We start from the raw sequence: 270902 nt of genomic DNA on the forward strand, positions 1-270902 counted from the left end.
TGAGGATCAGACTTTAACCACTTTCACACCTTTAAGAAGCCTCTTAACCCGACAAAACAAATTGACACCAGTGGTCTGCTTATTGGGAGCTCAGTGGAAGCTTCTGGAACCACACGCAGGCGTCCAGGGTTTGCTTCCCTGTGGTACAGAAGGAGAAATGCTCTGTGAGGTGAGACTGCAACTAAGATCTTCACAGGCTGGCATCTGCAGGGTGTGAATATGAACAGTGAGCAGTGTCAAATGAACCTTTCAAAGCTGGACTCGCATTCAGGCTGTGAGGAAGGAGCCTCCTCCAAAGGTTAGCCCCAAAAAGAGGTTACGTGCTATTCAGTACACCTCAAAAACACTCAGAAATTGTCTCCTGGTCAGATGAAGTGAAAATGACTTTTTGGACATGCGTATTAGCTTTTTTGGTTTCATAATGTAAAGAATATTTACATATTTCCACTGTAAAATATGGCAGGGCTTTCATGTTATGTAATGTGCGTTTAATTCATTACAGAAACAATTTGAAAACGGCTTGAGTTTTCCCTCTTGCTTTTTGGCGCACCTTTTCCTCATGGTTCAAATGTTTCCTGTTGCTATAGGCAAATTCTGCTCATTCCAAATTACTGATGATTAGCTGTGGCAAATATATGCAGTCATAATTATGTAGTTCGTCATTTGCTTCTCTTCGGAGTGTCCTCTTATTTGCCACTTGAATGTCTCGTGTGCTGTCCCTCAGCCAGGGTGGATATGTGGTCACTGTGCAATGAGCATGATGTAGCACAAATAACACCGTCTTTGTGTTCACATTAGAGATGACCAGAGTAAACATGAAGTCTGTCATTCGGTGAAATAAATCAGCCACGCCTCTGGAATGCCTTCCATGGTTAAGTAGGTGCATACAGTACCAGTCAAAACTTTGGACACACCTGATTGCTCGTTTCTCATTATCTTAAAGACATTTTAATCTTAAAGTCCTATGCTTCAACGCTTGAAATTTGTTTCTTAGAAAAATATAGTGATGTTGATGCCTATGTATGAATTTCTTTCCAAAGCAATTAATTTAATTTAATTAATTTAAAAATATTTTTGGCTACTTCAAAGAATCTAAAATATAAAATAGGTTTGTTTAGCACTTGTCTGGTCACTAGATCTGGTCACTTCCATTTGCGTTATTTCATAATTCTGATATCTTTACTATTTTTCTAAAATGTGGAAAATAATAAAAAATGAAGAAAAACCCTTCTGTGAGCAGGTGTGTTCAAACTTTTGACCGGTACTGTAGACGTATTACATTACATTACATTATATATCATTAAGCAGACGCTCTTATCCAGAGCGACTTACATAGATTACAATCCACATGTTATCCATTCATACAACTGCATTTTTATTGAGGCAACCCTGGGTTAAGTATCACACCCAAGGGTGCAGCATCAGGGAACCCGCAACCTTTTGGTTACAAGCCCTCCTCCTTTACCACTGTGCAACACCGCTGACGTGTATGTGTTGGATGATACAAAAAAATAATGATGATGATGATGATGATGATGCATTCCAGCTTGCTCAGTTTCATCTCACTATGACTGTCAGAGGAGATATGATTTACTGTCAGAAAGCACTGAATTAAGGGAAAGCCGTTGGAAAAGTTGCCACGGCGTGTTGATGAAGTCTGTTTTTAATGCATGGAATTCAAACAAGTCATCAAAGTTCTCCTTTCAATGTCTTGGCAGGGGTTTCACGTTGATGTGCCTTTGCATGACTCATGGCCCATGAGATTATTAACATGCTAATCCTGTGGCACTACCCAGTTCATAAGAAAGGTGGGGGAAAGGAATTTGCATATTATTTTTAGTTTTTTACTTCCTACTGCAATGATACATAAATATTACCCTTATCAACTAGCACTGCACCCATGTACCCCTATACAACTGCAGTTCCACCACATAGATGTCTGTCATTTATTTGGCTTATTATTCATACCCAAAATGAAAATAAAAGTATTTTTAATTATACACTGTTAGGTAAGTCTTGGTAGCATTTGGATTTGATGGAATTCTTTATTTATTGGCAAATATATGCTGGAAGTGTGGCTGCATAGAGGAATTTACCTTCTTTTGGCTAAAGTGTTCTTGAGAGGGGGAAAATAATAAGTCTGATCAGGGCTGGTGGTCCTCGGATTCATTTCAGGGTCAGTTGTCTGTATGTGTTTTTTTTTATTTCCCAGAGAAATAAGAATGTAGAGAAATGGAGGAACAGTTTCATAACAGCTGGCGTTGTTTATCAGATGTTTTTTTAAGCTTCCTCCTTCAAAGTTTTTCAATGTCAATGCAATTAATTAAATAGCATAGCCGAGTTACATAATGTGTGAAAGTTCAATCAGGTACAGTGGGAACAAGCCCCAACCACACTTTTTATGTGGCAATTTTTACCTCAAGCAGGTCTCCGCCTTCTGTTTTCTGGCACCAAAAGGTAGCTGTTTACTCCTTCTGCTGAACAGCATTAAGTTAGAAACATGAGAATTGGAGGGTTCTACCTTCCAAATGAACCGTAGTTAGATTTTAAGCTCGCATGCCGATATTTGTTCTGTTTTGAAATTGATTTCTCTGTTAACAGTCATAGCCCTAATCACCTAATCAGACTTATCATCAATATTTGGTATTTGGATATGCGTTTTAAAGGGAAGTTGTATTTACAAAAATATTCTTTTGTAATGAATATATGTATATATATACACACACATATATATATATATATATATATGTATATATATATACACACACATATATATATATATATATATGTATATATATATATATATATATATATATATATATATATATATATATATATATATATATGTGTGTGTGTATGTGTATATACACTATCTATATATATATATATATATATATATATATATATATATATATATATATATATATATACTGTATACTGTGTGTGTCTGTGTTTGTTGTAGGATTTTTTTTTTGGAGGAAGAGGGTAGGGTTTTTACATCTCAAGACCCTGGAATCAGAAGCTTCAGCCAAAGGTAACAGCTTGACATTTTTCATATGCCACATGTTTTGTAATACATTTCTCAATTTTGTCCTTGGATCGTATTGCATTGAAGGTAACGTTCTTGGCTGGGCTTATACGGGTCGAGGGAAGATATAACATCCTAAGTTCGAAGAGATTTGGGCAGATCATACATTTTACAGAACATTTTACTTTACTAATTTTATAAATCGAAACTTTTCACGTGTTTGACATATTGTACAGGTAACTGACAATATAAAGAGCATCTCGAGAACAGAATCTCATTTTGGACAAAACTGTCGGAATCCTCGAATTCTGAGGTATCCGCTTATATTTAACTCACATACTGCAAAGATATGGAAATAAAGAGTCCATTTTTTCGATTTGAAAAAATCTATCGGAATCGAAACAATTAGGCTACACAGGGAATTATGCGCTAGATAAAAAAAATCCACCATTCCCTACAGTACAATTAAATATGGATAATTTTGTCTAGGCGTTTTGCTAAAATGTCACCCGGCTGAACTACAACCAGATATCACTATCATCTTTATGATCATTTAAAATCCTTACATTACAGCGGAATTTAACTTGTAATGTTTAGGACCGATTATAATTTTTTCCGACATCTGACACCTATTTTTTCTCCTTGACAAGTGATGCAATTTCACATTGTGGATATATTGCCAAAGCTATTACATTAGTAGGGAGGTCATAATCTATTATGTGTACCAAACGTATTTATTTTGATACAAAAGCATACATTTCATTCTACATGTCGAAGAAAAATAATTTCTATAAGTTCCACACGTGCTCCTTCCATATAAAACATGATCGACATGTAGTTTCCCCAGAAAACATTATACAGAATATCAACGGCAACGTAAATGACGGACTATATATGATATGGCAAATCTATAACGTTTTTAACTTTTTTATTGTAAATCTGAGCCTTAATGATAATCAGCCTTCCTATACATCGGGGGTTTTTCACCATCCTGTATTTTTGACAGTAGGCTAATCTTTTGTAGCATAATGAAACACAATGAAAAATAAATCAGTTTAAATCTTTCAGGTATAGACTTTGTATTTCATCCCTGGTTATGTTAAAAAAGGCTTTATACATAATGATGTTCATAAATGTAAATTATGTAAACAGTCATTTGTAAACGTGTATTTTGTTTCACATTGGCAACCATTTCAAAACTGTCACTCAGCAAGAGTTATCGGAAGAGTTTAGGAAAGGGCATTGTTGATCTTACCTAGAGGCAACGACCACGCCCGGTTACGCCTCCCTACCTGCGATATTTAAGCACACGCTTACATAGAAACGAGACATTTGGCCGTTGCCTTAACAGTTCACACTGAGCCTGGAAAAAACTCTGGGAAGGAACATAACGAGCATTTTTTTTTTCGTTTTCACCATGGATTACGAATTGGATTCGACCTCCCGGTCGACTGACTCACCAGTGCCCACTGAACCCTCCAGCATCTGTAGTGTACACCAGACCCGTCGTCCGTTCCTGCATTGCAACGACTGCAGAGAAGCAATCTGCGACGAATGCTTGTCCAGCGGAGGCCATTCAGCTCACAAGTTTTCTAAACTGGAGGACGCCTGCAAAGAACAGATTGTAAGTCCGATATTTGACTTCAGCTTTCTCCTCCCTTCCTATTCTCCTTGACTGATGAATGAACTGAACACTAGCTGAAGTATGCAATACAGAAAGGTACTTACTGTGTCTAAATCAAAGTGTGGTTTGAAGAAATAAAAGTACATCTTTGATTTTTGATGATGAGGATTTCAAAAGTTGTGATGAAGGTGTAACGCTCTTCATTTGTAGGCGAAGGCGGAGGAAAAACGCAAGAAGCTGGATTCTACTAGGAAGACAGTTGATAATGCGAGAGACTTCACATCCCAAAAAAAGGAACTTCAGGTAGGAAGGAAGATTTCTTTGTTGTTGTGGATTTATGGATTTCAGAACATCATCACATTTAGCCTATAATAATTTTCTCAGCCCCTTTTCTGGTGGGGGCGGGAATGGGTCTTCCTTTATTTGCTTTTTGACCAATGACATTTTTAATTTTTTTTCTTGATTTTTTTTATTTATTTTAACAGTTTTTCACAAGTTCCAAAATTGGTTTGTGTACAAAAAAAAAAAACTTTTCAAAGGGACCTGACAACAATCAGTCAAGTTGTTAAATTCAACTAATTTCGAATTTAACAATCAGGTTTATCAACTGTCAACTGTATCAAAGTCAGTTTGTTTGCTGATGCCGTCTCTCTCCAATCTGTGCAGGAGTTGTGCGAGCAAAAGCGGGCGTCGGTGATGAAGCTGCACGACGAGCTGAGGGAGCTGATGGAGAACAACAAGAATGCGGCCCTGCGCCGCATCGCAGCCCTGGAAGAGAGCGGCCTGCGGGGCCTGGAAGAGCTGGAGAAGCAGGCCAGGGAGTACAGCGAGCGCCTGGACGGCGCCGAGGGCATATTGCGGGGGTTGAAGGACACGCTGGACGCCGACGGCGCAACCATCAGCACCACCGACAGCGCCACCACCTTCCAGGTAAGGCTCCGCTGCTCTGGATCTGCTTGGTTATACAGAGCACTGTTTCTTTTTTTCGGTCCGCTTTACATTTGCCTTGAGGAAACGCAAGATAAATGCAGACATTTAAGAATGCCCTGCCTAACAGATCCAGTCGCACTTTTGTGATTATGGCCTAGCATAGTCTTTCAGCACAGAGACCCTACTGCATCTGATAGGGCTTCTGGTGGTGTTTGGAGACATGATTTGTAGTTTTTCCTACAATATAATGTGCATTTACAATGACTTTATTTATTAATGAGAAATTTCCTAAATAAAGCAGGCCAAGGAGATGAGTTTACTTCAAGGTATCTAATTGCAAAGTAGTCCTAACAATTCTTTACTGTACTAACACAGGAATATGTGTAAGAATGCAGATTTATTAATGTATGGTGTGTCCAGCCAAAGATTTTATAACCTTAGCCTTAGTTTTATAACCTTAGCTGCCTTTTAAGGCTTTAGGGAATATTCTGCCAATATCTTAAAATAGGTGTTTGCATAGTATTACAAGTATGATGGACCAAGATGGTTTAGGCTATTATTTATCCTGTAGGAAGCAAACCTCAAAAGGGAAGAGCAGAAGATCTATTATAATTTTCAATCATTCTGTTCATATTGTTTTTGTTCAATGATCATATTGTATCATCAATCATAAAATATAATTTCAATCAGCCTCCCTGCCATTAAGTGATCTGTAGTTTTGTAACGGGTTTGTCTTTTTTTGCTTTACAGAAAATCAAGGAACTTCACAAGAAGTGAGTATCAACCTTGAGTCACTGAGTCATTGAGTCAAACTCATTTCACATTTGAGAGCAAGACAAGGAATGCCAGAACTTTGAAAGAAACCCACTCGCATAAGATAGCTGTGGGTTATTTGTTCCTCTGTATTTATAAAACCTGTCATGCAGTTTCAACAGAATTTAGAGAAGCACATTTTTAGCAAAGCGTAGTTTTATTTTATCCCTGTGTTTCTTCAAATAATTTCTTTCACAAAATAAATATATTGAATGACAAATTTTGTTTATGGATTAAAAACCACTTTTAAACTTTACATAAAATAATGTGAAATGTGGCACTGGCAGGTGACGGGTGGAGTACATTTTGATATGACAGAACGAGAGCCTAAATTCTCTTTTGTCTTTCATCAGATTGGAGGAAATGGAGCAATTCTGTGATCAAGTGAAGCATATGAAGGATGTGAAAACTGAGAGGCTGACAGCGCTCGAAAATTCAGTCTCCGAGATTGTGAAGAGGAATAAGAAGCATCTGCCCAGACCCTGGGAATGTAAGACATGCCAAGCACACTTTTTGCCCTTTTTAAGTTTTATTATCAACTGGTCTAAATGACACTCCAAGCCAGAAACCAAATTTTTTTATTGTCAGCTGTTTATGTGGATAGATTTTGTATGTGCTGGTGTCAAATTACATTTTTTTGGTCAGGACACCACCAAAAAAAAAAAAAAATCATAATGGAAACTCTAATTTGCTTTTTCATGTCTTTTCAAGCACATTCTTGGCCAAGATTGGCACAGATCCATTGTCTCTCTCATTGTGTTTTCTGGATAGGTTACCGACAGACACAGCACGAGCTATGCCATATAGAAAATTTAAAGATCAGTGTATCTTTGTGCAACTTTGGGACAAGATGACATAGAGATATTGTCAGAATGTGCTTTCGTTCCAGAATAGACTTACATTTGAATAATGAAACATGATATGTATAAGAACACCAGCATTTTGAAAGCAAGGACCAACATTTCAAAATGTGATTTTTTTTTCTTCTTCTTTGAACAATCCCATCCTGTGGCCTTTTGAATAACGGGTTCTCTGGTGTTTTACAGTTGCTGAGAATCTCACTTTTGATCAGAACACTGCCAGTGATAAAAATCTAAAGGTCTCCGAAGCCAGCATCCATCCCTTACGTTGCCAGGGGCGACGCACAAGGGCACAAGAAGGCACCGCGGTCAACATCCTGGCCAAGGAGGCCTTCAGCACTGGGTCCCACTACTGGGAGGTGGAGGTGAAGGGCAGAAAGAACTGGACCGTAGGAGTGGTGGAGCAAGGCTGGAAAGAGAAGGCCCTGGGCGAAGACAAACTGTCCTGGGCCCTGCAGTCCGAGGATGGCACGCTTGCGGCCCTGCACCATAACGAAACCTACATGGTCAGGGAGCATGAGCCATTGAAGCGAGTGGGCGTCTTCCTCAACCGGGATAAGGACAAAGAAAATATACAGCTGAAATTCATCTGTGCGGACACCGAGCGGATTTTTCACACCTTCACCTTCACCACCAAATCTAAGAAGCCTCTGCTCCCAGCCTTCAGCCTCCTGGCGGAGGAGCTCAACGCTCCCCCGCTTGCCCTCTGTAACCTCGTGCCACAGGAGCCCAGCCAAAATCTGGACAGCCAGTCCATCACGTCCAGCGAGGGGATGGTGACAGACTCTGGATTCGGAGAAACCGGGTCGAATTCTGGAGAAACCGGGTCGAGCGCTGGAGAGACCACCTCAAGCAGTTCTCCCTCTCCACAGACAAAGAGAGGGCGTTTTATCACTTCAATTTTTTTCAAATCGAGGAAATGATATCAGTCACCCAAACTTTCCTCAGTAACAGAGGGGAAATGGATTCATCTAAGTAAATCAAATGGACTTTGCTGCATTCTGTTTAGACTTGTTTGTGTGCACAGAAATGAAGAAAAATGTGATGATGTTGTGATTATAATATTTATAGAGTGTGTTTTCCTTTTATAATATCTAATACAGTCAAGAGGACCCTAGGGTATTATGTCATATTTAACTGTATTTATTTATGAATAGGGATGATCCTGTAGCCTCTAATCGGCCTACCTGCAATGCACTTTATTTATGACTTGACAAATTTAGTTGCATTTTATTTATTTGATGCACTGAAGGGACTACTTGAATTAATCAGACATGTTTTTAGAAATAGAGAAATACAACACTTTCTGCCTTGCCAGATTTCTCCAAAAGCACAGTGATTGCTAAACATATACCACATTATTTCAGTATATAGGGTTGAGGATTTGTGAAAATGAAAGTATTCGGTTGTGATGCCTTATTTAGTGTTCTGTTTATTTATTGGAATGTTTGTACTCTGTAGTTTGCAACCATAATACATTAAATTGTTTGCCACTTAGTTTCCAAGGGTGTGATTTTATGGTCTATCAGCTGTTTTTATCTAAGGTTAGGGAGACTTCAAGAATGAATTGCAATCGAAACACTTGAAACAACGCCCTGTTCCCCTTCTCTATAGGGAGAAAGACTGAGCTGACAAATAAAATCCGCGAATTGGCAACAAACGCATTATTAACTCAGTTTCCCGTCATTAAGCAGCAGCCGGAAATGCGTCAGTGACGGACAAGAATAGGTATTGGTCGTACTGGGGGCGTCATGCCGCACAGAATTCTATCCATAGTCATTGATCAGTATACGATGTGGATGGGCTGTAGCCTGCGCTTTGAATGAGCTGAGCCGATCATGTGATTTTAAGATCAACGTGACGCCCTCAGACACGACCATTGTGCTTTTGGTGATTGTCATCGTTGAGTTGTCGCCTCCCCACATTCAGGTAAGAACGCTCAGTTCAAACATTGTTACGTAAATTATTAAGTTAACCACGGCGCGGAGTCCTCCTTATTTGTGCCATGTTACGAAAAATACAAATGCGTTTTAGGTCTCGATCCGGCAGCGCTGGATGCAGGCTTTTTAAATACCAGAGGTGCTCTCCGAGCGCCAGATAATGATGGCTGCGTTAGTTAACCTTACTTTCAAGAAAATGTCCCTGGCGTTCAGTTCACTGTTGCGTGGAATAGAGGCTAAGCTACTCTGTCGTGTCGTGGAGCAATAAATAGCTTGTCAGATGTATTTCTTCTATTAAATTTAATCACATGCTAGATTTTAGCGTGTAACTTGACAGGGGACTGCGCAGCCACGATTTATTGACTATGTGATCGTGTTGACACATTACACTGAACATAACACCAATATCTCACATGACTCAGTAAGTATCTGCTGTTGTGGAAACATACGCCGAAATTTCGTTCTTGGCGGTTAGCTGCTTGTCAGATCTTTCCTCACGGTGACAACACTTTCATTCTGTATTTGTACAGCAACATTCCGGAAATTGAAAATAAAGGCGTGAAGGTTATTTTTCCGAGGGACATAAAACCGCTGATTTGCCGAGACATAGATTCAGTCGAATCACACGTTTAGTAGCCTAATTAATTGTGATTAACGGCATTTTTAGTTTTGTTACTTTGCATGCAACAGATTGAATGCTCCGAAAGTTTACAAGCATCATCCCCAAGATCATACTTGTACTGACCCATATATTACGAGTAGTTAAATATGACTGTTAAACCTATTTTATTATGTTGTTTGTAATACACCGAAAATAATTCTGTAAATCTGAGATCCTAAAAAGGTATGGCAATTATTTTAGAGACAAACCATCAGAGACCAGATTTTTTCTGCAGTTCCACTTAACAGCCAGTAAAAACATATGTATATATACATGTATGTATACAGAGGTTATAATACAGGGGTTCATGTGAGCACACGGCCGTCACCTCTGATTTGTAAGTTAAGGAGTAGAGTTGAAATCAACCTCAATGGCAGTGAAACCTGAGGAATGGAATATTAGTTTTATAAGGGTTCATTACTTTGACCCTTTGTGTGGGTGTAGTACAATGGTCTTTTTCAGAAGAAAAGGTTCAGAAACTGTACCCCCCCCCCCCCCCCCAAACTGAACAGTTGCAACCACAGATATACTGCTGCATGACAAGTTTAAGGTGTTAGGTTTAAAGAAACAGAATGCTGACACAAATTCTGACATTCAAAACCTGGCGGGTGTCTCCATGAATATTTCATTACTCCCAGGTGTCTGTGCCCGTAGTTCCCCTGGGACAAAGGTTCTGCGTTCTCAAACAGAAGATGTGTCTGAGTTGGTGAACATTTTCTAAATTCATATCTTCAGTAGCATTTTGTGTCCCAAGTGTTGCTCATAAAAGTGACAGACTACAGGGCTAGCTCAGTATCCCTCTGTAAGGCCAGGCCACAAGGACATGAGGGTTAATGCAGGTGACTTTTCTCCTTGTCTCGGCCCTCAGTTGTGTTGTACAGTTTATCCCTAACAAGTCCCTCTGTTACACACAAAGATGTTGCTGAGATTACTAGCTGGCCCAATACGCTTTTGTACCAGCTTCAACCAAGTTATTTACCAAGTTTGGTGTACTGGCACAGATATTCTTTTATTTCAGTTCCTGTGTTCCTTTTTGTTCATCTAAGAGATTCCATTTGGTAACAGTAGGTTCTGGTGTTGCCTGCCTTTCTGTGCTTTCCAGCGGATGGTCTGTTTTTAGACCACGTCCCTTCAGACTGAGCCGGCAAATCAGAGCACTTGTAACTTCAGCAATGGCACAGACAGAATTTTCAATGTGACATGCATCAAGCTGGATCCACCTCCCTCTTTGGTGCAGGTGTTGGAATGGAGATTCCCTCTAAAGGCCTGTCCACATTATAAAGCGATTCGCTCATCGCCCATCGCTTTGTAGCTGACAGTTGGTCGCTAGTGGACATTCCAGGCTCTGGTTGCCTAGGTATCCCTTTTGTATATTTCCCACCCCAAATGTTTCCAAGTGAAACAAGCAGTAGCTGGCTAGTTCTACAAGACCATAAATATATCGCTAGTGTATGCATATGGACAGAGCTACGCTTCAGCAGTGACAAGTCACCCACGTTTAGTTTCTTTTAGTTCACAGATAGCACAGGTTATCGATCAAAGCCGTAGTGGTAGCAACCAAAGTCATGGACGTTGTCTTCTCGTGGTAAACGTTTGGGGAACTCAGTGTTGGCGTCATCTGTCAGTCAACGGTATCCTTCGCTCCCATTGGTAGTCGCCTCAGTCGCGTCTCCTCAAAGTTGAGATTAGTTTAACTCGGAAACCCTCCCACTTCGCATCGCCAACTGTCGTTTCGCCTGGCTTTGCTGCAAGTCGCCGAATTTCATTAATGTTCCGTCTCTCGTTGCTTTGTCTCTTCCTGTGTGTACAGGGCTTAAGACAGCATATGCTGTACTGCTGGCTGATGAGCACTGGGATGTGTTTGTGTTGTGTATGCATTAGGATTCAGCCTCCTCCTCCATTTGCAGCCTCCATCCCACGCCAGAACTCCGCGGACACACCGATGGCCCAGCCCGCCGCCCCACCCAGCTACGCCGAGGCCACGGCCGGCGACAAGGAAAGGGGGGTGGGGAGCCCCCCTTACGGGGCCCCGCCGCCCCCCGTGCCGCCCCCCTCCATTCCTATCCACCCCAGCTGGGCGTACGTGCACACCAGCCCCAGTGAGTCGCCTCGCACCCGCGCCTCTGACCCCCCCCGACACTGCCGTCTCTCTGAACCCCGCTCCCTTTGCAGACTCTCTTTCCCTTGTTCCCTCACTTTCTGCACCTGCATTTTGGTCATATCTGCTTCATCGCCACAACCTCTGCTTTCCTCTCACTCTCTGCTCCTGTATGTGGGTCAAGTCTCTCTTTTCACCACCACCACCTCAGTCTCTCTCTCTCTCTCTCTCACACTACGTGATGTGTAAATGCAATTAGCAGCACTGAGCTCTTTTGATATATACTATGGTTGAAGTTGTCCCTTGGTTGAATTTCAGGGTTTGGCTTGTTTTATACCCTACCCGTATACGGTATGTGAGTGTGTGGGTGTGTGTGAGGCATAAACCATTAGATGTACTTCAGTAATCCCACTGCCCCAGTTAGACATTTACATTACATTTACAATTATTCATTTAGCAGACGCTTTTATCCAAAGCGACGTACAAAAGTGCATATAGTGGGCAAACAGGCACAGGCACAAGAGCAAGATGTGTACAGGTCATACAAAGCAGATAGTGCTGAAGCTGAGCACAAGGTCAGTGTAGCGAGACAGAGCCAATCTGATCTAGGGATGCATATATCAAATGCAATCAAGGGACCAAGAAGTACCGCTATGCTACCTAGGTAAAATGTGCTACAAATACAAGGTGAGAGATAGAGCTACAAGTACATGCCAAGAATCTGATGGGCAATGACGGGAAAAATCGGAAAAGTTCGTTTCTGTAATTCTTCCCTCCCCTACCCCCTCCCCCTCTCTCTCTGTCCATGTCTTTCTCTGTTTCTTTCTCACTCCCTTTCTTCTTCAGGCCCAGTCTACACTAACCCGTACGCCTCGGACATGTCCTCTCCCCTGTCGGGCCCCAGCACCAGCGGCAGCTGTGACGGGCTCAGCGCGGACGGCTGGGAGGACAAGAACATCCGCCGTATGTTCATCCGCAAGGTGAGAGATGTCCTGCTCTGGGTGCAGAGTGTAGCACACAGTCTCAGCCAGACACAGTGTAGCGCACGGTCTCAGCCAGGCACAGTGTAGCATACGGTCTCAGTCAGACACAGTGTAGCACACGGTCTCAGTCAGACACAGTGTAGCACACAGTCTCAGCCAGACACAGTGTAGCGCACGGTCTCAGCCAGGCACAGTGTAGCACACGGTCTCAGTCAGACACAGTGTAGCACACGGTCTCAGCCAGACACAGTGTAGCGCACAGTCTCAGCCAGACACAGTGTAGTGCACAGTCTCAGCCAGGCACAGTGTAGCATACGGTCTCAGTCAGACACAGTGTAGCATACGGTCTCAGTCAGACACAGTGTAGCACACAGTCTCAGTCAGACACAGTGTAGCGCACAGTCTCAGCCAGACACAGTGTAGCATACGGTCTCAGTCAGACACAGTGTAGCACACAGTCTCAGCCAGACACAGTGTAGCACACAGTCTCAGTCAGACACAGTGTAGCACATGGTCTCAGTCAGACACAGTGTAGCGAACAGTCTCAGCCAGCCACAGTGTAGCACACGGTCTAAGTCAGACACAGTGTAGCACACAGTCTCAGCCAGACACAGTGTAGCGCACAGTCTCAGCCAGACACAGTGTAGCATACGGTCTCAGTCAGACACAGTGTACCACACAGTCTCAGTCAGACACAGTGTAGCACACAGTCTCAGCCAGGCACAGTGTAGCACACAGTCTCAGCCAGACACAGTGTAGTGCACAGTCTCAGTCAGACACAGTGTAGCACATGGTCTCAGTCAGACACAGTGTAGCACACGGTCTCAGTCAGACACAGTGTAGCACATGGTCTCAGTCAGACACAGTGTAGCGAACAGTCTCAGCCAGCCACAGTGTAGCACACGGTCTAAGTCAGACACAGTGTAGCACACAGTCTCAGTCAGACACAGTGTAGCACACAGTCTTAGTCAGACTGTGCAGTGTTGCGCACGGTCTCAGTCAGACACAGTGTAGCACACAGTCTCAGTCAGACACAGTGTAGCACAGTCTCAGTCAGACACAGTGTAGCACACGGTCTCAGCCAGACACAGTGTAGCACACAGTCTCAGTCAGACACAGTGTTGTGCACAGTCTCAGTCAGACACAGTATAGCATACGGTCTCAGTCAGACACAGTGTAGCACACAGTCTCAGTCAGACACAGTGTAGCGCACAGTCTCAGCCAGACACAGTGTAGCACACAGTCTCAGCCAGCCACAGTGTAGCACACGGTCTCAGTCAGACACAGTGTAGTGCACAGTCTCAGCCAGACACAGTGTAGCACACGGTCTCAGTCAGACACAGTGTAGCACACGGTCTCAGCCAGACACAGTGTAGCACACAGTCTCAGTCAGACACAGTGTAGCACATGGTCTCAGTCAGACACAGTGTAGCGAACAGTCTCAGTCAGACACAGTGTAGCACACAGTCTCAGTCAGACACAGTGTAGCACACGGTCTCAGTCAGACACAGTGTAGCACACAGTCTCAGCCTGACACAGTGTAGCGCACAGTCTCAGCCAGACACAGTGTAGCACACGGTCTAAGTCAGACACAGTGTAGCACAGTCTCAGCCAGCCACAGTGTAGCACACGGTCTCAGCCAGACACAGTGTAGCACACGGTCTCAGCCAGACACAGTGTAGCACACAGTCTCAGTCAGACACAGTGTTGTGCACAGTCACAACTGGACACAGTATAGTGCACAATCAGAGGTAGGCGCAGTGTAGCGCACAGTCACATTTTGGCACAACATAGTACACAGTATAGTACAGTCACAGCATGGCACACAATCACAGCTGTACACAGCGACCGTCGCTGTTGAGCTGACAGAGAAGCAGGGAGGAAAGGAGAACGAAGAGAGGAGATGGAGGAGGGCGGAGGAAAACAGCACTCCCAGAACAGATACTTGTGGATACATGGGTACTAAGCGTATTCAGGCCTGAGACGTGGAAGAACATTAGGGAGGCCATATGTATACATGAGGTTAAAAATACTTTCCTCTGATTCTTCAAAATCCTGATGTTTGACTTAAATGCTTATCAGTAGAATAGGACTAAAACTATCACAGCCTACATGAACATAAACGTGACCCCTGCTTGCCTGCTGACCTGCCCTTATTCTGTAATTCAAAGCTGTCACCTTTTGGTTGAAAGCACACAGCACAATGGTGAGTGAGTTCTGCATTCAGTAGATTTAGAATGTATTGTTTAAGAATGAGCTTCAAACTTGCAGTGATTAATGCTTGCTGTTTAAAATTTAGCGTAGATACAAAAAGCATTCGAATGAAGTGCATCAATAAGCTAGTTTGGTAATCTGATAGCGCTGGCAAATACAGTTGTTCAAAGGTGTTTTGTTGCAAATGTCCCTGGGTTATTCTGTGTCAAATCAACTCTCCCAGGCCCTGCAACCAGACTTACATCAAATCTTAAGGAAACAGAATATGAAGCATTAAAACATGTGTCCCTTAGAAACAGGATCATCAACACTGGGTTTAGATCATTTGGGGGTAATGTCATAAATAACCTTTCCACCCAAAACACAAAAATGGAAATTCCAAAAGGTCTGATATGCAAAAGAATGACCCCCCTCAGAATTCTTACAGTCCGTAAAAATGTTCATCTCCGAACGTGTTCACATATGCCAGTGTCCTTGGAAAGCCATGGCATTTTGCCCAGATCTGCAATACATTTCATACAGTTTGTTTTTTGCTTTGGTACAAGTGGAACACACATATTTCTGACTAATTCACTGGCTCTGAAAATCCAGAGTACCCCTCATGGCAATGGGATTATTGTGGCAGCAAAAGGAATACATGACTGTGTTATCCATACTTTTTTTGTTACATTTATGTCGTTTCTAAACCTGATTGAAAAGTGATGGGAACTCTGAATGTGCTTTGAATGGGAGCCCTACCCCTCCACATTACGCCAGCTAGCTGTGGTCTGTAAACTGACAGCATGTTGAATGACCCCTCCTGTTGCTGTCCTGCCTGGCAGGTCTTCAGCATCCTGATGGTGCAGCTGATGGTGACCTTCGGCGTCGTGGCGCTCTTCACGTTCTGGTGAGGACCCGGGGTTGATCCCCCCCCGAGAGAAGGGGGGGACGGCCGTGATCCGCTGGAGCTAGCCCCTCCTCGTGTGCTGTTAGATGTAGGCCACCTCACGGTCCCGATATAGCTCATGCTGCCGCGCTGCCCGATTGGCCCAGTTTCCTGTGCAGCGGAGCAGGGACGACGGGGGGCACTGTGAGCCGGAGTGAGGCGCAGCGCATGAAAAAAAACAGTGGAAAATGGTGCCGCTCTGACCTCTGTTAACAGGTTGGGTTGGTGGATATTAACAGCTTTCCCGAGTGACCCTCCACCTGCAACACAGGTTTAGACCCCAAAATGTCAGTGATGAAATATATATGCAACTGTATGTAACTATATATAACTATATGAGATACACATGTACCTATTTGCACTGAAGCCTTTTGCAGTCTTTGTGTCTGTGAGAAGGGGGCTAATGAGTGCAGAAAGCTGAAGTCTTACATTGTCTTTCTCTGTCTCTGTCTCTCTCTTTATCTCTCACAGCGATCCAGTCAGGCAGTTTGTACAGTTCAACCGCATCCTTTATCTTGCCTCTTAGTAAGTCTCCTCCATAACAAACTACAAACAATTGAAAGATTGCATATTGGTCAGTGGTGCCTTAGCTTCTCTAAATTTCAGCTTCTAAATTTTCTAAATTTAGCTTCTCTAGCAGCTCACATCATACATATATTGACTAAATCCTAGTACTTACGCACATGTTTATGAAGTTGGAAATCTCTTTCATGTCTGGCTTCATAACTTAATGATTGTGTAAGTGCATAAATTATGTGGTGTATACTGTGGTCTGTTGTGTGTCTCAGTCTTGGTCTATTCCTACTAGCCAAGAGAAAATGCACAAATTCAGCAGTTTGTTTGGTAATGGTGTACTTCCTCTCTGTTAGTTACAGTTAGAGTCTTTGATCTCTTATATTGTAAATTAAGCTCTGACTGAACACCTTCAGACATTAATCAGGCCTGTGACTGCAGATTAAGTTGTCATCGCTACATTCATAACATGTGCTAGCTGTGTAGGTGGCACCGCTGCACTGGCCTGGAGCATGCACTGACAGGCTGCTGTGCCATTTTCCCTCCAGCATCACCTTCATGGGGACATACCTGGTTCTGGTATGCAGTACGAGTGCCAGGTAAGAGCTGCAGCCTCACCTGCACTCACCTGACCTCACTCCATCACACAGACTGCCGTTTCAGTAGGCTTAATCCGTTTAACAGACACTCTTTTCCACAGCTAATTACATTCATTTGGGAATGTTGTGGGGAAACTATAGCACAATGACTGCTACTATTAAGTAGTACTATACTACTATTAAGACGTTCATCTGCCAGCCTTGTACAGCTACAGGCTACTGTTGCCGCAAAGATTGGATGACAAAACTTCGCCCCCGCAGAGGCTTATATAGAGGCTTATGCATAGGCTTTGTGTTTGAAAATATTTTTAAGGAAAATAAAAAACTGAAATATGTTGTTTGAGTAAGTATTGAATCCATGTGCTCCTGGAGTTCTAAGCTTACACAGATGAAAATCATTGCTGTAATGAAAACACAGTTGCCTTACTGTTACCCTCTACCTGTGAACCATTAAAGTAACTGTACTGTACTTATCTATTAAACCTTATGTATAATATAAAAAATATAACAATATTATATTATATTATAAAATATTGTGTGTATATATATATATATATATATATATATATATATATATATATATTTATATATATATAATAGAAATAAATTTATATATATATATATATATATTATATATATAATAAACTATGGATTAAGTTTCATTAAACTCCACCTACTACAGATGGGCGGTAAATGGCCATTCTTAAGCTCATTACTCAGGGGCCACAGAAGAGGAGGGACATGACTGAGAAGGGCAAGGCTTCCAGTAAAGGGATGAGTAGGAGGCTAGAGGCAGAGGAGCAGGGTAGCCTGGTGGCCGTATAGGATCTGGTGATATCAAATAGGTATGAAGGTGCAGCCTAAATATTCTTATCGGCGAAAACGAAATAGCGTGACATATGTGATTCATTATGACTAAGTCGCTCTCTGTAAGATTTCCTCATAACTGGCTGGGGAAAGGCATGTGACCTTCTGTCCGTAATTACACTTAAGCTTTGGTTAAGCAGCAGTGCCACTGACTCAGTGTTGTTTATGCCATCCCTATGAGTCTGCTACCCTCTCAAGAATTTGATGATTGCTGTAACACTGTAGCTACCAGTCAGAGCCCAAGAGCCAAAAACTGCTTTAATTACTGCCAAGAGTGTAAATGCAGAGAAAATATTATATAATATGATAAATATGATACATATGATACATGATACATGATAAATGATAAATATGATATCATTTACAACATTGTGCAAAGAGAAAACCTGAATATTTTTTGTTGTCTTGTTTCACTTAGTGGGACTTTTGGCAGTCCTTGCTTTTAACATTCCCCTTTTAATCTGGCTTATATTTGGTTAAGGCCATTCAAAGCAGTTCCCTCATGTGTGTCAGAATAGACCAGTGCTTCAGTGTCACATTTCAGGGTAGAAAAGGCAGACTCACAAAGCTTGACCCAAACATTTACAGTTCACTCAAACAGTGGGTTCACTCAAAACAAAATGGTTGCTTCTTTTAGAAAAGACTTCGGCGCGTTGTCCTCAGGAAGTCTCAGTCTGAGAGGTTGCTCTGACTGTGACTAAGACTTTCCAAACAGTACATCACCGCAGTGAAAGGGTTGACCGGGAATTTGCTGTGTGGCCTTTCTAGCTGCAGATTGTGGAATATTTTCAGGAAACCATTGCCAGATCCTTTGAACGGTGCACCTTTTCAGGGCATCAGCTGCTTGTCCATTTTTATTTCATAGTGACAGAATGTTACTTTACTCCCTGTGAACTTTTGAACAGCTTAAGTTTGTTGACCAGCACGAATGCACTCTTCACCAGGCCGGGCAGCATCTTTAACTTCCATTATAGGCTTGTCAAAGATGAGAGAGTGTCCACAAGAAATGCCAAATCCAAACCCCGCAGGCGGTCTGAGAACATGGGGCATCCCCTCTGCTTCTCTCCCATGAACAGCTTTACCTTTGGAAAGCCATCTCACAGCGCACTGAAAAGGCAGGTTCCCAGGGAGGCCTCGGTCAAGTTTGGCAATGAGATTCTTGGATTGATAAGCAGGTGTGGCTCATCTGCAATTAAATAACACAATGACAATTACAATCAACCATTAAACAATTAACCAATTTAGAATTATGCTCATAGTATAAGCTCTGTCTATGGCAAATATTGTACATTGGATACCAATAAAGATATTTAAACAACTACCGATACAGCTCATGACTAACACTACATTAACATGGTAACCATTTTGGAGACAGGTGAAGGCTCCTCCTTCACGATGCACTTTGTATTTAAAAATTGACTGCATAATGTTTTAAATCATAGCTGGGCTGCCTAAAGTGGCATTACATGCACAGTATACAGTAGCTCTAATCAGACACAATAATAATAATAGTTACTTCAATCAGTTGTCCTCTTCAAAATGTGTCCTACCATAGTGAATGCTTAACACCTGCACAGTGCATGTAGATCTATTTCAATCAGTTATTCAATCGATCAAATGTCATTTATTAGAGTGCATTTTTACAGTCAAAATTGTCACAAAGTGCTGAACATGTAGCGTAGTGCATTTTTAGAGGGAATGGAAAAAACTGAAAAACCAGAGCCTATTCTCTGATCCCTGGAAAACGTGGTTAAAGAGACCCCTGGAAAAAGTGGAACTTTTAAGATTAGGATAAAATGAAAAGGGCATCAGTTCATTTTCTTGTTCATTTTCTTGTTTAGATATGTACTGTATAAATATGGATGATGCCTATAAGGTGTGTGTGTGAGTGAACATTTGGTTAGGAATGTGATCGGCCTGACATTGAATAGAACAAATGATCCCTGAATAAGACTGGGTGATGGTAAGTTTTGAAGTGAGCAGTAATGAAGCAGTAATATTCTAGTAAATAGTACACAATCAGAAAGTGGAATGCTTCAAGTACTTGACTGATCACTCCAGCTGCCAAAAACGCCTCTGTTCAAAGTAGTTTCAACATATTCAACACAGCCACGTGTTTTAGGGGATTCTGGTCTCTGGTGTGGACTTTCCACACTTTACCAAGCTAGCTCTCAAGTATCTGGCCATACCAGTATCATCTGCACTGGTTAGGAGAATGTTTAGTTTTGCATGCAAAGTTTTTAGACCTGAATGTCGCATCTTGCCTGATGTTACATTGCAAGAACTGATGCTTAGAAGATGTGTCTGTATTTGTCTGTGTCTGTAGATTATTGTGTTTTTGTGAAGGTTGGTGTGATAGGTGGCAATAAAACAGGAAAAGTAACTTCTTTTTATTTTTTTTTTAACATAACAGAGTAGCATAACTGTTTTTACTTTTTGTTTCTTTTATCCAAAATATTTTATCTGCTTGTTAACTCAGCAGTTTAAAATACAAAATCAAACCCATTCAATTTCTACTTTCTTCATTTTTGTACTTAATATGAGATATGGCACTCTGTTGGATTATTCATTTTATATATATATATATATATATATATATATATATATATATATATATATATATATATATATATATATACATACATATATATATATATGCAGTATACTGTACATATCTTTATTTATTTGAGTGAGTTTAAACAACACTATTATTGGAAACATTCCCTGTGTGTTTCTTCCTATATGTGGCTGATGTCTACATCCACATAAGTGGAGCTCACTTAGTGTAAGTGCATAGGGAAGTGGGATGACTAGGACAGGGCATTTGGCCCATCTAAGCTTATGTGCTTTTAGTGTGATTTCAGATGGTGTTTCTCTTCTGTCTTTCCAGACGGCGGTATCCTACCAATCTCATACTCATGGGCATCTTTGTAAGTATGACATCTGTTGTGGTGGGGTGGGGGGGTGGGGGGGGGATTTTTTTTCAGTCTACTGGACAGTTTACTGTCACTGACCAGACAGTGAAGTGAAGAAGTGCTGTTCCCTAGTGGAGGTGTCAGTTATGGTTACATGTCCTTCTGTCCTTCTGCAGACACTGGCGATGTCGTACATGGCTGGCATGCTGGCCAGGTAAGACTCTCAGTGTGTGTGTGGGTGTGTGTGTGTGCACGAGTGTACGTTTGCACGTGTGTGCGAGTTTCTGTGGGTGTACACACTTGTTTGTTGTTGAGTTTGTTACCATGACCGCTTTGAGTCACACGCCCGAGCCGGGCCCGGTGTCACTTGGTGTCCGCCCTTCGTGTCTCAACAGCTACCACAACACCAAGGTGGTGATGCTCTGCGTGGGCATCACGGCGCTGGTGTGCCTGGCGGTCACGCTCTTCTGCTTCCAGACCAAGGTGAGCCGTGACAAAGCTCTCTGTGTGTCAGACACTGAGGCGTTCTCTGTGTATGAGCCTGCTGCCAGAGCAGGGGCCTCCTAATCAATACCAGTGTAGAACCTTTCATGATCTGACTGATGTGTGCACCTTCTGCAGTTTAAGCCCATCTCATAACAAGGAAACAGAATCATAGGCTGACAGGCAGAGAGCCAGTTAGGTATGTAAGAAGATAGATAGATGGATAGATAGATAGATAGATAGATAGATAGATAGATAGATAGATAGATAGATAGATAGATAGATAGATAGATAGATAGATAGATGGCGAGATAGATACGTAGATGGCTAGATAGGTTCGAGAGATAGATGGCTAGATAGATAGTTTTATCAGTTTGGCTTCATGTCGTCCAAATAGATTGGCTAACACTTTTTTTACAGTTTGACTCTACCTCATATTATTATTGTGTAAATGTATTAATGGATTGTTTGAACTGGTTGACTGACTGATCTGCCCATTGCAGTTTGACTTCACCTCGTGCCATGGTCTGATGTTCTCCCTCATGATGGTGCTGATGGTGACAGGGCTGCTGCTTATCTTCACTGCTCCCTTCGGATATGTAAGTAACAACCAGACCCCTCACCTCCTGTGACATCACCACTTTTCTCATGAACCCTGCCTGCTGTGAAATCCCCACTCCTCTTACCAAGAACTCTACCTAGGATGACATCGCCACTCTTGTAATCCAGAATCCAGACACCACCTCTTGTAACCTCACCATTCCTCTCAACTAGACCCTACTCCACCACGACGTCATCAGTCCTTCTACCAACACCCTACCTCCTGTGACATCACAACCTCTTATCACTCGGGCTTCACCTCGCGTGACGTCATCACTTCTTCCTCAGACCCCACCCAACCGTGACATCGCCGAGATGTCACCAAGCCCTGCGACATCACTGCCCCTCTCTCCCAATCCCCGTCTACACGGTGTCTGCTGCTCATCTCAGACCCTTGACACTACTGCTGCACACACAGGCGAACCACACGGAGCAGACAGCCATGCTTCAAAACCTCTTATGTCGCATGTCTCTACAGTCGCCCTGTTGATTGATGCTAATGCATTTTACATGATGTGTGGATGTGCTGTGGTATCCCTGTAGGTCCAGCCTGCATCCAGTGGCAGCTGTGGGTTTACTATGCCTCAGTTTTTGCATTTGGCTGTGTGAGGCTGCAGGTTCGGGGTTTCTGCTTGCAGTTTAGTCTGTGTTTTCTCACACAGATTCCCTGGCTGCAGACAGCTTACGCGGGACTGGGAGCCCTGGTCTTCACTCTGGTAGGAGCGCCTCTCTGCCGATCGCATTTCCATGTTGGTTACATAACTGAGCGTGAAGCTGAGGTGACCTTGAAGAGTATGAGGTTTTCTGTGTTGAGTTATTCATCACCCAAAGTTTGAAAGCAGACTTGGGACTCCATACTGGCATGAAGTCAAAAGCAGTTTCACAAATGATGAAAGAAGCTGTTTTACAAATGATCTGTTTATAGATAATACCTACAACATTTCCCTCTTGCCATGTCCCCCCCCTCCCCCACCCCACTCTCTGCTCCCCTCTCTGCTCCCCTCTCTCTCCTTCTCTCTCCCTCACTCTCTGCTCCCCTCTCTCTCTCTCTCCCCCTCTCTCTCCCACTCTCCCCCCCTCTCCCCCTCTCTCTCCCGCACTCTCTGCGCCCCCCCTGTCCCCCCACCCCGGCGGTTCCAGTTCCTGGCATTTGACGTGCAGTTGCTGATGGGAAACAGACGCTACTCCCTGACCCCGGAGGAGCACGTGTTTGGGGCACTCTGCCTTTACATGGACATCGTCTACATCTTCTTCTTCCTCCTGCAGCTCTTCGGGAGCCGCGAGTGAACCCCCAAGCCCCTCCCCCCTCCCGCACACACACACAACTCCCCCCCCACAAACAGACACACAGACACACACATACATATGCATACGTTTCCTTTCCAACGGCCCTCTTAGTGTCTCTTTAAGCCTTTTGGGAGTGCGTTGTCTTCCCTGATGTAGGACACAGTCTGGTCTCTCATAGCCATGATGCACAGCGTCCTGCTGGGTTCATATTGCCGTGGCTTCCAGCACTGTCCTAGCGGCCTGCTACCAGAGGCCTGACCGGGGTGTCACAACTAGTTAATCGATGTCTTTGGATTACCGTTGGAGTGGTCTGTTCGTTTCCCTCCTTTGGCGTGCGATTAGGCTTTGTCCTGTTGTGGTACTATCTGTCTCCTGTGTCCTCGTAGTCAGTGTGTGATAGTGACATGCGGGCTCTGTCCAGCAGAGGGCGCATTGTTTCCGTGATGCATTTCTACAGTAAGAGCCCCCCCCCCGAAGTTGCACAGTGCTTCAAGCGCTGTCTTGTTCTCTCCAGCTCTTTTTTGGGAGGATGTAAGTGATGAGCATGGGGGGTGGAAGTGGCAGCGTGCGCTCTAGACCAACTGTCACGTGGCTTGGCTGCGCAAAAAAAAAAAAAAACGCTTACAGAGAATGGTGCTTGTCGTCTAAAGTAGTAAGACAAACAAAAAATCGTGCCGTCAAAAACCAAAACGGAGAAGCGCTGTAATTTCAAAGCAATAACATGCCCCTGTCTGGGAGTGTCTATGCAGACCTGTTTGGGCAGCGTACTCAAAGTGAAATGTCACCGGCTGAGTATGGCATTAGTCTTGCCAACGCCCCACAGAGTTTGGGGTTTCACTGCTGGCTCTGAACGTGCTGGGGTGTGGAAAGGATTGCTGAGCATCTGAGCTTTACCTGTAAGTCAACTGGTGCTAAATGAAGTTCTGAGTCACTTTTCCCCAGAAGCAGGGAATTTCCTCATAGATCTACATATGGAATTCCCTAAACCAGCCAGCAGCTCCTTGTCTTGTTTTCGTTTTTCCTGTATGATAATGAGAACTTTATAAGTGTGATGAGTGTCCTCCTCCTCATCTTTCAGGGGCTGTTTAGACAGATGCTCATCCAGTGTAACAAAATGATAGTCTTTCATAGTCAGTGTGGGGTAATTCACAGCATAGGGAAGCAGAACAAAGATATTTTATACTTCTTCTAGTGCTGATGGATATTGGTTTGTGACCTTTGACTCCAACAACCAATCACAGGGAAGATGAGTGTCAGCTTGTGACCTTTGACTCCTACAGCCAATCACAGGGAAATAGGATGTAGCATGGCAGACCGACTCTTCTTGGGCCACAGGGAACACGTTACATTGGCAGCCCACTGGGATATATAGAGAAAAATACATCCTCATGTAGTCTGTTCTTTAAATGGTCTTTAATTGCGCATTTGGAAGCATACTGATGCGAGAGCCAAGTATTTTAATCATTTTCTTGATTTGAAAGTTTGCATGCTAACCAGCTGGGCAGAAAGACTTTGAGGCTATGTGACTGCCTACGTTATACATTTTAACTAGTACGGCTGTTGTATTAAATTAGCTGGAAAACGTGAGGGAAAATATGTTATAGTCCTGGTGAATTGACTGGAGTGGGTACTGTACCTTGTTTAATAGTGAAATTGATGGAGATAGAGAACCAACCTGAAATCATTTTAGGTAAAAACAACAACAGCGACACACAGAAAAGAGCTACAGTTAGCGAAACTACACAAAGATATTTGTGGCAAAAAGTACCTAACTCCCTAGACTGGGCAATCTGTGATGTCTGTTATTTTAGCTATGCAACTACCTGCTCAGTAGCCAACGAACCAAAACCTTGGCTTAGTTCTGTGGTGGCGAAAATGAAAGAGTTCCACTTTGTGTACTTTCTGTCTGAATGGCCCTTAATTGTCAAAAAATCCCCCAGGAAGGAGGCTTGTTTTGGTTGCATACATTTTAACTGATTCAGTGATCTACTATTTGGCAAGCGTGTATGTCTTCATGGTTAAACGTATGACTGCAGCAGTCTAGAACAGAGCTATTGGAGGTGCCCTTTTCCTTTTGTAAAAATCTATTTACCTTGCAGACAAGCTGTTAATAATGCTGTATTATCTGCTATAGGTGTCAGTGTTTGCGTTTTTGTGTATTTTCTCAAAAATGATTTAGCAGGTACACGACACCTTGAATAAGCATGCCTCAATTCCAGCTATCCCTCTGAGTGGCTAGGAGTGTCTATGTTGTACTTTGTAGATAAGGGACATGTTAATGATGTGGGGTTTTTATGAGAAAAAGGCGTCACTGAAGTGTCCAAGTTTATTGTCACATCTTTATAGGTCTTAATGTGTGCCGAAATTAGATAATAGGACACTCAGAAACATTCCAGTTGATGACTAACAAAATCATATTTTAATTTGGGCTGTTCATTTTTAGGGATGCCTTTGGCTCCGTAAAAACAGATTTCCCTGTTTTTGTTTTTTTTTTAATTCATTGAATTTTTGTGCTCAGTTCATATTGAGTGTCTTTAAGCTCCTACATCAAATCGAAGTCCTCTGGATAAAATCAGCTATGCAGGTAAACTCCAGCAGGAGTGATTGACCAAGTGCAAAAGTAGTACTTGCAGTACAAGCAGTTGACCAGTCATTCCAAACAAGGGTCAGTGTTTGTGACAATCTGTTTGACCAAGCACTATTCCTGAGCTTAAAATTTGGAGGTATTTTATTTACTTATTTATGTTTTTTTCCAGAGGCCTTCCAATGATGTTCAAGCCTCAGCTTGTTATCTGAGTACATTGTATATTTTAAGATATTGGTGTGGTTACATTTGATCTGTTTTCTTCAAAGGACTAATCCATCCTGCGCTGTTTCGGTTCCTCATACCTACAATAGTGCTCTTCTCTTATTGGCTAAGAATCTTATTGACTTGCTTTTACGCTATGTTTTTCATACGTGTTATCTGCGATAGTGGGCCGTTTCTGAAGTGTGTTTCAGGTAACTGCCACCTGCATTCTTTTGGTGTTGTGGAGAAGTCAATTTAAACTCTTCCTCACTGGGGAAAAAAAGCAACTCTTATGTTTTCAGAATTTTCTGTGATCCTCTTTCAGGTCTTTTAGCAGTTTTTACATACATTTATTTGAAATGTGAGCTGAATTAGTCAAAAATTAGTATTCGTGCTGTAGATATGCATGCAGCCTGCATATCTGCACCATACTTGAAGGAGGGACTGTTTGATTTCTATTTTACTGAATATTAATATTTTTATTATCTGTTTAATGGAAGAAATGCATGAGTAAATATGTTCTTTCTGGCAATGTTAATAGTTTTGGTTGAATCTTAGGTTGAGGGCGGGACTTTAAGAATTTTATTTAACAAAGTTAAGCAGTGTTGAGTTGAGACAAAGCGGACCATTCACAATGAGGTGATACACGTAGGAGAATCTCTTTTTAGGGGGACGTGGTATAAGATGGACTTGACGAATGGCTCTTTAAATGACCGCAATATCGCGGCTGCAGTTACGGCTTCGAGTGAGTTCATTCCACCGTTTGTTAATTGTATCACCACTTTTGTGAATACACTGCTTATTTTTCTATCTATTTTTATTAGTTTAGGATTATTTACATGACTAGTCAAGGACCCTATATCGTTGTTTGGAGCCCCCTATCCCGCGTCTGCTTCTCCGTGTCCCTGTGCAGTGCGTCGGGATTCCCGCTGCTCTTTCCACGCCCGTTTTCCGGCACTGTCGTCACTAAACGTGCACAGTAACGGGGGCGGGAGGCGCGCAAACGCGCTCCCGTGTGCAGTGCGGACCGGCGCGCTCCCAGCGATCTCTACCCCACAGCTATGCCTCATTTTCCGACCGCAGCGTGACCAGCGGCTACCACTGAGCATATGAGCATTGATATTATTATAATTTTTGTATCCTCATCTGTTGATTAAATAAATGATTTTGTGGAATAAACAAGAGTTGCTGAAGCCAGTGTGTCTTTTTCACTTATGATTTTAGCACGGCTGTGTCCTGGAAATACATGTAAATTGTAAGAACCGCGAACCTAATTTTGCAAATAATCTGAAATACCAAGTACAACTTAGATAGTCTATAGTAACACCTCTGTTATATAGATAGAGGACTATTATACATTTTAATGAAAGTATTAAAACACTTGCCTTGATATTTTTCTAAATGCTTTATTGAAAAAAAAAGCTTTCATCTTGCGCTTTCACTTATAGGCAACCTTTACATTGCCACTAGAGGGCACAAAACACGCAAGCCAGAGGCCAGGGTTTACTTCCTCTGAGAGATACATTCAGCAACAAAGCAAGGGTGTTCAATCAGACAGCCGACAAAGTGTGATACAGATAATACACAATCATCAGTGAACCAAATCTTCCAAAGAGAAAACAATCTGCAGTAAATCAAATATGCGCAAAACTCCTGCATGACAGACGCACCTACAATACATTTCTAATAATACGCTGTAAGAAATAAAATAGCCATTACAAACATTGAGCTTAGAGATCTGTCAACACCAGAGTTCCAGCATTATGAGGTTGATACTGTCAATAACATTAGTTTCCATTAACACAAACTGACACAGTGTAATAGTTCCAGCATGTGATTCCATTGTTAAAGGTGAATGCAATTACGTCAGCAATGGGATCACTGAAGCCGAAGCTCTTAGACTCATATTATGGAGTAGCGGTGTTCTGTAATTGTGTCATATGTTGTAGATCACTCTGTCACCTGGTGATGGCAGTCAGTATCATGTCCTATATTTGCCGGGGTGGTGGTGCTCTGTAGTGCCGCGATCCTATCCTGTGGATCAGTAATGGCTGCGTGCGCGGGCTGTGCTTTCTCTACACCCGGTCGCACTGTCCCTGGCTAACGGTGTGGCTAAGCGGAGCGGACAGCGCAGCGTGGCTCAGCTGGCAGGAGACTGGGCGGCCGGAGCGCCACTGGGCGGCGGTCAGCGTCAGGAGGCTGCTGAGGGAGTAGCTGCCGTCCGGCTGCTGCTCCGGCTCGCCGGTCTGGACCTCGCTGCCCGTTCGGCTGCTCCCGCCCTCCGTCCAGGACACGGTGAGGGAGGCGGGGTAGAAGCCCCGCACCAGGCACGCCAGGGTGGCCTTGCCCCCTGACAGCTCCGCCTGGGACGGGGGCAACAGGGTCAGGGTGGGGGGAGAGGGGGAACGACCTGAAAGAGGAGCAGAGTTGATAAATGGACATGGGGACTACACATATAATCAGGACTTTGATTAGCCAAAAATACTACATTGCTACAATACCAGAATTTTTCCACCATGATTATAATACCAGTTCACTAGCTCGATACATCGTGATACCGGGGCAAAACATTAACAATGGTCAAGTTTTAACACAATTATATCACAGATTATGTGATGTGCATTTCAAATTTTGAGTGAAATAATCTATTCTAGCTCTAGAGGCTAGAATACACAAAAATAACAACAACAACAAAACTCATATAAATACTAATCTCAATGACACCCTCGTTTTGTTGAATTTTAATTGTCATGTAATGGCAGTTTAAGAAAAACAACATGTTGCATTGACTGAAAACATAAATGCATACATCCAAATAAATTACGAAGGACTATATATTGAACTCATAAAATGGTTATACTTCAGTGGCATTTGTAACAAAAGAATGTCTGACACGAACGAATCGATCTAGCAAATAGATACCAATACAGCTTTGTATCTCACGAATGGCTAGAGAAACTCTATTGTCACTGTAATGCAATTCTTAGAGCTTTTCACGTTTTTCTCCATAAAATAAAAAATGGACAGCTTGTTTTATTTATTATTATTATTATTTTTAACTTAACGGTGGCTTTAAATGACAACGAAATGTTCTGCGAAGTCGGTACATTACTACACAACTAAAAGACCAGTTTCACTGCCATATTACAACATTTGAACTCTTGTCTTAACTGGGACAGCGAACTTGCTGTCAATGTGATTTTCTAAAAATACCCATATCCATCGACAAAATTTGATTTGACAAGTGATTTGCCTGAAATTAATGGTTCAGGGTGCTGAATGATACCAATATCAATCTGAAAATTATGCTTATTGTTTGAAGCTGATTGTATTTACTGTACGCTTGCAAACAAAGCTTTTTTCCATAAAATCTTTGCATTTTGATACAGCCGTTGCGTTGCATTGTATTATTGATTGGGAGCGACCGCATTTAAAAAGGATTCCCACCGAACAAGGAGATATTGATGACGAAGTTTTGTTCGGCAGTACAGCTGGTTAACCTGATCATACCAAATGATGTTTCAATGATTTCTAGCCATCGCTTAAATTTATGGTCTATTTCTCGAAACCCGTTATTTCGGGAAACCTTTATTTCAATAAACTTCAAGTGAATTTTGTAATTCAAGAAAATGCACACAAAAGTACAAGAGTACAGTTGGTTCAGTGTCGCTCTACAAATACTATTGCCAAATACTATTTTAATGAAACTTGCAATATTAGAATATTAATAAGACAATACCACTATTAATTATTATATTTATTATAATGATAATAATTTAACATGATGATATCAATAAAGAGGGGTCAAAATACTAAATGTTCACATTATATTGAGCTGATAATGAACCTAATATTTGTCATTCGTATTACTTCAAAGCAAATTCAAGAGATTTCAAGCATTTAAAAAGATGGTTTAAGAAACAAAGTAAAATCAGAGTGAAAAAGATTACCCTGTAGAAACACGCCATGACATTATCTTAATTTAACAGGTAGTTCTGTTACGTTCCCATTTTCTGTAATGTAATTGTCTTGAATAGTGTTTAGGAGAGGCTTCACCTAGGATCCCTGCGTTAATAACCAATTCACAGATTTTACAATAAAAATCTAATTTGAAACAGGTTAATTATAATTTTCATTGTCTAATTGTAATTGTGTGTGATTTTGATACACAGCAAACCCTGTTCACCTACCGATATCAAGTCTGGTTCCTCCACCAAATGTGGTTATGCCCACAGTGATTCCGACCTGCACAAAAACCTATGCTACAGCTAAACTGTGTACAGATTATCTCTGTCTGGTTTACTTTTATACTAATGCAAAAAAAATCATTTTAACATCAATTCATATAGAAAAATCCTTTTGTAGAATTGCTCATTTAATTTCAATGTCCATCACAACTGCTACTGAAAATGCTGTTGTTACTGTGAATACTACTACAACTACTGTTGGTACTAAGAATACTACTATGACTGCTGCTGCTGATAATAATAGTAATAACAACATCAACAACAACAACAACAACAATAATAATAATAATAATAATCATCATCATCATCATCATCACCATCATCATCATCATCATCAAGGTAAAATCCATCTATGCCATACTTACCTAGGACATATTTTTTTAATCATCTGTCACTTCTCTGTCAAACATGACATTTTGTTTACAAATCAGTCTGTAGAGTAATCCATCCAGTATTTATTCAGCATATCCAGTTCAGGGTGCCCAGAGTGATATCCATAACGTTGTCCTTGGGAGTAAAATGAGTGAAGCATCCCATGCAGATCAAACTCTGACTGCAACGCCAAAGATCCAGGCTCACTGGTATGGCAGTCAGAGCGCATACTCAGCTGTAGTGACAGCACCCTGTCACAGCTGTGCTGCTGCAGGAGGTTTTTGTACATCCGTTCATTAGGGCTGTCACACTGTGGCCACTGCTAGGACAGCCGTGGCAGGCACAGTAGTAGGTGGCTTCATCCTCTGCCTGAACGCTGGCAATGTTCAGGTACTCCATTTTAACAGAGGATTCCTCGGACGCTGTAAACCGGGATGAGAATCCTGAGGCTCGGGTTGAGTCCTGCACAACAAACTTAGGGGCGCTGCCAGGCTTCTGTTGGTACCAGGTAATAGTCCAGCTCCCGCCGCTCTCAATCACACAGGATATTCGAGCATTGCTTCCAGACGCCACTGAGAGAGACTTCTGCTGGGTCATTACAAATGCCTCCAACCCTGCCAATCCATCAGAAAAGTATTTTTCAGTATCAGTTTTGTGTTGTACTGTACACTGTCAAATAAGTTCTTTAAATAAAATTTTGCCAATACCTAAACCTGTTAGAAATTATGTTGAAATGCAGTATAGATTGTATTGGGATAAGATGAAAATAATGTCAAAGGGAAGACAGCTTCAAAAGATACTCATCAAAAACAATTACAAGCAGATATGAAGGAATGCAAACATTACTCTGATCTCACCATGCTGGATAACCTTTAACAAAATAAATATTGTATCTTGTATAAAATAAAATAACTGGTATTCAAATGCTGTGTAATTTATAGATGAAATGACAATATTTGCTTGGGCCTGAGCAGTAGAACAAAGTTAACAGTTAATTCATTATTTTTTGACAGGACTTTAAAGTATCAGGACAGGCAAGGAAAGGTCTTGTCTTACCATGCAGAGGCAGCAGCAGGGCTGTGATCAGGAGCAGGTGGAAGGACATGCTGACAGACAGACCGACAGACAGAGACCCTGAATGACAGACAGACTGAGTTACGGAGAGACTGAGTGGCAGCCACAGAGACAGGAGATGAGATTCAGATTCTACTTCTGCTTTTTAAAGACACGTGTATACCCCTGGGGGATTGTGGTCACACACAGGTGCACTCTCTCACACTGCGACACAAATCTTCACACACACTCAGACACTCACATGCACAGACACACACACAATTTGTCTCCAATCTCAAACAACGACACAAACTCATTTACAAAATATCTGCTTCCACCACTCCGTTTCAATGGTTCCATTTTACAATGTTACAGAAATGGACTATAGACATGACCAAAATAAAGACCATAAAGAATTCTCACAACACTGAATGCTCACCTGTAGCACATCTCCATGTAATCAGAGCACAACATTAACTTCATTATGCCATTAATGCTTTGATCAATGTGAAGAGACATTTACAACAGTAATATACTTCAACTGACAATATTAAATGCAATGGACAGCACAGGTGTCTGCACTTTCTGCATATGAATATGTGCCCTGCATATAAGGTTTGAATTCTACAGTCTGCATAGATTTTTTGTGTAGGCGCCCTGCCCCGTCTTGTTGTCCCTGGGGAAAGCTGTTATGGCGTATGGGTAATTGGCTCTGGCCTTCACTGTAGGTGGAGGCTCTCCATCTGCAGGTGTGGAGGGTTCAGCTGTCTGTTTCAGTTCCCCAGTTACTTTCCAGTTCGGTGCGGCTGCTCTCAGTTTCTGTCCAGGGGAGACCCCTCCCTGGGCCACAACGCTAAAGATAGCCCTGCCTCTGAGTCCATGTGCAAATGAGGAGGAAGTCATTTCACCGTCTGAACATGTCCCTGAACATCAGCGGGCCCTGAGTCACCTCCTTTGTTCACTCTTTATTAGGTCCCATGTTTTATTTTATGAATTTCATTACCCTCTGGCTTTCAGAATACTTTTCATGAAAACCTTATTAAAACCTCTATTAATGCGAATTTTAAATATCTTTACATTCACAGATTATAAAATTGATGAAAAAAAAACCGATTAAAAGGCAAATGATACCCAAACATCTAAAACACTGTTGGCTTTTATTATATCTATCTGTAAACTATGCCTGAAGGAATAAATGTATTTATCTTGAAACACAGATGCAAGACCTTCCAAATGTAAAAAAGTTGCTGTATAAAATACATGACAAAGTTTGGTCCAGTTACACTAAAAACATTTAGTAATTCTAAACTCAAAATACATACAGGACCGATCAAATGTTTGGACAGACGTTTCTTTCTTTATTTTTACCATTTTCCACATTTTAGAATAATAATAAACACAACAAAACTATGAAACAACACAACAAAACAAACAACACAAATGGAATTATGCAGTGACCAAAAAAGTGTTATTAACAAATCAAAAATATATTTCAGTTTCTTCAAAACAGCCAAAAAAATATTTTTTAAAATTAACATTTTTTGGAATGAAATTCATACATAGACATCAACGTCATGATTTGTATTGTCTAAGAAACAAAATTCAAGCATTTAAGCACAAGTCTTTAGATTAAACTGTTTTTGAATGTATGTTTCCAATTATCTTCATCAGGTGTGTCCACCTGTGAGACTATTTACCTGTAATTATCTCATGGTAAACAGTAATTTCTCAAAGCATAGGATGATTGTTAGCCTGGAGAGATAAAGTCTTGGCAGTTTCTCAAATCTCTCAAATCCAGTATCTTACATTACAAAACCCCTCAGAACCCAAACATAGCCTCATGAAGGGAAAGATGAGTTGATTATGGTGGTGGTGGAGGAGAATGGAAAACCTAGATAGGGCCACAATGATCCATTCTCAAATTACAGGCACAATTCAGTGACATGAGGTGACCTTTGTTTTTCTTTTTAACAGGACATTTTGGTAACGTTTGCATCATTCACGAGTCATGTCTCATGGGTGTGGGGAAGGAAAAGGTCTTTGGATGGAAAAAAATCAACTGGCGTGAAGTGGGTAATCTTGCTTGATTCAAGCAATACTTAAATGCAGTTCATGGAGTAAACCTAATGAGCGAATGCATTTTTTCAGATCTATCACTTGTAGTAGTTCAAATGTAAATGTTGCAGGTGAAAATTCTAAAATATACTGATAGGTATACTGATATACTGATAGGTTTTGTGTTGAAATACTAATATATCAATTTATTATGTCACAATGTGTGCATAAAATATCTGTTGCTGTTTTCATACACAGATGCACACACAATGTAATTCGCTTGACTGTCTGTTGAAGATGTGTAATATGTGTATCCCACCAGCATTTTTTGACCTAACTCAGCCTGCTCTCACAATGTACCAGTACAGACTGACCCAGAGTCTGGAAACTGCTTAGCTTCCTCTTTTAATTAACACTGAGTTGAAACCAGCTTTAAGGAGCATACTGCCACCTACTGTAACAGAGTGTGGAGCACTTTATGTTAGGAGGTCACATAACCTCCTCTAGTCCTGTAGAATGAATCCATTTCAATACTCAGTAATGTACTTCCCTATAGCCTTTTGCTCTACCTAGTGAACATTTTAAACTTAATCTGCCCTCCTTAGTGCTGACATCCGACCCCTCGATACCTGCCTCTTCCTATGATAGCTAATGCATGACACACTGTCTCCTATAGCAGACACACTGAGCACGAACCAGTCAGATGTTTCCCTATCCTCCCGAGTAAGAAATTAAGTCCCGCACACCCTGAATTTAGCCAACACACCAACACCCTGTCCCTTCTATATCCTACCAGTGTCTGACTTCCCTTTCACTGTTTTCTGGACCTTTGGAAATGCATCCCTTTCACTTCATTGTCCCAGACACATTGTCATGTAATGCAGTATTACTTTATGTATTGGGTCTGTACTTCACTTCCCTTCAAAGGGAGGTTAATGTCCACCATTCCCTCTCAAATAGCTCTTTCTCCCATGTCATTTCCTCTCACTACTGTGTGTGCTGGCACCCTTCAAAAACAAATCATTATACTCACCCAATGCTGAAGGCTCACTTCCTGGTAGACTTGTTGTAGCAACATATCCATTCTGCATGATGAGGTGGAGGACGGACCATCCAGTACAGAAACAGAGCGTGAGCAAACAGCTACCCTGTCAGATTTCACCTCCTCTGCCCGCTACAATGCCAGCCCTACAGCCATCATCTCAGACATATATATACATTTACATTTGCTCATTTAGCAGACGCTTTTATCCAAAGCGACGTACAAAAGTGCATATAGTGGGCAAGCAGGCACATGGGCAAGATGTGTACAGGTCATAAAATGCAGATAGTGCTGAAGCTGAACATAAGGTCGGTGTAGCGAGCCATATATATATATATATATATATATATATATATATATATATATATATATATAGACATACCATCGATCAGACACCTGCTCAGTCTGACCTCAAACAGAAGCACTGCTGAACAAACCTGGCCTGGTATCAGACTCTTAACACTATCTGTATAAACAGAAAGAAATGCTTAATATTAACTCTTATATAATTTCCCACCCCTCTTCCTTCATCACCATGTCTCTCTCTGTCTTGCTCATTTAAGTCATGTCCACTTGAGGCTTAAGAAAGCCAGTGTTACCTGGGATAAAGCCACTGTAGGCACCATTTCCTTCTTTGCAACACCAAACTCAAAGCGTATGAACTAAACACATTCTATGATTTTCAGGTGAGTTATAAAATACCTGTGACCAATCACCATGTTGACCAGCTGGAGTGTGCGTCACTTTCTGGTTACTCAGAGGAGCTCGGCTTGGATCAGGACCATGGATAGCCCATTGATACAAGTAGGTACTGTGCTGTAGAAAACTCCTAAAACGTCCTACATATTAAGACGTGAACATTGGAGCAACCAATTCCCCACTTGTTTTTCTTACAATTCAAGGTAGTCCCCGGAAAAAAACAGTATTAGGCAGCAGTAAATCCACGTATATTGCGAACTTCCAGAATTGCGCGGTGTCCTTTTAAAAAACACATGGCACCCAACGCGTCACGACCCCTGTCACGTGTTGTCGACGTATCGCGGCTTCCTGCTCGCATAAACACGCAGAGGGGCATGGCGCTTCGTAATGTCATTCGGCTTCTTCCAAAACCCAGGGTTCAGATTCAGCCCACGGCTCCGGAGTGGACCCGGGCGCAGTGCCTCTGTAGCCTGGCGCATACAGAGATCCGCGCTGCTAAGCATGAGAACGCCGTGACCTCCCGGATCGAGGCAGCTCAGCGTGCTCTGTTCAGAAGGTCATCCATGCGCGGTAACGCGGCGTGCATTGGCGAGAAAATCGGTGACAGAAGTACTGGTGGCAACCGGAATTTTATTTTATATAGTGCTTTGGGTAAGCGAATTAGTGTCAAAGTACAATGATCCATACAGATATTGCTAAACGGTCTCAAAACATCAGAATATCTCCACTGCAGCGGTAAGATAACGTTAGCCAGTCTGCAGCTAGTCTTATTTTTATCCCTTTAGCCATATCTACTCAGAATGTATCCACAGTGATTTAAAAATGAGTGGGTGTTTGTATGTCTTCATGCTTGCTTGTTATTGGCATTCTGTGTTTAGACAATTATGTTTTAATCATTCTCCTCCATTCTCTATATGTTTCGCTGTATTCCAATGCAGCGTGTCGAACATCGCCATAATTCATTGCAGGGTTAGAATTATGGTGGCTAGTTAGTAGTTTCTGTTTTAAAAAGATGCCTCAGAGGAATTCAACTATTGCATTCAATCATTAGGCAACATAAGTGCTGCATAGCCTGTATGTAACTGATCAATTTAGAGCAGGAGTTCAGTTAACAACTTTTATTCACCTGTACTCCTCCACGTTTCAGCTTTTTCGCTCTTCGGTAAATCTGATGAGGAGGATGAGGCCAAGAAGACAGAGGATGAGATCATTATGCTCCTGAAGAGGGCCAAGGTAGACATAGTAATTAAGCAGTAGTATTCAGTGTGTCCTATATATACTGTAAACAAGTTGTCATATGCTGATGATTGTCACTCATTCATAAGAAGCACATTGCTGCATTCTGTCAGTGGTATGCTTTCAACATTTTTCCTGCAGAGGTAAAGTCCTGAATGAAACTGCTCACTTGAGTATGATGAATATATGGTCCTAAAGTGTATTGGTGTTATATTTCAGCAGATGCTATTTGGAACAAGTGTTGCTTTGTAGAAAAAATCTTGTACCATCCTGTATCAATCCTGTACCTGTAGGCAGAGATGTGATGTAGTGGTAAGGAGCAGGGCTTGTAACTGACAGGTTTCTGATTCAATTCCCAGCTGGGGCACTGCTGTTGTACCCTTGTGCAAGGTACTTAATATAAAATTGCCTCAGTAAATATCCAGCTGTATAAATTGATAAAACTGTATCCTGTGTAAGTCACTCTAGATAAGAATGATAAGAATAATGTCATGTAATGTACCATCACTGCAGAGTATGTTGTAGTTCATACTCAGGCCAGTAGGTGACAGCACTGACCTGAGACTCGCACGTTTCAGCTCAGCATGATGCGGGATGAGCTGGAGGCTGCCAACGGATTCCTGCACCAGGCGATCAGACTAGCCCACCAGAGCCACAACAACCAGGCCATCATCTATACCTACAGCCTGGTACGGCGCCTGAGTATTCAGGATCATTAAAATTGAATTATAGGGTGTTTTAGTTCACCTCAAATACTAAGATTTGGAAGTCTGTGTTAAGATAAACTATATGGACAAAAGTATTCGGACGCCTGACCATTGTAATGACATTGTATTCAAATACATATACTTTAATATGGAGTTGGTCCCCCTTTTGCAGCTATAACAACTTCCACTCTTCTTGGAAGGCTTTCCACAAGATTTTGGAGTGTTTCTGTGGGAATTTGTCCCCATTCATTCTGTAGAGCATTTATGAGGTCAGTCACTGATGTTGGACGAGAAGGCCTGGCTCGCAATCTCCGTTCCAGTTCATCCCAAAGGTGCTCAATGGGGTTGAGGTCAGGGCTCTGTGCGGGCCAGTCAAGTAATTCCACACCCAACTCATCAAACCATGTCTTTATAGTCCTTGCTTTGTGCACTGGGGCACAGTCATGTTGGAATAGAAAAGGGCCTTCTCCAAGCTGTTGCCACAAAGTTGGAAGCATAGCATTGTCCAAAATGTCTTGGTATGCTGAAGCATTAAGATTGCCCTTCACTGGAGATGAGGGGCCTAGCCCAAACCCTGAAAAACAGGTGTGGCCAAATACCTTTGTCCATATAGTGTATGTATGAAGGTGGCTCTGCTCCAGCTGTAATCACTGCTGCTGTCGCCTTGTCTCCGCAGATGGCTAACCTTGCCTTCGTCCAAGGCCAGCTGACCAACGTGAGTATGCTGGCATGGAAGCCCGCCCCGGCGCCCTGGCTGCTGGCCCGGGGTGTTGACTCCTGTGCTCTTGTCTCCTGCAGGCTGAGAAGCTGTTCAAGGCAGCCATGAGCTTCCTGCTGTCTGGGGGCACCCCTCAGGTGAGCGCCAGTGGGGCATACAGCACACTTTTGGGGGATGTCTAAGGGGACCTTGTAGGTTCTCACTCTCACTGTCTGTCTGCGTCGTGACAGGATGACAACGCTGTGATCGAGATGTCCCTGAAGCTGGCCACCATATACGCCACTCAGAGCCGGTGAGTCCTTTCACTTATCGTCCTTGAGGGAGGGAAAGGTGGTTTTTCTGTGTAGATCAGGGCCATGCTTTGTTCTGCTGACTATGGCTGTCTTAGCACTTCCTCTGCATTTAATGCAAATGGGTGTGTAGATGCTACCTAGAGGTTGTGCAAGTAACTGGAAACTGTACAGTTGTTGCTTTACAATTACTCCTAATGGCTGTGTGTCACACCTTTTCTCTTCCTCTCCACCAGACATGAACTGGCAGAACATGGGTTCCGTTTCTGCATGGATTCCCTAGAGGCCAAGATCGAGAAACAGAAGGACCTTCCTCCAGATGCACTTTCTGGTACGCTCTGAGCCTTGTGCCCTATACTGCTGCCACATTCTGAGACGTTCACTGAGGGTAAAGTGCCTTTCTGCTTTTTACAGGCAGACCAGTGTTCACTCCCGCAGGTATGGCAGTGAGTGACAGGGTTCAAACATGGATTTAGAGGCACTACAAGGATTGTAGCTGACAGTATATTAATCCGTACCAACAGAAATGCCCCTAGATGGAGAAAGAGGAACATTTGCTTAAGAGTGTTGAATTATCTTTTCCTGGTTATTGCTTTTTGGGGCAATGTTGATCGTCATGTCATTTGTTTTCCCATTAAAGGTTTTTACTGTAGTTGTTTATTCATCCAGACTTATTTATAAGGTGAGATATACAGGAAGATTTTTAGTGGTGCACGCAAATTGCCATGTCCCCAGTCAGTACCGTTCTGTTAAATTAATCTGGCAGAGGTGTTTGTGCCTGAATGAGGAAAGCAACATGAGTCAGCTGTGTGTAAGAATGGCTCTCTACTGACCCCTGCAGACGAGGAGCGGAAGGACACCAGGCTGCTGCTGGGGCTGTGCCTGGATTCGCGGGCGCGCTACCTGACTGCCATGCACCGCCTGGAGCAGGCCCGGGGCGACTACCAGCGGGCCCTGCAGATCTGCCGCCAGGATCAGGGGGAGTCGCACCCGCAGGTAGCAGCGGAGGGGTGCGTGGGGGAGGGGGAGAGGGATCAGTGTTTGAGTAGCTTAGACCTTTTTTGATCTTGTGGACAGCAGTGTGGTTTAGCGGTAAGGAGTAGGGTCTGTAACCCAAAGGTTCCTGTTTTGATTTCCCCATGGGGTACTGCTGTTGTAACTTTGAGCAAGGCACAAACCCAAAAATTCCCTCAGTAAATATCATGCTTTATAAATAGGTAATGTAACAAATTACAAGCTATAAGCTATACAAGTCCCTCCTGTTAAGAGAGTCTACTAAGAAACTGAAATGTACTGTAATATCTTAACTATCAATTGTTGACCAGTATTCGTAATGTGCATGATTGACTGATGTCAAAAGATTACATAATTTCTTAACTCAGCAGATGGGGTGGCCTAAAATCCTAAAATGTCCTTCATTGTATACATTTTGTAATCCATTCAAACAGCTAGATGGAGGAGATAAGAGAGAGTAAAGTATAAAAACCTGCCTGTGACCTGGGATTGGTACCCACAGCCTCAAGCCCCATGCACTTTACTACACAGCACCATGACTGAGTCAAATCTGGGAGCACTATGCTCATGTTCAAACAATACTTAAGTATTCTTAGGTTAGGGTGAGGTTAGATTTAAGGTGCCTTTATCAGTTATACTGTACAGTATGTGTACTATATGCTATATTCTTGGCAGAGCTTCCGTAGTGAGACTGTGAGGTAGGCAGTTTCTGCGCTAGTGTCTAAGCATTTGTGTTTCCCTGCAGTAGCGCATGCTCTCGGCTATACTGAACGAGATGCTGGGTCCCTGTGTTTAGACCCTGGTGCTGATGAACGACCTGGCCACGGTGCTCGACATGCAGGGGCGTCACGAGGAGGCGCTGAGCCATGTGAAGAGGGCCGTGGAGCTGGGCAAGGAGGCGGGTCACCCCGACCAGCACGTGCTGCTGGGAAACATGGCGGGCATCCTGCTGCACCAGGGTAAGGAAATATGGCTGTGGCTGGCGGAGGCGTTGCGGGAGGGACTTTGGGTATGGGTGTGGCTGTGGGAGGGGTTGGAGTGTGATTGTGGGAGGGGTTTTGGTATGGGTGTGGCTGTGGGAGGGGTTGGAGTGTGATTGTGGTAGGGGTTTTGGTATGGGTGTGACTGTGGGAGGGGTTGGAGTGTAATTATGGGAGGGGTTTGGTATGGGTGTGGCTATGGGAGGGGTTGGAGTGTAATTGTGGGAGGGGTTTTGATATAGGTGTGGCTGTGGGAGGGATTGGAGTGTGGTTGTGGGAGGGGCTTTGGGTATGGGTGTGGCTATGGGAGGGATTGGAGTGTAATTGTGGGCAGGGTTTTGGTATGGGTGTGGCTGTGGGAGGGGTTGGAGTTTGATTGTGGGAGGGATTTGGCATGGGTGTGGCTATGGGTGGGGTTATGGTGTGGGATGGGCTATCGGAGGGACTTTGGATGTGGACATGGAAGGGTCTGTGTGAACTATGTGTGTTTCTTTGATAAAGCCTGTGGAGAGACCGTGGATGTAATTATGGGAATGGCTGTGGCAAGGGATATGGATGGGCCATGGGAGGGGCTCTGCTGAGGCCTAGGGAGTGATTGTGGGAACAGTGAGGGTCCCTTCAGGACCATGTTTCGATGCATCACCAGTCATAATTAGATTTCACGCTGTATTCCTAAACACCTCCACAAATGTAGTAAAAACTGATGGAAAAAAGCTGAATGTCAAACTATAATTTAGCTTCACACTAATTCTGGATGAATTCCTCATACCAACCCCTTCTGTTACCACACACACATTGGCCAGCGTTGTCACCTGTCATGAGTTTTTGTTTGAAGTGTGAATAAACTTGCTATTATTATCCTAAGTTTCTTACATTGGGGGATTTGAGGGATTGTTTTAATACTGTATCAAAATGACAAAATACACTTATCAGAGTTTAGCTGTTGAATGCATTGTAGAAATATGTGGTTCAAAAACACTACAACAGGAGGGGACTGGTTGAGGGCTGTTGTTGACATCGAGTGACTGTGTCCTGGGCGCAGGTCAGTTGGAGGAGTCGGCGCGTCTGTACCAGGAGGCCCTGGCTCTGGCCCAGGCCACCGGCGACGGAGAGGCCGTGGAGCAGATCCAGGAAGGCCTGAAGGAGCTGGACAGCAAGAAGGAGGGACGGACGGAAAAGGACTGAGAGCTGGCCAGCGGGCAGAGAGGACAGCGTGGGAGCTCTGGCGATGAACACACCCCTCGGCTGCATCTTCTCACTTAGTCATTGCAGGTTCATTTTTGTTCCCTCACAAGTCCTTTGTCACCTATCCTGGAAAGGGGGGCTATCGGTGTGAGCATCAAACAGGTCTTTGAGAATGAATGGGAGGAAGGGAAGTGCCGAGTTACAGATGACAAAACAAAATCAACAGGAAATGCTGCGACCAGAGGAACCTGGGTTGCTCCACCCGATCACGGCTGCCTGCTGAAAGCCAGCCCTTGCAGCCGAAAAGACCCTGTGCTCCTGGCGTGTCCTCACATGTGACTGTCCCTACATGTCACTCTTGTACTGTATTGTAAACCCAGATTCACATACTGGAAAAATGTGCTGTCCAATGTTCATGGTATTTTTTTTCCACTCCTCCTTCTCCTGAGCTGATGGGGTTAATCCCAAAAGCTCTCCTGCAAACCAGTGGCCATGTTGAATAAACCAATAAGGTTTGATGTTTGTTGAGTTTGTTGATTCTTTCCTATCTCTGTTACATTTTGTAATACTTTTTAGACATGGTAATGTGGCTATAATTGTTGCATGTGAATAATCAACATATTCTAAATGTGTTTGTGTGTAAAAATGAACACACAGCTTTTTGCTTGTTCCACAGTCCATTGCAGGGATGAACAGCAGTTGAGCCAGACCTACACATGTTTTGTCTGTGGTGAAGAGAGTCTCTAATTATGGACATTTTTCAGGGTGCCATGCCATAAGTGTGCTGCGCACTCACACAGCTACACTGTACTGCCAATACTGGTCATGCTTCAGGCATATGTTTTGCTGACCAAACTCTTCAGCGACGTGCACCTGATTGGCTTAGATGCTCAGCAGTGGATGATCACTGGCTCAGACAAGCACTCCTCATGTGTAAGGTGAGTTAAACATTGCTCCCACTCTAGCAGTAAATGCTGAAACGCAGGTTTTTCTCCTTGTTTTGGGGTTGTAGATTTAAGAGGCTCAGGGCAAAAGCGGAATAGTTGCACACACTGGCGCACCATTCAGCTGCTGCCCTTGGACCTGACACCTCCACAAAGTAGGTCCAGCTCAAACCAGTGCAGGGCGGAAATGTGGAGCAACCCTCGAGAGAACCTAAACAAGGGGGGAAAAAAATCCACCAATTCTTTCACGCTGAAGTGGTCAGCGAAGGCTTATTTTTCCATTCCAAGACTCGCCACCCGAAAGGTCACGTTTGTAGCGCTACCAACAGCGACCGCTTCTGCGCACCGTAACACCACTTCCGAGAAGTGGAAAGAAACGGCCACAAACACTCCCCCCAAGTACATCCACTTATTAGACAGATTATAAAGGCCACAGATTAGCTTTGACAAACAAAACCCTGAATGCTTCCCTGACCCCCCCCCATTTTCCATCCATATGGCAAATCTTGTTCTCAGAAGTACACTATTCTGGCCGCTGGTGGAAAGACATCAAAGAGGCAAGCGGCAAAGCGGCTTAGTGGCATTGACTGCTCCCTTCACTGAAGTGACATATAACAGCGGGGGTCAACAGCTGCTGGGTGTCGCGCAGGGGGGATTTCAGCTGGCACTTTCTGCACCGCTCCTGCTGCAGGACATTGGGTGCCTCAACGGATCTCCTGAGACAAGAATGCTGAGAACGCTAACGGGCTAACGCATGCTCCTCGGTTAGTAACAGTAATGAATTGTGTTTCAGAGCACCTTTCGTTCCCTTGTCTAGGATCTCAGCGCCCTTTATAAAGAAGAGAAGGTGGCTCACCCCAAACAGCGTTAAATATGTAGCATCCACCTGGAGAGCCAGATGGGGAATTTGTCAGGGAACTCCCCAGCAATGAATACAATGAGTACATCTTTAATGACCAGTTAGTCAGGACCTCAGTTTAGCACGCCCTCCAGCCCTCCATCACTGCAGTAGACCATTGCTTTTTCTACTTGGCGCAGAAGCAAGACTACAACCTGTCAGCCTAACAGGACCACTTCCAGCGGCAGCTTTGTTTTCCCAGAGGATCTCCTATCTAACTACCCCCCAAGCCTCACTTAGCTTCAGCCATATGACAGGAGAAGGCTGTGGCTTGGTATGGCTACTGGTGGATTCCATAGTGTCAGATGGACTGACCTCTGACCCCATCTAAATAAGCATTTGGAGGTCAGAGTGCTTGTGCTCACAGATGCTTTTGACAGCACTGAAAGCTGAGAACATTGTCTCTAGTGGCCAGGAGGACTGCTTGACTAATTTGTTCCTGGGACGCATGCATTTCAAGGAAAGGAGAAGTAGGAGGTGTGGTAAACCAGAAAGAGGACATGAGAGTAAAGAAGACATAGAGACTGTCTTTATCTTAATACCTTTTATATACACACCATGAACTGGAGATGGTTTCCGTATTACAAAGCAAAATGAAATTTTCGTAACCACCAAGGAACGGAAACGTCTGCATCACATTTCAGTCACCATCTCCTGAATCAGCTCCAGAGATAGCATGCAAGGCACCCATGCCACCCTTTGAAAGTTTTGCAAGTATGGAACCAAATTTAGTTGACGTCATTCATGGGTTTTAAAGTCATCTGATTAGGTTCTTGAAGGTATGGCATAACATGCCAGTTATCTTGCCAGTTTTGAACTGAAACTTTGAATGCATGCTGTTCAGGTAGCAGCTGGAAATTAGCCAATGTGTCTACCTTTAGCAAACTCATAATTGGCATATATAACCCCTTTGCATATACGGATACACATGGATAGTTATGGATCATAACTAGAGTAAATATAGCATAATTTGTAACAGGTAGTGTAACGTATTGTATTACAAACAGATTGGCATGGTTGTATGCACAGTTGAGGCTAAAATGTAAATGCAATGAGTTTTTGAATCTTGCTACTGAAACTTACAGATTCTCAGTAAATTGCTATTGTAAAGAGAATATTAGTCCAGGGAACACTGACACATCAAGGGCCTCGTTCACAACCTTGGTCCAACTGTGATAGAAAGAGCTTAGCACAGCAGAGTCACTAGTGATTGCTTCCTGCAGACTTACATTTTTTGACTGTAGACTTCAGGCTGGATTCTTCTCACTTCCAACACACAGCAATCCAGTACCGTGACTTTTCCAGTATAATGGTGTTGCTTTACATGAGCACTAGAGGTCGCCATTCACACTTTGAGTGTGATAACAGGACACCAGGTGAGGAATTAAACGATCCTCATCATTTCTCAATGTAATTTGATACAGTGAGTGCACACATCATACACAGAATGCACAGCAAGTGAAGCGGTCGTTAACGGAAACTGACACCCACATTTTACCATATTAAACACAAATAAGAAGAAGACACAGATTCATCCGTCTGCATACTTTCTCATCCACACAGCAGCAGTGCCCCAGGAGAGAATCAAACCAGAGATTTTTCACTTAAGAGCTCTGCTCCTTACCAGTACACCACACTGCTCTAGGTCACATGCGTGCACACAAGCATACACACACCTATACATACACAAACACACACATGCTTGCGCACACGCTCACCCTCCCAGTCTCACCCAGCCATCCATTCCTCTGTACTTAAAGCTGATTGACAAGTGCAAACATTTTGGGTGGAGTCACAGAGGAGGTTATTGCCTCGAGTCTAAGATGCCCCGCCTCTGTCTGCTTTCTCTGAATTATCTGCCCAGCCTATGCACGTCAACGCCGTACAACTTCCAACAAAAACACGACGCATTCATTTTGAGTGAAGCAACCTGATTCTCCTCCTCCCTATTTCTTGCTTTTGAGGAAAATCGCAGAGGATGAAACAGGGATTATGGTGGCAGTTGAGACACATTGCCCAACACCGCCGCTGCTCTGCCACTTCTGTGGGTAAAACCTTTATTCATTATTCCTCCTTAAGGCAGGACTCATCTGACAGCGTCAGAATTTCACTGTGTTGCTTTTGAAGACCTGGTATACATAAATAAATACTCAGAGAGTACAAATACATATATTTTATTAATTTAGCAGACACTTTTATCCAAAGCGACTTACATAAGTGTCAGTTCTTTACAATGTCATCCATTTATACAGCTGGATATTCACTGAGGCAACTGTGAGTAAAGTACCTTGCCCAAGGGTACAGCAGCAGTGTCCCAGCGGGGATCAAACCAGCAACCTTTCAATTACAAGTCCTGCTCCTTAACCACTATGCTACACTGCCACCCCTATTAATATTTATTGTCAAGGGCTTGCCTTTATACTGGAGTAACAAAGAGAGCACTATATATCTGCATATAAGATATATACTATACCACTATATAAGACTCCTACCGTAGCTGTTTTGGGAGCCATAGGAAGGAGAAAGGGTCTATACGATGGATCTAGTGTAGCCTTGTCTGACACTGTTGCTCATTCAACTTGAATGGATACACTTATGTTTTTTTGTGCTGGAGGTTGCTCTGGATAGGAGCATCTACTAGATGAATGTAATAAAAGACACAAGTGCTCACAGTGATGTAGTATAGTCAAAGCCATTCGAAAGGACTAGTGTAAACAAGAAAAGGTATCTGGTCCCATTCAAGACCTCTCCTGCAAACGCTGAGAGGGTGCTTGTTATCAGTGTCAGGTTTTCTGTGGATCTGGGTCAGAATTTGTTTAGAGCTCCGGGCCAAGCCTCGTTCCTATGGTTATGCACGAGCTGTACACAGAGGTGTGACCCGGCATTGTCTGGCAGTGTTTGTTCAGCGTGACTTGTATGGATAGGCTTCCTGCCAGTGATGTCACAACCCATTGGAATTCTGGATGGATGTTATTGGGCAAAGACAGCTCAGCTGAGAAGTTGTTTGTTTCATTTGACAAACTCATTGTTTAGTTAGAAAGGCTCACTTTTCTAAGTTATCACCAGGAAAAATGTCTGCAATATCCTGGCCGTTGTATTTCAACAATAGGTGAGATTCTGTAAACCGTGTGGCATATGACTAGACACAGCAAAACACAATAAGAGAAATATTGAATTGATTTCTGAATGTGTTTGGTCACACAGAAAGACTGTTAAACGGCACAGACAAGTATGGATCTCACTGCAACTAAAAAGGTGGTATTATAAAATCAATTCATCCATATTGCCACGTTAAAAGTCAAGAGTTGTCAAGAAAGATGATTTCTTGATTCATAAAGATGAATAAAGATACCCTGAAACAAGGAAATATAGCAAAAGGCAAACTTAATTCAGAAGATGCAAAATTGTTAAAATTTGCTGAGATATTGTATGAAATTGAACGCGTTTAACATTTTTCACCGGACATGTAAATGTTAAAACGGTTGAAATACATACTAACTCATTAAAACATGATCACAAGTGTCCTACAGTCATGAATGGGCAAGTACAGATATTGAGGTGAGTGGGGGTTGGGCAGGTGGAGGGCGAACCTGTTTGAGCTGGGAACTGAACCATATTCATAACGCATGCCTCGCCTGTATCTCGAAACATTTGACTACATCTGTTTTACCATGTCTCCGTGCATGCGCAATTGTGAGTGTGAGAACTCGTCTGTCATGTGACCGCAAAAGTATAGCAGGTGTTTCAGACCTTTTCTGTCAGTTGTTACGAGTTTGGAGCATTTCAGTGGCGTGTGCTTGTTGCAGTTCTATGTGTGCAAGCGTTCTGCGTTCATGCAGTCATTTTTCATGCCTACACGAATGTTCATGCAACGACTTAGAATGTTTCTTGTTTAAAATGATCAAGCAAGCAAGGAGATTTGTATACGTGGACGTCGTGGGAATTTACAAACAATGTTGAGACTTCCACATAACACACTCAGCCATGACTAAGTTACCGCTGTTTGCTTGTGTCATATCATATCCTGTTTCCCTTCATCGGGGAACTCGGGAGCGAGGTCGCAACACGTGGCTGCGAACGCGCACGTAATGCCCCCGTCTCCAGCAGGTTTTTTCAAAATCCAACCAAACGGAGCGACAGAGGGTACTTTAACTTGGGGGGTAAGAGTAAATTCCTTTAACCGGTTTCGATCATCAGCTGCGTACGAAATTGTTAAATATCTAGCATGTGATCAGTACCAACTCCATCACTTAGGATGACGTGGTTTTGAAGGATGTTCTGAAGGGTCAGAAAGTTGAAATTTGATCAGGAAGAGCGTGAGGATTGTTGGAAGAAAAAAATAATTTAGACACTTAAATTGCTAGACAGGCGACTAGCCTGTTACATTTGTAATTATGATTATGCATTCTGTAATTATAGTGTGTGAGCGAGGCAAACGCGTCCAGAGAATTATTGTAACTAGCTGGTTTAACTGAATGAGAAATACATTGTAGCGACCTAACGCCGGCCGTCGGCATCCGAAAATTACGTGCTGCAATTTTGACGAAATGCTGCTAAGTCGCCAAAACTGCAATCGAGCCTGAAGAAAAGGTGACAGCTTGAAATGCCGATCAGATATGTGATTTATTGCTTGCTGTATACAGTTTCACCATGTTATATTATAGAAATGTCTGTAAATAGTTAGGCAATGCACCGCTAACCTAGCTACTTAAGCAAATACGCTTGTTTCGCTATACTTGTCTATTGTCTGGTTAGCTGGCTTTGCTCGGATCTAGCGGGCAAGTAGCTACAGCTGACGTTCATTCATCATATTTCATGACATTACGAAACAGGAAAACGCTCATATTCGAGGTGTGATTCATCCAGCCCCCGAATGCTATGGAAATGTCCGCAGCTACAAAGGATGTAGTGTCAAATCTCATCACGAATCGGGCGGCGGGTTTATAAACAAAGCCTTAGCAATGTACCTCTCGTGGGATCTTTGATGCTGGTTCCTCGACACAATGTGACTGGCTGTCTGTTCAAATGGATTGATGCAGACCGTATTTCGTTCATTTCTTTGAAGTCTGTTTGGCGAACTAAGCTTGTTTAAAATCCATATAATGGTCTAACTACCGACCACTACATAAACTTGCCTCAGTCGATTCATGGTAACGTCATGAAGTTGTCCGGTAGTGAAAACGAAAAGGTTAGTCATTCTGCTGTCAGAAACACTTGCCTGTGAACTGCAGGTGATTGCAACATGGTGGCAGGGTGGTTATATGTAGCCAACTGTGAAGTTGTAACGAGATTTTAGCTTTGGTTGTCCCTTTAATAATGAAAAACAAACAGTGATCAAAATAAACATGTAACAGTGGAGGAGATATTTATTTTAGGTTCCATGTGCTTTTCATTTTGTCGTGTCGTGATGCAGGGCAATAAATTTTGGTCCAGCTGAAATGTTTGGAAGGTCTTACAGCTGAAATCATTATTATTCACTTTAATTCACTGCCTTCCGCTCTCAGCACATTCTGTTTTAGGTTCTAAAATGCTCCGAACGACGCGAACTAATGTGGAAATAACGGTGATTATCTCCCAAGGTCTTACCTATGCTTTTTATGGAATGAGATGGTATGTTGCGTGATCCAGCCAAGATGAGGACAGCAAATGTAATTTTGCTGGAGGGCACTAGTGGGCAGTATTGAGATTGTGTTTTCCGTAGGAGCTGAATGAAGTCGTGAGAGGGGCGAAGTGGACAATAGAGTGCAGGCGAGTGTACCTTAGTAACCTAGGAACCTCTGGTCTGTTTAATCCATCCTAAAAACAAATAGGTTTTCCTCATTTGCAGCAGTGCTGAGTGTTAAGTTAATAGAGCAGGTCAGTGATTTCCAATTGTGATTGTACTGGGCAGGGGGGGTTCTGGGTACAGTGAAGGGGGTCAGTCTGTGCTGGAGGTAGTCTTCCCCGCGGGTGACGGTATATGACATTGTATACTTTCACACTTTGGCGTCAGTTTGTTTTGAAAAGTGCTGGGGGACAATGACGGGTTCGACGTGTTCACAACTAACTAAAGGCTTTCAAAAAGTGGTGGAGACGAAAATGGGCCATGACGAAAAGTGCATAAATGACACCTATGTTTTCACATACACCCCCCTGGGGATCTTGATGCAGCCTATTCTCTTTAAAGGGGCCGTTCACAAACGAGGTCTGTGCCATGGGTTGCACCAGTTTGTCAAGGTTCCAAAGGCAGTCAGGGACGCACTGTAGATTTGGCTTGGGTTTTGAAAATAAATGTCTCCCACAGAGCTGACCATGAGACCTGTGTTAGTATTGTGACTGAAACGGTGAGTGCAGGAGGAAAATGGGGTGTTAGTGCATGTTTTTTTTAATCTCCATGTTGCTTTATTTCAGAAAAATTAGAAAACATGCATCAGGCAGGGGGATACAAAAGGAGCCCATAGTAAATTCAGCAGCCGGTGACACTGAATTGATATTGGTGCTTAGATGCATGTGTGGACCGCAGAGCTATTGTCTAAGTAGCAGACTGGTGCATTCTGGGATGGAAAGAGCTGGTGTTACTTTGCAGTTCATGAGTCAGATTTGGCTTTCATAAATGCGATATGGTGGAATTTCCAATCTACACATCTCTGCAGATGTCTCTCGGTAATGCAGCTGAATAGCTTTAGGACGCATGCTCTCCTTTCAGCAGTCAGATTACATGCATATTTCTTTGTGCACCATCTGGGCGACTTGGGGGTTTCCACAAAACACTGGAAATGCAGCAGTTCTAATAAAGGCAATATGAAGATTGGTTCAGGTGATTTTGCTCATACCAAAGCAGTTGATTAAAATAACTCACCATGCAGTCTGTGATCATTGTGTTGATAACCTGTATAGAAGCACTTTCACTACTAATCTTAACCAGCTAACTGTGTTGCCAGATTTTTTCCACTTTGCTTAAAAAGAAATGGAACACATCAGTGAAACATTTGTATTTGAGACAGTAGATGATTCAGGTATAAAAGATGCACATGGGAATGTGTTGGCACCTTGCTGTGTCAAGTGCATTCTTAATGTAAGAACAAACTGTGATGCTTGAGGAATTTTAATAATGCATTTATGTTTTACATAGAGGGCACTGCTTCAAAAAAGAAAACCTGAAGATGCTATCAGTTTAATTTAAAAAGACTGCCAAAAATGAGTCTGATTCAAGACTAAGATAGAAAAAAATTGTACTCAAATGAGTTTGAGAAATCTTACCTTTGAGGACTACAAATACTTAGATGGAACGATGTGACAATCTTATGGTTTTGAATTAGAGACTGTTGAAAATGAGTTTGATTCAAGATTGCTGAAAGAAAAAAAGGTACTCAAATGAAGCAACCCTCAGTTTTAAGGGGCATTGTGTGAAAGGAATTCGTGTTGTCTGATTATTTTTTTTAAACTAACAGGAAAAGAAAAGATTAAAATTGCAAATTGGAAATTTTCCTTGCACTTTGTATGAGCACTGCCATTTAGCAAAAAATGTGTAGTTCACAGTTTTTTTAAATAGTCCAACTAATATAGTACTGCTCATTTAAATTTCAACCCATTTCCTAATAATTGCTACTCATGATAATGTGCCCCAAATTTGCTATGCAAACCAAGACATTTGTATCCCTTGTTCTAACATGCTGACTAGCTAAATGCAATGAAGCATGTAGAAAATCATTTCTTTAAAGTAAGCTACTTGGTGTGTCTCTTTGGACACTTACAATCCAGAGCTCTTATCCAGAGCAGGATGAACACAGATGTGCTCTTCTTAATTCATTAATTTTTTGCATTAATCATATGCTCTTATCCAGATCTTACACATGTTAAATGCTGTCCATTCAAACAGCTGCATATTTACTGAGGCAATTTGGAAAAGTACCTTGCACAGGCCTACCGGAGAAATTGAGCCAGGAACCTTTGTGTTAAAGGCCCTGTGTGTACAGAGGCTACACCATGCTGCTTCCCAGAAAGGCAGAATGGTAATGAGGAATATCTGGCCCAAAAACTATAATATCCGCAGCAGGACTAAAACATGAAGGAGCACACATCAGTAAACCAAAAAACACACTTTTAGTGAGCAGCAATACTTATTCAGAAGGGCTTACACTGGCGTTCAGTGTTAGAATGCATATGCAAAAGCACACATAAGGGTATTACTCTAATTTTGTCTGTTTGTAACATTCAACAGCTAAAGCTGTGTGTTTTCACCAGAAGGTAGTCTTTGAGCAGAGCCCTGCACACACCTAGACACCATTTCTTTGGGTCCTTTAGGTAAGAATAGAACATAGACTACAGCCCCTCAGCCAACTGCCAACATAAAGGTAGGAAGGTCCTACATTCTCTTTGACTGGAATAGTTTCCATTGTGGCTGGTGCTCTCAGTGGGCCCATGTTTGGAGTGTTTTAGCTGAGCTTCAGTAAACAGCATGACCCCAGTATAGATGAACTATAAGACCAAATGAGCTCAAGATGAAGAGCTGGGGTGAGGGGGCATTTGGGGCAGGGCTGGCAGCTGCCGATCTGTCTGCCTTGTGGATTTGGTTGCATCTTTGGCTCAGGGGATTATTTCACAGCTCCCGATCCTCTGAACCCAAAGTTGTTGCCCTTTTGCGTCCCCCACTGATGCCAAGGCCCGTGTATGCAGAGACCTCAGTCGGGGAAGGGTTATGCTGCATCCGATGGGTTACTGTCCTATCCTGTCCATCACAGACTCCTTTGCGATGGGACGGTAAATCCAAAAGGTCATCCTGTCACAGTTAATCGCCTCCCTGAGGCTCAATCAGTATGATGTAGTCGGTAGGCCGAGCTGAAATATGGTGACCCTTTACAGATAAGGAGATAAGTGTCCTACACTATTAATCCCTCGGCCGCTCTCTTTCCTCTGAGCTCTCTGTAGAGCACGGAGCACGCTAGGCTGTGTTGCAGCAGCACCCAGGATGTGTCCCGCTCTGTATCCGAGGCTGCGTGTGCAGCAGTGCCCACTAGGTTAGCGGGGCAGCAGCAAGAATAGAAAAGTGCACGATGTGAGCAATGCTAGCTATGCAGTCGATCCGAGGGGACCGAACGGGGAACATGCCAGCCGTGTAAAAGGTGTCTTTTTAAAGGCCCGGTCTGCGTGTATGCCCCGCGCCGGCTTTCTGTCGATCTGATGCGGACCCTTTCAGGCTTTGTGTTGGCCAACACCGAGGAAGGTGGCGGCAGATCAGCTGACGAGGAGAGCGTTGACAAATTACCCGAGTCTTTACTGATTGGATTACAAAACCTGCCTAGATTAGGTTTCACAACTGAAGAGCGGCTGTGCTAGTGTTTCCCGGATTAGTCTGGTTTTTGTGGCTTGCAAACACTTGAGGCGGCCCTGCCGAGGTGGGCGCTCGCGCCCCGTCACTGGCACTCGCGTGATTGGTCGATTGGAGCGTAACCCAATGAACTGCAGCGATCCGGCTCCGCTGCTGCCTGAGCTGTGATTTTTATAGGCGCACAGTACTTTCCTGCATCCATCATCCACTGCAGCACACATCTCATAATCCACGTACACTCTGCAATTATGCACCATAATCAATTGGATTATTTCTCTGCACAAAGGCTGTAATTAAATTAGGGCAATATGGACAGTACGTGCAGCATTTCATTTTCAAAGGCCGCTGCTTATTAAGTCACAAGTTTGATCATAAAAGCCCTACAAGGGCAAGTATATTGAGCTGTGAAAATGGGTGGAGGCTGGGGTTGTGGGGGTGTGGCTGTGTGTGGTTGGTTGGTGACCTGGGGGTGTAGCTGTGGTCAGTTTCTGGAGAGCCACTTCCATCATGCTTAAAGCAGAAAGAGCCGTGATAGAAGCATGTCCACATGGCTGGGTAGCAACCAGTAGGGGCGTTTAAATATAGCAATTGCAACTTTTGAAGTAACATTCGGCAGGAGATTTCATTTCTCTTGGATGTTATTAATAAAAAATCAGTTTGCCAAAAAAGTTTGCCATCTTTAATGCTGCTTTTTTAGTATACAGTTCTTGTTGCTGTTTTTTATGTTGGAAGAACTTAACAACTTTGATCTGTCAGAGCCTGATGCTTTGAAACTTGGATTCGGTTGGAATGGGGGATATATTAAACGGCATCTGCAGTATGAATCATAGTGGTTTCTGTCTGTAAAGGACACAGTTTTCCCAGGCTTGAAAGAGCAGTTGGATGCCACTCCATTGCTGTAGCCTTAATGCTTCCCTTTGCAAATGCTTTCTTTAGTGCATTCTCATGTGCTTTTTTTCCGAATGGAGTCTCACCTGTGGTGAATCATTGACAGGACAGTTCTGTTTCTGTGTAGCTGCAGCTTAATCGATCGCACCCTGACAAAGGCTCTTACAATAAAAATGAGATTAGTAAGTGTTTTTTAAGTTTTGTTATGAACTTTTGGAAATGACCTGAGCTCGTTTGTAGAAAACCATATGTGTTGTTGCAGTGATTTGTGCTTTTCTGATCAAGGCTTGGCTCTCATGCAGGCTATCTGATTCCTCAGATGGATTAACCCCTCTTTAATCATCCCGTTCCATTGTGACAGTGGTGCTTGTCAGATTTGTCCAACTGCTTAGATGTATCCTATTTAGTTTGTGGCCTTGGAATATTAGTTGAAGGACTAGAGAATCTAAAAGCATCGCAGTGAAGACTGGCATTTTCTAAGCTCAGGGAGGATTAGTCATTCACAGTGTTGCTTAGCGCTCAGTCACGGCTTCTGTGTGTAGTTCTGGGTGACAGACAGTGGCTGCCCTTCACATGATTCTGTGCTGTCAATTTCATTGTGCTGCATAGTTTTCTTGTTTCATTTTTAGAGTTCTTGTGTTTAACATGCTTTAAGATGGACATCCACTCATTAAGTGTGATGGCACTAAATTGCTTTGAAAATGTTTTACCGGCAACATTGAGCAGAAGATGTTATGCCCTTGGCTCAGTGCCATGAGACTGATTTCTGGTTGAGGCAAGTGCAGCGTTCCTACACAGAACTCTTTGGCTGTGTATTACGATGGAGCCGCATGTCTTCCAGAGTCTGATAGCATACCACTGATCTGAATTCAGCATGTGGAGACATAGCCTTATGTGGCCTAACATGCTGCCCGTCACAACAAGTCCCGCCTCCCTGCCAGCACAGCAGTGGTGGGAAAAGAAACCGTCTCAATGCCAATGAAGGAATGAAATCTCACTGCAGTTCTTGTAAATCAGGGTCCCTCTCACATTCACACATTTGAACAGCACACACGCAGACCACATACCCACCTGTTGCAGTTCCGTCTCTCAGCTTCCAGCTAGACTATGGAGGCTACTTTTAGAGGTCTTGAGACCAGGCAGTCGACATGCTCTAGCTGTCGCTTAATGGAAAACCTATTGTCATTTCAGAGAGGTTGTTTTCTTTTTATGATCTCCTTCCATGGACACATCATGCACCAAGAGACTATATGCGCAGCATTCAAATTTGACAATCCAAGTTAAGGCTTTTGGTCGCTAAGAGGTAGGGTCTGGCTCCATAGCAACCGCGGGCTGTCATTGCAGTGGCTTTACAAGGGTGAACCCGGCTTCTCTGTAATGTATATTATCATATGTAATCTTCCCAAAGCCTGTGATTACCTTCAGTAATTGCAGTGCCCTAACATTATATAAATTTAATCACTGGCTTTGCACATAATGACAAATGCTTTGCCGTTAAGCAGGCATTTGCAGGTAATGGGATGTTTTTGCTCCGAGTGTGGTCCTGTGGATTCCCAGCTAGGGTGAATGGATTTGTATGCAGGCTCAAGGCATGGGAACACATTGGCCTGTCCTAATTCAAACACGCAAGTACAATGTGGATCATACCTTAACTGACATGTTAACTGACATTCCTGGCTATATATGTGTTTGCTGTCTAGTGGAAGTGGAGCAGTTCATTTGGTTTGATGAGTAACAATCTGAGAAAATGCCACAAATGCAGGCCCAACGGGATGCGCAACAGAACCTAACTGAACTAACAGGGAAATGGGAGCCCAATGAGTTGCTGCTTTTCCAGGTTCCGGGTTCCACTTGGGCCAGCTTGGCCTGTGTATTTTGGGTTTCCTTGGCTGGCTCTCTGACCCCCCCTCCCCCTCGGGCTCTGGCAGCGGTTGGTGTCTCAGCTCCTCGTTTATTTTCCTGGAGAGCGCCCCCGGCCCACGCCCCACTGTAGGTGTCGGACATACGCTCGGAACGGGTCTACCGCACCAGACCCATATGGGCGGGGAAGCGGATGCAGGATGCAGAAATTAAGGCTGAGGGAGGAGCTGGAGGTCCAGCTCCGAGGTGGGGGTGTGTGCGGAGGGGGTGCAGTCTGTTTAGGTTTCCTCAAAGCTTTGGGCCTGCTCGTTTCATCTGTCCAGCTCTTGGCACTGGGACCTAATTACTGGCTTTCGTAGCGGAGAGGAAAATGAAGATTTATGAGCAGTGTCACCCTTGGTGTTGTTGCTGGTACTCTCCTAAGCGCTGCGGTTGCTTGTCCCCTGCAATGTTTCATGGACTCGCCCACTGCCTCTGAGGTGAGAGGTGAAATTAAATGCAGGCTTTAACTGGGACATGACCCTGCAAACCAAACAGAACTCGCCACTGCCTAACTCTGAATCTTGACTGGAATATGCATTTTTCCTTTCTTGGAGTTCAGTCTTTTATATCAGTCATGAAAACGATTTGCAAAGTGATTGATAACTGATTCTTGATTTATTACTGTGGTCGGTGGGAATTTGTACCATTTTTCCTCTCTTTCCCCTTCCCTTTTTGGTGTTGAAGGACGGAAACTCAAACTCATTTTACCGTGCTTGTTTTTCTTGCAACAGCTCACCAGAATCATTCCGAACGCTCATTTTTCTCTACTCCGCAAAATGTTGGCAGCCCCCTCGAAGTATTCCGAAAAGCACATTTAATCAGGCAGCACAAACAGCAGAGGAGAACAGTTGACCATCCTACTCAAGACAAGGCCCCGAGATCTCTTTCCCCCTTCACTGCAGGCTTAATTTCTTCGCTCACACAGAGAGGACCTCCACGGAACCAGCGGGACTCGGGGCGTCTCTTAATTGCCAACAGTTGCGCTGAGATACCGGACCCTGGGAACACCCCCTTCAGCAGAACATGGATGCTCCTTAGACGGCACTTCGGGGGGATATTAAGTGAGATTTCAATACTGGTGGGAGACTGGGGGGAGCTTGGTGCCCCTCTAAATTAAACCTAGCTTGTGACCGGCCCCTCCTAAGCTCTCTAAATAAAACAGTTAAGACGACCATGGTCCTGGTTATTGAATTCCTGCCCCCGGTTAAAGCTGGCTTTGTTCCTCCCTCACCTCCGCCTCCTTCAGGTGGCTCTGCCATCCTGGCCCGGCCGCACGTATCCCGGGCGGTTCAGGCACATACTTGGCCGAGCTTGAATAAAGGGCGCTTTAATTAAACCGTGTGTGCAATGATGGAAAAAATGCCGGGTTTACTGTAATACAGGCCTTTGCGGATTCAGTGGATTTCGGGTGTCCCCCCTCCCCCACCATAGGCGGCAGGCATTCCAGAGAGGATCAAACGACAGCCAGCCTCTGTTTACTCTCGGGCGCGTGTCCCATCGGCCGTCCGTGTGGAGCGACCCGTCGAACGGAGCTTGCTCCGTTTTCAGTGTTTCTCACGAACAGCCGTTGAAGCCTTCTGGGCTTTGTCTGCCCCTGCGAGAGTGGCATTTAGCCTGTGCCACAAAGGCCTGCAAGCCGGGCGCTCAGAGAGTTGGCCGGGCTCCACCAAGTCTTGAATGGGGTTTATTTCACGCGGGTAAAAACCGGCTTTCGCCGAACCGTGCGAGAATTGGACGAGCAGCTGCTCGATCGGCTGGATGCCCTGCCAGTGTTTGTCCTGCATTTGTCACGGCCACTCCGAGGGGCTGTCTGTCGCTAACACAAATCCCCGGGGCAACAATCACAGCTGTAAATGTGTGAGGACAACAGACTCTCTGAGGGAGGGAGTTTCACTTAAGACCAGGGGAAAAAAAAATTTGCATGGTTCTCCCCAAAGAAACTTGTGTTTTGGGAAAAGCACTAAACGGTGATCCCCTACCCTTACTTGTTGAAGGTAATTGACAGATTGTGTTTGCCAGACTTCCTATATGCTGGATCTATGCATAGGGGTGGCACCATGGGTAATTTTTAAGAACGGTCAACTTCTCCATTAATGACTTCATTAATGTGGCAGTCTCCACATTTACCACACAGAACTTGTGTAGAAATGTCATTGTAAACAGGATCGCCTGCAACTGTGCCCCATTTCCCCATAGAAGCAGTGTTAAGTGTGGGATATGTTCCTGCATGGTAGCCAGAAATCACATTTTTATACATACATAGCATACATTCATGAGTAAGCATGAAGTTAAGTAGTCATAATATATTAAAACTGTGAATACTTGAGCATTTAAATATACTTAGGTGTAAAATGCATCAAATCTTCAAGGTTAAAACATGTGCTGCATGACATTTGAGATTAACAGTGCATTGAGAAGAGGAAGAGGCAAATCACATCTGTTGGATAGACTATGGGATTAGCACACAGTGCTCATACAAAGAATAAAAAATGTCTGCTTCAGCTCCACCTCATGAGTTTACTGAAAGAAAACCAGAAACTAAAAGGAGACAGACAAATGACACAAAAATGATTGGGAAAAACTTTTATTTCTTCTGGTTTTTGTCACAAGCATTTTTCACTCACTCTCATTCTCACTCTCCTGCCCCTTTCTCTAGCTTGTTGTAATTCAGGATTTTGTGCAGGGAGCATTTCTATATATTTTGAGAGCTTGCATCATCCTAAACTTGATGAGTTTGAAATGGGAACTGCCTGTTCATCTCAGACTAGCACTGGATTATGGAACTGATTAATGAAACGTTGTATTTTTTGCTTTCCAAAAAAGAAAGTGTGAAAAGCACACTGTCATCTTTTATTGCTAAATAAAGTGGCTGGAAATAAACATGTGAGGACTACAATTTTATCATAAATAGTTATGATTAAGAATAGTTAATAGACATGGTTCAATACACATGACATAATATTAAAAAGTATTTCCATGAGGCAATATTACATCAATAGGCATGTTGTATCATTTCACAGTAGTCATAAGCCACATGTGGGGACTGGCAGTAGGGTTCAGTAAAAGTGTCAAAGGCCGCTGTGTTTCAGGGTCAGAGAGTTCTGGTGTGAAGCGATAGAACATAGCTTTGTATACCTTTGTACTCAAGAAGGGTCTGAGTACTGCAGAAAGCTGTTTGCATCGTGGTCCTCCTGTTCAGGAGAGGCCAGAGCTCCATCCGCTCACATGCAGGGTGTTGACTTTGCGTGAGTGCCATTCCTGTTGTTCTGCGGTCAATGTGCCCATTCCGCTGTCAGGGCTGTGTTTTTTGTTTTCATTGGCTTTCAGTGAGGTGAATTGAGCTGTGGTCGCCGGACGGAAACAGTCAGGACCCGTTTCCAGTGAGAGCGCCATCTACAGGGTTACGCTTGCATGTTTGTAAACACCTAATCAAGCAGTGGGCGTGACAGGAACGGTGCAGGTTCATAATGACATACCTTATCACGGTTCTTTATCTCGCTGTTTGTTTTTAGATCTCTTTTGGATTAAGTAACTAAGCTTTTTATCAGTCAGAAACACATTTCCTAAGATTTCTTTTTAAGCTGTGGAGGGAAAAAAAACGTTTTATCGCTGCTGTGATGATTCTATTAATTCCCGCTCTAGGGAAAAAAAAAGCCTACGATCACACATCCCCCCCACCAAATAAATCATTGGCTTTTTAATTTCCTGTTGTGATTCAGGCCGATAATATGTCAGTCCTCGAGAGGACCATGAGCAAAATAAAAACAGCTTTCAGTTTTGGACAGTTTTGTGTTCAGAAATAAACTTAAATTCACATCAGAGCATGTTGGGCCTACTGTATGACACCTTATCTGATGAATCATACATTTAATATACTAAGTCAGTACAGACACTGTTCCATAACATAATGCATCTCAGTCAAGCTTGTTTCAGCATATTCAGCTTTGCCAGGCTTGTCAAGGCTGATTTCCATTAGAGGAAGGGTTTGCAGTTCAAAATTAACCAAAGGAAAGAAAAACAAAGAAAAGTTGATAAAAGTCAAGTGGTTTGTTTGATGGAGGGGTGAAAAACGTGCACTGTTTTTATTGTGAAAGGGTCGTTTCAGTGAGCCTTAAGCGGTTATGAAAGGCAGGGCAGTGTCCGTTTTCAGTGAGAACACTCTGCCGTCTGGGAACAGTGCCCCTCCTTGGATGGTCCCAGGTAAGACGTCAGCCTTGGCTGAGTGACAGTGATTCATGCCAGCTCGTCTGAGGGCAAGTTCCCCTTTCTCTCTCTCCTCCGGCACCGCCCTCACACCACCTCCCGCCACTGTTTCCAGGGCAACATTTAGTCACTCCACGGTGCATAATGCTCACATTCGACTTGAGGCACGTGAGCAGTCGGGGCCGACCCTCTTGCTTCTGTCAGTCAGAGTCACGCCTTCGGACGGCTCTTCAGACCGGCCAGCGGAATCGGAAATGGTTAGCTGAAATAGTTGAAATGTGAAAAGGACATTTGTTTTTGTTTTTTGGAGAAGATTGAAACAGCAGATGCCTGGTGGAACAAAAAATGAAACGGCCTCCAAAAACAGCAGGGATTTCCTATTTTGTGTTATTCTGTTATGAAGTTAATTGGTTTGGCTGTTTTGATGTTATGAGTTCCAGAGTAACACCAGCGTGGCAGGCGTTCTTTCATAGGCGTTCCACACGGACCCGTGTTCGGGTAATAACTGAGTTTTAAAGCTGGATTCCTGTGGTTTATTAGGCTAGTTAAGTGAGTGGCACACAGCAAAGAGTGAATCTGTGAATGTCTCTCCCTCAGGGGAAATGGGTAGCCACCCCTTAGCTAATGGAGTGGAAGTTATTCCACACACACGCACACACGCTAATGTGACAGAAATTAGAGGTGCAAACAAACCTCACCGCGCACAGCAGGTAGATCCATATTAACGTTCAGCACAACATACATTTGCTTCTATGGAACTGGTCATTTTTTTTGTTGTGTTTTGTTCTGAAAATGTCAGTTTTAATAAACTAAAAAGAGCATGACAGCTAAGGAATGGATGAAAAGTGGGAGGTACCTCCACCAAAGCTGAGGGTGGAAAAGTAGCATTTTCTTACACCTAAGCGGGTTCTTAAGAGCAGGTTCTGTCCCATTTTAAGAGGCAGCTTGGCCTTAGCATGGTGTTATTATGCCTGCAGCTGGGAGGTTGGAGTCCTGTTTCTTCATCACAGATACTGAGTCATGTTAAAAGGTATGTGGCTCTGAGTTGATTGGAAGCCCTCCAAATGATACAAATGGCAAGGATTCAAGGTGTTAGTTAAATGGCTATGATTGTCCCTGTGAGGATATATGTGTGCTGAATATGCAAAGGGCTTTTAGTATGTGTGCATTCTCTGGTTTGTGTGTGCTATTCTGCTGTGTTCTTATCTGAAATGAAATTTGTCTGTGAAATGGACATTGTTTTAGTGATACAAGTTAGATTACCAAACTAGGTTAAAACAAAACAAAGACATTCCTGCACTAGTGAGTGCACTGCAGTAGTGATTCAGGTACTGAAAACCAAATTCAGTGTTTGTTTCAAGGCAGTCGACCGAAATCCACATTCATGTACCCTTATTGTTTTGAGGGCCCCCTTCAGTTGTAGTGAATGAGACAATGAAACAGCTCATTGTTCTCATTAACAGCAGTGAGCTTGGTGGGACAGCCATCCGTGGAGATGCGGGGTGATTCTGCAGCACATGTGCGACCCTGATGCTGAAGAGCATGATCAGACAAACGCAGGGTCCGAGCGCCCTTGCTCTGTCCATGGGGGAGAGTTCTTGGTGTTTGATTTCTGAGATATCCCAGATGTTTTGTTTTGCACGGGTCTTTGAAGGCACTTTTAGTGTTCCCGTGTGGTGGTCACTCTAGTTCACCGTTCCACTTTTGGCCGCTAAAGCACTAGGGAGAGTTTTTTTTTTTTTGGGCAATAGTATGAGCAGACATCTGTGACAGGGAACAATGGAAATCACCTGAGCCATTGTTCTTGAGCAGCACAGGTGAGTCTCACTTACCCTGGGATCTGCAAAACAGGATACAAAGGGCATAGTTTTCTGAACAGCCGGTTTTGTGTACTGTTTTTATTGTAATTCATCTCACCATTCTGTACTGTCAGTTGGTACCTGCATATACAGGGAATGGCGTAGGCACCCTCTTGGAAGCTTGTCTTTGTCGCTATGAGGACACAAACACAGTGTTCCCATTCATTGACTCGATAGGTTCCCACAGGCACCTGAATGAATACTGTGTGCGGAGGGGGAACAGTCTTGTTTTCCAGGTTAGCCTGCTTTGTTTTGTACTACCCCCTCCCACCCTCAACACCCCCCCCCCCCCCCCCACTCCTCTCTTTAGTGACGATTCCCTGACGGTGAGAGATTTCAGGTGGGTCTAATAGCTGTTTACTGATCGTATGATTCTCGTGAGAGTGGTGGAACTACCCAGTAGATGACACTGAGAGTGCTCCAAGGCTGGGGGAACCTCTGCTTTCAGTAACATGGCAGCTTCTTCAGAAACCGCTGCTCTATGGAGGCCCAGTGTGCTTCACAGTGTTGACACCAGGTTTCAGTGTCGGTCTGATGTCATTGGCTGGTTCACAAGCACCAGGACCCAGAGGCGTGCTACAGAATAGAAGGCCCTTGTACTCAGCACCGCTGAAAAGTGAGGGCGTCACCTCGCCAAAGAATAAAGCCTCTCACTGTCACATCCAGAGGGAGAAAATGGGCAAAAGATTCCATTCTTTTTTCTTCTTTTGTGTTGTCACATGGTACATTGTGAACCCATGTCCTTTGTCAGAGTTAAGAACTTACAAGTGTTCAGTCAGGCTGAGCCACTTGAGTGATGGAAGTCGGACAGGGTTTCCAGCTATGCCGTGCTATATTTGGTGACATTTGCCTGGGTGACACTTTTGGGCAGTGAGCATCACCTGCTAATTACCGCTGGCACAGTGGACAGTATAAAATGAGCAGCAGAATGCTGGCCCTGCATTGACCCTTGAGGTTGATGATAGGCATGTGTACTCTTGGCAAAGGTGCTTCTATCTGAGGAAGGATGTCACTCCTTCCTGCTCTCCAGGAAGATCAGGCAGCCAGCTGGGAGGTCAAGCTAACAGCAGTAGGGGGCTATTTTCTAAAACACTAATTCACTGCCTCAGCATGTGGGAAAGGGACAGGTTGTCATGTTGCGTGTGGCAGGTACATTAGTCACATTAACTTCAAAATAAAATTTAAATTTTCCCCATAGATATTAAGCATAGAGCTGGCATCGTACCAGCTTTGGATCTGGCAAGAGTCCAACGAGAAACAAATTACCCCTTGAACACTGCAGCGGACTACTGGCACATGCATTTGCCAATAATTTTACAGGTCTGACCTGCTAAGATTTGTGGTATCACAAATGCCCTTATTTACCTAATTAGTATGAACGTCACTCACATTTTGAGACACCAGCTAAAGATATATTGCTATTGCTTACTCCCAGTACTCTAGTAAGAATGTACTGTAACATAATTTGGGAAATACAAAGGTGTAAGCATGTATAAATAATTAATTAACTGCACTAATTAAGGCAGGGGAATTGGAACAAGACCCAACATACACAAAGCCCTCCAGTAACTGATTCTGACACCCCTGCTCTTTACCGTTTGAGATGAAAGGAAGGGGCTGGATTGTTTTTCAGTGACTCCAATGCAAAATCCACAGTGCTGAAGTCGAGTATGTAGAAGCAGCCAAGTTGAAGGACTTACGCCCTTACTGGTGAGTCAGGGTTGACTTGGACGGGCTCTGCAAGCTCAATGGACCATATGAGCAGCTCATCCTAAGGCTTCTGTAATTCCCATTGGCTGCATGTGAGAGAGACTGCACAGTGTGACCCAAGACCCAACATGCAGACAAGGTAGGAAGCTATAGACTGGGTGTTCTGTTGTTACCATGGCATACGTGTTCAGCATAGCGCAGGGATTCTCTGTTCAGTGGCTCGACCTTTTAACTCCACTTGATAGAAGGTAAGATATGAAGATGTGGCAGAACAGTCTTCATAATATTCAGAACCCTTTTGCCTTAATATGGCAGTGATATTCTGACTGTGCAGTGATGTTGTTCCTTGAAGTGCATATGTATGCAGAATGTAGGCCAAACTGGAAAGATATCAAGCCCGCATATGAGCCTTGCGTCATAAATGGGAATCAGCTGTTGAGCGTTTATATTCTCAATGGTTTTTTTGGTTAGTTTAAAGTCATCTTATGTATGGGGGCTTTTGTCAAAGACATGGCAGCAACTATTAAGTTGCTGGAATTGTGCGAGATGGAGAAAGGTAGTTATAAGATATATCCTCAGGCTGTCTGGTACTAAAGGCCTTTTGCTGAATACAGAGTTTGGTAAAGTCTTGATGAATGTTTGGGTATAGAAAGGGATCTTTTTGCCAATCTCTGGGGTCATGTGCAAGTCTTGACTCTGCACTGGGTGTGTCTCGCTGGGGGAAAGTGTCTGTATGCCCGAGAGAGCGCCATTCTTCAGGATCCAGCAACGCCTCAACAAAACCCCATCGCGCCAGTCGATGACCTTTACAGAGAGAGGCAGAGGGAAAACTTCTTAAAGTCCATCAACTTAAATACACCCTATTCCAGATCCCAAAATAGCAAAAACAAACAGCAGAACCAGCTGAGTGAGCCTTTGGCACAAAACCGTACTGACACCTGGCCAAGTCTTGGTTCTGGAGGGGCTGTGTCAGAGCGTTAGTCAGCTTGTTATAAATCCTGTCTCTTGCATGTGACTCTTTCTATTTAAGTCCTGTGAGGATCAATAAATCTATCAACCTTTATTTGATATAACGGTTAGTACAAATCGATTGTCGCACTGTACTTTAGAGTGGACTTTTTTCTAATACAAAAACCGAAAAATCCATTTCAGACAAAAAATGAACATATTTGTTTATTTAAACTTTATGTAAACCGTTAAGTTAATGGAGAACCAGCTTGAATCTTCAGCAACGACATGCCTAAGAGGTTAGTAACACAGCAAACAGACATCAGAGAATAGGCCGATAAGTACAGATCATTATCAGATAGGTTTGAGCTTTTGCATTAAGTCTGGAACTGATATAAAGTGACAATTTCGCTCTCCTTTGAAGCTTGTTTGTCATTACTCGCTGCAGACTGAAACGAGTTACAACCAAACACTGCACCAGTGTTCAGAATCACCAATGTAGTGAGTCTGATTAATCTAAGATTATAAGGGCTTCAGGAAACACGCAACAATTCTTAAGGATAAGATAGGGTTTTAACTAACAGGGAGCTATAAATTGGCATAATCCAATGAATAAGGCATCCTGTTCACAAAAATGTCCAGTTAATTAAACTGAAAAAAAAAACAAAAGATTTGTTAAAGCTCTCCTAGACAGCATTATTAGAGCTGTGGAGGTTGGCTGTTACCCCTGTGATTGCTAAAGTCACATTGAAGTTTATGCAACCTGATGCAGTTAATCTAAACTGGGAGAAAGGTCGAGTCTGTCAGAAATAGGCACTCCTGACATTTTGTAAAGATGAACTGATCCTTGGAGACTTAAGTCCGAATCAAAACAAAATTTTATGAATTGGCTCATGCTGATCTCACATAAGAAGGAGATCAGCAGAAGTCTCCTCTGACAAACATGAATCTCTTCTGACAAACATTTGCCATTTTGCATGAGAAATCTTGTGCTCTCCCTTAAATTCTGTTTACTTGCAACAAGTACTGAGAAGAAGCATCCAAAGAGCCACAAAAGAGTTGCTTCAGCAGTTGAAGGACAATGTGTTTGACAAGACGCACAGCGCTGTGCTTGGCCCCTGTGCGTAAATACCGCACAATTTCCCAAAATTAAGGAACGACAAACAGAAGCAGCCCATTTCAAAAATCGCCTCAAGTGTGGAAGCAGCAGATGGGGTATGTTATGAGTTTATTCAAGAACAGCTGGTCTGCATTAACATAAGATGTCAGGGTTAATGACTGTACTTTCAGAAAGAATAGGAGAAGAAAAAAGCCGCCTTGACTGACTCTTCACGGTGAAACGGACCCAGGTATAGATGAATATGCCTGTGTCTGTGATCCCTGTTCTGTCAGTGCTAATGAGCTTTAACCTGGAGGAATGGACATAACAGGAAAGTGAAGGGGAGTGCAAAGGCCTGGTGTGAAGAGCTGATGCTTGGTCAGCTTGGACCATCGATGGCAGGAAGCTGGGTAACTGCATGTTCCAAGCTCTACAATGACAGGAAAAAGCTTTTTGTTCAAATGAAAACAGGTTAATGTTAATAAAATGTCAAAGAGCAGAGCACCTTTGCGTATGTCAGACTGTGACTTCTGCTCAGCGTAGCACACGTTTCATTTCCCTGTCTGAGCACCGGCACAGAACAATTCTCCCTTTGATTAACTTTTTACTGTCTTATCTGGGGTAGGGTTGCTGCGTGAGTTTGCCTTTGGAAGCAGACCTGTTGGGACAGAGCTGGCACCCTTGGCTCTTAGCATCTTTGCTGAGTCAGGTGAGGGGGGCCGAAAATGGCACCTCTGAGTGAAACATACATCAGCAGGGAAATGGCATAAAACTGGCAAGGTGACATTCAGTCTCCGGGATGCCACTTAAAGCCGTGTGAGGTGCGTGGTCGAAGTGGGTGAATGATGACAGCGAGCTTGGCACCGGGGGAGAAAAAGGAAGTGCGGGTGAGAAGTTTAACAGCTTTAACATTCTCAAGGTTAATAAATAATTGCTCTTAAGCACCGAAAGCTGGCTTTCCGGATGAACACCTGTTGGTAGTTTACCGCTAGCCATTCACCGCTGGCTGCAACCACCAGGCAAGCGTCCGGGCTGCCCACATGTGTGCTGTTGCTGCGTTGTGAAACAGGCCTGGGCATCGTGAAGCTGACAGTTGACCACAGTGTTAGCATTTCACAACCAGGTTACATCGGTGTGTCTCGAGAGTGCGTTTCCTCAAGGGATGTGGTCGTTGGGTCAGGGGATTTGTGCATTGTATAAGGAGCAAAATACGGTTTTGAGGTGGTAAATTTTGTGCTTTTGGAGTTCTGTTAGGTCTTAAAATTATTGTTGTTTTTATTACCAGTCTGTGAACGTCTGAATATGCCAGTCGGTTCAATGCGTGTGGGAATGCTTGGTGTGCCTGTTAGATCTGGGCAGGGTCCTGAAATATGGCAGTGTAACGCCTCCTCAGTGTCTTGTTGAGCACAATAATGCAGCCCCTGTAGAAATAACTATGACCAAAGACAGCACGGCCACTGTTGCTTTAAGGCACAGTGTATGTGTATTTATTGACAGAACTAATAGAGAACATCTAGTGTTTCTCCACTCCTCTTCGTCTTTATGTATATTATGAAAGTGTACCTCTGCTCTCTAGTGTAATAAAACCAGTGTCTGGTTCCATCCAAGGACCCAAGTTATTAGACTCATTCACTAAATTGTCCAAAGTCACGGAGTGTGTCTAACCCAGGGAACATGTGTAAGGAAGACCTCTTGAAACATTGTTGTCCTGTGGCTCCACATTCAAGATGTTTTGAAACCACCAGCCTCACTCATGTTCAATCACTGTGAATAGAAATATAACCCTTTTTCTTATTACAATGCGTTATTCTCTGTCCTTGTAGAGCAGTTTTTGTGAGTGAATACCCATTCAGATGAATTGTTCAAGCTAAATCAGTCTTTTTTTTATGTCGAGCCATTTAATTAGCATTTTTTGAGTAGTCCAGTCATGTTTTTAATGCTTCAGCACTTGTTCTGTTTAGAGTAATCGAGTGCTGATTCCCACCCCTAATTCAATTAGCTTCGACCCAATGTTTGGCAGTGGGAACAATGCAACAATTGTTAATCTTTTGTTCCAATTTCGACTTTTCCAGCTTTCACTGGATAAGGGGTACCTTTTGGCATAAGAACCTTAGTCACCGTGGAGTCCTGTAAGCCTTTATAAATTACTTTTTATGAGCATATTATACACTTTCATCTGATAATTTAAAGCTGTTATTTTTCATGACTGAAAACCCTAGTGGCTTATGGGAAGACACAGGTCCACTTTTGTCAGGCTTACTGTTGTTGGGAGTGATTGTGCTGTCAGTTTATTTTCTCTTTTTGTGATAGTCATGTCTCTGTATCTTTGCCCTGGGAGGCTGAGGAAAATGATGTGCCAATAGCACAGTGATGTTGACTCTGCTGGTCACATGTGTGTCTACATTATGTTACATCACTTATTGTAAATTTAGCAGATGCTCTTTTCCAAAGTAACTTACAATTTTTACATTATCCATTTATACAGCTGGATATTACTGAGGCAATTCTGGGTCAAGTACCTTGCCAAAGGGTACAGCAGCAGTGTCCCAGCAGGGAATCGAACAAGGAAACCTTCGGTTATGAGCCCTGCTCCTTACCGCTACGCTATACTGCTACCCCTGTCTAACATCACCATCTGCATTGTGCCGCGTAAAAGACGGCTCACTCGGAGATTTAAAGACCTAAGACGCTTATCAGTGTGCACGTAGCCAGGCCTTTCAGCTAACCTGATGCTTCCATTACTGTGGCTGCCTCGCCAGGGGGGTTCCTGACTGAAGCCTCGTGGCCTGTTACACACCGAGGGGAAATTGCTCATTCAGAAGTGCAGCAGAGAGCCACCCAAAAATGCTACTGCAGATTGCACTGCGAAAGTCAGCAGGGGCCCTGTGGCAGGGTTCAGACTGGGTCGACCCATTCAGAGGCTACCGCTGAGTACGGCCGGTTCCCTCTGCCAGTGGGCCCCCCGTGGCATCCTGCATTTGCTTTCCTACAGACCTGCCGGATCGGTGATGTCACGTTCCAGTCTGTTGCTTTTCAGCCTCCGCTGTGGAAAGAGACGCGCAGTTCTTGAGATCACCACATTGGTGTAATCAAGCTCTGAAAATGCTCTAAGGTTCTTCCCCTGCGGTCTCCCATGTAACACTTCTGTGGTAGTTTCATCAGCCTCAGTGTCGTCAGCCAGTTCATCTGCTACAACACGCCCTCCCCTTCAAGGTCTGTTGCAAAAGTTGGATTAAACGCAGAAAAATGAATCCTCCTACCTCATCTCCAGCTTTCATCTGCAAGCGCTGCATGCTTTGTGTCCTGAGGCTTCTTTGATCTTGCTCCTGCCCCGCCCCCCCCCCTCATCTGTTAGAACGATGCCGTTCTGTCGCCGTGGTATGGTAGCGCTCAGATGTGGATGTGGAAAAAGGGTGCTGATTCACCGGATCGCACTTCTGCCTTCTGATATGACTAACTGTATGGAGGGAACGGTCTCAGGGTCCCGTGACAGGAACACAGGGTCTCCGCTGCAGCAGACCTGCTTTCAGATCAGCGTGGTTCCGCATGTTCTGTGACCTCTGTACAGTGTGTGTAGGGACCCCTGGCTTGGGATGAGACTGACTTCAAAAGCTGCTTTGGGGATGTCGCAGGTCAGTTACGCCAGGGTTTGGTGACTGTCTGGGTGGTAGGCATACAGAAGCTAAAACTACACCCCACAGTGAATGTTGCCTGCTATTCAAGCCTGACCCTTGAATATCAGGCAATGTTGTGGCTCTTGCATACGTTTTAAGACCGTAGAACCCTGCTGTCTTGCTTGTTCATTTCCCTGCAAAATCAGGGATGCTCCTTGCATCAGCAGTTGACAGCAGCATGATCAGCAATGCAGTGATTGGCTGCTCACAGCCCCCTGCTGTTCAGGGTATGTCTTCCTCGTGGTGGCAACAAGCGCAATGGCTCATGGGAAATTGTTTGGTTCATACATACTGCGTGCCACCTATATCTCACTCTGCTGTTCAGCTTTAGAATGTGGAGAATCCCTCCATCTTTTACATGTCGCAGCTGCAGCCTCTCCCTGTCTGGTCATTTAATGACTCAGCTGTCCCGCTAATATAGCTCCGCTGAGCCCTGTTCTGAAAAATAGGACAGCATTATTAATAGCCATTTCCACAGTGGTAGAGTGGATCATGATGGAGGTATGTGTATGCACATAGCCAGTGAGGTGAATTCAAACAAAATACAAGGCCAGTGTATTTTTAGTCCACTCTCCAGTCTAGTGTCATTTCTCGTCTCCATTTGGCTGTTAAAGGCAGTTCCTAAAGTGAGAAAGATGATGCACTTTGGCACGTATGGCAGTTTTATTTGTTTTTCTCTCTCTTACTACCAATTCCAAGGTGAATCACTGTGAATTTCTTATTGCAGTAAGTTTGGGGTCTGCTCCAACTGTGATCCAAGGAGTCCAGGGCACTCTCATAAAATCTGAATACTGTTGCCGTTGGTTTCAAATGTAGGGCCAGCCTAATGTTAAAATATTTTCAAGATTTATTTGCTCTGGAGATGTCCAGGACTACTTACATACTTTACATTTCACGTATTGTCCATTTATATTGCCAGATATTTTACCGAAGCAGCTCAAATTGAAACCTTGCTAAAGCGAACGACAGCCGTGCAAAGATTTGAAATCGCAGCTTTCCAGTAACAGGATGAGTTTGTCAACTGCTGTGCCACACTGCATCCTAATAGAGTCAGATCTGGACAATTTTACTTTGGAAGTGACAGTGTTTGGTTTTGTTTTCATCCCCTCTGTGTTTTTCTGTGGCTAGGAGGAGGCAGCTTTTGTGGGCTGGCAGACGCGGAAGGAGATGAATTTCAGCTGCAGTTTTGGTTGCGCAAGTATTTCGAGTGGAACAGTTAGCATGCTGCCTTGCCAGGTTTGTTGTTAACGCAGAACAGGCTATAGAATGAAGTTAAAAAAAAAAAAAACCTTTTTCAGGCTTTGTGAAGCTGCAGGATGTAGCCAGGGTTATATTTAATGCTTTGGTGACACATGCCTCCCGCTGACCGTTTCACACGTTGGTATAACTTGGAAGTCAAAGCCTGTAATGTCTGTGTCCTTTTAATGTTTTTTGACACTTCCATCTTTAGAACCGTGACCTTCCCACCCAGATGGTCCTCCCACTAATACCCTTCAAAGATTGAGACATCACTCGGTTTTCCCCTGTGACATCTGCCACAGACATGGTATGATAGCTTGCCCACAGCGCACAAGGCCAAAACCCTGTTCTTGCATTACGTTATACTTAGTAGATGCTCTTATCCAGAGTGACTTGCAGAGTTTACAACCTTTCCATCTCATTGGTTTATACAGCTTGATATTCACTGGCGCGATTCGGGTTAAGTACCTTGCCCAAGGGTAACAGCAATGGCCCACCCAGGAATTGAATCGCCAACCTTTGGCTTACAAGCTCTGCTCCTTACTACTACACCACACTGCTGCACAGTTTGAGCTCTCTTGAGTGGACTAAGCCAACACCTTTTGGATTAAAACTTTCAGAACAATACATTTTCATTCACATCCTACAAAGCAGCCGTTTGTCACTGCATACAGTCATTGCTGTTTGCCATTCGTGTGTGTCTAGTAACTGATTTACATACATTAGAGCAGAATCTGTGAGATGTGGTTCGGTGATCTTGTTTCTCAAGGACCCTGCTTGCTGTGGCAGTTGCACATTAAACTGCACCGCTGTAGAAAGCCTGACCCAGTTTTTCTTGTTAGGTAGCTGCCAGCTACTCCTGGCACAGCATTGCATTGAATATGGAATTTGAACTACGTTATTAGTGCATTTGCCATTCCGTTGGAGTTCAGGAAAGGTCATTTAAAAATGCAGTGAATATCGTTTGGTGAGGTAGCGTTGCTTTTTTAAAAACACTTATTTTCTATGCATTCTCACTTTAAGGCACAATATGATGGCATTTCGTAACTATTATTAAATTACATGAATGTGATGGGTTTTTCAATAGCCATTGCAAGTAATACTTGTTCTCCTGGTTTGTGTAGCAAGCCCCCCCACAAGACCCCTCTCAGCAAGGCAGGCTAAAGCTGAATTCTTGGTTTAGGTTTCATGGCTTAAAATGTGATGTTGGTGAGTTGCTAAAATTCCCGTATCTTTAATGATTATTTTTGTGAAATTTATTGACATTTATTAGAATTTAACAGTGAAAATGGAATCCTGCCAAGCCTATCTGTACCATAATTTGTTGTAAATTACGGTTGATAATAGAAGTTCAGAATGCAAATTCATTGTGTAAAACTCACAGCTGGTATTATGAGAATGTGGAGTAAGGCCATCTGCCAGCAGAAACCCACTGAAACTGAGAGTGGAAACTCAGAGGGAAGAATAATACTGAAGAAATGAAAGCATAGATCTGGGCCCAAGAAGGAACATCTGGGATAGACAGGTGAGACCCAAAAGAGGTCCTCAGTCACACATGGGTGTGTGGTCAACAAGCTCCTCTCGGGAAGAATTGCCGGATTAACGAAGGCTATCATCTATACTGTTCAGTCCTGTTCTGACGGTACTGTAATTACCCCCCCCAGAGGGCCTGTGAAAATCGAGTGCGTGCTTTCACACGGGGCAAGCCTGCTGTAGAGTAAATGGCTCCCTTTCAGGGTGAAGTATAACTGTGATTACCGCCTGACTCTTGAAGGACGGCAAGTGACGAAGGTAAAGAGATTGGAGGGATTCACGATTCCTCTGTTCAACCCCTACAAACTCTGAGCGCGGCAAGTTCCCAAAAAGAAACTGCCTTAAACCAAGATTAGGGAATCTGTGTGTTATCTACATTAGAGACTGTGTTTTACACTTACAGTCTTGGTCTAGTCCTTGCACTGCTGTGTTTACAGATGCGTTTTGTTTGGGAGAGCAGCTTCCTAAGAAGTTTTTGAAGCATGGTTGAAGGCATGAGTTCTTCCAGTGGAGCTCTCCATCTTAGACTGTTTCCTGAATGACAAAACATCTCTGACTGCACACTGCCCTCACCTAGCAAGAGGCGGTTGGTCTAATGAGTCCTCTGCATGGATTGAGTGACCCTACAGCTGGCACTTTGCCAAAGGCTGTTTTGCGGTTGTGTCTCACGAATCGAGGGTCGGGGGGAACATGTGGGATTTAAGCCTTAACAATAACAAAAACAAATCCGCGGCGACAATTAATGATGTGAGCATCGGGGGAAGGGGGAGGGGCGAAGGAGAGCTTATTACATCATGTGACGCTGGCGCTGCTCAGCTTCCCAGGCCTGTTGTGGGCCGCGCGCACACGCATGGTCCCAGCCTGCGCTGTGAGAAACGGGGGGGGCGGGGTGGGTGGGGGTAATCTCGTTGTGTACCTGTGGAATGTGGACGTGGTGCCTTTTTGCTCCCGCCCCGTCATCCCCCCCCTCTCCCTCCACTTGCCTCCGTGTTCAGCGGTCCCAGAAGCCGCGGATTAAAAAGTCCACCAATTAATCCCAGCCTCCCTCTCCAAAACACCACCTCGAACACACACACACACACACGCAGACGCACGCACGCACACCTACGCACGCACACACACGGCCTCCCCTCCCTTTCTCTCCCCTATATAGGTGTCCTTCCAGCACACTTCACTCCTGAGCGCTTGCTAGCCCCGCGGCAGCTGGGATCTCGGAATGCACCGAGTGTGTGCGCTGTGAGCAGTCAGTGGTCAGAGGTGCGCTGGGACTGGCAGCCACCAGACAGCCACTGTCACTGTAGAGATCCTCTGGGACGAGGTCTGGAGACATCCCCTCCATCCGGTCACACTCTAGAGCTGGGCGTTCACTGCAGCACAAGAGAGGAGGGGGGGAAAGAGGATAGTTTCGGACCAGGACGACTGTGCTTGCATTGATTGATAGAGATACAGGAGATGGTTAACCAGAGGTGAGTAGGAGCCCTCAGTCCCTGTGCTTTGAATGTCTACCTCCTTAAGGGCGAAAGTGTTGTATACAAACTACAGTGGTCTTTCCTTAAATCAAAATGGAGCTATTGATTCACTTGTAATTGTTTGACTTGCATGACTTACTGAGAACCTCATCAAACTGGAATTTGAAAAACCGATCACTCTGGGCTCACAGATTTCTTGTGAATCTTGCTTTGGCACAAACCAAAGCCACAGTTCTGGTCTCCGCTGTGACGTGAGCAATCGGAGATTTCCGTAAAGCTTATCAGATGAGAAGTGCAGGGCAATTACAGGGTTGCATTAAAGAGCAGCTGAGTGCACTAGGATGTCTGTTCTTATTTAGCAGCTTCTAGGCAATACGATTTCGATTGCTTGAAATTTCATAAGAATACTTAACTGTGTTTCCTTTGTTCCATTAAGCCCAGGGGAGTCTTCACATATGTTCGTTTTGTTGCCTGGTTAGTCATTATCTTGGCAGTTATAAAGGTCAAATAAGCAAATGGAAGTATTCTGCAAAGTCACATGTTTGTGACTGATATACAAACCAGGATGGTGACACGTTTGTAATACTGGACCACAATATACTGATTTTTTAAAACTTGCATTCAGTTGTCGCCGTCTTCTTTTGTGGTTCAGTAGCTATATTCCCTTAGCCTGAATGTAGTGAATGCAGTAGGTGAATACAGAGGAAGTGGTGTATTACTCAAAGGCATGTTATACTGTATTTCCCATGTCACCAAAGGGGAAAAAATCTTGTCTCTGTTATGATGTTTCCTCAAAGTATACTGCCTGACTCCAAAAATAAACTGCACATACACACACACACACACACACACTGCAATACATAAGCGTGATCATTGGACTTTTCAGTTCTGGACAGCGCACTGTTCTCCTGGCCTTGTGTCTGACGCTCCCTGGGTATCTACAGCTCAAGCACATTTTACCCACTTCAGATTGGAGCGTAGTGGGGAAGGGGGGTTGGGTATGTGAGCTGGCGCCAGCGGCGTCGTTAGGTCCGATCATTCGGGGCTATAGCCCAGAATATTTTAAACCTAGTCCCGAATATTTTCGCCCTGAAAAAAGGAGGTGTTTATAGCAAAACAACAGACAGACTCTGTAACAGAGCGGAACTTGACTTGGGGCGTCCGAAGGTGTGATAATATTTATTTATTATAAAGGTAGATATAACCTCCCCAACCTACCGATGCCGATCTCCCTTCAAAAAAAAAAAAGACAAGCCCCAGACAAACTTGATTTAGCCCGGATCTTTTCAATAGCTAGAAACGTCCCTGCTGGCGCTATTTTGGTATTGAGCAGACTCGGCATCTTCAAAAAAAAAAAAAAAAAAAACATAAAATATTATCATGTTTCGCTTTCTAACCCGATCTCACATTCACAGCACGTCTCTGTTGCAAACTGTGCTTAACGAAGGGATGTTCAGCCACGCAGGACTATTAACTCACGAGGGCAAATAAGTGAGCATATTGGACGTGACGGACTCCTTGTAAACCGGGTTGCGATTTGTTATTAAGGTCAACGTGTTAAAGAGAATTTTGCGATTTGAAGAACAATAAACCTCAGCGGGTCCCGCAGCGCTGGAAACGCGATTGTTTTTAATAGGAAATATTGACTGGTTTCCAAGTGCTCAAACACCGCCGGATTAACATTCCGTATTATTATTTTCATTTTCCCCTGCCATCCTGCCAAGATCCACTGATCACATTCTGACGAAGCGGACTGAGCCGAGGTTTTTCTTTTTTTTTTTTTTTTGTCTTTTTTCGGCGGAAGGTCATCCAGTTGTTTTTCTTCTGCCACGCTGAGCCGGGATGCCCTTCGAACCGGGGGGATTTGAGCCGCTCTCTCGGAGAATGCGAAGGCACGCAAATTAAAATGTGCGAAACGCGGCCAGAGTATACACAGCGAGGAATGCGTGTATGCCGAGTGATTGTGTAAAAAAGCCGTGACAGTTTGTCATGCCAGACAGCTGTTCGCAGTTAACGCTTTTATTTCAGCGTTTGTTGTCGCCGTCGTGGACCATTTTCATCTCTCCGTTAATAGCTGGTGATGGAATTTATTCTGCAAACTACAAACTGCAGTACCTTGCGTCTTCGTGTCCTAAAGAGCCAGTGGTTGTCTCAACATTTAGAATACAGCTACAGATAAGATCCCAGGATATCTCAGCTAGTAAATGCACCAGTATATCATGTTTTTAATACAGTGTGTTTTGTCACATACACTGTGTCTTATTATTCGTCAAAGTTTCATCTGTGCGGGACTAGGTGTCCAGAACTGGAGACGTCTGAATCCTCTAGGTCAGTGTGAACGTTCCTCAGATTGGAATGCCTTTATGATAAAGGCGTGTTCTGGTCAGTTGAAAGGAACGCAGAGGCAACTTAGAATAGACTTTTAGGCATTTTTTCATTTAATTTGTGGCAAAAGGGACAAAAATCTTTGGCAAACGAGGTTTATAATTATCATAAAACATGAAACATGGCTGAAGTCTAAATCTAGTACCAGCAGTGATCTGCTGTCTAGTAATTTGTTTTATATAGAGGACTGAAGACTGGAAGGCTAGTTGCAAAGAACAGATGTGGTTTTGTGAGCTCTTGTTGTGTCCTGGAGTATATTTATTCATGGACAGTACTGGTAGAAGTTCTGTTGGCTGGTGCTGCTGTGCAGTGTCCTTACTGCATCCGGAACTTGGAGTGCAGTTGGACCACAGCGAAACAGCTATCACCTTTGTTCATTCAGAGCTTCCACGGGGTTGTCCTGAAAGTTCTGAGCAAAACAGTTTTTTTTTTTAAAATTGCGGGTAATGGGATCCCCTCAGCTGTGCACAGCTGGGTGTCTGTGGTTTTTCCTGTAAGTTTAAGAGAGATGTTGAGGTAAGCTGCAGGTGGTTGGGTATGCACCGCTGAGTTGTCAATTAAGGATGCTTTGATAAAACTATTGATTTTTCCATTGCAAAAAGCTAGCCTGTTTAGCACCGTCCGGATAACTACAGGTGTAGAGCAACGTGTCCTGAGAGCTGTAGTCTTCTGTTCTGCTTCTGGAAGGAATTGAAAGGACATTCAGAGAAGAGGAATGGGGCTATATGTCTTCTTATTTATGAGAAATTTTGTAAATAAGGGAGCTTAAGTCACTGTGGTGTAAATGAACTCTGCTACTGTATTACAGTAGAGAGAAATTTATTGTAAAGCATTTATTGCCCACTGTGAACATCAGTTTCCTGTGGAGAAAATCTGCCTGTAATAGTCATGACCTCTAACCCCTGTGCAAGATATGGGGGTCACAAGGTAAGAGCTGTAGGGAGTTTGTGGAGTATGTCCACTTTATATATATATATATATATGTGTATATATATATATATATGTGTATATATATGTATATAATATACATGATTAATGGGGAATTTTGAGAGGTCAAGTAGTATCTGGACTTGAGATGGCTTTGCAACTAGTCACCACTTAACTGCTCACTAACTGGACTGTGATTTCTTGTTATTGGTTGTGAACTTGGTGTAGCTTGGTTCTCACCAGCGGTAAGAGCAATTTCATCAATCCGTTAGGTCCGTACGGTTTACGGTTTGACCGTATCAAACTAAAGAATGTTCTTGATTTGAACCGCTGGAACGCCATGGTTCTGTGCTCCTGTGCAAGAATCGCTGAGGAGTGAACAATATCACCCTGCCTGTTTGAGGAGGAGAGAAACCTCGCAGTTCCCTTTTACTGATCTTATATGAATATAATATATTATACTGATCTTATATGTGTGCTTCAGGCTCTGTTGCCTCCTCTTGATATTGCTTATGTCTTGTCCCTAGTTTGTCTGTATGGTCAAATGGGTAAGTTAACAACAACAACAAAAAAAACTCTAACATTAAATGCAACTGCTCTATTGCTCTACTCTGGGCAGCAGTGTAGCATAGTAATAGGGAGCAGGGCTCATAACCAAAAGGTTGCTGGTTCAGTTCCCCTGCTGGGGCTCTGCTGCTGTACCCTTGGATAAGGTACTTATTCAATTACCCACAATTGCCTCAGTAAATATCCAGCTGTATAAATGGATAAAATTGTAAGTTGCTCTGGGTAAGAGCATCTCCTAAATGACAATAACGTAGTGTAATGTAATGTTACCAAAGCATTGCACCACTGAGAAGTTCTGTTTTTCGTTTTGTCATCAAACCACAGCATGCCCATAGTTAATTCTATTTTTGTATTTTCGCAGGGGGTATGTGGAAATCCTTAGCCTTTGAAACGGGTTCAAATTTTAGTTACTGTGGTTTTTTTCAACGTGTGAAGATTAGCCAAGAAACCACCATGACTCTCAGTTTGTGTATTTTTAAAGACAAACCATAGGTGCAACATACAGGCAGTCACACACGCGTGCACACACACACGCACACACAGCATCCTGTTTGTCATTCACAGTCACACTCACACGGGCGGTGTCTCACACACCCACAGTTTCACATTAGATCTGTATATGTATTTATAGGAACTGAAGTCAGCGTCTGCAGCAATGACTCGGGCTCGGTGTTATTGCTGGGGCCAATGCTTTTCTCCTGTCCCTGGGTCAGCTCGCACTACAATTCTGCACCTTGAAGGGTTCTCAGCCTACAGGGTGTATGATTGACAGTATTTCATGGTTTGCTTGTTTTTAGTCCTGAACGAGTGGGAGAGGGCAGTCAAGCGGGTATCAATTGCTCAAGGCAAATAATGTGATCGCTACATGATGCCTTCCAGGGGAGGGAAGGAATGTATCGTCTTCTGCTTGCTGATCGCTGCTCCTCCCGTCTGTTTGGTAAAGATGAGAACAATACGCTGCAGATCTCACGGCAGGCAAGGCCCGTTTCTTTGTGTAGTCACCTTACTGTTGTTTGGGCCAGAGAACCTTGTGGATCCAATACTGGTTTTGGTCCCTGGGGGGGGGGGGGGGGGGGGGGGGGATTGAGTCTCCACATTATGTAATAGTTTAGTGTTGAAAGGGCCAGATCCATTTATTGTACAAAAAAGCACCGCTTTGTCTGCTTAGGGCTTTTCTTTCGTGTGTTTGCAGTTTCGGGTGGTGGGGGGAGTTTGCGGGGAGAGCAGCGCCGTACTTTGAACTCCGGGGTCGACTTCAGGCTACGCCGTCTGCCCTTTTGATGAGAGGCTCAAGGGGATCGGCGCGAGTATGCGCGCGCTTTGTCGGCACTGTGCGAGAGGCAGCGAGGTGAAAGGCAGGCCGCGGTCTCCGCCACACACCTCCCCCCCGCTTCCGTCGCCCGCCGCCTCGACTGTGTGCTTGGCCTATGACCCCTGCGCGTCAACCGCCGGGCCGGTTCCACCCCATTGGGCGACGGCCGCAGTGCATGTGGTGCCACTGCTAAACGGGAACGAAAATTGCAAAAAGCAACTAAATGTCAACCCCTCTGAACTGGAACATCGGTGATGTCTTTGTAATTTGGTTGATCTGTCTCCTGTCCCACCCATCCCTCCCAAATTTGGGGTGACTTTTCACCAAAAACGGGTACTGCTGCCAGTGGGTCTCTACTCTTTGTCCCTGTTTTGATTTGCCTCCTCACCAAATGTGTCCTCCACTTGTTCAACTGACAGAGGTATGCCCAATCCTGCATCTGAGTCCTGAGCCTAGGGGCAGTAATAGTCCTCTTGAGGCCTGCCATAAAACTACAGTTTCATATTTAGTGAAAACAAGCACACATTATTTCTGGACCGGGAGAAATAAAATCCACTTGTGCGTCTTCAGCTCCTTTTCTTCACTGTGTGGGTAAGGCTAATTGTAGGGTTAGAACTGTCAGCAGAACCGGGCTGTTGTTTTCATGGAGGAGAATGGAGAGGCAGTGGTTTGAGCCGAATCCGCCTGAATGCGCCGAGGTGGCCATGGTGAGCTTTGCTTTGAGCTCTGTGCGTGGATCCATCACCAGCGACAGCAGTACAACCAAAGCTAAACTGGTTACAAAGCCATTATGAGAAGCAGCGCTGCCAGCAGTTAGCTGTAAAGTCTTCTGCTTCCCCTACCTTTCTCACTCGCGCATGCTGCCACAGTGCCTCCAGCCCGGTGGATGCGTGTGGCACATCGTCCAGGTGCGCTCTGCAGAGATGCTCCCTCGTCCTGTGGGCTTGCCTTCGATTGTGGCCGGAGAGGAGAGTGTAGTGTGACAGAGAGGCCTGCCCTGTGCATGGCTCATGTAAAACACACACGGACACACATGCAAATGCATGCAGATGCGCACACAGGCACACATGCATGCACTCCACCTGCCAGCACACGTTAATGTCTCCGTTTCTTCTGTAGTCGTTCAGCCCCCTATGTTATCTCATGGAATGGAACACTTAGCATAGTGGATATGTACTACAGAACAGACTGATGCTAACCTGTTTTATATGCTACCTTGCTAAGTCTGATGGATAGTGGCTTTCAGAGTTCTGGCCATGGTGTTCAGCTTGGTGGTATTGGATATGGCTCTCTCCTTCTGTCTGTCTGAGTCAAAGGGGTACAGTAACAAGGTTTTGCCATTTGCAGTTGAGATGGTTTCCGAGGGCAGTTGCACTGCTAGGGAGGTGATACTGCACCGGGCTCAAATCACTTCACTGTGCTAGTCTTCTCAGTAAAGGCTGCTGGTGTGTGATCCCAAGAGTGTTAACCAGAGTGCTATCCTGTGTTTGTGGGAGATTCAGTGAACTGCTCTGTGTTTGTGTGTAGTCTGTTTTCCTGTTTATATCCAAGTTTTTATATTTAATGTTGATTGGTTAGTGAGGACTGCTGTTTTTCTGAACAGGAAATCTTGGTGGCCTCTTAATATTGTTTAAAATTACTTTTCACTTTCTCTGGGTCTTACATCCATTGAGTCTATGTGGTCATAGTTATCTTACTGTAAGCTAACAATAAAAAGACTTAAGCTTGCTATTCCAGGAATGTCTAACAGCACATGTTTATTTGCGGTTGCAGCTTGAATGTTTTTTTTTTATGAATTTTTATTTTTTTTTTTATGTGCACATCAGAGTTTGTGCGGATGTCATTGTCTGGGATCTGCCTGTGCGTCGATCCTCCTGTGTGTAGCTGTGAGTGTGTGTGTGTGTGCGCGCGCGTGCGTTTGTGTGTGTGTGTGTGTGTGTGTGTGTGTGTGTGCGTGCGTGCGTGTGTGTTTGTGTGTGTCCGTGGGTCTCCGATTCAGCGGCGCACTGTTGAGTCACCTCCCTGGTCACATGCTTGTCAGAGGGCCGGAGGAGGAAACATAATCCCGGGGAGGAAGGCTCAACTTATCAGTTGGTACTTGAAGGCTGCCAGAGCAGCAGAGCCAGGAAAGGAATACAGAGCTCTAACTACAGTCCTCTCTCTCTCTGTCTCTCTCTCTCTCTCTGTTTCTCTCTCTCTCAACTGTGCCGGCTCTCTCTCTCTCCTCGTCTCTCTTCCCTCACAGTGGCTTTTGGCTTTGCACTACGATGTCCGCTGTAGCCCCTCGGCAGTAAGCACACAAAGGTAAGCCGTTCTCTGCCTCTCTCTCTCTGTCCTTCCACAGCACCGGCTCGGGGTCTGGTGTCCCTCCCCCAGGGCTCGGATCACCTTCCTCCGGCTGCTGTCTGCCTCTCTGCTCAGACTAGACACTTGTCATGCGTGCTTTTGATTCATCTCCGTTTTTCCCAGCCTGTCCCCTGCTTGGAATTCAGACAGTCTTGCAACCGGGGGACCTGAGCGCTGAGGTAGCCGTACTTTTTTTTTCTCCCCCTGTGGTTCTGTCCAGCACTGCACTCGGTTCAGATCCTCACACAGACCGGTCTGTGCTCGGCTGGGGAGGCGCTGCAGTCAGCGATAGTCTGGAAAGGGGGTAGGGAGAAAGCTCTCAGAATTAATCTGACCTTTTTTAACAGTTTCCTGTAAGACAAAACATGAATTCCTCTTCCAGCTGGAAGCGCACCCACCTCCCTCCCTTTCGCGAACGCGTTCGTGTCACCCGAAGCCGGAGCCTTCGTTCGCCGGGCGCACATGGAAAGCGCTCTGGTTTAATGAAAAATGAAATTGTTCTGGTGCGGCTTTCATAGAGTGCCCTTTGTGTGAGGTTTAGTGGAAAGAGTTAGGAATGCCTCTGTCTCTCTCCTCCTTGTCTCTCTCTCCCTCTGCTTCTCTTTCTCTCCATGACTATTTATAAGAATATATTTATTTAGACGTGACCACAGTTCCAGTTCCTGTTTTTTTTTCTTAATCTTCTGTGAGCTGAAGAAAATTTGACTTGAGGATTAACAGTAGCTTCATATACAGTTTGCATCCATGGAAAGTTTAGTTGGAAATGGGTGTCTGAATTAAATGTGAGATGTATTATAAATGTGTTCTGCTTGGGAACAGTGAATAAACTGCACCCTTAGTGTAGCTAGAGCACTGAAAGTCACAGATACAAACTTAATAACCATGTTAATTTTGTCTAATTTTAAGTTCACTTTATTTTCTCATTACGCCTTATCGGTCTTCAGAGACTTAAGTGTTTTAATTTTAATGCACCATTTTCCTGTTTTTTTTTTTTTTAAATGAGATGTCGTGTGTGTCCTTCTGAAGGAATTTCTTTATTACAAAGTGTAGAAAATTGTTTCCATGAAATTGCAGCCACTCCATGGAGACGAAAGAACTCTCAAATATGGCTTGTCTTGTAAGGTCAAGGGGAAAGCCAACTGCAGCTATGACATCCCTTGGAATGTGGAGTTAAGACAGTTATCAAATAGTTCTAAAGGGTTAAATACAGAGTTCCACAATACCCTTTGAAACAGACAGGGAGTATATTGAAGCAAATAAGGATTGGGAGGAGTGGCTTTCATCATAGTTGAATGAAGAGTTTTAGAAAACAAACTCCTGTACACTGACTGGACTTCTGCTCTCTGGGAAATAAGTCGTATTATTTTATAAGTTTCAGGTAGTTTAATATAGTGGATTTTGAACAGCATTACTGACCTGTGTGAATAGATGGAAAGGTAATGAGGTGAGGCTGATTGATGTACCAGGGCAAACCTATGTTGCAACCGGAGCCGTAGGTATCGGGTAAATGATTTCTTAGTTAACTGAACTGCCAGGTTTAAGCTGTCATCAGAAAGTAAAAATAATCCACCATGGCTCCGCTCCAGCAGCTTTGACTCTCAGACTTTTACCCGAAGGTTGAACTAAGGGGGGCATGTGATGTCACCATGCCTGGGAGGGTGCAGCCAGGGGTGTGGAGGGGGTGCAGGCATGACTAGACGAAAAGAGCGTTGGTGCAGAGCTAGGACAAGGGGGGGGGGGGGGGGGGGACTGTCGTGCTGCTGGAATAAGATTCTTAGGAAAGGAGAGCTATTCCCACAGACTCCACTGTGATGTTGCTGTGCTTAAATGATTGGCACCTGCAGTCATACCCAATTGCATTTGCATAAATTTCCATAAATGTTCTTCAGTGATTTCTTTGGTTACAGCAGAAAGAGAGAAGCCCCTGCTGTGAAGAATTTAAGTACCCATTCCCTGTGATGCCATTGATCAAACCCAGCACAAACAATATAAATGTGAAATTGTTCCTGTTAATAATGAGACTGTTTTTTCCTCCCCTAACAACGCTGCCTTGGAATTTGGCCTTGAGAACCGGTCGTGTTCATGTTAATAAATCAGCCCAGAAGGCAATACCTTCAAAATGCCATTGAGGATTAGAAAACAATCCGAGGAGCCGAGATGAAAATAACGAAGATATTAAAAACCATGTTTGTTTTTGTGTGTTGATCGTGGCTGTGTTGATGGGAATGCCTGACAGCCGAGACACGTACAGGTTGTTGAAACGAGTCTGTCTAGCCTGAGGGAACGCATGCCGTGTTCCCAAGAACCTTACCTCAGCATGCCAGGTGGGAGGGCTGTGCTTACATTGCATCCAGCTACAAGGCGTTTGCTGGGGCCAGTTTCTCGGCTCGCTCTCTGATACGACACTTAAAGTGGCTTAACGTGGCCCTAGCTGAAGTAGGTGTGCTCATTGTGGCTTTGAGGAGCTGGAAACTGCAATGTTTGCAGCAGCATATTGCAGCCACCTCCCATAAATACAAAAAACGGTGCAGGAAAAACAAGGTCTCTTTGTATTATCGCGTTATTAGAGGGAATATGAAAATGGGAGGGTGAGGTAAAGATAATTCATCAAGCGAATTCATTTTTATTGTCCCAAATATAGAACGTATAAGTCTTCCCCACCTATGTGTGTGTTGCACTGTGCTAATACCTGGCATGTAGAGAAAGATTGTAGAGCAGGTGACGCTTGAGACACTTTAGAATTAGGTACGGGTGCAGAAATACAGCAAAAACCCCAAAAGGCAGTTTTGAACGAGCTCAGAGCTGATGCGGTGAAGGCCGGGTTTGCTTGAATGTGGCCTGAGGGGAAGGGCTAATGCAGAATGTAATCACTCCTGTGAAACGTTTCACTGTTTGGAGAACAGTAACTGCCAGGGGCCGTATATCAAAAGCTTCTTAGGCCACACATTTAACTGAGCTGGCGAAGGCCGGCAGTCATAGTCAGCGAGAGCCCTCGGTGACTCTCACACCTGTTGCCGTTGTTCCACCGGTTCGGAGAGGGCAGGACGCAAGCTCGCTTCGGGGGGGAAAAACGTTTTTAATGAGATGGGCCACCACGTCGCCCAGCTCTGAAAGCGGCGCTTAGTGTGGTGGAACAGAGCTGAGGTGCTATAATGCCCCAGCTATGTGACCTGTGACTCTCCGTGCTTCAGCGGGCAGGACGCTAAAGTGGCGCAGAAGCGGCTGACGCGGGGATTCTTCTGCGCGCGTCACAGCTGCTCGGCCCATCGGGGGGTAATCTGAGCGTCAGAGTGGGGCCAGCGTGCGGGGGGGGCTAGCGTGGCTAGCGTGCATGTCGTATCGGGTGCAGCTGGAGTCGGGTCCGTCTCTGTGGACGTTGCTGTGCTGTCACTGATTTTCAGCATGGCTAGTCTGCCGTGTGGAAAACGGTCATAAGCATGTTTAAAAAAGGAGAGGGTGTGTTTGGCGCTGTCTGAGTCCTGTGCTGCAGAAACGGCGGTTCGGAGTTTTGGGGGCTGACATCCAGACAGCGAGGGACAGTTTTTAAAATTCCAGACAAAGGGTGCTGAGTCACTCTGTCCTGTGTCACCTTGAGGCATCACCAAAGGGAACAGCTACTGAGAGAGGGGCGGGGGGATGTAGACAGTCCTGCGGTTTTATTTTTTGCTCTCCCACGTGCGTATGCATCATCTGTTAGCAGACCTGGAACTCAGTGCTTTTTAGCCTCTCTGGGCTTACTTCCTGTCAGATGAAAAGTGATAAACTGGAAATTGACCTCAAATTTCTATCATTGCTGAATGATTTTATGGCTGTATAGCGTGTGAAATAATTCCTCTTGTGAAAATATTACCCACGATATTTATGATAAAGTAAGAAATCCAACCCAGTGTCACTGGCTAGTGTGTTCAGTTTCATAATCCGCATTGGTAAAATCCTCTAAAGAGTACATTAGGCCATAAAATATAGATAACTTCTGTTAAATCGCCTGCTTTACTTGAAATCCTTAGATTATGTATCTAGAGAACTGGAAATGACCACATTTGGTCATCCTAAAATCTTATCATCTCGAGATAAGCATCCAGTACTTTGGAAATTCTGATATTACCAGTCCCGTGATCTTGACCACCAGTTGTTAATCCTGAGATAACCGTCATCATCTCCAGTTAACAAAATCTATAATCATGTGCTTCTCGGATAATGAAACCTAAAAATATCATTAGGCTTAGCTTCCGAGATACCCTGTAATCTGGGAGCCACTGAATTGGAGCAAAGAATAGTGCTCAGTGAGGAAACCTGTGATCTGGGGAAGAGATGAGACTGTTGTCCTAAAAAGTGGTGATTTCTTACTTTTGTGTACAGCACTCAGTCAAAATAAGCAGCTCCCACCAAGGGCTAGTATTAACACGTGACATGGAGACATAAGGGGTTTTCCAAGGCCCTCACTTATTAGACTGATCAAACTGCAGATGGAGCTTCCCCTTTCCCTCCAATCAATATTAATTCTGCAGCTAGCACAGACATCTGCCTGACCTGACTGTGAATGGGAGAAGTGCTCTGCTAACCTTTGGTTGGGTTTATGATGAAAGGCCGTTGGATAGGGTAGGTGGTTGTTCATCATGATTCTGAACCACAGCATTCTGCCTAAGGTCCTGATGTGTATTCGGTGGCTAGATGCCATTGACGAATATCATTGCCCACACAATGGTTCCGAAGAAGAACAGGATGTTTTCTATAATCTGTAATCTGAACTTTAGCTCAAATCTGATGTACAGGTGAACTTCCGAGAAGAAAGGGAGAGGTGCACTTTAGCTGTGTGCTTGGGCATGTCTCCAAAATGGCAATAGCATTGTACTTTAATTCCTGTGTATAGCACAGATGTATGTTTATCGTTCATTTATAAAAGGAATCATATGAAAGGGTACTTTTCCACTCCCTCTGGTTGTTGGCAGTGTTTGCGGATGGCCATTGTTGCCCACTCGCATTTCAACACCTGTCTTTAACAGGCTTTTCTGGAGGTGTGGTGAGCCCTGTGAAACGTTACCTGTCCCGGAGTGAATGATGGGGTGGAATTTCCCCTTGCTTTGCCGGTTCAGAAAATATGTCCACCAGGTCTGCATATGGCAGGAGAAGGATGCTGAGCTCTTCTTCCTGCTGGTAAATTAGTGGTGTTGATGTTAACACATACATCAGCTAATTCAACCAAGGGCTGTTTCCCTCCTCAGAGGTTGTGTGATGTGCTATCTTAATACCCACCTATTCTACTCTAGGGTGAATTGAAATGCTGCTGCTTACAGGTGGAATGATGTTAAACTTATTTGTTAGCTTCTTGCGTGCATTCCATAACTGTGTCTGCACGGTGTCTGTCTTCATCTCATATGGACTTTTATGGAAGAACGCCTAATGTTACGGTAGCACTTTGAAGGGATGTGTGCTGTCTGCTTCTCCTCCGTGTTTCCTTCTCAGCACACGCAGAGACATCAAGGCTCCTCACTCCTCCTCGGTTAATGGCGGTCTAGTCTGATGAACTTGGCCCGAACACCAGCCCACGTGTATGCAGGGCCAATCCACGTTTCAGCGCACATTTTTCCTCTCACAGGCTTCTCCAGTGTGTTCCTCCTTTGGCGTCTGCATTGATTTCAGACTCACTTTTACTTCATTTGGTTTTTATCGCATCGCTTTAGTTCTAGGATGTTTCAGCTGTAGAGACACGGCTGCTAACCACTTGTGACTTCTGAAAAATCCCGAGCAGAGATGAGGATCACGGTGGAAAGCTTGCGCCGATCCCAAGGATTAGATTCGCTGTGGTTGTCGATGTCGACGGTGCATGCATACTCAGTGTATATCCCTTTCCCTTGCTGTTGCTCTTCCCTGTGGTCCGCTGGCACTTGTATTTAGATAACATTTCTCGGAGGGGCAGCAGCTTTCCCACGATCCTACGGTCACGAACCCAAAGCCCTAACCTCCACACCGCACTGTTGCCCCCTGCTTTGCCAGACTTAGGGCCATTTACCTTTCTAAGTCTCCTCTCTAAGTCTAATACTCTTTGTAATCTTGGCTGAACCCGATATCGGTTCACGCTGTGCAGGAGCCGCTTCACCCCGCAAACACGTTTTCGGTGCTGGTTCGCTGTTCCGTTGCAGTTCACAGTCCCGTCAGGCAGCAGATGGGATCGTTTCACAGATTCTGCCTGCAGGAGCGCTCGTGTATCACTTTATTCATAACTCCCTATTAAAAAAACAAAACAAAACGTGCTATCCAAACATCTTACCGAGCGTTTATCCGAACCCTCCACTGCTTCTGAAAACAACAACAAACGAGGCCAGCCTAATCTCTTGCAAGTGCCTTTTGTTAAAATGCTGCCATTTAAGGCCGGTTTGTATTATTAGCTGGGCCTTTGATATGTTTAAGCCTCAAGAATCAATGAAGTATGTGTTGCCTTAGAGCTGAGCTGCCAGGAGAACTGTGGTCCCCTTGTCTGGACTGCTTTCTCTGCAAGTGACACTAAGTACAGGAATTATACCCTTAAGAGTGCATTCAGTCAGCTGAAGTGGGGGTGGACTTAAATCACCTGGGCTCACCCAAAGGGATGGTCTACATCTTTATGACTCACGTTTCTGTGATTGTATGTGCTTCCTTTTCACCCCACATGTCTTCAGGCTGTACGTGTTGTTACTTTGCCGACTCTGTAGACAGTAGCCATACAAGCGAGCCGAAAGGCATAATTGAATTCCCCAAGAGCCTCTTCCCAATCCAGCCCGTCGGGCTGGCTGTGAAAAGCCACCCCATGATAATGGAATGAAGGCTGGTTACCGGCTGCTCGTGATCCACTGCATGCTGGGACGGTTGCCGGGACCGTTAATGGAACTTAACGACTTCCCTCACCTCCCTCATTAGCGTCCTGCCCCAGGCCCGCCCCCTCTGCTCTGCCATTGGTTGGTCACTGCGAGGAGAGTGTGGGGTGGAGATTCTTTTTCTGGGTCTCGCTTACCTATGAGGGCAGCAGTGTGAAATAGTGGGTGGGGAAATAGGGGTTGTGTCCTGTGGGGGGGGGTGGATCACCCCTGAGCAAATTCCTCTATTCCTTCATTGAGTGAACCCAGCTGTATACACAGGTCACTGAAATTACAAGATTTTGGTGCTTTTAGGTGGTGTATGCTGAGCAAATGCATTATATTAGGTTAAAACCCTCCACCTTGGCCTCTGCCAAAAGCTTAGAGCTGCAGCAGATGTTTAACTCAAAAACTCAAAACAATACTTAACGGCAGCTTTGCTTACCAGCTGTGTGATGAACCATTTTCATTCAGCCAATTCTGCATAAGTCCAGAGACAACCGGGCGTTTAATTGGGATGGATATGCCAGTACTGCGCCTAATTGCTGGGAGAAGTGTTGCTTGCCATAAACCGGTCCCATATGTTATGAGACACCCACTGTGTGCTGATTGAGCTGGTGAATCATCCGCTGCATTTGTTTGGTCGGCCTCTGCGCATACCTTATCTCAATTTAGAGCACAGTCGTCACCTGACATGTTATCATAAAAAGTTCCTGGCTGTAGATAATTAAAAAAAGCATCAGTGACACTGAGGAAGGAAGAAGTGACACAGCTGTCCTGGCTGCAGCCATTTTTCCCTAGTTCTCGGATTTCCTGAATGCCCTACACTGGTATGCTGTAACAGACAGTGCTTTTTGAAAATGGGGTCATTTCTAGAAGTTTCGGCATCGACCTTGGTGGTGCAAACATCGTACACTACCAGAAGTGCTTGTGCTGGAATGTATTTTTCAGTACAAGCAGTCCATGATTTAAAAAAAAAAAAAAAAAAAAACACAGTCTTACACTCATGCTTAGGTGACTCAAGCAGTGGTTGTCCTTTCCGTGAGGAATCCTTGTGTGATCTTTGTGGCCAAATGCTGTCACCATGGTAGCGGTCTTATCTGGCTGTTATCAGGTGGCAGGTGGTGAATGACCTCTGAGGATGTGATGAGGACTATCTGGCTCGACTGCTGATGGCTGGTGGCCGTGGCACTGTTCCGTACATCACACTGTTTCCTGAGGCTACAGGCCACCCATCAGGACCAACCTTTTTAAGACGTTTATTATTTACTTAAAATAATAAGTAAAAAACAATTTAGTTTATTGCTCAATGCAGAAATTTAACCCAGGGAAGGGTTTGGTTGGACTTGCTGGTATTGATAAACTGCTGTATGCATTAAGTGCTGTGCTTTTGCCATCTGCTTGGTCTAACTATACACCTTCTCAGGGTTTTTTTTTTCAGAACTCTGACTGCTCAAAATTTGCTCAACGTTTGTTGACTGTTGAGTGGAAAAGGTTCCATTAATTTCAAGCTCCAATCACAGAAATATGGACAACCGACAGCCCACTGCTCATTCTGGAGATACCTGCCTTTGGTGTTCTCTGAGCCTCACCATTAGCTCTGATCATTGCTCTGTCTTGTTTGATAAGAGCAAAGGGGGGGGGGGGTAGATAAGTCTCAATACAGGTTTTATCAGATGTCATAAAAATGAGCTCTATCATAATTAAGACGCAGTGATTTCATTCCTTACTTATATGCTGAGTCAGCTTGTGCTTGGTGCAGTGAGTGAGCATGCCATTTCTTTAGCACGGCTCCAGGCCCACATGTTCCCCCATCAAATCACAGCAGTGTGGTGTAGTGGGAAGGCCTGTAACCCAAAGCATGCAGTTTCAATTCCCAGGTTCTACCCTAAAGCAAGGCACTTAACCCAGATTAAGTGAATATCAGGCTCTATATAATGGGTCGTATTTAAAAGCTACTGCAAAGGCTCTCTGCTAAGCAGAATACTGTGTAATGTAATCATTGCTGTGCACTGGCAAATTCAGATTAAATGGCTGCATTTTTATTTTAAAGGAAGATAGCTTTGTTGTTTTATTAGATTAAGTTTTAATAAAATATTTTTTTAAAAAATGGCTTCCTCTTTTCCACTGTCAGGAGCTGCCACCGATCAGATGTTGTTAGAATGGTGCAGTCTTAATTTTTTTATGAGGACTGAATTTGCTGTCCAAGCTCCTGTTTTTAGGAGACTGTGAGTCATCTGTTTTGGTGGGGAGACATGTGAACTCATTGTGATTGGAGCATCCTGCCTTTAAGATGGTCTTGTTAAAAAGTTATTTTCAAAAAAGTTGAGCCGGACTGTGAGCTCTTTCTTTTCTGAGGCATTTCACACCACTCTTGAGCTCTGCTGTGCAAGGGTTTGGAGGGGCAAACCCCACACCTGAAAAGAAATAACCATAGAAATAACCTGCAGAAATAACTATAATGATCCTTAGAGCTGACTACAGACGTTTGCTACTGTAACATTTAACTGAATTTGACCGCACAGAATTCGGGTATAACTTCATGGTCACAATTGTGAGTAAGAACTGTTATGAGGACACACAGCATCAATGCAATAGCAAGAATAGCCCTTTGGAGAGTTTTTCTGGGGTCATGAAATACGTAAAAAGCTTTAACCGAGTATAAGTTATTGTGCTGCCTTGAATTGTTTTGCTGAAATGTCAATACCACCAATCAGTCTTGGCCTTTGTCATTGCATTGAACCTATAGCTGTATGTCATATATACCCAAATGAACAATTGCTGCCTATATATATATATATATACACACACACACATATGTATATATAATTTTTTTATATGAAAATAAAATATCACGTACTAATGCAGTACCTCAGCAAACTCTGAGGTAGCTGCTGTTGCTGCTGAATTTTCTGCAGCTGGGAAAATTCTGTGTGCATGTCTCTGTACATTTGCTTAGAGAGGTAGAGCTATGTTGTTCTTAGCATGTTAGTATACTGAAAGCACTTCAGGTTCGACACGTGCCTGTCTTTACAGCCTGTGTTCTCTCTGACCGCAGGTTATGCTGCCCAAAAGCTCCCCGCTGAGTCAGAGTGAGAAAGAAAAGGGCTAAACCCAGAACCCACCGCTGCATCTCGCACGCACGCTCACACGCACGCACAACAGCCGCGGGAGCCATGAGCGACTCCCAGGATTCCAGTGACCTCAGTGCCGCCGTGGCCTCTGTCGTCCACGCTGTAAGTACGCCTGCGTCGCCCGCTTCCCCCCCTGCACGATCTGAGTGCACCTGGATTACCTGTTTTCCATGACTGCGCCTGTTTCACCTGTTCCTCTTGACTACACCGGCTTCACCTGCTCACTTGACCGTACCTGCGCTACTTGTTCACCTGTGTTACCTGTTCATCTGAGTCCACCTGTGTTACCTGTTCTCGCCTCTGCACCAGTATTACCTGTTCATCTGAGTCCACCTGTGTTACCTGTTCATCTGAGTCCACCTGTGTTACCTGTTCATCTGAGTCAACCTGTGTTACCTGTTCTCGCCTCTGCACCAGTATTACCTGTTCATCTGAGTTCACCTGTGTTACCTTATTTCCTGAATTCAACAGCGTTACACTGCATGTTCACGTCTGCATGACTTCTTCTCTTGAGTGCTTTATTACCTGTTCTCCTGAGTACGCCTGTTACCTGTTTACCAGAGCAAAGCCCTTTGTTATTCAGCTACGGTACAGTTAATCCTTGTTTGAGGCATGGTGTTCCATGCTGCAGTCTCCTCTCTCTCTCTCCACAGTCTTTCCAGTTCTCAAAAATTGTACATTTGAAAACAGCATCAATAAGCCTGACATCAAAATGCAGAAAGGACACCTCTCAACGTGCAAAATTTCATGGAAATGTAAGATGGCCGTACCCATATCAGGTCCATATTACACTAAGTAATCTATAATAAACAGTCCAGTGGTTGTCCTCGGAAGCATCTCAGGTACCTGCTGGACTGCAAATGAGTTTCTGCAAATGTCGCGGGCCCTGCCGTGCTCAGCTCCTTGGCTGGGCTTGCACTCTGGCGGTGTACTGAGGAATACTGCCTGTCTCTGAATGATGCGTTTCCTGCTGGGTGTCGTGATGAAGCATGCCTTACTCGAGTTAATGATTTTGTGAGTCAGGGCTGGCTGCAGTACTTGCAGGAGCTCATTAGCCATGTAATGAGCAATGACGTCGGTCAGCTTTGGTGGGCGAGCGGCTGTGGTCCGCCTGCTGTGGTCTGAGCAGGATGGATGGTGTTCACTGTTACCTCAAGTGCCTTCCGGACCTCAGAAGGTGTTCTTAAGAGGTTATTATGGTTTGGTCATTTTCTATCAAAGAAACTAATTCATGAAAACTTGACTTATGATTTTTGACACAGAGTAATACTTAAGGAAACCTTTTGAGGTCGGAAGGTGCTTTGATTTAAACACAAAAAGCCTGTACATAGCGTGGTGTTTTTTCTTTACCTCCAACTGTTAGCTCCTCACAGGGCACAAGCCTTCCTTGACATTGTTCTTGCGTTTTTCAGTTTGGACAACATCTTTAAAGAGAGGTTCAAAAATCAAAAGGTTTGTGGTGTTTATACAGAAGGGTCAGGCAGTCACGCAAAACAGGGTCAGGGCAGCCAACAGAGTTCTGAAAATAGCCCAAGGTCATGCTCAGTGTTGCAAGCAACACAATCAAAAGTTTGACCCTCTCTCCCAAAAACTCCTCCGAATCCACCGTCACTGGAGAGCTGTTTGTTTCCCTTTCACAGGGCAAACCCTTACTCCTCATTTCCTGCGGTTGTGCTGACAACACTCAATCAAGTGCAAAACTCACAATTTCTCTCTCTCCGTCCCATAAGCGGTGCAGGTTTTCCGCATTTGTTTTTTTTTCTTGTATTCCATGAATTTTTGCAGCCATCTGGGTCACCTGGGGCATCTGGGTCACGTTACACGCAACTCATCCTGCTGTTTTCATTTATGAGTATTAATAACGCATCAAAAAGGAAAAAAAAAAAAAAAACGGCACGTCACTGCCTCACTGCGCAGAACTTTGGCAGATGCACCCGGCGCTCTTTATTCTGATCGCTACGGGAAACAGCTGTGCCGGCCAAAGAGCTTCACCTCGCTGAGGTGATCGAGCGTGCCCAGTAGGTTAGGAAGAGAACATGCACTCCCTCCTTACCGGAGAGGCTGGATGGGATTGGCTATGGCCGCCTGAACCATAGTCTCCCTCTGTGTGGTCTCTGAAAGGCCCACGGAGCTGTCTCGGGGTAGCCAGCTGGACACGCGATGGTCCGATTGACACGGTCCGTGTTTATTTTCGGCGCCCATGACAACAGCATTATCAACACTTATTCATATGCAGCGGGCTGCCGTAGAAATCTTGCTGAGTAAACAAACAAGCGTGGATACTCAGTGGAGTGAAAAGACTGATCGGTAACACTGCGTTTTACGGGCCAACCAGTGAGGCACTTTCTGTGTTGTTACTCCTGATAAACAGTCCTCACACGATGCCTGACATAGTATGAGAATATACTGGACTTTTAGGCCCTTACCAGGTATTCATTGTGTGAATGCTCACAGCCACAGTGTTAGTCCTGACACCCAAAGGCCTAACCTTAACCTGAGCCATAACGGTTGCCATGGAGTTATCCCACTTGGCTAAACCCAAGCCAAACTCATTAACTACATAACAGAGCATTACGTCATGATAATACAAGTCACATTCAGTACTAGCAGTGGCGAGATCCAAAGATTCTTGTGGCCAACACAGTGTAGCACAGAGTAAAGATAATTCGTTTAGATTTGTTTCCTCAAAAGAAGCTGCTCAGAAGATGTAGTGACAACATTATTTTTATTCCTTTTCAGTACTTTTTTCCTTGAAATTTTTATGGGTTTATTTAATGACAGTTTAATAAGATTTATGATTAGCTTTTCACAGGCTCGCTAAGAGACATTGAGCTGTTGAGTAGACATAACTGCACTGCTGAAAATATGAGTATTCTTAAAGCCATATCAGATTCCCTGACATCAGATAGCGCAGCAAGGTGGGAGAGATGGCATGCCGCCTTTGACCAAGGTCAGCATCGGGCTTGTTACAGTGAGGCCGGAAAATCTATCCTTAATTTTGTCTGGAGTTGCTTTCGCAAGGGGCCGAAAAGAGGAATAAATGAGCTTTGTTAAGGAGAATTTAGTTACCAGGGCGATTACCGCATCAGCTGACCCTGGCACTCGGTGGAGCAGTTGTGCTGAAATGCCAGCGTATAAGCGGGCAGGCTTTTTCAGCCACATGGCATGCTTCCTGGTAGTTTAGCCTGCTGCGCCGTAAGACCCCCTGTCTCAGACGCAGGAGATTATAGTGCCTCTCGCTAACTCAGGAATGACGTCACAGACGGTGTCAGTGAGCCCTCAGGAGCATGGTGGAGACAGACAGCCAGCTCTGCACTCTCTCTCTCTGTGTTCCCATGATTCAGCAGTGTAGTGTAGTGACAAGGAGTGGGATGGTAACTGAAAGGTCACTGGTTCGATTCCCTGATGGGGCACCGCTGTTGTACCCTCGGGCAAGGTACTTAGCCCATAGCTGTCTCAGTAAATATTCAGCTGTATAAATGGATGTAACCTATGCAAGTCTATCTGGGTAAGAATATCTGCTAAATGACAGTAATGTAATGTAATGATTGTGTCAGAACTCGATAAGGTTGCTACAGTGTTAGCAAGCCGTTGGGTTATAAGCTGTTCTCTCCACTATGCAACAGTGCTGCCTTGAGCCTGCTGCACCCAAAGCTGAAAGTGAAAGTGATCCAGGCCTGGCTGGTTCCTCTATGCCCAGCCCTCTCAGCAACTTTCCTTCCGCTGCGAGCGGATAACACTTTCGCAATGTTTACTGTCAACATTGACACATTGCTGAAGCTTTGCAGGCCGGCTGAGGAGCACTCTGGCTTAACATGGCAGTTGAGTTACTCTCTGGGCTTCTCCGCTCAGCGGGAGGGAGGCCCGTGGCTCCCCCTGAGGCACGTGCTTCTCACCCCCCCGTCCCGTCGGCAGTCGCTGCCTGTCCTCGAGTCACATGACACGCAGCGAGTCGGACTCGGCCCCGTTCCTGACCCCAGGGCAGGATTCTCTCATGAAGGCATAAATGCGCACGCACCACTTTTCAGAAATGGCAGGAGTCGCAGTTCCGCTCTCACCATTCTTGCCGGTGTCCGACAATCTTTGTTTCCACAACACGGTTTCTGCTGACACAGGCCGGTGTCAGGAGGTCATCTTAAAAACGTGTGCAGGAAGAGAGGGGTCCAGCGAAGTGTCACTTTGACGGGCTTAGTGAAAGCCCTCCTTTCTAATCAGGAAATTTCAGTCTCAACCCGGGGACATAAGAATGCCCGTTTTTTCCGCGCTCGTTAATTCTGTGCTAATTAGTTCCCATTAATGTGCTTCATTTGACAGCACTGTGCAGCTCTGTTGCCTTTATGAGTCCTGTGTGTAGAGTAGCCTGTAGTCTCACAGCCAACGCTTAAATACTTGAAAGGCACTGAGGGTTGTCCTCTGAAAAATTAAAACTGGGGAAAGACTGAGGGAGACATCAAATGTTTACAAATTACTCTTACGACGACCATTTATCAACCGACCAATTTCCCTGGATTTAATTTTTAGAGTACTTATTTATACTTGTTAGTACTGTCTTGCTGATATTAGCTATATGCTTAGCTAATGCCTTCAATAAAATAATTTGTCAGAGAATGACCCTAGTTGCCCTTTCCAGGATTGGGCTGGGCCCGTACCTCAAGCCAAAGGCAATAAAATGCCTGTGGTTGTTTGTGGTGAGATGGGGGGAGTCCTGGTGTTTTGTAGGACTCTTGATTGTTTGTGTGCCCAGCTCTTGCGTAGTTCCCGCTGGCATAATTGCATCATTAGGTTAATCATTTGGATAATCAGTCTGTTTCCTGATTACTCCAGGTCTCAACCAGTTTAAAGTTCCCCTGATGAACCTGCAGTAACCTGCAGCCCTTGGGGAAAAGACTTTCGCTTTTTCCACAGCTGTGCTGTAACGGCATGCTATCCCTTCAGCTTGCACTTTCAGTACGGCATGTCTCTGTGATGGGAAGGCTGTCTGCAAGTTGTAAATCTGGCTGGCAGTTTTATACCACCTGCCCTGTGCAGAGAGAGTCTTCAGATCACTGGAGGGTGGAGTCTGTTACCCTCAATGCAAAGGGCCCGTCCTGCCAGGCCTACTGTAAGGGTAGAGGAAGCAGGGGGAGTGGCCTCAAAGAACAGACACGATTCTTCCTTTGTGTGCGCGTGTGTGCGTGTATGTATGTGTGTCTGTGATTGGCTTTTGGATCTTGGATTCAGTCTGTGGCTCCCATGTCAGTACGGTCACAGCTTCAGTCTCCATATACCGCGTGAAACATTTGCATAGGGTGTGGTGAAGCCTCCACCCGCCCTACCTGTTCAGCTAATATATGCGTCATTCCTGCTGCTGCCTCCCTTGCCTGCTCTGGATCCCAGATGTTCTGCAGCACACAGCCCTGTGTACCTGTTGGATCCTTAGAGCCCTTGGCCTGGATCTCCTCCCTGGGGAATGTGTGTGTTGTTGAGGGAGGGAGGTACCGCACCGCTGTGGTTATGTCACTCTCCACCTCGTGCTTTTTCCTCAGCTGCCGCAACCGCGTCCCCCGCAGTTTCCCAACCGCCGTAGTGCCCAGGCGATTGGCCGGCTTCCCTCCGGGGATTAGTGGAGACTTCCTGACCGGGCGGCTGGATTAAAATCCCCCCCCCCCCGTGATTGGCCGAGAGCGAGGGGCGCCGCCCACATCCTTCCAGTTTGGTGTGATGCGTGGCGGTACGGTGCCCGCGTTCCTGCTCAGATTTATTAGAACCAGATTTGACCCGCGCCGACAAAGCGGGTGGAAAGGGAAGGCGAGGGCAGCGGCAACGTCAGCGGCGTTTGGGAGGCGTGGGAGTGGCGCTTTTTTTTTGTTCTTGTTTTGCTGTTTTGATCTCAGGGCTCAGGGGGAGGGTTTAAAAAGCTGTGGGAAACAATGGCCTCTGATACCCTGCCAAGGAGGACACACTGCCCGGTCATGCGGCCAAAACGCCCTGTGACCGCTGGCCACGGAGAGGAGTGGTGGAGCAAACTCCTCCCTAACTGTCGCTCACTAGATGGCCTGTCATGATAGGTGGGCGGGAACAAGGCAACGGGCCATTGGCTGCAGCAGTGGGACCATTTTTGAATAGTTTGTAATATTAGGGCTGAAGGAAGAACTTGGGGATGGGAAGCCCAGCAGCCTCTCTTGTAGCCCAATGTCATGGTATAGAACAGCTACACAGCTCACTGCTACTGTTTGGCAAGTAACATCCATTCAGACAGCAATATCAAGTTTATTGCTAGTTCTTCAGAAGTGGGTGTATGCTGCCACAAGGAGGAAATGGTTGAAATGCTTGCTTTTTGAACAAAAATAAAAATGACTTATTGTGCCGTTTAATATAGTGTCAAAAGTAAGGTAAAAGAAATGTAAACTATTATAATGTTTCCATGTTTACATTTGTACAAAACACACATTTTAGTACACCTAGGTGATGTGTAGTTATGAAATGATATCTCTGTCAGTGTGATAAGGCTGAGATAAGACTTGGCTCGGACTTGTTGGGTTGCCATTGATAACGCTTCAGCGGCACTGGGTTAGACTGGGCTCCATGCAGTCATACCAAAGAAAAACATCCATAGGTCACAGAAGGGGGTATTCCCCACTGCAGTGGATCGGAGGCCTTTTCTGGATGTGGACATTGCATTACATTACATTCATGTAGCAGACACTCTCATCCAGAGCGACTTCCAGCACAACAGAACAAGGCGTGTGTTCATTCAACTTGAATGAGCAACAGTGTCAGGCTAACAACACTCGCAGACCAGTGAGTGTGAGTGTAACACTGTTCAAGCCCTACCACAAGTTAACTTGTTAAGTTTAGCACAGTGACAGAAGTAGGAACTCCTCATAGGTAAGGAAAATCCAAACTCATTGCCACCCCTGGATTTTAACTTCAGTGTTATGAAAGCAGTTGTACCCAATGTGCATCTGTGTGTATGTCATTTCAGCACTGGAATGAATCAGTCTGAACTCTTCATCACTACTTCTGTTGATCTTTGGACACCACATTGAGGTGTTGAGGTAGCTAGAGGACCTATCAATAAGCAGGAGGTTATCAATACAGGTTATCAATAGCCCAATAATCGATAGAAAGTACACTTTCTCAGTACGTAAAACTCATTGTAAAGATTTGTGAAACAGTCTATTTATCCACCATCTGAAGCCAAGAAATGGCAGCTTGGCCTGTCTCTGAAAAATGGTGAGTAGCTTACGTTACAGTTATCGCTTAACATGTGATTTGAATCAGACACTGAAATTGTGTTTTTAATGAAATGTAACTGTATGAAAATGAACCCCAGGGAAAGTTTATTTTTTGGACATGCCAAACACATGCATGCAAAGTCGACATCGCATACAAGGCTTACACATATTAGATTGCATTATATATTGTAATGTAATTGTCATTTAGCAGATGCTCTTATCCAGAGTGACTTACATAGGTTACAGTGTTATCCATTTATACAGCTGGATATTTACTGAGGCAATTCTGGTTTAAGTACCTTGCCCAAGGGAACAACAGCAGTGCCCCAGCAAGGAATTGAACCAGCAACCTTTCAGTTACTAGCCATGCTCTTTACCACTACGCTACACTGCTGCTCCACCACACTGCTGCTAAATAACACAGCTTACAGACCACTGAGTACCTGCCGGCTTGACTTTTGAAGGCTGAACTCTCTCAGCAGTGCTGCTAAGAGGAGTGGAAGTCCACTGGCAAGGGTAAAAGCTTGGTGTATCTAAGCGAGCACTCTCACTTTCATACAGAATTTCATTTCAGAACCACCCCTGATGCGTTTTAAGCTGTCGTCCTTTCAACCCTGGGTTCTATGAAGTGTAGGGGACTTGTTCTGTGACCTGCTGTGAGTACATCCAGTCAGTACATCCCTTACAGATAGAATCTTTGTGCATTTCTTTTACAAGCATTGGCCTTGAAGGCAAAATCAGAATGCATTCAGTTTGATTTGGCTCTACGGCAAAACTGTTACTGAGGCCCAAAGACTCAAACTCACCTGTACCTATTGAAGAAAGACCTCCCAAATCTTAATATGGCTCCGATTACACATCAAATTATAGCTGATATAGCTGAAGGAAATATATGGCTTGATAATTCAGCTACAGCTTTACAGCATAATGGCTTTTAGTGCAGTGGCACAGGTATAGATGCATTGCACTGGCGACAGAAATCAATGTGAGATAAGTGTGTTTATGGCTACGCTGGGGCTGCTGCTGGTCGTTCTGTCTGGATAAACTGCTGCTTACAGGAGTTAATCATTATCCCTGCCTGAGTGATCGCGCGCATGTGTGTGTGTAGGAGAGGGGAGCATGCCAGCGTTGTGCGGTGCGGGTGTGTGTGGGACTTCGGGCAGTAAAGAGATTTAGAAGCGTTGCGATATTGGACAATCTCCACTTCCTGTCTCGAGGGACCGCTTTGGTCATGTGACAAGAGACCAGAGGCTAGATACGAGACCCGATTTTTTTTTTTCCTCCGAAAGTTTGACAAGACCGCAAAGAAACTGCTCAGTCTGCCATTTTGGACTTTTTTTTCCCCCAAACGCAAGCTGACGGCAGCTTCCTCCCTGCTTCCTTGTTTCTGAACGGGACTGTCAGGCTGGCTGAAGCCCGATGGACTTCCTGTACAATATAAAGGTGAGTGGCCGTGAAAGCTGAGCTCCTGACCACTTATTCAGAGAGGTAACACATGGAATGCCTTTGGTCCCGTATCAAATTTTGAAACTTTATTGTTCGGAAACAGCTCATTTAATTACTTAATTCAGTATGGTTTTGTTTTTTCTAAAGCCATTTCTTGTAACATGAGCAAGTGCTTTTTAGAAAGAAACCTAGTGCCACCATATGTGAAAGTGGCACCATATTGGCTCCCTTCAAGCAGACTTCCTTTAAAATGTATGTATGAAAATACACAATACAAGACATGAAGAGTAGACCACAAAATGGGGGGATGAATCTGGTGAGTTGTTTTCCTCCCAGGTTTTGTGAGTCTGATTTAGAGCCACAGAGGATGAGATAGAGGCTGACACACAGGGCTGCTGATATGCAGATGAAGAGCAGGCTGTGTGAATGTGTGCCTCAGTGCACCTGTATGCACGCGCGGTGGGTTTTTGGAGCCAGGCGCATGGCAGGAGACAGTGTTTTCAGCCCTGGGAGTGCCGTTGTCATTGCTGTGCTGTTTAATAATATACCAGGAGTGAGTCAGACACAAACAAGCACACTGCCCCTTCCCGCAGCAAGCTGTTTGAAATGACTCCTCTGCCTGTCTGTACCACGCAATCTAAACTTCATATATTTCAGCAAGTAATATTTTGAAGTTTCTCCATTTTTTTTGTACTCTGTTAACTAGCACCATCTATTGTTTAGAAGACCTTCAGCAGACTCACATTTTAGCTGGCTATTCATTTTCATTATGGAGACTACAGAGATGCCTGGTATGGAAGTAATGGAGAATGTGATTGCAAAGCTCATGGCCCAGTTCTGAAACATTAAGGCAGCATAGCATTTGAAAGGGTTTGTTATTCTTCTCTCACCTGGTCCAAGACACTTGTAGCAACTTCTCCCTGGACAGTTTGTTCCTCTGCAGGTGTGAGTGCAGGTGTGTGTTTGTCCTGAGAAATCCACCTCAGGTCATGGTGTCCCTGAGTTGTTTGCTCCTCAGGTCAGCCAGAGAGTTGCCGGGAAGGCCCTCTGAAGGGGAGGAAAGTGCTTGTGTGTTTGAGCAGAGCGGGGAGGGAATTTTCCAGCCAGCGCCTGTTTCCGGGTTGGGCACGTTCGCACTTCGTGCACGGTCCAGGCCAAGATGGTAAGGCTGCTGGCTCCCGTGTGCGCAACTCGGAGGAAAGCGGCCCTTGAATTGCATCCGCTGGAGATTCCAATAGTGTCAGAATGACAGATCTGTGACTTGTTTGTTCTTCGCTCGTGAGCAAGGTGAGTGGCTGGCACGTATCCCATTTTTTCCTGAGTTTGATTGGTTAAGGGATCAGTCATAACCAATCAGATTCAGGAAAAGGGGACCCACAAAATGCCCCATACCTCAAGTGTGAACCATAAGTAAGTCCTTGGACAATTAACTGTGAGTTTGCTGTGGAGTTTATCTGGTGGAATTGATCCACTGGAGATGGATCTTGTATTTGTCCTCCATAGTTGGTCCAATGGAGATGGGCACCCTTTAGGGGCTGATATTTCAGAAACCAGATCAACTGTTTGATATGGATCAGAATATTGCATCACGGAACACCTGATTGCCAAGGCTGGGTGGCTTGGAGAAGAACAGTCTGGTCCCTGTTGGAATCCAGTCAACGCACTGGGCAGTGGGAGCGCTGAATCAATCCAAATGTATCGGATTACATTAACATCTCTGTTTTGCTCATATGTTGCATGTTATCACATATCATTCCAACATATTCTGCTCAATACTGTGTATGGATGATTCTGAAAAGACCTCAGGACTCTATATATAAAGGCCGATGTGGCGTCAACTGTAGCGTGGTGTGGTCTGAGGGCCAGACTCATCATCGGACGAAAGAAGGTGATGGGTCAAGAGACAGATTGGCTGACATAGTCAAGCGACCAGCAATCGGTTTGTGATTTCCAGCTTGCTGTGGGCACCGAGTGATCCACCAATTAGAGCGTGTCCCGATGACGTATTTTGCCACCTCTGATGTATGGTGATACTTACTTTCAATTAACTTTGAGGACCTCAGCATAATCCCCCTAAGGTTTACTTTAATATTAAACCTTGCAAATTAAATATGTCAGATGCTGATGAACAGTGGGAACCCGAGGCTGTAATTATGATGAATTGTGCGGCTCCATTGTTTCTGGGCAGAACCTGCCTCCTCTCCTTCCATGTGTAACTGTACCTTTTCCACGGCACTCATTCATCCAGCTCACATTTTGGCATGTTTGTCTGGCATGCCAGGTTAGATGTGCTAACTGCTGATCATGTCTCTCAGTCCGTGGCTGTTCTTAGTCACTTTCAATTTAGAATAACGTGGTTGTAGTATGTATTTTTGAGCAGGATCCTTTGGTGAATTTTATCAGAATTCAGGCATTTTTTAAATGTTTGCCACATTCCCAAACGTGGTCTTTAGAAGTATTGTTGACTCTAGCGTTCCAGCTGTTCTGCCTGAAAGCCCTGTGGTCACCTGGAAGCTGTAGGCTTTCATTTACATTAATTTCCTTAGCTGTGATATGGACCTTTTTCTTATCTGTGTCTCTCTGTGCTTCCTTGGTTTCTTCCAGAGTGAAGGCAGTATCTTTTAATTTCCTGTCTGTGTGTGCATACGGTGTGTGCATATGAGTCTGCATGAGTGTGTATGCATGCAAGAGCGTGTGTGCGTGTGCATACACATGTCCATGTATGTTTATGTGCGTGCATTCGTGTGTCTCACCTCTCATACTAACCCGTCATATCTGATATTCTGCCGTCCTATTCATTTCTCTGTGCCACCTGGTTTGATAGTACACAGGAATTGATGTATGGCGAAACTTATGTTCCATGAAGGTCTCAATATCTTCCCTTTGTAATTTGATATAAGCTGTTACTTGTAAACCGATCTCATGTTGACATCACCTGTAGACACTTGTGCAAGCTTATATAATGGAGCTTGAATACCATAATCTTTATTGTGAGACTGTGAAGGCATTGGTGGACAGAAGCATGTTAAAGAAATACCCTCATTTATGTATTTATGTCAGCACAAACGCATGTCCAACAAAGCATTTTCCAAAAAGTACTTAAGGACATCATCTAGGTAGCCTTGCTTACCAGTTGAGCATATCCAAATGTAGTTGGACTGCCTAACTGAGGCAGACGTGGCACTCACCTGGTAGGTTAGTAATTGTCAGTCTCTGTTCAGTATATCATTAACAGCTCAAACTAACCTTGTGAATCAGAAAGTTCTGGAACAAAAAAAACACATACTGTGTTAGGTCAGTATGTCATTAAAAGTTCAATCAAGCCTTAGCAATGGGAGGCTGTGGAAACGCATCTGTAGTGTAGCTCTGTATTAACTCTGCTCCCGTTCGGTCACTGTAAATAGAGGTTGGCTACCTGTGTCTCATTGCTCAGACTCGAGTTGCCCCGTAATGAAACCCCACTTGTGACTGGGAAGCGTGAATGCTTGCGGGTGTGCTTGGAGGTGATGCTTGAGCGGGGTTTGATGGAGCTGAGTGCTCCGATTGAAAGCCTTTTCATAACCGCATCGATCCTGGCGCTCGCTTGCGGCCGGCCTGTCGCTGGGAATCAGCTGAACGCTCAGGGGGGAAGACGCTGTACCGCAGTCTGTTCCGCTTCATTGTTGGTACACTCCAACAAGGCGCAGCCGCTGTGTTAAGCAAGGCTCTGCGGAGACACCCCTGCGGGGTAAAATCGGGGTCACCGTGGGCTGTTTGAAAGTCCACACCCGTAAATGGAAAAGGCGATGTTGTTGTGACTGTGCTGAATCACTTACCAGAGGGTAAGTGATTGGGAATGAAGGTCGGTGACTAAAACCAGCATTGCCAAATCCTGCAGCCAGTGCCTGTGTGCTCTCATCTGTGAGTTATATAATCCTGTCTGGACTTCACCCCCTGTGAAATCGTGGCTGTGTAGGTGCAGAGGGCTGCCATTAATATGTGTAGGGGTGCTACAGCCCCCGTGGAAACTCTCCTCATGGCCTCTGCCAGCAGGGGGGCTGTGCTTGCGGACTGCAGCCGCCTCCAGGCTCACGCCTCTGCCTGACTGGAGCTCCTTTCTGTAGCGCTGCACGCCCTGCGCTGGCAGGCTTCTCCCGGGCCCTCTCCGCTAGGCCGAGCCTCCGGGCCTGGCGCCAGCCCCGCTGCTGATGTGGACGGCGGGGGGAAGGAGGGAAGGGAAGATCCGGAGGAGGGAACGGGAGCCCGCAGCCGGGGGAGCGGGAGGATGAGGAGGAGGAGGAGGGAGTGAGCACGCAAAGCGAGGGAGGGAAGCGGGGGGGGGGGAGAAAGAGAAGGACGAGAGGGATGAGAGTTCAGTTCAGAGGAAAGTGGTGGCAAGAGCGGAGAGCAGGATCCCTGAAAGAGGGAGGCACCTCGAAAGCGAGAAATGCTTGAGACGGACAAAGTGGCAACAGCGGCAATGACCCCTCTTCGGTGTTCCCGTTCAGATGATGTAGCGCTGCGCGGTGAGATCGCACTGGCGGCGTCTGCAGCGGCATTTGCCTTTCAGAAATGCACCCAATCCCGGTCGAAAGAGGCGGCTTGTGTGAGGGGTGTAACCCGATACCGCTCCGTTCTATGGGGATAGATGGGGAAGGACAGAGGGTGTGGACAGTATTTCATTCCACCCTTTATAAATAGGCCGTCAAAAGAGGATCACTGGAAAAGAAAAACAACAGCAGGGATTCAGTACAGAGCTGAACAGTGCATATTTCTGTATTATCTTCATCATATAATGACCAAGGTTGGTAGTTCTGAATGGTAGGGAGTGGAGTGTGGTGCGTGTTGGTGTATGAAAGCGTGTCTTTATCTAGTGGGAGGTGAGGGTGTGTACATGGATTGCGAAACGGCTGACCTTCGCCAGGTTCCAGTGCGGATTCTTCCTCAGTGGTCAGCAAGAGGTGGATTCAAAGTCTGTTCCTTCGTTTTCTGAGAAAATCAGTGAAGGACACGAGCTGTTTTCTGGGACATGTTTAATTCACGGAAAGTGTTCGGCTGGGCACACCATGTGTTTCTCTGCCCTGCAAGCTCCATTAATTTGGTGAGGACTTGGTTTGTCAGGTCCTGATTCTTAGTCACGTAATGATAGTAGTTAATATTGATTTTTTTTTTTTCAGTGAAGGGTCTGAGTTGACCTTTAACTTGTGGAATCTGCACATACAGCAAAAAAAAACAAAAAACACCCAAATACTTTTCTAATTTTAGACCTTTAGTCTACATTACTTTTCTATAAATCCTAATTAACATTTTACAGGACAGGATGACCTCAAAGGTGTGTTGCTGGAAATGGACACCATGAGAAAGAGAACTCCCTTTTCAGATAATATGTATCTCTGCTGTTGCTTAAACCATCTGAGAACTAACAGCATAAACGTTATCTATATGGCCCTTGGTAAAGACAGAGAGAAATAGAACCTCTGTCAATATTTACATATGGAAAACGCTAAGCTCCTGTGGTGGGCTATATGTATGCTTGCAGTCTATCCAAAGTCTGGCTGTGCTTCAGTGTGTGTGAGAGGCAAACTGTAGCTATTTAACAGGGTCAAAGTCCATTCAGAAGGCAGCTGTGAAGATAGGGGGTTGAACCAGTGCGTTACAAGACTAACCCAACCGTGCCCGATCAGGTGAGGGGACAGGGTGCCCTGCAGGTGTTGAAGAGCATAGTGTGACACAGCTGGCCTGTGACACAGGCACAGACACTGGCATGCGTACGGGTGACCTGGGTACCCGCACACAGTTGGCACCCTCCTGGTATCCCATTTTAAGCCCCGCATGGCCCTCTGCTACCACTGCGGAAGAGGGAACGTGGCCAGGTGGGGACAGAGGAGCATGGAGAACGTGATGGTCACACCTCTGAAGGTGACACACCTGGCGATCTTCACCGACCCTGCTGAGGGGTGAGCCAAAGCTCTCACACAGCTGTCAGTCCCTCTTTAGAGTCTAGGAGGAGTGCACTGTGATACAGTTCAAACAAGGTCCAGTCCCAGTGTTCAAATCCTGCCTTCATTGCTGAATGAGGGATTGCCTTGATTGCCATTTTCTACAGATCGAATCAAAAGCACAAAGCCATTCCACTATGACTTTCACTAATACATTTAACGTGGTATGGCTTTTTGGGAAGAAGGGCTGGGCTTGGGTTATAGGGCTCATGGCAACAGCAGGACTGGGGGAGGGGAAAGGAGGAGGTTCAGGTACTTCACAGGTCCTCCATAACCCTCTTGTGCGAACATTTTATTGCTTTGTGCGCACTTTTTCCCTTTGCACGTGGTTTGTGCTCATAGCTCATAGGGTTCCAAGAAGAATACCTAAGAGGGTACATTTACTAAGAACCAACAGCGCAGATTTACAAGTTACCGAGAAATTTGTGTAGGAACATCTTCTCGAAATCTTTCACCATTTGAATTTCCTTCAGAATGTCTTGGTAGGGTGTTTTCCGCTGGCTTGCAAATCATTGGGTGAGTGTTGCTTACATCGCTTTCATTGTAAATTAACGAGGTGATTAATACGCAACCTCTGATTGTCATTGCCAGGACCGTTTTTCCTCTACGTTCTTATTTTATCCTGTTCCACTGTGGGGCCATTTGTTATTTCAAGGGTCATTCTGGTTTTGTCAGGTTCATACAGGTCTGCATTTGGAGTCTTCACTGGTGATGACACAAGTGGCGATCCATGTTCAGGTTTGATCAGCAAGAGCAGCAGTACGGTGTAGTTCTAAGGAGCACGGCTCCAGACCCAAAAGGCTGCTGGTTCGATTCCCAGGTTGGTGCACTTTTGGTGTCCTCTTGAGCAAGCCACTTAATCCATCCAGTATCCAGCTGCATAAGTGGATGTCTTGTAAAAATTGTTTGCTGTTGTATGTAAATCACTCAGGATGAGAGCATCTACCAAGCAAAATGTAATATGAAAAAATGAAGCACTGCAGCTGCTGAAGTACCCTTACGACAGTTCGAGTTCGTTTTCTCAGAAGGATGCAATGTTTGTCTATGTCAAATGATTCATCCACTGGCGGCGGTTGTCGAGGGGGATTCCTGAGGAGAAAGTGATAACCCACAGAGCCAACTCCTGGAAAATTGTAGCTCTTGTTTATTGAAAGAAGCGAATTTCTCTGAAGGGTGTGGTACACCGTGTTTTCCACTCACCTTTTCACCCGGGGTCAGTAACGGAATGGAAAGTGCTACGATGTCTTGCCGAGCGTCCCACAATGCCAAGCCTGGCAGCGCTGTGGTAACCACCAGCAATAACAGGTGCAGATAAATGCGCCCAGCAGGGGCCGTGGTTTCGGTTACAGCCTGTGCTAGGTGGTGGGGTCTGTGGTGATGTCGGCTTTACCTGGAAGACAGCGGAGGGGCTTCTTCCGAAAACAAACAAAAGTTCTAGACTGACCGCAGGGCCAAGAGGTGGTTCCCATCATAAAATACCACTCTCAGCAGTTGGCCCCATGTCTTGCTGGAGAGTATCTTTAGACAACCTGTACAGGAATTTGGTGCACACCAAAACGTGGGTTGATGAATTGCCTGTTTACGGATTTAATGATCTGAGGAACTTTTGCTGTTGTGTTTAAATCAGATAAGGCTGGATATGGAAGAAGGGAAAATTCAGTCAATCTTATAAATGTCTCAGATCTACACTGAATTAGTTATCAGACTGTAGGCATGGACCAGGCTCCTCTGGAATTAACCTTGGCTGTGATGCCCTCTAGTGTTTGTGTTTGGTGATGCATGATTTGAGGGCACATTTCAGGCTCTTTTTTATGTTATGACCGTTTGGTAGTAATAGAAGTCATGTTTGGTTGAAGCTATTTGCAAAACCTCTGAAATGTAATTGTAGCCACTAGTTGAAAAAGCATACATTTGCAGCAGGCTTATTATGGAATTCCTTTGGGCTCATTATAGCATTTACAATATTCCAAATACCAAATGTCATAAACTGGGCAGATTTTGTAGTAAAGACACACAAACACCCACAGACTTATATGTTATGTGGAAGATTCAAAGATTCAGCTGTCATTGTACAAATAATTCCAGGAGTACAGTATTTTTCACAAACAGACACAATAGCCTTTCACTGCCTTATTATCATATATTAGGCAGATGTCCATATCCAAGGTGTCATGCAGAGTATTAAACATTACCATGCCTGTAATTTTAATGTTCCTTCAGCAGTGGGTAAGTGAGTAAAAGCTCTGAGTAGCAGGAAAAGTTACTTAATAATGCAGCATGAAAACTGTATTCAAATTGATGTCCGTTCCAGAGACCGCCCTTGTTTATGAAACCAGTAGGATTCTGTCATGTCATGACAAGCAGATAAATTAACTGGAACTCACTCGACAGGGCATTAAACTTCAATTAAATTTGCATGGTCTGAAACCAAGCAAACTTAATTTTGGGGAAAAAAAACAACCCTTTCTTAAGTGAACAGTGTATGAATCTCTGTCATAAAATCAGGCCACTTTCACACCAGGCCCTCATGAAAGAGATTTTGGGCCACTAGACCTTGTTTTGCCTTGCTGCCATTTCTCAGATTCGCTGCACGGACACAGCCTCCCACATAGGTGCAGCACACCCCCTTTTAACGAATAAATTGCAGTGAAAATGCAAAGGTGCAGTGACCCCGTTCTGTTGTCCTATTCATACTGGGGCCTCTCATTAACAGTACCCACCCAAACATAACCATTTCTGTGTCATCTGTGCCTCACATTAAACTTCAAGTACTTTTCGCTTTTCGCGTACAGATTGATCGTGTGGTTTCTTGGTGTTGTGACAGCTCTCATTTGAATGTGTGACTAAAACTTTTTCCTTCCATAAAGCCAGTGAGCAGCCCGTTTGTTCATCTGACTCCAGCTGAGTGGGCGCTAACCCCCTTTTCTGCTTCCTGTCCGCTGCCAGAGCTCTGTCATGTACCTCTCTCCCTCTCCAGATGAGTTAACCTCCCTTTTTCTGCACCCCCCCCCAAGCCTGAGCCGACAGCTCCGCCCCCCCGCAGCGCCAGGCGCGATGAGGAAGAGGAGCAGGACCTGAACAAGGCCCTCGGCGTGGAACGCTTTCAGCAGATCCTGCACCCTGCACCACGGGTCCCGGACGAGCAGCACCGCATCTACAATGAGGAGGACATTAAGTGTGAGCATGCTCACCCGGGGGGGTGGGGGCAGGGGGCAGGGGGCAGGGAGGGGTGTCCACTGAGGGACAGCTCTGTACTGCTTTTTTAAACAGAACTGATCAATGTCTTCATCAGCACTGATGCAATAGCTCAGCACACAAAGTGAATGCTCAGTGTATTAGTCTGCTCTCTGTACTGAGCCTGGAAACTGCAGTCTGTTTAACAAGTAAATGTAATGACTACACTGCACTGTTATTATTATTATTAGTAGTATTAATATTATGTTTATATACAGTAAAACAGAGGAAGCTGTACTCAAATACTTTCAGTCTTGTTTGATTTGTCACAGCACTGTCTCAGTGCTGACTTGTTGGGTAGGTTAAGCTTTACAAACAGCTGTTGGCTCTATATTCAGGCTTAAAGGGACACCCCACAGCTTGTGAGTGTTTCAGTCGGTAGAGATGCTTTATTTGAGCGTATTGCCTGATGGAAGGTGCATCGTTGCACTCATCTCCCTTCAGTGCTCTTGAGTGAGTGTAGAGGGTGCCATGGTTAGGTGATCTTAACACGTTTTTACAAATTGTGATTCCAACAGTCAGGGTGAACAAAAAAATTAATCCAAAAAGGGGAACTCCACAAATTCCCATACAAAAATTAAATATATGGATCGATATTGAGAAATATGTCATTTCAACGCAAGATACATTTCAAATACATTTAACATATATAAATGTAAAGCAGAAATATGTTGCAGGGTACCAAAACAGCAGTACATATTTTTAATATATTGGTTATCCTGTCCACTTGTTATGATCTTAAAGGGCCATGTTTAGGTAATGTAGCCACTGCTCTTCCTTCCAGATCATCGGCAGTCCTCTCACCACATCCACCAGCCCCTGTCCAAGCACCTCCCCCCGGACGGGCGCAAGAAGAAGAGCAGCAAGAAGAAGAGGGGTGGGGGCCGGAGGAGGGGCTCCGCAGGCAGCGGCGCCCCCACCATCGAGGAGGACGAGGAGGACGAGGAAGGGGAGGAAGAATCCTGCAGCCAGCACGACGGGGAGGGTCAAACAACGCCCACCCCGGACACCGACACTGACACTCACACCGGGGAAGTGCAGGTACAGTCGGCTCAGATATGCGCACGCTGTAACACACACATATACCCACACTTGTACTGCAATGCACACATACACGCTCTCACACTGTAACACACCTACACACACACACACACTCACACTGACACACCTACATGTACTCACACAGTGACACACACTGTAACACACACACACTCACACTCATACTGTAATACACATACACACACACACACTCTCACACTGTGACACACCTACATGTACTCGCACGGTGACACACACTGTCACACACAGACACACACACACACACACACAAACACACACTCACATACTGTAACACACACACACTGACTGTGACATAGACACTCAAAACATTTTGAAGCTCGAACACACAGAGGCTCACACACAATGCACTCTAAAAATGATATGCACTAAAACACATTTAACCCTGGCATCCACATGCTTTGGGTCAGACCCAGCCACACATGCGCTGAGATTCACACACACTCAGGCAGACTCAGAGACCCACACGGTACAGAAACACACACACACACACACACACACACACACACGTGTGGACCCTTAAAAGCCTGACTGACATTAACGCTCCGAAACTCCCATTGAAGCTTGCTGAGATTCACCGCATGGCACTGACACCGAAATGCCTCAAGCACCACTGAGATTTAGAGTTCACCTGCGGGGCAGGGTGCCAGCAGGCATGATTATTATGGAACACGTAATGCCATTAACACATTCTGACACATTAATAATGACGCTGCATCAAAGGCTAATCCAGGCAGTCTCCATGACAACCCGTCACTACAGTGAGTTCACTCTTCCATGTCAACTGGGCTTGGTGCACCCGCCTGGGTTCTTGTGTTGGGATGCAGCTTAGATTTCATTGATCTTTAAATCATCTGGACAGGTCACTCCTTTCACTGTGCTCACTATAACAGTTTGATCCACACGGCGTTATGATCACCGGGTCTGCTCGGAATTATCACTGCCTAAGCACTGAAACATGACCTCTAGCTTCTCGCACATATGAACTCCAGCAACCCAGTTAATGAGACACAATAAGCCCTTACAGAGGTGGACATTATGTTCTACGAGAATCACATACAGCCCAAATTTTGCCTGCAGCTGCATCATATATATTATATATGGAATATAATTGATATGCACCTTCACATAAAAATGCAAAGCACCAGGGCAGGTGTACAGATGTACACTGGGACAGCACCAATGGACACCAGTAATGCTAAAGAAAAACTACTGAAACTGGTTTGTATGACCATTATGATGACCAGCAGTGACATAGACTGGGACTAACAAAAACAAATGGAAATCTATACAAGCAGTATAAAAGACTGATTTGTATTATGAGAATTACAAAAACCTGAGGATAATTGCTGCAAGCTAATTGTTGGTGAAGGATGTTAGCTTGCTGATGAGCTTTCCACAATGGCCATAAAGTTTACAACCATAAAACTTCCCGTTCTGTTCTGGTTGTGTTCTATTCATATTTAATCAAGGCCTTCATTTATTAAACACGCTTTGAGTTACATCAATATGACACTGAAACCTGATCTGCAGCCATGTGATTTTTGTTTTGACTAATTAACGCTTAGAAGAACAATGTACCTGTGAATTACATTGATGAAATCTTTCCATATGCAGTTGGTGTACAATTCCATAGGCTAATAACCAGACCCAGTTATGTAATACTTTGTGACATTCCCAGGGGAGGGTGCATTAGTCAACACCAAAGGGCATGATTAGAATCCAGCCTTCAGAGATTTGTCTCAAACAAATCCTCCATGAACAAAGGGTGGTGTTCCATGACGAGAGATGTGTTTTAGATTTACGGTCCTGTTTGCTGGAAACTGATTGGATTTGCCCTGTATGGTCCTCTTGACCTCCTGTTGAGGTGGAACCACAGAAAACAACTTGTTTGCGTCATATTTCCTCATACTCCTCCCCCTTACCCCACCTCGTACCCTTCCCCCGCCACCCCACTCCCCCGCCCTTCCCCAGTTCTTTGTTTCAGAAGATGACCACTCCTCCTCCTCAGCCAGTAAGTCCGGTACCCGCACACCCCCCCGCCGGCTGGACATTGTGCCCGAGTCAGCCCTGGGCAGGAGCACCTCCCTCACAGAAGATGCCACGCCCACAGAGTGAGTAGCAACCCCTGCCCCCAGCCCCCCTGCCCCCACCACGCTCTAACCCCTGGTCTGCTCATGACCCTTTGTACCCCGGCCGTCTCAAAACGTCATCATAACGTCACGGCGATGTTGTAATAATGCCACCCGCATTGTTTAAATGTCACGGCAAGGCTGCACAGGCTTATTTTTCAGCCGGCTCCGTTGCCATGCGCCAGGTATCCTGAGAGCCCGCAGGAGGCTGGCTCCCCTGGGCTGTAATTCACTGTCTCCACAGGCAATACTCTTTCTTTATATCCCTCCATCTACCTCCCTCATCGTCATCTCTCTAACTGTCTCTCAGGCTGCCACAAGACAGATAACTACCCCTCACGTATACATCTATATATACCTCTTCCTATTTTTCCCCCATCGCTTTCATCGCCTCTCCTCTCCCTCTCCTCTCCACCTCTCCATCTCTGAGTGCGGAAGATTACTCAGCCCTGATTCCCACAGGTCTGAGTAATAACCCTGTTCGAGTGGTACACGACAGACTGGATTATAGCGAGTCGCGTCACGACATTTCCAGGTCTGGTTTTGGTCGTCACAGTGTCATCTGAGACTTGCTGAAGCAAACCTCCGGAGGGCATAAGACTCTGTCACGTGAGTACCGTAGCTCAGGTGCTCGGGAAAGAAGGTGGCGGGTTTGAACAGACCGCTGCAGTTCTGAGAATCGCTCGCTCGGCGAAGCAGTTTGCGTTGAGCCCGTTGGCGGCTTGTGTTCGGCCCCGGGGACGGTCGTGCTCGCGCACCACCGCTTGGCGTGATGCCCCTGTAGCAGACGTGGTTGACTTCACGGAAGAAATGTGCTTAGGAAGCACAGTACGGCAGGGCAGCGGGTGAAGTCGAGCGGTGCGGCGGGATTAGCCGGCGCACGGACAGGAGAAAGGCAGCACGGACAGGGCCAGTCTTTGAGGTCACTCTCTCGAGTTTGTCACTTGGGCACTTCTGAGTATTCTCCTTCGGAGAGAGAAGAGCTTGATATCCTGTTTAGACTGGGCACTTGTTTTGGCTTCCCGGCTGACTAAACAGTACCTCCTGGTATTCAAATTTAAGCCCCTTGTAAACGGCAAAAGACCTCCCCAAGACGTCAGACTGGAGGAAGTTTAAAAGCAATGACAGGGTCATTGAAAGAGATATTTCCACATTGGATGCCCTTCAGTTTCTATTGGAGTTACTCGGGGTACCTTAAACAGTAGTGTTGCAATCTTCAACATTCTGGGCTTGTGACTGTAAGCTTCTGGGGAAATTGCTCCGGTAGGTTCAGGTAGTATCTTGCCATATTGTTAATATCTCTGCAGAGAAAAAACTCAATGATTGTGTAATTTAAAATTTGTAAGTCAGCCACTCAGTGATTATTCAGGATGACTGCTTACAATGAGATTCTAAAATGATCATATTATGTGCAGGTTTAAGGGATTTATTTATCAAAACCTACAAAAATGCCAAGATAAGATTTTAAATTACTGTAAGAGTAATGACATTTTCAGCATATACGTGGGCTGTGTGCATGTAATTGAGAATATTTATGTGCTCTGTGAAGCAGAGAATGTTGAGCTTGTTTGGGATTGGAAGGCATGACAGTCTGGAGGTTGAAAATACTGTAACATTCTAGGGATGTAAGAACGGTCTCTGAGGTCTTTAGTCAAGTACAGAGCTTCACTGTCACAGTGACCTGCTACCCATAATGCCAAACTGAAGCAGGGACCTCTGGAAGAAGTAACAAAGTACAGATCAAGTGTTCTGTAATCACGACGTTCCTCTTTCAGTGAATCTGTTGATTGGAGTTTCTGTGCCAGTGGCTGACCCGGTGGTTACAGGCACAGTTCCACTTATATGACAATACACAGTGACATATACTGGAATATTGGGATCTTAGGGTGACAGTCCGGCAGTGTAACGTAGTGGTTAAGGAGTAGGACTCGTAACCGAAAGGTTGCTGGTTTGATTCCCCATGGTGGCACTGCTGTTGGTACTTACCCCACAATTGCCTCAGTAAATAATCAGCTGTATAAATGGATTGCATTGTAAAAAACTGTAATTGATGTAAGTCGCTCTGGATAAGAGCATCTGCTAAATGCCAATAATGTAATGTACATTAAATTACATTATTATCATTTAGCTATTATTGGCATTCGGTCCAGTCAGAGACAACAGCAGAAGAGCGTTTGACCCAATCACAGGCCAGTTTCTGAGTGTCTCCGCCCTCTCCCCGCAGCGAGCAGGACTCGGTGCTGTCCCACCACAAAGGCAGCAACGGCGTTTCCAGCCCGGCACAGGTGGCTCCCGCCTCGCCCCGCTCCCCGGACTCCGCCTCCCCGCCCACCCGCGGCTCCGCCTCCTCCTCCACCAAGCCCGGCCCCGCGGGGCGCAGCTACGACCTGCAGGAGCGCCGCCGCACCGGCAACATGACGGGCGCTGAGCAGGCCAAGTACCAGCGCATCCCCACCGACGAGAGCGAGGCGCAGACGCTGGCCTCCGCCGACCTGGACGGGATCAAGAGTGAGTGACGTCACTCACGTATGCAGTAACACACACACTCTCACACTGTGACACACACACACACACACACACACACACACACGCACACACAGGCTTTAATACACATATACATACACGCTCTCACACTGACACACACACACACACACACCCACACACACATGCTTTAATACACATATACATACATGCTCTCACACTGTCTCACACACACACACACACACACACACACACACACGCTTTAATACACATATACATACACGCTCTCACACTGACACACACAGTAACATACACACACACACTCACACACACACACACACACACAGACACACACACACACACACACACACACATACTGTAACACACACACATTGACTGTGACACAGACACTCAAACACACTGAAACTCGAACACATAGAGGGGGTAACGTCACCGCCACCACTGTCTCACGCAACATTTTATAAAGAGGCTCATGGCTACTTGCGAATAAAAAAAAAATTATCTAAAATGCATACCTACAATATCAACTGCTACTGTCTCCCAGTAATTGCCACTACTTTACTTGCGTTATAATCACAGTTACCTTCATAATTTACCTTAGTCTATAGCAACACTTTATTCATTAGAAGTTGGGAAGGTGGAGCATGTGACAGAAAGGGCATGTTCCTGTGACATCATACCACAAGGCTGTCCTGGCATCAAAAATGAGTATCTGGGGGGGGTGGTGACAATATCTGTTCCCAACATACTGTTTGGAAATTTAAGCAAAACTACATACACAACAAGGTCCTGTGGTGGAGTCTTTTTAGAGGGGCTTCTTAGAAATGAAGTCAAAGCACTGCAGTCACCGCCTTCAAAAGTATGTTTTACCTGTTAAAAATAGCCATCACTCAACAATTAATCCAGTTTTATTTATGTAAAGTTAGGCCCAAATTTGCAAACTTTGTAAATTTTGTTTTTAGACCATGTTTTACCAAGGCATAGAAAATGACGCCTTCATTTTCTATCTTGCAGAAAGGACGGACCTTTCTCGAACTGCATTTGCTCTTATCGTATGCAATCTTTCCTTCCCTCTTATCCACGCAATACATTTTGTAGGAATTTCAGCCTTTTGAAAGAGGGTCAAAGCTGCCCACAACTGTACTTTTCCGCCTCTCTTTTGTTTGCCTGGTGCTCGCATGCAGTTGTTTTCGTGCCGCTCATTTGAACCCGGCAGAACAAAAGGTTGCTTTGACACACGCAAGGCATTGCTCAGTCTAAGGAGCATAAAGGCAAAGGACACATCTGCAGATACATCTTCGAGAATTGGCTTGGGAGTTGAGACGGACACGAGGCTCAAGTGAGTACCGGTCATTACATGTATGTGCGAATGGCTTTCGGCCGCGTCGGTGCGCCGGTGTTTTAATGAGGGCTACCTGTGTGTCCGTCGTGAGATTGATGTGTTTTGGACTACGAAGCTGAGCTCCTGGGGCCTAAAAATGTCCCCTTGCTTCAGTGCCGGCTGAACTTTTAAAGTTGCGTTTTTTAATTAACTTCCATCAACTTAATGTCCCCTACCCCTGGAGCTTTGCACAGACGCCAGGCAGTGAATCAAGGGCTCCTATTGTATTACTTTGTAACTCTACAGAGTTAAGAGATTAGATCAATGCTGCACACCCATGGTTTTAATTGGAGCGGAGGTGGGAATGCTTTGATGGTAGCGGGGACGAAAGGGGGATAGGGGGTGCCTGTGACGAGGTGTTTCTCACCGCTCCTCGTTTTTTGGGAGTTGGTGTCTTGTGACCAGTGGGACGCTGCTGTTCTGTGACGTCCGGGTACCCCCCGTGTCAGCAGGGGTTCTTGGCAGTGGCCTCCTGTTACGCAAAGGGGGCCGGCCCTTCCCGGCCCAAACCGGCCCCTAACCGGGGAGTGAAGCAGACAGGCGAGGGTAATTCGATTACCCGTTCCTGCACTGCCGTCAGCTGAACGCCCTGGAACCACGCCCAAGTCAACCGGTGGCTGATTGAGAAAGTTGTACTCATGTAAAACTTTACCGTGCTGACATTTGTTAGTTGCAATGTGCAAGTGAAGTAGCGTGAGTGGTTTGGTCATGCAAAGTAGTAAAATTGTGATGGATTTGTCTCTAAAGCATTGCAAAAGCAAAATCAATTAAACAGAAGCACAGCCTCACCACAGTTCTTTAGAGGACAGACACCAGAAGCCCTTTCAAAAAAAAGCATTGGAAACTTTTCAAGAACACTTCTTGTTTGTGCTATAATAATTTAATTTCTGATTAATTCATTTAAACCGGGTAAAACATATACTGTACATTACAAACAAACATCTATTCAAGACCATTTTGTATTGTAATATCTGTTTATTTGTTTGATTTAATTAATTATATACACATTATTATAGGTTAAATTGAAAATTGTGTGATAGTGAAAGTTTGTTTTTAGGTACATCACTGTTCAAGCTTTAACCACTACAGTGATTCAGGGTGTGCTATGAGACTGTATGGACTTCTTTTGGAGAGCCCTTGTAACATTGCGTCCTGTATGGAGCTGCTTTCTCTGCATCTGCCTGTTATGGGCAGGGGGCTAACCTTCTCCCCAGGGTTCAGGATAGTGCCAGAGATGAACAACATTAAGATCAGGATTTATCTTATATTCTCCTTTTGTTCCCTCCGAAGTTGCGCAATCCGAAGAAGCCTGGGAAAATAGCTTGGAAGCTGGCTGGCGCTCAACAACAGGAATTATTAGATTTCTCTTCTCCTTTTGTTCGTCTTGCGGTCATTACCACCTCCGCTCCCTAATGGAGTCGGACGGGTTCGGGCCCCGTGGGGTCAGGCCCGGGTCAGGAATCGCACGGTCCTCTCTGCACCGTCCAAACCCGCTCCCAGCACGTGAAGATGATGACGCGAGCGAGGATGGGCTGGCGCCGCGGCTCGACGCTCAGCTGCCGGTACGAACCGTGTGTCCGCAGAGGACCGTGCTGCAGTCGCGGAGGAGCTGTGACACGCAAGGTTCAGGAGAGGGTGCCGGAGTTTGCCACCAGTTCTGCTTCACGATCCATTTATGGAACAGCTGTGCGAAAAACGGCGTAAACTGAACAGGAGGCGGACATTCAGGATTTTTGGTACATGCAAATGTGATTCGTTCTGACAGCTTGTGAACGCGGTCATTACATGTCTTCACTGAACTCATAGCAACAGGATGCTTCATCAGATTTTTTCACCATGGCGACTGGTAACAGAAGAGTCCTCCATTTTGAGCATCACTGATGTCCCTTCCATGGATCTCGACTGGGGCCTCATCGCTTATGGACTCAGTCAGCCATTCCTCAAACCCTTTTGGGTGGCATAAAGCTATTTCCAAGATGCTGTCTTTCAACAAAACTTAAGAAAAGTTGGTTCAAAAGCTCCTAGAGGTCTACAGGGTTTGCTCTACTTTTCCACACTCTCTGTGGCACTTACTGAACAGAGCCACGTTGATGCTGTAGGCTGAAGCCAAGGAAGATTGGCTGGATTTATTACACGGCAGCCTTTGCACATCCGCATGGCCACATTCACAAACTTGTCATGGCATGATATTGTCCTGTGCTCACCCTCTGCCTGAAGACCAGCTGTACACGGAGCTGTGAATCTTGTGGGTGGTGATTTTAATCTGACGCGATGGAACTCAACCACAACTGCCATGCTCGAAAATGGAAGATGATGAGCAAGAAAGGTAAGGAGGCGTGCTGCAGTCTCACTGCAGAGATCCCTGCCTGACTTGCCGGAATTGGATTTGCTGTGTGAAGATGAGCCGCTTCACTGCTCTCAAACTCTATCTCTTAATGGCATTCTTATGCATTAGCAGAAGGAAAGGATAACATTACTTTGTTAACTAACCCTGATCGTAATGTTGTTCCTCGCTGGCTGCACCGCTGTAAATATTTGCCTGCCCCACTGATGATTTTGTGGCACCTTGAGCTAACAGCTGTTAGTTGTTGATCCGGGACAAAAATGGCCAGAATGTTCACCGTGCCAAACATGACTGATTGGGTTAGGCTGACGTGTAGGTCCCAGGCCCCGAAGAGTCATTTGTTTTGAATCATAGTTTCTTTGCGTTTGACCTAACTCTGGCAAAATGGCTGTATTAATGATGTATCTGTCAAGATTCAGAACTGAGATTTTGGGTGAAGGGATATAATGGCCCTGGCTCAGTATGAGCCTCTGAGAACCTGCACCTGTCAGGAGAAAGACCAATCAGTAGTTTTAATTCTTTGTATGCTTCTTCCTGCATTGACGTACAGATTCCTCCAGGCTGCCAATGTACTGCAATGGGGTTGAAGTCTTACGTACTTGAGACTGTATTGAAGTGGTGTGAATAGAATAAAAGGGTGCCCCAAGCAATGATTTAGGATCTGCCCAGCTTAACCGTTTTACATTACATTAGATTACATTACATAAATTTAATAGACGGTCTTATCCACAGTGACTTCCAGCACAAAAGAACAGAAGTGTATGCATTCAAGTTGAATGACTAACAGTGTTAGACCAGATTGACAACACTCCCAGACCAGTGTGTGAGCATAACCCTATTCAAGCCCTACCACATGTTAACTTGTGCAACCTGACTAGACAAGGGAAGCCAAGTATACTACCATACATCAAAGCCACTAGATCCCAGGGTCCAAAACACATTGCGATATTACACCTACAATAAACAGCTAGTAATACAAGTAGCAGGTGTTAGGGGGAGGAGATTGAGGTGGAACCAATATGCAGTCTGACCAGGTGGGTCTTCAGTCTGTGTCAGAAGATGGCCAGAGAGGCCAGTGAGCCATTTGTGTGAAACTGGTCCAGGGTTAGTGTCCGGGGGCACTGTGTGCTGTAATGCATTTGCAGAGGCCTCCCTCAGGAGCTGACCCGAGGCAGCTGTAGAACTGGATCATTCCAGCCTGGGCTCAGAGCTGCAAGGCGTCCGTGCGAAAAGCTGTCCCGTCTGTCATCGCCCCTCTCCCGAAAGCTCATGCGAAGAGAGCTGGGATTGGGACTCGCACGCAGTCCTGCGTTGCTCCCCTTCCGAACACGATGTTTAACCTTAACTCCGAGAGAGGTCATCCTCTGGCTTATCTGCTTTTCCCACCCGTCCCTTCTCAAAAAGCCACCCAAGTGCCCTCGGTGCTCGGCCAAGCTTGAAATGCAATTCCCCGCGCCGGGAGGAGAGGAACAAAAGCCAGGGAGCCCGCTCCTTCGACCGGATTGGCCGAGATTCGATCTGCGGGATGAGGTCATGGCTAAGGCAGGGGTGGGATGCAGCAGCATGGGCACACCTGACCTCTCCTGAGGAAGGGCGTGGCTTCTCCTGACAGGGTGGTCCAGCTCAATCAATCAAACCCGCCAGAACCTCACTCGTTAGTCCCTGCCAACTGGCACGGGAGGGTGGGTCGAATATTTGTTCATATGTCAGAATGGCTTAAATTGTTAAAAAGGTACAAAAGGCTGGAAACGTTATCTGAAAGAATAGTTGTAGTTTCCATTCTTTTTGCACCTTCTCTGCTCCGTGAACTTTTGATTACTTCACTCACAGCCTTGGTTTCTAAACAGAGAAAGTCACATAGTGTTACTGTTAGTGCTAGCCCAGGGCTATTCCCTTGTCAAAAGCAGTTAAGAAAAGTTGAATTAGTTTTAAAGGAAATACCCAAAGCATTTCTCCATTTCACAAATATACTTATGTCTTTGTATTTGTTGTGGGTCCTTTCCAATGTCTCATACAGTCCCTACCTGTACCAGGGACTCCCACTCATAGTCCCTTATCCATGTTCTTCAATCATTACAATATTCATTGCAGCTGAAGACCTTTTAGACTCTTTCCACTGCATGGGTGCCTGACTCTGTGCAAATGTGGGGGACAGAGTTTGGCTTGCATCCGGTCCTCATGCTCATCCCTCCCCCCCATCTCTTGCAGGTCACCGTTTCGAGGATGTCCCCGGCGTGCGCCGTCACCTGGTCAGGAAGAGCGCCAAGAGCCAGGTGGTGCACATCAGCAAGGACCACAAGGAGCCTAGCAGCCGCAGCCGGAAACTGGACCGCACGCCGCACGAGGTGAGGGAGCAATGCGCCCGCTGTCCAGCAGGGGGCCATGCTCAGGAGCCCAGTCCTGACACTGAACTGTACGTGTGAGGTGTGCCGCAGTGCCTTTGGCAGTGACCCAGCAAGGCAGGTGCATCTGAGAGCTCAGGAATCACTGGTAACTGTTCACAGATTCTTGGGTGGGTCACAGTTGTAATTGTAGATCCAGTTAGTTAAGATTTCTGTATAGTTCTAGCATTAATGTCGCATTGGTGCAGTATCATGGTAACATTGTGAGGACGTTATATGGTATAGCACACTCAAGACATGGGTATTGTCCATAGGTGACTATGTGTGTGGAAGATGTTGGACTTACAAATGGGGTGGTAAGAGTGGACAGGTCCACTGGCCTTTCCTATGGAACACTGACTCACCAGATCTGGCAACCAGAAGTGTGTTGAGTAAAATCCTACCAGTGAATTCTCAGCAAATTTAATTGTTACGAAGACAGAAAACCAAAATGTTTTCGCTGTCTTCCCCTGTTTTGGCATCCCGCGCATGCCCCTGTCCTTTAGAAGGAGGCAAAAGAGCGAGAGAGCGCGGTTAAAAATGAATGAAGGACTTCTTACCTTTCACACAGCGAAGAAAGGAAAGCACAGGTAACCCGACACCCGGGAGCCGGAGAGGGGTCTCAATCAGTGAGTCATGTTTTATTAACGTGGCGGCGAGGTGAACGCCAGGTTCCTCTCAGGTGGAGGGGGGTGGAGGCAGGGGAGGGGGGGGCGGTGTGTATATGTGTGAGGGTGTGAGAGCGGGGGGCGTGAGCCCGGTCTCTCAGAGACGGCAGCAGCGTCCGACCCCCTGCATCGCTTCTCGCTGCTCCAGCCGCCGGTACCACGTCCTCGGTTTTCCCGGGCCCGCGCCATGGTCCTGCTGGATTTTACCGGCCGCCTGGCCCAGCACCAGAAGGTGAGGCTGCCGGGTCCGGCACGGCCCGGACGGACAGACTGCGAAGGGTTGTGCGTCTGCCGTTGTGTGAGTGTGTGGTCTGCCGTTTCCCACCTGACTTAGCGCGCACGCTAACTCCACGCCTGTGTGACCTCAGCACAACACTTATATCGCACTAGACTTTTAGGGCACGGCAATGGCTCGTTACCCATCGGGGGCTAATGGAGAGGACGGGTCTCCAGTGCTGGGTGCATGCAGGTGTGTGGGGATGTTGACAGCACACCTTTGTGCTTGTCGGTCATGCTTCTGCCTGGCAGTTAATAATTCAGCATCTGCTGGGGATCTTTCAAGAACCTGCCTGTAGTTGGGTCAGCTGTTGTTGTCGTGGAGTTTCACAGATTCCCTGTACAAATATCTGCGGTGTTGTATTGACTTACGAGAAATGTGTGGTTGTGGGTTAATTAAGCCATTTGGTATGTTCCGTCTTGTTTATTTAATTTGTCCGTTTCTGAGTGTATTCATATGTGTGCAGGTGTGTTCACATAAACTAACACACCATAATATGTGGGATTAATTGTTTAATTGCATTTTGATGCATCTTACTAATTCAACACCTGAGCACTTTTGACCAAAATTGAAAATCCCTTCTGGCTTAAAAAATGAAATGATTTTGTGAGAGCCGAATGTATGCAATAGACGCTTGCAAGTTAATTTGGTAATTTGTTCGAGCAGAACAGAAAACAGGTAAGCAACCGCAGAGCTGTCTGCTTTCCAGGTTTAGACAGGGGTCAGAGGAATTATGCAGTGACGAAAAACCTTTACAAAGAAGGGTCAAGAAGTCAGTGACCTGATAGTAATTCAGAAATCTAATTAGTGTCCAGTGTCGTGGAGTGGGGTGTGTCCCAGTGCGTTCTGGGAAATGTCAGGGGCCCACCTTTGCAATGCGTGAGAGACAAGAGTTTGTACTTTTCCCAGATGGATCACTCTGACGCTGGAGTCTTCGGGGCTAAATAATGTTTGCATTTTCGACACCAATAATACTAATGTTTCTCAGGTTGAGCTTATCAGTGAATTAATGTCTTTAATATTGCACACGTGGAAATATGGTGTGTCTTTAGTTTATGTTTGTGTGCATAATTAAGCACTTAGAGCCTGTGCTCTCCTCTTATAGAAGCCTTTCATTGTGCTCAGGTTTGCTTTACCTTTTATGATGCCCTGGAAACAAATAGGTTTTAAAATACTCTTTAACATGAAACTGAGAGAACATGAAACCATGCTCATTGACCAGTAGTAGGTGTGTAATGGAGGGCTAGTGTTCAGTAGGTAACAGATAATTACATGGTTCAAGGTGCCAAGATCAGTGCATGTACTGCATGGTCCCTCTGTGGCCTGACCGCCATATCTGTCTCTTCCCTTCTATCTCTCTCCCTACCTTCCTCTCCCTCTCTCTTTCGATTTTGCTTTGTGCCTTTCCTCCTTCTTGTATGTGTGTGTGTGTGTGTGTGCGCGTGTGTGCGTTTCCCAGGTGTTCGTGGAGCTGAACGAGCTGATCATGGATAAGAACCAGGAGATGCAGTGGCGGGAGACGGCTCGCTGGATCAAGTTTGAGGAGGATGTGGAGGAGGAGACGGACCGCTGGGGCAAGCCACACGTGGCCTCCCTCAGCTTCCGCAGCCTGCTGGAGCTGCGCAAGACCATCTCCCACGGTAAGAGGGAGGGAGGGAGAGAGAGAGGGAGGGGGAGGGAGAAAGAAAGAGAGGCAGGGAGAGAGAGAGGGATTAAAGGAGGGAGAGAGACAGAGAGAGAGAGGGAGAGGAAGAGGGAGGGAGAGAGAGAGGGAGGGGGAGGGAGAAAGAGAGGCAGGGAGAGATAAAGAGAGAAGGAGGGGTGGGGTGAGAGAGGGAACATGGGAGGGAGGGATAGAGTATGAGAGAGAGAGAGGGACAAAAGAGGTAGGGAGAGAGAGAGTGAGAATGAGGGAGGGAGGGAGAGAAAGAGAGACAGAGTGTGAGAACGCCATGTCGAGACTTTAAAGTATAAGAGAAAGAACTACAATATACACAAAATATAAGTAAAATAGACAAAATTCAAAATAGCATATTTAAACAGATATTGCGCTTTACCCAAACAAACAAACAAAAACAAAATTGTAAGAATTTGGTAAGAAAAAAGAAACCCACAACAAATACAATAAACTAAAATATAAAAATGTATACACTTTCCATCCATAAGGATTCCCATTTCAGAGGAAGAGAAGTGAAGGTATTGTAGAGAGAGCAGGAGGAAGAGGAGAGAGGAGAGAGTGACTACATAGAGACAGAGCTATAAAGGAGACAGATGGGACAGTTGGACAAGCCAGGGGAAGGAGCTGAGAGGCTATGTATTTTTAGCTTAATGTCAGCCTGTCAATCAACTGTCACACAGCAACATGTGTCTGTGCAGTCAAGAGGACACACGTACCGATTGATTGACTGATATAACGGACATGCTGTGTGTTTATTTGCTGCCATAACCTGTGGACACTGTGCACAGTCTGACAGTGTTGTGTCTGAGACCCAGCCTGATGTCTTGTGTTCTGTGCTGCCAGGGGCGGTCCTCCTGGACCTGGATCAGAAGACCCTGCCAGGGATCGCCCACCAGGTGGTGGAGCAGATGATCATCTCAGACCAGATCAAAGCGGAGGACCGGGCCAATGTCCTGAGGGCCCTGCTACTGAAACACAGGTGAGTGGCAGTGCCTGTTTGCACTCAGGGCAACACACAGGCTCTCCACTGAGACAGGCCATTTGCCACGACAGTAGGTTTCTACAAGGAACCGGTGTAGCGAAGGGCGAGAGCAGTCACCCCACCCAGCCTCGAACCCGAGTCTACGGGGTACAAACCATGCGACTTTGACCGCGGCGCCAAAGAGCCTGGCTCGTTGGTATGGCAGTCAGAGCGCATACTCAACCGTAGTGATGGCACTCCGTCACAACCGGCACGCTATCTTACAGCCATGGTCCCGTGATTACACTACACTTCAGTATCATTTTGCAACGTGGGCTACAGTTTTTACACGTTATCCATTTATACAGCTGAATACATGTAAATATGAGGAAGACAGATTCGGGCCCCTTATGTCACTGTTCTCCCCTTGTTGCTCTTCTCCCTGATTCATCCCTTATTCCCTCTGTTTCTCCCTCCCTCCCTCTTCCAGTCATCCGAGCGATGAGAAGGAGCACAGCAGCTTCCCCAGGAACATCTCCGCCGCCAGCCTGGGCTCGCTCATGGTTCACCACCACAGCACCAACCACATCGCCCAGCCCGAGCCCTCTGTGACGGACCCGCTCATGGGCAGCGGGGCGCCCGGCTCCGAGACCGACACCCGCATCGACGTGGAGAAGAACGAGGTACGGCGCGGTGCCCTGTGAGAGACACTTACACTCACATGCGTGGGCAAAGGATTGGGCTTCCACTGGACTTTGGACATGTGCACATTATACAGAAAAAAATGTCTGAAGTTTAGGCAGCTGTAACGCTAGACTTGGAGACAGCCCGAGTCCAGCAGTGTCATATCCCTGGGTGTTATTAAATAGACCACATATTCATCACAGGCAAAGAGCAAGTATGGCAGTTATTTATTATAATACAATTATTATAACCCTTTTTATAACCCTTTATTATAACCTCACTTTTGATCAATATTATTATATGTACAGTGAGTGCATTGACGGCTCAGAATGTTGTAAAAATGAAATGCATTAGCTGGGGCGAGGGCTAGACCACTGCCATTCACCCTGCACCGTGGCTGAGGCTGTGTCTCTGCTGTGTCCCTGCAGAAGGAGGCTCCCCCTGTGCTAGGCATGCACAGGTCTAAATCCAAGCACGAGCTGAAGCTGCTGGAGAAGATACCCGAAAATGCAGAGGCCACGGTCGTCCTCGTGGGTGCGTTTGCACGAATATAACAATGAAAATGTTCTATAAAAATAAATAAATTATAAATAGAATTCTGTTAAAGAATAATTTTAAATGCATTTTATTATTTATTTTTTAAAATGTGTGTCAAAATTTAAACATAAAAAATGATTTAAAAAAATTTAATTGTATGAAAAATTGATATTGCTGTTGCTGGCACTAATGAAAAATTGTCTCTTGAACTAGTTGACCTCTACAGCCCTGTGCTCATACCTACACTTTGGGCCATTTTAACACATACCCAAGCTTCCAAATTGCAGCCTTTAGACTACAGATACTGAGGGATGTTCTGAGTGCATTTAGGAGAGTTGTGTTTTGACGCACATTATCGCCCCCTGCAGGCAGCGTGGACTTCCTGGATCAGCCCACCATGGCATTTGTGCGGCTGCAGGAGGCGGTGCTGCTGGAGTCGGTTCTGGAGGTGCCGGTGCCGGTCCGCTTCCTCTTCGTCCTGCTGGGGCCCCCCAGCACCAACATGGACTACCACCAGATCGGCCGCTCCATCTCCACCCTGATGTCCGACAAGGTGAGACGAGGGAATCATGGGACATGGGGGCGTACCGTGTTGGAGACAGTACAGAACTGGAGACAATTAAAACTTTCTGTCTCTCACAGAATAACATTGTTTTGTTTGCAAACGTAGGAAAAGGGTTGACTCACGATTGCATGTTTTGAGGCCTACAGATTCATTCATTCATTTACTTGTACACTGTTCTTAGTACGTAGTTAGTACTTAGTACTTAGTTTCTTCAGGGCTATGCGCAGAATGGGTAAATGAATATGGTAGAACAGAATGACTAGACCTTGTGAAGCTAGGGCTCGCCCCCTGACCTCCGCCTGTCCCGCACAGCACTTCCACGAGGCGGCCTACCTGGCGGACGACAGGCAGGACCTGCTCAATGCCATCAACAGCTTCCTGGACTGCAGCATCGTGCTGCCGCCGTCCGAGGTGGGCGGGGAGGAGCTGCTGCGCTCCGTGGCGCGCTTCCAGAGGGAGATGCTCCGCAAGAGGGAGGAGCAGGAGGTCAAACTCCTGGCCAAGGAGCCCAAGAGTCCCGAGGAGAAGGGTACAGAGACACCCCTGACATGAACAGCTGATTATTTAGAGATGTCAAAGGCTGACTATTACCCTTTGGACTGAGTATTACAAGTTTTCTACAATATACGTTCTTGGGTAACCGTAGTTCAACATGAACAGTACTCTCGAGATTTCATTTTCAGCTGAACGACTCGGGGTGTTTCCATGAAGAAATATAACTCATAGATAGTGTTTAGTTAGTTGGATACTTGGTGTGTGTTAAGAACATCCAGTGAAGCTTTCCCTGGGGTTAATTTTCAAATATTTAAGCTTAAAAGTAGCTTCAAGCTCCAATTTAGGTATTTTCTGTTACATTATCACTTTAAAGTAAATGACTCGGTGTGTCTTTACTCATTGCCCTCCCTGTCTATCTCTGCCCCTGAAGCTCTCCTCACCCCTTTCAAGCCCGGAGACGACCCCCTGAAACGGACGGGCCGTCTCTTCGGGGGGCTCATCCGGGACGCCCGCCGCCGTTACCCTCAGTACGTCAGCGACTTCAAGGACGCCATGAACGCCCAGTGCATGGCCGCCGTGATCTTCATCTACTTCGCCGCCCTCTCCCCCGCCATCACGTTCGGGGGACTGCTGGGTGAGTCAGGGGTGAGGGAGAGGAGGAAGTTGTCAGGGCAAAGGGGAGGCTGGCCTTGTTCCTGTAAAAAAACAAAAAAAAACACTGTGCTGAGGTCTCTACCTTCTACCTTTAACAGCTAGATGCTGAGCCAGATGCTTGTAACCCTAACACTAGCCTTAACCCTGACCCTGACTCTAACTCTTATGCTAACCAGTGGGCAGGATGAGAGATTGACACTTTCTCCCTCTCTATTCGCAGGTGAGAAGACGGATGGCCTCATCGGTGTCTCGGAGCTGATCGTAGCCACGGCGATGCAGGGGGTGATCTTCAGTCTGCTGGGGGCCCAGCCCCTGCTGGTGGTGGGCTTCTCTGGGCCTCTGCTGGTGTTTGAGGAGGCCTTCTTTTCCGTGAGTCAATTCCCCTGTCCCAGAAAGAAATTGCAATCACCTGCTTATTTGAATCAACCAATATGTCTGTCAACCAGTACTAAATTGGTGTCAGTCAGCCACTGATTGACAACACAGGGTTGTTTACAGAAATACAATATTCTGTATTAAATCATTAATAAACACCACTCTCTAATCAGAATCAGAAATCAGAATCAGAATAGACTTTATTGTCATTGCATGGTGGGGGTACAATGAAATTGTGGGTGGTCTGCAACAACAGCGCACTGAGGAACATTTATGTAAACACAATACAAATACGACACACGACACAGAATGAAAAAATAGTAAAGACATACTGTGCTGAGATGCAGGGAAGATCTCCTCTGTTACATAGTCTTTACTTGCGAAGGTCGACTGCTTCTCTGCCTGAGCCTGTCCATGTGTGTTTCTCCACTCGTCTGTGTGCCCTCCTGTAGTTCTGCAAAGCGAACGGGATGGAGTATCTGACGGGCCGGGTCTGGATCGGCTTCTGGCTCATCCTCATCGTCGTCATCATGGTGGCGTTCGAGGGCAGCTTCCTGGTGCGCTTCGTCTCCCGATTCACCCAGGAGATCTTCGCCTTCCTCATCTCCCTCATCTTCATCTATGAGACCTTCTCCAAGCTGGTCAAGGTGAGAAGGGAGTGGTCTTGGGGGGGGGGGGGGTGGATGATTTGAATTTGGTTGAACCTCTAAAGTGAAGCCAAACCTCAAACCTTTAAAATGTTGCCAGGTGTTTTTTTTTTATACCCGCTCTATGCCTAGCCTTAGGTAATCCTTATTTTGACTGAAACAATTGCATGTTGCCTTCTTAGAGTATTAGTGCTTTAAGAAAACTAGAAAATGTGCTTGAGTCTGGACCTCTAGGATCAGGGTTTTGAAGACTAGCTCACCAGGATAATGTGTTGTGCTTATTAGAGCACACAAACACTCATGGAATAATACCAGGAAGACAAGAATGGAGAGCCCAGAGTTAATGCATTTGATGGGACACCGGGTCTGTATTTTGTATTTTCCCAGATCTTCCAGGATCACCCCCTCCAGCGCTGTTCCCTGGACAACAGCACAGTGGAGAACTCCACAGGAGTTCTGTCACCGGGCAACGGCACAAACGTGGGGCCTGTTAAGGTGCGGGGGGAGCCGAACACCGCCCTGCTCTCCCTGGTCCTCATGTCCGGAACTTTCTTCATCGCCTTCTACCTGCGCAAGTTCAAGAACAGCGCCTTCTTCCCTGGCAGGGTGAGTACTGGGAGTCCTGGCTGACATCATAATTTTGCTGCTGGATCAGGACACATCCTGACATTTTATATACAAGGGTCTCTGCATATGAATTACTCCACAGAAAATTTACAGACCTAATTTTGGGTCAGTGTCTGTCACACCAAAACATAGTAACAAGCAGAAATTATGTTTCCACCTGGATAGCCCTAGTGTCTTCTCTCTAGAAATAAATGACAGGGAAAGCTGGTGACCTTTTTCTCAAAAGGTCGGTAGAACTGTGTTTGGTTTGTAAACGTGAGCCACTGTTAGTGTGAGTTTGGACATTTTTGTCTCTGTCTTAGTGTAACATAGTTGTAACAAATGTAATCCAGTCTGTAGCCCCTCACTGTGAACTCTGACCCCGCTCTGCACTCTTTGTATTAGCTCCGCAGGGTGATTGGAGATTTTGGGGTCCCCATTGCCATTCTCATCATGGTCCTGGTGGACTACAGCATACGGGACACCTTCACACAGGTGAGACAGGTCACACCCATCCACTGTCAGACACTCTAACAAAATACATGCCTACACAGATGAAACACAATCACTTCAGTTGGCATCTTCCGTGAGAGCCTTTGTGGTCTCTTGCTGAATGCTCTGCCTCTGTCCCTCTCACATTGACAGAAACTAAGCGTGCCCAGTGGCTTCTCGGTGACCACCCCAGAGAAGCGTGGCTGGGTGATCAACCCACTGGGGTCAGATGGCCAGTTCCCTATTTGGATGATGGCGGCCAGCATCCTCCCTGCCATACTGGTCTTCATCCTTATCTTCATGGAGACGCAGATCACCTCGTGAGTCATCAGTCCGTGCCTCCCACCCCACCTTCCTTCTCTGACGTCCAGATCGCATAACAGCTGAATAGATCTTGTAGAGACAGAGACTACACTACCCACAGTGCAGAGTGCAGCTGTGATGGACAAATAGCACTGCATAGTGGAGGATGTTCCCACAGTAATGCTCCGCCCCCTTCCTCCCTCCCTGTCTCCTCCCTCCCTCATTACATTACAGTCATTTAACAGACACTCTTATCCAGGGCGACTTACATAGGTTACAGTTTTTACATTTTATCCTGGATACATACAGCTGATATATAGATATATAGGCAATCATTTGGTAAGTACCTTGCCCAAGGGTACAGCAGCAGTGCCCTGGCAGGGAATCAAACCCGCGACCTATCAGTTACGGGCCCTGCTCCTGACCACTATGCCGCACTGCCGCTCTCTCCCAGGCTGATAGTCAGTAAGAAGGAGCGGATGCTGGTGAAGGGCTCTGGCTTCCACCTGGACCTGATGATCATCGTAACCGTGGGTGGGATCTCGGCCCTCTTCGGCCTTCCCTGGCTGGCTGCTGCCACCGTGCGCTCCGTCACCCATGCCAATGCCCTGACCGTCATGAGCAAGGCCGTCGCCCCCGGAGACAAACCCCGCATCCAAGAGGTCAAGGAGCAGCGGGTGACTGGGCTGCTGGTGGCCATCTTTGTGGGTAAGCCTAAAGCAGCGAGCTCAGATTTTAATAAGAGCCTAGGCGTGGCTGTTCAAACTTTTCCATCTGGAAAAAGACGCATCTGACCTGACTGTCACCGCCCCTCTCTGTCCTCTCTGCCCTGGGCCTCTTCTCTCCCTCCTGCCTCCCTTTCCTCCTCTCTACACTCTCTCTCTATTTTCTCTCCATCCCTCTCTGCAGGCATGTCCATCGTGATCGGGGACCTCCTGCGGCAGATCCCCATCGCCGTGCTGTTCGGGATCTTCCTCTACATGGGTGTGATGTCGCTCAACGGGATCCAGCTGACGGAACGCATACTGCTGCTGCTCATGCCGCCCAAGTACCACCCGGACCACACCTACGTGCGCAAGGTCAGCGCGTAGCCGCAGCAAGCCCAGTGCCTGCTGGGAGTTTCTGTAGACTGCACCTTACATGGTACAATATGTGACACTGCAGCAAGTTGTTAGTTTTCGTGGGTTTGGGTCTCTGATGTTGCGTATGCCTTGCTGGTTGATTTCCTCTGTTAAATGTCTGTATTTTCCAGTGTTGACCTTGTGTAATGTTGGCCATGTGTGTGTGGTTTACTGTGTTTATCCACGGTGTGTGCTTCAGAGGGTGAGTTGCTCCGGGTGACCAGGTGTGTCTCTCTCTCTCTGCGCCTCCGCAGGTGCGCACGTTGCGCATGCACCTGTTTACGGGGATCCAGATGGTGTGCCTGGCGGTGCTGTGGGCGGTCATGTCCACGGTGGCCTCGCTGGCCTTCCCCTTCGTCCTCATCCTCACCGTCCCGGTCAAGATGTTCCTGCTGCCTCGCATCTTCAGCGCCCGCGAGATGCAATGTGTGAGTTGGCTGAAACGCAAACGCTAATCGGTGGCAGGGCTTGGACTTCGTTGCTCCCTTACCAGAGATCAGTAAATTAACATGACAGTATACAGTGATCAGAGATCAGCTGGAATCAAGGAACTAGGGAGTGAGGATGCAGGTTTGGGCCCTGGCCATTAATGACATACTGGATCTCACTATTTTACATCGGGCACCTAAGATCAGTGGAGTGGGGTAATGTACTGAAAACTGCAGTGTAGCAGTGGTGAGGAACAGGGCTTGTAATCGTAAGGGGTCTGGTTTGATTCCCAGCTGGGGGTCTGCTGCTGAACCCTTTGGCAAGGCACTTAACCCTAAAATTCCTCAGTAAATATCCAGCTGTATAAATGGATAAAACTTAACCAATGTAAGTCAATCTGGATAAGGTGTCTGCTAAATGACAATAATGTAATGTACTGAAAACACAGCTGATGACCTGCTATTGTTCACACTGGCTGTCCCTATTTTTGCCCGTGTCACAGCTGGATGCCGATGAGGCGGAGCCCACGTTTGACGAGAAGGAGGGGCAAGACGAGTACACCGAGATGCACATGCCAGTGTGAGCCAAGCCACACCCCTACCCCCCTCCCTGAATGGCCACGCCAACCTGCCAGTCACTCAGCCAGCCAGTCGGAGAAGGGCAATAGGGATCAGACCTCCGGGGAAAGGTCCCCTCCCACTCATTCTATTTTTAATTGTTTCATTTCTTCTTTTATTTTTATTACTATTTTTTTATTCATTTGACTCTTCCAATCATTGTTATAATCAGTGTTTTATTGATTGATTGGTTTAGACATAGTTTTCAGAAGTATAAACTGAGTGTGAGGGGTAGATGTAGAGGGGGGTGGTGGGGGAGGGGTGCAGCTGTGGCAAGGGGGTGGAGCCGTGAGGGTAGGTTGAGCTTGAAAAGCCCCGCCCCTCTGTCTCACCACGCGAGGTTGGCCTCGCAGAGCTGAGTCAAAACCACATACACTACGGCTGACCCAAGCAACCACGCCGTGACCACTTTCACGACCCTGTTCGGCACATGAGAGGAGCCCATGAGGGGCTACCCTAGCCACTCCACTGCTGGAGTGTGGATTCTGAGGTAGTCAGTGACACCCAATGCTCCACTCCCTCTGTCAACAGCTGCAAACCTCTCGTGATGACAGAATCCCATATCATGATGGATCAAATAAAAACGCACATTTCTGTACCCCCTAGCCCCCCCCAACCCTGAGTGTTGAGCACTATTCCACTCGTTCTGATGCAGCTGAAGGAATGGCGGTGTGCAGTTTCAATGACTCAAACTTCCACCATTTTCCTCCCAGTCCTTCCATTTGTCCTAGCAGAGTAGGAGCTACACTGAATATCAGCTCGTCCTGTTTCTCCCGTATGACCACAAAAAGTACAGTTTTCGAACAGTCACAAACCAGATGTATTTGCAAGACCAAATGTATTGGTGCCTCATATCTTTCCACTCATATGTGATGTACAGGAGCAAGCAAAATGACACATTTATAGACACTTACAGTGTAAATGTATTCCTCTTTATGCTACAGTTGTGGATGGTCAATAAGTCAAGCGTCTATGCAGTTGTTATCGGGATTACTTGTGGCTGTAACCTGCAGTACCAAAGAGGCCACTTCAGGACTGTGTCAGCGTGTATGCTGGGGTGTGGTGGGGGGGAGGGGGGAACATGTAAGGGGATAGGCTATTTTTAAACAGCCTGCAGAGAGAAACACAGCAATAGGATTGTCACTCAGCAGTTTTGCTGGTCTCTGAAATGAACCTGCTGTCCATTAGGTGGAGGTAGAGAGCACCTTTCCTTTTCAGTAGGTACTTGAATCCACTGTGTGGTGTTTCAATGTTTGCCAATAGAGGGAGACACACTCAAAATGTGGCGTCCCTGCAAAGACAAGCCAGAATTCACTGTGATGGAGGGCAGTCAGCATTGTTTTACTACATCACGCTCCACATTCCATAGTATTCCGAGAAAGGTACAGTTCGATTTATGACACGTTTTGTAATCTAACCCCTATGTTCAGTATCACACCTTGTCAGACAAGAGGCCTTCCTGGCCAGCAGTTTTAAAGGAACTTCAGATATTCTGCCCTGCAAAGCAATAGGAATCGTGGTCGGTTGTTTTCGAAGTAGCCTGTTCTGAGATACCAGAGCCTTTCAAAGAATGTTACCGCTTTCGACGCTCACAATTTTGCACTTGTACCCTGTGTTTTTTATCATGTATTTGACTGAACATGACATGTTACTGTGTTTTTTTCTAGAGTATTACTACAGTAATGTGTGATTTTAATAGGTGCCTTGCAGAGGAAGAGACCAGTCTCTTTCTACTAGTATTATTTGCACATCAGCCTAAGGGTTTCTTCCCACACCGATTGCTTGGTAACTAGAATCTAGACACTAAGTCCAAGCTGACACGTTCCTTAGTGTGTTGCTGAGGTGTTGCAGTCAGGCGACCCTGTCGCGGGAACGTCACTGCGACATTCTGAATACACGTGCCGGTTTCGGACGGGCTTGTGTCCCCCTTGCTTTGACGCACAATGGCAGTTGGAGGAAAGTGTGAGAGGACTCGAATATGAGTGTGTTACAGGACACGGAGAAGAGGCACACACTTTCTACTAAGTTCGAGCGTTCTGCAGCACTCTGTATTAGCAACATAATCCGCACTAGTGGTGTTAGAGTTAGTTGGAAATATGTTAACTTTACTAATGTTACTTGAGGTGTTGGGCAAATATATTCACTTTTTGGGACACTAATGAGCCCTCTATCAAGGATATGGGGGTGGGGGTGGGGGGGAATCGAAGGCAGAAGGGAATATTGCTAACATAGACTTGGGACCATCTAAATTTCCTCTGCACATTTCAACTGTTATAGACCTTTTAGCGCGGGACTTTGTAGGATGGTTAATTCCATCCAGCACTGCACTCAAACCTGAATCCTGCTCCTTGACCATCGTACTTATTTTACTTCTTTTTGTCTGAATGAAGCGTGGAGAAAAGCACAGTTCGAACACGTGTGACAAGGGGACATGCAAGAATCTCACAGGAGGGTTATATATAAAAAAAAAGAATCTACCCAACTTCCTGCCTCCTGAACCTATTGTCTTGCCTGTGTGTGCGGTTGTAATTTGGTAATTGGTCTCCTGGTTGGATGCAATTTTCCTCTTTTGTTGTAAAATCACGATGCGTCTTTAGAGGGCAAAACAAGTGTATTCATCTCATGGTTTCCTTTTAGCAGTCCTGAATATGCTTAACACATTCCACCCAGTCATTACCATATATCAGAATTTTTTTAAATACATTTTTTTTTTCATTTTTAGTATTTAAAAATAATCAATAATAAACATGTAGGCAGAATGAGAGTGTAAAAATGGTGGCGATGAAAGAAAACAGTTTTAAAAAGAAATTATATATATATATATTTGTGTGTGTGTGTATGCCAGTATATTTTCTTAGGAATCAATCATGGTGTAATTGATAAGCTTACTACAACTGGAAGTCCATCCCAGATGCTGAAATTGACAATCTCACTTTACCCCATGTCTTTAAGGTGGAGGGTTTTTTGTTTATTTTTAAGATGTTATTTTTATATATATATATGAACATGTATAAATAAAGAACTATGAATACCTTTTTAAGATAGAAACTTTTCATTTCAAGGTATTGGACTGGACTGTCTCTGCTGTGCTTCACCTCTCCTCACTGAAAGTAGCCCCCTATATAATCCCTTGACAATATATCCACCTCAAACTTTCTATAGCATTACCACAGTAACGACACTGAACTGCTCTTCTGACTGTTAACATCAGTAAAATTTCAAAATTTCCTAGTTTTGCAGCCCTGGCTAAAAGTGAAGTGGTCATAACAACAGACCTGAATAATGGGGATTAATGCAAGGCAGTAAATAGATTCATTCACCTGCTTTGTGCTGGTTGGGGTGCTCGTGCAGTGATTGGACAGGGTGGCTAACACGGCGTGAGGCAGTCCTCAGCACAGTTCAATCTGCGTGCCTGTTACATTTCCACTGTGTATTTATGGTGCCCTGGTGATAGAGATGTCTGCTATCTTCCTCTGTGCTTTGGCTCCTTTTACCTTCCTTTTGTAGGAGGGCGTTGTGTTTCTGTGGAGATGTACACGTGTGTGTTTCAGAACACTGCCTGCCACTGAGAGATGTTGCTTATCATCGCTAGTCGATAGCAGCTTTCAGACAATGTCCAGAACGCAGGGACGCTGTACTGTACTTCGCAAGGTCTCTTGAGAAGCGCCAGCGTGCACCAGCCCTCGACTTGATTCCCTCTGCGAGACTCCGATTTCAGACGCACATTTCGCCACCTGAGGCTGGTGATAAAGTGATGCATTATTCGCCTGCTGTCCTTACCCGGCACCCCAGCGGTGCTCCTTCACCGCCGGGCGATGGGTCCGAACGCTATGCCAAGCCTGTGCCTGCTGTTAATTAACTCCATGGCCTACCGGTCTTGGTAAAAAACCCAAGACACTAAAGAATCTCACAGCACAGGGTCTGAGGACCTCTCTGACTCCAGAGCTAAATCTGTCTGCCCTTAAAGAGCAATGTCAGCTTTGTATCTCTGTATTGAGCGCCCCAACTGAATGACGACTGCTGGCTCAGAGAGTGCTGCCCAGGCAAACTGTTTTTTATATATTTAGGATGGGCTGACAGTGGAACCAAATAATAGGCATACCACGTCCATTGTATATAAAGATCTGTGGATCTGCGCAGTGCCTGCTCTAAACTGGTGCAGATAGCGGATAGCCTGCGCCCTTTTCCCTCACTACAGATAACTGGGCCTTCCAGAGTGCAGCACTACTTTCACAGACCAAAGAGTAACGTGTAGTAAAGCGTCAGCATGTTCACTGCAGACTTGAGAGGAGCTGTTGACGTGTATGTGCATCTTATGTAACACCAGGTGCAACTTCAGCTCTTGTTTGGTCGCTTGACAACTGCATACCATCTTGCTGTGAGGCACCACATTGTTCTATATACACAATAAAAGGGCTATGTAGAACTAAGATGGATTTTTTTTTTGCACACATTAGAAAGCAAATCCATATACAGCAGCTTTGCTCTAGGGGCGCTCTTATCACGGCCTTTAGAAAGCTGAAATAGGGTAGCGTTTATCAGGAGGGTGTCAGAGACGACTTGCTGTAGAGGGGATTGCGATCGTTACGCCATGAGATGGTCAGTGTGACAGCAGATGTAGCTCACACCTGAATTTCTCGGTTTTTAGAAATGTGATTTTTATTTTTTATGGCTCATTGCTAGATGGTCTTCTGTACAAATCTAGTTCAGATATATCGATGGCAAATAAAAGTGACGTTTTTCTATTTACTGCAGTCTGACTTGTGCTTTCTTTGAACCCCCCCCCCCCCGCCCTTCCCCCCAAAAAAGCCATCCACTCTAGTCACAGAAATCTCTGCATTTAAAGTTTTTGTGGCGTTCCAGCTACACTCACAATCAGTATTAAGTAAGATGTCTGTGGCTGCTGTAGTCATAACTGTGGAAAAAAATCGATTCAAGCCAATGTTCATGATAAAACTTTCATCTTTAATGCTCCATGAAGAATGAGGAGTAGAGCTCTCCCACTGAAAAGAGATGAGCAACTTTATCTTAATTTGTACGTGCCAGGACAAATTAAATCTTAGTGAACAATATTCCAATAAAGATTTATTGAGTGAAATCAATGCACTACTGCCATTTCAAAAGACCTTTCCCTGTGAATGTTTAAACAGAAGGGTATTTTTAAATTCCAGTAAAAGATCTGAGTCAGAAAGCTGTATTTTTTTTTAACATACATCACATAAATGACAAACAACTAACACTGACATTGAGTGCCGAGAAGTTAAAAGCAGATAATCTAACACTATGATGCTTCTGTTGTTGTGATGTCCTTTATTGTGATTATTTGACAGAAACTCCTCGTGGAGTGACTACCATGTGGCCATCAGGGAAAAATACACAATGCATATTACTGAATAGACAAAAACCATTGGCACAGGACAGCCAGTGATTAACACAGTAACTGAGTAGTACAGTAACTGAAACACAGTATTAAAATATAAGCATATAATGTTAACTAGTTTAGTTTACACATAATAACAATTATCCTTCTAATAAAAATACATACAGTGTACCTCGATATTTATTCATACCCCTGATTAAATACACATATTTTTCCTGTTTTGGTTTGCATTGGGTTTCTGCTGCTTTTGAAATGTCACACTTAAATCTTGATATCAATACACAGAGCATGTCATGTTGTTCCCAAACAATGCTTTATTACAGAAACCACACAGTTTACATATACACAAGTCGTTTTTAAAAGGATATATTCTACCAATGTGTGCATGGAGTCAAAAAACTACAAAAGCAATCTTGCATTATATCACAGATTGCATGAAGAACAACATAGCCTTGCGTTATAAAACACTCATGGCACTTAACGATAGTCTGTAAAAGCAACACTATACAATACCAGAGTGATTCAGGGCTTGGAATAATCAGGTACTAGGTATTAGGAGAAGGGTATAGGGTAAAGAGTCATCGCAGAGATGGATTTATTAGTTTATTAGTACCAACAGACATTTGGGGAACCTCTGCAGGCCCAAACAAGAATTGAAGGGCTGAAAAAAGGTAAATGAATGCGATTCCCATTACTTCCACCAGATGGCAGTCTTTCAGAGAGTCCTTTCCAAAATAGTGTCACAGGGTTAGCCAGCCTGACACACAACAGGAGTCAGTATTTGCCAAAGTCACTGTCAAAGGGCCACAGAATAAAATGGTTTTTAACCAACAATTAATAACAAAATTATTTATTATACTGGGAACTGTTGAATACATTTATTATCAGTGACTTTATGCATTCCATTTCCATGTGAAATCGACTTTACACTTGACATGCAAAGGTCAACAAAACATACACTGCAGTTCTGTTGGTTCTGGTGAGATGGCAGGGATAAGACCACCTTTAGCACTTTATGCATTTCACAGGACCAAAAATAACACATTAGATCATAGATTAATCCAATTTGTAATGGGTGTTTTCCTTAACACCTACCACAGGGCCCACACACGTAGCTGAGTGGTGCCATAAAGGCCTAATGCCACAGGTTGACTTGCTTTGCGATCTCCTTTCAAATAACAAATCACACCAGTCAGTAAGTTTTGACATTACACTTTTGATCTTCTTCATAATTTTGAGAAGCCTCTCTACCCAACCACCTTATCTCTGCTGTTATCTGTAAGTTTGGCGTTACAGCTCTGCTTCCTCTCTAAAGTGTTATGGTCTTGAATATTTTGGCATGTGTGAACCAGTGGCTGACAAAGGCTGCTAAAAAAACAGTACATTGACCCAAAAATATATTTGGCACAGGAGACAGAATGTTTGCACCTTTGGTGATGGCTTCATTATTCACTGTAGATAAGCCACTTAGAGCTCCAGCATTTTTGCTTTAAATGAACGCGTTGACCACAGCGCAAATGTGTGTGGGAGCACATATTAGTATGAGCTGGGCTAACACAGCATCTTGTTTCCATGTCTTATTTCCACTGACTGACTTCAGCTCCACTCTGAAACTGAACATTTGTTTGTATGAGAAAAGCTGAGCCAGTGATGCTGAATCATAAATGTACCTGCATGTCCCTAACTGATAAAACTGTTGTTTTGTTGAATAAAGACTTCTTGTTAGTATGGGGTGTCTCTGGAAAATCTACACCCACAATTTTGTTAGCTAAAGACACTGTATTGGTTATCTTCACTGTATTATGACAAAAAAGAAAATAGAAAAAAGGAGCCGATTACGGTCTTTAATGACCCACAAAAGTCCGAGTGGGTAAGAGGGGCAATCAGCTGTATTTTGTGATGGTCTTTAAAACTGCTGCGTTTCCTTCATTTCCATGCGTTATGGTAGATTGATATTTAGGCGCACTGTTGCACGCACGGATCACTACAGTGAGTGGGTGTCGCCACATTCCAGCGCGCTCCGTCCTATTGGTCAGCGTCTCCGAAAGAACTCCACGGCAACGTGATCATTGTGTGTACACAACGCAGCGCGGCGGAGACACGTCCAGGGCGACGGGTTGTGTCACAAAGCTCATACAAACCAATACGTGTACAAACAGCGCCAAAAACAAATGACTGCTCTCTGAAACACCGTTAGACCATGCGCCAAGAGTCGCTGCCGAGTTGCGACGTCTCTCTGATTACATTCTGACGGATGTCAATCGCATATATACCGTATCACGTATATGCTATATATATATATCCTATAGTATATTTTACCAGCCACATAAAACCTTTCGCCAAAGCATCGATGCCCCCTGTCTCTCAGCTGAACTCGTACGCCCGCGCTGTAGGTGGGGAGAAAAGCGTGGTCGCCTGACTGGCGGATTTAGCACTTGGACGGTCACGCTGCACAGGCTGGCTGGCCTGACCGGGGAGTGCGGATCCAGTTCGGAATAGGCAATATCACGAAGCCCCTGGAGCTAGTGTACTGTGTCAGCACGGTCAAAGCTATTCATAACTAGTCGGATGTAATTAAAAATAGGCAATAAAAATTGTTAAAATTAATTACAATTAAAAGCACCCTAAAACTAAACGAAAAAAATATGCTTCGTGACTTGGAAAAGGTGTTTGTTCTCTGCACTCTTCGGTAACTTGTGCCAACAAATACCAACATTAAATTGTTCAATATAGTGTAAAATATAAGGCCCATAATTAAAATAATTTAATAAAAACGCCGCGTATTAGTTACTTTCTGCCACCGCCTTTGTCTCCTTTTTTCTCGCATGTTTTCCATCGGAGTTCCTCCCCCTGCGGCGCTGGGCGGAGTTTCATACCGAACCAGACGCTCCTTTTGTCGGATCCGTTTCGACCTGACTCCCCGGGGTTTACTGCTGAAAAAAGACACTTTAATATCCATAAAACCATTAACACGACTTTCGTTTTGATTAATAACATCGCGTGTTCGTTGCTGACAAGAAAGGTGAGTGGTTCGTTGTGTGTTGGTGACGTTTTTAACGGTTTTCTGATCGTTTCTCCCCGAGTCTTTGTAACATTCATGGCGGCTCCGCAGTGAGAGATTTGGGGCGAAGGAAGGCTGAGGCGCCCGCTGTCGTCTCTACTTTTCATTCGAACCTGCTGTTGGATAGAGTTGGGGAAACCTGGCATTTTTTGCAACGGTATATGTTAAAAATGTATTTTATATACATTTCGTTTATATAAATAATCGCAGATAAATTATTTTTAATACATTAGAGTTAATACCGCGAATTTTGACAAAAATGCACAAGACAGAACATGCCTGTTGTACGCTCAGTAACGGCAACAAACAGCAATTTGTGGCGCACTTCGATGTTTGAAACAGGGTTTTTTTCCGTAGCTTTCTGCCCCTGCCAATGCAGAACGCTTAGCGGAAGCTGTGTGCTGACTCCTGCCGGAATTAGGACGCCATTACGGGGGCTGCAGGCAGACAGAGGGTCGGTGTTTACGCGCAAACTACGGGAAATGTTGAAACAGACACATTTTAAATTAACATCACTTACGCATTCATTACAGTTGCAATCGATTGTCATTTTGTGGCTTTAAGGCTTGCTTATTTTTTTATACATACAGTTGGGAAAATGTTATTAGTTTTTGCACGATTTGCACACAATTTTAATCATGCTTATTATTTTTTTTTAATTCTTTTTCTGTTACCGCATACGGTGCTTTCTGTGGAGAAAGAGGGAGCCCACTGAAAACGCTTTTAACCACACTGACCTTGCAAGCGGGCGGGGAATAACGCTGTACCGGGAAAGCGGTGCCCTGCTCGTGGGAGGCTAGCCGAGGTGGACACGCGGTCGCTTGAAGCGAGTCGTGCACGCACCGGATAACGTTGCATTAACTGCGGTCATGGCCAGAGCCCACGTGTTCCACAGCGCAAGGCGCTACAACTTTTATTTTAACTGAAATTAACAGACAAGTCACCCGTAACTTGATATATTAAAACCCCCTATGCATCTAAATATTTAGTATAACAATTTCACTGACTGACTGCAAGATTTAATCATTCTGAATGAATGAATGTAACTTTAGGAAACTGAACATATTTACGCACATTACGTATGTAACTGTTTGCCAAATAATTGCATGGTCAATAAGCTTGTTTTGAAATGGAAATGCACATGATTAGCCTATAACACTTATTCTTGTTTAAGTGGCACAGGTTAAATGTTTAAGTGGAATAATACTCTTTAAGAATTACTTGCTTTATGTTCATTCCATACATTTTGTGGACAAAAAACAAACAAGCATACAACCTAGTGTAGGTCTATGATAACATAATTATTACCAAATTAAATCCGTTATGGATAGCAATTAACCACCAGTTCTGACCGACTGAGTAAAAATCAGTTAAATCCAGACTTAATCTCTGCATCTTTGGATAATGGCAAATCCGTAAAACGTCCCTATGGAAACACCAAAATCTATCCTCCCCAAGGAGTTATATGTGTGATAAAATATTAACCAATGTTGTCTTATATACGTCATTCGCACGCTGTCTTAAATGTTTGAGCAGGCCATTGAAATGATACATTTGAACAATAACTACGCAAGAACACCGTACACCTGTTTGTCGTTGAAACGATGATTAAGAAATGATAAATCTGTTAATTGCAGCAATATTTTAACTTTGATAATTGCACCCAGTCCTATGTATTTTAATACACTCGGATTCGGTATGTAGGTCAGGACATGCCTGCCCGGAGACGTCCAGACGGCCCGACAGCTCATGCAATGGAATCCTGAGACAGTATCCCAGTTACAAAAAATATTACAACAACCTCTGATGCTACCGGGACCTGGGTTCATACAAGAGCCACCACCAACTCGTTAGTTCACTAATGTTCATTGACATTAGCTCAAACATTTTTCCGTAATGCAAATTATATTGTTTCCACTTACTTTTATTTCCCACGAAAAACTCTGAAATACTGAATGGCCTATTAAAATAATACTTACTTTATGTCTAACTTAGCTAGCCTTGACTGGATCCGACACTGAGTTTTGATTATCATTTCCAAAACGGCCGACCACAAAATGCATTGTTTTATGTTTTAAAGGCAGCATACATAGAATAGTCAACAAAATGTGTTGTGTGAAGCACCTTGATCCGTGAACCACGAGCAAGTCCGTTCACAGCGACGCCGGGCAGCGAAGCATCACACGCCTCTCAACATCCATCACATTCAGGCTTAAAATATGCGCCGAGACCGAGGCATCACCAGCAGCGCATCGTTTTGTTTTCTCCGAGATTTCGCGTTCCATTGTTAACTGATGCGCCGACACATTCCAACAATACTAAAAAGTGCAGCCGTTCTTTGAAATAATTTGAAAACAGTCAAAACCGTTCAAAATGGTAATTTTGCGACAGTATCCTCACCGTCAGAGCGTGCATTGCCACCGTCAGAGCGTGCATTGGCCACCTCTGCGGCCGCAGTTTGAGCGTGGCTTGGGTTGGTTTCGCTTGGCTTTCCCTTTTGAAGACCGCGTTCCAAAAACAGGCCCGACTCCTGAATCGATTTATATCCAGTTGAAGACAAAAGGGGGAAAGCGGCATCAATTCCCATCATTTTTTGCTCGTCAGCAAAACATGCCCAGTGTGGGCGACATTTGACGAGGTCTGTAATCACTGCGAGGATTAAGTAGGCGGAGCTGCAACTAAACCCCAGTTAAGGTTCTCTTCAACAGCAAGTGCATTTGGTATTCTCAGGAAGACTGATATGTCTAATTGACCTTAAAATGCAAATCTCAGGTTTAAGCACGCAAAAAGTCTGTAGGAACCTATTCTGCTGTTATGGGAGCGGATTTCAGTAATCATCAGGCCCATAAATAAACCGGTCAACACTGAGTAGGAAACAAACCTCTTGAGTTTTGTTTGCATAGGATTACGGCGATAAAGATATTTTAATGGACGGTATGCACGAGCAGCTGTCCTGCATCTCTCCACCAGGCTTGGCAGTAGCTGCGCGCCTTGGACCGTGCGCATCAAAAACGAGTCAGGTTTAATTAAGAGAGCAGATCGTGATTCTATTCGTAGCTTGTCCATTAGCCCCTTGTAAACAACCAACTAGTAATGCAAGCCTTTGGCTTTCGTTCTCTGCACCTTGTCTAATATGTATGAATCTCTGTCACGCTTTCTGTGTGCAGAGCTGCAGCGTTAACGTGTTTAATGCGTTAACATGCATTCCTACGCTGAGCAAGCGCCAGCAGCAGTGGGCTGATTCAAAGCTAAATTACATTGTGGAAAATTAAAGAATGTTGTAGTAAGTACACCAAATTCTAAAACTATGTAATTTCAAAGGTTTAGGGCATGTCAGAGATTGAGGAGACCAAGTACAGTCAGTGGGCATGTAACTTCAGCAGGCTTGACACCAGGAGTAAAAAGAGAGGGGTGCAGTTGCAGTCCAAAGGGGTTCAAAAAAATCATAAATGCTGTGTAGACATTGGGATATAAGACAACTTGGGGTGCACTGAGGTCCCAACCGCACCAGGCCTGACCCTCAGGTAGTATTGGAAAGTGGCAAGTGGCAGCATTAAGCGTGGTGCTTGAATGTTTGTAGAATCCATTTGTGGAGTGGATGTTTGACACAAAAATGAGCTTTCTCACTCCGAAGAAGAGTGCGCAACAGAAGCTGTGTGTTGACTCCTGTGGGTTGACAACAGGACTCCCTCCTGTTGACTGTAGGCATAAGCCTACTTTCATTTTGACTCTCAATCTCTTAAGTCACTTTTAAGGCTCACATATTAATCTGTTATTACTACAGAGATTTGCTGGTTTTGTAATGGTTTGCACATATTTTGTGATCTTTACACACAGCTCCATTTGTTTATCCTGTTGAGGTATGTTCTCTTGGGAAAGAGGTGGGGGGTGAGCTGCAACAGCTTTTTACCACGTCACCCTTGCAAGTGGGCGGGGATGACACTGGCTGGGGAAAGCAGTGTCTTGCTTTGTATAAATAGACAAGCCAAGCGTGCACATTCCATTGCTCACATCAGTTAACCAAGGCCTCTAAAACATCTCATAATGTAAAAACGAGATCTGCCTTCGGTTGCTGCGAGGTTGAATCAGCCTTACATGAATGAATCATGATGCTAGGAAAGAAATATAATAATGTAATAATGTAATCATTTCATTTTGTTGGCCTAATTAGTGCATGGCCTGTAGTTAGTTAGCATGAGAAACATGCCAATCCTGTTTTCATCTATGACGATTACGTATGGTATGGTCTTCTACATAGTATTTAAAATCCCACTCCCACAGTTCTAAAGCCATGTTCAGGTAAGCTCATATATATATATATATATATATATATATATATATATATATATATATATATATATATATATATATATATATAATATACACACACACACACACTATATTAGGTCCAGCCACACACACACACAAGGTCTGTCACCAGCAGCTATCCCTAAGCTCATAAGGCATTTGGGATATTCTGGTGGTATTTGACATGCATCACTTCACTAATACCACGCTTGTTCATAGTTGTTAAATGCACTGAAATCCACAATTTGTGGCCAGTGCCATTTTAGTAGCTACCTTCCCATGCCAGTTAGAAGCTGGAGTTAGAAAGGCTAGCTAGCCTTTGTCATTTGCCCTCTTTTTCTCTACTTGTAGGACTAGCTAACAAGTATAGCTGCACATGATCTGCCTCGGTTTCTTCTCATTCAGTGTCACATCTCATTTTCCATTGACAAAATGGTACAGCTCAGTCGTAACTGACAAGCTTGCTAATTTTTAATTACTTAAAATCAGGTATTTTATATTTAAATATTTGTATTTTAAAGCCTTGCTTTACAATGGCGTCCTCCTCATCCTTGTACACAGGAGCCCATTATACAGGTGTAATGTGAGCACAGTTTGGGTTGGCCTCCCTTGGCTGTTTCTTCTGCAGTATGCCGTCCAAAAAGAGGCCTGAGCATTGATTTGGTTTTCAACGGTTGTTGAAGACAACAGGGGGAAACCACCAGCAGTTTCTTTTTTCTCTGCTTGTCAGTTGCAGTGACAGTTATCTTGGTTTGTAACCAGAGAGGAGGATGGAGTAGGCAGAGCTGGAATTAGATGCTGTTAAAAGTTCCTCTCTAGGTAAGTGTGTAGATTTGGTATCAACGGTAAGACTGAAACATCTAATTCCCGCTTCGTATGACAAAATAGTTTTCCACTGATATTGACAGTCACGTTGACCGATAACTCTGTCATATTCCTTCGACATATGAGTATGTTGAAATTGTCATTAACATAATTAAACAATAACTGGTATGATGGGGGGAGGAGGGGCTTATTGTGTGGTACCTTCTTTTTCAGAAGCTATCAGAGGCTCGGCGAGTCCGTGAGGACTTGCCCACCGACACTTCGCCATGAATGGCAGCAGCAGCGTCTCTCAGGCGGCCCGAATCAAGAGCGAGTCAGGTACAGCAAAGGGAGTGAATTCTTTAGTAGTTTGAAGATACTGTCCCAGTGGAAGAGGGACGGTACAAAGTATTATGAAAATATCATGAGAGATTTAGAGCATGGATTGAGGATCAGTGTGTGTGTACCTACAATGAGGATTAAGCCTGTGTGTTTCTTCGTTCTGTGTGTGCATTCGTGCGTGTGTGTGTGTGTGCGTGTGCGTGCTCTCCAGATGCATGGACAAAGGAAGATTGCCTGACGCTGCTGGAGAGAATTCGCAGCCTTCTTCCTGATGGGGACGGTATGAAGTACAAGACCACTGAGTCGCACTTTGATTGGGAGAAGGTGGGCTTCGCCGACTTCACCGGGGACATGTGCAAGAAGAAGTGGCAGAAGGTCTCCACTGAGGTGAGCTGCTGTGGGGTGGAGAGGTGCCTCCCAGCCCAACACCTGCAGCTCCCCTCTATAGGCTGTTTCCATTCCAGATTAACCCAAAAGGACAAACACCTTTTGCATGAAAGGCTCTAACACCTTTCTTATGCTTCTGTTGTGAAGAATGATTTTAATGTGGATGGCTTCAAATGTTAAAGACTATAATAAACAGGCTCTTGGGAGGATCAGCTGGCGAGGTGCTCATCTTGAATGCTGGCTAAGCCCCCACATCCCAAGACCCCAAGGTCGGATGATGTCAGTGAATATGTGCCTCTTTCAGTTGGCACCCAGTTCAATGTGGTGCACTGTGGGACTTGCGGTGTGAAAGTAGCCGCTGGCTGTGTGCCAGTGTATTTGAGGATTTTTGTTTGTCTAACATAAGCACTCCTGTATGAGCACAGAGGTTGCCGTGGTGAAACAGGCTGAATTTGCTACTGGAGATTCCAAAAAGGGATTGCGCAGAGGGGAAAAAGCATAAAAAAAGAAAATAATGAGCACAAGGTTTGTCTGCTTCATCTTGCCTGGCAGCCCGTGATTAATAGAGCAGCTTACTCCCAACCGTTGGATGACAGACGTCAGTAACTCCTCACTTGTAGTGTGCCAAGGGGCTTTAATTGGAAATTGTCAGTGCAGAACTGCCTTTGTGCCACAATGAGCTGATAAATGACCACCAGCCTGACTGGCAGCCACTGGGCCAAGACCGGGAAATGAGAATTAAACGTCATCATTCCAGTCAGCACACCTAGGCTTGTTATCTAGCTTTGATCTGTTGTAGTTGTACAGTACATTGTTGGTCTTAATAAACTGCTGAATGAATCTGGGGATCTTAAGAGTGCTGCGGGGACTTGATCACCCACACGCAAAGGTGTTTCTTTGTCACCCATTCCCCTTGTGGTCCTGTTTGTCTGTCTGCAGGTGCGGAAGTACCGCACCATGACGGAGCTCATCATCGATGCCATCGAGTACGTAAAGAACCCCTACAAGGGGAAGAAGCTGAAGGTAAGAGCCAACCTTTCACTGACTCATTTCAGTCCCACATAAACAAATCTTATTAGCCATGGTTGTAATGAATTCTTTGTAGTAATTGTAGTTATCACATACTATCATCAGGGTGATTTTAGTTTAGTCATAATTAGCAAAGCACAATTTGCTCTTCTTCATGGTTGGACTAATTTAGTTTGTGAAATTAGAGCCCAGCGTGGATATTTTGGGAAACAGCTGGGCTGAATGAGGGCTGGAGCCAACAGATGTTCACACATGTGTATGGCCATGTTTCTGAGTGGTGATGTGGCCTCTGTCTTCCATTCAGACGCACCCAGACTTCCCCAAGAAGCCTCTGACGCCGTACTTCCGCTTCTTCATGGAGAAGCGCGCCAAGTACGCCAAGATTCACCCGGAGATGAGCAACCTGGACCTCACCAAGATCCTGTCCAAGAAGTACAAGGAGCTTCCAGAGAAAAAGAAGGTGAGAGCAGCTGGTTTCCAGAAGAGCTCAGTAGACCACAATGGAGTCCTGATGTTCTTGTGGTTCCTCGGTCTACCAGGGACTCCAGCTGGGATGAGGGGTGAGGGTTGGTGGTAGCATTCCAACAAGTTTTCTAACAGGCTGTAAGTAGTAAATATAATTAAAACAGAGCAGTAGTTAACATTGCTCAATCAGACCAAACTATGGTGCATCGCATGCCTTTGATCAGGTGGAAGGAAGACCTCCAGACTCCAGAGGTGGCTGCTCAGTTTCATAATTTCTTACAGTCCTCTATTTTTAGCGCTGAAAGGGTTAATGCCAGTCAGTAAGAACTTGCAAATTCTTTGTCGTCCCCTTACAGCTCAAGTACATCCAGGAGTTCCAGCGAGAGAAGGAGGCCTTCGAGAAGAACATGGCTCGCTTCAAGTAAGCTGCTCCTCTACCGCGACTGGGGTGTGTCTGTGAACGGGTTAACTCAGGGCTATGATTCTGGAGGAAAAAATGAACTCTGCTGAAAACAGAAGTGGCTGCAAGGACCCAAGGTGGAATATTTTCCCATGTAATGTTGCACACCACAGGGAGGACCACCCAGAGCTCATCGAGGAAAGGAAGAAATCCGATCTCCCGGAGAAGCCCAAGACACCCCAGCAGCTGTGGTACAACCACGAGAAGAAGACCTACATGAAGCTGCATCCAGATGTGAGTCAAGTGGAATGAACGCTCGCAGTTTCTTGTTGACAGTTGAGAGCTTCTTTGCCCTAACTTCCCAAAACTGCTCTTCCAGTAAAACACCTTTATTTATATCACAAGGCTTTTCATCACCGTTGGCTCGGAGAAGATGTGTTTATGCCACCTTGTGCCAAAATAGCTTGAAGCTACGAGGCTTGTGCGGCCCTGTTGAGTGGCTTTCCTTTTCTTTCTTTTACACAAGACATGCTGTGCATAATATAACAAGACTGTGCTGTTGGACGTGTACAGGTGTAGGGTTACATCCCACTGCTCACACCAAAGGGATGGGATTACTGCAAAGCTGCCTCTTATTATATGCTAACAAGTTGCTGAAAGGACTTCAATGCTTTTAGGTATTCATTGATATAGTGTTGACATTTCATGCTAACACATTGTTTAAAGAACATCATGATGTCATGTATTTGTTGATGTAGTGTTGACATTTTGAGTGGTAAGCGTGTTATTCCCAGAGTTAGAGAGGAAATTCCCACCAGTTCCACTGAAGTGTATGGGGAGTGTGAATATGCAGGCTGCTTCAGAGAATGAGCCCCCCAGTGATGTCAATGTTGACAACCTGTGGTGTCCATGTATTCAGGTGAGCCAGAAGGAGCTAAAGGAAGCCCTGCGCCGACAGTGGTCCCAGCTGTCCGACAAGAAACGCCTCAAGTGGATCAGCAAGGCCCTGGAGCTGCAGAAGGCCTATGAGGTGAGAGGTCGGTGATTATCACGCTCCTGCTGGGGTCGAAGGTCAGCAACGTTGACCTCTCTGGCGTCAGCCGGAAGCAGAGTGACCGGCGGGTTGTCTGTACGGCCAGCTCCGTCCCCGGCCTCCGGGGAACTTGAGAAAAATAAAAGCTGTTAGTCATTCAAGTCCTGTCGCGTCCTGTGCCATACGTCAGCTGATGCTCTTCACAGGACAGCATGAGAGCGTACCATGAGGCGCACCCCGACTCCAACTCCGACGAGCACGTCAAGTCTGTCCTGACCAAGGCTGAGCGGCAACTCAAGGACAAGTTCGACGGGCGGCCCACCAAGCCCCCTCCGTAAGCCCCTGCATGTCTCTGTCCGATGGGCTTCGCTTCAGATGGGCGTGGTGAAACCTACACCTTTAATGGAATTGGAAGTGTCATTTTGGGCTAATCCATGTCCCATAAAGGCAAAGGGTTTTCACACTATCTTTCACTAAACACACTGACAATGCTTGTAGCTGTAATTAGTAGTGTTACTGGAACTGCGCTGATTAATGTAGGGTTGGGATAATCCATTTCCTTTAACGGCACAGATATTATTCTGGCTCTCAATAAGCCTCTCATTGGCTGGCTGATCTCTGCTGCAGGAACGGCTACTCGCTGTACTGCGCAGAGCTGATGGTGAACATGAAGGACGTTCCCAGCACGGAGCGCATGGTGCTGTGCAGCAAGCAGTGGAAGGTGATGACGCAGAAGGAGAAGGACATGTTCCAGAAGCGATGCGAGCAGGTGGGAGACATGCACCCCGAGATGCATTTACATTTAATCATGTTTCACATTGTTAGCGTCGGTAGAGAGCATTTATTTCATTAGAACTTTAATTAGAAAAATGAGGGATACAATGGATAGAAAACTCCATACTGCAAGAGACATATTTTCCAAGTTTAAGTGAAAACGATAATAAAAAATACTTTGAAGACAATAGCAAGGATACAAATCCATTCATTTTCTGGGAAGGGCCAAAGCCATTATTTTGAGAGACATATACTGTAACCCATTTAATGTCTCTTTTGCCACATGCGAACAAATACATGACATTAAGTGGAATATGATTTTAACAGGGTTTCAATATTATCCAATGGCGCCGCCATGTGTGAGTACAGTGATGTGCATTTTACAGTTAAACAAAGACAACTAACTAAATTGCATATTGCACATGTGTTAATACCATACTGTATTATCACAGAGTTACATGGCAGTGTATTTCTGCTTTCTAGTGTTTTAAATAATCAGAGTATATCACAGAGTGTGTGATATAAACACACACACACACACGCACATGCACACACACACACACACACACACACACACACACACACACACACCTTTGGTTTGCACACAAAAATGCTTGTTTTGAGCCTCTTGAATAGAGGATGAATACTTTGAGTAAATTCACTGGATTGCAGTATCTCCTTGGGTGGCTGCTTTGCAGAAATGGTACGATCTCTGTGGCCAGGCAGTTCCAGCCTCTCTGCCCTCAGAGGAAGCAACTTAACCACACGGCTGACATTCTTTTCTCTCTCTCCCTCTCTTTCTCTCTCTCTCTGTGGCCGTGGGTGACCTTTTTCAGAAAAAGAAGCAGTATGAGATGGACCTGCAGAGGTTTCTAGAGGTGAGGACCACTGTGTGAGGACTAATGCATGCACACCAAGTGTATTTTCAGTAACTTGTTGCCCCTGTCACTCACCACTCTCCAATCCCGATGCCCCCCGCCCCCCCCCAGAGCCTGCCGGTGGAGGAACGGGACCGGGTGCTGACAGAGGAGAAGCTGGCGGGGTCCCGGCTGGGTTTGGGGAACATGGGAGCCCCTCTGAGTGCCAAGCCCCCCCCAGGCAAGGTGGGGTGAACGTGCCACATTTTTCCACTTAGCGCCCGTGTTAGCAATTTTGTCTGAACATAGGGTTAGTTGCTTTTTAAAACAATATGTCCTTGGAAAAAACTTAGGCAAGTATGGTAATAACACAGCTTATTTCCTTTGACACATGAATAGCTGGTTTCCTCAAAAAAGGTCACTCCTCAGCAGAGTCATTGTTTTTAAAATTGTGCATCTGAGGAATGAAAATTGAGTCTTTCGTTGCTGTATATATTCCTTCAGAGGCCAAAAGGAGTGTATTTTGGCTTCCTGCTCCCCTTGATACTGATCTCTGCCCAAGCAGACAATCACAGGTCTCAGATCAGTTTTGCTAAAGGGTGTGGGTTGGAATGCAACCATTGCGGGCAGTCGGCAATGTGAACGTGAAATCAGTATGTAGAAGTGCTTGTGCGGGCAGAGGGTACCGCCGGCCTCTTGTGGAATGATCTGGCGCCCCCTTGTGGCCCGTCTCCAGGACCGGTGTCGCGACCCCGACCTCGAACAGTGGGTCCAGGGCCTGGCCAAGGAGAAGCGCGACGGCAAGAAGCGGACGCGCCTCCCGGAGACGCCCAAGACGGCGGAGGAGATGTGGCAGCAGAGCGTCATCGGGGACTACCTGGCCAAGTACAGGGTGAGGGTGGAGGGGAAGCGAGGCCTTCACAGGTCACGGTTTTAGGCTTCAGCAGCAGAGCTGTGTGTATATTCATTTTGACTCGGCCATTGCTGAAGTGAAGCCCCATTTCTGTGAGTACAGCAGGAAAGAGGGAGGGGCCTGTCAGTGAATGCGTCACTGATTCCTTTTTCTCCGCCCCCTGCTCCGCCCTGCCCCCTACACCCCCCCCCCCCCCCCCCCATCCATACAGAGTGACCGTAAGAAGGCGCAGTGCGCCATGGAAACGGCATGGAAGTCCATGGAGAAGAAGGAGAAGATCCCCTGGATCAAAAAGGCGGCTGAAGACCAGAAGCGATACGAGGTTCAGTACCAGCCCGTGGTCAGTGACCAGACGTTTTGACCTCTGTCTTCTCCAGTGTGCTGAAGAAGTGTCAAAATGTTGGTCAACTCGCTCTTTTGTTTTCCCACTTGGTTGGAGTGTAGGCAGTCTAGGCCCTGTTGTAGCTCTTTGATTTAATTGTGGCTTTTTTGTCTTCTGTGTTTTGCGTGGTGTTTATTTGCTTTTTGTATAGTATGTTCTGAGACACTGTGTAGTAGCACTTTCTGACTCTGTATTATACATGTGTTTTTAAAATACCATTTATGTGCATACATTTGAAAGTGTTTTTTGATACTGTAAGTGTTGATTTTAGTGCATATATCTGAGTTTGATACTATACGCTTGTGTTTGTGCAGTATGCTACAGTATATGTGATCTGTGTTTAAATGTGTTGATGTTGTCTGCTACATTATTTCAGTTCTGTGTGTACAACAGATTTGTGTGCAAATCTGTGCAAATTTCTGTTATTTGTTAATATGTGTGTGTTGGTGTAGTATACTGTCAGTTTGTTCTGTGTTAATATGCATGTTTGTATGATACAGTATATCTGTTCTGTGGTATGTGTGTGATGGTGTTGTATGATACAGTATATCTGTTCTGTGGTATGTGTGTGATGGTGTTGTATGATACAGTATATCTGTTCTGTGGTATGTGTGTGTTTGTGTTGTATGATACAGTATATCTGTTCTGTGGTATGTGTGTGTTTGTGTTGTATGATACAGTATATCTGTTCTGTGGTATGTGTGTGATGGTGTTGTATGATACAGTATATCTGTTCTGTGGTATGTGTGATGGTGTTGTATGATACAGTATATCTGTTCTGTGGTATGTGTGTGATGGTGTTGTATGATACAGTATATCTGTTCTGTGGTATGTGTGTGTTTGTGTTGTATGATACAGTATATCTGTTCTGTGGTATGCGTGTGTTTGTGTTGTATGATACAGTATATCTGTTCTGTGGTATGTGTGATGGTGTTGTATGATACAGTATATCTGTTCTGTGGTATGTGTGATGGTGTTGTATGATACAGTATATCTGTTCTGTGGTATGTGTGTGATGGTGTTGTATGCTGCAGACTGTCTGTTCTTTGTTGACTCTGTCTTCATTCTGCAGAGGGAGCTGCTAGAAATGAGGACACCCCAGGCAGGCCAGTGTCAGAGGAAACCCAAATTTGATGGGGAACCCAAGAAGCCCCCAGTGTGAGTGACCGCAACCAGCAGCTCTCCACCTCTGTCTTTCTCCGTGTCTCTCTCCCTCTCCTCTTTCTTCCTTTGGTTCCTCCTCTCTCCCTCACCTCCTTCTCCTCCTCCCTCCTCCCCCAGGAGCGGGTACCAGATGTTCTCCCAGGAGCTGCTGACGAACGGGGAGCTGAACCACTTCAGCCTGAAGGAGCGCATGGTGGAGATCGGCAAGCGCTGGCACAAGCTGAGCCAGAGCCAAAAGGACAAGTACAAGAAGCTGGTGGAGGAGCAGCAGCTGGAGTACAAGGCCGAGCTGGAGGCCTGGGTCAAGGTGGGGGCGAGAGGGGGGACGCGGAGGGCCGCTCGGCCCAGCTGGGGTGGTGGGGTGGGGTGGTGGAATTTATTGGGTGGTCGATCGATCAGGAACTGTTATGCTAACAGGTATTACTGTCTGACACTCATACTCATGTGCTTGCTCCCTATTTCTGTCTGTCTCTCTTCCGCAGTCCCTCTCTCCTCAGGAACGCGCCGTTTATAAAGAGTTCTCCACCACGGTGAGTGCAGGGCTCCACCCAGGGAGACTGTGTAGACTGTGTAGTGCCCTCTTTCACATCCAGACCCGCCCACAGCATGGCCAGGCCACATGAGCATGCACTCAGGGTGAGGTGGAGGAAGAGAGGAGGGACAGCTATGGAGAAGCTCTTTCCCTCCCTCTCTCTCTCTCTTGCTCTCTCTCTCTCTCTCTCCCCCTCTCTATCCCCTCGCTCTCCCTCTCTCCTTCACTCGCGAAGAAATAGTTTCATGCCCACTGTTTCTTTAAACTAAGTGAAATACCCTTACACTGTGCGCATGCATGTCCTATGAATCAGACATCAGTTGTAAGCATTTCATTACATTACATTACATTGTTTAGCAGATGCTCTTTCCCAGAGCAACTTCCAAATAAGTGCATCACAACGCTAAGAGTAGTTATCGAACTAGCGATGAGGGCCCTGGCGTACCATCCCCTCTCACGAGGGCCATATTCACACATTAAGGGCCACATTGAGTCGCACTGGATACTTTTGAGCGGGAGTGGGTGTGAAAATGGGCTGGTGATCATTGTTTGGAGCTTGAACAGTGTCCGTCCTCCCCCCACCTGCTCTCTCCCCCCCCCCCCCCCCCGATGCAGAAGCGGCGCAGTACGTCCAAGGCGCGGGGCCCGGGGGCAAAGGTGCGCGTGGCGAAGGGGAAGGCGGTAGGTGCCAGAGCCGGAGGACTGGGGGCCGGGGGGGGCAAGCGCTCGATGGCGTACAGGGTCAAGGTAACACCTGTTCCTCCCGGGGGGGGTGGGCTTACACACCCGGGGGATTGGGGAGGGGGAGGGCGTAGGTGGTCTGGGCTGCTATAGCAATGGTGCAGAACTGCAGCTGCCACAAGGTGGCCAAGACAGAGCCTCAGGTTGATTTGTCTGACGTGTGTGTGTGTGTGTGTGAGTGTGTGCGTGTAAACAAGAGACTGCTATGGGAGCATTTTGTACCATTTCTGTGCATGTGTGTGTGTGTGTGTGTCTGTCAGAGGGGGAGAGAGAGATAGAGAAGGATAGAGATAGGGAGTGAATGCCCATAGAGGACCTGGAAAGGCTTTCAGTATGCACTCACCTGTGAGAGCGAGGCAGAGGAGTGACTCTACAGTCTCCAGCAGGACACATCAGATTCAGAGGACGACGAGGAAAAGACAGACACGTCTGAATCCGAAGAGGAGGAAGACGAAGACTCTTCGGGAAGCACAGACAGCGATGAGGATGACGAGGTGAGTTTGAAGGGATATGAATGGTACTCAGTTCGAAGGGGGGTTTAAGGTTTTAAGTGAGTGTCGTGGGGTTTCCATGTAAGTCAAATGTTTCATGATGTTCCCGCCAATGAGTTTCAACAAACTGAGAATATATGTTAAGAAACAAATAGACAAAATCAAAAGAACTTCACAGTCCACTAACTGATGCAAAGGGGTACTTTTGTCCTGTTGTGTCAGCAGCTAGCTAGAAGGAGGTTTTCTGTGACCCTGGCATTATAAGCGGCTTTGATGTTGAAATTGTCTGAACAGATATCATTTCTACTATTTTTCTCTGACGTGGTTGGATCAGTTTGTGGATTGTAAAGCTCCATTGATTGGCACTGTATGGATGAAGGATGAAAGTGTTGAACCCAAACTCATGACCTGCAAAACTAAGAAACTGAACGTAAGTTCTGTGGAAGCAGAAAAAACAAGGGACAATGAGGACAGGAAATGTTAGGACTAAGCCTTAATCACCATTTACATATATGCTTCTTCTGCGGTCAGAACGATGATGATGACGATGACGACGATGACGACCAGTCAGACGCAACCAGCAGCTCAACCACAGACAGCAGCGACTCTGACTCGGACTAACCCCGCCCCCACTGGAGGAGGGGCTACGTGGGATGCAAATGCCCTAAACCCCGCCTCTCCCCAGTGATAGGACGGGGGGTCTACGAGGAGGCGATCTCATGCTGCCGGCAGACGGATTCTCGCCGTCACAGAAGGCCGAGGGCTAAGGGCAGCAAAGACTGTTAATCAACAGAGGATTTCCCTCTCAAAGGAGGTGTGTTACTTGTGTGTCTATTACATCGTTTTTAATGACCTTTCTTGAGGTGTGTTACTGAAAACCATGTTGCCCATTTTTTAAAAAAACAAAATGGACACATTAAAAAAATGGGTTTTTGGGACATGCGATTGGTGTGTGCTAAGACATTGACAGGGGAGACAGACTCCTCAAGCCTGTGTGTCTGTCTGCCTGCCTGTCTGACCGCTCCACACATCCATATGTGAGGAGGAAGAACTGTTTTTGTTACCGGGCCTGGTGCGGAGACGCTTCTGGGCAAATTGCTAATAAATGCACTTTTTTTCTCGTTTTAACTGGTGTGTGATTTCAGCTGCACCCACAGCCCCACTGAAGAATTTATACCGTACGACAGACACACACACACACACACAATCACACACACGACAGAAAATGTTTTAATGCTGAGAAGATCATGTGCATAAAAATATACATTTTTAGGTTTCATTTTGTAAATGCAGAATCACGTGAGACAAATGATAGTGTTCAGGAAGCTCGAGACTAAGCGAAACTGCTGGGGTCACATGGTACTGGCACAGGGCTGAATGTTGCCAGTTCAGTGTTTTTGTTGCTAAGTCTACTGATCGGTCAGCACCTTTCTCCCCTAAAGGACCTAGAAACGAATGTAGAATCTCAGAGCTTCAAAAAGTCATTGAATTAAAATGCAGTGGATACTTTAGCATAACTGGTGTTCAAGAATCAGGAATTTATATGCTGGACAGTGACATAGAGGCTAATTTTTTTTTTAAACTGGTCTGAATGACTTTGTTGTTGTAACGTACCAAGCTTGGCAAATCATGGAAATGCAGTGATTTGTTACTGAATACTCTTCAGAAAGAAATTACTGAAGGAAGTCTGTGTGGGTCACATGGAGCTTTGGATCTGGCTGGCTGGGTCCAAAATCACATTTTGGTTGTCGGGTGACTTGTGGTGAGAACATGCAGATGAATGAAACGAGGATAACTGAACATATATGATACAAGAAAATGTCATGTGACTTGAATGGTGGACTAGCATCCTTTTCAATGACAACTGCAAGTGATACAGTGTAGACTGTGACCTTCATCACTTTGAGGTTTTTGTTCATGCTACACCTTCTGCTAAAGTCCAGCCTAAGACCTTGGCCTCTTCAAGCCAGTGCTGACTTGCACCCATACCACCTGAAAACTCTCCCAGAACACCAGGCTACTGACTCATCTGGTTTAGAGCTCTCAAGTGTCTGCCTCTTCACATGGCTGCTAGTACAGACCTGGTGCTCTTCCGTATGGACTACAGTCAGCCCTTCCCAGCGGCCTAGCTGCTAACAATCTCCAGCCGCACCCAACCACAAAACCACGCTGCTGTACCTCTCCCTCCAGCTGAATGACTGCAGCCTTCATCCGTTTCAAAATCTCAAGCCGCGTAGCTCCTTCTAACCGGTCTCCCTCCAGACACCCTCGACCTACAGACTACTGCCCCCTGCTGATGGCTGTCTGGCTGGGACCCCCTCCATGGCGCCATGGCGACGGACTGTTCGTTTCCCTCTCTCGACCCCAGTGTGGTGGCCGGAGCTCCTGGTGCAAATGTGGCATATCCCGAGCATGTCTTGTGACACGTTTTGGTGCTGCGTTTGCACTTCATAATTTGCGCTTCCTAAGTATTCCTACACAGTTCTTTCAGAGGCATCAGGGGAATGGCTTCCCTTTTTTGAGAGGCTAAAAATCCACTTCCTGCTCATTTTCTGAAAGGCTGTCTGGTGAGCAATGTGGAAACCGTAAACGTAAGTATGTGCTTGGCGTGGTGTTTTGAATTACACACTAACAGTACACAGAGGCAACCGCATCCCCAAAGGACTTCAATCATGAACACCAAACTCATTTTCATTTTTTAATAATATCTTTTATATAGACCTTTTTTTATATGTATATATAAACAAACACTTCTAGCCCCATCTCCATCCCTGTTTCCCCTGCACACACACGCCCTCTTCACACATTCCAGAAGAGCAATGGTAGCAATAATAAATAATTTCTTCCTCCGTGGACAACTAAAGAGGAGTTTCCGTCTACAGTGCAAAGCCAACGCACACAGCAAGAGTGAAAGGAACTGGGTGGAGATTTCTGGTTAGTTCAAACGGTAAAGAGACTACAGATCCCACAAGCCACTGCTGCTCTGACCTGTTATTCAACACTTAGTAGTCTCAGTCCAATTTCATTCCTTGAAATGAGGATCACTTGTCTCTTTAGAAGTTTTTTTTTTGTTTTTTTTTTTTTGCCCTTTGTCTCATGTGAAAGATACAGATTATGTCAAGGCATCTTAGGCTAGCTGGAAGCTGATGTACGTTCTAATTGTGCACACTGTACAACTTGAATCAAGTTTTGCTTCCAACAGCGCTTTTGACCACACGGGTCAAGCAGGCCGCAGTAAAGCATTTGCAGACGTCCATCTGCGGGCCCGATCCTCGGGAACTGGGCCAACAGCACAACCCTCAGTTTATCACTTCCTGAAGTTACAAGAACAACCACTCAGGCACATGAGAACATGGCTTCATGGTCAGAGTTTCACTGGTAAAAGAGATTATTACAAATCACAAGAAGTTTTTACAAGTCCATTTTTTCCTTTTAAAAAGAAGCAGGTGTCTATTCATAAAGTGGGTTTTTTTTTGACTGGAGGCTTCTGGGGAAAAAAAAAAGGGTAAAGCACTGGTGTTCCACCAACTGGAGCCAACTGATTTTCAGAACAATCCCTTGGTTTCTGAGCCACATCCACACTTCTGTGCCAGTGTTTCCATTCCTGGACTTTCTCCTCTCAAAACAACCTGCACTTCGTCAGCCACAGAGCACTGGCCTACCGGACATTACAAAATCCATCCTTTCTCAATGCAATCATTCAAGCATTCACTGGAGCTCACTGGATCAAGTTCCCACAATCCACTGGGTGCGTTGCTTGGCATGATTCAGGAAGATGCGACTTGTTACAGCATGTTGGAAAAAAAAAAACATACTCTATTTCCCTCCCACATTAACCCGAAAATTAACCCTCACCACGCTAGCTCCCGTGCAGGTACACCGGTATTATAAAACAATGCTACACCTTCAGAGCCCTTTCTCTCCTTGTCCCACAGAGTTACATCTGGTTACTGAGACGTTGTTGTGAACGGTCCCTGCCAGACCCCCCTCTCCCCTCGTGGTGCCCCCAGTGTGAGCAATCCCTCCACCCCCCCTCAAAAAAAAAAAAAGAGCAACAGATTATCGACCCCACCCCAAAACCGCCCCCGACATGCTTGACAACTGCAGTTAGGTACAGACTATAAAAAAAGGACTTAAGAACAACAAGAGAAAATGAGATCTCAGGAGGGATGGGGGCTCCTGACAAACCCCGCCCCCTTCCCCGGATTCCCCGCCCCCTTCTCCGGTCTCCCCGCCCCCACCCGCTCCCCAGCTGCAGTGGCATTGTGGTTATTACTGGAGGTGTGAGAGGTGAGGTGAGGGCTGCCGGCCCTCGGCGCGTGCCCCTCTCCGCCGCTGTCATAAGGGCACTTCCAGCAGCTTCTTGTGAAGGTACTGCTTCACCTCGTCGATCCCGTTCAGCTTCTCCAGCTCCAGGTAGGGCAGCTAAATGAGAGGGGAGAGAGCAGACCTCTAGCCTTATCTGTAATGAAGGAAGCTGCACAGCAGCGCTCCTAGTCTGACTGACTTGTCAGGTCCTGGTCTTACTAGCAGGGCAGACTGAGTCCTGATACGGCAGTGTAGCATAGTGGTTAAGGAGCAGGGCTCATAACTGAAAGGTTGCTGGTTTGATTCCCCACAGGAACACTGCTGCTAAGTACCTTGCACCTTTGGGCTAGGTACTTAACCCACAATTGCCTCAGTAAATATCCAGCTGTATAAATGGAGAACATTGTAGAAACCAGTAATGATGTAAGTTGCTCTGGATAAGAGCGTCTGCTAAATGCCAATAATGTAAAAAAAAAAATAATAATAATAATAAAATAATAATAATGGTACCATTAAACACAGGCACAAAATTCACGAACAAAAAAGCATGTCACAAAGATCTTCACAAAGGCTGTTGTTACTGCTGTTTGCCGAAGTGATAAAACTCCTGTGGATAATTTTCAGGTCAGCAGTGTAGCATAGTGTTAGGGAGCAGGGCTGGTAACTGAAAGGCTGCTGGCTTGATTCCCCGCTTGGACACTGCTGTTGTACCCTTGGGATAGGTACTTAACCCAGAATTGCATCACTAAATATATGGCTGTATATATGTAACGTGTAAAAAATTTTAACCTGTGTAAGTTGCTTTCGATAAGAGCGTACAGTAAATCCCAACAATGTAATGTAATGTAACAGATGACTAATGCAGCTAAGTTAAAAAACAACACTTTCAGCATCCTTGGTCTGCGCTGACAGTGTGAAGGGTGGTTGGGACGCACCTGCAGGATGATGTAGCCCAGCAGCTGGAGGTGCCGGTCCCTCATGGCCCGGGAGCCCACCAGCACGTCCGAGTTGTGGCAGTAGTGCCACTTGTCGTTGACCGACATGATCACTCTGCAGAGAAGGGGGAGAGCACAGGAGTGAACAGGAACACATCCACGCGTGCGCATAATATCAGCAGGCAGTGACCCGTCCCGTCCCTTTCCCAGCTCCCCCACATTCAATTTCAAAGGCAGCGTTCCTGCTAATGAAATTCAGATTGCCTGCTTTCTCTTCATAAAGCTATTATTTGACATCGTTCATTTTGTGCGATTTCAAAGACTACAGTCTGGAGCCTAGGAGGTGTGAGAAATGCTAAAGGCTCCAGCTTTGTATCCCCCTGTGTTTCCAAACCCTGAGGAGGGCCCCTGTGTATGTGACACTGCTGTTTACAGTCTGACCCAGTCTGTTTATAGTCTCTCAAAGCCTCTGATCCCAGATCCCAGAGGTGATCCCTGATGCGGATTTCGGCATCCCCCCGGCCCTGACCCCTCACCTCTTGACCTGGTGGTGCTCCGCGGGGCCCCTCTCTGACTCGGGGTGTCCCGCAGGATGGAGCTGCAACGGAGAGGCGGGTCCCACGCCCCCCTCCCCGGCCTCGGAGTAGGCCACTCCCTCGTAGAAGGCCGGCAGCTCGCAGTCGGGCCCCTGGGCCGGCTCCGGCGCGCCGCCCTCGTCCTCCAGGATCTTCCCGATGGAGAACTGGAAGAGGGAGTCCGGGCCAGCCCCTCCCCCCGCGCTCTGGGCCCCGCCCTGGGCCAGGCAGTCGGAGGGGCTGCTGAGGGTGGAGCTGTCCTGGCTCTCCAGGGACTGCTCTTTGGCCAGGCTGGTGTAGTAGTCGGAGGCGGGGTAGTAGGGGCTGTAGTCGAGCGGGCCGCTCCCATTGGGGCCTCCTCGCTGGGCGGCGGGCGTGGCGGGGGCCTGGGGCCGGATGTGGTGGGGCAGGAAGGTGGACTCGGAAGCCCCCAGCTCCTCCCCGGGCATGGCGTCGGCCCCTTCCTCCAGCTGGACGAAGGGGGAGAACTTCTGGAAGTCGGAGGTGAGGGCGGCCATGGAGGCCTGGCCGTCGGGGGCCTTGGGGGCCATGCTGGAGACGCAGGGCGGCGAGCCCACGCCCAGGGCGGCCCCGCCCCCCGTCTTAATCGGGAGCACGCTGCCCGAGCTGTCGATCCACAGCAAAAAATCTACAAGGACAGACATGAGGGCGTTATCAACACACCATGGAAACTGCCATTCTGCCCAACCTTATGACTTACGGGGAAAACCCTTAGACACACCCATGACTGAGAGCCAGTTCCCATGAGCTGTATGCTCTGCCGCCAAATCCAGGGCACAGCTCTGATGACTGAACAATAACACGCTTTCGGAGTTTACATGTGTTGCTGAGAAAGCCTTTGGCTCCACTTTTCCCTTGCACAATGTCTCTGATCGAGTATTGTTAAACAAACCATGCTGCGAGACTATTCAGAGCATTCACGCTGTTTGTCTGTGGGGACAAATAAAATTAGAAACAGCCTCTAAAGAGGTGTTTTTACAGATTCACACTTCACTGCACTGGGTAATCATCACTCATCTGATTTTTTTAAAACTGACTTGGTGCTGGAGAATATTAATTTTCCCGTGTCCAAAGCCAAGTATGAAAATATGTGGCACATTACACATGGCTTATCACAGTAAAGATTCTTAAAAAAACAATCAAACAAAGAAAAACAGGTTAAACAGGAAAAAAGACACCTGGGGTAGTTCTCTGAGAAAATAAGCAAAGGAAAGGATAAGGGTTTAAAGAGATGTAACCTTACCGTTCATTTCAAGGTTCAAGCAAACACGAAAAACTCTTTCCCCAGATAGTAATATTAGGTGCCCTTCAAGTTCAAAAAGGGCACATAAACACAATTCAACCAACAGGGCTGAAAACCATCACTGAGCAGGAAGCACAATTTAAAGGTTAAGAGCCAATTAATCTCAGAGTCAATTATTGAAAGGGAAAATAGCCTAGCTCTGCCTTATTAATATTGCAGTGTTAAGTGGATCACTACTGTATTAATGAATTCACAGCAGAGAAGAATCTTCCAAATAGGGTTATGTTCTTGGTAAGTGCCACAATGTCTCTCACTGTCCATACGACTGTCTGCAACCCTGGAGTACATGCTGTTTTGAACTTTAATGTCAAAATTTGGACGATTAACCCCACAGATGACACTGCTGAATTCTGAACCAGTGGGCCTTCATTCTGACATTTTCTACAATCTTATTTCTTCAGTATCAGTGCCAGTGTCCTGGATGTATGTTGCCAATGTTCTTCAGCCCTACAGTTATGCAGAAGAGGATGAATTCAAACACATACAATGACACTGTGAGGGCTTACTACTGGGGTGTGTGTGTGTGTGTGTGTGTGTGTGTGTGTTCTGTACCTGTATAGTATCCCGGTGCTAGCACTTCATCCTGCTTATAGCCATGCTCTCCCACCAGCTGTCTCAGAGCTTCTGCCACCAGACCTTTGTAACTGCAACACACAGAAATGTAAGCATATATATATATGCATCCAACAGTGCTCACACACACACACACACACACACACACACACACACTGCAGTCAGCACTGTTTCTGCTGCAATTCATTTCAAATTCACAGTGCATCTCCATACTGACCCAGAGCAAAGCACTGACACATTTGTCAGTTACTGGTGAGTGAGTGGCTGGTGCTGGGCGTGGCTCTGGCAGTTCGGCTTTACCGCTCATCCCCCCGAATTCGTTGAATTTGTGTCATTTGGGTGGCCTGCCATGCCTCGCAGCCCGTGTGCATCACGAGCTGCTCAGCGTCATGTGCGATGCATCAGCATCGTAAGCCGTTCTCACGTGTAACCACACAGAAAGCGGTCCGTACCTGTACTTGCGGTTGACCTCGTCGGCGGTCAGCGCGTGGTCGAACATGAGCACCTTGTGCGTGTCCTGCAGGCGGGGGCCGCTGTAGTCACGGTACTCCAGCTCCACGGCCGCGTCCAGCAGGGACAGGTAGCGCCGCACGATAAGGGCGTACGGGCTGTCTGTAAGGTGGGGGGGGCACGACAACACGGTCACCGGCGGCAACGCCTTCCCTCTGCTCATTTTCACACTATGGCTGAATCTGATGAACATGCTACTATGTGTGATTCACTCAGAGCCGCTGTGGGACTGGAGTCAGCTACTCCAGGCCGTGGCCAGTTTAGCTAGTCCAGAGCATGGCTGCTGTACTGGATACTGATGGTGCATCTCCTGTCATAATGGATCATTTTCATTTATATGCGAGATGAAACATGTTTTATATTATTTTTATACATATTTTTATTTTTACGTGTTTTTAATTTTTTTTTTTTTTTTTAATTTTGTTGTATTGTGAAAAATGGTTCAAATGTGGTGTATGTTTATCTTGGAATACTGGATATCAGAAATGATTTGTAGGAGTAATGTCACAAACGCTGCTGACTGAATATCTGCACGCATGTACGTGTGTGTGTGTGTGTGTGTGTGTGTGTGTGTGTGTGTGTGTGTGCGCGCGTGCGTACGTGTGTGTGTGTGTGTGTGTGTGCGTGTGTGTGTGCGCGCGCGTTCGCTCACTGGTGACGTTGCTGATGAAGGAGGCGGAGAAGACGCGGTGCAGCACCAGGCCCGGGAAGTGGCCCAACTGGAAGAGGGACATGAGGATGTTGACCGTGGCCAGCGGCGAGCTCAGGGCCTTCAGCTCCAGCACCGCCTCCAGCTTGGAGAAGAACTGCGCCTCGTTGGACGGCCGGTAGTTCATCCGGCTGAAGGGGAACACCAGCTTCTGGATCACCTGGGGGAGCGCAGAGCCGGACGTGAGCCAATGGAGCGGGGCGGCATGGTCACATGACCACTTTGCTTCCCTGAGCACTTTCCGTTGGTTTTGTTATGCTTTCCCATTTTGTTCATAATACAGTCTTGAAAATGATAGGTTTACTATCATTATTATTTAACGTGTATTCCACTGAGGCATTTTTCTAGAATGGCCCATAGAAAACTTCCCTCAACTCAAAATTATCAATACCCTTAAATGCATGGTAGCACATTGGGCACCGAAGGCAGTTGGAGTACACATGCACATTCAGCAAGCATAATCAAACTGGAGTGAATTAATAACCACAATGGTCATTTGCTTTCAACAGGACTAACTAGTGCTGTGACCCATGACCATATATCGAGGGGAACTACGTACTCGTAACTACACTCAGGCTGTGCATGTGGAAGACCGAAGCAACGCATCGGAATAAAACTCCCAGCAAGGCTTACCTTGCTGTCCAGGTACTCGCCCTTTTTGACGAGGAAGTCGGCGATAGTGTCCAGGAGGCGTGTCTCGCGCAGGCGGTGCCGGGCGATGTACTTGGCAATCAGAGCCATGGTGTAGGGGGTGATGCTGTCCACCTTCTTAGGCAGCTCCTCTGTGAGGGGGCGGCAGAGAGGAAAAAACGGTCAGGCGGCCATTTTGAAAAGGCCCCTCTCTCCAGTCTCGCAGCTGTAAGTGCGTGACCGGGCCTCCTAGTGTGGACAGATATTCACAGTCACGGTCAGAGGGGGAAAAATGCTCACCATGGTGAAGTGGCTAAACGCTGAAGCCATGTCACTTTCACAATTCATTTTACATTACATTACATCATTTAACAGACTCTCTTACAAAGAGCGACTTCCAAATAAGTGCATCGCAATGTTAACAGTAGTTATCAAGAGGAACTGCAAGAGGTCAGTAAGATACTGCGTTAAGTGCTAAACTAGTGTGGAGTGCTTTTTTTAATAGAAAATAAGGATAGACAGGATAGATAGAGAGGAAGATAGAAGAGAATTTTGCTGAATCTTTTGCCATAAAACTCTCTTCACTGGACGCAGATCAGTAGGTGAAAGCAAAGAACACTGAGCTATAGCTACAAAATTCCTAGTTTGCCTGCATTTTTCACTTCTTAAATATCAGCTTTATTCATGGTCTGGTAGGCTACGACAGCCACATATGCAAGCGGCAGAGAATTACAGTAACACAATTACCCAAAATCACCCTCCTCAGGTAATAAAAGGCAACCATTCTTCAGGGAATTCTGACATTAATCACATAATGCTATTACAAAGCAATTCACGGATTAATCGCTTGGATGGCCGACTTGAAAATTAAGATGACAACCATGTGTAAAAGGCTCTTTTCATATGTACATTTATTCAGAGCAACTTATAAAAAAGTGCATTAAGTAGGGCTGGCGAGAGGCTGCACTGAGTCATTAATCTGACAGCTGAAATACAGAGCCATTGTGGGAAATACTGCCGTGGGGGCAGTAGGTGCTGTCACAGGGTGCATAATAGGGGTACAACGAATAATCAACGTAGTCGACTAAAATCGACAACCAAATTAGTTGCCAACGAATTTAACTGTCCATTAGTTGGTGACGTTATCACGGGTGTTTTTCGCGCTGACTCGGAATGCTCAGACACGTAGCCTTACTGGAGTGAACAATAGAGATGGCAACACCTTCACGACCAGAGGCCTCAAAAGCGTGGCAGCATTTCACTCTTAACCCTTTCGCACACAGCTTAGTTTTTATGCTATGTAGCGCACGTGTTATGTTACATGGTTCATTATGTTTTCATTAGCGTTATTAAGCTTTAGAAATTCTCTGCTTAAACGCTGCATAGCTGTCATGGTGACGTTTATGGCTGGAGGCAGTGTTGCTGCCGAGTGCACAAGTTTAGAGAACACCGGAGGATTTGATACTTTCCAAATCGCAAAAGATTTCTACAACTCGTGTCTATGCGTGCGTGCCCAATGTGGGTTGCATTCACATTAATTTGTACAAGTTATGGGTTTGTGGGATCTCGTAATGCTACCATGGATGGCTTTCTTCAAAGGAAGCAGACTTGTACTCCCCAGCAAGAAACTGCCCTCACTGAATTAATCCTAGTCACCATTCATTAAAAGACGTATTTTTGAATGAAGTACTCATCTTTATTGTCTTTATTGTTAGTTAGCATATGCCTAAAACCTCAAGCTAAATTTAAAAGCCAATAGATAAATAAGAGCCATTGAGTAATTGTACGATTCATAATCCAAATAGTCGATTATTCGTTTCAATAATCGATAGATTATTCGACTATCAAAACAGTCGTTAGTTGCAGCCCTAGTGCATAACCTTAAACTGCTGCTATCCATTTCCAGCCTTCAGGATTGTACCACTACATGTTTATACCGCTGCAATGTGCTAAGCTAAGCTAAGCTTCTGCTGTGGCAAAAGCTTGAACTGTCGCCAGACTTTTACCCTTCACGCTTAAATCACCGTCTATTTGACAACTGCTAGCTTTTACCACAGTGTCACCACAGAAGAGGAAGGGGTCAGAGTTCAGGAAAATGTAGTCTGTATAGGGTGATGCTGAGTCTACGCTGGAAAATGGACTCTGATACTGCTGTTCTGACAGCTCACGGGAGCCCATTCCTCCACAGGGACAAGGATAGAGAAGGGACATGAATACGGCAAGCAGCCCTTCCAGGAAGGGACTACAAGATGACCAGAGGTAGCAGAGTGTTCTGGAAGGAGCGTAGTGTGTGATGATAGACTGTAAAGGGGTGAACTCAGCAGTTTAGAACCAGAGTTTTGATTTTTATTTTTTGCTTCTGGGATGAATGCCAAAATAGTGTGAACAAAAGCTATTATCGTCAGATGGGATAGGTCTCAACCCTGACTGACATTTCACTAATCAATAGGGAAACTGTCTCATAGAATGGCTTCTGAAGAGCATTTCTGTTTTTTTCTCTTTGACAAAATTTTTGACAAGGCTGGACAGAAAAAAATTTCCATACTATCTGGAAACCTTCTGCTGAAGAAACTGCATGAACTGTATTCTCTAAGATACGGCAGTTACAACTGGTGAGAAGTATTTTTAGAGCTGAACTTATTTTCTGTATTATTTTTCTACCTATTCTTATTAACATTATCAAATACCTGGCAGACCTATAAAATTATGAACAGGTGAAAGGATTCCATTTTTACTTGTTATCTACTATCGTACTATTGAGCATCAGGATTTTTTTTGTTGAGAAATCCTGCAATGGAGACAGGTGAGAACATACATTTTTAATACTACCGCATTTTTCCTGGCGTGAAAACTTTATTTTATCGACAGACTGAAGCATCCCCGGACACTCAGCGCTCCTCTGTTGTAGCTCAGTTCTGAGTCTGTACTCGGAAGATAAAATATGCATGTACCGGCAAGGCTGCTGATGAACTTCTCCTGCCGGTTCTGGTAGAAGAGGTGGGAGCTGAAGATGAGCTCCAGGGACTTGTTGCTGGCCTCTCGGGCGCAGGCCGACAGCATCTCGTCCAGCAGCGCCATCTCGTGGTCGCGCACGCTGCTGACGCTGGCCAGCGTGTGCTTGACCAGCCGCAGGATCTTGCGGTTGGCCAGCAGCTGCTCGGGCGAGTGGCCCTCGGCCTGCAGGGCGCGCCACTTGAGGCGGTAGTAGGAGAGCAGCAGGAAGAGCGTCTGCGGGTGGCGCTCGCGCTCGATGTTCTTCTCCAGGCCCGACAGGCACGACTCGATGAGCGGGTGCTGGCTGGAGGGGTGCAGCTTCATGCTGCTGCTGAACACCATGGAGATGTCCTTCTGGTTGAACTGGGACAGGCGGCCCCGCGACTCCTCCTCCAGCACCTGCACGATCTGGGAGTCGCTGGGCAGGCCTGGGGGAGGGAGGGTGTGGGGGTGTGTGTGTGCGGGGGGCGTGGAGGGAGGAGGGAGGGGAGAGAGACGTGTGCAAACAGGCAAGCGCGTCAAACACAAAAACAGGTACAGAGGTTACACTGAATCTCAAAAACATTACTGTTGTGAACACCTACGAACCGCCAGCCGTGTGGACATTAACCTTTCCAATGGGTCAAATGAGGTTCACAAGTATTTAACGCAGGTTATAAAATGCTGACCCGGATAAGGCTCGCCCGAATAAAGCTGACAGCGTGTCACTGTAGAGACCGAGGCACAGAAATGTCACTAAATTTTAAAGCATGGGGGTGGGTACCCTAAAAACGCAGCAAGCGGGAATGCACACACCCCTCCCCGGCTCACCGAGTGCCGCCACGGCGTACAGGCAGTTGACGATGCTGAAGTTGTCGAACTTGGCGCAGTCGCTGACGATGGCGTCGCAGAGGGTCTGGAAGTCCTGCTGCTCCGAGATCTGCCGGTAGTGGCTCTCTCCCGGGCCGGCTCCCCCCGTGGGAGAGGCCAGGGCGCCCTCGGAGCCCCCGCCGCCGCCGCCCCCGCCCCCCGCAGGCGCGGCCCCCCCCCCGCCGGCCGCCTGCTGCAGCTGCAGCAGCTGGCCGATCTTCTGCAGGGCGATGGGGTAGTGGTTGTAGGAGATCTTCCCCGGGTTCTGCGTGACCCAGCGGAGCACCTCGTCCACGCTGCGCGAGCGCTCGATCAGCCTCTTCATGGTGAAGAAGGTGTCGTAGCTCATCTTCTCGTGGATGAAGTTCCAGGTCTTCTTCCTGCTGTGGTGGAGGTGGGCGTGCGGGTGGTAGTGGGGCTGGGGGTGGGGGTGGGCGTGCGGGTGGGGCTGCGGGTGCGGGTGGAAGTGGTGGTGGCTCTGGAAGTGGGACCGGTGGCTGTCCAGCCGGCCCTGGTAGACGGGCGGGTAGTTCTGGTGGGGCGGCGGGGGCAGGGGGTGGTGGTGGTTCTCCAGCACCGGCAGCCCGGCTCCCAGCACCCCTGCCCGCCGGCCCGGCTTGCCCCCTCCGCCGCCGCCGTAGAAGCGGGTGGCGTACATGCTGGCGCGGGCTTCAGGGAGCGGCGGGCTCCGCAGGTGGAGGAGCGCGAGGAGAAAGCTGGCTGTGCCGCGGGTTAGGGGCCGGAGCGGAGAGGGCAGCCACAGCATGGTACATAGAGCCGGCTGACACTGACGCACAGCGCGCTAAACCTGCAGAAAGACAGGAAACACGGCTCACTGCGCAACACACACAGCAACACCACCATACACAATACCACCACATCACAGATCCAAATTAAACCGTGAACAACGATGCACCGCAAGCACTGAACCAGCCAATTACATTTAGGGGGATTGAATGAACGGTAATCAGAATGAGGGAGAATTCTTTTCAAAATTATTCCAGGACACTGGGATTAACACCTATTCTCTTTTCAGTACATCACACATTGTCTTACTGTCTTGATCCCAGAATCAACAATACAACAATACTTCCAGTAAAAATCTAATTTAAATTTCATCTGAAACAAGCAGAGACATTTAGTGACACAACCTGCCTTTGCAACAGCTTTTCATAGAATGCTAAAATCCTCTATCCAGACCTGACAGAATTAAAAAGACACTGAAAACTGGCTAAAGAACATAAAAAAAATCCATTGACTACATCAAGCACCAACTCAGCATTGCAATGTAAATTGTGATTAACAGTTTAGAGCATTTTCAGAAAAAATGCAACCTGCGCAATAATTAATTAACAAAGAAAAAAACATTTATATAAAACATACAGGCCTGTTTTACATTTAACAGTGGGAGCTCTGAGTCCACAGTTCCCTACAGCTTCTGGATATTTCAAACAGAAATGCTGTAACCTGCAATACAGGCTGGAGCTGTTCTACCCTGAGGCATTCTGCAGCTGTCACCGGATTCACGTCTACACACATGCTGCTATAGTCTACAGACACACTACCGGGGGAGCCACCTAAACTGTCTACGTATTAAAGGGCAGCTGTGAGCAGTAGTGGTTTGGAAACTGTGACCAGAAGGCTGTCCGTCAGTTGTCAGCCCTTATGAATTGTATTACTTATTTCAATATTTTCTGAGATGGGTCAGTTAATTGTAGTGTGTTCAGTTTTGGTCTGTTAAGCGAGGAAACTTTCAAAGCACTTCTTTATTTCAATGCACAGAGCACCTCTTACTGTGAGAGCATTCACCAGAAAAAGCAACAGTACACAGCTCATTGTCACAGATGAATTTCGGAGAAGGTGTGAATAAGTTGGGCATACACAACACAAACCTGTTAGCTGTTAGTACTTTTTTTCCTTGATTTATAAGGACATAATTCTCATGAGTACCATCTTACATGGTTCACAGGAGAAATGCACTGGACACTGAATTATTTTCCCCAAATTATACTGCCATCTCCGTGTCCTTGTCCTGAGGTCTAAAAGCAAACATATTTCCATTACATTACATTACATTATTGGCATTTGCCCTTATCCAGAGCAACTTACATCAATTACAGGTTTTTACAATGTTATCCATTTATACAGCCGGATATTTACTGAAGCACCTACGGGTTAAGTACCTTGCCCAAGGTTATAGCAGCGGTGCCCCCGTGAACCGGCAACCCTTCGGTTATGAGCCCTGCTCCTTAACCACTATGCTACACTGCCTCCCAATTTTTACATTTAGGCTACCATTCTGCCCCATGTAATGATAAAGCAGTAAAAAGACACAATAAGCTCCATTTTTGTTGCTTTATTACACCAGAAGCAGAAAATCTTCCCCAAAACAGAACAGACCAACATCACAATTGGGCATTTTTTTGGGTGTATTTCTCGTGGTATATCAGCCGTGAATGACGAATTTACCGCCTTTGCGATCAGAGAGGAAACAGGTTGCACAGACAGAGATAACAGGGTATTATACGAGCTATAAGTGGAAAAGGCTGCCCTGATCTGCGTCAGTAAACACTGGGCGGCATGAATGGCGGATGTGTGCTATGTAAACAATGCTAGTCCCCCAGGATAATTTCCCTGAGATACTATCAACAACTAAAAACGCCCGAGGCGGACTTGTGCTGCGGTGTCAATGAAGGGGTAATCCCGCCACTCCATCTCACGGATCATGTAAGGGCTGAACTGACAGGACCAGTAACTGGGTAACCTCAATATCCTGAATGCTACTGATTGCGACACGACTGAGTTCATTTCCCATAGCCTACAGCCACTGTCCCGATCGAGGTTGTTATTACTGCTGCTTGTGTTTTCATTGACATCTGTGATCAGAGGGTGCAAGAACATTAAGCATTAACCAACAAGAGCTAAATCTGACTGGAGTTGGAACTACACTATATGGACAAAAGTATTCGGATGCCTGACCATTACATTGTAATGACATTGTATTAAAATACATATACTTTAATATGGAGTTGGTCCCCCTTTTGCAGCTGTAACAGCTTCCATTCTTCTTGGAAGGCTTTCCACAAGATTTTGGAGTGTTTCTGTGGGATTTTGTGCCCATTCATTCTGTAGAGCATTTATGAGGTCAGGCACTGATGTTGGACAAGAAGGCCTGGCTCGCAATCTGCGTTCCAGTTCATCCCAAAGGTACTCGAGGGGGGTGAGGTCAGGGCTCTATGCGGGCCAGTCAACTTCTTCCACGCCGAACACATCAAACCATGTCTTTATAGTCCTTGCTCTGTGCACTGGGGAACAGACATGTTGGAATAGAAAAGGGCCTTCCCCAAACTGTTGCCATAAAGTTGGAAGCATAGCATTGTCCAAAATGTCTTGGTATGCTGAAGCATTAAGATTGCCCTTCACTGGAGATAAGGGGCCTAGCTCAAACCCTGAAAAACAGGTGTGGCCAAATACTTTTCTCCATGTAGTGCAACTTGCGTACGTATGAAAGACTGCTGTCTGATCCGTCAGCGAGAAACACGCTTTGAACCAGTCGTCTGGAACCTGATCATTACTGCAGTGCGATCTCAAGAGAAGGCATCATAAAGTGCCTGTTATTGAACCATTACGACAACTGCCCTGCAAAATGGCTTGCTGCATTACCTAAACCACCAAGTAATCAAACCAAGCAAGTAACCTCTTTCCTATCTGTAGTCCTTTGATTTGCAAAAAGAAGCTTTCCTCTTTGGTGGCCATCGATCTCCATGAATTACCTTGTGGCTGGTACCTCTCACATCAGTCCAAACAAAGAGGCTGAAAGGCTCTTTTTTCCACCCTCAGCATCTCATTCTTCCTAGTGTTTTAGAACCCACCTTATATCTCGAGGTTTGTTCTCGTCTTTCCTGTGAAAATTTAGACTGGCTCAATATAGCTCCAAATCAATTTAATGAGTACCTTCTCAGACCCCTTGATACCTTCTCAAACTTCTGCACAACTGTCAACTTCTGTCCTGGTTTGGCTCTCACATATTTGAATTATCCAACCACGACGCACAAGAGCCTCACACACACATTTGTGCATTACATTCATTTACCAGATGCTCTTGTCCAGAGCAACTTCCAGCACAACAGAACAGAAGTGTATCCGTACAAGTTCAATGAGCAACGGTGTCATCATGCACAAGCCCCCCCCCCCCCCCCAAACACACACACACACTTGCGTGGGCCTGTCTGATATGTGCTCACTGGGAAATCTCTGCCTTGTCTCCATCCACTCCCACTTTGAGGCAGAATATAGACTAGGGCTACATCCTTGATCCATGGAAGGCCACCAGAGTTACCTGGTCTGCAGGCTGTCACATACTTAGCATGAACCTGTTGAAGGTTTCCTGCAACACACCTCTAGTCAGTACCAAGAAGTTTCTAGAACCAAGGACTTTACAACCCTAAACGCAAGCAACAACCAGCAACACACACACACACAGTTGTATCAGCTGAACATTTAACGATGCGCCCAGGCCTACCTTTAGTACAAACACCACCTTTTAGCACCACTGGTCATTTATGCCATAAAATCTAATCATGACATCTGTGACACACTGAAGCACAAAAACGTAAAGTATTCAAAGTTTCAAATGAAAAAGTGAGTGAGAAGAGCTACCCTAACTCCCAAAAGACATGGTGGCCTCAGTAATTGTTTTTAGTTACTGTACATAACCTTTGCTACAACTGTGAAGACAGTTAATAACTTACAGTAACTAGCTACGTGACAATGTAAAAAAGGTTCACGGATTGGGTGAGTTCCAATAAATACTTATAAGAAAATCAAACCCTGCCAAACTAGTAGACCAGCTATGCGCCTCGCACATATTCCAAATTAAGTGGAGTTATCTGCATTTCAGTTATACTGCTACCTGTATTGGTACGTGAATGAGGGTCTCAACACATTCCGCATACTTCGTGCATGGCAAGATTGCCGTGGCCGCACAGTTTTACCTCGCTTTGCCACCTCAGTCGCGACATTTTGCATGTGATCAGTTTACGAGGAATCGCAACACATTTGAAGCGGCGCGTCCACCGTTTTCGCCAGGTCGCCACATGCGCCTGTGGATCAGGCGCCTCTTCACTTACATGTTTTGCGGGAGCGCAGTCTCGTGTCCGGGCGGTGGAAGTCGCTTTAACGCTGTCAATGACACTCGGGTTTTCCTTCAGTCCATCTCCCGACTATCGCAACCCCGGGCGATCGCGACGTTCAGTGTGTATTTAAGAACGACAACCCCATCCCAGGCAGCTCACAGAGCTAACGTCAGGTCTTGATAAGGGTAACGTTCGGGCCGGGGAAAGGGGAAACTGTTAGCCGGCTAGGCAAGCTAGCTAGGGGCCACTTTTCTGACAGTCACACTCCCCTCAGATCAAAATATATGCAAATAATAGCAATTCTACAGTCGACCTGTCTTCAATATTACAGCAAGGGACTACGAATACTCTTATACCCCCTGCATATCGAGCTAAATACACCCATTTAAAAGTATGAAACCGTACTTTTTAAAATACCTTAGCAAGCTGGCTAACGTTAGCTTGCTTCTTGCAGAATGCAGCTAAGCTAGATAGCCACCTAGCCAGCTGGTTCAGAGAAGGCAGTGGGGCCGGGCAGGGTCTATGCGTTTGTTTTATTCAGTCTTAATGGCCAGCATAAATTGTAACACAAGCACATAACGCAACATCTGCGTCCCCCCAAAAGTTAAAAGCATGCCCTCGTAACCCCGATATTTGTATCGGTTCCTTTCCTCCCCCGCTCTCAAACCTCGGCCGCTGCCCCGGTGTCAGCCATCTTCCCGGCAATCCACAGGCTCTTGGTGTCTCCGCCCCTTCTAATCGAATAGCCAATGGACGTGTCTCTTTCACGAAGGAGCCAATCATATTATGAGTTTTACGGCCGGTTCTGGTCTCCTCCAGACCAATTGGTCCGATGTTTCTTTTAACGTCAAGTAAGCAGTTCAACCCTCGCAACCAGTTTTGGATAGGCAATATTAACATTTGGCAGGACTGCTGCTCGTTTCAGGTGGGCAGAATGTTGTTAGGATGTCTTTTGCTTTTTTGCTATTTTGCTATTTTGATTGAATCTTTAAGTTGCACTTAATGATTCTGTGTTTCAGTAGAGGATTTGTTTCTGTAAGATGTGACTATATATCAAATCCAACTCAAAAACTTGAGTGTTGTACAGGCTACAAGGACCTGCATCTGAAAGTGGGACTTTGGGTTATTGTTTTGAGAGTTTTGGACAACAATGAAATTAATTATGGATAAATTGTCCTAATCAGTCTAACCAATGCAATACATATGGATTTACCCTTAAAAAAATCAATGATTCTTCTTCCCCTTCTTCTTCTTAATAACAATAAAAAATTAAATAAATTGTGATCTTTATCATTAAAAATTAAAATTCTTAATCTTAATCTGTATCAATAATTATTATCCTCAGATCTTTATCAAGTTTATATCAAGGAAGAATTATAAGATATAAGACATAAGATTATGAGCTGAATTTGGTTTTTATTTGTTCAGGAAAAAAATATAAAAATTGCTGTGTGGTGTTCTAAAACCAGCTCCCACCTCTTCTACCAGTCCATCATTGGATGAATAATATCCTGTGTACATTAGAAGCACTGAGAAAGTCAGAGCTCTATTCAGAATTATACAATAATATTTAATGTTTATCCATGAGACCCAAAAAGACCTACACACTAGAAAGCAGAGATGACACACAGCCAATGGATAAACATGTACCATTACACACTCCTTGACTTGTAAACCTTAGTTGCTGGACAGCAGGTCCAACTGGGAATGTATCCATGCACAGAGATTGGCAGCTGTCAGCCACACTGTCTCTCTCAGTAACACCCTAAACAGTAAGTCTGTCGCTACACTACTCTCTGATTATAGTGTGAATACAGAGCCACTTCCAGAAATGTATTTTGATCTGGAACACTTCTGCTTCCAAAGGTTCACCCTCTGAAAAAAAAGATTAAAGAGTGTTAAATAACAACTGTGTCCTCTGAAAAAGTTTCAGCAGTTTAACACACAATTATCGTTTAGATGAACATGTGTATCAAACTGGAACATGAAATTAATTCCTGTAGAAGTCTATTTAAAAATAAACCCCAGGCAAATATTTTAACTGGATGTATATGCTAAGTCAAAGGGTAACTTTGAATGGTTGGTAAATCTAACCCATAGTTTTGCCTAGATTTCACAAATCTGTACAGCTGGAACCTAAAATGTTTTTGCTATAACATGATAGAACTTATTTAAGAAAGAGTGTTAATGGTACATTATATAGCTATGAGAAATGTGATATCATATCGTCTTTCTGGCATTTTATGTAAGCAACAATGATGATGAGTAACATACCAAGCTGACTTCTTTATGCTGAATGCAGTCAATGAAACATTCTGGAGCTCAGTACCAGAATGCTCACAACAAACGATACAGTTGATATTTAGCTGTAGAAGCAAGGAAGAGAGACTAAGGAAGGTATTTTTTTGAAGGTGCTGAAAATTTGACAGAGTTTTTTTCAAGAGGTAGTTTTACATTTAATAATTGTTTGATATACTCATGAAAGATAAAAAGAGCTGTATATTATTCAGGGAGCTGGAACTGGAGGTTGGAAATGGAGCTTCATAAACAGAATCACAAGGTCCTGCCTTTTTAATGTGGATGAGATTTAACCTGGTCTCATACAGAATTCCAAAGAATTTGAAATCCACCAGCCCTTTGCAAATGTGCACCAAAGTGTGAGGTTTTCTATCCACTGTCTGCAGTATTTGATTACTCACCTTGCCTGCAGGTACTGCGCACTCAGTCGGATGCTCATGTATAGATCAGTCTGATGTCTTATCGCAGGTGGTTTCTCTCCGGTGGACATTCATAAAAATATATCCAGTTGGATCCTACAGTGTAGGAGGTCAGAAAGAATATTTGTCAGTGAATTATCACAGTAGTGAAATGGCAATGTTGACCTGTAGAGTCTATAAACATAGACAGAAGGAGTGGCAGTATATGTTCTTTGTTTTACTGACTAATGGCTGATTTCAAATTCACATTTAATAAAAACTTTTTTATGTGATGCTGTGTAGAACTGGTTATTGGAGTACAAAATGGTAGTGCACTGTACTAATCAATATGCATGAGGAGAGTTTGACAATGTTGGAAATAGAATGATCTCATTGGTCCTTTCCGTTGATCTGTCTGTGCATAAACAAATTTCTCTGATGTGTGAGGTATGTATTAATATATTCAACAGCATGTATGGTGACCTAATTACAGCAGGCACCCGGGCTAATGCATATCCAAACCAGAAATTACGATGAATAATTTGCGATGATGTAATTGCGAAGTCTTAAAAATATGGAGTATATCCATGTCAGGTGCACTTTAAGCTACACGACTTAAAAAATCTTCATAGCTAACACAGTTCAAAATCAATAATACAAAGATACATTAAATCCATACCATTTGGAAGTTAAGGATGCCATCATAATTCATATGTTTTTGGGCGTCTTTATTGGCATGTCGAATGGCCAGGTTGACGGTCTTCCTGGTTAATTCAGGGAGTTTATGGTAACTCTGCTGACCCTCAGTGGTGATCAGCAGGGCTCCTGTGGATAGCAGCAGGATCAGCAGCGGGCAGCTCATCTTGCTCTCAGTGCTGGACTGAGGGCTCTGCTCTGTGGTCCCCTCAGTTTCTCTCCAGGAGATTAAACATTAACTCACAGACCGACACTGACCTCAATGTCTCTCTGGGTCACCTGTGCAGGGATGGTGCTGTCTCTGTTGAGCCCAGGTTCCTGGCAGCAGGCATGAGGCATGCGCACTGCAGAGAATCATTGCAAGGAGAACCATCCCAGCCTTCACAATCAGTGCAAATGTAGATGATGGCCAGCAGGTGTCACTACAGGTACTGTGGATACGTTCAGTTTTGGGAGCGAGTGCTGAAGCACGGAGCAGATCATATTGTAAACAGAATACCTCAGGGGTCCTGTTTGCCTTGCTAGATAGTTGTTTAGCACAGTGTTTTTCCAGTCCTACTTTGGAAACTGTTGCGTATGCTCTGTTTGTTCAATCATCTGTTTATCACATAGCTCCATTCCTGGTCGAGAGAATATTGATCTACATTTGATACAGCAGCATCTCGTTCAAAGATCAATGCAGAATTCACTTCACACACAAAGTAAAAGAAACTTGTAGCCAGTGTTTAGCACAAAGTGTGGCACATTTGAATAGTCTGCGTTTGAAGCTGTTTGTTGACACCAGGGCTGGTCTCTCTTATCTCTTATAGACTGTAGGCTACACAGATTTCCAGGCCCTTTTAACCCATGGACTCCTTTTGAGCTATGAGAAGCACTGGCTCGCATAAGACGATAAGGTGTAAAACAATTTAATTAATGAACAATGTCTTGCATGGTATTTAGTAGAAGCACGAAGACATTCAGAGCTACTTCCCTTTTTCAGAATTAAATTTTTATTCATTTTGCTTAGTCATTGTACCCAAACAGACCTACACTTAAGAGGAGCAGAGCTGAGAGTTAGCAAATCAGTGAACATGAACCATTCCACACTCATTGTAAACCTTAGTTGTTGTAAAGCAGGTCCCTATCTGTCCGTGCACAGAGGATAGCAGCTGTCAGCAGCGCTGCGTCTCTCAGAAACACCCTAGACAGTTAGTCTGTGTTTCACTGCTCGCTGTTTTCTGTGTCATTATGGAGCCACTTCCAGGTAGGTGGGGTTTCAACTGGGAGCATGTCTTTTCCCGAATTTCTGTCCTCTGGAAAATAAAAACAAAAAATGTTTTATAGGAAGCCAATGAACAACTGTGTCCTCTGAAAACATTTCAGCAGTTTAACGCACAATTATAATTTAGATGAACATGTGGAGCAAACTAGAGCATGAAATCAATTCCTGGTAGAAGTCAATAAGTGTAAACACATACCCCAGGCACAGACTTTAAGTGGATGTATATGCTAAGTCAAAAGGTAACATTGAATGGTTGGTAAATCTAACCCATCATTTTCCATAGATTTCACAAATCTGTGTAGTTAGAACCCAAAATCTTTTTCTATAACACGATAGAACTTATGTAAGAAATAGCGTTACTGGCACATTATAAAGCTATGAGAAATCTGATATCATATCTCGATGTCCTATGTAAGCAACAGTGATGATGAGTAAATGCCTGAAATGCAATGAGTAACATACCGAGCTGACTTCTTTATGCCGAATGCAGTCAATGAAAGGTTTCTGGAGCTCAGTACCAGAACGGTTACAGCAAACGACACAGTTGATAAATGGCTGTAGAAACAAGGAGGAGAGACAAAAGCATTTTTTGAAAGTGCAGAAAATTTGAAAGAGAATTTTCAAGAGGTAGATCTCAAAACTTGTTTGATGCACTCATGAAAGATGAAAAAGGAGCTGTATGTTTTTAGCGAGCTGGAACAGGAAATTGGAAATGGAGCTTCATAAACAGCATCGCAAGGTACTGCCTTTTAATGTGGATGAGATTTAGCCTGGTCTCATTCAAAACCCAAAGAATTTAAAATCCACCGGCCCTTTGCAAATGTGCACCAAAGTCTGAAGTTTTCTGTCCACTGTCCTCTCCATGGTATCTGATCACTCACTTTGCCTGCAGGTACTGTGCACTCAGTCCGATGCTCATGTACATCTGTCTTATCACAGGTGGTTTCTCTCAGGATAAAGTTCGCATAAATATATCCAGTTGGATCCTACAGTGTAGGAGGTCAGAAAGAATATTTGTCAGTGAATTATCACAGTAGTGAAATGGCAATGTTGACCTGTAGAGTCTGTAAACATAGACAGAAGGAGTGGCAGTATATGTTCTTTGTCTTACTAACTAATGGCTGATTTCAAATTCACATTTACTAAAAACTTTCAAATTTATGTGATGCTGTGTAGAACTGGTTATTGGAGTACAAAATGGTAGTGCACTGTACTAATCAATATGCATGAGGAGAGTTTAACAGGTCAGAAAGAATATTTGTCAGTGAATTATCACAGTAGGATAACATCGATGTTGACCTGTAGTGTCTGCAAACAGACAAAAGCAGTGGTGGTATATTTCCTTTATTTTACCTGTTAATGGCTGATTTCAGATAACTGTTTGATAAGATCTGTGTGGAAATCATATGACGCTGTGAAGAAGTGGCTTTTGGAGCAGAACATGGCAGTGTACAGAGTTTTCAGTATGCCAACAAATTTTTGTGCTGTGTCATGTGTGTATTATTATATTCAAAAGCATGGGTGGTGGTCTTATTACAGCAGGCATTAGGCCAATGCAATTTCAAAACAGACATTGTGATGAATAATGAATAATGGGTAATGTCAAGTCTGCCAAGTAAGAGGTATATCATGGCAGGTGCATTTTATCCTTACGTGACATAAATCATATTTTATGACAGAAACAGCCTGAAATCAGAAATATAGAGATCCACTAATTCCATACCTCTTTGTACGTAAGGACGCCATGATAATTCATGTGTTGCTGGGCGCCTTTATTGGCGTGTTGAATGGCCAGGTTGATGGTCTTCTTGTATAATTGTGGAAGGGTATGGAAACTCTGCTGACCCTCAGTGGTGATCAGCAGGGCTCCTGTGGATAGCAGCAGGATCAGCAGCGGGCGGCTCATCTTGCTCTCAGTGCTGGACTGAGGGCTCTGCTCTGTGGTCCCCTCAGTTTCTCTCCAGGAGATTAAACATTAACTCACAGACTGACACTGACCTCAGTGTCTCTCTGGGTCACCTGTGCAGGGATAGGGCTGTCTCTGTTGAGCCCAGGTTCCTGGCAGCAGACATGAGACATGCGCACTGCAGAGAATCATTGCAAGGAGAACCATCCCAGCGTTCACAATCAGTGCAAGTGTAGATGATGGCCAGCAGGTGTCAAGGCAACTTAAGCTTATAACAGCCTTTCTGTTTTTTTTCTATTCTTCTATTATCTGTTGTTGACTCTTTCCTGCTAACCACAAAAATGTTTATACATGTAAGCTTTCTTTGAACTTTTGCGCTTTGAACATTGACCTTTTCTACCAAAAGCTTCTCCTTAGGTCGGGGGTATCGCTCTCAGTTTAGCTTAAGTGGTTGTTCCGTTGATTGGATTCACACCCACAACACTCTGGCTCCACAGTACAGTGCTTTAGTCAGGCCCCCAGACCACAGCCTGTAGGCACAATTGTGATTAGTCATTAAAAAGACCTTTGAATCCTTTTTGCTTCAGTAAGTCAATGCGGTGAGCAAGCAGATCAAATGGGGAATTACTCTTGGAAAAGTGTCCTATTTCTGATTTCTATCAGTTTAATGCCTCTGCGCTGCAGCTAATATGGACTACTACAGAGCATAAAATCAGATTGGCGGCTGTCTGGTGCTTCTGAATGCCATTGAGTTTCTGAGTGCTACCTGAAGCTATGTGACATGAATCAGCTCCAATCAGCTCCAATGTCCTTTTCCCTCCACAGTGAGCTACACTCACATCATGAAGTTATCTGGCCCAAAGTCAAAGAGCTGTGCTATAGTCAATAAGTGAATGATTTCTAGTTTAATATTCCATGTTGCAAGTACTCTGAACAAAGATCTCTGCCCATGTGTGATGGTGTTCTATTGTAAACATATCATGAGATGTTTATTCAGTATTGATTGCGACCTTTTTTTGGCATCTTGTCTTTCATATGAAATGTGGTGTGTAGAGGACGACCTCCAAGGTGTATACCCATCTGTACAGTGTAATGCAGAAAAGTGAATGGTATGACTGGTATTGTTGGTTCAAAAGTCATCTGATGGAAAACACTTATTAGTCAAATACTCAGTTAAATGCTCAAAACCAAAAGGATTTTTATTTTAAGCTTTCAGATTGAGGTTCGGCTTGTAGTAAAATATGAAACGTAATTACATTTCCACTATTTCAGTCTTTGCCAGCAACTCCGAGAAGCGTCACGGTACCACTGCTGTAGGACATGCTGTTACAATGCTCCATCCTTTTCATCTTCATATCCTGGAATGGAATGAATGTGAGTGAATTACAATCAGAGCTCAAGTACAAATGCTGTGAATTTCGATTTTGTTTTTGATTGTCCTGTATTTTTCATCCTCCTCCACTTAACTTGCTTTTATCTTGTAGAAGTAATGAAAACAAACTTGCCTACTTTATTTTTATCTTCATCTATCTAAATATGTATCGAGATGTATTTAACAACATATTGTTACATTGTCATATAGTGGCAGGAGAAAATATTCACCCGCCTGAGTTATTTTGCATTTAGTACTTAGTTGCTGCCCCTTTGGCAGCATTTACAGCCTCAAATCCTTTGTGGGTTTTCATAGCTTCACAAGCTTTTCAGATTTTGTGGGTTTAACTTTTGCCCACTTTTCCATGCAAATCTGCTCTAGTTATTGCACATTATGTGGGGACTGGCGGTGTACGGCAGTCTTCAGCTCCTGCCGTAGATTTTCTATTGGGTTTAAATCTGGACTTTGATTTGGTCACTCTAGGGCATTCACTTTCTTGTTTTTAAGCCACTCTGTGGTTGCTTTGGCTTTGTGTTTGGGGTCATTGCACTGTTGAAAGATGAATCTCTGCCGTAGTTCAAGGTCTTTGGCAGATTGTTATATGTTTTCCTGAAGGATCTGCCAATAATTTTCTACCATCTATTCTTCCTTCAGTTCTGACAAGCCTGCATGACCCTGCTTATGAAAAGCAACCCCACAACATAATGCTGCCATTGCCATACTTCACAGCGGGGATGGTATTGTCAGACTGATAGACAGTGCCCGTCTTTCACCATAGCATTTCCCATTATGGCCAAACAACTCAATTTTTATTTCGTCAGACCACAAAATCTTCTTCCATATACTGTATGCCATTTTGCATACTTCACCACGTTACCATACAGCCCAGAATTATGGGGTACCTGAGTGATTGTTCTCTGTTCTCCGCCTCTTTAGCTGTGGTGTTTTTGTTTTTCCACGTCCATGTGCTTGTGTTTTCCTCGTGTTCTAGCCCTGCCCCAGTCCCTGCCCGGTCTCCGCCCGCCTGATTGCCTGCACACCTGCTTCCCCTCCCCTCCCCTCCCCTCCCCTCCCCTCCCCTCGTCAGCCCTGCCCTATATCTTCCCTGCATATCTCTGTCCTGTTGCTAGTTAGTTGCAGTGTGTTCTCACCTGTTTCGTCCCCACCGGTTTTCATCTGTGTGCTTTTTCCCGTAGTTTGACCTTGCCCGTTCATCGACCTGATTCTTGCATGCCGCTCTGTCCTGATTGCCCGATATTCTGCCTGCCTGGTTCTCGACCCTGCTTGCTCCCGTTTCTGACCCTGGATCTGCCGACGGACTGCCTTCCTGAATTCGACCCTGCCTGTTTTGTGTTTGGGATCCTGCCTTGCGATTTAATAAATCTGTCTGAACCCCGAAGCTCCCGTTGTCTGCGATTGAGTCCTTGCCTGAGTTGTGACAGTTCTCAGTCACAGTTTCTAACATCCCAGTCAGGAAACATTGTTGGTCTTTCAGTGTTATCCTTGGCCTCTTGGTTGTTTGTCTGACCAATGCCCTTCTTCCCTGGCTGCTCAGTTTTAGAGGATGACCTGGTCTACGACAATTCTGGGTGGTTTTGTGTTCCTTCCACTTCTTGACAATTGATTTCACAGTGCATCATGGGATACACAAAGCTTTGAAGAACTGTTTTGACTTCATTTTTCCTTTTATGGAATGCACAGCAGTGTGACCTCACACAGACAGGTGTATTTAACCTTGCAAAGGTGTGTTCAGTCTAAACTGGTAATCACTGCAGTTACTGCAGTGGATACCATCCATCACATTTTGTGAATTCAGAAGGCAATTGGCTGAGCCGGAGCTTATTTAGGGGAGTTATTACAAAGGCAGTAAATACCTTTCAAATAAAGCTTTGTTTTTAATTCATTTTTTGCCTCAATTTTTATCTCACTGAAAGTGTAGAGCAGGTAGTGTAGATCAGAAGAAAGAGAAACTCATATAAATTGCTCAAGGATTCAGGCTGTAAGGAAGGCACTCTTACCTCAGTCAGTGCTGGTTTGTGGACACAGTTCACATATGGCTTTGGCTCACTTTCTATTTCTCCTGAGTAGGTTTTGTAGCAAATGGCGCAGTCAATCAATGGCTAAGAAATGGAACGAAGATGGAAACAAGACAGAAATGATACACATATCCAACACAATCACATCCCATCATAATGTAATGTGTAGCGTAGTGTAATATTTACTCCCAGTGATTGGTACAGAGAGGATGTCCGTCTTTATCATTGGTCATTCGTTGACCAGGTCCCTCATGATCATCATTCTGGTTCTCACCCGGTCATTTCTGAATGGGCATTTCTTTGGGTTAGGATCCACAATTTCCCTGGTGCACTTGGTCGCTTTAAGGTAGAAGTTGTGGTATATATAGGTCACACCGAACCCAGGCTGAAAGACAAAGGCAGGCGTTCATTAGACTTAACCACAAATGCTCGTCCGCCGAAGTCAACAATCTGTTGACAAACCCGCTACAGTATTTACCTCAATAATATGGGTGAGGGTGACAGAGTGAGGTGTGACAGATTGTCACTACAAACTAAAAAAGTTAATGGAGAACATACATGAAATAAGACAAGCAAGGTCCTTTAAAAGAGACTGTATTACTTGCTTTATTTTTTCGGAATTTCTTTCTGCAAGACTGCCATTCTTTCAAGCATACATATTACCTCTGTGAACACCTATAACCCTAAAAACAATTTCAGCTCACAAGGCTGCCTATGTAAGTGCATAATATATATTTGTTTTAGTTTTACATTTGTAATAAATGAAATTATTACAGCCTTTGTTTAACTCCTTTTATTAACACATCCAGTTCACCACTTGGTGCATTCTTGTATTCAGTGTGCTGCTGGCATCCTCTGATCTCCCTGCTGTTCTATATTGTACATTTTTGCCAAAATTACAGTCTGAAGACTCTATGGCAAGCGCACACTTAAAGGTAATGCAACAAGTCCTGATTGGCCAGTACTTAGTCACATATGTGTCAATCCTCTAACTCACTTGCTCTGCAGAATTTTTGCATGATCAAAATACCACATTGCCCTGATCACACCTCTTCCACCAGACCATTGCGCAATCTGTTAGCATTTTGAGTTTTCACCATTAAAGCCAGGTCACATATGTTCAAACATATGGAAGAAATATGAGAAATCTATGTTTAAAAATCTATGATTATAATGTATAAAAATGTACTGTGCATATTATGAATACTATCACTTATTGCCTCTTTCATGTATGTAATTTAGTAAATGTCCAGAAAAATGTATTGCGTACTATTATTATACATTTTAATTATATATTGTTCAATATAGATGCTAAACTACATGTGTAAACAAAAATGAATAACACATTGTCTGTACAGAATATGTGCATTTTGACATCCACTTTATACATTTTATTTAAATATTTGGAAATATTCTTTTGACTTTCTTTATTCAGACTACGCTTCAAAAGGGGGCTTGACACATTTACAACTAATGGTAAATATTTCAAGTTTTAAAAAACCAATGAAGCTGAACTTTGAACCCTTGTTATTTAAGTTGCTAATCCTAAGTCCCATCCACATTCCACATCACTCTAAATAATCTTTTAAAAGTTAAAACAGGAGTTTTATTCACTATGCAGGATTGTGGAAAATATGCTGCATTCTCTTGTCAATCCACAAGTTACAAAAAGAACCGACAGGCTAACAAGAATGTTAAAAATCACCATTTTCTATCAAAAGAGAGTCTAGCAGAAGAAAAGCTACCTAAGGAAGACAATGTTTTGAAGGATGCACTACATCCTTCAAAAAGGATGCACACTCAAAATAAATCAATGATAGGGATTTTAAAATGAATTAATAGAGCCAGCCTCCTCTCTAGCCCAAATGCTAATAATTATGAGAGACAGATTTGTCTACAGCTGACAGAGAAATTGGCAGACATGGAGCGTGACCAAAAAAGGCAATACCTCAACATCAGACTTGCTCAGGCTTTTGAAAAACAAGAAATAATGCTGAATGCTGGAGTGTGAGTTGAGTTGTTCCAGGGCAAGGTCGACTCCTTTCTTGTAGAGGTCCGGGAGCTGGTCGTAGGCCGCTTGTGCTTCAGTGGAGGCCAAAAAGGCTCCTGCAGTCAGCAGTAGGAGTAGCAGTGGGCGAATCATCTTCCTCTCAGCTCTGGGGGAGCAGCAGTACTAAAGGCTTCTGCACTGTGGAGCCCTGATCCTCTCAGCAGGAGGGTAAATATTAACTGTAAGCCGCGCTGCGCAGTCTGCATGAACCTCAATCGATTAATAGGAAAAAGGATTGGGCAATACCAGTATTGGGCAATACTTTGCAGGGTTGTTATCATTGCTAAAATGTTATTAGTTAAGACACCAGAGACAAAAGCTGACTTAACAGGCTGTTACTGACATTTTCTTAAAAATGATGAGAACCTCATTGCACCTCAAGATTTCATTTTGGTGCCTGAAATTCATTTTTCAGTTATGATCCAACCAAACACTTTCCCTGGATTTCAGTTTCTCATGGAACCATATCTGAACCTGTCTTTTTAAAGAAAGACAGTTTTAAGCGATTTATTCACTCCCTTGTGACACAAAATGTCTTGAATATGATCTCCAGTAAGTGCGATGTACCGAATTACTCAAACAATGCTGCTGTCTAACACTTTGGTGAATCACTTGCTGACTGCAGCAGTACATGAGATGGAACCAGTGGAAATAATGTGGTGGCTAAGTGGAGCATTTGGGAAATACTCTGTGAGAAGAGAAACCCCCTGCTCACTCCATGCATTTTTTGTTTTTACTATTTCTACTACTAAGAAATGAGTACATACAAAGCAAACAAATAGGAATTTAAATTTTCTTTTTACTTCAATTGACACAAACAATCCTGGGTGCACTTTAAGACTTAAAGTGAATCAAAACGGACACAAGTTGGATCCAAGACGCAGATTTCATTGTTTAACTGCATAATCAAAAAGCTTGAAACTAGACAACAGCTACTGCTGATGAATTGGCTGTTTGGATCTGAAGTATTTAGCATTGTCATTAGCGATTAGAGTGATTGATACAATAATGTTTGAATGTTTGTACTATCAATGAGCACTGTGCTTTCAACCCTTTCAGCCTGTGCAAAATTGTCATTAGTATAGAGATTGTCTCCTCTGTTCAACCCACTGAATATATCACCTCTTGGCCCGGGTGGTGGAGGGGAGTACATTCAGCATTCCAAATGTCTTCCCTCTGAAATGAGAAAAGAACACACTTCCATGGGTCCTGCTTTCACATTTCTGTTATACATTAAATTTACATACTTTAAAGGAACTGGTCATTCAGTCAGGCAAGATCTTCATAAATGTGTATTCATAGCTGCTATGTGCAATGCAAGTGTATTTTGAATGACTAGCTTGACTCCCATCATGACTCTTTCTGTATCAGCTTAGTTGTATGAAGAGGGGAAAATGTCCCTGGGCTTAAAAATGTAAAAGACTTTAACCTTTAATGTAATAAACTCCAACCTCTTGAAAATTTTGGGGGTGGAGAAATATTAGTAAGTTTAAATTCGTACAAGATGTTTGTTTCCCAGAAATATATGTTTAAGAATGCGACTATGTGTTTGGGGAATTGTCAAAATTGCTACCGATAAGTGATGAAAGCCAGTAGCAATTAGCCAATCTAACAGGAGTGGACAGTGGGCTTTCAGCAACTGCAATGTGTAGCTAGCATAGCAGCCCAAGCCTCCCTGCAGTGACCTTGTTAAAAAGTGAATCCAAAGGTGGGCAAGTATCCAAGGAACTGCCAATTAAGGAGAAGTAAGAATAAAATGCTTAGAATCATACAGGGTTCTGTGTCTGCCACTTCATATTTTTAAGGCAGCCATTGTATAAGCTGTATAAGCTAATTTCACGCTTCTCAACAATGCCACAGCATTTTTGCAATGTAGTTTTGCCATCCCTCTCTGTCTCTGCTTGGAAAAACAGCTGTGCATGCTGGGAAATGGAGGCAGACAGGAGCGAGGGATCATATAAGCGATGAGCTGAGCCTACCTCCTTGATGTTCTCGAAAGGAACGCAGTCAGTGTAGGGATCCGGAATGTCAGAGCCAAATCTCATGCCGCAGACAACACAGATTATGGGGCGCTGTGGCAATGGAGGGTGGAAAAGACAGACATTCCTTTAATGTAGAATTTGTAGTATAATCACTTCATTGCAGTGGTGGTGTTTTCATGGTGCAGCACATCGTGTTGTGGAGAGAGGGTCTCACTGACTTGTTGAACCCACGTGGATGATGAGCACCAGGTGTTTTTTGCAACAATGATCACTACCAGTGATGTAATGAAAAAAAGAGGTGGACAGGAGGGTACACTATAGGAAAGTCAGTGAAGGTCACGACCAGATGTTGAATATGTTGTATCCTGTAAAAAGTTAAGATGTGGCTGTTTATGATCTGATCAGTCACTTAAAGCTATAGCAGAGCAGCCATTTTCGTGGCACTACATGCAACTTGCTGGTCACATGTGAAGTGAATATTGAAACATAATTTGAAACTGAAGCATATTTGGAGCATGTAAGCTTCGCTGAACAACTGTGGGCTATGTTATTAGCTACCAGTAGTTAAGATTGTCTTATGAGGTGAGAACCAACCATGTCTTGGTCGAATAGTTCAACCTGTGTTCAACCAGAAGCACCACACAGCCTCCATAAACTGTTAGTGAAGGGCAAAGTTATTTATTTATTTATTTTTTATCATTTTATGATCCTTTGATGTTTGTTGCCATTGTAGTGAGAGAAAATATTAAAGTATTGGAAATTCACCAAAATATTGGTGCATCTTACACCAGCTATTTCCCTTTTACTTATGACAGCTCAGTTTAGTCTCGTTTAAAACAGTTAACAGATTAAACATAAATTACCAGGTAGCAAATCAATGCTAATTCAGCACAAATGCCTGAACTTTGAAGTGCAATAATAATGGTATTAATATCAATTTTTATTCTGTAACTTACCACTTTGTCCAAAAATGTGCATTCATCTCGATGTTTGTGTACTCCAGTCTTTGTACAAGTAGTGGGTTTCAAATAAACTCTCAAGTCCAAGTGGCCTCGTTCCTAGAAAAAAAAACAAACAAACTAATAATAATAATAGACAGTTACATAAGGATACTGCAAAATAAGAAGAACACCAGACATTATTACCGTATCCAAGGCTGTTTCTTTCTAAAATACTGGTGTCTCAGGTTTTGTGCTTTTTAAAATCAGTGGCACCTGGTTGTATGATCTCGTGTAAATTAATTAAGGTACACATTGGAATATAGCCTAATTTAGAAAGTTTTACTTTTTTAACAAGTTTCAACAATTTAAAACATTTTTTGTTTGATTTTAAGTCCTGCCCTACCTGGTTATCACCATACTAGGTGGTCTTTAGTCCTTACATGAGTTCAATATTATGCTGTAACAGAGAAAGCTCAATACCTATCCATTACTTCACAACACTAATTCCATACCTCTTTGCGTGCCCGAGTACGAGCATAATTCATATGTTGCTGGGCATCTTTATTGGCTTCTTTAATGGCCCGGTTGATGGTATTCTGGTATAATTCAGGGAGCGATTGGAAACTCTGCTGACCCTCAGTGGTGATCAGCAGGGCTCCTGTGGATAGCAGCAGGATCAGCAGCGGGCGGCTCATCTTGCTCTCAGTGCTGGACTGAGGGCTCTGCTCTGTGGTCCCCTCAGTTTCTCTCCAGGAGATTAAACATTAACTCACAGACCAACACTGACCTCGGTGTCTCTCTGGGTCACCTGTGCAGGGATGGGGCTGTCTCTGTTGAGCCCAGGTTCCTGGCAGCAGGCATGAGACATGCGCACTGCAGAGAATCATTGCAAGGAGAACCATCCCAGCCTTCACAATCAGTGCAAGTGTAGATGATGATGTCTCTTTTTTCACATTAAAGTTCATGGAATGCATAAAACAAGGTAGTATAAGTCTTTTTTCTTTAATCAATGTTTTATCCTACTTTTGAAGCAGCTTTTGAACTTGAAGCTGATTTATAGTAAGTCTATATAAACTATGTAACTGAGTATATTGCTATATAGTTTATAGATCCACACACACACACACACACACACACACACACACACACACACACACACACACACACATGTATGTATATAACTGGACAGTAAGAAAGGGAAATGATTTTTACTGATCATTATCTTCCACATTCCCTATATAGGGAACATGAAGAGATTTACCTGTTCTAGCTAACTTGGATAGCTGGCTTATATTGTCAGCTAGCTAATCATGATATCACTAGATATCTAGATGAATAGCAAGCCAGTTAGTTAGCTGTGTATTTTAGATAGCTAGGAAGTTATTTGACCAGATAGCCATATTGCTAATGAGTAGAGCAGCTAAGTTTTCTGTTGGAGAAAGTGCAGTTCTGTTACACAAAATTAATGCCTAAAACCGAGTGAACAGAAAATTAATATGTGGACATTTATAGTCTCACATGAATTTATATGGTTCACACTCAAAACCATGCCCTTGGGATGAGGTCACTCGTGCTCAGATCACTCACGCTGGAAAATGTCACACGAAAGCTCTGCTGGCTCTGTTTGCCATTGGCTCACACTCGTCAGTCTCTGCTCTTACTTGATTCAGATTTTCTTGCATAAATTGTGAGGGTTTTTTCATGTTTTGTAAAATATGCCTTTTTGCTTTTTAGCTGTTCTGCTTATTGTTACAGATCTAATGGCTTTTTCCCTCTGTAGTGAGCTTTGCTCTCATCTCATTAAGACTATGTCTGGGCCAAAATGTGAGCACTTTGTTATATAAAAGGCTTTCTAGGTTAATATTCCCATGATGCATTCTGCCATTTGTGTGGTGAGAGAGATTCTGTTACAAATATTTAACCGGCGTGTATATTTATTTTCATTCTGAATAAAGGTACTTTGTCTGTCCTTGAACTGTGGCACTTTCTACCCATCTTGTTCAAAAGGGGTTTGAATTATGATTTTGAATGATGCAGAGATTTTCAAAATGCTGAATGCTGGAGTGTGAGTTGAGCTGTTGCAGGGCAAGGTCAAATCCTTTCTTGTAGAGGTCCGGGAGCTGGTCGTAGGCCGCTTGTCCTTTAGCGGAGGCCACAAAGGCTCCTGCGGTCAGCAGTAGAAGTAGCAGTGGGTGGCTCATCTTCCTCTTAGCTCTGGGGGAGCAGCAAGACTAAAGGCTTCTGCACTGTGGAGCCCTAATCCTCTCAGCAGGAGGGTAAATATTAACTGTAAGCCGCATTACGCAGTGTGTGTGAACCTCAATCAATTAATAGGAAAAGATTTGCGTAATACCAATACCAATACCCTGTAGTTTTATCACTGCTGAAAATGTTATTTTTGATAATGGTCTAACAGCATGCATAACGCTGAAATGTCAGATGTTAAGATTTCACTGACCTAAGATGACTGACCCGGATGTTATGGGTATTATTTTTAAGACCAAGGATGGGAACATCATTGGTGTTTAAAATGTATTATTGGCACATGGCATTCATTTTTCAGTTATCATCCAACCAAGCCCTTCCCGTGTGTTTTACGTTCACATGGAGCCAGTCTGTGAACAGTCATTTTAAGGAGGACTGTTCTCACTGCTTTATTTACCAGTAAAACAAAACATCTCAAGTTTCAGCCCCATAGCGATACAGAGATGGAGCCAGTGGTGTGGTGGTAACAGGGGGTGTCAGGGAAATACTCTGTGAGTATTCCCCGCTCATTGCATGCATTTTTGTTTTTACCACAAGAAATGAGTAAACAAGGAGCAAACAAACAGGAATTTAAATTTTCTTTTTACTTTTCTTGAGATAAAAAAGCCTGTGTGCACTGTAAAACTTGAAATGAATCAAAACCGACACAAGTCGGATCCAAGACGCAGATTTCATTGTTTAACTGCATAATCAAAAAGCTTGAAACCAGACAACAGCTGCTGCGGATGAATTGGCCGCTTGGGCCTGAAGTGTTTAGCATTGTCTTAAACAATTAGAATGATTGCTACAATAATATTTGAATGGTTGAAATATTAATGAGCACTGTGCTTTCAACCCTTTCAGCTCATGAAAACTTTCCATTAAGTATAGAAATTGTCCGCTCTCCCGGGATGTGAATATATCACCACCCCGCCTGTGTGGTGTGGGGGAGTACATTCAGCATTCCAAATGTCTTCCCTCTGAAATGAGAAAAGAACACACTTCCATGGGTCCTGCATTCACATTTCTGTTATACATTAAATTTACATACTTTAAAGGAACTGGTCATTCAGTCAGGCAAGATCTTCATGAATGTCTATGCATAGCTGCTATGTGCAATGCAAGTGTATTTTGAATGATACGACTAGCGTGACTATCATGACTCTTTCTGTATCAGCTTAGTTGTATAAAAAGAGGAAAATGTCCCTGGGCTTAAAAATATAATAGACTTTAACCTTTAATGTATTTAAAGGTTAATGTAACCCCTTGACAATTTTGGGGATGTATACGTACTATGATGTTGCAAAATGGTCGTAAAGATTAGTATGTTTAAATGCGTACAAGATGTTTGTTTCCCAGAAATATATGTTTAAGAATGCAACTATGTATTTAGGGAATTGTCAAAATTGCTACCGATAAGTGATGAAAGCCAGTAGCAATTAGCCAAACTAACATCAGTGGACAGTGGGCTTTCAGCAGCTGCAATGTGTAGCTAGCATAGCAGCCCAAGCCTCCCTGCAGTGACCTTGTTAAAAAGCGAATCCAAAGGTGGGCAAGTATCCAAGGAACTGCCAATTAAGGAGAAGTAAGAATAAAATGCTTAGAATCATACAGGGTTCTGTGTCTGCCACTTCATATTTTTAAGGCAGCCATTGCATAAGCTAATTCGATGCTCTTTTGTGTTTGCATCAACAATGCCACAGCATTTTTGCAATGCAGTTTTGCCATCCCTCTCTGTCTCTGCTTGGAAAAACAGCTGTGCATGCTGGGAAATGGAGGCAGACAGGAGCGAGGGATCATATAAGCGATGAGCTGAGCCTACCCCCTTGATGTTCTTGAAAGGAACGCAGTCAGTGTAGGGATCCGGAATGTCAGAGCCAGATCTCATGCCGCAGACAACACAGATTATGGGGCGCTGTGGCAATGGAGGGGTGGAAAAGACAGATATTCCTTTAATGTAGAATTTGTAGTATAATCACTTCATTGCAGTGGTGGTGTTTTCATGGTGCAGCACATCGTGTTGTGGAGGGAGGGTCTCACTGACTTGTTGAACCCACGTGGATGATGAGCACCAGGTGTTTTTTGCAACAATGGTCACTACCAGTGATGTATTGAAAAAAAGAGGTGGACAGGAGGGTACACTATAGGAAAGTCAGTGGAGGTCACAACCAGATGTTGAATATGCTGTATCCTGTAAAAAGTTAAGATGTGGCTGTTTATGACATGATAAGTCACTTAAAGCCATAACACAGCAGGCATTGTCATTGCACTACATACAGCTGGCTGGTCATATGTGAAGTGAATATTGAAACATAATTTGAAACTGAAACATATTTGGAGCATGTAAGCTTCGCTCAACAACTATGGGCTAAGCTATTAGCTGCCAGTAGTTAAGATGAGATAAGAACGAGCCATGTCCTTGCTGGACAGTTCAACCTGTGTTCAACCAGAAGCACCACACAGCCTCCATAAACTTAGTTAAAGATCATTTTATGATCCTTTGATGTTTGTTACCATTGTAATGAGGGATAATATTAAAGTATTGGAAATTCACCAAAATATTGCTGCATCTTACACCAGCTACTTCCATTCTACTTATGATAGCTGTTTAGCCTCCTTAAAATATTAAGCATGAATTACAATGTAGTAAATCAATACTAATTCAACACATATGTTTGAGCTTTGAATTGCAATAATAATGGTATTAGTAACAATTTTTATTTTGTAACTTACCACTTTGTCCAAAAATGTGCATTCATCTCGATGTTTGTCTACTCCAGTCTTTGTACAAGTAGTGGGTTTCAAATAAACTCTCAAGTCCAAGTGGCCTCGTTCCTAGAAAAAAAAATAATAATACACAGGTTGTATAAGGATACTGCAAATAACTGTGCCAAACTGACAAACATTAGTCATTGAACAACAAATATGGCAACTCCACTGAACTGTGCCAGGAAAGTTATTGATTTTCATATAGTCTCAGATGAGCCAATCCAATTAGCAAACAGTCTAATGGAAACATCTTTCTGGAAAGTTATGCTGTCCCTTTTGCCATATTTTATCTATTGATTGAGCAGAAAATAATAGAAAATTGTTTATATTTTCAACTTAAGAACTGCCATATGTAAGGAATGGCCATACTAGGTGGTCCTTAGTCCTTACATGAGTTCAATATTATGCTCTGTCAGAGTAAGCTCAATACCTATCCATTAATTCACAACACTAATTCCATACCTCTTTGTGTGCCCGAGTACGAGCATAATTCATATGTTGCTGGGCGTCTTTATTGGCTTCTTTAATGGCCAGGTTGATGGTATTCCGGTATAATTCAGGGAGCGATTGGAAACTCTGCTGACCCTCAGTGGTGATCAGCAGGGCTCCTGTGGATAGCAGCAGGATCAGCAGCGGGTGGCTCATCTTGCTCTCAGTGCTGGACTGAGGGCTCTGCTCTGTGGTCCCCTCAGTTTCTCTCCAGGAGATTAAACATTAACTCACAGACTGACACTGACCTCAGTGTCTCTCTGGGTCACCTGTGCAGGGATGGGGCTGTCTCTGTTGAGCCCAGGTTCCTGGCAGCAGGCATGAGACATGCGCACTGCAGAGAATCATTGCAAGGAGAACCATCCCAGCCTTCACAATCAGTGCAAGTATAGATGATGGCCAGCAGGTGTCACTGCACATGCAGCTAAAGATGATTTTGTCTGCACTTTTCCAAACTGCTTTTCCCCATTTCTCTGACAAGCTCTAGATCTTATGATACCAAGTATTACCCCATAACTTTATCTGCTGTCAGTAATGGGTCAGAGATATTACTGTTCAAGACTGCTTACTGAAGGCACAAGCTCATAAAACATGTTGAAGCAACACCTTTACTTTCATTTTAAACACCATCCAGAGATTTGTTTTATGAACAACCTCTAGCATATAAGTAATGGTGAAAGAGAAACCAAAGGCATGGCGGTTTTCAGTTAACACTTTAAGCAAATGTAATCACAGAGAAATATAAAAGCAGCACAGACAATTGATCCCCAGGAGCAGGTAGGCAACCATATAAATTATAGTCTACATCATTAGCTCACTGCTCCAAGTGAATAATCACTGTTTCTCAACCACTGTGTTGTGAACCAAAATGGACTGTGGAATCCTCTCTACTAGGTTCGGCCAGAATACAAAAAAAAAACTGTTAATGTTGTTTTTTTTCATGAATGTTTATGGAATGCATAAAATAAAGGAACTAAACTAGTATCAGTCTTTCTTCATCTAGCAATGTTGTATTAGCTACTTTTGTGGTGGGTTTGAAGCTTGAACCTGACTGAAAGTAAATCTATATAAACTATGTAATTGAGCCTATACTGAGCTATGAAGTTTACATATGTACACAACATGCACATATCACAGTAGTCATATAATAATATGAAACTAAGAATAGTTTATTTTGCATATTATTTGATGTGTTAAATAAGAAAATTACAGGAAACGATGTAACTGGACACTAGGAGAAGGAAATTATTTTTATTGATCATTAATTTCCATGCCCCTTAAATAGGGAACTTGTAGAAGTTTGCCTGTTATAGCTAACTTGGATAGCTGGCTCATATTGTCAACTAGCTAATCATGATATCACTAGATGGCTAGATGAATAGCAAGCCAGTTAGTTAGCTGTGTAAGCTAGGAAGTTATTGTGACCAGATAGCCAGAGCAGCTATGTTTTCTGTAGGAAAAAGTGCAGTTCTGTTATGCAAAATGGCTGGTAACCACTGGTTTTGCAAGTATATAAGAGGAGGATTCAAACCCACACAAACCCAGAAGTCAAACCTGCAACACTGTAGGTGCAGACTCCAGTGCTCTTGCCAGCCTGCAGCATTACATTACAACACTTAGGCCTGTAGGTATGAATATGAGCATTTAATGTGGACTGTTACAGAGCATTACATTGGATACTACGCATAGCTACATATGTGAAGCGCTTGTTTTGACACACAACTCAAATCACATTCACACAGATCTAATGTTCTTTTCCCTCTGTAGTGAGCTTTGCTCTCATCTCATTCAGACTCTGTCTGGGCCAAAATGTGAGTACTTTGTTATATAAAAGGCTTTCTAGGTTAATATTCCCATGATGCATTCTGCCATTTGTGTGGTGAGAGAGATTCTATTATAAATATTTAACCGGCGTGTATATTTATTTTCATTCTGAATAAAGGCACTTTCTCTGTCCTTGAACTGTGGCACTTTCTACCCATCTTGTTCAAAGAGGTTTAAATCATGATTTTGAATGAGGCAGAGATTTTCAAAATGCTGAATGCTGGAGTGTGAGTTGAGCTGTTGTAGGGCAAGGTCGACCCCTTTCTTGTAGAGGTCCGGGAGCTGGTCGTAGGCCGCTTGTGCTTCAGCGGAGGCCACAAAGGCTCCTGCGGTCAGCAGTAGGAGTAGCAGTGGGTGGCTCATCTTCCTCTCAGCTCTGGGGGAGCAGCAGGACTAAAGGCTTCTGCACTGTGGAGCCCTGATCCTCTCAGCAGGAGGGTAAATATTAACTGTAAGCCGCATTGCGCAGTGTGTGTGAACCTCAGTTGATTAATAGGAAAAAGGACTGAGGAATGCCAATACTAATACCCTGCAGTTTTATCACTGCTGAAAATGTTATTGTTGAGAATGGTCCAACAATGTGCATCATGCTGAAATGTCAGATGTTAAGATTTCACTGATCAAAGATGACTTACCAGGATGTAATGGGTATTAGTTTAAAGGCCACTGATGAGAAACAAAAATGTATTTTTGGCACATGAAATTCATTTTTCAGTCATCATCCAATCACACACCTCTCGGATCCAAGACACATCTTCCATTTATTTACCTGCATAATCAAAACACATGAAACCAGGCAACAGCAGATGAATTGGCCATTTGCATTAGAAGTGTTTGGCGTTGTCTGAAGTGATCATAATAATCACTGCAATAATGTCTGAACATTTGAAATAATAGCAAGCAACATTTGGTTCAACAATCCAAGCAAATCTAACATGTCCATTAACAGCGACTGCCTGCTCTCTTCACCCTCCCCGGGATGTGAATATGGCACCACCTCACCTGAGTGGTGCCTGGGAGTACATTCAACTTTCCAAATGGCTTCCCTCTGAAACAAGAAAAGAACACATGTCCATGTCTCCCACTTTCACATTGCGCTGAAGTTGTTTTGGGTTTTGGTAAAGTGCTTTTAAAATCATTTTTAATAATAACCCTCTTATATTCGGATCAAAGCAGGACTACTGCTAGATCAATGCTCGATGAAAATGCATTTGTTAATGCAACGTGCTGATGGGTTTTAATATCAGTGTAGAAGTAATGAGCTGAGCCTACCTCACTGATTCTCTTAAAAGGAATGCAGTCGGTGTAGGACTTCGGAAGGCTAGAGCCAGATATTGTGCCACAGACCATGCAGACTGTACGCTGTAGGAGGGGTGGAAAACACAGACATTCCTCACACGTGTCCTTTCAACAAGACCTTTAGATGTTTTTCTGTTTATTTCCTGGATGTTATTTGTTTCCTTGATGCAACTCCCACGATGTTTGTAAGACCCGCTTGACAAATCTTTTTCCTAACAAGAACAGTAGGCTGCCTTTTTCAAGGCAACTTAATTAGCCAGATAGGTATCCCTATAGGCAGCATACCTTGGAAATGAGAAGTGAATGGAGTGGAGTGTGGCTCTACTCCAAACATGCACCATACAGCACCAACAAGGAAGATGCTATATCCCATAGTTTAAGATGTGGTCCTCAATAATATGATCAGTCTCTTAAAGTAAGCATAGCAACCAGTGCCACGGGACCACGTGCAGCTGGATGGTTTCATGTGAAGCAATTATTTGTACATGATGTAGCTTCTATAGCTTAGCAACACTCAATCTTTTGATAGTGTTACCTGGCTATATTACCAGGAGTCAGCTAATGACATAAATGCGATTAAAACCAGCCTGTCTGTCTGGCTAGAAGGCCAATGACTGCTCAAGACCAATGGCCACCAGAACTACAACAGAGCCTCCATGTGCTGGTATTTACTGAAATATCTTTCTTTCAATGACTCTTTGATGTTTGTTGCCATAGTAATTGCAGAAAATTACAGAAAACGTTAAAGCATTCAAAAATGGTGCCTCTCACATAAACATTGTCACTAACTATCTTGCTACTGCTTGTGATAGTTCACGTTGTCTTGGTAGATCTTTATTTTAGTCATATAATGTATTAAGCGTTAATTGCAAAAATAATCACACTAATAACTGTTATTGTACGTCAAAACATTTACAGTCTTCTAAATCTTTTAAGAAAGTATTTTTTTTCAGAATGCTATTTGTTTGTGTATTATAATACATTTATTGCAGTGTTGGTGTAGTGATATAGCACACTGAATGGCAGAGGACTCATTGCCTGTACGCACATCATTGTGGATTGATAGCGGTTCATTGCCAGTAACACCCGACCTGCTAACCCCTCACACATTACCAGCACTGGAAGAGAGACAAGCACAAAATGGTGTGGAGGCTGATGAGGCTTACATCCAGACCATAAGAATCTGAGGAGTTATTTCTTCTGTTCGTGGTCCAGTTGGTCAGCTCCAGTCTATTGTGTGTAACTTACCGCTATTTCAGAAAATGGGCATTCCTCTCGATGTTCATCTACTCCAGTCTTTGGACACGTAGTGGGTCTCAGATAAACTCTCAGTTCCAAGTGGCCTTCTTTCTAGAATATAATAATAATAATAATAATGTTACCAAGGGATAATGCAAAATAATAGAGTTAGTTTGACTCAAATTAATCATTGAACAACAAACACAGCTGTTCCACTGTACTGTTCCAGCAAGGTTACTGATTTTCAAATGGTCTCCAAACAGCTGTTTACTTTTTCTCTGTTTATTAAGGCCCTGCAGAAAAAAAAACCCACCATGCAATACAGATTGGAGTTGCAGTGCTATTGAGTACTGTTTAGTGACCACAGGACAAGAGGCAGAAAGTGTCTTTGTACTTTGGTTCATAGATAGATTCATTGATAGATTTTGGTTCATAGACTAGTTCATTTTCAGTTGCATTAGAGACACATTCAGACATTAGAGTGCGTATTTTTTTGCTGTTTTTTTTTTTTCAAAAATTTAAAGTCTGTTTCCAATGATTCTAATCATTTTTTTTTACTTCAGGTAATATTTACATTTCTGGTATGATGCTTTAATGTGAAATTGTGAAATCTGATAATATTGCAGGCATTGCTTCTGTTTTTCATGAACATTAAGAAAATATAAATAATGAAGTCAAATAATGGTCTATTCTATCATTCAACACTGACCATAATCAGTCAATCAATCATTCAATCAGTCAAAATTAGCAAGTCAATCATTTTCAATTTTCAATCAAAAGAAAAAGCCAGTGATTTTTAATGAAGCCTCTTTCTGTCAGCACCTGACTGTGTAACCCCCAGACACGTAGCTATGGGTGTGCCTGTGTGGCACTCAAGCCCATCCAATCAGTGTGCCTTCTTTTGACAATAACTGAATATTAATGAGAAGTCATGTGGGGTGAAAGGTCTATTACCTAATCAGCTTTCATTATATGTTTGTTGTGTTGCATATCAAAGTGTCATTGAAACCTATATTAAGAAATGTGACCGATAAAAGAATAAGAAAAACGTGCATACTGCATGCTGAATCTGATTGGCCTAAAGTCCATCCCCCTCTCTTAGTCTCTCGCCTGCCATTGCAAAGATGTGAAAATGGCCAAACAAAGAAGTTTGTTTAATTTTCAGAAACATGGTTAATTATAGTCAGTGAGGTTACAGTTGCTTCTGTGGCAAATACTCCCACCTAAACTATGACTAATGACACTGCATCTGCCCTTGCAACTGTTAGCTGTGCACCTACTGGTGGAGATGCAGTAGCACCACTGGATTTTTCTGGTGTGGAGGAACTTGCAACCCAGCCCCAACACCATACATTTCCTGTCAATAAAATATCAGGCAAAGCCAGTAGTTTTTCCTAACAGTGTGGCATATTCCAGTGGCTCAAGGTATTCATTGTCTGTGGCTATAACATCTAACCTAACCATAAGTCTTTTCTATTGATGCTTTATCTGAGTTAATATTAGCTGTTGAATTGGGTTTATGGTAGCCCACATGTTTCAGAACTTGAAAATTAGGTTCTGTACTTGGCCTGCTCAATATTCTCTAGGGTGACCCGTGCATGAATATCTGGCTACATGGCCACTGACCTCATGGAAATTAATGAGGATAAAATGCTGGAACATGAACGAAAAATATTGATTTCTCATAAAAGCTTAATTTTAAAAGTTTTAAGCTTCAAGTGTTGTTTTTAGACTTTCAAAGTGTTAAATAATTAAACTCAACAACTTGACACCTGCACACTCTTGTGGTTGCTATAACCATGGCAGAAATTCTTATATGAGTTCAGTAACGTGCAGAACAAGAGAGGAAGCTCAATACTTATTCACCACTGCAACGTTCATTACATACCTCATTGCGTGCCATAATGCCAGCATAATTCATGTGTTTCTGGGCGTCTTTATTGGCATGTTGAATGGCCAGGTTGATGGCATTCTGGTATAATTCATGGAGCGATTGGAAACTCTGCTGACCCTCAGTGGTGATCAGCAGGGCTCCTGTAGATAGCAGCAGGATCAGCAGCGGGCAGCTCATCTTGCTCTCAGTGCTGGACTGAGGGCTCTGCTCTGTGGTCCCCTCAGTTTCTCTCCAGGAGATTAAACATTAACTCACAGACCGACACTGACCTCAATGTCTCTCTGGGTCACCTGTGCAGGGATGGGGCTGTCTCTGTTGAGCCCAGGTTCCTGGCAGCAGACATGAGACATGCGCACTGCAGAGAATCATTGCAAGGAGAACCATCCCTGCCTTCACAATCAGTGCAAGTGTAGATGATGGCCAGCAGGTGTCACTGCCCATGCAGCCAAAGATGATTTTGTCTGCACTTTTCCAAACTGCTTTTCCCCATTTCTCTGACAAGCTCTAGATCTTATGATACCAAGTATTACCCCATAACTTTATCTGCTGTCAGTAATGGGTCAGAGATATTACTGTTCAAGACTGCTTACTGAAGGCACAAGCTCATAAAACATGTTGAAGCAACACCTTTACTTTCGTTTCTTTAAACGCCATCCAGAGATTTGTTTTATGAACAACCTCGAGCATATAAGTAATGGTGAAAGAAAAACCAAAGGCATGGCGGTTTTCAGTTAACACTTTAAGCAAATGTAATCACAGAGAAATATAAAAGCAGCACAGACAATTGATCCCCAGGAGCAGGTAGGCAACCATATAAATTATAGTCTACATCATTAGCTCACCGCTCCAAGTGAATAATCACTGTTTCTCAACCACTGGGTTGTGAACCAAAATGGACTGTGGATTGTGGCTTGTTCTTATGTCATAAGAGAATCTTAACTACTGTAAGCTAATAGCTGTGGACTGTGGAGCAGTTATGTTTTATGTTGGAGAAAGTGCAGTTCTGTTATGCAAAATCAATGCCTAAAAATGAGTGAACAGAAAAAATTAATTTGTGGACATTTATAGCCTCACATGAATTTATATAGTTCACACTCAAAACCATGCCCTTGGGATGAGATCACTCGTGCTCAGATCACTCACGCTGGAAAATGTCACACGAAAGCTCTGCTGGCTCTCAGTTTGCCATTGGCTCACACTCGTCATTCTCCGCTCTTACTTGATTCAGATTTTTCTTGCATAAATTGTGGGGGTTTTTTCATGTTTTGTAAAATATGCCTTTCTGCTTTTTAGCTGTTCTGCTTATTGCTTCTTCATAACAATTGTGTGCACAATATTAATATTATTATCAACACAAATTGTGGTAAGGACATGACATCAGTAAATAGTAAGACAAGCATTTTGATCACAAAGGAAACAGCTGAAATTTTTCCAATGGTTAATTTGTCCACCACCTGAAAAAGGCTGGTAACCACCGGTTTTGCAAGTATATAAGAGGAGGATTCAAACCCACACAAACCCAGAAGTCAAACCTGCAACACTGTAGGTGCAGACTCCAGTGCTCTTGCCAGCTTGCAGCATTACATTACAACACTTAGGCCTGTAGGTATGAATATGAGCATTTAATATGGACTGTTACAGAGCATTGCATTGGATACTACGCATAGCTACATATGTGAAGCGCTTGTTTTGACACACAACTCAAATCACATTCAGACAGATCTAATGTCCTTTTCCCTCTGTGGTGAGCTTTGCTCTCATCTCATTCAGACTCTGTCTGGGCCAAAATGTGAGTACTTTGTTATATAAAAGGCTTTCTAGGTTAATATTCCCATGATGCATTCTGCCATTTGTGTGGTGAGAGAGATTCTATTATAAATATTTAACCGGCGTGTATATTTATTTTCATTCTGAATAAAGGCACTTTCTCTGTCCTTGAACTGTGGCACTTTCTACCCATCTTGTTCAAAAGGGTTTAAATCATGATTTTGAATGATGCAGAGATTTTCAAAATGCTGAATGCTGGAGTGTGAGTTGAGCTGTTGCAGGGCAAGGTCGACTCCTTTCTTGTAGAGGTCCGGGAGCTGGTCGTAGGCCGCTTGTCCTTCAGCGGAGGCCACAAAGGCTCCTGCGGTCAGCAGTAGAAGTAGCAGTGGGTGGCTCATCTTCCTCTCAGCTCTGGGGGAGCAGCAGGACTAAAGGCTTCTGCACTGTGGAGCCCTGATCCTCTCAGCAGGAGGGTAAATATTAACTGCAAGCCGCATTACGCAATGTGTGTGAATCTCAGTTGATTAATAGGAAAAAGGACTGAGGAATGCCAATACTAATACCCTGCAGTTTTATCACTGCTGAAAATGTTATTGTTGAGAATGGTCCAACAATGTGCATCATGCTGAAATGTCAGATGTTAAGATTTCACTGATCAAAGATGACTTACCAGGATGTAATGGGTATTAGTTTAAAGGCCAATGATGAGAAACAAAAATGTATTTTTGGCACATGAAATTCTTTTTTCAGTCATCATCCAATCACACACCTCTCGGATCCAAGACACATCTTCCATTTATATACCTGAATAATCAAAACACATGAAACCAGGCAACAGCTGCTGCAGATGAATTGGCCGTTTGCATTAGAAGTGTTTGGCGTTGTCTGAAGTGATCATAATAATCACTGCAATAATGTCTGAACATTTGAAATAATAGCAAGCAACATTTGATTCAACAATCCAAGCAAATCTAACATGTCCATTAACAGTGACTGCCTGCTCTTTTCTCCCTCCCCGGGATGTGAATATAGCACCTTACTGCCTGGGTGGTGCCTGGGAGTACATTCAACTTTCCAAATGGCTTCCCTCTGAAACAAGAAAAGAACACATGTCCATGTCCCCCACGTTCACATTTCTGTTATATTTTTAATGTATATACTTTAAAGAAAGTAGTCATTCAACCAGGTAAGGTCTTCATAAACGTCTATTCATAGCTGAATGACACGACTTGCTTGACTCCCATCATGACTCATTCTGTATCCGCTAAATTGACTTTAACCTCTTTTACCTGAAATGGAAAAACTACTTCTATGATTTCTGCACTCATAGTTCTGTTATATATTAATTTTATATACTTTGAAAGAATGTCTAGATATTCAATCAGAGAATAATGCCATAAACTAAATATCTATAACTTCTGTGCACTAATTATTTCTTTTAAATGACACAAATAGATTGACTATGCTGCTCAAATCAACTTAGTTATATAAAAAAGGGATGTAACAGGTTTACATTAATATGTTAATAGTTTTGGGGGGTGGAGGCAATTTTGGTTCATATTCAACTCAAATGACGAAATATGATTACATATTAAATATAGTAATATGACATGCAACACTGTTCCAAAGAGTAATATGCTAAAAGTGTATAAAAGGTGTTTTCTACAGAAATGTGTTCTAGAATTGCAACTCACTTTATGTAATTGGGTCATGTCAAAATTGCTAATGCTAGGTATGAAAGGCAGCACCAGTGAGCCAAAGCAGCAGCAGTGGACAGAATGTGTTTTCAGCAGCTGCTGTGTGTTGGTAACAGAGGAGCTAGCGTAGCAGCTAGGGTGGCAGCGCAAGCCTTCCTGCAGTGACCTTGTCAGGAAAGTGGCTTAAAACGTGGTCAAGCAACCAAAGAATTGAGATGGAGTTTGAATGCCAATTAAGGATAAATAACATTCAAATCCTTTAACATATGTAGGGTTTTGTGTCTGGAACATATCCACTGAGAAGAGCCTTTTCTTCAAGAAACACATGGCAGATCCGTTTTTTTTTTAAAAAATCATAACTCAATTGAATATAACATTCTTTTTTGGTTCAATGAACAATGATTTCTTAGCAATTCCAAAAACAGTTTTGCTAAATCTCAATCTTTCAGACTCTGTTGTACTGATAAAGCATGGTGTCTTGAAAAATAATGTATGATGATGTCACGACATAGAAGACATTCTGAGAAATATCACAGCAGTTATGTTTTACAGCTGATGATGATATTGTTTGTAAAAAATGTTAAGAAATTTGTGTACAAAATGTTATCGAATTACAAAAACAACCTCTAGAAGACGGTTGACACCCTCTGTGGTGAACGAGCAATCAATGTTCATTTCTTCCACGGTGCTGAAGTTGTTTTGGGTTTTGGTAAAGTGCTTTTTAAATCATTTTTAATAATAACCCTCTTATATTCGGACCAAAGCAGGACTACTGCTAGATCAATGCTCGATGAAAATGCATTTGTTAATGCAACGTGCTGATGGGTTTTAATATCAGTGTAGAAGTAATGAGCTGAGCCTACCTCACTGATTCTCTTAAAAGGAATGCAGTCGGTGTAGGACTTCTGAAGGCTAGAGCCAGATATTGTGCCACAGACAATGCAGACTGTACGCTGTGGGAGGGGTGGAAAACACAGACATTCCTCACACGTGTCCTTTCAAAAAGACCTTTAGATGTTGTCAGTCTATTGTGTGTAACTTACCGCTGTTTCAGAAAATGGGCATTCCTCTCGATGTTCGTCTACTCCAGTCTTTGAACACGTAGTGGGTCTCAGATAAACTTTCAGTTCCAAGTGGCCTTCTTTCTAGAATATAATAATAATAATAATAATAATAATAATAATAATAATGATGATGTTACCAAGGGATAATGTAAAATAATTGAGTTAGTTTGACTCAAATTAATCATTGAACAATAAACACAGCTGTTCCACTGTACTGTTCCAGCAAAGTTACTGATTTTCAAATGGTCTCCAAACAGCTGTTTACTTTTTCTCTGTTTATTAAGGCCCTGCAGAGAACAACCGCTGAGAAAAAAAACCCACCATGCAATACAGATTGGAGTTGCAGTGCTATTGAGTACTGTTTAGTGACCACAGGACAAGAGGCAGAAAGTGTCTTTGTACTTTGGTTCATAGATAGATTCATTGATAGATTTTGGTTCATAGACTAGTTCATTTTCAGTTGCATTAGAGACACATTCAGACATTAGAGTGAGTTTTTTTTTTTTCCCAAAAATTTAAAGTCTGTTTCCAATGATTCTAATCATTTTTTTTTTTACTTCAGGTAATATTTTCGTTTCTGGTATGATGCTTTAATGTGAAATTGTGAAGTCTGATAATATTGCAGGCATTGCTTCTGTTTTTCATGAACTTTAAGAAAATATAAATATAAATAAATAAGTTAAATAATGGTCTATTTTATCATTCAACACGGACCACAATCACTCAATCGATCATTCAATCATTCAAAATTGGCAAGTCAATCATTTTCAATTTTCAATCAAAAGAAAAAGCCAGTGATTTTTATAAAGCCTCTTTCTGTGGCACCAGTCCATGTCTTTTCTATTGTTGCTTTATCTGAGTTAACATTAGCTGTTGAATTGGGTTTATGGTAGGCCACATGTTTCAGAACTTGAAAATTAGGTTCTGTACTTGGCCCGCTCAATATTCTCTAGGGCTGGCTATCTGGCTACGTGGCCACTGACCTCATGGAAATGAATGAGGATAAAATGCTGGAACATGAACGAAAAATATTGGTTTATATTAAACGCCTAATTTTAGTTTTAAGCTTTATGTTTTTCTATGGTTTTTGACTTTCAACGTGTTAAATAATTAAACTCAACAACTTAAAACCTGCACACTCTTGTGGTTGCTATAACCATGGCAGAAATTCTTATATGAGTTCAGTAACGTGCAGAACAAGAGAGGAAGCTCAATACTTATTCACCACTGCAACGTTCATTACATACCTCATTGCGTGCCATAATGCCAGCATAATTCATGTGTTTCTGGGCGTCTTTATTGGCATGTTGAATGGCCAGGCTGATGGTATTCTGGTATAATTTATGGACCAATTGACCCTCAGTGGTGATCAGCAGGGCTCCTGTGGATAGCAGCAGGATCAGCAGCGGGTGGCTCATCTTGCTCTCAGTGCTGGACTGAGGGCTCTGCTCTGTGGTCCCCTCAGTTTCTCTCCAAGAGATTAAACATTAACTCACAGACCAACACTGACCTCGGTGTCTCTCTGGGTCACCTGTGCAGGGATGAGGCTGTCTCTGTTGAGCCCAGGTTCCTGGCAGCAGGCATGAGGCATGCGCACTGCAGAGAATCATTGCAAGGAGAACCATCCCAGCGTTCACAATCAGTGCAAGTGTAGATGATGGCCAGCAGGTGTCACTGCACATGCAGCTAAAGAAGATTTTGTCTGCACTTTTCCAAACCGCTTTTCCCCATTTCTCTGACAAGCTCTAGATCTTATAATACCAAGTATTACCCCATAACTTTATCTACTGTCAGTGGTGGGTCAGAGATATTATTGTTTAAGACCGCGTATTGAAGGAACAAAGAAATTATGTTAAAGGCGCACTTTCACTTTCATTTCTTTAAACACCATCAAGAGATTTTTTTTTTTGAACAACCGCTAGTATATAACTGTGAAAGAGATGCCAAATGCACAGCTATATTCAGTTAGCCCTTTAATCAAGTGTAATCAAATGAGCATTACTCTCATCCCGTCTGGCCTCTGTCTGGGCCAAAATATGAGTACTTTATTCTAAAAAGGGCTTTCTAGGTTAATGTTTCCATGATGCATTCTCCCATTTTTGTGGTGAGAAAGATTCCTTTACAAATATGGGTAGTTATGTTTATTCTCATTTTGAGTGCTAACTCTGAGTCTTTTCTATACCTGAACTGTTTCACTTTCAACCCATGTTGTTAAAAGCATAATGCAGATAACTGAATAATGCTGAATGCCAGAGTGTGAGCTTTCAGCCCTTTGATTGGAAGACATTCACTCATTGCAAACACACATAGATTGTGCCAACTCATTTCAAATGGGGTTTATTTAAAGGTTTAATATCACAGCAGAGTTGAGACGCGCAGTTCAAATGCTCGTTGCAATATGTCAGTTTTCACCAGTCACACCGAGAAGAGTCACAGTACCGCTGCTATAGGCCATTTTGTCACAGTGCTCCACTCTTTTGATCTTCATATCCTGAAATGGACATAAAGTGAGTGAATGACCATTGTTTGCGTCTGACTGTTAATGCACACTTGCTAATTTGCCACATGGCTTATTAATATTCCCTCTTCCTAGAAATAACAGGAAAATCACTGGTCGCAAGAAATCAGCATTCAGGATAGCTGAATACTTGAACAAAATTTTATTTTATTCACCACTATTCTCAAATGGTGGTGGTGGTTCTCAAACAAAGATGTCTTCCACATACTGTTCAACAAGCATTACCCCCCGCTACTAAATATGTTGTCTTGCATGTACAACCATATATCGCTTTTAAAAGCAGACGTTAAAATTGTGGGGAACAAAATTATTCAAACCAGCAGTAATAAAGATTCCAACCTGTTGTGGCACTTCTCAGTTATCAAATATCTTACAATTGTTATATTACAGTCATGATGGTGAGATTGACAAAAAGAGAAACAGTCATGTCTGCAGTGAAAGGACTGCACTCTTACCTCAGTCAGTGCTGGTTTGTGGACACAGTTCACATATGGCTTTGGCTCACTTTCTATTTCTCCTGAGTAGGTTTTGTAGCAAACGGCACAGTCAATCAATGGCTAAGAAATGGAACAAAGATGGAAACAAGACAGAAATGATACACATATCCAACACAATCACATCCCATCATAATGTAATGTGTAGCGTAGTGTAATATTTACTCCCAGTGATTGGTACAGAGAGGATGTCCGTCTTTATCGTTGGTCGTTTATTGACCTGGTCACTCATGATCATCATCATCATTCTGGTACTCACCCGGTCGTTTCTGAACGGGCATTTCTTTGGGTCAGTTTCCACAGTTCCTTTGGCGCATCTGGTCGCTTTAAGGTAGAAGTTGTGGAAAACGTAGCTCACACTGAACCCAGACTGAAAGACAAAGGCAACCGCTCGTTTGAAGCAGACAAGAACATGTAGGATAGCACTGAGGAGCACAAACCTTCCAGTTGAATCATGTCCTTCATTTTGCATTTTTTTTAGTTATGTATGCCCTGAAAACACTATCATAGGTCAATATATGGTAAAATGTAGGAACCAAATATAAAGAGAATTTATTTCATAATATATCTTAATATACTGCAGGTACCATGAAATATTCGTTGGAAAAATACAGTATGAATTGTTATAATCTTCATACTACACAGACACAAAACTACATATGTGAAAGTGGTCTAAAACCTGGAGTATATTTTGTATGAATAAAGGTCTGTTACATACAATATATTTTAACAGGCATTGCAAATGTATTACTTGGATTGTCATCTTCAAAATGCTTGGACCAGCATTGTGGTTCATTATGTATTCTGTGCCTCTGTGTTCATGCAAAATGACAGACTCAAGATCACACAAAACCTGCTGGTTTCCACACAGTCATAAGCACCACTGTGATACCATGCCACGATTTAATAACATCTTTATATTGTTCCATACAAGTTAATTTCCTGAGGAAATCTTGGCCCTAGCTGAACACATGTTCAAAGACTATTGTAATGTAAATGTTTCTAGCTAGAAAATAAATAAAGGTGACCACTGAACCTTGTTATAGTCAAAAGTCCTAAATTCCATCAATATTCCACTCCTGTCTCTATTTCCTTTGAGGTGTTAAGTTGTGACATGTCATACAATGTCAAATTATAATTTATAATGTAATATTATTATATTATATTATAATTTTATCTGATATATGCTGCTTTGTAAAACTGTAAATGTATTTATTTTTGCAAATTATAGCCTGGATTACATGTGCAAGTATGTGTATACATGGTACACATGGCTTGTGACACATACTACTACCATTTGGAAACACACCAGTTTACCAACTGACAGCATCACACAGATGTAGGGCGTTAGAGAGAATGACAAAGGACAAAGTATAAGATCAAAATTAATCACAAATTAGGTTTTTAAAACAGTATCAAAATTAATGGAGTTAGCCATCAGTCCAGACCTGAAATTCTGATAATTCAGTGAAGCAAATCTTAGAAGAGAGATGACACAGTTTCAGTATTAATGAAAAGGCAGTACCTCAATGTCAGACTTGCTCAGGCTTTTGAAAAACAGAAAATGGTGTCGAATGCTGGCGTGGGAGTTGAGCTGTTGCAGGGCAAGGTCGACTCCTTTCTTGTAGAGGTCCGGGAGCTGGTCGTAGGCCGCTTGTCCTTCAACGGAGGCCACAAAGGCTCCTGCGGTCAGCAGTAGGAGTAGCAGTAGGCGAATCATCTTCCTCTCAGCTCTGGGGGAACAGCAGTACTAAAGACGTCTGCACTGTGGAGCCCTGATCCTCTCAGCAGGAGGGTAAATATTAACTATAAGCCGCACTGCGCAGTGTGTGTGTGAACCTCAGTTGTTTATCTGGAAACGGATTGGGCAATACCAAGGTACACCCTGCAGCGTTATTAGCCTTGTTGAAAACATTCTTAAGTTTAACCCTGTAGTATTGGAAATTCACATTTCACACATTTATTACCTCCGCAGGCTGCTGTGGGTAGCCTTTTTAAAATGGTATACTCATTACCTTTAAAATCACTTTATATACAGTATACCTCTCATGATCCTGTAACGAGTGAGCAGGTGGGATTCAATTACAGAGACCACACAGTAGCACAGATGGATGGTAAAGAAACAAACTAACTTTACTGAGGACTCAAAAACACCCAGCTTTGCGCACAGGAACATACACAAGACAGGGCAGCTCAAGACTGAGCAGGGAACCAACCAAGAGGCAGGGCTTATATAGGGCACGAAAACACATGATCAGACTAACACACAGGTGGAACTGAGTTAAGTAGATTGGACAAGGCACAAATAGGAAGACAGGGCCTCTGGTGGAAGCTCAGGGAAGCAGCAGGCAAAAAGGGACCGACAGGCTGTCACGAGAACACCAGCTGGGAGTGGTGTTACCCTTGAAACCGAGTCTTTGAAACTTGTCCCAAAAACATGAACCACCTCCCATCGGAGCTCTGTATCGAGGCTTATATTTTTTTGGCAAAATGATGTCACCAGTGACGTTCGAAGCCTCTTTTAACCGCTGCTTCAAGAAAATTTTGAATTTTGGCGCACCGTTTCGACTATTTCTCTCAAATGCATGGGTTGTTGCCAGTGTTTGAGGTAGTTGAAGATTCTGAGGTGTGATTTTGTGATAATAGCACATTGATTGAGATGGAGCCAGCAACGTGTAGACAACTCTTATTTGATTTCTCCAGCTTGTAGGCTATGGTTTCCATGAAATATAACATAAGCCTAATCATTATGTTGTTATTTCGTGTTGTCACAGATCATTTTGCATTTTGCAACATGTTTTCCATTCTGTCCACTTTAAAGAACCTTCAATGTCAGAATGGCTTACACTACCCAGATAAACACTCACTGATCAGATGATATATATTATCTTATATTATATTATACAGGCTATAGGCAGGCATTGCCAAAGTCCTTGCATTACTATGAAAAGACTAATACCTAGATCATACATGAACAGTCTCAATTTCATGACAAAATAACACTGACCATAAATACTTAAAATGAAGCATTTCTTTATTTGACATGACTTTCATGTGTAGGCCTATGCATGTTAATGCATCAGGCCTTTGCTAATCCATAGGCTAGCGCACATCTCTGCGCTGTCACCGTGCCGAGAATTTTTCTCGCATCATATTTCCATTGACCAGCAGGTGTCCCTAGAGTGCATTCGAAGCCTTGAGAAATGAACCACTTTTCGACACATCTGGCTGGAAAGCTTCAAGGCTTCATGAAGCTTCATCTCGCCATCATTGGTTGTTTATAGAAACAGTCTCTCAACCCCTGACTGATCTCTTGAAATGATTTTCTTGGTGCCTTTAGAAGTTTCTAGAAAAGGTCCAGAAGAGGTCAGCTCTTCTATGGAGTCACTCACGTTTCCTACAAATAATCCTGTTAGAAGGATGCATACAACCAATTTATCCAGTCATGGGCTGCTGTCCGTGTCTCACTTGAAACCTATAGCCCTTTATACAGAGATGGAGTGAATGGCAATAATATGATGGTTTAGTGGTTCACTGGGGAAAAAAATTCTTAAAGGAGAAATGTGCTCCTACCTTTTATTTTTTAACCCTACATTTTAACCCTGCTGGGCTGGTGAATGAATGATAGATGTTGCTGTATAACTATTTATAATATTTATATTTATATAACACTTTTTAATCTCCAATCAAAGGTGTCATTATTTACACAGCATGCAAACAGGTATTTTCTGTTGCTTTGTGATATATAGTTTGTTTTCTCTTACAGGTGTTGAGTATCTTTAGATATGCCAATGTGGACAATGTGGACAAGATGGACAATATCAGCTCTTTGTCCTGTAAGGTTGATCTGGACAGTTGCGATACAGCATGTGCAAGCATTTTAAAAATACACTTAAAAATATTCCTTGATAAATTGTGTGTGAGGCCTAAAGGCAAATGCCTATTCTGAAATTGTGATGATGTTAAGGAGCATCTTGAAAGCAGTGATCATAAAATCAACAAAACAGTCTTTGGTGGCCTTTAAGGTGACAGTCGACTCTAGCTGAAATGAAACCAGGACAACAGATAATCATCTTGGATTTATTTACCTACATAGTCAACAAGCCTGGAGCCAGAGAACAACATATACAGATGAACAGAATGCTTGGGTCTGTGGAGTTCCTGCTGTCTTGGATGAATATAGAGCAGCAACACCTATACCAATTGTACTATGTGTACTGTGGTTAAAAGAGTAAAGAATAGAATAGGAATGTGATTGATCCAGATCGTCTGCCGCAGACAAATCAGAACACCATATTCTGTTAAACTGGAGGGACAGAAAATGCAGGTATTTCACAAACATACATCATGTCCTTTGTTTGGAGTAATAAAACTTCATTGCAGGTATAGTTTTTGTGATACAACATATGCCAGCTCCTATTAACTTGTTTTTAGCAGCAATGGTCCCTGCTTCTCATCAGATGAAGAAATTAATTAATTTAAATTGTAAGGCAAATACAAAACTGCTCAAGTGGATCAGCATCACAAATGAGTCAGGACAACTGGGTACACCTTTATTTTTGTGAACAGTCTGGCCTTTGGGACTGAGAGCAACTGAAGGTACATATCTTCACAGGAGCATCCCATAGTTAGCATGTAGCTACATACTACCGGAAAACCTGCATGAAATTGACACTGCTTTGAAAAATACAAATACACTGCTCTGAAATTCAACCAAAATTGATGATATTGATAACCATACTTGCCGTCGTAAAAATCCCTCAACACATTAACCCAATGGCCTCTAACATGTATAAACTGGTGATTCTTTGTGATAAATGAACATTCTTTACAGAAATCAGTTTACATAAAGGGACCATGGTGCTTTCTGGAATCCACTTTGAGCTTGGGCAAGGAGTACAAAATCAACATGAGTTTTAAGAAAGCTCCAGAGTTCCCTAGTGGCTCAGCTGGCAAGGTGCTTGTCTCAAGTACTGCCTTGTTTTAGAAAGTGGCAATCCCCCAGCCACTTTTTTTTTTTTTTTGCTGCACTATATCAAAATATCATATGATTATCATTTTCTGTGGGGATTTTGCAGTGATCATTGAATATATTGTGGACATTTCCTGATTTCGCAGATTTTTCTGTGATCACCACATTGAAAATCCTGGAGGGACTCTCTCGGTGACAACTAATGTGTGAGTACCTGGTGAGTCACTAGGGGGTGCTGATTCAGCAGAGATGAAGGCCAATGTAAGCCCACCCTTCATCGCTGGGAGGAAGTCATTTCCTGCTTTACCTCGGACTCCTAGTTGTGGTCAGTGAATGCCATAGCCTCGCTTGACTAGGATGTTCTGGTTATAGTGATAAACCTAAGCTTAGACTAAGCATCTTGCCAACTTGGCCACTCAATGTCTTATATACTTGTATAATATCTTCAAATTTATTTTGCTTGATTTGTTTTTTTTGTGTTTTTGTTTTTTTGCTGTTGTAATAATTGTTATTTCTTCATTCCTTGCTTTTGTGAAAAGGTAAAATTGTGAAAATGCAAGAATGCTTAAGTTCTTAAGTCATTAAACACAGAAATTACTTACCTAGTTACATTGACATGAAATAACAATCAGAAAACTCATAACAGCAAAAACAGTATAATAGCTTTGCATTCAATCCATCAAATGTTTTGCTTAAGAATAACACCAAAACGTTTTTGGAATGTTTTGTGTATACTTTGTGTATAATATGTTTGTGTGCTTGCATAATAACTTACTTCCAGTAATAATGATATTAGTGACAATTATTATTTTGTAACTTACCTTTCCATCCAAAAATGGGCATTCATCTCGATGTTCGTCTACTCCAGTCTTTGTACAAGTAGTGGCTTTCAAGTGAATTTCTGTGTAGAAGAAGCCCGAGTCCTAGAAAATTTTAGTAATAAGTGTAACAATTATAATGTGGATTAAATAAGGATAATGCACTGCACTGCATCCAGTCCACAAATAAATGATTAAACAAAAAACCACTGTGTCAGGAAGGTTATTGATTTTGAAATGGGATCCAAACAATCATTTACTTAATCTCTGTACCTCAATGTCCATTTGAAAGTCCAAGCAAAGACCAATTTATGAAAAATACACCATTGCAAATTCAGTACAAAACAGACTGGAATTGCAGTATTATGGGGCACTGTTTAATGACCGGAGCACAAGAGACAGAAAATGCTTTTGTGCTTTGTTCACAGATAGATACTCATTTTCAGTGTGGTTTTATGATTGGTTTGTATCTCTGACGTTTTATCAAAAATCATTTGGAACGGTTCAAATTTTCATCCAAGAATAACCAACCATTTTTAATAAAGCCCTTTAACAACTAAACATTGGTACCTCAGGTTTTGTGCTATGGGCCTTTGAAAAACTATAATCAATGCACTCACCTAACTGTGTGACCTCATGTAAAGTGATAATCACCAGAACATGCAACATATCTTTTTACATTAAAAACCTAATTTACAAAGAAAAAAAATCCTGTCCTCCCTAATCATAACTATAGCATCTTTCATGAATTCAATAATGTGCTGTAACAGAGAAAGCTCAAAACCAATTCATCTCAGTTACATCCATTCCATACCTCTTTTTGCTTTTGAATGCCACGATAATTCATATGTTGCTGGGCGTCTTTATTGGCATGCCAAATGGCCAGGTTGACACTCTTCTTAGAAACTTCAGGAAGCGATTGGAAACTCTGCTGACCCTCAGTGGTGATCAGCAGGGCTCCTGTGGATAGCAGCAGGATCAGCAGTGGGCGGCTCATCTTGCTCTCAGTGCTGGACTGAAAGTTCTACTCTGTAGACCCTTCTTTACAGCTTGTGTCTAAGAAGATAAACATTAACTCATAAATCAGATATTAACTATAATTAAACAACACTGACATATTCCTTCATTGCATCAAGGTGGAGTCTCCATGCATGTGTTCAATTGGTTAAGGATGCTTTTTTAAAGATGTTAAAGAACATCAATAACATATTGATACACACAAACTTAAGTGATGATGTCCAGGCTGAGTTGGGAGGAGAAGGTAGATAAGATATGTAAATGAGGTGAATGTTGGTCTCCCAAAATCAGTCTGAGCATTGGCTCCATTCATGTAGACCAGCTGGGGTGGATCCAGATTCACTAAAACGAATCCTCCTCACTGAAATAACTGAAGGGACTGAAATGACATCAAACCCCAAATATTTTAAAGCCACTCACACATCATTTAAGTCCGTTTGATGAACAGGAGACAGTCCACGCTCTCCAGCCCTTTCCTTTCAGCTATTAAACAGGACGTTTTTGCTCCAGCATCACTTGCTATGGTCTCATCAATTTGATTGACAAAAGCACTGTCAGGCTCTGAGTGCCCTACCTGAAGATTCAGACCCTGACTCTCAGTCACACTTCTCTCTGTCTTACCATCTTTATTCATACTTCTTCAAGCAGTCTGTACTCCTCTATTCAAGGGAAATGCATCAGCTTTCGATCTCGTTTTTCCCACCTCTGGCACAATGTGTCACAGATGTTAACACACACCTCGTAGCATAAATGCACTGCACAATGTTGTGATGAGTGCTGTAAACCCCACTAACCCCTCCCTTCCATCCACATAGACATTAATATTTAGAGAGTACTTCTGTTTAATGGAGATATCATTTATCTTTAGTATCTACTGTGCTGTAGCGTTTTTTAACATTATTAATCTAATCATATTTATTTTTGATAATTAATCAATTGAATTAATATCTATTCATATTTATTTGTGTGTTTGTATTTAGGCTTGTAGTAACTTCAGATGATTTGTGACAGCCTGGGAGTCAGACACTGTTCTAAAGTAAAAGGATTGACCAATCCTGAATGACTCAAAATACATGTTTTGTGTATTCATTTTTTGTACTTTTGGGCATTTCCATTTTAAAGCATTTTATCAAATGTGGGAAAGAGATCCAACAACAAAAAATTTAAGAGTTGCTTTTACGGTAATGAAAGATATCTGCTGTAGTTAAAGTTTCATTAGGGCAAAATTTGTTTGATGGTCAAAATGCAAACATTCTGGGTGCTCCAGGAGAAACGATTTCCAGCTGCTGGCTACTGGTGTCTTGCAAAGAGGACCAGAGCAAACGAAGATGGTTATTCACATTTACTGCTGTGTGTCATTGTCAGTGCAATCTCCTCATGACCTTTCATTCCTGATGACCTCCAGAGCACTTGGGCTGCCAGGGTCATATCCTCAGTCTGACCCCCAACCACAAAATGGCACACGCCCCTCAGACTCAATGCTAGCAACAGAATCGGTCTTACCATCACTTTATTTTTAACTGAAATACATCTCACAGATCCAGTCATGTGAAATTGTTTCATATAAACTGTAGATTCCACTGCTGCATTATATCATTGATGCTATTTTTGGACAAAATTCCAGTCTTATTTGGTTTGATGGATGATTGGGTTTTTTGTCATTGGAGTGTTGTAAATCTAGGTTATATTTAAATATACAGTGACAGGCTCATACTGGAAAAGTCAGTGTGCATCTCTTCAAAATGTCCATTGGATATCAGTACCAAAATCACTTTTTAAGAAGCCATTCCAAGTGCATTTATACAATTTGTCTTCATTATTTCAAATATTTGCACATTGAATACACAACGTTAAGGAAATTAACAGTAGAAACCTGAGGTGAAGTCAAAAAGAAAGAAAATGTTAAATGAAAAGGTAAATGCCTATTCTGAAAATGTGATGAGGTTAAGAAGCATCTTGAAAGATGAAATGAAGCCAAGACAAGGGATCTTCCAGAATCATCTTGCATTTATTTATCTACATAATGAAAAAGCCTGGATCCAGCGAACAACACATACAGATGAACTGGATGCTTGAATCTGTGGAGTTCATGTCGTCTTGGATGATTATAGAACAGTTACAATTATACTGATTATACTACGTGTGCTGTGGTTGAAATAGTAAAGAATAGAGTCAGAATATGATTGATCCATCTCGGCCAATCTTATATCTGCTTTATGTCAGTGATATCACGAGATTCATTTCGAATCTCAATTCTCACAATATCTTCCAGAACTAGCATGGGTGTTTCAAGCAGTGCACTGATTGTAAACCTGCCTGGGTAATAACGTGGCACACATTCCTGCTTCCAGATGTTTTCTCTCTGAAATGAAAATAAAATAGTGTTTCCCACAGTAATCACATCTTTATTTATTTATATTTTTCATCTGTTTCGGACTCATGGCAAAAATCTGAAATCGGTCAGTTTTCTAACTCATGTAAGGACCTTACAGTCTTTGAATGTTTTGTGCAGACAGGAGTTGTGATTCTTGAGAAGATGCAATGTGTTATATGAAACCAATGAGCTGAGCATACCGCTTGGAGTTTCTGATGAATAGTGCAGTCAGTGTAGGGCTGCTGAAGATCCGAGCCAGACCGCATGCCACAGACAACGCAGAACATTGAATTCTGCAAAAATGGAGGGACAGAGGACAAAGATGTCTCTAGTGCATCCAATACATTTCCAATACATACAATTGTGTGGATTTTAGAATAATAAAACTTCATTGCAGCTATAGTTTGTATTGTGCACCATATATCTTTATGGACAAAGGGTTGGGGCTTAACGTTTTTTGAAACTGACATCATTCAGTTGGCGAGGTGCTTGTTTTGAGTACCTGCTGGTTGCAGAAAGTGACAATCCCCCAGCCCACTACTTTCTTGATTCACTACATCAAAACATCACCTGATTATCATTTTCTGTGGGTTTTTATATTGATCATGTGCTCGTCATAATATAGTGTAGACCTAATTTTGCTGATTTTTTTTTTTTCTGTGATCACTGCATCACAAATCCTGAAGGGACTGTCTAGGTGACAATTAATGTGTGGTTACCTCTTACGTCACTAGGGGGTGCTGATGCAGCATACAGCAGCCCACCCTTCATCAGTGGGAGGAAGCCATTTTTGTCCTACTGTGCCTTGGACTACCAATCACAGTGAATGCCATAGCCCAGACATCACCTAGGATATTCTGGTTGTATATGATGAACCTGAGCTTAGACTAAGAACCTTTGACATCGTAGCCACTCAGTGTCTTCTATACTGCTATATATTGATCCTGTTTATTTTCCTTGATTCAGTTGCTCTGCCGTTGTGAAAAATCTTTTTTTTTCTTTCTTTCTTAAAAAGAGTAAATATTAAAATTCTGAAAATTCACCAAAATACTTTCCTCCAAACATTATGGAAAAACATTCATATCGTAGTTATTTTGATTTGAAATAACAAAATAACAATTGTAGAATGTAAAAATGCTTGCTATAGAATAACACCAAAAGGCTTTCTGAATATTTTGATTGTATATGTGTTTCATAACATGTTTGGGTACTTATATGGCTGAGTGTCCCTGTATGTGGACTTTGGTTTTTAGAATTAGAGGCTATTAGAATCTGAAGGGTTATTCTTGTACTTGTGGTCTACAGATTCAGCTCCAGTGTATTCTATAACTTACCCTTCCAGGCAAAAATGGGCATTCAACTCGATGTTCATCTACTTCAGTCTTTGTACAAGTAGTGGCTTTCAAGTGAATCTTTGTGTAGAGGAAGCCCGAGTCCTAGAAAATTTTAATAATAATTGTTACAATTATAATGTGGATTAAATAAGGATAATGCATTGCACTGCATCCAGTCAGCAAAAAATTAATCATTGAACAACAAACCACTGTGCCAGGAAGGTTATTGATTTAGAAATGGTTTCCAAACAATCATTTACTTAATCTCTGTACCTCAATACCCATTTGAAAGTCCATACAATGACTAGCTGACAAATACACCATTGCAAAGTCAGTACAAAACATTATGGAGCATGGTTTAATGACCAGAGCACAAGAGACAGAAAATGCTTTTGTGTTTTGCTTCACAGATAGATACTCATTTTCAGTGTGGTTTTATGATTGGTTTGTATCTCTGACATTTTAGCAACAATCATTTGGAACAGTTGAAATTTTCAATCAAGAATAACCAACCATTTTTAAGAAACCATCTTTACCAACTAAACACTGGTGCCTCAAGTTTTCTGCTATGGGCCTTTTAAACATTATAATCAATGAGTGACACCTGTGTGACCTTATGTAAACTGATAATCATCAGAACATGCAACCTATCTTTTCATGTAAAGAACCTAATTTAAAAAGAATGAAATCCTGCCCTCCCTAATTATAACTATAGCACCTTTCATGGACTCAGTAATATGCTATAACAGAGAAAGCTCAATGCCAATTCATCTCAGTTACATCCGTTCCATACCTCTCTGTTTTCCATAATGCCACGATAATTCATATGTTGCTGGGCGTCTTTATTAGCATGTTGAATGGCCAGGTTGACACTCTTCTTAGAAACTTCAGGGAGCGACTGGAAACTCTGCTGACCCTCAGTGGTGATCAGCAGGGCTCCTGTGGATAGCAGCAGGATCAGCAGCGGGTGGCTCATCTTGCTCTCAGTGCTGGACTGAGGGTTCTGCACTATAGACCCTTCTGTAAAGCTTCTCTCCAAAAGGATAAACATTAACTCACAATTTAAATATTAACTGTAACTTACCAATATCTGCATATTCCCTCAGTGTATCTGAGTGGAGTCTGCATGTATGCGTTCATTTGGTAAAAGATATTTTTTTAAAGAATGGGTTGCAATCAATAGCATACAGTTTCATCTGCATTTTTTCATTATTTGTAACTAGAATTATCCACACAAGCATTATACACCCCGCCCCCTCCCCCACAAAAATAGATAAACAGTTTTATTATTATTCTCATTATATTTATTTTTGGTATTAAACTTTGTCTCTCTGTATTTATGCTTACAGCAAGTTGAGATGATACGTCTCACCCTAGGTGTCTGACACTGTCCTAATGAAAATAATCACTTCTAAGGGATGAGGTACAGGAACAAAAACTGATTGCCACAAAATACCTGTAGTGCCACGTCATTTCATATACGGATGAACATTTTTAAGCACTTCATCAAATGTGAAAAAAGAGATCCAACAACAAAAAGTTCCTTCTAGATAGTAGTAAGAAGTAACGCAAACGTTTCATATCATAACCATGAGCAGGAACTACAATTCCAAAAATGATGAGCTCCACATGGAACACTACCTTATGTCCAACAACCATGAGTGGAAGATTGTGCTCCAGGCCTGTGATGTGGACTTTCTGTGATTCTCTGTGACACAATCTTTACACTCCAGGTTAAATTGGTGGGTCTCTCACTTTCAAGCCTGTAATGTGACGGGAGCATCCAGTGTCTGACTGTGGTCTGATGCCCTAAATGGAATTTTCCATTATGCCAAAAATAACCTGCTTACTGCCTACATGTGTATTAAGGACATCTATTACACATTTGTGAATTTGGCATTATAATATATGACAGCTATTCATACCAAATGTTTTTCACAAGCATGTACATACTGTTTTAAATAACATGATGTACACTAAAAACTACTATAAAGTCCTGCAGTTGTATATGAATGCTTTATTAATTAGTAATTGCATGCTCATAAAGGCATTATGTATACTTAATAAAGGTTTTAAGAACCTATTCTTAATGGGATGTAGGATCTACAGAAGAGCAGTTGTAATTGTAGTTGTAGTGTGGATGTCAATTGTCATAAGGTTGCAGTTTGCAAGTAAATATTTTAATGTTTAACCAGCAGTTATGACTGCTCGGAAGGATGGTAACTTCGTCGTCTATGGCTGGAAGCGGATTTGTGGTCGTCTGACACTGTTGGCATGCGTGACGCCTACTGTCTGCGCATGCAGGACGACTGCAGCTTCATCATGTACGGGAGGGACAATCAGGCTTTGTGGCACACCGACACCCACAGGTCCGACGGCTGCAGGGTGCGCTGCCTCTACCTGCGCAACGACGGCACCATGGTGATCGAGAGGGACGGCGAGGAGATGTGGTCCTCCGCCACGTCCAGGGGCCAGAAGTGAGGGGGTCGGCCCACAGCTCCTCCCTGGCATCTCCGGGGCCATGGGCTTCTCTCCACCTCGGTCAGCATCTGAGAGCACTCTACGGAATGCATTCCTAATAAAGAGGCATTTCAGACACGCTCTGAAATGCACTTTATTCCAGTACTATCATTAGAGAGTAGTGCTTGAAGCAAAAGCAGTGAGGAGCTGGCACATATAGGCAGCTGCAATTAATTAGAGAGTTAATTTAATGAATTGGGATCTGTAGTAAATGTGGGTAAATATCAAATGATTACTTCCCAGCTGTGGTCCTGCACCACTTCAAGAGATTACACATTTAAACATTTAACAAATAAACTTTTTAAAAACTTTATCCAAATTCATAGTTCAGTAAATGGCATTGTCTGAATGTAATGCATCTTAAGCGGAATCGTGAGAAGCTAGAAATGCATTAAGTCATCATCATTAATCATTCCATTTTTAAAATGATGTGCTGTACACCATTCTGTATCAGCTGTCTAAAGTACAGCTGGTTGCCTAACTACCCTTAGCCAACCACTGTCGATGGTGGAAAAAACTATACATTGCACATATTAGTATCAGAACACCCTAAATATAGTTTTTGCCTCTTTCATGAGGATATGTGCATATTTTATGAAATACATTGAAATATACACACACACACAGTACATATATAAATTGATTGCAGAAGTTAATTCAGTTTGCAGAACCATTTGACACAATTGACAATTTGTGGGTTGGTCAAACTGTTACTAGAAGCTTGCCACCTGTTCAGGTCTATCATGCAGCAGAATTTCTTTGCAGTTCTTGATTTGATTTGATTAATTGATTCAAATGAGATAGAATTGAGTCAAGTCTTAAAGTGTGTTTGGTGATTTAAAAATGCAGACGTTTGCTTTCTAGGACCAGATCTGGATGCCCCTTCTACATCAGAACTACTGTATGCTGTCTCATCTCCACCTTGTAACTACTGTATTTTCTTGAATGCAGTGGCGTCGTTAGACCTGGGCGTCCGAGGCTACAGCCCTTAATGTATTATGAATAGGATCTCTTTTTTTTTTTTTTTTACAAAAATAAGAATAATAAAACAAATAGCCCTGGATCTCTTCATCTGTCATACCGATCATGCCCTCGAAAATAATATGATATGGTTGATCAAAAACGCAAGTAGGCCTACATTTTGGGTCCTCTGTGTGTCATTCAAGCAGCAGATCAGTCGAATGAGAACTCAGATTGCACTCATTTTGTTTATTTTGATATCATGTTATAAAAGCCAGCCTACGTACCCGACCAGAACCTTTTGGTAGAGCACAGTGTCTGACATCTTATTTTCATTTTACTCTGAAATAACTTGAAAATGGTGCAATTATTGGGTGAAAATCTGAAGATTTCTGGGCTGGGCTAAGCCCCCAATGTTTCAAGATCCTAGCAACGCCTCTACTTGAATGGATCCACTAAGTGCTTTGACACGAATGAAAGATATCTGTTGTTGTAGTTAAAGTTTCATTACTGAAATATTTGTTTGATGGCCAAAATGCAAACATTCTGGGAATTCCAAGAGACACGATTTCCAGCTGCTGGCTACTGGTGTCTTGCAAAGAGGACCAGAGCAAAGGAACATGGTTATTCACATTTACTGCTGTGTGTCATTGTCAGTGCAATCTCCTCATGACCTTTCATTCCTGATGACCTCCAGAGCACTTGGGCTGCCAGGGTCATATCCTCAGTCTGACCCCCAACCACAAAATGGCACACGCCCCTCAGACTCAATGCTAGCAACAGAATCGGTCTTACCATCACTTTATTTTTAACTGAAATACATCTCACAGATCCAGTCATGTGAAATTGTTTCATATAAACTGTAGATTCCACTGCTGCATTATATCATTGATGCTATTTTTGGGCAAAATTCCAGTCTTATTTGGTTTGATGGATGATTGGGTTTTTTGTCATTGGAGTGTTGTAAATCTAGGTTATATTTAAATATACAGTGACAGGCTCATACTGAAAAAGTCAGTGTGCATCTCTCCAAAATGTCCATTGGATATCAGTACCAAAATCACTTTTTAAGAAGCCATTCCAAGTGCATTTATACAATTTGTCCTCATTATTTCAAATATTTGCGCATTGAATACACAACGTTAAGGAAATTAACAGTAGAAACCTGAGGTGAAGTCAGAAAGAAAGAAAATGTTAAATGAAAAGGTAAATGCCTATTCGGAAAATGTGATGAGGTTAAGAAGCATCTTGAAAGATGAAATGAAGCCAAGACAAGGGATCTTCCAGAATCATCTTGCATTTATTTATCTACATAATGAAAAAGCCTGGATCCAGCGAACAACACATACAGATGAACTGGATGCTTGAATCTGTGGAGTTCATGTTGTCTTGGATGATTATAGAACAGTTACAATTATACTGATTATACTATGTGTGCTGTGGTTGAAATAGTAAAGAATAGAGTCAGAATATGATTGATCCATCTCGGCCAATCTTATATCTGCTTTATGTCAGTGATATCACGAGATTCATTTTGAATCTCAATTCTCACAATATCTCCCAGAACTGGCATGGGTGCTTCACGCATTCCACTGATTGTAAACATGCCTGGGTAATAACGTGGCACACATTCCTGCTTCCAGATGTTTTCTCTCTGAAATGAAAATAAAATAGTGTTTCCCACAGTAATCGCATCTTTATTTATTTATATTTTTCATCTGTTTCGGACTCATGGCAAAAATCTGACATCTGTCAGTTTTCTAACTCATGTAAGGACCTTACAGTCTTTGAATGTTTTGTGCAGACAGGAGTTGTGATTCTTGAGAAGATGCAATGTGTTATATGAAACCAATGAGCTGAGCGTACCGCTTGGAGTTTCTGATGAATAGTGCAGTCAGTGTAGGGCTGCTGAAGATCCGAGCCAGACCGCATGCCACAGACAACGCAGAACATTGAATTCTGCAAAAATGGAGGGACAGAGGAAAAAGATGTCTCTAGTGCATCCAATACATTTCCAATACATACAATTGTGTGGATTTTAGAATAATAAAACTTCATTGCAGCTATAGTTTGTATTGTGCACCATATATCTTTATGGACAAAGGGTTGGGGCTTAACGTTTTTTGAAACTGACATCATTCAGTTGGCGAGGTGCTTGTTTTGAGTACCTGCTGGTTGCAGAAAGTGACAATCCCCCAGCCCACTACTTTCTTGATTCACTACATCAAAACATCACCTGATTATCATTTTCTGTGGGTTTTTATATTGATCATGTGTTCGTCATAATATAGTGTAGACCTAATTTTGCTGATTTTTTTTTTTCTGTGATCACTGCATCACAAATCCTGAAGGGACTGTCTAGGTGACAATTAATGTGTGGTTACCTCTTACGTCACTAGGGGGTGCTGATGCAGCATACAGCAGCCCACCCTTCATCAGTGGGAGGAAGCCATTTTTGTCCTACTGTGCCTTGGACTACCAATCACAGTGAATGCCATAGCCCAGACATCACCTAGGATATTCTGGTTGTATATGATGAACCTGAGCTTAGACTAAGAACCTTTGACATCGTAGCCACTCAGTGTCTTCTATACTGCTATATATTGATCCTGTTTATTTTACTTGATTCAGTTGCTCTGCTGTTGTGAAAAATCTTTTTTTTTTCTTTCTTTCTTAAAAAGAGTAAATATTAAAATTCTGAAAATTCACCAAAATACTTTCCTCCAAACATTATGGAAAAACATTCATATCGTAGTCACTTTGATTTGAAATAACAAAATAACAATTGTAAAATGTAAAAATGCTTGCTATAGAATAACACCAAAAGGCTTTCTGAATATTTTGATTGTATATGTGTTTCATAACATGTTTGGGTACTTATATGGCTGAGTGTCCCTGTATGTGGACTTTGGTTTTTAGAATTAGAGGCTATTAGAATCTGAAGGGTTATTCTTGTACTTGTGGTCTACAGATTCAGCTCCAGTGTATTCTATAACTTACCCTTCCAGGCAAAAATGGGCATTCAACTCGATGTTCATCTACTTCAGTCTTTGTACAAGTAGTGGCTTTCAAGTGAATCTTTGTGTAGAGGAAGCCCGAGTCCTAGAAAATTTTAATAATATTTGTTACAATTATAATGTGGATTAAATAAGGATAATGCATTGCACTGCATCCAGTCAGCAAAAAATTAATCATTGAACAAACCACTGTGCCAGGAAGGTTATTGATTTAGAAATGGTTTCCAAACAATCATTTACTTAATCTCTGTACCTCAATGTCCATTTGAAAGTCCATACAATGACCAGCTGACAAATACACCATTGCAAAGTCAGTACAAAACAGACTGGAATTGCAGTATTATGTGCTTTGCTTCACAGATAGATACTCATTTTCAGTGTGGTTTTATGATTGGTTTGTAAATCTGACATTTTAGCAACAATCATTTGGAACAGTTGAAATTTTCAATCAAGAATAGCCAACCATTTTTAAGAAACCATCTTTACCAACTAAACACTGGTGCCTCAAGTTTTCTGCTATGGGCCTTTTAAACATTATAATCAATGAGTGACACCTGTGTGACCTTATGTAAACTGATAATCATCAGAACATGCAACCTATCTTTTCATGTAAAGAACCTAATTTAAAAAGAATGAAATCCTGCCCACCCTAATTATAACTATAGCACCTTTCATGGACTCAGTAATATGCTATAACAGAGAAAGCTCAATGCCAATTCATCACAGTTACATCCGTTCCATACCTCTCTGTTTTCCATAATGCCAACATAATTCATATGTTGCTGGGCGTCTTTATTGGCATGTCGAATGGCCAGGTTGACACTCTTCTTAGAAACTTCAGGGAGCGATTGGAAACTCTGCTGACCCTCAGTGGTGATCAGCAGGGCTCCTGTGGATAGCAGCAGGATCAGCAGTGGGCGGCTCATCTTGACCTCAGTGCTGGACTGTGGGTTCTGCTCTATAGACCCTTCTGTAAAGCTTCTCTCCAAAAGGATAAACATTAACTCACAATTTAAATATTAACTGTAGCTTACCAATATCTGCATATTCCCTCAGTGTATCTGAGTGGAGTCTGCATGTATGCGTTCATTTGGTAAAAGATATTTTTTTAAAGAATGGGTTGCAATCAATAGCATACAGTTTCATCTGCATTTTTTCATGGTTCTTCCACTCTATAAATCTATAATAAGGAACTGCCAACTGTACACAGGGCTCATTCCACTGAGACAACCTCTGCAGAATTTCTCTAAAGAATGAGTAACAGCAACCTCACCAGACATAGATACATAGTAATGTTAGTGTAAGTGGCAATGTTTTAATTCTGACAGTTTTTGGAATTTTTTGAGAATTACAGGAGTTAAAGAGTTCCAGTGCTGGAATTTCCAGTTCAATGATAATGGCAGGAGCAATGTAATGTGTTAGATGCCTAATTTTTGTCACTAAAATGCATTATGTTATAGATGGCACATTTGGGCACAAATGTCATTAGAAGATGAACCTGCAAAATAGAGAATAAGGAGTAGAATTGGCAAAGTCATTAGGCATTATAGCGGTTTATCTGTTACTGTTAACAAAATCTAAGGCAACATTATTCAGAGCAATCTAACAGGGAAGTACAAATAGAGAAACCACAAAAAGGTTGTTAGAAAACGAAACCAAACCCCTTTCCCCACAGGACACAGTTTCCTTATCTCAGCCGTCCTGACACCCTATGACATTCCATCCTCAGCATCACAGATGTGTGTCACAGCTGAAACAGGAAGTGACAGCCCAAGAAACAGTACTGTGAGATCTTCAAGGAAAGTGGTTTCGCTACTCCTCAGGCTTATATGGATGGCACGTGCAACTTATGGTTGTGAGTAACACGCAGCCCTCAAGATTGAAAATCCACGGTGTATGTGTCTATCAAACAATACATTTTTGAGAGAAGTGGGACTAGAGGAACAGGCCTGTAATTTGGTTTGGTAAGGTTGGTTTCTAAATTAGAGATTTGACTTATGCCCATTAAAAAGCAGGCGGAATGCAGCCAGAGGTAAGGGAGGAATATGCCATGGAAAAGATGCAGAAATGGTGGGGGTGTGAAGGCCTGCAGGAGGGGAGGGTGGGGTGGAGTCCAGAGGAAACAGACGAAAATGCAGAGAGAACCAGTCATTTGGCAGTGGAATCAGTCACATTGCTCTGCCTCCACTGGCCATTGGGGGGAACTGTGAATGTAGGATGCAAAATCAATGAGATGTGAGGGTAGCAGGAGGTGAAGGGAGGTTCAATGCGGAGGAGAAGGATGCTAAGTTATGTATACAGAGCATGAACACAGAATACATTGGGAGCGAATATATGTACTGTATATACAGATGTGTGTGTGGAGGAACCTTATTTGTAACTAGTATTATCCACACAAGCATTATACACCCGCCCCCTCCCCCACAAAAATAGATAAACAGTTTTATTATTATTCTCATTATATTTATTTTTGGTATTAAACTTTGTCTCTCTGTATTTATGCTTACATCAAGTTGAGATGATACGTGTCAACCTAGGTGTCTGACACTGTCCTAATGAAAATAACCACTTCTAAGGGATGAGGTACAGGAACAAAAACTGATTGCCACAAAATACATGTAGTGCCACGTCATTTCATATACGGATGAACATTTTTAAGCACTTCATCAAATGTGAAAAAAGAGATCCAACAACAAAAAGTTCCTTCTAGATAGTAGTAAGAAGTAACTCAAACGTTTCATATCATAACCATGAGCAGGAACTACAATTCCAAAAATGATGAGCTCCATACGGAACACTACCTTATGTCCAACAACCATGAGTGGAAGATTGTGCTCCAGGCCTGTGATGTGGACTTTCTGTGATTCTCTGTGACACAATCTTTACACTCCAGGTTAAATTGGTGGGTCTCTCACTTTCAAGCCTGTAATGTGACGGGAGCATCCAGTGTCTGACTGTGGTCTGATGCCCTAAATGGAATTTTCCATTATGCCAAAAATAACCTGCTTACTGCCTACATGTGTATTAAGGACATCTATTACACATTTGTGAATTTGGCATTATAATATATGACAGCTATTCATACCAAATGTTTTTCACAAGCATGGACATACTGTTTTAAATAACATGATGTACACTAAAAACTACTATAAAGTCCTGCAGTTGTATATGAATGCTTTATTAATTAGTAATTGCATACTCATAAAGGCATTATGTATACTTAATAAAGGTTTTAAGAACCTATTCTTAATGGAATGTAGGATCTACAGAAGAGCAGTTGTAATTGTAGTTGTAGTGTGGATGTCAATTGTCACAAGGTTGCAGTTTGCAAGTAAATATTTTAATGTTTAACCAGCAGTTATGACTGCTCGGAAGGATGGTAACTTCGTCGTCTATGGCTGGAAGCGGATTTGTGGTCGTCTGACACTGTTGGCATGCGTGACGCCTACTGTCTGTGCATGCAGGACGACTGCAGCTTCATCACGTACGGGAGGGACAATCAAGCTTTGTGGCACGCCGACACCCACAGGTCCGACGGCTGCAGGGTGCGCTGCCTCTACCTGCGCAACGACGGCACCATGGTGATTGAGAGGGACGGCGAGGAGATGTGGTCCTCCGCCACGTCCAGGGGCCAGAAGTGAGGGGGTCGGCCCACAGCTCCTCCCTGGCATCTCCGGGGCCATGGGCTTCTCTCCACCTCGGTCAGCATCTGAGAGCACTCTACGGAATGCATTCCTAATAAAGAGGCATTTCAGACACGCTCTGAAATGCACTTTATTCCAGTACTATCATTAGAGAGTAGTGCTTGAAGCAAAAGCAGTGAGGAGCTGGCACATATAGGCAGCTGCAATTAATTAGAGAGTTAATTTAATGAATTGGGATCTGTAGTAAATGTGGGTAAATATCAAATGATTACTTCCCAGCTGTGGTCCTGCACCACTTCAAGAGATTACACATTTAAACATTTAACAAATAAACTTTTTAAAAACTTTATCCAAATTCATAGTGCAGTAAATGGCATTGTCTGAATGTAATGCATCCTAAGCGGAATCGTGAGAAGCTAGAAATGCATTAAGTCATCATCATTAATCATTCCATTTTTAAAATGATGTGCTGTACACCATTCTGTATCAGCTGTCTAAAGTACAGCTGGTTGCCTAACTACCCTTAGCCAACCACTGTCGATGGTGGAAAAAACTATACATTGCACATATTAGTATCAGAACACCCTAAATATAGTTTTTGCCTCTTTCATTAGGTTATGTGCATATTTTATGAAATATATTGAAATATACACACACACAGTACATATATAAATTGATTGCAGAAGTTAATTCAGTTTGCAGAACCATTTGACACAATTGACAATTTGTGGGTTGGTCAAACTGTTACTAGAAGCTTGCCACCTGTTCAGGTCTATCATGCAGCAGAATTTCTTTGCAGTTCTTGATTTGATTTGATTAATTGATTCAAATGAGGTAGAATTGAGTCAAGTCTTAAAGTGTGTTTGGTGATTTAAAAATGCAGATAATATGATATGGTTGATCAAAAACGCAAGTAGGCCTACATTTTGGGTCCTCTGTGTGTCATTCAAGCAGCAGATCAGTCGAATGAGAACTCAGATTGCACTCATTTTGTTTATTTTGATATCATGTTTTAAAAGCCAGCCTACGTACCCGACCAGAACCTTTTGGTAGAGCACAGTGTCTCACATCTTATTTTCATTTTACTCTGAAATAACTTGAAAATGGTGCAATTATTGGGTGAAAATCTGAAGATTTCTGGGCTGGGCTAAGCCCCCAATGTTTCAAGATCCTAGCAACGCCTCTACTTGAATGGATCCACTAAGTGCTTTGACAGTAATGAAAGATATCTGTTGTTGTAGTTAAAGTTTCATTACTGAAATATTTGTTTGATGGCCAAAATGCAAACATTCTGGGAATTCCAAGAGAAACAATTTCCAGCTGCTGGCTACTGGTGTCTTGCAAAGAGGACCAGAGCAAAGGAACATGGTTATTCACATTTACTGCTGTGTGTCATTGTCAGTGCAATCTCCTCCTGACCTTTCATTCCTGATGACCTCCAGAGCACTTGGGCTGCCAGGGTCATATCCTCAGTCTGACTCCCAACCACAAAATGGCACACGCCCCTCAGACTCAATGCTAGCAACAGAATCGGTCTTACCATCACTTTATTTTTAACTGAAATACATCTCACAGATCCAGTCATATGAAATTGTTTCATATCAACTGTAGATTCCACTCCCGTATTATATCACTGAAGTTCTTTCTGGGGCAAAATTCCAGTCATATTTGGTTTGATGGAGACATTCAAAAAATAGAGAGATACCATTTGATTTCTTTGCTGTTTTTTTGTCTTAGGAGTGTTGTGAAACTAGATTAAATTTAAATATGCAGTGACAGTCTCATACACAAAAAGTCAGTGTGTAGCTCATCAAAATGTCCATTGGAAATCAGTACCAGAAACTATATTCAAGAAGTCATTGCTTTTATATAATCTTTCTTGGATACTTTGAATATATGTCTGCTTCTCCACATTCTTTTTTCTTGCTTGCTGTCTGCATTTTAAATACATAGTGTTAAGGTAGCTGACTGTAGAACCATGAGGTGATGTCAAAAACAAATATTCCATGTGATTGAGATCTGAAATCTCCTCTGATGAAGGAACTTTCTGATGGTAAATGTGAGAAATAACAAATGAAATGTCAAATAGTTTCAGTAGCTCCAACAACCAGACTTTTTGGTTGACTAATTTTCGCCTAATATGCTAGCAATCTTTGCACTGTATGTATGAGGGATACATGTTTTCGTGTATAACAAACAAATAGAATGCATTGTGATATATATCAATCATTATCACTTTTCCATCGTATGTATGTTTTTTATAGCATTTTAATGATGTTTTATGTAATTTTATACATATGAAGGTTTACAATATATTCTCTATATGTTTGCATAATGGTAAATTGTTTAAAGGGAACAATTTGACATGTTTAGAATACACTGCTTAAGTTTTGGATTCAATATTCATCAATTTTTTTCCCTAAGAAATTCCTTACATTACCATTTTGACAGGTATTGTACAACTTCAAGGGCTTTGATTGCTGTTTTTTTAACTGTTTCTGTTTTAATTCTGAATTAAAAATCCAAGGGATGAATTTGTGATAATAATGGCAGAATTACATGTTTATATATTTTTTGGAAGACAAGACATTATTCCATAAGTATATATGTTTGTAATATGATCTTCAGTTTTCACGACTTATTGTATCACTGTAAAGTCAATCAAAATGATGATTTTGGCAAACAACGCACATGGCTTCATATTTCTGTCGCTCTGCGGGTTAATTCTGAGAATTAAAGCCCTCAAATTGGTGGCAGTGTACTGATATTAAGCTTTGAGAACACTTTTTTGAAGTGCAGTCCAATTTTAAAATTGGGATACATGTTTAACTCAATGAAGCATTCTCACTGAGTTAACAACATTCATTAAGTCGTTCATTAACTTGAATAGGTACACTCATTTTGCTACCTTTGGCTTGAGGATCGCCTGTGAACTACAAGCCAGCTTTGTCCTTTGCTTACAGTAGCAACTAAGTTCCATCAAATTATTCCTTTGAGTGCTTTTTTATCTGTCCGAAAGAAAGAGCGTGTCTTCAGGGGAAGCATGAGGTGAGCTGTAAAGTGCCAGAGACTCAGCAGTTCATGTCAAAGACCTCTTTGAATCTTAAATTTCTTCCGCGCAGCTGACTTGCAGCATGTTTTGTGAGCTGAAGAGAAATCACTTCTAATCACTGTTTGCAGTACAACAGAAAAATTGTGACACTTAAAGTAAACATGAACCAGGACTATTTATTTTATTTAACTTAAATTCATTATTCATTTACCTTAAATTTCCCATTCATTATCTATCCACCAAATACATATGTATTGTATTCCATTTTGGTGTGGATTTGGCAAAGATCATAAAACTGTGATCATAAAAATACACCACAGCAGTCTTGACTGTGCGTGACCTATGTGGAAAATTGCAAAAAAATGTTGATTGCTGTAATAATTGAGTTTGAGTAGGGCAAGACAAACAGCTATCCATCACTGAGGGAAGAAAACGAAGGAAGAAACCAAATAAATCCATAAAGGTCAAACACTGGCTTTAGAAATTGCATTTGAATTGAATAATTTAATCATGTTTGTACACATAAGGTTACCAGCTCTACAACTCTCTGAGCATCCAGAGGCCTCACAAGGTCATGTCAGTTCCTGGGGCTGGGAGGCTCATCACCCGTGGTTATGGGGTCGTCTCGTCTTATCGTGTTGAGAAAGAAGTCAGGCCTCGTTTATCTGTATTGATCCTTAGCTACCTTTTTTTCCCCAATACCCCCAATTTCCACCCAATTTCCTTCTTAGACATTGGATAAGTTAAATTTAGTTACAGTTGATGTGTTTACTGACGAACTACATCACTGACTACCAAAGAGTCAAGTACCCTGTTACATTTTAAATTCAGTCTTATCTGATAATGTAAAGAAAATTCTTGATCTAGATCTGTACGGTTTATTAAGGAATTTTTGGAGTTTACCTTCTGATTACCTTCTTGATGTTTCAGCATCAAATAGTAGTAGCAGTTTTAAGTTGGTTTTTAAAATGCAAAACTTTTTTGCAGATGAAATGTTCTAGAAGGGTTACAGAAACATGAATGCTGTCTGTTGCTTCATCCTTCCTAACAAAACTGTCTGGGTTGACAAGTATTACACATTTCCAGATTTGCTCCCCTCCATATTGAGACAGTCATCTCAACAGCAATGTTAACAGTCAGCACTGAGCTTTTAGCAGCTGTCACATCCTTATTAATCACATCAATGAATATGATACATGAGCCCAATGCTATCTCTACAGACAATGTTTTCTGCTATTGTTGAGACCATGGTTATCATTGTATGTTGTACATTGCATGACACCCAGGACTCTGTAGCAGTAATACTGAAAGGCCTGTCCAAGCCAAATAAATAATATGAAGGAATGATGCACTCTGGGTTGTTGGTCTTTCGTGTTTTTTGTATTAATCAGTTCATTGCTGATTGTGAAGGGCTCAGTCAGGTGACCACTCTATTCTCCAATAGGGTATGTCCGCTCCAGTAGAATAACCATAGCCACTTCCAAGATCCCTAACTGACTGTATATTTTTTTTTACCAAATGGAAAGTTGTTGAATTACTTTACTGTTCTAAACTGGACAGATATTAAGAGAGAGCCCGGTTTTCCACAGTCATTAATTACATAATGTAATTACAAGAGGTCAGTGGTTGCAATGCCGAAGTTCCTCTAGTTTCATTTGGCCATTGCAAAACTATAAAGTTCTTAGTCAAATTTGACAGGCTGGGGAAAGTTTGGTGGTTGCTTGTGCTTCTTCATACCATCAAACTAATTGGGAATGACTGCAGTGTCGAGTAGCAGGAAGGAGAAGGGCTTAGGTTGCCAGGTATATTCTGAGGTGGGCTGCTGTTGTATCCTTGGGCAAGGTACTTAACGTGAATTGCCTTAGTAAATATCTCGCTGTATAAATGGATAACATGTAAAAATTATAATTGATGTTAGTAACTTCAGATAAGAGCTTCTGACAGCTGATATGTAATGTAACATATCAGCTGTCCGTGGAGTTGTTATCGCTATTTCTGGCCTCATAAAATGGAGGGCTTTCATGCTGAGGGAAAACAAGTTCTTTGCATATTTTAGTTTTTTTATTCTTCCCTGGCTAGGTAGGCATCATCCTTCATGGTTTCTTAAGATCTGGTCATTAAAATCACTTGATTACCTTGAAAAATAAAATTATGTTTTAAGGACAAGAATAAAGGACATCTATCTGTCCAGCTGATGTTGTTAGCCAGGGTATTTTGCATAACTGACATTTTAATTTTACTTTTGGATATTGACTGAAGAGATGTAGGTTAAATATCTTGTTCAAGGTCACTGTATAGTACACCAAGACCCAACTTGGTATTTGAGCTTGCAACACTTGGTTACCTTACCACCTCAGTAATCGTAATGCCACATGGCTGCCATCTGAACTACTGCCACACTCATTCATTTGAGAAGAAACAGCTGTTGGTGTAACAAGTATTTGAGAGTGGCATGAGGCCTTCATGGACCATGTGAACTAATGGGAAAAGTAATGCTAAGGAATACCAAGTGAAATACAGGCCCAAATTCAAGATCTAATGCCCTGTAAAAACAAATCTTCGAGAGCTATGAACCAGATTAGCAGTTTCATATGTTATAGATTAAAGAAATCATAAATGCAGCAGAATCTTGCTTTCCGTGGTGAAAAATACTACGAAGAGAGTACATATCATCATGTTGTAATTTGCCCGGTCTAATGAATCAATGTTGACAACTTGAGTTTTTGTCAGGTCTCCACATCACTGCAAGGCAGAGGTGTGTCTATAAATACACAATACACATATCAGAATCCGCAGCATCATAAACAATTATTAAACGTATGGTGCATTTGCAATTCAGGGATTAGATGGAGTAGTAACATGAAGATACTGTGTGGTGCATGAAGTATGTAGTGGCAGTAAGCAGTGAAGCATGTCATTTGTTACTTTGTTGTGTATACTGCTTATTTTAAGGCTTTGCCATTTGATAAGATGAATTTTGGGGCAAGGTATATTTTGGCAAATGGGTTGAGGGAGTGATAAACCTTAACTGAAAATCACTCCCATGCATTGTGGTGGCCTCCCTGTCAGTCTTGGGATTCTTCATCAGACTTTTCTTAATCTCAGTATAGTTATACAGAGCTTTCTTTACATATTACCAATGTATATAGCTGGGAAATTAGTAATGCCATTCATGTCAAGTTCCTTGGTTAGGGGTACAAGGTCCATCAGGGAACTGAACCTTCTGGGTATAATCTAAATTCACCATGGTAGAAAGTGGTGCAGATCAGGCGAAAAGTTGAAGAAAGAGTTTAAGAATTGGCCTTACAAATATAGATATGACAGTGTCTCCATTCTGAAGGACCATGCGCACAGCATTAGAGTTTTATTTCAAGGAATTCTACTCTCAGGAATTTGTTTTCCTCTCAGAGCTTGAGCTTTATTAGACATCAAACATTTCACAGCCTCACTGTGAGAGGGCAGCTGGAAAGTACAAGCATCACAATGTCACTTTCAAGAGTGAAAGAAGACTTATTCTCTCCAGCCCTGCTCCTCCTCCTCTCTCTGGCTATAAAACGGGACCTTTCTGCTCCAAAATCACTTCACAAGGAGCTGCAGTCTCTTCAGTTTGATCGACTGAACCACAGCCGGCCTGTGAGTATCTAACCTACTGATTCAAACTTCTCCAGCTCTCTGTCTTCTACTGTATTACCAGTCTTTCGTTTAACTGAAGGACATTGACTGATATAATTGTGTCACAATGTGCAAACCCTATGAATGTTTGCCATGCTCAAGTATGTTGCAAGCAGTAATTAATATTCCAAATGGAGAAATGTGAATGAGTGCTTTGGGCTTGCAGATCAAAAGAAAACTAATTGATCTGAAGTGGTTTGAACAACACGCTATCTGCCAGATTACCCATGCTGGACACCCTTGGAATGATGTTTAATTACATTTAATTACATGTAATTATTATGTACATTATCCGTTAAAGATATTAAAGACATTTTGAATTGAAATAGAAGTTTCACTGACTTTGTAGGTATTCCTAAATGAATTGATGTTCCATTGATCGAGCTAATGTTCTCGTTTCAGAACCATGAGCAGGAACTACATGTCCAAATACGATGAGCTCCGCAAGGGAGACTACCTCTGGTCCAACAACAAGGAGTATAAAGCTGTGTTCCAGGTACAGTCAGTCTCTGTTACGTTCCTGTGCTCTACCCACAGCAAGCTGCCAAGGGTACTGGTCACTGAGCAGTCAGTCTTGTCCCTGCTGAACCGGTATGCCATTTCTCTCGGCCTTTCTTTGTTATTCCTTGCACGCAGGAGGACGGCAACTTTGTCATCTACGGCTGGAAGCAGATCTGGTCGTCTGAGACCTCTGGCATGCGAGAGGCCTACCGCCTGTGCATGCAGGACGACTGCAACTTCATCATGTACGGGAGGGACAATCAGGCCATGTGGCACACCAACACCCACAGGTCCGACGGCTGCAGGGTGTGCCGCCTCTACCTGCGCAACGACGGCACCATGGTGATCGAGAGGGATGGCGAGGAGATGTGGTCCTCCGCTGCGTCCAAGGGCCAGAAGTGAGGGGGTCGGCCCACAGCTCCTCCCTGGTATCTCCAGAGATGATGGCTGTATACTCCAACTTTATGGTCAGGCTCTGAGAACACTGTTATCAGATCTCATCCAATAAAGAACGTGCTCTGAGAGAAAAATCTGTGAAGTTTCTGTTTTTATTTTGTTCTGGGGAGACATTTCCCTCTTGTGTCAATTACATTATACATATTACAATAACAAAAGTCAATCATTTCTGTCAGAAGACAACACTATCTACATGTTTATCCTCATTCTGTATATTAAATTATATCAGCTATGTTCACGTCATTCTAATTTCTAGCATATATTCAGGCTTATGCCCAATCCTCAAATTACCCAAGGTACTCGTTCTTTCATTTTTTTTAATATGATATGGAACAGATTTGACGCCATAGGTGTGAACCATTTCCTGAAAATAACAGGTACGCAATACAAACTAAAAGTCTGAAAAGTCGGTTGAAATTTCAGACCTTGAGAACAAAGCCAGAGAGGAAAAAACATACATGCTCAAGCCTATGAGGCAGAGTGCCCGGTCTCTGTGAGTTTCTAACAGTTTTGTTATGTTTTAAATATAAACATGTCCAGAAAAACTGCAATAGCTTCCCTTTTGGTTATCTTACGTTATCTTAGTTATCTCAACATTGCTATATTTACAAAGCATGGTATTTGAATTAGGCAATGAATTATTTGTGTTTGCCTGCTGTCAATCACCGCTTACTGGTCAAATAAAAATATGGATCTGAGCATTCTGTTAAAAACATTTCTTTTCACTGACTTGATGTGAAAAGATGAGAATTTGATAAATGAATGGCATTAATTTATAATAATAATAATAATAATAATAATAATAATGATAATACATAATGATATTAATAAATGAGAGCAAAGATTTGTGCATAAATAGAAAAATGAAATGCCTTGAAACATTGATAGACTTCTTTGTACAAGATTTGATTACATTGCATATTAGATTATGTTAGACGCCACTTATAAGATCTTACACATATCTTCTACCCATTTATACGGCTAAATGCTTTCTGCGGGGATTCAGATGAAGTACAATGTTCCTTCTTCAGACATGAAACCAAATTTGGGCCATAATTTTTTTAACTTATGACCTCTTGGTCCGCAGTCTGGTGCCTGTCTGTGTCCCCTTGTTTCTGTCTGCAATGTTCCACATTGCCTGATGCATTGAATTGGGAGACACTCTTGTACTGTCCCATCTAAAAGAAAGTCACTAAGTGTCATTGGCTGCACACAATTGTTCAAAGCTAGCATTAACCCCAGAGGTGCTTGGAAATTTTACCTTTAGCAAACCATCTGCAAATAAGAGATTTGCCATTTGGTAAGAGTATAAAACCAAGACCAACATGTATGTAGTTCCAGAGATGAAAAAAACATAATGCATTAGCAGTCTCAAAAGGGTTCACAGAAGGTGACAGAGAGAGATGGTGGAACAGGGAAATCTGCTATTTGCATTCAAGCATTTCCTTATTCACCTCACTTTTTAATGTTATGCTGCCTCAGTAGGGGTCGAGCACAGCCAATGGATGTTCATCACATATAATTCCCTGTCCTTATGTAAAGACCTGCCAGTGTCCTGTAACTGTGCCTTCAGGGCTCTCAGAAGATGATTGGTTACAGTTCTCATTGCCTGAGCAACAGTGAATGCTTAAATTTTTACCGTAGAGTAGACCTCTAACCGCATTGAATAAGAAATGTTACTGTTTTTATGTGTCAAACCAAGCACTGGTACACACATGTTCTCTGTCTTCTTTTTTAAGTGAGCATTCAAGGTCTCACATTTGGCCTGCAATCAAGTTAACAAAAAGTATGCCTTCTGTTTAGTGACCATTCCACTAATTAGTCTGTACAGTCATTCTTTCACTGAGATGTATTTGTACACAATGTCCCCACACATTACACTCTCAGATTCATACAGTCTGCTCTGCTCTTGTGCCTTGTATAGTCCTTTACAGAAGTAGGAATTGTGCTGAAATTCAGAGAGAACTAGTGAGCTAGTAACTTTTTAATTGTACTGAATAATAGAATTTCACTCATTTTCTACACCTGTAGCTCTTGCATTACTCAAATGTGTTTACAGTCATGTATCATATTCTCCAAGTAACGTTTTTGCAACAATATTGCTTTGCCTTGTAGTACTTTGTTTTACCTTTTTTACTCACCTTTGTTTTACTTTCTTACTTCCACTACTACATCCATTTTGCGCTACCATGCATAAAACACCAAAATTCTGCATTATTAACAACTGCAAATGGCAGTGTAGCATAGTGGTAAGGACCAGGGCTCATAGCCAAAAGGTTGCTGGTTCATTTCCTTGATGGAGCACTGCTGCTGTACCTTTGGGCGAGGTACTTAACCCATAATTGCCCCAGTAAATGTCCAGCTGTATAAAGCAATAATGTAAAAACTGTAGCCTATGTAAGTCGTTATGGATGAGTGCCTGCTAGATGCCATGTAACCTTTGAGTAATGGTTTTATTGTTTTCAGGTTTCAGCAGTGGACTTGGGAAAATCAGGGCTTAAATAAACCAGTCAGTGTTAAAATACAGCTACAGCTGGAAATACCCTACAGGTTACCTCTGGTCTTGTGAATTCACAAGGAAAGAATCTGTTGGTGGTTATATCTGGATCTGGTTTTCAGCAGGGATTCTCAATCATTTATCCTGGATAGCTGCTGTTTGTCTGGCCCCTGTTGTTCTGAGTGAATCATGTCATAAATCTCCAAAGGTTCCACAGGCTTTCCTAAATGAACTATACTAACAACTGATCTAAGGCAAACAGATTTCTCTGTTAACAGAAAACACCATGGCTTCATACAAGGAAAGTCCCGAAGAAAGACCACGAAGACTATATCATACACCTATGAGTGTCTCCCAATCACTCCTAGTCATATTCCTCACAAACCACAATTTCACAGTTTCTAAGCCCAACCCAATGTATGCAATTATGATGCCGGTATTAGTGACACTGTAATTAATGCCATTTCACTAACAAATAGGGGGAAGCCTTTGGTTGAGAAGGGTCTTCAGCATTTTGACAGTTTAACACTTATTGTATTCAGTATGGCACTGTCTGTGGCTAGTCTCATAATAATAGCAGTCTAAAAGGCAGAGATCCTGGTTAATCAGTCATACAAACATTATTATTAATAAGGACAGGCAATTAATATACAATAATCCATAGTCCATGTCAACATAAACGGTCTTCTACATTGACCTAACATTAGTGTCTCTGTTGTTCTACACACACTACGTCATGCTTTCAAAAGCAAGAAAGTGCCAGAAAATGCAGAGGTCTGTGGGATATATGGTGGAGAGGTTCACCAAGCAAAAAGACAGTGGTCTTGGAGAACGTCTAAGTTGTGCTGTTTGGGCACCCAACAACGCTCTCGGGTCTGATTGTTAGTGGCCTAACGTGTCGAAAAATGGTCGTCAGAAATTACACGACGCGCTGTCTCTAGTCAGACAAACCAGGTGCAAAGAATTAAAATCTATTTAAAGTAATTCAATCCAAAGATCAGAATGAAAGAGTTTTGGTTTCTCTCAGGATTCCAGATCAAATTAGGCTGAGCACATTTTGCGTATTAAAAAAAACTAAAGAAAGGCATCTTGTCCAGAGCAGTTTTGGGTATCAAAGAAGAATTCTTATCCCCAGTCTCCTCCTTCTCCTCTCTCCGGCTATAAAACAGGACCTCTCTCCTCCGACATCACTTCACCAGGAGCTAGAGCCTCATCAGTTTGATCAACAGAACCACAGCCAGCTTGTGAGTATCATACCTGCTGATTCAGAAACTCTTTGAAATCTGTCTCTTTCTGTACTTCTCACCAAGGTCTCTTTCAATGCAAACCAATAGCATCAGTGGTCAAGTTTGCTGTCATGGTGTTGCCCTGGTTTTGGTGGTCAGGGTACTGAAAATCTCCTTATTGTTATGTTGGGGACGGTTGATTATAAACCTCTTTTTTCAAGTTCTCATTCAACAGACTATCTTGACAGCTGTCATCATGCTATGTGTTAGACATGTTACATTTCAAAAGGTTATAGTTATATGTGACTGGGCATATGCCATGTTTTTTGGGTGGAATTGGGACTCCATTATTCACTGACGAAAAGCTGTGGCAGTTTCCAGCTGTTTAAAATTCTTTCACTGATTCGACCTCACCGGTATCAAAAATCTACAATTCATTATTTGCATCATAAAAGCTAATGTTAGATGTTAGAGGTAGCCCTGCAGCATGGGTTGAAAGTATCTATGGTCTACTCTTTGAATGAGCTTGGAATGAGCTATTCCATTCTTTTTTCTTTCTTCTTTAATCATTTTTTGTAAAAACTGATGTAAGTTACTAATTTTAATGATGTAGAAACAACTGTAACAATGTCTGAGAGCGGCCACCCTTCACCCGACCCACAAACTTCTAATTTCAGAACCATGAGCAGGAACTACATGTCCAAGTATGATGAGCTCCGCAAGGGAGACTACCTTATGTCCAACAACCACGAGTGGAAGGCTGTGTTCCAGGTCTGTGATGGCTGACATACTTATATTCCAGTAACTACACACACACACTATGTTCTGACTAGAATCCATTACATTGTGCTACACATTCTGCAACTTAAGTAATGAGCTTCTGCACACGTATGCACATCATGACAGGTAATCTAACACATCAACCTTTGCATTTTAAAAGGAGGATTAAATAGTCATTGTATTGAGAGCTGCACTCATTTTTTCTATACAGTTAAGGATAAAAGGATAAGAGTATGGTAAAAAGTGTAGTAACACTGAAGCAACCCTGTAATTCCGCAAGAATGTACATGTCATTAGACACAATAAAAGAGCAAGTAATTATACTGCAGTATGGAGGTATCAGCTGTAAAGTGTAAGATCTTTTAATGGAACTTGACACCTTTGCCAAAAACAGTACGCTATTACTTGCTTGGCTATCTTCATTATCAAGGGTGACCTGCATAGCTGACGTTGGGTAATTATTTTTTACACAACATGGCTCGGGGTTAAGAGACAGTTAAGAGCTCATTGTCTGCAACACATTAAAATATGGTGCGCAGCACAACTATTCTGTCAAGTGTAAGAGCAGCCACAGGAAAGAGCGCCATTGTAATGGTGCTCAGCAGAGTCCTGTTTCTATGCTTTTTGACTCTGTTTGCAGGAGGATGGCAACTTTGTCATCTACGGCTGGAAGCAGATCTGGTCCTCCGACACCGCTGGCGTGCGCGACGCCTACCGCCTGTGCATGCAGGACGACTGCAACTTCATCATGTACAAGAGGGACAACAAGGTGATGTGGCAGACCAAGAGCCAGGCGTCCGGTGGCTTCAAAATGTGCCGCCTCTACCTGCGCAACGACGGCACCATGGTGATTGAGAGGGACGGCGAGGAGATGTGGTCCTCCGCCACGTCCAAGGGCCACAAGTGAGGGAGTCCGCCCCCCGCGGCTCCACCCGAGCGTCTCCCGGGGCGACGGCTGCACTCTCCATCCCTGCTGCCCGCCTTTATGCTCGCTCTGTTGGCAAAGCTCACTCAATAAAGAGTATCTTTGAAACATCTTTGCAGTTCCTGTGTCCACTTTTTTAAAAAAACAGCTCCGTTTCTTTCTGGAGATTCCCAGCTCACTTGCTTAAGTTCTGAGGTGTGTATGACCATAAACCACAGCTTTTGTCCTCACATGAAACAGCTTGCCATTGAAATTTCACAGGGCAAATGTCAAGAAAAAGAAAGAAAAAATATCCGGATGGAAAAGACATTTCCAATTACCTGCAGGCAATTACTGCAATTACTTCTGATTTTGTCTGTATTTAGCTCCTAGCTCTGCCATGGATACAGAGATTAAAAGATATCTGATTTGTTATTTTCTGCAAGCTCTCTACTCCACAACCAAATGCAACAAAGAGGATGCTGATTTTCATTTTCACAGCCTGCTTTGCTGTGTCAGTAACATTGAGAGAAACAGTCGACAGTCCCTGCTTTGGTGTCTTTACATGGTCTACCAATGGAAGCAGAAAACAGAGGCAATGTACAGTAATTTTAGATTACAGCTGAGTCTTTGCAAATGGACTGTTGGTGAATCAGTCTGGCAACACCCTAACCTATCAATGGTCAAGACTAGAGCTCCAGGTCGGCCTTAAAATGAAATGAACAAATAAATCAGTATTTTTATCTCAGTTTCAGCTGGCAGAAAATTGCTAGGTGCTTTGGCACTTACCCACTGTACAGGCATAACGTCTGCCAGGAAGTTACATTGCACAGGCCTTTTATTATAATGTATAACCACACTTCAATGTGCAATTGGACTATTTCAGGAAATACACCCAATGCTGGTTAGGCAGATCAGTTCTCTGGAGTCTGAGGGCTCACAATCGTTTCATTCAGCACTGGCAAGTGAGGCATGTTTTGCATGAGTCTGATCCTGTTGGCAGAGGTCTCAGGAGACACATGGCCAATGACTGCACAGCAGCTGAAAAGACATGAAATTTCTCACCCCGGAGCTCTACCACGCCCTGACCTCACCCCCACCTTCTTACTGGTTTGTGTAGTTAGGAATATTCAATTTATCCAGAAGGAATTTCACGTTTAAAATGTCTCTCACTAACGTCCGTAAAATGTGAAATGCCATGAATGTGCATTAATAAAAATCATGGACATACTCCTATAAAAGACTATTTCATATGCATGTGAAGGATGCAGGGAGACAGTCATATGACATATTCACACACACACAAAATTTGATGTACATTCAGGGGGTATCTCATAATGCTGAAAAAAAGTGTTCAGGCTGATAGAGCATTCATCATTTGTAGAACAGAAGCTGTAAAAACCGCAGGGCCAGCTGCTAGAAAGAGCCACATGAGGCTCACTCACTGTTAGTATCTGCTGGGCTCACTGTGTCATGGAGTCTCCTCTGATTCTCCTCTGAGCTCTTCTCTCTGGTAAGAAACAGCCATCTGCACATATTGTGTGTGAATTAGATTTTTAACTTAGATGCCAAAAAGCATGGGCCAAATGTTTTACTTTAATGTTTTGCTGGCAGCCCTAGTGATGTCACCGATGCCATTCTGCGGTGTCGCTGCAGTGTATCACAGAGCTCTGTCACTGTGGTGTGCTCCTGGAGAGGAAGAGGACCCCAAATACCCCATGATGAAGAGCAGAACAGCCCTTCATGAAGTGAAGTGTGAGTGTTTCATAGCTGGGGGAGGAGCTAGAGTTGGGATGGGTGGGCAGGAGCATCCAAGATTCCATATTGACAGACAGATCAGAGTGACCAATATCTGTACAGCAGCAGGCCTCAGAACTGTGTCACTTGAGTGGCCACATTGGAACTGAGTAGAGTGTATTCTTCTTTTACATGTTTCTGTGGGTTTATCTACAGAAACAGATTGAACATTTGGTGTAGAAGAGTGGCTTTCCCAAAAAAATGAACAGAAACATAAAATAACAATAATTTACTTTAAAAACCAACAGAAAAGGAACCAGCCCTGGGGGTACACTCAAAACCACAGCCAAACTGCTGAAAACCAAACTCCCTGCTCTGCAGCCTCAGAACCTGTATTTAACAAGCTTGATTAGGCAGGTGAAGCTCATTAACATGGCATTCTGGCTCACACAGAAAATGACAGTTGAGGCCAACAATGGAACAATCAACCTTTTTAAATGCAGCTGATAGGCACCAGCTCAAATATTGAATGAGTAACAACTGGAAAGACAAAGATCCTTATTAACAGACATTTAAACAATTAACAATTACTAAAAAGCTTTGTGGGCGACAAATGAAAGCAATTCTTCACATTGGTGTCCCTCCCATTCTTGTGTTTTTGCGTTGATTCAGGAGGACCTATATTATTCTGAGAAACTCTGGTGTAGTCTTTCAGCATCACTCCTTCCTCTCCCTCTCTCTCTCTTTCTCTTTCTCTCTCTCTCTCTCTCTCTCTCTCTCTCTCTCACAGTTTGTTTATAGAAACGCTCTTCGCCACAAGGCCATGATCTTCCTCTATCTCTGAATCAGCTGGTGCCGCAGAGTCAGTCTCTCACTTCCCCTCCGTCGTCACCCCTTCTTCCTCTCCATCCCCCTCTCCTGCTGCTACCCTTTCAATCCCCTCCTTACCCACTTACATCATTCAAGCATCAGTCTATATTTCAAAAAAATTGCTTCAGGTCTGTTTTATTTTATTGTATTATTGCTGGTTTTTGCTGTGTGTAAACTGAATTTTTATTTCATGTCATCTCCAATATGATTGCATTTTTTTTTGTAATTTGTTCATTTTCTCTGTAGCACAACCCTGTAATGCATAATAAACTCCATTTGTGTGCATGAAATTTTGAGTAACAGAATATTTTGATCTTGTCAATAGGAGTACGGGCAGGTCTTATCCTTGGGGCCTGAGAGTATTTTAATTCCACTTGAAATATTCATACCTTAGTTATACCTTTGATAACAATCTCAGATTTTTCAAAAAATACGTTTTAGAATTTTCAGTGAATTTAAATCATGTGTCACACATTCTGAAACACCAGTACATACAACCTACTCTATAAAAACACATCTTTTCTGAAAGCAAGCTACTGTAGCACAGCTGTAAATAAGCACATCTAAGCATGAAGAGCCCCATCACATTGATATTTCTTATCAAAAAAGCACTGTGCAAAATGCTGTTAGCTGCATCACATTACTACTCAGCTGTTTAATTTTTGCTGGTTGTCAGAAAATAAAGATATTTTCCATAATGCTGGATCAAACAGTAAAAAAATGATAGGAATAATAATAGAATAAGAGAAAAATATGTTAGAATATAATATTTTCAATAGATGAACTCTAGATGGACATCTGAATGTAATGAAAAACAAATTAAAAAATATGCATCTTACTCTTTTAATGACCTGCATTCACTGAGGTCTGAAAACATATTTACGGTGTGCAGAGCAGAAGCTGTAAAAACCACAGGGCTGCTAGAAAGAGCTACATCACGCTCACTCAGTGCTAGTATGTGTTGTGCTCACTGTGTCATGGAGTCTCTTCTGATTCTCCCCAGGGCTCTTCTCTCTGGTAAGAAACAGCCATCTGCATATATTGTGTGTGAATTTGATTTTTAACTTGGCCATTGGAAATGTTTCACTGAAGGAAGAGATCTGTTTAAAGAGCCATAAGTATCTGACGTTCCTTGGAAGTGATATGTGTTGCAACATATTTGACTGCAGTATGTCACTTTTAACCAGTGGTACTGTATTATCTTATATGGAATGATTTTAAATAAATACATTTTGCAAGAAAGAAGAAAATGTTCCACTTAAAAACATGTAAAGACATTTTGGTCAGCCTATGTTTATTAATATTAATGAATGTATTGCAAATACATTTATAAAAGACTATGGCATATGCATGTGAAAGACACTGGCACACACTCATATGACATATTGTACTCTCTCTCTCTCTCACACACACACACACACACACACACACACACACACGTCAAAACATTTTGTTAAGATGGACATCCAGATGCGAAGACAAACATGACATGAAAAATATGCATCTTCCTCTTTTAGTGGTCTGTATTCACTCTAGGCTGAAAGAGCGTTCATCATTTGTAGAACAGAAGCTGTAACAACCACTGGGCCAGCTGCTAGAAAGAGACACATCAGGCTCACTCAGTGCTAGTATGTGCTGGGCTCACTATGTCATGGAGTCTCTTCTGATTCTCCTCTGGACTCTTCTCTCTGGTAAGCAACATCAGCATTTATTGTCTCTGAATATGATTTTTACCACAACAAGCATAGGTTACTGGCAATGTTTTACTACATGAAGAGATCTGCTTAAGGAACTATAATTATCTGACTCTCCACAGAAGTAATGTGTGTTGCAGCATCTACCACAGTGTTTCACTTTTAACAATGGTACTATACTACCTTATTTACAATAATTTTAGATGAACATATTTTACAACAAGCATGTATGTACAATGTTCAGCTACCTGCAGTCATATCCTTACACATAGCAAGGGTAGCTGCTACTTGCATTCCCATTGGGAGAGTATGGCATTTCAGCTTTATTCTTGTCATATTTTTCACTGTGTCCCTAATACTCTTCCACTGCTTAAAAGACAAGATCTACACTTCTGTGTACTGTGTTGACTGTAAACAGAATTTGCTCTACCTTCACAGGAGCAGACAGTCTGTCATCTGTGAGTGAAATATGGTGGCGAGAAGGAGGATCAGTCAGTCTTCTCTGCCATTATGACCTCAAGTACAGAGACAGTGTGAAGTCCTGGTGTAAAGGCTTTTACCTGGATAGCTGCAAAATGCAGGCAGAAACAGGGTCTGCCTCTACCGCTGGTGACAGAATTTCCATCAGTGATGATAGAATCCTAGGGGTCTTCACCATCACAATCAGAAACCTTGAGAAGAGTGATGGAGACTATTACTACTGTGGTATAAAACCAGGGGGAAAGCCCTCAAGTGTTCGACTTTATCTTAATGTGGATACAGGTAATTATCATTTGAATTAACATTTTCATAGTAAACGGTCACTCATGATTTTTTTTTCAGCTGGAACATAAAACATAAAAGGGTCCATTTTATCTGAGCTCCATTTGCCTTGCTTTATCAGTGAAACTGATAATGTTTGCACACTTGGACACAGGAGCAGCCCTGAAAAATTACTCAAATGATTAAATGAGATGAGTTGTCAAGACATGAAGGATTCTGCCGTTTGCCAATAAGTGTTCTGTTGATGAGCTATATGGATAATGCTATTTCCAAATAAAAAATGTTCACTAGTTTAATAATAGTAGTTTATTTAGAAATGTGATACTAAGAGGGCACCACAGACATGAGAAGTTGTCATATTTAATGGCTACTTTATTTTGCCAGAAATATTAACCTAATACTCTGAATTGTGGATGTTATCACAAAAGTTATCATTCAAATTTGAAAGTCATTTTAGCAATTAAATTAGAATTATTTTAAGGAACAATATTTCTGCTGCACAACATTTGCATATCAAAGCAGTCATTTTCTACTTATACTTCCAGAAAATGTCATTGGGAGATTTAAAGGTCAGTCTGGTGTCCCCATAGGAGTTATCCTGGGATTCAAATATGTTATATACTTTGGGAAAATGAAACTCTAGTGAGAATTAAGAACGGTGCAATGAGACCATATACACTACGGTAAATGTAAGTGTCAGTGTATGTCTCTCATGTGTTAGTACTTACCCCATGTAAAAGCTTGTCATCACTACATCTATCATGTCCAATAATGATGATGTCATCACTATGCTCTGTTCGCTCTATTCACAGGTGCCTATGGCCTATCAGTCAATGACAGTGAGAGCAATGTGTTTACAGCAGGGGAGGGGGGATCAGTCTCTGTCTCCTGTAGATACAGAAAGGAATACGGGCCTTACAGTAAATACTGGTACAAAGGGAGAGACTGGAAATCCCGTCAGAAGCTGAAAACATCTGAGTCTCCCACTTCCCTCAGTGATAGGGTGTCAATCACAGATAACACCACGCTTCAGATATTCACTGTGACTATGACCAGACTGCAGAGGACAGACTCAGACTGGTACTGGTGCACTGTAGACACAGCGAGAGTCCCCATTTACATCAAAGTCACTTCAGGTAAGAGCTCTGCTTTTCACACTCAGATCTGACAAAGCACTTATACTACATGCTGGAGATAAAAACATATCGTATGTAACACACATAGTATAACAAAAATACATATATATATATGCAATAGCTACTGTAACCAATTGATTCTTCTCAGTCGTGACTTCAAGCAAAATGACACAGAGAGCATGTGTTACACACTAACACAATATTGGGAGTATGATTTCGTACAGTAACGCTGTGGGTGCCATGTTCAAAAATAATGCCCTGTTGGTTTGCAGAGGTGAGATTTGTCTTTAAATAAATGTTTGAACTGTGTGTCTGTTAGAGACAACTTCTAAACCGGACCAAACACCAGCTCAGCCCAGGGTGACAGCTGCAGCTACCAGCAGGAAACACACATCTGAGGAAGGAGCAGAAACCAGCTGGTACAGCACCAAGCAGGGGTCTCACAGCACAGAGGCGGTCCCCAAAAACACAAACAGGTAACAACACGAACGCATGCATACAACACACACACACACACACACACACACACACACTCACACACGCACAACATGCACACACACACACGCACGCACGCACGTACACACACACACACACACACACGCACAACACACACACACACACACACACACAAAGTAAAGTAGACAAAAGCCCTATATCAGAAGCCTAAAAACTAACATATTTCAAACCTTTCAGTAATTAACACTCTTTAAAAATGTTTAAAATAATTAATCATATTTAAACTATCAGAATTTTTAAAGGTCAGCAACTTCAATAAGTTTGATACACAAAAATCATGTTAAACAGTCTGTCTCAATTAGAATTGGAAATAGGTTGTAGTTTGCATAAATGTCACAGAAGCAGTGCAAAGCTGTGAATCTAACCAACTCACATCTGTTTCAGTTTAACACATCCTGATAAACGTTGTGTCTCCCACGAGAATGTGCTAAAAAAACACGGGCCTGTGCGTTTGACACTTCTGAAGAGTTGCACTCTTGTGACAGCAATCATTGCGGCTGCTGCATCACCCAGCAATGGTACAGAAGAACATAGAGACCCCCTTAATAATTATATAATTTAATTCACTAATTACGCAGATCATAAAAAAACAATCTGCAACATTACCAACCTGCAAATCTACAGTTTCAGAGTACGTGCAAGCAGTTCAGCCACTGAAGAGATTCTGTCTTTTGGAACTGCATGGTGACTTTCAGTCTTGCATTGACAATAGCTTGAGCAATTTGAATGCTTATCCTTTCAGTCTTCAGTGAGTGAGAACTTCATGCGATGTAATGAGATACCACCAAATAATCATTCTTCAGGGCCTGTAGGACCTGTAGGACTGATGTTCTGGAACACTCTTTAAAACTACCACATCAGTCAACATTACCTGAATCTATCCCAAAGAATGGTGCACCTACTTTCTATCTCCAATAATTTGGGTAGTGCTGTCGGTCCAATGGTGATTAGGTATTTCTTCTGATATATTGAACTGTACTGAGACCAAGAGGTGAAGGAACTGATATTGTCACAAATTAGTTGTCTGATAAACACAAACAAAATTTTAGTCCTGACAGCATCTTATTCAAGCCAGTTAAATCTCTTTCTCTCTCTGTCTCTCTGTCTCTCCCTCTCTCTCCCTCTATGAGAGACAGGCAGTGGCACTATTGACTGTAACCGTGGCAAAAAATACTGGTGTTTGGTGTCATTTTCACTTTCTTACAGCAATTCTGGAAATACCCCAACCCATGAAGTGGTTATAGCGGCGGCTGGCATCTTCTTTCTGCTCCTGGTGGCAGCTGTTATTTTCACCATCAGAATCAGGATGCTCAAGAGAGGCAAGTTCAACCACAAGCCTCCAACAACCTCGTCACAATGGGTGCCACTCATGTAACAAGTCAGATGAGCATGTAACACCTCTTGGGTATGGCTAGATTAGTCACAGCACAGAAATGACACTTTGAAAATGGTTTAGGACCCTAAACTTTGAACATTCGTGAAATTTTCTAACCTGTACAATAGAGCACAAAGAGAATATGCCTAGAGAACATCTCCAGTGATTGCCAACAGCATTATCCATCTATACAGTAAAGAACCAAATAAGATGCTGCTATAGCTGACCACTGACAATCATTTCAGTTGGCATGCTTTATTTATCTTTGCTAGGTAGCAAGCAATTTCCTTCATGTGCTTCCAGAAAGCATTATTCAAAGGTTTCATTGCCTCTCAGAAAGTTGTTTCATAAACCAACTAGGTCTTGTTTAAGGGACTTCTAATACACCTGCACTTGAAGAAAGAATGGAAACGAACTGAGATTCTTAAGCTGAGTATATATCATAGTATATTAGTATATTAGCATGCTGATTTTGTTTTCTTATTTGTGATTTAGGAAAAAAGAAAATGGTGGGCTGCCAAGAAAACAGAGATCAACTGCGGAGTGTATCTGTAAGTGGATTTGCTTTTATGTTTTTGGTATTTTCCCTAATCCTGACTACATTGGTATTAATAAAACGTTGATTTGCTATATCAGGTAGTTGTCAAAGGTCTCAGTTTGCATCAAGTGGTGCCAATGTTTATGTAGTTACTTTTTAATTGCATAATAATGACTATAAAATTGCCAAGGTTTCATATTTGATAATCTTCTGTCGAATGTGGTCGAATGTGATATTCCTATCCAGTCCTGTACCTTGCACCTGTGGTATACAGTAACACCTTTAAAGATGATTTATGGAGCCCGTATAATCATTCTTTAACATATGTGTATCCGTTGGGAGCTTGTAAATGAACCCCAGAGAAATGATAATTTGGACTGACAAAGCATACATTAATACATTTATGGGTCTGAGATGATTGAACTAACAAATTATTCTAAAGTCTATCTAAATAAAATTATTCTCCATGGCCTTCATTTTCTCATCAAATAACTGTACAGTATCTGCCTTTTGACATGACAAGATTCATCAAGATAAAGGTTAACAGGCTGTTCCTCCTTTTCAGTTCAGGGAGGATGTTCAGTATGCTGAGGTGTCCTTTCAGAAGAAGGCCAGGAAGCACACAGAGGTAATGCTCACTGTGTGGCATTGGAATAGCACAGCATGATGGTGTGTTTGCCATTGATACTTTCCCACAGTCTTCCTGATCACAACCACGCAGATTTTCCTGTATTCTTTACTTAGTCTATAACCAGCATAAATGACAAGATTTATTTACATTTATTCATTTGGCAGACACTTTTACCCAAAGCTTATATAGGTTACAGTTGTTTTACAATGTTATCCATTTATACAGCTGGATATTTACTGAGGCAACTGTGGGTTAAGAACCTTGCCCAAGGGTACAGCAGCAGTGTCCCAGCGGGGATTGAACCGGCAACCTTTCGGTTACGAGTCCTGCTCCTTAACCACTATGCTACACTGCCGCCCACAAGATAAAGGTTAACAGGCTGTTCCTCCTTTTCAGTTCAGGGAGGATGTTCCGTATGCCGAGGTGTCCTTTCAGAAGAAGGCCAGGAAGCACACAGAGGTAACGCTCACATTGGCATTGGAATAGCACAGCATGATGGTGTGTTTGCCATTGATACTTTCCCACAGTCCCCCTGATCACAATCACACAGATTTTCCCAGTTTTACAGGATGATGATAAAACACAGTCACAGTTTCTTTGTGAATATAAAGTCACAAAGAAAATAAAGAACTGTATATACTTTATAACGACCACTTAAAAATGTCACTGATTTAGTCTGTAGTTGATATATTGAGGGAAATTTTCCAGCAGTTACTTTTTCAAAGAATTTCTTTTCCCCAAAATAGATCACAGTAATTTCACATTCATGTCCACATGCAAATGAAAGATTTCAATGTAAACTATTGGTCATTTTCAAGAGAAAATTTCCATTAAACTTTCAGTATGACAAGTTTATAATGTCCCGAGCAGTGAGACACTGTACTGTTCGATTTCCCCCTTTTAAACAGCCATCAGTATGAACACATATTCCAGTAAATATGCTGATGCAGATCATGGACCGCCATGACAGCTGTGTTAAACACTCACAGAGCAGCACCGATCCTTTTTCTCAGCAGAAGGAACAGGGCTCAGATGATGTGCAGTACGCTGAAGTCTCACTTCAGAAGAAAACCAAGAAAAAGATGAAGGTAATCATCAATTACATTCTTCAGTGCTTTTTAACAGGCATGTGTGGCGATATACAACAAACCACATGAATGTATGAGTCACCATGATAAGTGTACAGATTTTGCTGACAGGAATCAAAATCCTTTAGAATCCTCTCGTAAAATATCGTGCCCCAAGTGATGCCTTCGTGGAGGAACTGACTGTTCTCTCCTTTCAGCAAACCAGCGACCTTGAAGACACGGTTGTCTATTCTGGCATCAGCTTCCAGAAGACCACAGAGCAGTAGAAGCACCATGCCTTCAAACCCAGTCTGGCACTTCAAGTTCCATAACATTTATATGAAACAAATGCATTACTAACAGAAACATTATTTAGTTTTAACATGTGAAGTAGCCAGCTATTGTGCTTACTAGTTAGCTGATTAACAAGTTTGCGTTGTATTCATTTAAGCAGTTATCTAACTCTAAGACAACATTTGACCTTGTAAGGACTAACCATGTAGACTAACAAAGTGGATGTATAACCACGCTGTATGAAATGTGTAGGCGAGACATGCTGTGGCCACATTCTTAGAAAATAAAGTTTCAAAACATCATGTTTCCAAGACAACATGTTTTCAAACACTCATGCAGTATTAACATGAATTTTGAATTCTCTTTTCTTGAAAGAAACAGAAATGTGGTAACAGTGATGTTTAATTCTAGTGTGTTGCCTGTACAGTAAGTAATGTACAAATTCTATATCTCATCTTATCCATATTTCAGAAGCATTTGGCTTGAGTCATGCTCTGTCTTTATATCTTCAAAAAGAATTTCCAATTTTTTTGGGGAAAGGACAAGGCAAAAAAGAGCTGATTATTATTTTTCATATTTTCTATTAGGCATAACATTAAAGCATAAAAGATATACTTTTCTCTTTAATCAATTGCTCCCAAATTTATAGTGCATTTTGGAGAGTAACGTAAAACTTTACATAAACTTTTGCAATATTTACATTTCTGAAAAAAAAATCATGCTGTGGTACCAATCTCTGTGTAAGACATTATGTAAGATTACTGTGGTCCTTTTTATGCATAATGCACATTTAGTTTGTGTTTAAAATAATGCTGCTGTCATTCTGCTGGTGCTTCTTGCTCTCTGTCTGAATTTACATTTGATCAAATGTGTATAAAAGAAAATCACCCACACTACATATATAGATATGACACCTTAGTTTTAACTCCCATTGCCCTGCTTTGGATTATCCTGTTTCATAGTATGTAGGCATTATCAGACAATTTTATAAGTAACAAATTATGCTATTGTTAAAAGTGTAGGATAAAATTCAGATAAATATCAGGAATATCAGGCCCTACCTATCCGAGCATGCTGCGCAGCTCCTTGTCCAGGCACTGGTCATCTCAAGACTGGACTACTGCAATGCTCTTTTGGCCAGCCTACCTAACCTGACTGCTACGCTCTGTCACCGAACGGTGCCTGGTGGTCCTGTTGCATGGTGGCGTTAAATCACTATCCAGGACTTTCTCTGCTGTTGTCCCCCGGTGGTGGAATGAACTTCCACACCTAATCCGTTCTGCTGAGTCCCTCTGTCTTCAAAAACATCTGAAGATACAGCTCTTCCACTCTCACCTGAGCACCTAAAACACTTCCCCCGATCTCCTATTAAATTATATTTTTTTTAAAAATGATGTAATGGTTTGGCGTAATGGTTTGGTCATAATGGCTTAACACACTTGCTAGCTTTACCTGCTAGTACCTTGCCTGGCCAACCTTTGGAACTTTGTCATGCAGCACTTCTAATATTGTTTTTCGCTTGTGTTGTATTGTTCCTCACTTGTAAGTCACTTTGGATAAAAGCATCTGCCAATTGAAAAATGTAAATGTTAATGTAAATAATATAGCCCATTGTTTCATAAGTGTGCTAGTACTTGTTCCATTCAACTGTACAAGCAAGTTTCACTAGCTCCCTCTAACTAAAATGATGAAATAATAACAATAATGGCAACAGTGAGTGGCCAATAGTTACCTTAAATTGTCTTGAGCATTTTTCTAATTGTCTTCTGCAGCTTTCTTAGACAACAAATTGTCATTTTGTTCCTTGGTATAAGAGTTCATTCATGACCAAAGAAAGAACCAAATGATAATACACTGCTGTAGATGAAAAGGCATTTCATCCACATCTGAAGACCATTACCCATATCTAATATCAGAAACAAGTTTACACACACATACGTTTGCGAGCATAGCCCATAGATTAATAGATTTTAGATTTTGTTGATTGTACATTCACAGGTTCAAAGTGTTAGTTACGCCTGTGGCCACTCCTTAACACATTCAGCCTGGTAAAGGTCACGGTTTTCTCTAGGCGTGTATAATTTCATTTTCTGTGCAAGACTCTTGATTACAGTTTAAAAGAATTTTTACATTCAATGACTATTTCCCTGATTTCTCAAACTTTGTTACACAGATCTGTCAGGGTTTCGGAGACGGCTTCCCGGGAATGACCAGCAGGCGTCCTCATGACAGCCAGTCTGTCCCGTTACCTGCTGCTTCCTTCAGCCCCCACCAGAGGGACCTTCATCCTGCTTGTGTGTGCTCTGTTCCCTCCTGTGCCAGTATTTTGCTTGCTCAGTAAAGTCTCTTTGTTGTAATCCTCCCGTGTGTTTTGAGTGATCTCTGCATCTGGGTCCGGCCTGCTCCACCGTTACACAGATCAAATTTACATGACATCTGGTTTGAAAGCCTTATAGTTACCTGCAATGAAGTTTATATTTATTTTGTTCTAATCAAAACAAAATGACCATTTGATTATGTACTGTAAGGGCTAACAAATATCATGTCATACCATCATTTCATGTCACTTTCATAGGATGTTATGAAGTATTCGGGTAAGGGCGGCAGTGTAGCATAGTGGTTAAGGAGCAGGACTCGTAACCGAAAGGTTGCCGGTTCGATCCCCGCTGGGGCACTGTTGCTGTACCCTTGGGCAAGGTACTTAACCCACAATTGCCTCAGTAAATATCCAGCTGTATAAATGGGTGACATTGTAAAGAACTGTAACCTATGTAAGTCGCTTTGGATAAAAGCGTCTGCTAAATGAATAAATGTAAATGTAAATGTAAGATATTTTGTGGCCACTTTCTTACAAATGTTTCAAATCATTACCTCTTTTGGTGGCTATCATTCTCTACCTATCACTGTTTTGTCGTAACTGTGGCAGTTCAAATACCATGTTTTCATACAGTCATGTAGGATTAACATATACATATCTATGTTAAAATTCTCAACAGTGATTGAATATAGACTGACCTGACAAATCTATGTGGGAATTTACAGTAAAGTAGTTTACAAAGACTGCTTAAGTTCATAAAGTAGATACAAAGTCTGGAAGTTTTTGATTAATTTGCACATTTGTTGAATCATACATTCAGCAGTAAATCACATAATACATGGTCTATTGGAAGTGTTATTTTGCTGTTTTTAGTTTTCATTGAATCAGGCAAATGGATAATGTTCAAACACTCTTAAAGCATAGTTAACAGATATCAGCAGTTTCAGAGAAAAAAAAATATGAAAAAGTAACACAATAATATGAGTATAATAAATATAATAAAAGTGCACATCCAAACAATGAATTCCATCAATCATCACTTCACCAAATAAGGAAAAAATATATACATTTTCTGAGTAATATGATTGTGATTTAAGTAAACAAAGCAGACAAAAATGTCAGAGGGCTGGTATTTTGCTAGAGAATTGCAGTACTTTACTGTAGGATTCAAATTAATAAGAAAATAAATGTGCAAAATGAGTCTGATTTTAATTTCATGTCATGTTTACTGTTAGCAATTCCTTCTATGACTGATTTTACTTTTGTAATTTAATTACATATTTATGTTTGTAAAGTCAAGAACAGAAGTATGCTCTGACAAAAAAGATGCCAGCTTTGGACTGCCACAGTTTCCTGGAAACAGTTTTTGCTGAAGCCAATAAGGATTCACAGCAAACATTACCAGCCAGAGCTTCCGTTGTTTTGGGGAACCAGCATCTCTCTTATATAAACTGTAGTTCTGGCAGCATCACAAGGAGACTGGGACCTGCAATCCATCCATCATGTCTCCTGCCTTTGTGATCACCCTCACCTTCACTCTGCTCTGTGTGGCACACTGTTACCCCTCTAAGGTAAGAAGAAACACCTCACTGCTTTTATATATATATAAAATGTATTCTTTTCCAGTTTGATTACTAGAATAATAAGTAATGGTAATAATAACCAACATTTAATATGTAAAATTGCACTACTGATATTTAAAACAATAATGTATATTTTCATACCTAACAGCTGTGATGTACATACCTGTGTGAATGATTCAGCTAATCTCAGGTTGTTGAGATTCTGCTTTTGAAATATCGACTCTCATTAATCAATAAATTTAAGTCTAAATACATCTTGAAAGCAAAAAATAATTGGTAATTTTCAAAAAAATCCATTTTGCTGAAATCTAGTTTTAATAAAACTGTTAACCTGCCAGCTTTAAAAAAACTGTCTACTGTGGCGACAGTTTAGCATAGTGGATAAGGAACAGGAGTCACAACAGAAAGGGAACCAGTTCAATTCTCCGTGGGGGTACTGCTGCTGTACCCTTGGGCAAGGTACTTAACTCACATTTGCCTCAGTACCTATCAAGCTGTATAAACGGATAACATTAGAAAAACCTGTAATTGAAGTCACTTTAGATAAGAGCATCTGCTAAATGCCAATAATTTAATGTAATAATGTAATGTACTGGATCAAAACACCTAATTTGGCAAAAGACACTATTCTCTCACAATATTGAGAGAGTTTTTCTGATTGTATATGATCCTGTTACAGGTTAAAGAGATGAAAATGAGGAGTGGTTTGCCAATATTCAGAAGCGTTTTTTTTTTTTTTTTTTTCCCCAAATGCGGGTGAATTTCACCAAGTTATATTCCAGAAATCACTGAAGACCTTCATCACGTAGTTATGTTGACAACAGTTTTTGCAGAGTAACTTTTGCATTTAACAAAAGAGTATGCTTGATTTGATACTTATACAGGTGCTTTAATACTCTTCGATGTGCATACTAAATTTATACAATTACTAAAACTATATAGTTGATTTTACTGCTGTGTTATTTTCTGATGTAAAACTCTTCATAATTACAGTATACTCCATTGTTTAAAAATCCACATGCATAAATGTGTTTTCTTGTATACATTACAGAGGGCTTCTTCCAAGACAATGGCTGAAAAAGAAGGCAGGCAAGACTTTGAGCATACCCGCCATCTGAAAATAAGTGAGATTCTTATGTTTCCACTTTCAGTCATGTGGTAGTCTACTTCTGATTAATTACTATCAGCAATGGTTTTCATCAGATTTTTACAATACAGATTCAGTACCAAGGTTGAATTCTTTCATAAGAAATCAGGTTGAGGGGCTCTCATGTGCATAAGTAGGCAATGTGCGACAGGTGCTAAGCTAACTTGTATTAGTAGGGGTTCTGTGCAGCACCCTGTAGTTCTGGAAGGTTGTAGTAGCAAAAGGATCTTGGTCCCTGCCCCCAACTCAATTCATCTCTCTCCCTGTAATAAGGGGTAAAACCTATGCTGCGGGTGTGTTTGTGGTTGTATTACGCACGTGCATTTTGGTCATATTGATAGCTCGAGTACTCGACAGAGAAAATGAGCAAGTACTCGAGTACTCGTATTCGGGGGGTTGATCTCGCAACAAGTGTAATCACCAGTAAATACGATATAATTTCGATTAAAAATAAAGAAATACTTTGGATAATTGGATATTTTATTTAAACCTCACAGTTTAACAACAAGGTTATTCATTAATTCCCCCTCAACAAAATGTAGAGGCAGAAAATCTTTGGCTAACATTTCAGCTATTAGCCGTTTTCTTCTCTCAACTCAGCATCTCACGTACGTCTGACTAGTAAAAGACGTCATTTGTGTCTGGTTAGCGTCTTTCGCTCGACATTTTGTGTTTAAATGCGAGGTGATGGCGCATTGTACTAGTAGTAGAGTTACATGACAGCGTTGCGCTGCATAACTTGCACTGCACTGTTTTGTTCAATTTTGTCAAAGTGTTTCCAACCATCACTGTGCATTTTCGAGGCCATTGTTAGCTATATAGCTAGTGCTACAACTTTTGCCTAAGAAGAGGTTCCTGCTCCAGTCTCTGAAATGACTGTCGTCTGATCAGACTCAGTGGACTGTAAGTTCCCCCCCAATGCCACTGTAACCAATCAAAAAATTTTATTATATATAGCTATATATATTTCTGTAAGGATTTATGTTGTGCTGTTGTTTGGTACTGGATTTCGATTGGTGTTAAATGTATTTCATGAAGTTGCAAGATTAAAACGATAAGCGTTCATTCACGCATTTATTGTGTTATGATCGATCATTGTTGTCACTTGCGAGTACTCGATACGCGACTACTCGTGCCCATCCCTAGGTTGCATGCTACTTAGCCTGGTTAAATTAGGAAAACTAAAAATGCTCTGGAACCTCTCCAGTGTTATCCCCACCTCACTAGATTCCTACAGCGCAGGTGAGACGCCCCTATTCCAGAACCACTGCTCAGACTTGAATAACTCGTAACAAGCAAATGAGCTTATTTATTTACCAAAATAAGAAATAAAAAAAAATGTTAAACAAGTAAGGTAACAACAACATATTAGCTTCCAATGCCCTTACAATACACAAAAGCTCTTGTCTCCGTAACTTTAAGTTATTGCATAACACAGTGTTTCAGTACCACCCGTAACATCAATCCTATTTCAATTAACATCACTTCTCAAACACCAACCCACATTTGCACCAGTGTGCAGTGTTTTCAATATAAAACAAACATATGAGCAATGCACTTCAGTACAGAACATAACAGATAGCATATGCACACAAAAACAAGTATTTATTCAAACTTAAACAGAGCAATACACTGCTAAAGTCGTCTGTTGTTCAGTAATAAATTCATTTCACAAAAATTCACAAAAAAAAAAATATAAATGTACCAGCACAGGACCCAGTACCGCACCGGTTGTGTCCCAGTTATTCCGTAATAAATTCAAGTGTTTATAGTCAAAGCTCAACTGTTGGTCCTCCGTGTGCCGCCACGTTGCGTTCGCGCATCGATGATCCCTGGGCCCCCAACACCCTGTCGCCGATTTGTGGTTTGTCCCTCCTCGGACAACTGTCGGCAGGTACTCACCACTGCTGACGGGGAGCACCCCACAAGCCTTGCCGTTTCAGAGATGCTCTGACCCAGTCGTCTAGCCATAACAATTTGGCCCTTGTCAAAGTCGCTCAGGTCTTCACTCCTGCCCATTTCTCCTCCATCCATCACGTTGACTACGAGAACTGATTGTTCGCTTACCATCTAATCTACCCAGACCCTGACATTTGCCCTTGTTTGGAGATGATCAACGTTATTCGGCTCACCTTCTGAGTGGTCATAATGTTTTGGCTCATCCGTGTATGTCATCAGTGCCTCTTATCATGACCAGCTCAAAAATACGTACATTCCCATTTAACCTCTTGTGCAATGGTCACTTGTCTGATGTGACAGAGTCAGGAACCAGTCGCTGGAGAATGTTGCTGCATGGCAGGGCGGGCCAAACAACTTGGCAAAACAGCGGTACGGCAAAACGGCTTCCACTCCCCAAACCGCTGGTGCAAACCACGGCGCTTTCTCGCACCCAGCTTGTTGCGCAGAACACAGCCCCAAAAAATGTTCCAGGCAACCCAGTGGCTCGCAAAATAACATAAAATAAATAAGTAAAAATAATACATTCAAAAGGTAGTCCCGACAGGTGAACAGTTATTTTCACCGCAGTTAACCAGCTTCTTATAGCAGTCCAATGGATAAGTCTATGCGCCAGACGGGGAGAGTTAGCTCTTGCAACCAGCACAGTTAAACGGCAGCGAACCGAGCACTCTGAATACAAGCAGTCCTTATATGCAAAACGGAGTCAGATTATAAATAGCCGTTCGCGAATCGTGAGAAAATACGGCCGTGCACTGGCTCTTTTCATAATAAAAATGTCTCACGTAGCTTCCCCTTAGCTAGCCGTTCCCACGTTCCCCAATAACAGCAAGGGAAAGCTTCTTCCACCGAAGTGAAGCGTCAGTTTCTCCACGTAGGCCAAAAACAATATACGCATAAGCACAATAAGAGTCTTTAATTTATCGCCAACGTCGTCCTGCTCGACTGACGGATACAAACACCTGTTCTCTTATCACTTCCAGCACGTCGCCATTACCGACTTTCATTCATCTTGTTTCTTCTGGCCAGTCTTCTGCCCCGCCCTTCTTCTCCCCTTTATCAGAGCAGCACCTTATTCGCTGATTCACCCATTCTACATTCAATTCTGAATGGCTCTGACTACAATCGCTCAAAAGTTTTTAAAGTGACATCTTAATTGCGATACCCTCTGTATCCCTTACAAGTGTACTCATCTCATTGAGACTAAACCTTATGGCCCAAATTCGAAACTTGCCGTGTTATCTGTGGACCATGACTGATAAAATCACAGCAGTGGAATACATTTGCCAATTGGTTCTACAAAGGACAGGGTTGGTAGATGGGCCAGGGTCTCCTTGTCACAGTACTCCCATTGCCTGGCTGCAGTTTACTCAAATGACATCGGTGAATTTGCACCTGTCTTCCAACTGGAGTACACTTGAAGTGTGAAAAGTAATCATGCTGACCCACATATGTACTGCAGGATTGCATCAGACTCACCCAGAGCTCCCATGCAAACAAAGAGGTTTTTGTGGTGAGAAAGCTAAAGTGGCACAAATGGTGGTTCAAAAATTTGTGGGAAAAAAGGTGGAAATGGTAAAAATCAAGTGTTGTTTAATTCTTATTAACTGGAATGAATAAATTTTCTGTAACTTCTTTGTATATTTGGATGAATTAAAATATGTAACACTCCTCCTTGACTCCACCAGACAACAGCATTGAAAAGGAAGAACTTTCAGTGTCAGCCTTAATCGAGAAAGCTAACAAGAATATTGGTATGTCTCAATGTTGTACGTGTAATTAATTTCATATATATATATATATATATATATATATATATATATATATATATATATATATATATATATATATATGTATATATATATAGAGTAATACATTTCTGTGTGTTGTCTGATGTGAAATACAGCACATATTGTGACTATTCCTTTCATGGGTAGTGCAATACTATTACCCTCACATGTACTCAACATTCTAGGCCAAAAACCTGATAAGCCATTCATCATCTTTGGAGACATTGCTGTCAACATTGGATTGCAGAACGCTGATCCCTGCACATCCCGTAAATGCAAATGGGTCAAGCATCCTAATGGGACAGTTTATGTGCCCTATGTCATCTCCAACCAGTACTGTGAGTAACCTTTACTGACATTAATCCATGTAGCTAATGTGCTAGACACGCGCTGAGATCTCTGAATGTACTGGGATTGCTGTGCGTTACATTGTTGTGAATGAATTTATAGGGATACGTAACGATTCAAAGTATCTGAAGGCATTGAAAATGCAAACACCACAGTGAAGATGAGACATATTTAACACTCCATTGCTTTACTCTTGCTTAGCATTGATTTTGACAGTATGCCACTTTATACATTAAAATGTGTGTTACATGTTTGCTTTATGATACTATGCCATGGAGAAAAATGTGTTAATTTACATTAATTTACATGTTGTCCATGTGTGCTCTGATAGCAACATGTGAGAAGAGTATCATTGAAGAGGGTCTGAAATCCTTTCACTCCTCCACCTGCATCCGATTCATACCCCGGACCACAGAGAAAGACTATTTGGATATTAAGAGTGACGAAGGGTATGTTGGTTTGTTTAAACAGAAGGACACCAGACATCACTTTCCCACAATTATATTTCTTTCCTTTTTCGCAGAGGCCCCAACCTCACTTAAGATGGATGCTTTCATTCCTTCTGACACCAGGGAACACTGCCAGTACACTGCAGTCTGTTCTTGCTTTAACTCTAACCTTCCATATGTGGTTCCAACTCTAACCCACAGTACCTCATACTGTAGATCCACCGCCAAACTTCATTGAGAAAAAGTAACTATGTTACGCTCTGAAATTATTAATGATGCAAGAGATTCACTGTATGTTATTTGCAACCGGCTGATTGGCCTGTGCATTGTTCCATTCAAACACTCCCTAAACAAAATGAACCAGGACCTTTATTGTGTTGTATTATTGTGTACTCGGCACTTGTCTCAGTAACAATCCCTATGTTCCAGGTGCTATTCATATGTTGGGCGCCAAGGTCGTGGTCAGGTGGTGTCCCTGGCACAGCAGGGCTGTGTCTGTCATGGTATTGTCCAGCATGAGATCCTGCATGCCCTCGGTTTCGTTCATGAGCAGACGCGCAGTGACCGAGACCAGCACGTCAAAATCCTATATGAAAACATCGAACCTGGTGTGTACTGCTAGTGCCATCTCCCAGTCACATATTCATAAGAGTGGCATTTCCATGCTCAAAGGGAAACAGGACCATGCTGGCTAGCTGGAGAATATGCAGCAAATGCAACTGAACACAGGTGACGAGGCAAGAATTCCATGCACTCCTGATTTAACATGGCACCTGCTCTTCCACTCTGTGAAAACTAGACCCTCTTGATCTGTGGGTCAATATCCCCATGGAAGGTTATATATAGATAGATAAATAGATATACCTATAGATATAGATATAGATATAGATATAGATATAGATATAGATATACACATACCCCTCCATATACATGTGGTTGGGCTCTGTGACATACTGCTTTGTATTTACATGTAGACATACGGTATCCCTGATTAGAGATAGACATTGAATCAATCCTGGAAAGGACTGCTCAGTTAATACGCATATCTAAACTGTTTCTTGTTTCTCCACAGATATGGAGAGTAATTTTAGGAAAATCGAGACAAACAACCTTGAGACTCCGTATGACTACAACTCAGTGATGGAATATGGGAGGTGTGTGTGAACACAGCGTTACTTGTCGGATGCTCAAAAAAAGTTTACAAGACTTTGTGGTCATGTTGCAGCAATGTCCTGACCTGGCTAGAATGGAGCAGCAATTTGGAGATTTTTGTATTTGTGTAGCAGAGCTGAAATGAATAGCTCATGCGAGTCCTGTGTAAAGCCCGTCGGGTATCAGGTAGCAGGTAGCCGAGCAGTTTCGGCGGCTACGTCACTCCCCAAGACATGGCTAACTAGCATGGCTAAACTCGCTCGCTCACTGACCCCCATTAACATCAATACACAACGCAGTGTAGAGCCCACGGGTTACATTTGCAAGAAAATAATCATCAAGTAAAATTCCATCTCTCTGTTCCCTTTTTATGGCTTGGTGCAGATCAGGGTCACAGCAGTGCTGCTTAATGACACTGCAATGTGCTTGTGGTTTCAGGTATGCCTTCTCCAAAAACAAAAAGCCCACCATCATTCCAATCCCGGATGAAAGTGTGGAAATCGGGAAAGCCAAAGAGATGAGTCCCAATGACATTCTGCGAGTCAACAGGCTGTACGAGTGCTGTAAGTATTGTTTCCTGGAGCACTCAGAGGGGTACAGTCAGCTAGAGGAGTCTTATAAGGTTTTGTTTCTATATTCATGTACACACTCGTTCACATTAATAATGTTAGCTTAGAAATAGCCAAACAAAAAGCACAAGGCACCAATTGAAATTGCCACAGAAATGTGACAGCACAGCCAAGCAACCAGTCTGCTAAAGAGCTCTGTTCTCAGAACAGACTTACAGCCATGGAAGTTTCAATACTTTCAGATGAGAGACCAGTGAGCAAAACTGTCAGCAATGCAGGACAATGTTTAGAGAAGACACTTTCTGGTTTACTTCATGCTGGTGTACCTCATTTCTATATCCCTCTAAAGAAAACTGAAAACTGTTACAATTGAGTCAAAATGCTTGGCTTATAGGACTGTGTTGTGGTGAACCCTTATCCAGATATTTTCATATAATTTGTCCACAGTAGTAATTGCTCATCTTGTCCCTTTTCTCATAGGAAATGATGGAGACAAGTGATCGGAGAGCCGGGATCATTTTTCTTGCTTTTGTAGCTTAGAGTGCAATGCTTATAAACCAATAAAGAAATCCATTTCTTTACTTACCTTACAGTAAAAATAAAATTAAAAAGTATCACGTGAAAAGCAGAGAATAATCAAGTAGTAAGAATGTATGCTCATTAATCATGTTAAACTTTGCTTAATACACCTGCATATCTGTGAAAATGTTTGTATTTTGTGTCTCTTTTATGATCATCTGGTTCTAAGGGCTCCATGTGTGAGTCTATCCATGATACATTTATAGTATAATCTCTTTTTTGCAATGTTCTGATCAAATACACAGAAAAGCAGAAGTGAATGATATCTAACAATAACACAACTAACCTTGAAAAGTAACTCTCACATGAAATGAACTTCTCCACACGTTTCAGCATGACTCTTACTTTTGATGTGGTGAAGCCACAGGTCCAGCCTTGCGAAGCTGTGATCTGGTCATAAGTTAACTCACAGTTGTGGGTTTGAAACCTAGGTCATCATTTTCCCACTTAAAAAGACGTGTTCTTCACTTGAAAATGTGCAGTGCTGAATCTGAGGATGTAGCATTGATGCAAGATGATCGAAACCTTAAAATTAAAAAGAAAGAAGTGATTTAATTTAATATTTTCTCAAACTGCAGGGAATACGTGACACATCAGTTTGTGTGTCTGTGATTTTTCAGGGAATCATTGAATGGGAGGGATTTCAATTTTAAATTTCACTTAAATTTCACCTTTTCGTTTTAATTTCTTACTTTAAAGTTCATCTTGTGTCAGTAACGATGTTGTTGTTGTGGTTGATCAACAGCCCCTTTATGTCTCAAAATTCTCCTAATGCTGTAATGTGTTCAATTGTTCTCCGTTTCAGTAACAGAATCAGACATACCATGTAATAAGACATGCTCAGTTTTATATCCTTGAGCACAGTAAGGCTGACATTGCCTCAGTATTAAAGTAATGCATAAACGCAGATCAGGCAATTTAGAAGAGAATAATACATGTATGCTCTGCTTTAATTACAGACAAAGACACTGACTATTTTTACCTTTATAATTCCATATTTTATTTACATGAAAATTCCTGAATGCACATACTGTATATGCGCTAAATTGGCCATGGTATATTGGTCATAATTTGACCCTCTTACACAGTAAAATGCTAATGCTATCGAGATGAAATTTAGAATTTCGGTGTTGCTGTTGTAATTGTACCATGTTCTGGCAACATGACAATAGGGCGCAAAGACTTCTACTGTCTCAGACATAAAGCAAAGGTAACATAAAACATGGGCCGTATAATCTGAAATGGAAATCAATTTTGCTTTATTGTATTTACACTGATTAATTTGTTTTTCAAATGGTGGTGTATTATGACTAATTGAACCCTCAGAGCACAACAGTGTACACATGAGTGTTCACCAGGGGGTGGACTGACTGTCAGTACCCTCTCCATTGAAGCCAGGAGGCAGGTGGAGGCTGGAGAAGAGCAGGGAACAGCAAACTCAGAAAGTGTAGAATGTGTTTTACTACTGCATAGTGTTAAAAAGACCCCAATACGTGAGCACTGGATTATATCTGTACTTTGCTTTCAATTAATGGAAGAAGAGATGAGCTTACAGCTTACAGAGATGATGCCTGCTAGTGCCACCTAGATTTCCTGTGTGGAACTGACAGGAGGTTTCATTTGATTGTGCTGGCATGCATAAGCTTAACCTCAAATCTGGTGTCTGCTTCTTCCTCCAAATGAAATTCATCAGAGACATGATGTGAAGTCATATAATGAGGCTGAAACCTGTTAGTCTGCCTGGTCTGTTTGATGAGCTGCACTGTAAAACCCTTTAGCCGGGGGGGGGGGGGGCTTTTGGTTGCTGCAGACCACAGTTTGTGATTGCCAAATACCTTAACCCTGACAGCCAAGTCAGCGTATGTATATGGTTCAAGCAGATCCACCTCACAACCAGAACAATACAAAGAGTGCACCTACACAAAAACTAGCAGCACCAAACAAAGAATCCAGTATGACTTGTAAAACAATCAAACACCACTCAACAATTTATCAAGAATCATGTGTCACAGCTAAGCATTCATCGCATTCATATAGCAAGTAATCTTGAGAGGGGATGGTAGGGAGTAGAAACTGTGAAACGAATTCCCCTAAATTCTAGAGGAGGAATATCAGTTCTGGTAACTAACCTGCTGTATGTTGAATGTGTGTCCCCTTGTCCGTATTCCCTCCCTTTTGCTATGAAGGTAACAGCCGGTTTGTCATTCTACGCCACCAGGTCATGTCAGCACACCGTGGCTATTTTATCATCGTCATGAGGTCACACTGAATGCACCCCAGTGCAGCCAAGAAGAGAAGTGCATACCAAAAAAAGAAAAGAAACCACTGAAACTCGTAAGGCTTTACCACAGAATTACCATGCAAAATGTCCTTTTAAGGAAGCCAGAGTCTCTCTGGCAAAACAGTCATAGTGGTGGCTGGTATCTTCTCTCTGCTCCTGGTGGCAGCTGTTATTTTCAGCCACAGAATCAAGATAAACAAGAGAGGCATGTTCTACCACCCACCTCCAGCAACCTCATCACACCAGGAGCCACCCATGTAACAAGTCAGTGAACATGTAACACCTCTTGGGTGTAGCAATAACACAGAAACGACACTTTAAAAATCGTTTAGGTCCCTAGCCTTTGGTAATTTGTGAAAATTTCAAGCCTGTAGAATAGAGCACAAAGAGATCATGCCTAGATATCCAGAGATTGCCAACAGAATTATCCATCTGTACAGTAAAGAATACTTCGTTGCCTCCCAGAAATTAGCTTCATCAGCCATATGCTTTGTTTAAGAGACTTCTGGTTCATCTTCACTTAGAGAAAGAATGGAAACAAAGTGGGATTCTTACCTTTAGTATATATCTGCTGCATTCATAAAATTCATTTGAATACAGCCCTTTTTAATCAGCCATCACTATGAACACATATTCCAGTAAATGCGCTACTGGAGATCATGTACCGTTGTGTTGGTACAGCTTTAAATGTGTTGTGGGCTTGATATATTTTCAATGGTTTTAGCGCCCTCTCATGGTCACAATGGTATCATGGTTAGTATTTGATAAGCTTGTGCTTACGTGACTCTAGTTCAGTTGTGAGTTACTTGTTCAGAAGTGCAGTCACAGTCCTTTTCACTCCTTGAAATCTTGGCCCACATATGCCTTTTTACAGAAAAGAAAAAAGATCAAAAAAGAGACATGTAAAGCGAACTCAAAGAAACTCATGTACAACTGTGAGCTGAAGAAGTAAATCGAAGTAAAGAAGAATTTGAGTTTGAACACGTTCTCTCCTGTTCACTGTCTGTCTAACTGGATAGCCTCAGTCAGTTCTACGTCTAGTGAGGACAGAACAACCATCATGACAGCTGTGTTAAACACTTACAGAGCAGCACAGATCCTTCTTCTCGGTAGAAGGAACAGGGCTCAGATGATGTGCAGTACGCTGAAGTCTCACTTCAGAAGAAAACCAAGAAAAATATGAAGGTAATCATCAACTACATTATTCAGTGCTTTTAACAGGCATGCGTGGTGAATATACAATAAACCACATGAAAGTGTGCATCACCGTGGTTAGTGTACAGACTTCCCTGACAGGAATCAAAATCTCATTGAATCGTCTCTAAATTGTCGTGCCCCAAAGGATGTTTTTGTGGAGGAACTGACTGTTCTCCCGTTTCAGCAAAACCAGTGGCCTTGAAGAGTCCAGGAAACCACAGAGCAGTAGCAGGTTCATGGCTTCAAACCTAGCCTTGCCTCAGAGATAAAGGTGGAGACGAAACTAGTGCATTGAATTAGCAAGGTCATGTAAAGCCAATCAAAATGGATTCCATTACAGATCTGGATCCTGATTAAACATAATTACAGCACACGCAGCAGCCACTTTACTGTATAATCACAAATTTTAATTTAGTTTGTTTTACAGTTGCATCCAAGAGTTGCACGTCTTCCTACACGGCTCTGTTGTGGAGTAAAACAATGATAGAATCAGTCGCAGAAGGTACCTCCTAAGGCAGCAGACACAAACGCATCAATCCTATGTGTTCACACACATCAGATTAGAATCCACTATAAATCCACTGTACTTTCTAAGGAGGAAGTAGTTACCTAACTAGCCATTCAGCTAGCTGGCTTTCTTTGGTCCATGCAGCACGCTTTTGGTATCACAGTAGCTCAGCCTGGATGTGATGCATGGACAGCCATTGTGCAGGAGCCCAGAAGAATTTTGTTGTTATTCCATTTCATTTGACATAAGCTACTGTCGGCAAAGCTGTGGTTTTAAATGCTGTGTTCCTTTTTTTATTTATACAAAATGACACAACATTTGACCTTGTAAGGACTAACCATTTACACTAACAAAGTGGATGTGTGACTACTATGTATGAAATATGTAGGAGAGACATTCTGTGGCCACATTCTTAGAAAATAAAGTTTCAAAACATCATGTTTTCAAAACAACATGAGTTCAAAAAGTCATGCAGTATTAACACGCATTTTGAACCCTCTTTTCTTGAAAGAAATGAAAATGTGGTTACAGTGATGTTTTTAGTGTGTTGCCTGTACAGTAGGTAATTCTGTATCTCATCTCATCTGTATTTCAGAAGCATTTGTCCTGCTATTTATTTTATCTTCAAAAAGAATTGCTAGTTTTATGGGGGGGAAAGAAAAGGCAAAAAAGAGAGCTAGTTATTATTATTTTTATATTTTCTATTAGGCATAACATCAAAGCATAAAAGATATGCTTTTCTGTTCAACCAATTGCTTTCAAATTTAAATTGTGTTTTGGAGAATAACTTAAATCTTTACATAAACCTTTGCATTATTTGCATTTCTGTATGAAGAAAATCATGCTGTGGTATCAATCTTCTGTATACTTTCATATTTTGTGCAAGACTCTTGACTACATTTTTAAAACATTCTTACATTCAACAGCTATTTCTCCTGATTTCTCAAACTGTGTCATAAATCAAACTTACCTACCATTTGGTTTGAAAGTCTTAAAATTACCTGCAATCGAGTTACATGTATCTTGATTGAATGAAAACAAAATTCTAACACAGATCATATCACACCATATCATTTCATATCACTTGCACAAGATGTTATGAAATATGCAAATGATATATTCTGTGGCCACTTTCTTACAAAATCAAGTTTTGAAACATTACCTCTTTTGGTGGCTATCATTCTCTACCTATCACTGTATTTGTCGTAACTGTGGTAGTCCAAACAGTTGTGTAGGATTAACATAAACATATCTATATTAAAATTATCAGCAGTATTTGCATAAAGACTGACCTGACAAATCTACGTGGGTATTTACAGTAAAGCACTTCGAAAAGGTTGCTTAAGTTAATAAAACAGTCTGAAAAAATGGACTAATTTGCATATTTGTTGGATAAAATATTTTCGAGTAAAGAACTTCAGCCATCGTCAATTGGGAGTGTTGTTTATTATTTAGCTAGTTTCTGAGTCAAGCAAATGGATAATGTTCAAATTTCCTTTTGTTCTTCTTTTCCTTACTAATATATACTTAGCAGATATCTCTAGGTTCAGAGAAACAAGAGAAACAAAGTAACACAATAATATGATAAAAAGTGCACATCCAAACATTGCATTCCACCAGTGATCATCAGTTCACCAAATGAGGAAATAATATACATTTTCTGAGCAATAGGAATATGGGTTAATTATCACATTTGAAATGTGTGCCAAGGAAAAAGTTATTAATTTGAGAAAAACATAATTTTTATCATTATTTTGTCCTTTACAAAATAAAGCACTGTGAATATGTTTTGCACTTTGCACTGTTTGAAAATGATAAGCATGACAAAAACTGCATTAAAAACAGTAAAATGGTTTTACCGCCAAGAACAAAAGCGTGCTGTGAAAAAAAAAAAACATGCCAGCTTTAGACTGCAATGTTTTCCTGGAATCAGATAAAGCTGATCTCTAGGAAACACTGTGGTTTAATCCAGAACAAAATGATGTAAAAACATAGTTTTTTATTGGTCTTATGCCAAACTTTAGCAACTTGACGACTGCTTCTGTTGTTTTGGGGAACCAGCATCTCTCTTATATAAACTGTGGTTCTGCCAGCACCACAAAGGAACTGGGACCTGCAATCCATCCATCATGTCTTCTGCCTTTGTGATCACCCTCACCTTCACTCTGCTCTGTGTGACACACTGTTACCCCTCTAAGGTAAGAAGAAATACCTCACTGCTTAAATTATATGTACATTCTGTTTATTATCCTTATATAATCCTTTGAAAGGCTATAGTACAGTGCCATCAGAATTTAGCCCCCTTTCAGCATTTTCCAACAGTTTACAACATATGGTAAGATGGTGTACTTACTGTACACCATTTTCGTTACATATTCTATTGCAATTTGTTGATTAATAGAATTTAACAAGACAGTTACTATGTAATGAGTAAAAAACTGCACTACTAATATTTAAAAAGATTATATACATTTTAATACCCAGCAGTTGTGATGTACATTCCTACATGAATGATTCAGTTAATCTCAAGTTCTTGACATTCTGCTTTAAAATATATATTCTCATTAATCAAGTACATACTGGAAGCAAAAACATACGTGGTAATTTTCAATTAATCCTTTCTATTCTAAATACAACATCTATTTGTCTGTTTAGGATCTATTTAGCATCTATTTGTTTGCCATTTAAAAAATGTATTATGCACCTCATTATGCACACTAACGAATCTTTTAACGAAGCCTATATTTAGCCAGGGCTTCCTTTGGTTACCCCAAAAGGAAATGATTCCAGTTATTTGAAATAGCAAAGATGGTGGAGTAACAACAAGGGATGTTAACATGGCCACATTATGCGTTCAAAAAATGCAAATACTATTTTAAAAGTATATGGTGTAAAATTAGAGCTACATTTTCTTATACTGTGCGATTTAAAAATGTTCTCTTCTCAAATCTTCCCCTCAGTCAGAAAAGTAGCATCCTTGAAAATCTTCGGGTGTAGCTTGTTTTGTGGCTAGGAGTTAAAAGTTTCAACATTCGTGTCTGTAGGCATGCACTTTTACTGAAATCTACTTTTAATAAAACTGTTACACTGCTAGCTTTAATGAAAACTCCTAATT

At 43.1% G+C, this 270902-nt stretch overlaps 11 protein-coding genes, 1 long non-coding RNA gene and 1 gene segment (V, D, J or C); 7 read left to right on the plus strand and 6 right to left on the minus strand.

Annotated features, from left to right (window-relative positions):
* The first annotated feature begins 9120 nt into the window (after nt 1-9120).
* faim2a (Fas apoptotic inhibitory molecule 2a) lies at nt 9121-23382 on the plus strand. 3 transcript variants are annotated; one of them, XM_036519328.1, is made up of 12 exons: nt 9121-9184; nt 11738-11955; nt 12801-12934; nt 15973-16037; nt 16548-16601; nt 17138-17188; nt 20946-20985; nt 21147-21184; nt 21366-21453; nt 21957-22052; nt 22716-22769; nt 23194-23382. In XM_036519328.1, exons 2-12 carry the CDS (start codon nt 11799-11801, stop codon nt 23338-23340), a joined length of 924 nt encoding a protein of 307 aa, XP_036375221.1. In that variant the 5' UTR covers nt 9121-9184; nt 11738-11798; the 3' UTR covers nt 23341-23382. The 3 variants fall into 3 exon arrangements, with proteins under 3 accessions (XP_036375221.1, XP_036375222.1, XP_036375223.1); XM_036519329.1 differs by having other exon boundaries at nt 9129-9184; nt 11764-11955; XM_036519330.1 differs by lacking the exon at nt 9121-9184 and adding an exon at nt 9578-9616 and having other exon boundaries at nt 11764-11955.
* Nucleotides 23383-28051: 4669 nt separating this feature from the next.
* LOC118771563 lies at nt 28052-31852 on the minus strand. The segment is given in 4 exon segments: nt 28052-28538; nt 30319-30373; nt 31057-31169; nt 31804-31852. Coding segments are annotated over 4 exon segments (552 nt in total).
* Nucleotides 31853-35943: 4091 nt separating this feature from the next.
* On the plus strand, nt 35944-42211 carry ttc19 (tetratricopeptide repeat domain 19). Its single transcript, XM_036519295.1, has 10 exons — nt 35944-36247; nt 36744-36829; nt 37411-37521; nt 38216-38254; nt 38338-38394; nt 38488-38549; nt 38784-38878; nt 39389-39543; nt 40358-40520; nt 41584-42211. Exons 1-10 carry the CDS (start codon nt 35971-35973, stop codon nt 41724-41726), a joined length of 1188 nt encoding a protein of 395 aa, XP_036375188.1. The 5' UTR covers nt 35944-35970; the 3' UTR covers nt 41727-42211.
* Nucleotides 42212-47680: 5469 nt separating this feature from the next.
* Nucleotides 47681-131777, plus strand: slc4a2a (solute carrier family 4 member 2a). The gene is made up of 24 exons (XM_036518662.1): nt 47681-47728; nt 80836-80894; nt 90825-91002; nt 108556-108718; nt 109560-109816; nt 111827-111966; nt 114209-114492; nt 120420-120556; nt 122997-123177; nt 124059-124194; nt 124667-124859; nt 125289-125394; nt 125766-125950; nt 126275-126491; nt 126888-127091; nt 127332-127480; nt 127939-128133; nt 128521-128739; nt 129145-129234; nt 129385-129551; nt 129989-130242; nt 130444-130613; nt 130910-131083; nt 131587-131777. Exons 3-24 carry the CDS (start codon nt 90943-90945, stop codon nt 131665-131667), a joined length of 3762 nt encoding a protein of 1253 aa, XP_036374555.1. The 5' UTR covers nt 47681-47728; nt 80836-80894; nt 90825-90942; the 3' UTR covers nt 131668-131777.
* An 8192-nt stretch (nt 131778-139969) lies between these two features.
* Nucleotides 139970-155828, plus strand: ubtfl (upstream binding transcription factor, like). 8 transcript variants are annotated; one of them, XM_036519333.1, is made up of 21 exons: nt 139970-140103; nt 145181-145269; nt 145489-145593; nt 145808-145983; nt 146923-147006; nt 147317-147472; nt 147834-147898; nt 148051-148171; nt 148797-148907; nt 149117-149244; nt 149538-149679; nt 150521-150562; nt 150674-150787; nt 151278-151433; nt 151666-151794; nt 152909-152994; nt 153118-153307; nt 153483-153530; nt 154148-154279; nt 154657-154767; nt 155296-155828. In XM_036519333.1, the coding sequence occupies exons 3-21, from the start codon at nt 145542-145544 to the stop codon at nt 155383-155385; spliced, it is 2133 nt and encodes a 710-aa protein (XP_036375226.1). In that variant the 5' UTR covers nt 139970-140103; nt 145181-145269; nt 145489-145541; the 3' UTR covers nt 155386-155828. The 8 variants fall into 8 exon arrangements, with proteins under 8 accessions (XP_036375226.1, XP_036375227.1, XP_036375225.1 ...); XM_036519334.1 differs by having other exon boundaries at nt 145492-145593; XM_036519332.1 differs by lacking the exon at nt 145181-145269.
* Nucleotides 155829-158992: 3164 nt separating this feature from the next.
* fastk (Fas-activated serine/threonine kinase) lies at nt 158993-174010 on the minus strand. 2 transcript variants are annotated; one of them, XM_036519357.1, is made up of 10 exons: nt 173301-174010; nt 168133-168979; nt 167280-167750; nt 164332-164480; nt 163642-163858; nt 162932-163091; nt 162459-162550; nt 160544-161231; nt 160008-160122; nt 158993-159189 (listed from the first exon to the last, which is right to left on the minus strand). In XM_036519357.1, exons 2-10 carry the CDS (start codon nt 168935-168937, stop codon nt 159103-159105), a joined length of 2784 nt encoding a protein of 927 aa, XP_036375250.1. In that variant the 5' UTR covers nt 168938-168979; nt 173301-174010; the 3' UTR covers nt 158993-159102. The 2 variants fall into 2 exon arrangements, with proteins under 2 accessions (XP_036375250.1, XP_036375251.1); XM_036519358.1 differs by having other exon boundaries at nt 173974-174009.
* Nucleotides 174011-177673: 3663 nt separating this feature from the next.
* Nucleotides 177674-179910, minus strand: LOC118771439 (cystatin-like protein). 2 transcript variants are annotated; one of them, XM_036519437.1, is made up of 4 exons: nt 179686-179902; nt 178844-178948; nt 178425-178517; nt 177675-177993 (listed from the first exon to the last, which is right to left on the minus strand). In XM_036519437.1, the coding sequence occupies exons 1-4, from the start codon at nt 179866-179868 to the stop codon at nt 177871-177873; spliced, it is 504 nt and encodes a 167-aa protein (XP_036375330.1). In that variant the 5' UTR covers nt 179869-179902; the 3' UTR covers nt 177675-177870. The 2 variants fall into 2 exon arrangements, with proteins under 2 accessions (XP_036375331.1, XP_036375330.1); XM_036519438.1 differs by lacking the exon at nt 178844-178948 and having other exon boundaries at nt 177674-177993; nt 179686-179910.
* A 6204-nt stretch (nt 179911-186114) lies between these two features.
* LOC118771368 (cystatin-like protein) lies at nt 186115-188983 on the minus strand. The gene is made up of 4 exons (XM_036519345.1): nt 188762-188983; nt 188265-188366; nt 187306-187398; nt 186115-186502 (listed from the first exon to the last, which is right to left on the minus strand). The coding sequence occupies exons 1-4, from the start codon at nt 188942-188944 to the stop codon at nt 186428-186430; spliced, it is 453 nt and encodes a 150-aa protein (XP_036375238.1). The 5' UTR covers nt 188945-188983; the 3' UTR covers nt 186115-186427.
* Nucleotides 188984-191077: 2094 nt separating this feature from the next.
* Nucleotides 191078-214319, minus strand: LOC118771367 (cystatin-like protein). 4 transcript variants are annotated; one of them, XR_005004604.1, is made up of 6 exons: nt 214274-214319; nt 197961-197965; nt 193725-193841; nt 193227-193328; nt 192316-192408; nt 191078-191473 (listed from the first exon to the last, which is right to left on the minus strand). XR_005004604.1 is itself a non-coding variant. In XM_036519342.1 (6 exons), the coding sequence occupies exons 1-6, from the start codon at nt 205951-205953 to the stop codon at nt 191375-191377; spliced, it is 477 nt and encodes a 158-aa protein (XP_036375235.1). In that variant the 5' UTR covers nt 205954-205981; the 3' UTR covers nt 191078-191374. The 4 variants fall into 4 exon arrangements, 3 of the variants coding, with proteins under 3 accessions (XP_036375235.1, XP_036375236.1, XP_036375234.1); XM_036519342.1 differs by lacking the exon at nt 214274-214319 and adding an exon at nt 205893-205981; XM_036519343.1 differs by lacking the exons at nt 197961-197965; nt 214274-214319 and adding an exon at nt 205893-205972 and having other exon boundaries at nt 193725-193846.
* On the minus strand, nt 202552-205886 carry LOC118771369. Its single transcript, XR_005004605.1, has 4 exons — nt 205783-205886; nt 204515-204616; nt 204335-204424; nt 202552-202863 (listed from the first exon to the last, which is right to left on the minus strand). It is a non-coding gene; the product is annotated as an uncharacterized LOC118771369 (long non-coding RNA).
* A 21014-nt stretch (nt 214320-235333) lies between the features above and the next one.
* LOC118771421 (mannose-specific lectin-like) lies at nt 235334-235830 on the plus strand. The gene is made up of 2 exons (XM_036519410.1): nt 235334-235423; nt 235564-235830. The coding sequence occupies exons 1-2, from the start codon at nt 235334-235336 to the stop codon at nt 235828-235830; spliced, it is 357 nt and encodes a 118-aa protein (XP_036375303.1).
* A 4458-nt stretch (nt 235831-240288) lies between these two features.
* Nucleotides 240289-241294, plus strand: LOC118771424 (mannose-specific lectin-like). Its single transcript, XM_036519414.1, has 2 exons — nt 240289-240378; nt 241028-241294. The coding sequence occupies exons 1-2, from the start codon at nt 240289-240291 to the stop codon at nt 241292-241294; spliced, it is 357 nt and encodes a 118-aa protein (XP_036375307.1).
* Nucleotides 241295-258145: 16851 nt separating this feature from the next.
* LOC118771564 (low choriolytic enzyme-like) lies at nt 258146-267689 on the plus strand. The gene is made up of 8 exons (XM_036519571.1): nt 258146-258200; nt 260603-260668; nt 260890-261042; nt 261384-261501; nt 261931-262109; nt 262574-262655; nt 263092-263216; nt 267658-267689. Exons 1-8 carry the CDS (start codon nt 258146-258148, stop codon nt 267687-267689), a joined length of 810 nt encoding a protein of 269 aa, XP_036375464.1.
* Nucleotides 267690-270902: the final 3213 nt, after the last annotated feature.

Source organism: Megalops cyprinoides, chromosome 24 (genome assembly GCF_013368585.1).
Source record: "Megalops cyprinoides isolate fMegCyp1 chromosome 24, fMegCyp1.pri, whole genome shotgun sequence".
Taxonomy (NCBI): Eukaryota; Metazoa; Chordata; class Actinopteri; order Elopiformes; family Megalopidae; genus Megalops; species Megalops cyprinoides.

What these genes read in the sequence shown, in the direction of transcription:
- faim2a (XM_036519328.1), top strand. Translation starts at nt 11,799, where the DNA reads ATGGCCCAGCCCGCCGCCCCACCCAGCTACGCCGAGGCCACGGCCGGC. An exon ending in GTACGTGCACACCAGCCCCA is followed by an intron (nt 11,956 to 12,800) that starts GTGAGTCGCCTC and finishes TTTCTTCTTCAG; the next exon opens with GCCCAGTCTACACTAACCCG. An exon ending in GTATGCAGTACGAGTGCCAG is followed by an intron (nt 17,189 to 20,945) that starts GTAAGAGCTGCA and finishes CTGTCTTTCCAG; the next exon opens with ACGGCGGTATCCTACCAATC.
- ttc19 (XM_036519295.1), top strand. Translation starts at nt 35,971, where the DNA reads ATGGCGCTTCGTAATGTCATTCGGCTTCTTCCAAAACCCAGGGTTCAG. An exon ending in TCCTCCAGATGCACTTTCTG is followed by an intron (nt 38,879 to 39,388) that starts GTACGCTCTGAG and finishes TGACCCCTGCAG; the next exon opens with ACGAGGAGCGGAAGGACACC. An exon ending in GGGCATCCTGCTGCACCAGG is followed by an intron (nt 40,521 to 41,583) that starts GTAAGGAAATAT and finishes TCCTGGGCGCAG; the next exon opens with GTCAGTTGGAGGAGTCGGCG.
- slc4a2a (XM_036518662.1), top strand. Translation starts at nt 90,943, where the DNA reads ATGAGCGACTCCCAGGATTCCAGTGACCTCAGTGCCGCCGTGGCCTCT. An exon ending in CAAGAGTCCCGAGGAGAAGG is followed by an intron (nt 126,492 to 126,887) that starts GTACAGAGACAC and finishes CTGCCCCTGAAG; the next exon opens with CTCTCCTCACCCCTTTCAAG. An exon ending in TTGAGGAGGCCTTCTTTTCC is followed by an intron (nt 127,481 to 127,938) that starts GTGAGTCAATTC and finishes GCCCTCCTGTAG; the next exon opens with TTCTGCAAAGCGAACGGGAT.
- ubtfl (XM_036519333.1), top strand. Translation starts at nt 145,542, where the DNA reads ATGAATGGCAGCAGCAGCGTCTCTCAGGCGGCCCGAATCAAGAGCGAG. An exon ending in CCGAATCAAGAGCGAGTCAG is followed by an intron (nt 145,594 to 145,807) that starts GTACAGCAAAGG and finishes CGTGCTCTCCAG; the next exon opens with ATGCATGGACAAAGGAAGAT. An exon ending in ACAAGGGGAAGAAGCTGAAG is followed by an intron (nt 147,007 to 147,316) that starts GTAAGAGCCAAC and finishes TCTTCCATTCAG; the next exon opens with ACGCACCCAGACTTCCCCAA.
- fastk (XM_036519357.1), bottom strand. Translation starts at nt 168,937, where the DNA reads ATGCTGTGGCTGCCCTCTCCGCTCCGGCCCCTAACCCGCGGCACAGCC. An exon ending in GTTCATCAGCAGCCTTGCCG is followed by an intron (nt 164,481 to 167,279) that starts GTACATGCATAT and finishes GCCCCCTCACAG; the next exon opens with AGGAGCTGCCTAAGAAGGTG. An exon ending in AGCACCGGGATACTATACAG is followed by an intron (nt 161,232 to 162,458) that starts GTACAGAACACA and finishes CTGTCCTTGTAG; the next exon opens with ATTTTTTGCTGTGGATCGAC.
- LOC118771439 (XM_036519437.1), bottom strand. Translation starts at nt 179,868, where the DNA reads ATGAGCCGCCCGCTGCTGATCCTGCTGCTATCCACAGGAGCCCTGCTG. An exon ending in GCGTCCTTACGTACAAAGAG is followed by an intron (nt 178,949 to 179,685) that starts GTATGGAATTAG and finishes CCTACACTGTAG; the next exon opens with GATCCAACTGGATATATTTA. An exon ending in GGCATAAAGAAGTCAGCTCG is followed by an intron (nt 177,994 to 178,424) that starts GTATGTTACTCA and finishes TTTATTTTCCAG; the next exon opens with AGGACAGAAATTCGGGAAAA.
- LOC118771368 (XM_036519345.1), bottom strand. Translation starts at nt 188,944, where the DNA reads ATGAGCCGCCCGCTGCTGATCCTGCTGCTATCCACAGGAGCCCTGCTG. An exon ending in GTACTCGGGCACGCAAAGAG is followed by an intron (nt 188,367 to 188,761) that starts GTATGGAATTAG and finishes TTTTTTTTCTAG; the next exon opens with GAACGAGGCCACTTGGACTT. An exon ending in CTTTCGAGAACATCAAGGAG is followed by an intron (nt 186,503 to 187,305) that starts GTAGGCTCAGCT and finishes TTCTCATTTCAG; the next exon opens with AGGGAAGACATTTGGAATGC.
- LOC118771367 (XM_036519341.1), bottom strand. Translation starts at nt 205,953, where the DNA reads ATGAGCCACCCGCTGCTGATCCTGCTGCTATCCACAGGAGCCCTGCTG. An exon ending in CCTGCTGATCACCACTGAGG is followed by an intron (nt 200,124 to 205,892) that starts GTCAATTGGTCC and finishes TCACCACTGAGG; the next exon opens with GTCAGCAGAGTTTCCAATCG. An exon ending in GCATTATGGCACGCAATGAG is followed by an intron (nt 198,225 to 200,001) that starts GTATGTAATGAA and finishes ATTATATTCTAG; the next exon opens with AAAGAAGGCCACTTGGAACT.
- LOC118771421 (XM_036519410.1), top strand. Translation starts at nt 235,334, where the DNA reads ATGAGCAGGAACTACATGTCCAAATACGATGAGCTCCGCAAGGGAGAC. An exon ending in AGTATAAAGCTGTGTTCCAG is followed by an intron (nt 235,424 to 235,563) that starts GTACAGTCAGTC and finishes CCTTGCACGCAG; the next exon opens with GAGGACGGCAACTTTGTCAT.
- LOC118771424 (XM_036519414.1), top strand. Translation starts at nt 240,289, where the DNA reads ATGAGCAGGAACTACATGTCCAAGTATGATGAGCTCCGCAAGGGAGAC. An exon ending in AGTGGAAGGCTGTGTTCCAG is followed by an intron (nt 240,379 to 241,027) that starts GTCTGTGATGGC and finishes CTCTGTTTGCAG; the next exon opens with GAGGATGGCAACTTTGTCAT.
- LOC118771564 (XM_036519571.1), top strand. Translation starts at nt 258,146, where the DNA reads ATGCTCTGGAACCTCTCCAGTGTTATCCCCACCTCACTAGATTCCTAC. An exon ending in ACTAGATTCCTACAGCGCAG is followed by an intron (nt 258,201 to 260,602) that starts GTGAGACGCCCC and finishes TGACTCCACCAG; the next exon opens with ACAACAGCATTGAAAAGGAA. An exon ending in ATATGAAAACATCGAACCTG is followed by an intron (nt 262,110 to 262,573) that starts GTGTGTACTGCT and finishes GTTTCTCCACAG; the next exon opens with ATATGGAGAGTAATTTTAGG.